The sequence below is a fragment of the Cibotium barometz genome, chromosome 30 (genome assembly GCF_041138505.1).
Source record: "Cibotium barometz isolate CiBa-2024 chromosome 30, ASM4113850v1, whole genome shotgun sequence".
Lineage (NCBI taxonomy): Eukaryota > Viridiplantae > Streptophyta > Polypodiopsida > Cyatheales > Cibotiaceae > Cibotium > Cibotium barometz.
In genome coordinates, this window is record NC_141075.1 from 48,317,933 (window position 1) to 48,606,290 (window position 288,358).

General features: G+C 41.9%; 2 protein-coding genes across 5 annotated transcripts; one reads left to right on the forward strand and one right to left on the reverse strand.

The window, feature by feature from the left end:
- Nucleotides 1-9,707: 9,707 nt before the first annotated feature.
- On the reverse strand, nucleotides 9,708-12,580 carry LOC147621575 (glutamyl-tRNA reductase 2-like). Its single transcript, XM_086824362.1, has 3 exons — nucleotides 12,142-12,580; nucleotides 11,544-11,785; nucleotides 9,708-11,080 (listed from the first exon to the last, which is right to left on the reverse strand). The coding sequence occupies exons 1-3, from the start codon at nucleotides 12,407-12,409 to the stop codon at nucleotides 9,950-9,952; spliced, it is 1,641 nt and encodes a 546-aa protein (XP_086680488.1). The 5' UTR covers nucleotides 12,410-12,580; the 3' UTR covers nucleotides 9,708-9,949.
- Nucleotides 12,581-78,124: 65,544 nt separating this feature from the next.
- Nucleotides 78,125-203,975, forward strand: LOC147621576 (putative histone-arginine methyltransferase CARM1). Of its 4 annotated transcripts, none has more exons than XM_086824366.1 (16): nucleotides 78,125-78,347; nucleotides 78,452-78,716; nucleotides 106,242-106,310; nucleotides 121,559-121,649; nucleotides 123,259-123,408; nucleotides 123,566-123,669; nucleotides 132,027-132,125; nucleotides 132,235-132,304; nucleotides 132,702-132,798; nucleotides 159,675-159,729; nucleotides 197,019-197,102; nucleotides 197,268-197,345; nucleotides 197,510-197,613; nucleotides 202,115-202,287; nucleotides 202,386-202,531; nucleotides 203,446-203,975. In XM_086824366.1, the coding sequence occupies exons 1-16, from the start codon at nucleotides 78,235-78,237 to the stop codon at nucleotides 203,647-203,649; spliced, it is 1,902 nt and encodes a 633-aa protein (XP_086680492.1). In that variant the 5' UTR covers nucleotides 78,125-78,234; the 3' UTR covers nucleotides 203,650-203,975. The 4 variants fall into 4 exon arrangements, with proteins under 4 accessions (XP_086680492.1, XP_086680493.1, XP_086680494.1 ...); XM_086824367.1 differs by lacking the exon at nucleotides 203,446-203,975 and adding an exon at nucleotides 202,802-203,000; XM_086824368.1 differs by lacking the exon at nucleotides 203,446-203,975 and adding an exon at nucleotides 202,812-202,978.
- The last annotated feature ends 84,383 nt before the right edge of the window (nucleotides 203,976-288,358 follow it).

Consider the following 288,358-nt stretch of genomic DNA (forward strand, 5'->3'; position numbering starts at 1 on the left):
GTCCACTGACAAATCCATACTGATACATTCCCACTTCATTTGTGGGGATGCAGTTTTCCTGGCATCTTGACTCTCTCTTCCTTGAGTCTCTGACACATTAAGCATTGCCGCACATGATCAAGTACATCCTTTTTGAGTCCTGGCCAGAAGAAGCTTTTCTTCACAGACATATAGGTTTTTATAAACCTTGGATGTCCAGCTATCAGGCTATCATGGGTTTCTGTCAGAATCCTTCCCTTTGTTCCCTCATCATTGGGAATTCATAGCCGATTATTATAATACATACACTCAAGAACTCCACTCATTTCTTGAGGAGTCTTGCTTTCCTGCATCAAAAGGGTAGCAATAGGGGGGCAAAGAATTTGTCCTGCATGATTTTCTCCCTTGCTTCAGTGATCTCAATGGATTTGACACCAATGTAATTGCAAGCAAGGAGGCTTTTCTACTGAGCGCATCTGCTACCACATTTTCTTTCCCTAGCCGATACTTGATTTCAAAACCGAATTCCTGTAGGGTCTACATCCATCTCCTTTGACGCATGTTGAGATCCCTTTGGGTGAAGATCCACTTTAGACTTTGCTGATCTGTTCATCAAGGTGAACCTCTGTCCCAAAAGATAATGTCTCCACAACTTTAGAGCATAAACTACTGAGAGTAACTCCAAGTCATGGATGACATTATTTCTCTCATGTGTTCTGAGCTTTCTAGATTCATAGGCCACTGCATAAACTTCCTGCATAAGAGCACCGCCTAAGGCGAAACCACTGGCATCAGTAAAATCTGGAAATTTAAGGACAGGGTTGGTTACTAAGGTTGTATTCAGCTTATCAAAGGCACTTTGACACATAGCAGTCCACTGAAATAGGGTGCTCTAGAAATTTAAGGACAGGGTTGGTTACTAAGGCTGTATTCAGCTTATCAAAGGCACTTTGACACATAGCAGTCCACTGAAATAGGGTACTCTTTTGAGAAGGTTAGTTAAAGGGGATACTTATCTGAACATGTTTGGGTATAAAGGTTCTATACCATCCGGTTAATCCTAGGAATCCTCTGACTTCCTTTACCGTCTTGGGTTTCGGCCAATCTACGACTGCTTGGATCTTTGCGGGGTCAGGAGAAATCCCATCTTTAGACACTATGAATCCCAAGTATTCCACCTGGTCAATAGAGAAAGAACACTTGCTCTTTTTTACAAAGAATTGGTGTTTCCTTAGGATTTCTAGGACCTTGCGCACGTGATCTTCATGATCTGTAGCATTCTTTGAGTATACCAAGATGTCATCAAAGAAGACGAACAAAATCATCCAAGTATTCTTAGAGAATATCCTGCATAAGACGATTAAACGTCACCACCAAGGCATTAGTCAATCCAAACGGCATGACTGTGAACTCATAATGCCCATAGCGAGTATTGAATGCTGTCTTCGGGATGTCATGTTCCTTGATTTTGATCTGGTAGTGCCCGGATTTGAGATCTCTCGTCGTGAACATTTGGGTTGTTCCACTTAACCGATCCAAAAGTTCATCAATCCTAGGGATAGGATACTTATTCTTAATTGTTAAATTGATTCAATCCTTTGTAGTTAATACAGAGCCTTATGAAAGAGAACGGGCGCGCCCCAAGGTGAAACACTGGGTCTGATGAATCCCTGCTCTAACAATTGTCTTAAGTTCTATGGCTTCAGGGACTAGCATTTTGTATGCACACTGGGCTACTAGCTTGTTGAGATATCGAGCTCATCTCTAGTGAGGCGGTGGACACTGATGACCCGCTTGGGGAATAGGCCCCACACTTACACCACTGGCATGGTTGGTGAGATCATGGTGGGTGATCTGCGGCCAGTGGGATGATTGGCTGTGTGACAGCCATTCTAGAGACTGGCATAGTTATAGCGCCAGCTCATTTAGTTGGGTTCACACGAGAATATGAAATGGTAGAATTTTCTCTCACAGAGTATTTACTTATTCATTTACCAATATTCATGGGATTTAAACATAGGATTAAAGAGAACTCTTATTTTGATATAAAAATTCTGTATGCATCTATTTATGCATAAAATCCAACTTCTGTGAAAATAACACTTTTATATAAAAGAAAATCCTTTTATGCATCTATTTATGTAAAAAAATCAATTTTGATGAAAGTAATACTTTTATAATAAAAAAATTCTTTTATGCATCATTTTATGCATAAAAATCAATATTGATGAAAGTAACACTTTTATTTAAAAAAAATTCATTTATGCATTATTTTATGCATAAAAATCAATATTGGTGAAAGTAACACTTTTATAATAAAAAAATCTTTTATGCACATTTTATACATAAAAATCAAAGTAACACTTTTATAATTAAAAAAATTCTTTTATGCATCATTTTATGCATAAAAATCAATATTGGTGAAAGTAACACTTTTATAATAAAAAATTTCTTTTATGCATCATTTTATGCATAAAAATCAATATTGATGAAAGTAACACTTTTATAATAAAAAAATAATTTCCAATATGAATCTTTCTATGCATAGAATTTAAATCTAATGAAAATCACTCTTTTATAATAATAAAAAAATAACCAATATGCATCTTTCTATGCATAGAATTTAAATTTAATGAAGATCACTCTTTTATAATAAAAAAATAACCAATATGCATCTTTCTATGCATAGAATTTAAATCTAATGAAAATCACTCTTTAAAAAAAAACCAATATGCATCTTTCTATGCATAGAATTTAAATCTAATGAAAATCACTCTTTTATAATAAAAAAAAAACCAATATGCATCTTTCTATGCATAGAATTTAAATCTAATGAAAATCACTCTTTTATAATAAAAAAATAACCAATATGCATCTTTCTATGCATAGAATTCAAATCTAACGAAAATCACTCTTTTATAATAAAAAAATAACCAATATGCATCTTTCTATGCATAGAATTTAAATCTAATGAAAATCACTCTTTCATAATAAAAAAATAACCAATATGCATCTTTTTATGATGCATAGAATTTAAATTTTAATGGAAATAACACTTTTATAATAAAAATATTTCTACTATGCATTTTTCTATGCCTAAAATGAAAATAACACTTTTAGAATACACAAATGGTGGGGATTACTCTTTTTGAATAAAAAAAAGATAAAATTTATTTCACAAAATTTAAGAAAATTTTGCCATAACCTCCTTTGTATGGCTGACCATGTGAAATGGAAAATGGAAAATGGCCACAAGTGAAATGGTAAATGGGCAATGGCCACAAGTGAGATGAAAAATGAGAAATGGGATGTAGGACAATGTGAATGATGGAGGTACACAATCCGAGACCCAAAAAAAAACTCTGCCCTATGCCACCACATGGGAAAACAAGGATTAGAAGCACATGCACCCTTCCAACCAAATAAAGAAGAATTGACTCCAATTGATCTATTCAGGGATGAAAGGTGGGAGAGCATGGTGAGAATGGTTGAATAGGAGACTGAGTCACTCATTGAATCCTCCCCATCGGATTCCCGTGATCGGAGAGAACTTAATATGTTGTACGGAAGCAAAACGATGTCATTGTCTTATTACAATGATAAGTTAGAAGTAAATGAAATTGAAAGTGTCCATGCAATTGAGACACAAATGTCAACACAATTAATGGGAAGGGGTAATAAACAACTGATAGTGTATTTGTACACATTTAGTGTTTTGGACCAAGGAAATGACTTTCAAAGTCTTCATCAACCTATTGACGAATAAATGTACACCTGAAGGTTCTCTAGGAGAATATGAACTGAACCTCAGGTTAAAGATCAAATGAATGAATCTAGAAGTGAATGGGAATCATTCACTTAAACATCTATGCTATCTCTTAAGGATCTAATCAACATTTGGCTAGATCTAATCAACATTTGGCAGTGATTAGCCTCAACACTACTCACAATATTGTTTCAGAAAGAATTTGGGCATCCTTATGCCAACCCATGCTCACTCCTAGGAAAATGAATCTGCTAGATGTTGAAGGCCAAGACCTCAAAGTCTGGGGTTATTTCTCACACACAATTCTAACTAAGGATGATAACATTAAATGTGAATTTCAAGTTATCCCTGAGAGTAGCTATAAGCGGCTATCATGGGTGGTTATTGATCAACATAGCAAACCATGTTCTTGGAAACCCGTGAAACATCCTTCACATTACTCTTATGACCAGAGGAAACCTTGCCTGAAAGCGAGAATATTAAGTTTGAATACATCTTGCCAAAGCCAAAACAGTTGAAATCTACACAACTTGAAGCTTTAGAACCTAAGACTCTAGAACTTGAACCATTCCAATGGATTCTTAGAATAGAAATTGGTTGGGCATCAAACACATCCAATCTCATGACATATGAGCTATGGTGTTGTATAAGCAAGCCAAGCTTGGAGGCTCATGAATGGATTCCATGGATTGACACTCAAGGCATGCCATGTCTATGATCTTTTTAATGTACAATTTATGTGGAGTCTAATCCCTTGAAATGTTAGATTTGTGTGTTAGACTATGTGCTGGAAGCAAATTTTATCCTAGGAAGGGATCGGGCTACCTTGGTGCAAGCTATACCAAACTTCATCAGCTGAACGTGTGCCATGAAGATTTCCAAAAAAGAATTGGTGGTGCCATTCTGCAACAAGGATGAAATAACACTCAATGGTCTTTATAACCTTGTCCAAAAGCAATGATTAATCTCTACATTAGGAGCCACTCCTGCTTGAAGACCCACCCTCTTCATTGAAGATCCTTTGTGATGGACTCCCTAAATCAACCATATCCCCGAAGAAGAAACCAACCCCAAACCTACATATTTAGAGCCCTCAAATTACAAATCTCCATGAAGGTGACCATTCCATTTTACCAAGGCTTGGAGTAAGGGCCACATCTTTTGAAGGATTAGTTACCCACGATACAATCATTATGTCTCATGAACCTCTTCTACAAGTGTCACCAAGGCAGCATCAAGATCTTCACCCATAAAACCTCGTCTATAACAACTACTCCTAGAAACAAATCCCAATCAATGGTGGTGCAATGGTCAAACCCATGCCTAACAAAGAACCCAAGTTTGAAAATTCTACTACAAGAAAAAATCCTCGATTGACATCACTAACAAAAGAAAAGACGCACACCAAGGGATCCTCATCTCATCCAATAGCCCCTTTATTGCTACCTCCACAGCCCTTGACCATAACAACCAGGGTTATGATTGCCACCAGTGACAAAGAAAAAGCTATCATCGTGACCTCATCAACGACAACCCCTCTTGCCAAAGTCCTAGAATCTATAATAGCAAATGAGGGTGCATCCACAATTGGATCTGGTAAAATTTAAGACATAACCTCTATCTTGGCAACCCCTCCTTTATTGAAGACCCTAGCCTCGTCATCACACTACTGCCACAACCCATAACTAAAGCCTCACCAACTCATATCAAAACAGGTTCAAAAGCTTCGGTTCCAACAAGGAAAGCTCGTTCTCCGTTGCCACAAAGAAGACCGGACTTTGCTTATCAATGCTCCTCTGGACCTCTACCTCTCTTCTTCTATTGTTAACAGGCATAGAATAACCCCAATAAATATTGGGGCATGTGATTGCCAAAACAAAAAGCAAAAAAAAAAAAGAGAAAAAAGGGAGAGCGAGAGAAATTACACGCAACGGTCCTCACCCCAACTAGGATCCCATGTGCTATTAACATTTTCATTTACTAACAAACTTCTTCATCTCTCTGGAGGATCAAAGACATGCAACATTTACTTATCAACAACCATACATCTACCCCTCGACAATGTCTTCAATCCGATCATGATTGAGGACACGATCAACATGAGGAAGGGGGAGGGATGTTAATCCATTTTATGGTCAACAAGGTTCTAATTCTATGCCAAAGCATGAGTAATCTACATCAAATGTCAAGGATGGACACACCAAACTCATGTACAAACAAGTCGTGAAGCAATGGTGTCCAAATCTTAAACTTGGGTGGGCACACATAAAGGTCAATGGAAATTAATGGCATTTTCTGCTCTAAGAGCGTGTGGTAGTGCGAGTAAGGGTGTGCTCCCTAGCATTATAATGTATCAATTTATTATCATATGAAATAATGTACAAGTAATAGGCAAAATAGAAGTTTTGGGCGCCTTCCCTAACCACAGTTTAAGTGTGTGTAAACACTTATGGTCATGTATATAAGGCAATTTCTCTCATAATACTTATGGTCATGTATAAGTGTTTACACACACTTACAGTTTAAGTGTGTGTAAACACTTATGGTCATGTATATGGTCATGTATATAAGGCAATTTCTCTCATAATACAAGTACACTCTCCTATTATACAATTGAGCTTTCTGTCTTGCTAAACAAAATCTTCTCTCTAACGCATGCTAGTTAGTGTGTGTAAGTGATTTGAGGTGAGAGGAGAGAGTAGTGCCCGTAGTGCAACATGACAATGTGACAATGCTCACAAGAGAAGGTGAATGGTAAGCTACCCATGGCGGTGTTAAGCTTGAAGACCTCAAGGGTTACGAGCTCGGTCATCGAAAAGATCCCCTACACATTGAGGTGAGTAGAGGTGAGGGGTTCCCGGCAACAGCGCCAAAAATGTTAAGGCTTGGAGACCTCAAGTGTTATGAGTTTGGCCAACGAAAAGATCCCCACGACACATTGAGATGAGTGGTTCCCTGATAATGGCGCCAAAAATATTAAGGTTAAGAGATAGCTTCAAGAGAGCCACTCACCTCTACTCACCTTAATGTATCATGGAGATCTTTTCGTAGCTCGTAACCCTTAGGTCTCCAAGCTCAATACCTCCATGGGTAGTTTACTATTCACCCTCTCCTGCAAGGTCAAAAGAAAAAGGAGAGACAAAAAGGGAGGTTCTTTAACTAAAGAAGTTCCACAATGGGTCACACTGTTGTGTTGCACTATGGGCACTCCTTCCTCCTCTTACCTCAAACCACTCACGTACAGCCACTAGCATGCATTAGAGAGAAGATTAGAGAGAGGTTTAGCAAGAGGGAAAGCTCAATTGCACAATAGGAGAGTGTACTTTCATTATGAGAGAAATTACCTTATATACATAGCCATAAGAATCACACACACTTAAATTGTGGCCACGCAGGCATCCAAAGCTTTTATTTGGCTTATTTCTTCTACATTGCTTCATTTCATAATACATTGATGCATTACAACACTATGGAGTACATCCTTGCTCACTATCACATGCTCTTGGAGGGAAAAATGCCATTACGGACCTTTATGGGTGCCCATCCAAGTTTGAGATTTGGACACCATTGCTTCATGGCTTGTTTGTACATGAGTTTGGTGTGTTCATCCTTGATATTTGATGTAGATTACCTATGCTTTGGCATACAATTGTGTGTGGCAACCTTGTTAACCATAAAATAGATTAGCAGCATATCTTTAAACCAATGTTTCCGTATATCCTATTTTTTTCATATCTTTAAACCACTCTCCATGACTGGTCATGTGGTTGGAAGCACCTAAATCAATATACCATACATCTCTAGGGTTCCTTTCATAGAATTAAGTTACATCACAAAAAGCTGCTTACTTCTATCTTCAGCTTGCTTGCTTGAAAATGCATAGTTCCCTTGCTCCAGCTTCCCACTTTTGATATCATTCTGTTTTTTAAGGCACTTCTTTGCTATATGACTTGGTTTGCCGTAATAATAGCACTCCATGCTATTTCCACTCCGGTTTCCTTATCCTCCACCTCAGCCTCTCTGGCTCCCCCTTCCTCTAGAGTGGCCTCTTTCTCTTGTTTGTATATTAGATATCTATTGCTACTGCCCATGATTTATGTTTCCAAAACAGCCTGCATCTCGACCTCTAGATGATGATCTGCTCTAACTATGCATGTGTCCGTGTAGAAGGCCTGCTCCCATATATTTCCATAAGATGATTTACTCTCGAAGTTCATCTCCTTAGTGATAAGAAGGGCTATAAGATTCTCGAAGTTTGGAAAGTTCTTCCGAGTTTGAATAGATATCCAAAAGTAGTCATACTCTTTGCCAATCTCATTTAATGTGACCAACACTAAGTCATTGTAAGATCTTCAATGGAGCCGAGGGCATCTGCAAGCCCTTTCATTTTCAATGAGTAATTATTGATACCCCTCTTATTCCTATGTACATTATATAGCTCGTGCTTTAATTACATCTTTTGCCTTGGTACTTGTGCTATACAACGTAACAAGGTATCCCATACATCCATAAGTGTCTTTGCAACCTGTATATGACTAAATGAGTTGATGCTATAACTATATTATAACTCTAACGAACCAAAGTGACTACCACACAACCTATATACCACTGACATCATATCATCTTTTATCTCACCAACCATGCTAGTGGTGTTAAGTGTAAAGCTGTCATCCTAGCGTGTTATCCAAATCCCATACTAACTTAGCTCGATATCTCAGAACCTCTCTATGCCGAGTCTCTCCTTGAAGTCGGTCAAGTAGTTAAGCACTCTTGCGCAACGGTGCTAGATTTTTGTTGGCTTGGTCAATATGGATGCACAAATGGCTTTCTTGGGAGTCGCAATCGATCACAACGTGGACTGCTCCATATAAAGAACATGGCCCGTATGCAATGATGACACTTCGAATTTCCAATGTTTTCTTAGTCTGTATATGACAACATTTGATGGTCTATCTATAAGGCAATATATTTGATAGTATCCTTTCCTCTCCAAAATTTATACAGCTATCATTTGATGGTCTATAATTCGCACAAGCTCAGTTACAATCGAATGGATCAAAAAAATGTAGCCCTCGTAGTTGTTTTCTGTTAATAGATTGATTGATCGTGTTGATATTATTTGATGACCTTTGGATGGAAACAAATCTTTTAGGCAATGTTTTGCTGAGTTATGAAATTCTGTAAACCTCTAATGCATCAAGTATATGGAACAAATTTTAAAAATGTTGGGACAAAATAAGGGCTCTTTTTTTTAAAAACAGTGATGACATCTACAAAAGGGGGTGACATCCTCGGGTTGATATAGATGAAGAGTTACTGCATATGAAAACTTGTATAAGATCAAAACAGATACAACTTATACTGTTAAATAGCACTACTATCCTTGGCCTCTGTGGCTATCTACAAGAGCGGCATGCATCGGTCGTCTTCGTGTTTTTCATCTTTCAATTGAGATGTCTTTGAGGAATGCTCTCAATGCAAAGTTGGGACCATGGTGTAGAAACCCTTTCTGGCCTAGGTAGGAGTTACTGAACGTACCTATTGGGATGTTCTCCTTCAAGGCCTTGCAAATCAGCACTTGCACTCTCATTACATAATATGCCCAAGGATCAGTACTTGCACACTCATTATATAATTTGCCTAGTTTGTCACAAGAAGAAATCCTAGCCTCTCAACTTGAAAACTGGAGAACTAACGAAAAACTATTGTCACCATAAAATCTGTAGGAGTAGTTTTTTAAAGAAGCCTCCTAGCTCTAGGTAGGCACATTATGGTAAATAATTCACTTCTATGGCTTGCCATGGGTAGGCCTCGGTCTAACTTCTAGTCCTTAAGTCAAGAAGTGAAGAAAAGCATATGTCTATTGTCCTTTCCCAGCAACTAGGAAGGTGAAGCAAGGTATTCAAGCATGTCCTCTCATACAATTGTACAGCCATTTGAGGTTTCACCTGATCAATGACACTGCAGCAGAATTCTAGCTCCATTCAGAATCATTTTAAAGTGATTTGTATGTTACAACCCCAATAAAATATGACACCCTTTGAGCCACTTCTAAATGTGCTCCTGAATAAGGCTGTACCTTATTTGAGAAGTAGGGCTGAAAGACAGGGAGATGGATGTACCATCTTTAAAAAATGTAACCTGTAGACACTTGGAAAAAGAGCATTCTCCAATGAGAATTCATCATGCACACTTGATGAAAATTTATTGTTGTATTTGTTCACCCTTGGCATGAAATTGCTGCTCCAAGGAAGAGACATCTATCTTCAGGTTGAACATCCGTTCCAAGGCTTGCATGTTCTCCAAGGTTTCATTCACCGTTCTACTGTCAGTTCCATCGCATCGCAAATGTGTCATGGGCCCATGTAAAAGCTTGTTTACAATACCCCGGCTCAAATCCTCCACAAGCTTCTTGTTCTTCTTTGACAAATCATCCCCCATCTTGCCAAGGCACTTCTCAAGCTCACCCATCCGGACATTCTCGGCATAAGCTCGCAGCTTCTTGATGGTTGGAACAGTCTCAAGTGAGTCTCTCCATGCTTCGAAGCTTCTCAACTCTTCTTCAATAATAACTTGGGCTTCCATAGCCTTCCTTCGCCTCTCCTCCTTATTTGCAGCCACCACCTCTTTCAAATCATCCACATTGTACACACGAGCAGTGGAAACCTCCCCAACACAAGTAGAGACATTCCTAGGGACAGAAATGTCAACGAAGTGCCTTACTCCACCCACACCCCTTCCTGCAGGAGGGAGATTCTCCACAGTTTCCTTGTAGAACAAAGGGAGCTCTGATGCTGTGCTTGTAAAGATGACATCTGCTTCTCCAGCACATCTGACCATTTCATTTAAAGACTGATAAACCAGTTCTGCCTCAGGAAATTCAGCCTGCAGGTCAATCACCCGCTGCTCGGTCCTATTGACGACCGTCATTTTCTTGCAGCCCTTAGAGAGTAAATGCTTGACCAGCAATTTTGACATCTTTCCAGCTCCAATAATGAGCACTCGAACCTCAGAGAAGCTCGACTCCTTCAGCTTCATGACTGCTAGTTCTACAGCTGCAGAGCTGACGGACACAGCACCTGCTGCGATACTTGTTTCGCTGCGAACACGCTTTCCTGCAGTGATAGCCTGTTTCATAAGACCAGTAAGGTTCCTTCCAAAACCAACTGCTGTCTGGCCAACCTTGTACACCTGCTTCACTTGCGCAAGGATCTGCCCCTCCCCCAGGACCAAAGAATCTAAGCCAGACGCAACTCTGAATAGATGCTGGGTTGCATCTTGGTCACGCAATATGAAGAGATGCTCGCGAAGATCTCCAATGGGAATCCCACTTGTCTGCAGTTTCACATAGATATGTTACTTGTAGTCTCATGGTAATTCACAAGCTTCACAAAAAGAAAGTAAATTAACTTCAAGAGAGGCCACTCCTGCACTTCAAACCAGCTCCACATGCATATGTTACAGCAAACACGATTACTCTTCATTATGTATTGTATAAACATGCACGATGTGGCCTATGTGCCAAGACATCCAACATCATGCCCACATGTAGGCCATATTCTTTGCAATGCATGATGTGGACTGTCTGCTACAACATCCCTACTCACATCCATTTATTTGTGTAAACCATTGATTTAATGTAATTGTGTGTTACAACAACCCTACTCAAGCCAACATCTTATTTGTTGTCAAGCTCGTTTCAATCTGCCGCCTGTGGTGTTTTGCATGCTGCAGAACAGTTTGCTAAATAAGAAATTCCAAAGACCCTTTACTGCAATCAGAAAAAAGAAAGACACACCTTTGTCATCCATTCAGTAACCTCTCTCACGCCCCGATGCCAAGACAGGGCAACTACATAAATTTCCATGCGATTGCAAGTACTAAGTACTCCAGCTTCTTCAATGTGAGGCAATTCACATAATTCAGCAATGGCACGGGGCCACTCTGCCTCAGGAATGGCCAGTTTCTCCCGCATTTCCACAGGGGCATTATGGACACTCAGCCCCAAGACAAGGATGCTACTTCTCTCCTTTGTGTACCCTGCATTGAAGAAAGGGTAAAACATGAAAAGCAGGCAACAACAGGCTGCAAAGTTGAAGATGAGCAGGCATCACAGAAGAGGTTGTTAAGGTCAAACAAGCATTCAGACAGAAATATACTGTTCGAGTAACCAGGCATCTCAGAGCAGCACAGCTAGGATTACCCAGGCATCGCTGCGGGTTAAAAGGATACCACAGAGCTTAGGACAAGGCGGGCTTTCTAGAACCGTGAAAAGATGGTTAACAACCGATCACAGAGCTGCACTTAGGGTTAAACAGGACCACAGAACCACTTGGGAAGCACATAGCTGCCTTCGTAACGCGGAGAATTAGCATTAGGGTTTCAAAATGCCTTACTGCTTGCTGCTGCATTCTTCAGCTGCTCAAGGGCGACAACACTGGCGAGCTTTCCTTTCTGACTGGCGGGCATTTCCGGGCTCGCCGCTCTGACGGTAAGGCGATCCAAGCAGGGCCTGTAGTTGAAGGGCAAGGACATGCCGGCATTCATCAAGAAGCTTCCCGAGGTCTTGAAGAGAGGGCTGCTACGGAAACCCAGCTTGAAGTCTTCCACAAACAGGCCATCGCTGGCCGACGAGAGAAGAGGAGACGCCCGCACAGAAGGCATGGCCCCAAAACGAAGGCGGAATTGGGTCTGTTTTCTAGACTACCTCAATATGGCGACAATCTGCAGCAGAGATCGCGACGGGGGCGCACAAATTCTGCATCAATGTTGGGCAGAACCGCGAGACAACGGAAACCCTAACGAGGTCCCTCGCAGAGAGAGAAGAGGAGGGAGAATGTGATGGTATCTACAGGTTTTTGATGCGCAGGATGAGAGGGGAGACCGTGTCGCGGACAGTTGTACACGTGGCAGATGTTAATCTGTCCAGCGTGTCCTTCAATGGGAGCGATTGGCTAGGGCTGCACGCTCTATCCAACCTGCGGCACACCCTATCACACCCACCCAAGAGAAATGTCAAATAGGCACCAATTATGGCCATTTCACGGGACATAAGTTTTCTCAAAAAAAAATTGGGCTATGCTTTATTAATTAGTTGAAGTTGGAGAAAAAACTTTTTTTGGCTATGCTTTATTAATTAGTTAAAGTTGGAGATTTTTTTTATTTTTTATTTTTTTGGCTATGTTTAAGTTGGAGACAGTACATGTTTTCATACTATTTCTTTTTATTTCCCATGGTCAGTCTTTTCTGCTTTGGTCTTGGGCTGCTTTGTTTGGAGTCTTGGGCTGCTGTTCCGCTTTGTTTGTAGTCTTGGGCTGCTGCTCCCATTCAATGGTTGCGTGCTCTCCGTTTGTCCTTCGTGTTGCATTCTATCGACGTTAATACCTCTCTGTCTCTCCTCGCGCCATCCATAGCAGACTCCTCTCGCGCCTCTGCCCCTGGAGGAGACCCTGGCTCTCCTGTTACACCATAATAGCAGAGTGCCGTCCTGTTGCTGCTGTAGTGGCTCGCTTTGTCGATCTCTCTCTCTCTCTCTCTCACTCTCACATGTAGAGTTTTTTTTTTCTCATCCTTCTGACGAGGCTGTAGGCTCTCTTTCTCGCGCGTGTCAGTTGATAGAAGAGACCTCTGTCTCTCGTGCGAATAGCAGGTGGTAGTGAACCCTGTGCTTGGTAGCGACACCACAACCTCGCCTTGCTAAACCATGTCACCACAATCTCAATAGGTAGTGGCCAGGATCCAACGGAAAAAAGAAAGCACATGATCCAACGGGCAATAGCCAGGATGCAACAGGAAAAAGCTTCTGCTCAAGCAAGCACATGATCCAACGGGCAATAGCCAGGATGTCACGGGAAAAAGCTTCGGCTCGAGCAATCTCATGTGCAATTGCAGAACTTATGTTCCAGCAACTGCGCTCAACGTTCTCAGCGTTCACACATGCCATCTTAACCCTCCCTCCATCCGACGCTTTTCTGGGGGAATCTGCAGTCAGCCGGCGGAACGCCTGTTAGGCCAGCATGAATACATTCGGAATCATGTGCACCTTATGTATTTATCACGTATGTTTGTCTCTTTTCACACCATATGTGATACACAGATGTCCGTTCACGCATTTTAATTTTGTGCACTCTGGGCACACAGCAAAAACACACACACACAACACACAGATGCATGCCTCCCACATAGATGTATGTGTATCTGTGCACATATTCTTTCAAGGTCGCAAGACCTTTATATCAAAAGCATGGACAAATATATTTTCAATTTTTAGAGTATTGTTAGTATTTTAGAAAGCTACTTTATGGTCCCTACAGTTATGAACTTGGGCTCTCTAGAGAATCTGTATTTGAACTCCAATCTAAAAAGGTGTTTATGCAAACATATCCATTACCATGTTGAGTAACAAAAGAGTAGTACCTTCTTGTGCCGTGCATGCTTCAAATGTACAAACCCATGGCAGGATGATTGTCAGGAGTATGTGCCTCTTTCTTAAGAGGACGGGCCACAAGGTACAATATCTTTTACTAAGAGGACTTTTCCTTAGGGGGGGCTAATTGAGGAAATTAAGCTCATAGCTCCTAAAGAGGATGTCTCATTGTCGTTGCATATCCAACCAATGAAACATCCAAATATTACTTCCACGCTTGTAACAACTTAGAATATCCTCTTGAACAATATTGGCCACCTAAACTGATGTTAGTAATGCAAAGAGGGAAAAGCTTATCCCTATAGTGTGGGATGATAAGTCGACATTCACACTTCTAAAATGATACAAGGAGGTATGGTCTCATATTAAGAAGGGAAATTTATGGGCCAAGGACTAGAAGAAACTCTCAGATGCACTCAACAAGGACACTGATGGTACTTACAACCCATATCAGACTAGGAATAGACACTTTGAAGAAATGATACAAGAAAGAAAGAACAAAGCAGAAGGAGCAACACCAACTTCTTGGCAATTCTATGCAATTTGTGATGCATCGTAGAGTAGTACTAAAAAATGCACTAGATTGAATGGGGCTATTGATAGTGAAGTACTACCAAATGATGGATTGTGAGCAACACCAACTGAACTACCAGATGAAGATGAGGAAGATCCACAGCTAGAGGCAAGCAATACAAATGACTTGGAAGGGGTCAAAGAAAAGAAGGCAAAGGTATCAAAGAAGTCTACCTTGGCCAATCTTGCTCACATGATGAGCAAGGGGTTGCGAGGGATGTGTGAGACTCTCCTCGAGATTGAAGAGAAGTGTAACGTGTCATTGTGACAATTGGAGGAGAACATATATGTATTAGAGGAATGACTCGTGCGGATTAGGGACGAAGAGGAAACCAAACAATGAAGAATTTATCTTGTTACTCAACTTGAAATAGAAAAGCTTTTGAGCAAGCCTACAGAATAGTGAGTATTTGATCCTCAATGATTTCTCACTCATAATAGCATCCTTGCTTTAGAAATTTCACAAATTATATGTGACGTTGTGTAGACTGATTGGATGTTCCCCACAAGTAACAAGAGGCCTGATACAGGTATACAACTCTTCCTTTCTTATTCATAGATCCAGTTGTCTCTTTGTTTGGCCTATGTTCATATTGGATTCTAGTATGCTTGATAGTATCTCTATGTATCGATGCTCATCTCCTTTGCCTCATTTGCATAAGTTTATGTCATTGAGTAGGTGCATGCTTGTTATTAGTTGCCTTGCAATGTTTTCCATAATCATAGTGTACTTAAAGAGGTTGGAGGTATAGGCCGAAGGGGGAGGTTTCCATGACAAGTGACCTTCTGGCAAGCCAACCACTCCAAAATTTAGCCAGAGGCACGATTCGAGAATTAGAACAAGTTCTTCTATGTATATAGAATGTCCTAAGAGTCCTTTCATATTTTGTGTGTTTTGATAAAGTTTCATTGGCCTTGCTCTAATAATGAGCAGATAGTTCGAAACCCCATATCAAGCGAGCTTGCTTTAGCAACATTGTGGAGATTAGCACGTGGACTCGATTCCGAATCAAATTCTTCCATGTATACTCCTCGCCCTTTTTTTATGCAGGTAAAAATTTATTCGTTTTACTTAGGGTTGCAAGTATAATGCATGCGTGTCATGCTTCTTCCACGTGTGCATGCTCGTTGTGCTCCTGCTCACAAGCATGATGAAGGTTAGTTAGAGGAGGCATTGAAACCTTGCTTGTCTCTAAGGGAGCAATGTGAAATGTGAATTTTGGATTGTTTGGTGTGGGTGAGCTAACAGTTCGTAAGTATATGGGTATGACTGTGTTTATCTTGTGTACACATGCTACGTTCAAGAGACATGGTATTAGTGTACCACATAGTGAGACCATCTAGAACATATCATATGTCAGGACCTTTAAGACACATGGAAAAGAAATTCTAATTCTCAAGCACAAAAATTAGAACATGACATAGACTTGTACAGAAGTATAAACCTTAATAAACAAAATTAATAAACCTGAGAGCTTAGAGAATAAGTAAGAGATCGCCATCGACACAGGATTAGGTTGAATCTCCCCTAATGAGTGTGACCCTTATACCACTCACCCATAGTGGTTAAAAAGATAACTACAAAATTAAAGCACAAGTGCTTTTGAGTTTTTAATCTTAAAAGCTCTACAAAAATAGAGCAAGTTACAAATATAAAGTCTTGGGTTTACCAAAAGTATAAAATATTAATTGGCATGTAAAAAGGTTTGAGGCCTTAGCCTTACAAAAATATTAATGCCAAAATATGAAACCATAACAAGTGTTCACATGTCTTCCAAAATATCTCATAGTGGTCCAACACATGTTCCACCCGTGATTTTCTACCAGTCAATCATCACCTATATCCAAAATAATATTAGTCAGTGGACAAAGCTCATACACATTAATCCTGATTATACCATACCAATGCACACAACTAATTAAACACATTAATCTTGCTAGATGATATAAATAAAAGGCACATCCAAAATAAAATATCTTGAAATAAAATAATGGACGTCCCCATAGAGATTATGACTAACATTTCCTCTTGCTTCTGTCAGGACACCTTCATGACACTTAGAGAAGAAATTCTAATTCTCAAGCACAAAAATTAGAGCATAACATAGACTTACACAAATTAAGAGCATAATTTTAATAAATACAATTAAATAAAACAAAAGAGCTAGAGAATAATGGACGTCCCTATAGAGATTATGACTAACATTCTCTCTTGCTCCTGTCAGGACTTTCATGACACTTAGAAAATAAATTCTAATTCTCAAGAACAAAAATTAGAGCATAACATAGACTTACACAAATTAAGAGCATAATCTTAATAAGTAAAATTAAATAAAACAAAAGAGCTAGAGAATAAGAAAGAGATAATTGTCGACACAAGATTGGGTTGGATCTCCCTTGGATGAGTATGGTCCTTGCACAACTCACCTATATTTATATATATTAGAAAGCTTGCTTTGTAAAAAGATAACTCCAAAAATAAAGTAAAAGTGCTACTCTACAAAAATATAGCAAGCTACAAATATAAAGTCTATATAAAGGTTTGAGGCCTCAGCCTTACAAAAATATTAATGCCAAAATATAAAACCATAATAGGTGTTCACATGTCTTCAAAATATCTCATTAGTGGTCCAACACATGTTCCACTTGTGAGATTAACATATAATCTATCACTCAATCATCGCCTACATCTAAAATAATATTAGTGGTCCAACACATGTTCCACTTGCGAGATTAACATGTTCCACTTGCGAGATTAACATATAATCTATCACTCAATCATCGCCTACATCTAAAATAATATTAGTCAGTGCTAAATAAAAGGTGCATCCAAAATAAAATATCCCAAAATAAAATAATGGGCTCCCCCATGAGGTTATGATATATCAAAGTTCGAAGCATTGATATCTTTACTAACATGTGTGGTACTCTAGATAGTTCTCACATCAAGTGTAAACAGAAGCCACCAAAAAGGTATTTCCCTACCTAGTATATGTGCACACATGGATTCCCTAGTATTATTCTACAAGGTATTGTGGACTATAGGAAGATATTCTAGAGTATCATATACAATGCTCCTGGGGAGATGTATGACTTCGAACTCAACACACTTTAAAGAGTGTAAGCTGTTTAAATGTTTAAAGAGGCACTTGATGTCCCTACTTTACAATTACATGGGGAATCCATACAACCATATATTACAGTAGATTTTGCATATAAGCCCACTACTTTCTTGGTCAAACCTTATAAGTGTAGATTCTACATATAAGCCCACTACTTTCTTAGTCATGTGTGACTTTGAACTCGACACACTTTAAAGAATGTAGGTTGTATAAATGTTTAAAGAGAAGAGGCACTAATTGATGTCCCTACTTTACAATTACATGGAGAATCCATACAACCGCATATTGTGGTAGATTCTACATATAAGCCCACTACTTTCTTGGTCCAAACCTTATAGGTCAATGGGTCGAGAACACTTGGCGAGAAAAAATAATCTTTGATATACATTTGTCAAAGCATAGAGTTCAGGTAGAGAATGCTTTTAGGATTCTAAAAAAATGTTGGCATATTTTAAGGGACTTAAATATAGCCATATCTTTTGCACCGAAAGCAGTTGAGCTACATTTTGTGTATTGCATAATTTTGTGCAAATGTATGGCAAAGCTGAACCATAGGATCAGCAAGATCCTCATGCAAATGGGAGAGATGGTGGAAGGGCGTCAATGAATCATAGGCATGAGGATGCAAGCCACCTATTTCACAACTTTCGTTTGAGAACTCAATGTCCAAAATGTGGAGAGTCTCGTTACTGAAGTGATTTGAGTTGAAATGCAAGCAATAGTGGGCTATGGTGGATCAAATGCAAGGATCAACATGATTAGAAGGTGATTAGAAGATGATTAAAATGAGATTAGTGTACTATTAATCTAATAGCTTAATGTATGCATGGATACTCAAAAACCAACAATTTCTCGTTAGGCCAATGCCTCAATTTATAGGTTTTACATCCACAAGATGCCAAGCATCTAATCCCACTGATTTCTCCTTGATTTGTGCCACCTCCCCTACATCTGGGGGCACCTTTTCCTAAAATCTGTCCACACCCCTATACTCACTCATGCTACCCTTGATTCTCTCATCAGTAGATTCCTCTCACCTTTTCACTGCTACCCACTTAATTACAGACTCCCTTTTATAGTCTCTTGCTAAGGGCTTGTTCCTGCACACACCCATTCACTTGCATATTTCAACACCTCCCCTCAAGTGAATAACCCTAGCACACCTGGACCCTATACCAAGTTTCCCTCTTACTTGGTAGCCCGCCGTCCAGTGCCTCAAGTCCCTAACTCATAGTCCTTGACACTCTCTCTCTATGTGTTCAAGGCTACTACAAGTGCCCGTGACCTTGACTAAAGTGCTCACACATACATCTACCACATGGCCTACATCATCAGTGGCTCAGAGGTGGTTTTACTTTGTTGGGGCAGGTTACATTGGGTTGTGGGGTTTCTCTCTCTTTCTCTCTCAAAAAAGATGTTCTGACTCCTCTACCTTAGGAGTCTCCATGAAGTTTGCCGATGTCGATCCTTCATCATTTGGTTTGCTCCTATAGCTGTCTCTAGCCATATGTCCTGGCTTCCCACTGTTGTGGCAAGTGAAGGTCCTTCCTCCTCCCCTGCCTCTTCCTCGTGCAAGGCCTCGTTGGGTGTAGAATGCTTTCTCCTCTCCAGTTGTTGGGTCCAATCCTTTCTTCTCTTTGACTTTGTTCTCTTGCTCTAGTAGAGCTCCTTCTATCTCATGCAGCTTCAAATCTGGTACATTCTTTAAGGTTGCCACAATGTTCTCATACTCTCCGTTGTCCACACTCTTCAGAAGCACTGCTAATGCCTCATCATCTTGATGATCCTTTGGAGCAGCTTCTTCTTGATGAGGTGGCTCATCTTGTTCTTTGTTCTTGATATAGCTTTGAAGAGCTTGTCGATGGCTCCTCTCCTTTGCTTCTTCTCCTCTTTGTTTGATGAAGTTCTCAAATGGGTTCATGGTAAAGTGTGCTTGTATCATGTGCACAAGCATGATCAATATTTCCATGATAAACATGAAGGCTATTGAGAGCCCAAATCCATTGTTTCCAAGATGGAACTTGAAGGCCAATGGTTGCCTCAATGACCATGATGCATGAAGTACATTTTCATCAATAAAGAGTGCCATGAGAGATGTGAGAGGTCTTACTGATTGCATGAAAGCAATGGCAGTGTCTAGCTCACTTGCAGGATCCTTGAGCTTTGTGGTGTTGTCGTTCCATGTAGGAGCCTCCGGACTTGAGATCTACAGACTTGGCAGCCTGTGTGCGATTGCCCTTAGGTGTGCATGCACCACCATTGTTTGTTTTTCTTTGGCTCATGTGGCTGCTCTCTTTGCCAAATTCTCTTTGTAGATGGTAGCCCAGTTGATCTTTTCTCTTGCTTCTACTGCTTTGAGCAACCTATAGTTTTTATTTGACATGTCCTCCAACTTTCCCATGAACATCACATTCTGTAAGAAGAAGACAAACTATTCTCACCGGGTCTCATTGGCCATGTCCTTTACCTGGTGCATGTTGCTTGTTTTTTGGGATCTCTTCCTCCACCCTGGGCTTCATGTTTGTGTCCAATGCCCCGTCCCCCATCGGCAACCCTAGTGCGTGGTGCATTGCAAGCTCTAAGATCTTTATGGGCTCCTTCCCCTCCACATGCATAGTATTTGTTTCAAGAAATTGATTAATCAGCTTGCCCCCATCCTCGGGGTCCTGCAGGTCCTCCCACTGGAGATCTAGAATCTTTTCAAAGCCACACCTCCTCACCCACTCCTGGTGTTCCTTCTTCTTCATGTCAGGGACCATCATCGGGATGATGTAGAGGATTATCTCTAGCCTTAGAGTCTTGCTAAACTTTGGCATGGCTGTGTCTTCTGAGAGAGTGTTGTGAATTGGTGAGAAAACTATGAGTAAGAAGTTGGGTTGAGAGTGTACACGCTTTGGCTCCTTGTGCTCTTTTTTGCGATGCTTTTTCCTCTTTCCTTCCTTTCTTGGGACATTGTCATTTTTGGCTTCCCACTTTTCAATGTGATTTGACCCTTGATTTGTATCATCCTCGCCGTCTTGGCATAAAGGCATTAAACTTTGCTCTGCCTCCCCGTCTTACCATTGCATGTGGAGTTTTAATGATGTTGTGATAGTTGTTTTCCATGCAGTTATTACTTATGCCCACATTGTGGCCATTTGTATTATTACCGTGGATATGGCTGGCGTACACTTGGTTGCTTGCTTCTTTTTGCTGACTTGGCCTTGTTTGGTTTTGTGGGATTGTGATCTTTTGTGGACTGGCCACCTTTGCGGAATTCCTCAGATGCTTTATTGCTTCTTGGATTTTCCGCGTCAATCTCCGCCAATGAGATCATGCCATAGCAGATGCTTTGAATCGGCTTCTTGTCCTTCGCTTATTCTTCTTCTGGTATGACTACCACCGGTTGGCCCATGTATTTTCTCACCTTGAAGCCATTCATTGTTTTGGGAAAAGGTATGCCATCCAAGCTTTCTAATGTAAAGGCATTTTGACTGACCAGGTTTTTCACATGAATGGCCCTTTCCACCGGATCTTGAATTTTCCAGGGTGCGATCCCAACTTGGAGTTGTAGACCAATACTAGGTCTCCTTGCTTGAAAATTTTATGCTTGAGATGCTTGTCAATCCAGGCTTTCCTTCTTTGCTGCACTATCTCCGCCTATAGAGAGATGAGTTGTCTTTCTTCCTCTAAAGCTAGGAGCTCCTGTATTCTGTGCTCTCGGGATTTCTCCATTAGTAGCTTCTCTTGGATGGCCACTCTTAGACGACTGGTGGGCACCACAAATTCCATTGGCATTACTGCCTCCAGCCCATAAACTAGTTTGAATGGTGTTTGCCCTGTTGAGACTTTGTAAGATATGCGGAATGCCCATAGGCCAGTGTCTAGCTTCTGGTCCCAATCATTTTTGTTGGCATTTATGATCTTCTTTAGAATTTTGGTCAGAACCTTGTTGGTAGATTCTGCCTAGCCATTGCATTGTGGGTAATAGGTTGAGGACTTCTTGTGATTGATAAGGTACCTTTCCACCATCAACCCTTTCATTACCTTGTTTATGAAATGTGTGCCCTGGTCACTGACTATTTCCACTGGCAATCCATGCCTAGCAATAATATCCTTAAAGAGGAACTTCACCACCTCTTATGTAGAATTTCTCTTCATAGCTTTAGCTTCCGGCCATTCGGTGAAATAATTAGTTTCCACCATGATGTATTCACACCTACTACCTTTCGTGGGTGGCTTGATCAGTCCAATAAAATCCAATCCCCACTTCATGAATGGAAACAATGACAGTATGGGCAAGACTGCATGAATGGAAACAACGACAGTATGGGCAAGATGGGTAATCTATGAGAATCACCAGGTTGACCCATCCGCTGACAGACATCACATTGCTTCGCTTCGTTGTTGGCATCCCTCATGACCGTTGGCCACCATAGGTCTGCTTGCAAAAAACTTTGGGCTGTGATTTCTCTGCCCATGTGTCCTCTGGTAATGCCACAGTGTGCTTCCCTTAGTACCGCTTTGCTGTTCATGGTCTGGGACACACCTTCATAGGATCTGGTCTATGCCGCTCTTTTGTAGAGTTGCCCAACAATCATTGTGAAGCTTTTGCTCCTTAAGGCATTCTTTTTCTTTCTATCTCAGTAGTGTAACCTTATGGGAATGTTCCATTCTCTCGAAACTACATCATATCATAATACCAATTCTTTCTCGACTATGCAACTGCTATTGTGAATAGGTTGGTATCTGGGAGTTGGTCATCCACTCCATCTAGGCAGGTTCTCCGGTATCCATTCTAGACAGAAAATCTGCACTGCATTCTCTTTTCTGGGCATGTGTTAGATGGTGAACTCAAACTCTTGCACTAGAAGCATCCACCTTGCCATCTTCCCCACTAGAAATGCTTTGTTCACCAGATAAATGAGGGCTTAATGGTCTACGTGGAAAACAAGTTTCGAGATGTAACCCCACAAGTGAGAATGGAGGAGTCTTTGACGGGCCTGCAGAGGTCAAGGAAGTAGACTTGGTTGAACCAGGAGAAGATCCTAAGCGTGTCTGCATAGCCAAGGACTTAAGGTCGAGGAGGCTAAACTTATAACTCTCCTCAAGGAGTATAGGGACTGCTTTGCGTGGACTTATCATGACATGAAGGCACTACACTTGCTAGTGTTATACAGCACACCATCCCAATGGTACCAAATATTAGACCAATCTAGTGATGACCCTATCCAATGAATCCTAAATATACCAAAATTTTGAAGGAAGAAATTGACAAACTTATTGAATGCGGATTTATTTATGAGATCAAACACTCACAGAGTGGGTTTCACCTATTGTGGTTGTGCCTAAGAAAAATGGAAAACGTGTGTGGATCTCAAGAAGGTGAATGGTGCCACCCGTGCAGGGATCTCACTATCCCTTGCCTTATTCTAAACATGTGCAGGCTATAATCAGATTTCCATTGCACCTGAGAACTAAGCTAAAACAACATTTATTATAGAAGGTGGGGTGTATGCTTATCGTGTTATGCCCAATTTGTCTAACTAATGCACCAGTCACATTCAAAATATTGATGAACACTACCTTTAAGGACTTCTTAATAAGAGAGTTTGTCAAAGCTTTCTTAGATGACTTATGCATGCATTCATCTTGGAAAGAACATCTAGCATGCTTAAGAAAGATCTTTGAAAGGTGTAAGCTTTATCGTATATCATTGAACCCTTTCAAATGTCAAATTTGGGTCAAGCATAGAGTGATATTGGAACATATAGTGCCCAAAAATGGTATTTCTATAGATGAGGGGAAAATCAAAGTCATTTTCAACCTACCATCACCCAAGGGAGTTCAAAGATTTATGGGTCATGTTAGCTACTATCAATGGTTCATATTATTATAGGTTGAGATAGTTAGACCTTTGTACAACCTTCTCATTATATTGGAGTGGACAGAAGAATCCTAAGAAGCCTATGACACATTGAAGCAAGCTTTGGCTAGCACTCCCATACTACGACTGCCAAACTAGGATGTTATCTTCCATGTGCATATTAATGCTTCTAACTTTGTAATTGGATGCGTCCTAGCCCAACCAGGTGATTTTAAATTAGACTACCCTATTAGTTTTGTAAGCCATCAGTTGAATGAGGTTGAAACTAATTATACCACCGCATAGCGTGAGGGTTTAGAAATGGTATATGCTATTAAGAACTACCTTCTTGCTAATAAATTTATTTTTTATTTTGATCAAGCCCTCTTGTACCTTGTTAACATAACATGCTCCACAGGGAGAATCACAAGGTGGTTATTAATTCTTCTCAAATTTGATTTCAATGTAGTTATGAGACCTGGCAAGAAACATGTCATGGTGGATCATCTATCATGTGTACCTAATGGTGAAGCACCAATCGGAGTTGATGACGAGTTACCAGATGCTACATTATTCAAGGTTGAGGCTATTCTAGCGTGGAGCGAGAAAATTGTTAACTTTTTAGCTAATGGTTTTCCAAAAGGAAAGGAACTGAGGAAAGATTTAGCAAGAAGTAAATCGTTAACTATTTAGTTAATGGTTTTCCATAAGGAAAGGAACCGAGAAAAGTTTTAGCAAGAAGTAGTGTCACGGTTCCCTTTTGTACTTCTTGAAGAAATAATTAAAAAACTCATAAAATATATCAAAAATTAAAACAAAGACTTGAATTAAATTGAAATCAAATAACATAACATAACATTAGGAAAGGAAAATAAAATCACCATCAAGACAAGATTGGGTGCAATCTTCCCCCCATGTCGTGTAGCTCCACTTCCACGACACACGTATTTAGAGAATTTTATTCATAAAAATAGCCCAAGGAGCTAAGAATAGATGAGCGTACAAATTGGGCTTGTTTGTTCCACTTTTGGGGTATTGCTTTACATATTTTTAACCATATCAAATCCCTAAGGTTTGTACACATAAAAACCTTTGCCCAAATATAATTGCTAATGGGCCTTGTTACATAAAATAACTTTGTGCACATTTGCACATATATTAATCTTGTGCTCACTTGCACATTCCATTAAGCTGAATCCTGCACAAATTAAATTAAACATATTTTTATATGATTATTAATTCATAAAAAATATGATAAAATATATACCTGTAAACAGTCCTCCCGTTTGAGGAAGCAACTGTCCTCAGTTGTGTAAGAAAAATGCCGAGAGAACAAGATTGTTTATGTCATAACCTGCAAGGTAATTTCAAAGGTCCGAACATGGCTCAGAGGCACAAAGGCATGGCTTAGAGGTTCTTATGGACATGGAATACCAATCAAGAAAACTCGTGTGACACCAAAATTGGTGATCGTCACACTGATAAAAAATAATATGCACAAAAATTTAATACATGATTCACAAAATAAAAATGATCATCATCTTCACACCACCTCTCAATCCACCATCCATATACGACACCTCAATCGGTACCCTCATATAGTGCGACACCTCAATCGGTACCCTCGCACTTCTCGTTGTTATATTGAGACGCTATCCACGTTAGTTAAATAATTAATTGAACACATCAATTAATCCCAACATCGTCTTGAGATATAGACAACCCATAAATAATCAAATAACAGTCACACACATGTTTGCTAGGCGTAAGTACCCCGGGAATCACCCCTCCATACGAACCAGCTGAAACAAACAATGGAGGCCCAAAAGCATACCATATACGGGGGTGTCCCTGATATACAATTGCATAAATGCATGAGAGGATAGATTCATGATTGGTGTGGAAGACTAGATCTACACATAATGCATATGCAATGAACCAATCAAATGAATGTATGTAAGATGAGTCTAAGTGTCCCATACCACATAGGTGCGTTGTACATACACACATAGGACGGTAAAAAGATAGAAGACATAAATGTGTATGGAGTAAGTGTTAGATATCCGTAACGCCGCTACGGGCGTTACCACAAGAGGGGACGGCCTCTGGCTCACCACCCAACCATAGAGGAAGAATGAGGATTGCCCCTCATCCCCCAGGTCCATCCGGTCTGCCGTCGGTCACAGGCATTATAGCCTACGTGACATTACCCCCCCTTAAGAAGAGTTTTCGTCCTCGAAAACAAACTGGGGAAACCTTTTGGAAATTGCACTACGGCGTTCCCAGGTTGCCACCTCCTCATCCCTATCTATCCATTTAACAAGTACCTCCTGGTACACTTTATGTCGGGTTTGTCTGTCACGATACTGTAGAATCTTTTCAGGTTCATGTGGTATCTTTGGTGGCTCTATCAAGTCCACCAAAATATCTGGAGAAACTGCGTTCTCTAACCCGTGAACTGATTTCTTCAGTTTACTGACATGGAAGACAGGATGGACTTGAGAACTCTCCAGTTATATGCTACGTCCCCAATCTTCTTAAGGATTTTAAAAGGACCACAATATCTCGGAGAAAGTTTATCACACTTTCCCGTTTTCATGGTTTCTGACTGCGCAGGAACCTTGAGGAATACAAAGTCACCTTCTGCAAAGGTCACTTTTCTACGTCCTTTATCCGCATAAGTTTTAGCGCGATCCTGAGCGCTACGAATGCTCTCACGTGCGGCTCTGAGCATATCATTCATATCTTCAAGGAAATCCTTGACAGATTGAATCTTCTCCTTTTCTAGGCCTACAGCCATCGGAGATCTCGGCTGGAATCCATACATTAACATGAATGGTGTAAATCCAGTCGCTGAGTGTTTGGAGATGTTATAGGCAAACTCCAATAAGGGCAAGTACTCTTCCCAATTAGATTGCTTCTTACTAACATAAGAACGCAACATATCCTCTAGAATTTGGTTAACTCTTTCAGTTTGACCATCAGACTCCGGATGATCTGCCGTACTCATACTCAGAGTAGTATCCAACTTTTTGAAGACTTCCCTCCAAAAATGACTGTTGAACTTTCTATCTCTATCCGACACTATATCTGCGGGCAGGCCATATAGCTTGTAGAGATGTTCAATAAAGAGTTTTGCCAACTCTGGCGTTTTTACAGTTTTCTTCGTGGCAATAAACTTTGCCATTTTAGTTAACCTGTCCACTACCACCCACACCGAGTCATTCCCTCGACTCGTCTTGGGTAAACCAGTAATGAAATCCATGGAAATGCTTTCCCATTTCCCTTGAGGAATCTCCAGCGGATGGAGTAGTCCTCCAACCTTAAGACGTTCATGTTTATTGACCTGGCACTTATTGCATTTCAGCACATAAGTCTGGACGTCCTTAAACAAACTAGGCCAATAAAACTGTCTTTTTACTAGTGCATAGGTCTTCTGAATCCCAGGATGACCCGCACTTGGACTATCATGACTTTCTTTTTACTAGTACATAGGTCTTCTGAATCCCAGGATGACCCGCACTTGGACTATCATGACTTTCTTTAAGAATTTGGGCCCGAAAGTCCCCAATAGTTGGTACACATACTCTACCCTTGTAAAGTAAGTACCCGTCGTCAATGGAGTAATTAGCATATTTCTCCCCCCGACGAAGTTTATCACTCCCCTTTGAAGCCGTGGCAGTCAAAGGTGATGAAGGGCCTACGTCAGAGCTCTCCGGCTCCAAACTATACCCAGAAGACACGGCTGGTCTCTCCGGACTAACTCTCGCTTCCCTTCTTGTTGCACCTTCGGCCAATCTCTCCGGACTAGCAATACGTGCCAACAAGGGAGGTGGTCGCGTCTGTGAAGAAGTGCGTACGCGTACAACGCGCCGCCAGACCTCTGTAAAAGATGGATCATGCTCACATAAACCACGTAGTGACTCCAAGAAATCATTCTTGAAGACTGTGAAACTAAGTTCATTAATCTGTGGCATGCGACTAAGTGCATCTGCCACCACGTTATACTTACCTTTCTGGTAACGTATCTGAAGGTCAAACTCCTGTAGAATCTCCGCCCACCGAGCTTTTCTACCCTTCAGTTCATTTTGACTTGAAAGCCATTTCAGACTTTCATGGTCCGTCCGGACCTCAAAAGTAGCACCATATAAATAGTGTCTCCACTTTTTCAGTGCATGAACTATTGCTAGTAACTCTCGCTCATAAGCCAAGTAGTTACGCTGCGCACGATCTAACTTTTTACTCTCAAATGCAATTCGGCGTTCCCTTTGCATAAGTACGGCCCCAATGGCCTCATTACTAGCGTCTGTTTCCAAAACAAACGGCTCATTTGGATCGACAATAGTCAAAACAAGTGCAGCTGCTACGGTCACCTTGAGCTTATCAAAGCTTTTCTGTTGGGCGTCCCCCCAACTAATGTTTTTAGTTTTTGACCGTAACTGGTCAGTCAACGGGACTGCGATCTTCGCGTAGTCCTTCACATACTGTCGGTAGAACCCCGACATGCCAAGAAAAATCTGCAGTTCCTCGAGATTCTTTGGCGCTGGCCATTTAAGAATAGCCTCTACTTTTTCTGGCTCCATCCGCGTACCATCGGCAGATATAATATGGCCAAGGTAGTGAATTTCTGTTTCAAAAAATTCACATTTGCTCTTCTTTGCAAATAGTTTGTGCTCTCGCAACAACTCGAACACTAGACGCAAATGCTCTATGTATTCTTTCTGTGTCTTACTGTACACAAGAATATCATCTAGGAAAACTACTACGAATTTTCCCAGATATGGACGTAAAATGCTGTCCATCAGTGTCATAAACGTCGCTGGAGCATTGGTTAACCCAAATGGCATAACCAAAAACTCAAAATACCCGAAACGGGTCCTAAATGCTGTCTTCGCAACATCTTCTGCTTTTATTCTAACCTGATGATACCCAGATCTCAGGTCTATTTTTGTAAAGTATCTCGATCCATAGAGTTGATCAAACAACTCATCCATGCGTGGCATTGGATACTTGTTCTTAATCGTTATCTGATTAAGAGCCCTATAGTCTATGCACATCTGCATAGATCCGTCTTTCTTCTTTAACAGAAGAATAGGCGATGCCACGGACTTGAACTAGGACGAATGAAGCCTTTGTTCAAATATTCCGTTAATTGTTTTTCCACTTCCTGTGCCTCGGAGTGGCTTAATCTATAAGCAGGTTTGCTTATAGGTTTTGATCCTGGCATAACTTCGATGCCATGGTCTACTTCTCTAGATGGTGGTAAACCATCTGGTAGATCATCAGGAAAAACATCCTGAAATTTCTCTAATAAATTCATTAAAGTATCTACGTACTTTTTCTTTAATGTCTCATTCACCTTGGATTTTTTCTTGTTTGAATCACATGCATGCCAAACAGGGTTTTCAAACAGTGGGTCTCGTCCAAGGTTATTTTGTTTTCCTTGTTTTTCTACGCAAACATCATTTATCGTTTCATCTACGGAAACAGAATTCAAAAGAGGGTAACAAGCATATACCTCTGCTATCTGGTCTCTGCGGACCGCTATACACAGCTCCATGGAGGAAATAAGTGGTGTGGCAGGGACAGTATGGTCGCCCTGCAGGGTAATGACTCTTACCTCCGTGCTCAAAACATAGCGTATTATGTAAGTAATTCCGAGCTAGACTAGGGCCCAAGCCATACAGCCACTCCCTGCCTAGATATACGTCTGCTCTGGCTAAGTGCATGACTTGAAAGTCAAGCGGAGCCTCATAGTCCTGCATAGATAATGGGACCCCCAATACTACGGTATTCCATACCGTTTTGTCATATCCGTTGGCTAGGCCAACAGTATATTCATGATCACTCCGGGTCTCAGTCAACCCCAACTTCTTGACTAACGAGTAGTTCAAGAAGTTGTGGCTAGCTCCATCATCAATAAAAACTATGACTCTACGGCCACCTATGGTGCCATACATGCGCACCATGTCATGCGGACCTACAGTAGGCTGCCACATTGCTGGTGTTACTGAACAAGCGTGATGCTCATCACAATGACACACTGTCACCTCTCTGAACTCTGCGGAACTGAGAGGGAGTCTCTGCACTGTATGCAACTGCCTAGAAGATTTACCATCTTTTTTGGGCTCGTTGCCACTCGTGCTGGCTTTAGGTTTTGGACACTCGGCCTTCGTGTGCCCTACTTCATTGCAATTAAAGCAGTGATTTTCCTTTCGCGCTTTAATATATTGCTCTTTCTTTTGGATTTCGGTGTCTCTTTTCTTCCTGGATGGTCGCGGTTTTTTAGACCAATGACCACCCTGTCCTTCCTGGTCCATCCTATCCCCTTGTTTATCACTGCGGAATCCTTTTCTTTTGAGGCCTGACCTCCTCTTTTCACTACCCTCGGCCCTGCTCGAACCACCACGCGCACTACGGCGCTTGATGTCATCAAATATCTGTGCATACTTAATTGCCTCTGCTAAGTCTTTAGGCTGTAAGGGCTCTACGTACTCAAGGTAATCATCTTTGAGGCCTCTCTTAAAGCCTCGCAATGTCTGGAATGCATCGATTCCCTTTAACTTGAGTACTGTCTCCCTATAGTCTAAGATGTATTGAGTTAGGGATTTGTTCTCCATCGAGCACTTGTCCCATAACTCCCAGCTTCTCTCTGCCTCATTAACAGGCAAAAATTCTTTTCGAAACATCGTTTCAAACTCCGTCCAAGTGGCAGGACGAGTTGTCAAACTCATCCACCACTTGTACGCTTTGCCGGTTAATGAGAGGCTAGCCTCTACGGGTTGTATACGGCTAGGCTGATGTCGCAGCGCGTGCAAATCTGACCACTTCGCTAGAAACATATTGACCGAGTCCTTGTTTCTCTCCTTTTCCTCGCTACCAAAACTAGGCGGCTTTAAGTCTTTTAATAACGACGAAGCTGTCGCTACGGACGGCCCCGCAGGTGCATCGGCCTGTACTCCTGCAACCACTGGCGAGGCTACGCTTACCCGTGCCGCAGGAGCTCGGCTACCTCGAGGAGTCGGAGTACTAGCCGAGGCAGCTGTCAGTGCATCTAACCGCGTGGAGATGCTCTGTAGCATCGTGACTAAATCAGCCTGGACTTTACCCATATTGTTCAATTTGGCATTAAGATATTTAAACAGTCCACTAGAGAGCTCCGTCTCTGTCAGGACATCAACAGGGTCCAATAGGTCATAGTCGTCGTCGTCATAATCCAAGAGGTCCTCCTTGGTCCCCTCGGCGACGTCGGTGTTCATGTCTTCTGGCTCGTCGACCAGAAAGGGGTCATCTGCCAATGCGACCGCTGCGGGCTCGCTGGGTCCTAAGGAGGGGTCAATAGACGAGGAGGGCGCTGGCGGATCACGCGTGATCGACAAGCGCACTCCGGACCGAACAACGGTCGGGCGTGTACGGCCTGACAATTCGGTCGGGGTCAAACCCGCGACCGAGGACAAGAGACCGAAAAAACCTAGAGAAGTAGAAGGCGATGGGGACACACTACGCCTAGCAGACATCTTTAATTCTTGCAAAAAATAATGCGAGAACTCGAAAATTACAAAAAAAAACGCTAATAAAATGAGCAGTGGTGGAGAGAGAATAGTCACCCCCCTTTACGGTCGCCTGTCGATTTGTGTTGTGCTGCGAGCCTTCAGACAGCGCCGTTTCTTCGGGATGCTCCGATCCGAGAGAAAAAAAAATTGCCTGCGTTTTGCTTGTTGTGTGTGACGGGGAGAGAGAGAGAGAGAGAGAGAGAGAGAGAGAGAGAGAGAGAGAGAGAGAGAGAGAGAGAGAGAGAGAGAGAGAGAGAGAGAGAGAGAGAGAGTTCTTCCCTTCAAAAATGGCTTGGCCGCCTCCCTCCACACACTCCATTGTGGAGATAAGGGTGAGAAGATGAATGGTTGAAAACCATCGAGTGGGCTCCGGTCCCCCGGTCACGCGCGGACTCTGACGACCCCATCGAACCACACTCTGATACCAGTGTTAGATATCCGTAACGCCACTACGGGCGTTACCACAAGAGGGGACGGCCTCTGGCTCACCACCCAGCCATAGAGGAAGAATGAGGATTGCCCCTCAGTGTTAGATATCCGTAACGCCGCTACGGGCGTTACCACAAGAGGGGACGGCCTCTGGCTCACCACCCAGCCATAGAGGAAGAATGAGGATTGCCCCTCATCCCCCAGGCTATATAGTATGTGGCCTGCCGTCCACACTAGCCTTGCCGCCCATGACTCCGCATGGGCGTCCTCTCCCACTGAACCCCGGACATGGCCATCCGGTCTGCCGCCGTCGGTCACAGGCATTACAGCCTACGTGACAGTAAGTATATGAAACCAATCTGATGTCTCATACCACCATATTAATTCCATACATCACTTCCTTCATAATAGAAGTTTGAGGCAGAGTGGTCAGTTCCCTCTGAAACTTAAATTCTGACACAAATTTTCTCTATCTAGAAATTTTATTTAAGTTATTGAACTTGAACTAATCTTAATGTTGAATCTAAGGTTTATTAATTAGGTTCATATGAAAAAGTCTTGTAAATAAAAGTGAGTATATATATAAATACATACCTCCATCATTGGTGTCATAGAAATAATCTATCGTCAAAAATAATATTAACACTCGAAATAGATGTAAATCGTTATTACTTCTATGAATAGGGTATACATAAAGTTATTACTCAGAATCTTATGAGAAACTTGTCATCATAAAAATAAAAGTTAAATTAGTTATGGATATAAGGATAAGAAGATACTAACCTTGAGTTAGAAAAGTTGTTTGAGGGGATGGGAGATTATAAATAAAAAATTGATAAATTTGATAAAACATGAATAACTAGTAATGATTCTAACTTCCTTGATTAAGTGAACAAGTCTGGATGATGAAAGATTAATTTACTTTTGAAGTTGAAATAATAAAATTTAGCAATTATAAGGTTGTGTTAAGTGTAAGAGAGTCATACCTTTTATATATTTGATTGCAATGATACTCTACATTAAGAAAAATGAGAAACAATGCGAGTGGATTTGAAATATAATTATTCTTCCAAACATAACTAGAGTTATTTTTAATTATGACTTTATAAGAAATAGAACTTAGAGTAGTACCAATTTGAAATATAATTATTCTTCCAAACATAACTAGAGTTATTTTTAATTATGACTTTATAAGAAATAGAACTTAGAGTAGTACCAATTGAAATTCTATGCATAATTATTTAAGCATGATCATTATTGTAAGAATAGGGATGAGAAACTTACTTGGAAGGTGTTTGAGACACTGTATGAAAGATAAAACTTACATAAAAATATTGAAAAATTTATTTACTAAGCTATGAAGGATAGCAACTTACTTGCAAGTGTCGAACAGCTTTGCTACAAAATACATCATTAAAAAGATCACAAACATTGCAATTATATATGATGTTTCAATTATGGAAAATAGAGGAACTTACTTGGTAGTGCTGGAATCATCCTGAAAAAGAAATATTATTGCTCATGCTATATGGTACCAAACAATTTAAAAGTAGTTCCAAGATTAATATATATTGAATTAATTATTATCAATTTTAAGTACATAATGTAATTAACGAATGGGTTGGATACGTACTCATATAAATCATAGTCTGCTCCCCCCATGCTTCATCTATGGGCGCCCATCGCATGAAAAAGCTTTAATCAAAGCATTTTTTGTACAAAGATAAAAGAAAAGCTTTAATCAAAGCTTTATTACAAAGCTTAATTTTAAAGCTTTTTTAACCTAAAGCTCCTTTAAAAAAATCAAGATTTTCTTAGGGCTAACTTTTGCCGACGGCCAACCTATATGGTATATTAAATTTTTTTTAATAAATATACGACACACAGAAAAATTCAGCGAAATCCACCAGCGCACAGTGCGGATTTGAAGAGAGAGGGAGTTTAAAAAAAAAAAACTCAATTTCAGTCTGCGTTGCCCGCAGTCCGTGAAGGAGAAAGGGTGGAAAGAAATATATATATATATATATATATAATTTCTAGCTTACCCACAAGCATTTGGTAAAGAGATTTGCGCCCAGCGCTGAATTGAGGAGGAGAAAAATAAAATCCCAAAAGTAATTTTGAAAAACAAATCCTCTGAACAATTCTCATCTGTCCATGATGGATTTCATGTAGTTGCAATAGTTTAATAATCTAGCTATGGCTCTCCATGCTCCTTTCCTTGGTGATTCAATCAGTACAGACGGGTTATGAAACAAATTAGTGAAATACAGGTGATTTTGTGGTTTTGCAAACCCACTAATGGTTTTCCACCTTGGTTTACCCTTTGGGCAATAGATTGATGGGGATTGGTTATCTAATGGTTAAAATCAAGCCTTCTTTCAACCATAGAGAAACATAAATCCATAAACGTGTTTTGCTTCAAATTAAATTAAAAATTTACCAAAATCACATGTTCCTTTGTCTCTTTCACCTCTTTGTCTCCACAAGTCTTTAGAAGATTAAATTAAACCAAAGCTCTGATACCACTGTCACACGGGTCCCTTTTGTACTTCTTGAAGAAATAATTAATGGGTTCCTAAAGACTCTCCACAAGTTCTCAATTGCTAACCCACTATCAGGAGGCCCCATTGCAACAAAACTCAATCCAAACCACATGTTACCTCTCGATGGACCTGGATTGTTTGTATTGGCACTATCAAGGGGGGCAACTAAGTATTTCTCCTTTTTCTAAACCCACTTACGCTATTTTTATGCACCACTAGGGAAGTGATGTGCTGTGGAGCCACCTTTGTGGACCCATTCTACCTATAGTTTTATCCCCTTGCACCATGTCTTAGCTGGTGAGCGTCGCATGCTATCTATAGCATCCTACTTATACTAGCATTGTAGAACTTATTTTAGGCGCTATGGGACATGACTCTTGCAGTCCATGGTAGTAGAGATACCATAATGACATGATGACATGAGTGTCCTTTACCCAGTGGAAGGACCTTGTCGAGTAAGAAATACACAGGAAGAGCTTGTAGAGAGGGCAGGAGGGCAAGAGCTTACGCACTTAGACCATCATTCTATGAAAAAATGTTACTGACTCCTTGTCCCTTCTGGAGCATGGTGGATCATTTTCTAGACAGCTTAGCTAGTTGTAGCTACTTAGCTCACTTGCTTATAGTACCCATGCCATACCACAACGAGGATGCACTCAGCCCATTCCCTCGTACACCAACGGAGGCATATATATTAGAATCAAACCATGAGGATGATGAGCTTAGTGACACTGAGTTTGACCTAGCATATGAGTTATGGCTATCTGATGATGACATGTTATGCTAATTTTTGAAGATCCATTTTTAAAGGTTCATTGGAAGCACAATGGACGTTCTCAAAATTACAAGAACAATTTTGCAAGATCGACTTCCCAACCATATAACAAACCAGGTGTATTCTAAACCATCCTCAACTAATGCTATTGTTTTAAATTTTAATCTTTTTTGTAATTCTCCATTTAATGTTTGTTTGAGTGCTTGCTGGCATCATTCTGTGAGACTGGTCTTATCGCTTTTTTGTAATTCTCCATTTAATGTTTGTTTGAGTGCTTGCTGGCATCATTCTGTGAGACTGGTCTTATCGCTTTTTTAGTTATTACTTGGATAACCATTCAGGATTTGGTCCTAGTTCAATCCTTTCTGAGATCAACTTTAAAGTATGCTAAAAAAGAGAGTATGCCAAGTATTCCACCTTCCTTAGTGTGCCCTCTTTTGTTACAATAAAGCCTTCTAGGTGAATTGTGAAAGTGAAAGTAGTTTAAGGAAAAAATAAAAAACAAAAAACAAACCCAAAAAATAAAGATTAAAAAAGAAAAAATAAGAAAAAGAAATGCCCAAGAAGACAACCATTGTCATATGCAATCTAGGTAGGACTTTTGGCTTTTAGTGATAGAGCCTTGGGACCGTAGCCTTGATCTCTATGGGAGGGGAACTTATGCTAAGAACCTACCAATAAAGGGATTTTTCGATAATAAAAAAACATCGATATAGAGATACTTTGTAACGCCTCCGCTACGGCTGCGTCTTCCTCAAGCCGCCATAGCCTAGGCGTGGAGAAGAAGAGAGGGTGGAAGTCGGTTCACCTCCCAACCATATAATGACGAGTTAGGGTTTCTCGTTGGGTTTTATACGAAAACCCTGGCCTGTGTCCACACCTCCTAGCCCGGTCGCCCATCTTACTTAAGAGCCGTGCTAACTTAGATGTGTACACACATCGACCAAACCCTAACGCCCATTAACCCCTGAACCCCGCTAGCACTAATAATACTCTCGAGACTCCGAAAGCTATTAACTTATGCTAGGGTTCGACTTCCGTAGGACCATAGTCCTGACATTACTCCCCCCTTCGAAAAAAGTTTTCGTCCTCGAAAACAAAAGTGGGGAAACATTTCCTCATCACACTAATGTTTTCCCAAGTGGAGCCTTCCTCTGGACGGTCCTTCCACTTGATAAGAGCTTGTTTCCGAACTTGGTGGGTGGCGAGTACGTAACATGTGGTAATCCAATACTCTTTCTCGTTCATGAGGCAGTATTGGGGGTTCCACATATTCTACCAAGAAAGAATCATCCATCGGCCTTTCATGACCCATAAGGCGTTTCCTCAAACGGCTTACGTGAAAGATGGGATGAACCTTGGAATGTGTTGGTAACTCAAGTTTATAGGCTACTGGGCCCACCTTCTTGAGTATCTTAAACGGTCCACAAAATCGAGGCGATAATTTTGGTACGGGACCCGTTTTTAAACTGGTGGAGTTTTCTGGTACCTTCAGAAACACCCAATGACCTTCTTGAAAGTGAAGTGGCCTACGTTTCTGGTCCGCAAACTTCTTGTAACGATCTTGCGCTTGACGACCATTTAATCGTGCAAGGCGCAACATATCCATATGGTCTTGGATAAAATCCTTAACCTGACTGATTTTCTCATTCGCCAGTCCCATCGACACTGGTGAACGTGGCTGAAAACCATACATCAACATGAAAGGGCTAAAGCCTGTCGAGACATGCTTTGCACTATTGTAAGCAAACTCAAGAATAGGCAAATAAGACTCCCAATCTGATTGTTTTTTGCTGACATATGCCCTAAGCATATCTTCCAGCACTTGATTAACCCGTTCAGTCTGACCATCTGTCTGCGGATGATCAGCTGTACTAAGGTTCAACATAGTACCCAGCTTACTGAATACTGCTCGCCAAAAATGGCTGTTAAACTTGCGATCGCGATCACTGACAATATTGGACGGTAAGCCATAAAGTCGGTAAAAATTCTCCACGAAAAGGCGTCCCAATTCTGGAGTTGTAACTGTTTTCTTAGTAGGCACAAACCTACAAAGCTTGGTTAATCGATCCACAATTACCCAAATGGCATCATGTCCACGATTCGTTGTGGGCAAGTCCGTTATAAAATCCATAGAGATACTTTCCCACTTTCCGTCGGGAATCTCTAATGGATGCAGTAACCCGCCAGCTTTAAGACGTTCTGCTTTGTTCACTTGACACTTCTGACACTGCAGAACATAGTCAGTAACATCCTTGTGAAGTCCAGGCCAATAGAAATGCTTTCTTACGAGAGCATACATTTTGCGAATGCCCGCATGACCTGCACTTGGACTATCATGACACTCAAAAAGAATTTGGCACCTAGTGTCTAAGTCCAATGGAACACAAACTCTCCCCTTGTGGAGTAAGTATCCATCATCGATGGAAAAGTTTTTCCATCGCTGTAGTTCATCTTGTGATAAAGAAGAACCATGTGTGGAAGAACTGGGAACACTACCGTGTGAGTGAGAGGGACCCCTCATTTGAACATGATTCCACACCTTTGAGTATGTTGAATCCTGCTTGCATTTGCCTCGTAAAGATTCTAACAATTCGCTTTTCAACTCTGTGAATAACAGCGAATTAATCTCTGGTATACGACTCAAAGCATCAGCTACAATATTGTAACGTCCTTTGCAATAGCGTAGCTTGCAATCATACTCCTGAAGGATCTCAGCCCATCTGGCCTTTCGACCCTGCAAATCTGTTTGGTTCATAAACCACTTTATGCTTTCGTGATCAAAAACAATCTCGAATTGCGCACCATATAAGTAATGTAGCCATTTTCGTAAGGCATATATGATGGCAAAGAGCTCACGCTACTGGCATCCATTTCAATCACAAATGGTTTTTGAGGATCCACAATTGCCAAGATGGGAGCCGTAGCCAAAGCAACTTTAAGCTTATCAAAGCTACGTTGTTGCTCCTCACGCTATTGAAAGGTAATTGCCGCACCTTTCAATTGATCAGTCATGGGAGCGGCAATCTTTGCATAACCGTTCACATATTTGCGATAAAATCCTGCCATTCCCAAGAAGATTTGGAGTTCTTCCTTACTTCGAGGTGTTGGCCATCGCATAATAGCATCAACCTTACTAGCATCCATAGCAATTCCGTCTGCAGAAATTACATGACCTAGGTATTGTATGCTATCCTTGAGAAATTCGCACTTACTTTCTTTCGCGTAAAGTGCATTCTCGCGTAGTAACTAAAAAACTTTTCGTAAGTGTTCCAAATGCTCTTCTAAAGTCGAACTATAGACCAAAATGTCATCAAGAAAGACAATAACAAATTTGCCTAAGTACGGCCTTAGTATGCTATCCATAAGTGTCATAAACGTTGCCGGGGCATTAGTAAGTCCAAACGGCATAACCAAAAACTCATAGTGTCCAAAGCGAGTCCGGAACGCAGTCTTGGTTATATCATCAGCGTTAATACGCACTTGATGATATCCTGAACGTAAATCAATTTTAGAAAAATACTTCACACCTTTGAGTTAATCAAACAACTCATCTATCTTAGGTAGCGGGTATTTGTTCTTAATGGTTACCGCATTCAAGGAGCGATAATCCACACACATGCGCATGGATCCATCCTTTTTTTTCACCAAAAGAATGGGCGATGCCCATGGTGAAGCACTATGGCGAATGAAGCCCTTACTAAGGTAGTCAGCAAGCTGACGTTCCACCTCAGCTGCTTCAGTCGCACTAAGCCTGTACGACGGCTTACTAATTGGTTTGGTGCCCGAAACGACATCAATGCGATGAGGCAAAGCTCGTTCGGGTGGCAAACCCTCTGGTAAATCATTAGGAAAAATATCTTTAAATTCTTGTAACAGTTGTTGCAAAGACAAAGCATTAACTGGTTGCTTAAGATTATTTAAAGAGATTTTAGAAGAAGGTAAAGAGAAAGAAGGCAGCGCTGAGGAAGATTCATTTGAAGAAGAAACATCATGCACATCAAACACACTAGTTTGCGACACACAATAACAAAAATAGACTTCTTCTATTTGATTACTATGCTCCAAAAAAGAGAGTTCGCGGCATTACATATGAGTGGTATTGGGGGTACATCACGTTCCCCAATAAGTAAAACATGCTTACCATTGCCCTCAAACGTAAACGTATTATGTTCATAACTCCTTTTGAGTGATGACCCTAACCCATACAACCACTCCCATCCTAAGATGACATCCGTACAAGACATATTCATCACTTGGAAGTCAAGAACCATAGTGTGTTCTTGCACAAACACAGGCACTTGCCGTACTAGAGTATCCCACACATCGTGATCATCCCCCTGAATGGTGGACACCACATAACGATGAGAACTCTTTGTCTCCGGCAACTTTAATTTCTTAACTAATGCATAGTTCAAGAAATTGTGCGTGGCACCATCATCAATGAGAATACGTACTCGATGACCATAAATGGAGCCATGCATACGGACCAAATCGTGTGGTCCAACTGTCTCTTGCCACATAGATGCAGTGAGATTACACTCATGCAACTCGGCAGTGTGCGAAACCTCTACCGCAGAATACTTAGGATCAGCATCCAAGGGAAGCGTTTGCACCATGTGTACAGCCTTCTCCTTGCCCTTATCCTTATTCTTGTGAGGCAACTGTGGACAATTTTTCTTCTCATGATCACTACCTAAGCAATGATAACATAGTTTCTCCTTCTTGGCCCGTTCATAGTCTTGTGGAGACAATGGACCACTTGACCCTTTAGACTTCTTTGTGTTTTCAATAGAATTGCTGGCAAGTTTACGCTTATTAGCATTAAATTGCGAGCCATTGAATTTGGCCGGTCTATCCATGCCCTTCTTATCCATGGTGTCATCAAAGATAAGGGCACTTTGGATAGCCGCTTCCAAAGTTTTAGGATACTGGGTTTTAACCTTTGCCTGATATTCTTTATCAAGGCCTCTAACAAACCCACGAACCTTTTGAAAGTCGTCCAAACCGTCTAGCTTGAGAATGACTTCACGGTATTTGGACACATACTGATTAAGTGTAAGACCTTCCATCTTGCACTTGTCCCAGGCTGTCCAACTCCGATCTTTCTCGTTTTGCGGTAAGAACTCCTTTTTAAAAGCTGCCTCAAACTCCTCCCAAGTCTTAGGGTGAGTTTCAATAGGTAGACTCATCCACCACTTGTAGGCTTTACCTTCAAGTGTGAGACTCGTCTCAGTGGCCATAACAGCAACGGGAGTGCGGCGTAAGCGATGCAAGTTCGTCCACTTGTGTAAAAATGTATGGACCGCATCCTTGTTATTACGATCGCGCTCCTCTCCCTTAAACACAGGCGGCTTCACGTTTTTCAACATAGCCCCTTCCTGCGTTGCAGAGGGTGCAATAGATTCTACTGTAGGATTTGGAACAAGAGGAGGCATAACTATCGGAATAGGCCCTCCACTTGCCGCCGATCCACTTGCAAAACGTGCCATAAATTCAGTAAAAAGCGTGCTCATGTTTGTGAGATTGGTATTGACATTTGTTATAGTGCGCTCAAGTGCAACTACCCTTGAAGTGAGACGCCCAAACTCTAACGTGTCTACCAAACCATAATCATCTAGTGGACTCGCACCCCCTTCGGCATCGGTCATGTTGGCATCCTGATCAGGCGCAACGGCCTGTCGCGAATCACCCACACCACCACCCAAAGGGTGTGCCTCACTAACATCATGCATATCATTCTCAAAATCGAAGTGAACATGAGACGGTTCCGCTGAGGCCATGGTATGCACGTGCTTACAAATAGAGAACGGATTACCTTAAAAAGCGAACTCCAATTGAAGCGTCGTAGAAGAATTCCTCTTGCATGCACGAAAATCGAGAAGAAATCACCACTCGAGTCATCAATCAACACATGCATGCAAAAAAGTGTGTTGCATGTAGCATGTCGTTGAAGATCCGTCCACCAAAAACTTCCAAACTTGGAGCTTGAGGTGGTGGGTTCAAAACCCCACTCCTTGGATGGTGAAGCCTCCCCCTTGTGCCACTCAAGTAAGGGAGAATTCTCGCGCGCTCGCCAACGGCGCGCCAACGATCGCTCACCGATCGCCTTCTAGGACTGTCGGACTGCCTTGGTAGCCGCCTTAGGCGTCCGCTGTGGTGGCCGCACGGACGACGGGTAGGTGACGGTGGCGCTCGCTGTGGGCTATTCACGCAGGTGCAGATGCCTGTGGTGGCCGTACGTACGGACGTGCAGATCACCTTACGGGCGGCGGCTGCACTCGTTTCTTTTACTGCAGCGTCGAGCTCTTTCTCGTGCAGGTCACGCCTGTCGCCGCTGGCTTTGATACCAGTGTAACGCCTCCGCTACGGCTGCGTCTTCCTCAAGCCACCATAGCCTAGGCGTGGAGAAGAAGAGAGGGTGGAAGTCGGTTCACCTCCCAACTATATAATGACGAGTTAGGGTTTCTCGTTGGGTTTTATACGAAAACCCTGGCCTGTGTCCACACCTCCTAGCCCGGCCCATCTTACTTAAGAGCCGTGCTAACTTAGATGTGTACACACATCGACCAAACCCTAACGCCCATTAACCCCTGAACCCCGCTAGCACTAATAATACTCTCGAGACTCCGAAAGCTATTAACTTATGCTAAGGTTCGTTCCGTAGGACCATAGTCCTGACATACTTAGTGGTTCTTAGATACTCTTGTATGAGGTCTCTGGGCCATTACTTGGGTCTCTGTAGGGTGGTGCCTTACTTTTACATTTTTATCTTCTTACTAAATTTAAAAAATATATATATAATAATTCAAAAGAAAAGACTTATAATAATCACTTAGTAGTTTCACTTATAAGGCTTGATAATAGGTAGAGATGGTTTCACCAAAGTGATAGTGTGTGTAGAGACTAGGGTCATAACCCAAGGCATGCTCTTTGCTCCATCTTAGTTTAGATTGAATTTGGACAAACCTTAATATTACCCTTGTCTAACAAGAAAAATTTGACCAATCACATAATACACTGCTTGCTTAGGTGTTTGCATTATGCTTAAATTTTAATTATTTTCCACAGGAACTCCTTGCTAGATATACCATGTTGCCTTGTAGACCTTACATGACCTCTGACATTTCTAACACGACAACATGCATCCAGCATACAACCTCGATGCATCTTCATCAACATATTTCAAGGATGGAATCTGCATCAAGAAGGGGGGTACGTTAATCCTTGTCGAAGACCTCTATAGCTTTGATGTCGGCCACCGTATTATTTTCACTTCTTCTACCACAAGTGTTAAAATGGCTGAAATTTATTGAAAAACCATGTATTGTATATTTTATGTGTGTGCTCACCATTTTTCTATTAAAGGCTCACCACGAGATCCAAGGTTGAGAGTGCTAGATTTAGAATAGGTGTTTACGCTAGCTAGAGTGGCCAAATGAATCCGAGGACCAAACTTTTACCTTTGACTGCCCAAGAGTGTGAACCCTAGAGGTCACCTACAAAACCTAAAATGTAACTCTCACCACTCATTATTTTATGCTAATTCAATTGAGTGCTCTTCTTCTCTATCTACTATCTTATGCTATTGCTTGCTTGCTTAGATATTTGAGCTCTTAATATTGCTTGCTTGCTTGCCTGTGAGAGAGTGAGTGTGAGAGATTAAGCTATGAGGAGGGTCAAGCTTCCTTTGGAGTGTGACGGTGGTGGCTGTGGTGGCAGAGTGGAGCTTTTGGGTATAGCTGCGTAGCAACATCATCTCCTATGAGAATCCCAAGAAACAAGGTTTCACAAGGTGAGTGATACACCCCGACTGTGCATTTGTGTACTAGGCCATAGTAATTTGGTTTCTTGGTTGAGCTGTTGTACTTTTGAGTGTGGTTGGGTAAAGCCCCACGACATTAGTTTGTCCCTACATTCTTTCTATAGCACTAGGGCTTCCCATAAGTGGCATGGTGCTAAGGAAATACCAGTAGTAAACTAAGCATCCCCAAGTTTTACTAGATTGCTTCTCAATCTCTTAAAACAAAGGATGTAAATGTTATTACCTACAATACCAACTATCGTTGCCACGACCTCTAATAAGAATCCATGGGGGATTTTTTTGGTGAGCATTTTCTAGCAAGCGCTTTTTGGGAATTGGGTGAGCGGATTCCAAAAATATACGCTCCCCTTTCCATCAAGAGAGTGAGGGGCAAAGAGAGTTGGAGAGAGTTTCATGACATAATTATTTGAGAGGGAGAGTGCGATAGAAAGCCAGAGGGAGTGAAAATAGAAAAACATGACATTATCACATCCTCTACATCAAGGTTATTGCTTCAAAGTGAAAACAAAACCAAGTTCATTCACATATAACTTCCAAATACAGAAATGTGAAAACTATCATCTTTACTACTATGGGCCTCGCTTGTCCTCCGGGGTGAAGGCACAAAGTAAGAGAATGGTGTTCATACCCTTCTGCACTTCCTCTAGCAAGACACGCTCAGACGATTCATCTCAATAAAACCAAAGGGCTCACCATATTGTAATTAAGCCCATCACTTTGGCCTTCACTTGAGAAATGGCATCATCATTACCAGGAAGTGGAAAGGATGTGAGAATTTTCCATGCTTGTACACCATCTATGGTCTTTTGGTTGATCTCCACATTAGTGGCCTCCCTCTAGATACGCTCAACAACAACTTCAATGCTAATATTTGATGAGGCCATCACAAACAATGCGAAGGAGGGTTTAGGTTGGTGTACTCTACTAACAAGGCTTGGTGGCAATGGTGATTAACAAAGTGCTTTGGAGCTTACCTCTATATTTATAGCAGCGGGAGAGGTGTTCTCTACTTTTGCAACAAACAAAATAAAAAACAATTTTTATCTTTTTCAATGTCAATAATAAATGTATCTTTCCTCAAATTTTTACACCACAATAATGAAGGCATCTTTTGTACCTTTTTGGGAAAGAGCAAGTATGTATTGGAGCACGTTCACCCTCTCTCTTCTCTCTCTAGCTCTCCGTTTCCCTCTCATTTCTCTAGGCTTTCAAACCGATGAATGCTCGTAACGTGAATACCATTCATCCATACATGACCATGGTGTACAATACTAGACCTACTTGAAAATGCACAACTCATAGCAACAGGGGGCAAAGGGAGGAAGGGAGGGGGGAAGAAAGATATTGCACAATCGAATCCTCTACAATGAGGATGCTTCCATAGAGGTTACATAGGTCCCAAAATACTATAGGTCAATTGATAATCCATGCATTCAATTGTCTAAATTAGGGTAGGTTCTCCTACAAGAAAAGGCATTGTAAAGCTCAAGGTCCGATAGGATAGGTTGGTGGATGAACATATTCTCGTATGGCTTAAGCCTAGCACATGCAAATAAATGAAGTACAAGTGCTTGCATGCAAGATACGGCTTCTTCTTGGATTCTCTATTTGCAAAATTTAGACACGTACAACACGGTTCTTCTTTCACATGCACATCATATTTTCCCACGTGTGCATCATCCTCGTGAAATTTGATGTTGAAAACCTCATACTTGTGCTCTAGCCTTTGCAATTCTTCTACCACCGTAGCTTTCAATTTCAAAGCAACCTTTAATTTCTTTTTTCACTTCTTCTGATAATCGACGTGCGGTACTTGACTCTTATGCCATTTTGCATGCCTGAGCCACCAACCTCTATGTTAATAGTGAACTAGCAATTCTTTGGAAGTTGCAGTTGTAAATAACCTTGAAACCCCATCGCTACTCGGTGGGGTGGGCATAACACCTTCTGCATTTTGGGTGAGGCATAGTTAGGATTCTCACTTCTTGGGACTAGGGATCCTTCCATTGACTCAAAATCAGACGAAGTATCATTGGCCCCTACTGTAGGTCCTTGTAAAATGCTAAAGTGGGTTTTGATCGAAGGTCCGGAGCCTAGTGAAGGCTAGTGTGCACCTAGCTTGATAGATGCACTATCGTCTAAATAGGCCTCTAATACACATCTAGACCATAAGTGCATGTGAATTAAGACTGATCATGGGTGAAGAAATAGAATTGCCAATATATATATATTGGGTGTTAGAGAAACTTGTCCAAAGTGGGTTTCACATAGTTCTAAACACTTTGTGAAGGGTTATATATGTATTTTTTTCGGGTTGACCAGAGGGTTTCCTATAGTTGTAGGTTTGGAAAATTATAAAATTTTTAGGTTTTGTATTGTATAATAAGCAAACTTGTGCATGCAAATTTTTTTTGGCTCGCAAACCTTATCTTTTGCTTTTTACTTTTTACTTTTATTTTTTAAAATTTTTACTTTTTTAAACTTTTCACTTTTGCAATTTACGATTTTTGATGTGTGATTTGTGGTTTATGGTTTTTGATTTCACCACAACTACCCGAAAAGGGGTGGTCAAGGTTTTGGGAGTTTTCCAAGATTCCCTTTTTGACTTGGGACCTAAAGCCTGCATGCATTAAATGTGGCCAGCTAAAAGACTTACAACTTGTGGCCCAAATTACAGGTGGATTAAGTTAGATTAATTTGTATAATTTGCATAATTTGCACTAATGGAAAAATGTAGAAAACTTGCAAACACATAAATTAATATGGTTTGCTAATCCTACCCCAAATCATTGTTTCTGAGCCAAATGCTACACTGATCAAATAACCAATCTATAGGCTCTCTAGGTTTGAGAGAGGGAGGTTTCCAAGCAAGTCTAAGAACTCATGGAGATGGGGTTTATACCAAGTCAATCCCCTTTTGCCTTTCCCATGTTATTGGTAAAGAACTCATGGAGATGGGGTTTATATAACCAAATGTTTATATAACCAAGTCAATCCCCTTTTGCCTTTCCCATGTTATTGGTAAAGAACTCATGGAGATGGGGTTTATATAACCAAGTCAATCCCCTTTTTGCCTTTCCCATGTTTATTGGTAAAGAACTCATGGAGATGGGGTTTATATAACCAAGTCAATCTCCTTTTGCCTTTCCCATGTTATTGGTAAAGAGAAGAAGGATGGCACATATAGAATGTGCATTGATTATAAAGATCTTAACAAGAACCGCTATCCCATACCTAGAAGTGATGATCTACTTGATGAGCTCAAGGAAGCTAAGTTCTCCAAGATATATCTCAAATCCAGGTATCACCAAATAAGAATGAGGCAAGGAGATGAGCTCAAGACCAAAAGAGAGCTATTTCATTTCATGGTTATGCCATTTGGATAGTCACAAATGCCCTCGCCACATTCTAAGCACTCATGATTAAGGTGCTTCAGCCCTTCCTTTACAAATGGATATTGGTATTTCTCATCTATAGTAAGAGTAAGAAAGAGCATTTATTGCATGTAAGGCAAGTATTGGATCCCTTGAGGAAGCATAAGTTGTATGCCAAAGAGAGTAAATGCTCTTTCATGGAGGAGGAAGTGGAGTATTTGGGGCACATTATGAGTCATGAAGACATCAAGGTGGATCGAAAGAAGGTGCAATGTGTCAAGGAGTGGCCTACTCCAACCAGCACTACTCAATTAAGGGGATTCTTGGGACTTTCTTCCTTTTATAAAAGGTTTATTGAGCACTATGCGTCTATTGCCTCTCCACTCACATTAGCTCAAGAAAGAGGCCTTCTTTTGGGATGCAATAGCAAAGAAGAGCTTCCAACAAGAACTTAAGGAAATCCTCACTTTAGACCCTATCTTGGTATGCCTTGATTTTTCCTTACCTTTTACCACATAAGGATGGATGTATGTGGTAGTGGCTTTGGGGCTATTTTGTACCAAGAGTATGGCGTGATTACATATGAGAGTAGGAAGCTCACTAACAAAGAAACATTTTTGCATGTGTATGAGAAAAAGATGTTGGTGGCCATCATACATGCAATTAAGAAGTGGCATTACTACATCTATGGGAGTCATTTCAAGGTGAGAAGTGATCATAGTGTACTCAAGTACTTTATGTCTCAACTTAATCTTTCACCCAAAATACAATCATCATTTCATCTACAAAGGCTAAATACAAGGCTTTAAACACCTCATCCTGTGAGGCTCTCTGGCTGGAAAGATGCTTGCATAGGAACTCAGTCTTTATGGAGTTGATAGTCCTACTCCTATTCTTTGTGATAACATATCAGCTAAAGCCTTAGCCAAGAATCCAATCATGCATCAAAGGACCAAGCATGTTGAAGTTAGAGAACATTTCATCAAGGAGAAAATTCACTCAGGTGACATATTGTTGCAACATTGCAATACCAAAGAGAATGCTATAGACATCTTCACTAAAGCCCTTGGCAAAGAGTTATTTTTAAGCATATATCAGGCCTTGGCATGATGGAGCTTACCTTAAGGGAAGGTGTTTGAAGAATAAGAGAAGGCTCAATAGTCTTCCACATAATAACATGTTTTGTAGATTTTTGAATTTTTTATTTTGTAGGTCTAAGTCAGCTATTTGAATCAACTAACTGAATCAACTATCTGAGTTATGCTGGAGTTAGCTTCCAACCTTGCGGAGTTTGCCAGGGTCAATTTTTTGAATCAACTGACTGAATCAGCTGATTGAATCAACTATTTGAGTTAGCTAACTGAATCAGTTTGAAGTCAGCTATCTAGCTAAGGTTCAGAGATGTTGATTTTGAGAGAAGGTGTTAGAAAATATAAGATTCACATCATCTAAGATTTGCAAAATCTTGGAAATGTACCACGTAGTTGGTAAACATGTTGGTAAAATAATTATGGGTTGTCGTCCTCTCAAGAGCTAATTCTACATTAGGTGACCTAATCACTATGACTCAATTACGATATTCTAATCACACCAAACTGATTACATAGGTGGAGATGAAGTATGATACGAGGTACTCATCTTGGATCACTATACAAGTCAATTTTGTATGCAGTTGGCTGTCAGTATAGTGAACTTAAGCATTTTTAGTAAGCAGAAGTCCACTACTGAATGCAACCTTAGCTGGACACTCACATCATTGTCCTGATTCTCATACGTGAGCTGATTGAGCTCCTTAGTACTAGGATTAGGGTTTTGGGGATTAGCCCATCCATTGATTAGAGTCATATTTCTCATTATTGTATCTTATTTAATTCAGTAACAAACACAGTGTGCTATGATTGAGTTTTGAACTTGTTCATTTAGCTATTTGATTGCTATTGGTTGTGTCACATTTCCTCTCTACATGACCTTTACTAGGCCAGACTTGAGCTATGCTATTCGACTTGTGAGTCAGTTTATGCTATCCCTTAGGAAGACACACTTAGATGTGGCTAGATGGATTCTCAGGTACATAAAGTCCATAACTGATTATTCATGTTTCTATGAGGCTGGTATAGAGATACAACTACATGGGTACACAGATGTTGAATGGGCTGGTAGTGTCGTAGACAAAAAGTCTACCATTGGCTTTATGTTTTTGTTTGGGAGTATTGCTGTGAGTTAGAGTAGCAAGAAACAACCAACATTTGCTTTGTCGAGCACAAAGGCAGAGTACAAGGGTGGTGTGGGAGCTCGTGAGGCTTCTTAGTTTCAAAAGCTACTTGGTGATATGGGTGAGCCCATGGATAGGGTAGTTGTCATTTATTGTGACAACATGAGTAGTATACAATTGGCTAGTAACCCGTTATACCATGTTAGAATGAAGCACATTGAGGTGTATTATCACTTTGTGAGGGAGAAGGTTCTATATAGCAGGTGATGTAGATATGCTATATATCAGCATATAGCATCAAGTGGTTGACATATTCATGAAGGTGTTGGACACAGAGAAGCTCCACAGGATTAGGAGCTTACTTAGAGGACAATGTGTGGAGCTGAGCTCGAGGAGGAGTGTTGATGTAAGATTTCTCCTCAGCCTGAATAATGAATAGGCTCTACTTCAATCCCCTGTAATCATTCCCTATTTCTAAATACAAGAAAATATTATTTTTCCTTGTTTTTGCCTAGAGAGAGATGAAAAATTCTACAGAGTGGTAATTCAATATTGAGATATTTTTGGATAAACAAATTATCCTAATATAAAAAATATGTTTCCTTGAAATAGAAAACCAAAATAAATTTTCCAAGGTACATTAGGAATCAATTAAAAATGATTTAAAAGACCTTAGCCTAAGGGTCAAGATTTTTTGAAATTTTTGGATTATGGTCCAATTAAGGTTTCTATGGGCCAATAAGATTAATCCAAGTGTTGGGATGAGATAAATCCAATGAATAAAAGAAAATACCCAAAAATTAGTAAATACCCACATAAGATGAAGAGTTGACTGAGTACAAGGTTTATTAGTTAAAAACTATGAGATATTACTAAAAATTTGAAATATTTTGGTGTAATGATACATTTTTGACACCTTGGTAAGGAGAGGGGGAGACTTCAAGGAGGCGCCTATTTCACACATGTGAATGAGTTTTAAATTCAAAAATATTAAGATATTTTTATCTCTCCTCTCTCCTGAATCAAACTAGATCAAAATGGGAGCTAAACTGGTCTAAATCTTGTCCAAATTCAGCCAAACTGAAGCCAAAAAATTCTAGAACTTAGTTGGACTCAGTTAGTGGCCTCCCTCACCTATAAATAGACCCTCATTCTTTTGTATTCTCATCTGTGAAAACTAGACCATGCCAGTATTACATTAGAATAAGCATATTTTCTATTATCCCCTAAAAATCCTGTACAATTTGGAGAGATTGGAGCTTCTCTCTCTCTTCAACCTTCCTTGGAGCTTTCCTCTCAACATACTAACCAATTGATTGGTTGGGGGCTTCTTCTAAGAATAGAGAAGCAAGCAAAACAAGAGGTAAGATGTGACTTTATGGTTTTTTCTCTAATATTCTCATGTTTTCACTTCTCAACCCCTCTCAAGCTTGAGAAGTTTCAAATGAATGGTTTTTCAATGCAAATTAGACTTTCTAAAGAATTTTAATGAATAATCACAAAAATTTTATATTTATGCTTAATTAGGATGTTTTTTAAAGTATATCTCTCTCCCCCCCCAAAGAATGGTCATTCCTATGACCAATTCTCTATTCAAATGATGCTTCTCATGGAGCAATTCTTAATTCTAAAATCAAACTCTATGCTAGTTAAGCTAGAGGTTAAAGAAATGGCTTTTTAATGCTTTTATGTTACATAAATTATGATAATCTTATGATTTAGATCCATAAATTAGATTTAGATCTATCGATAGTTAATCTATCATAATTGTATTACTAAATTTTATTCTTTTTAAAATTATTAAAAATTATCAGTAATAGCAGCAGCGGAGCTATGGCAAAATTTTTGGAAGTTAATACATAAATCATTTTTATGCATAATGTGAAAAGAGGACTTCTTACCATATTCTAGGATTAGTTGTCCTATGCTAAAAGAATAATTCTCCTCATATCCATGAAAATTTTATTTTTAATATTTATGCATAAATAGTTAATTAGAGAAAAAGAAGAATTTTTAGTAATTTCATTTTTATGATAAAAGAGAAATTCCCATGATAATGGAGATTCATGTATTTCAATGGAGAAAGAGAAAAATAGGTATATTAAAATAATGAATATTTTTATTTAAAATTAAAGAGAAATTTTAGTTAAATTTATTTTTATGTATGAATAAATTTAAATGATGAAAGAGAAATTCCCTTCATATTTGGAATTCAATCATTTAAATGGATAAAGTGGAATTCTTGTCATATTTAAATTAATGGATATTTTTATTTAAATTTTTAAGAGAAATTTTAGTTAAAATTATTTTATGCATGAATAAATTTAAATGATGAAAGAGGAATTTCCATCATATTTGGAATTCAATCATTTAAATGGAAAAAGAGAAATTCTTGATATATTTAGAATATTAAATATTTTTATTTAATTTAAAGAGACATTTTAGATAAATTTATTTAATAATAAAAGAGAAATTTCCATGACATTTGGATTGCACTCATTAAATGAGAAAAAGAGGAATTTTAAGCTTATTTTAAAAAATAGATAATTGTATTTAATTAAAAGAAGAATTTTTATGATATTTAAGTAGAGAAAAATTTGAATTAATTTTTAATGACAAAAGAGGAATTTTCACCATAATTCCACCTAGGGAATTAAGGCTGAGAAATTAAATGGTAGAAAGAATATCTTTAGATATTTTATGTGGTTAAATCACTAAATTGGTATTTACCCAAAAATAGATGTTTATCTGAAAAAAATCCTTGTTAGAGCTAAACCGAATGATTAGACTACAAGAGGGACAGACAGTAAACCTACTTGTCCATCTCTCGATCTAAATCAAGCAAAAACTTCGTGACCAATTCGAGTTCCTAAATACAAAGAATAGACTACCGTTGAACTAAACTAGTTTTCATTTGATCGAAATCACCAAGAATCTAGTTGGACAATCACAGTCAAATGATGGGTAGATTACGCTGATGAGAGATCAAGGATTCTCATTATGAAATTGGGAATTACGAAAAAAGGGGTTTATTGGAATCAATCTCAAACTGGAAATTTTACTTGCATAGAACCTCTATTTTTTATTTAAAGGACTGTTTTATGCGCCAGAATGCTCGAGGAAGCATTTGACATGTGTTTTACTAAGAGGAGGTTCGTGTTGCAATAGCTGGCGGGGAGTCGTTGAGGGACGTCGCTCGCGGCAAAGCCTGCCGAGGTCTTGACCAGCCTCGGTACAGTTAAAATGGTGCGCTTCTGGTAGGATGGCCGAGGGCCGATGAAGCGGTCCCTGAGTGAAGTGCTAGGACACCTAAGTAGGATCCTAGAGGGTTCTGACCAGGTGATGCATGGGCTCGCAGTTGCTAGGACACCCATGCATGCATCGAGGAAGATTTGGATGGACTAAGAAGAATGACTTTTGTGAATCAAATTTTGATATTGGATCTCGTTGGTTGGCCAGTTGGTCTTCAGCAAAGAGCCCAGAGGACACATTTTGTAATACAATGGACTCAAAATTTTGGACGATGATGATCAGTAATATTATGATTTTCATTGAAGGATTGTTTTAAAGACATACAAATCTGTTATAAATGGCAATTTCATATCGGGTGTGTACGTGGTATTTCGGAGGAATCGCCGGGCTAGTCTCTTGTCCGGACATCCGCGGGCAAGGCCCCGAGTGTGGATCCCCACCCCGCGCGAGAGGCTGACACTACTTCTGCCCTGCCAGCGCCCTCGGAGGGGGCAAGGGTCTCACAGTTGGTATCAAAGCTTTATTGAAAGCTAATAAGGACAAATGAATTCTTATCAAAAATTGATAATAAAAACTCAGAAAGAACTTTTACATATTGTATTTTCATTCTATAAGCTTCATTAACGAAGAATTTTAATCAAAAAATTTGATTTTATGGATGGAAGTTCCACACTTATCTGGTGTTCGCAACCTCACCTAGTCTCACAAGACATGACTACGTTCGCCTTCGAGCATCTCATCTCTTCTGCTACAACTCAAACGAGCCAAGCCAGACTCGCATACCATTTCGAGGATCTATATTTCCCTGACCCTGCAGAGAGACGGCAGCACAAGTGGTTTGTAGGACAGTATGTCCACGCCTCTTGCACCAACGTGCGATGCTGAGGCAGAATCTCTCATTAACCAAATGATTCTGATGAGGTTGAAAGTGATATATGGCGTTATTTTATATCACTTAAGGCCTCGAATTTTCAGACTTTCCTGCCAAATCTACAGACTCCTTAGTCGCTTTATTCCTAAAGAGAAGATAGTAGCTCCTTTGGCAGTAAGGGAACATTTGTATATTAGGGCATGTCTATAGCCCAGTACCGTCGTCTTATGCATCTCCCGAGGAGATTTTGACTTCTGGAGCCGAGCTGCTCTATGTACATATTGCAACCTTTCTATAAATAAAGAAATGTTTTGTGGAAAAATTCCCTGTTGTATAAGTGATTGTTTATCGAGACGAATTGATGAAGTAAAATCTGTTATCGGACATATGTCATAGATCTCCAATAAGATCATTTATCTTGTTTAAGAAATTATTTTTCGAACCTCTTAAGTCTTAGGATGTCGTGGACGATATCAAAATAAAAATTTAATAATATATCATTTTTGGCAAAATCATGAGGTGAGGAAACCGTGGCCGTCAGCCACCACAGACCCTCTCTCTGATGAAGAAGAGCTTGACCCCGACGTTCACAAGGCTCTTCACAGAACTCAACTAGGACCCTTCAAAGGAGAAGGGAAGAACCTGGGTGAGGCTATGGAGAAATGGGTGGAAGCTATGGAAGAGTATTTTGATGTCACAGGCTACAATGAGCGGAGCGAAATGGCTCTTGCCAGGCTGAAAATTGTGGAAACAGCCAGGGTGGCATGGAGGAACCATTGTGACACCAACCATTTGGACATGAATACCCAGTCCTAGAACAATCTTAAAACCTATTTGAGGAAGAGATTTTGTCCCCCCGAGTTCTTAGAAACCAAAATGAATGAATTTTTAGAGCTAAACCAGGGAAGCAAAACCATCGAAGAATATCACCAAGCATTCGCTCTTCTCCTCAAGTATTCACCACCTCTAGACGAAGAGCAACTCATGGCCAGGTTCATTCGGGGAATGAACGAACCCTTAGACACACTAGTCAAGAATGCCAATGTTAACCTATGGCGGACATTGAGACATCGTCATGTAATTAATTTAAGTATTCTGAGTCATGGGCCGGGCTTGTCGACAGCACCACATGTAAAGGATAAAGGGATTGGGTGATCGCCGATGAGAGGCGCACCTTAAATGTCATCAGGATAAGGGTTAGGATCGGCCGGCCATGTATGGGTGCCCATGTGTGAACGGTTAGGTCACCTATAAGAGTCAAATGTAACCCTAAAACCTCTCATTCTCAATGTGTTGAATACAAGGAGTGCTCTTGCCTTATCTTTTCCATCCCCTTCTCCTACGTGCGTGAGAGAGGGAGAGAGAGAGAGAGAGAGAGAGAGAGATAGCGATGAGCACTGCGTGGCGGCATGGCGGCGGTGGCTCCTTCTTCACTGTGGCACGAGAATCCTTCACGACGACGGTCTGAGCGGTGAGTGACACACCTTTGCTCCCTGTTTGAGCTTGCTAGTTTCTGGTTGTGTGCTTGCAGCCATTCGTGGCTCGCATATGATGCCCGGCTCCCCAGCTCCGACACGTGCAGCAAAAGCGTACATTTTTGGTGCCGCTACCAGGGATATGCCCTGCACCAAGCCAGAACACATTATAGTTCAGGAGCGAAAATCAAAAGAGATTTTTTTTTTAAAGGCTACAAAAAATGGCAATGCAAGTCTATTATGTGCTTTAATGTTGGCCTGTCGCCCTATTGGCACTTGGTAGGCGAGGAGCATTCTACTCCAGACCGATGCCCTGGGTTGGTAGGGGGTAGCCTTGCCTAAGGTGAACTAATAGATTCCTGGAGAATGCCTTGTGTTAAACATGGCACCGGGATCGATAGTTTTGCCTTAGGGAGGTCGCCATTGTGTGTAAAAATTATCATGTGCATAAAGAAATAAAGGCAAAAGGCTCCTATAACTATGATGTTTCTTGTGCCCTAGGCTCTTGGGATTAGCTTGTTCTTAGAGTAGACACATTGTGGTTATCTGTTTATTTATTAAGCTTGGTAATTTTCCTTAACTTAGGCCATTTATAGACCTTGATTAACCTTTGACACCTTGCTAACTCTTGAATTACTTATTTATTAAGCTTGGTAATTTTCCTTAACTTAGGCCATTTATAGACCTTGATTAACCTTTGACACCTTGCTAACTCTTGAATTACTCTCAATAATTTTAAACTCCTGTTAATTTACTACGCTAGCTCATTCATGTGACCCCTTAAACTAAGTTCTCATGGCAACATCCATTGTGGTCTAACATGCTTGATTTTATTACACTCTATATCTTTTGAATTCCAGCATACTTTCACTCTACTTCCCTGTTTTGGAGATGGTCTACCACAACAAACCCTATCAAGCTTACCATACCATAGCTTCTGAGGACGAAATCTACATCAGGAGAGAGAGATAGCGATCGAGCACTGCATGGCGGCACGGCGACGACGAGGCGGTAGAGCGCGGTGGCGGCTCCTTCACTGTGGCGCAAGAATCCTTCACGACGGCGGTCTGAGTGGTGAGTGACACACCTTTGCTCCCTGTTTGAGCTTGCTAGTTTCTAGTTGTGTGCTTGCAGCCATTCGTGGCTCGCATACGGTGCCCGGCAAGTCCCCAGCTCTGACACGTGCGGCAAAAGCGCACAGCCAAGCTAGTGTCTATGGCAGAAGCCTGTCAGAATGGCAAAGGACTTCGCCAAAGCCTAAGTCCTGCCAAAGCCAGCTCCCTCATCCTTCAAGAGATTCCAGACACCGGGAAGTTCTTCTAACCTTCCGCCTCTAAAGAGACATCAAGGTCCCAACCAAAATCTGGAGACGCGAAGCTTCAGGAATGAAGGAAGACCTTTCCCTCGAAGTACTTTCTCAAGAACTCTGGCTCTCTCAAGAATGCAAAGGGAAGAGCTTCGAAGTGAGAACAGGTACTTCAGATGTCAGGGGTTTGGGCATCAGCTCAAGGATTGCCCATCTCCTTCTGTGGGCCAAGGAAGCCATGGACCCAGAATTCAGAGACAGACTCCTTCGTATCAGTCCAATCAGGGTTCCCCGCGCCAAAATTAGGGTAACCCCAGAAGAGTGCAAGCTCAGCCTCCTGCAGCCTCCATGTAAAGATGTCTCCAAACTCCCTCCCAGAATTGGGGTAAACAAAGAGAGAGAGTTCCACCTGATACTGCAGCAGCTAGAGCTGTCACTATAGCTGATGAAGTGGACAAAGAAAAAGGATAGATCTATGCAGCAATAGAGCATCAGGGGAACAACCATCAATTTTCAGTCCTCCAGACTCCAGTAGAGTACCAAGGTAAGCAATTCAAGATTTTGATTGATTCAAGCAGCACTCATTGTTTTATTTCCCCAGGATGTTTACGTAGATTAGTCCTAAATCGAAAATTAGGAAAACCTATGCAAGTGGAATTGGCCAATGGAAAGATTCTTTTCACACACTTTGAGACAGACCTTATTCAGTTTAGCCTAGATGGGAACGTAACAGAGTGCCAGTTCAGAGTCCTACCCTTGGGAGTCTATGATGGAATCCTTGTAATAATGGATTGGCTCCGTAAGAATCAAGCTGATATTCATTGTCACAAAGGAACCATCTCTTTCCTTGACCTTCACAAGAATGAAGTTCAAAGAACTGGAATTTTCGGATCCCAAGTGCTACAATTAGTCAAGGCTTCTAAATTATTAAAAGGGCTCAGAAAGAGGCAAGCTGTTTATGTCGTTAAGATTAATCCAGTAGACATAAAATGCAAGGCTAAAGAACTAGAGTGGTTAAGTGAGTATGCAGATGTGTTTCCTGAAGAGCTAACTGAGATGCCTCCGTCTCGCAAAGTAGATCATGAGATCGAGTTAACCCTCGTCGGAGCTCAGCCAGTGGCCCAGCGTGCATACAAAATGTTAGTCCCTAAAGCCATAGAACTTGAGCAGTTAAGACAACTGTTAGAGCAGGGATTCGTCAAACCCAGTGTCTCACCTTGGGGTGCACCCGTTCTCTTTCAAAAGAAGAAAGATGGAACGTTAAGACTCTCTGTATTGACTACAGAGGACTGAATCAATTAACAATTAAAAATAAGTATCCTATTCCTAAGATTGATGAACTTCTGGATCGGTTAAGTGGGACCCAAATGTTCACAAAGATAGATCTCAAATCCGGGTACTACTAGATCAGAATCAAGGAGCAGGACATTCCAAAGACAACATTCAATACTGGCTATGGGCATTATGAGTTCACAGTCATGCTGTTTAGATTGACTAATGCCTCAGCAACGTCTTATGCCGGATATTCATAGAGAATACTTGGATGATTTTGTTCTTGTCTTCTTTGATGATATCTTGGTATACTGAAAGAATGCTGCAGATCATGAAGATCATGTGCGCAAGGTCCTAGAAATCCTAAGGAAACACCAACTCTTTGCAAAAGAACAGCAAGTGTTCTTTATCTGTTGACCAAGTGGAATACTTGGGATTCATAGTATCAAAGGATGGGATTTCTCCTGACATGGCAAAGATCCAACCAGTCATAGAATGGCCAGAACCCAAGACAGTAAAGGAAGTCAGAGGATTCCTAGGATTAACCGGATGGTATAGGATCTTTATACCCAGGTATGCTCAAATAGCATCCCTTTTAACTAACCTTCTCAAGAAGAGTATCCTTTTTCAGTGGACTGCAATGTGTCAGAGTGCCTTTGACAAGCTGAAGACAGCCTTAGTAACCAACCCTGTCCTTAAGTTGCCAGATTTTACCAAACCCTTTGAGGTAGTTACTGATGCCAGTGGGTTTGCCTTAGGTGGTGCTCTTATGCAGGAAGGTCATGCAGTAGCCTATGAATCCAGAAAACTCCGAACACATGAGAGAAGTTATGCCATCCATGACTTCAGTTACTCTCAGTAGTTTATGCTCTGAGATTGTGGAGACATTATCTTTTGGGACAGAGGTTCACCTTGTGACAGATCATAAAAGTCTGAAGTGGATCTTCACCCAAAGGGATCTCAACATGCGTCAAAGGAGATGGATGTAGACCCTGCAGGAATTCGATTTTGAAATTTAGTATCGATCGGGGAAAGAAAATGTGGTGGCAGATGCGCTCAACAGAAAAGCCTCTTTGCTTGCAATCACAGTGGTGTCAAATCCATTGATTCATGAAGCAAAGGAGAAAATCATGCAAGACAAATTCTTTGCCCATATTGCTACCCTTCTTAAATCATAAGTTTATCGTAATTTTATTAGCATATAAGCATTAAAAAGTCATTTCTTTAACCTCTAGCTTAACTAGCATAGAGTTTGATTTTTGAATTGAGAATTTATCAATGAGAAGCATCAATTGAATAGAGGATTGGTCATAGGAATGACCATTCTTTTAGGGAGAGAGAGATATATATAAAAGCATCCTAAATTAAGCATAAAGATAAACTTTTTGTGATTAATCATTAGAATTCTTTAGAAAGCTTCATTTGCATTGAAAAAACAATCCATTTGAAACTTCTCAAGCTTGAGAGGGGTTGAGAAGTGAAAACATTGAGAATTTTAGAGAAAAACCATGAAATTATATCTTACCTCTTGTTTTTACTTGCTTCTCTATCTTAGAAGAAGCCCCCAACCAATCAATTGGTTAATGTGTTGAGAGGAAAGCTCCAAGGATGGTTGAAGAGAGAGAGAGAGAGAGAGAGAGAGAGAGAGAGAGAGAGAGAGAGAGAAGCTCCAATCTCTCCAAAATGTAGAGAATTTTTAAAGGATAATCAAAAATATGCTTATTTTAATGTAATACTGGCATGGTCTAGTTCACATATGAGAATACAAAAGAATGAGGGTCTATTCATAGGTGAGGGAGGCCACTAACTAAGTCCAACTAAGTTCTAGAATTTTCCAGGTTCAGTTTGCTGAATTTGGGCAAGATTTGGACCAGTTTAGCTCCCATTTTGATCCAGTTTTATCCAGAAGAGAGGAGAGATAAAAATATCTTAGTATTTTTGAATTAAAAACTCATCCACATGTGTGAAATAGGCGCCTACCTCAAAGTCTCCCCCCTCCTTACCAAGGTGTCAAAAATGTATCATTATTCCAAAATGTCTCATTTTTTTAGTAATATCTCATAGTTTTTAACTAATAAACCTTGTACTCAGTCAACTCTTCATCTTATGTGAGCATTTACTCATTTTTGGGTATTTTCTTTTATTCATTGGATTTATCTCATCCCAACACTTGGATTAATCTTATTGGCCCATAGGAACCTTAATTGGACTATAATCCAAAAATTTCTAAAAATCTTAACTCTTAAGCTAAGGTCTTTTAAATCATTTTTAATTGATTCCTAATGCACCTTGGAGAATTTATTTTGAATTTTTGTTTTGATATTTGTAGAATTTTTATATCCAAAAAGATCTCAATATTGAATTATCTCTCTCTAAAAATTTTTCTCTCTAGATAAAAACAAGAAAAAATAATATTTTCTTGTATTCAAAAATAGGGAATGATTACAGGGGATTGAAGTAAAGCTTATTCATTATTCAGGCTGAGGAGGAATCTTACAAAAGTCCTCTGGGCGGGCTATCTAAGATGGCTATTAGTTGTGGGTTTGAGTTTAACGAAGCATCTACAATTGCGGAGTAATTGTTTGAAAGATAGTCCTCGAGTATATAGAACTCCTCCCCCTTATGATTATGATTAGAGGTTGCCTCCAGAGGGACATACAACTCTCGGGACCCAATATTTACTATTGCTTTGCAATCCATACAATGAGTGGGGAGCTATTTATTCTTGTAAGAACTTTGGACTCATGATGAGAGGAGAACTCTTCCATAGCTGAAACATAGATTTTTCTTAGAAGATAGGAATGTGATTGTACAACTCATTGTAAAGAGGAACAAAAAAGTACACAAGAACAAGAAAGAATAACACAACTGGTACCAAGTACACACGCAATGATTAACACCATTCATTTCCCTTAAATAAGTGGCCCATTTTCAATTTGACCATTTTAAGTAATTATTATTTTTGAAAAAAAAATATTAATTTCAAAAAGTATTAATTAAAAAAAGTACTCTATGATATATATATATATTTATTTATATTTATTTATATATTTGAAAATTAACATCCCTTCATTCTCTCTCTCTCTCTCTCTCTCTCTCTCTCTCTCTCTCCTCCGTCTTCTCTCTCCCTCTCCCTCCCTCCTCTCTCTTAAAGGATCAAGAAGTCTCAAGACATAATTCCTTGCTCATAAATGACTCATTCTTATTTGATAAATGCTATAGATCTGCCATCTTCCTAAATAATAATATGCATAAAATGACATCAAGTTAGAGCTTAGTAGATGTGCCAATGGAAACTCATAGATATCTTCCTTATCTAGAGAAACACAAGAAAATAAAGATGAAATGCCAAAAAGAGGCATGATGAGATGAAATGCCGTAAGAGGCATGATGGGTAAGAATGCCATAAAGAAAATAAAGATGGAATACCAAGAACATCTATGATGGTAGAGGAGCTAATTGCTTCACTCCTTTACATCAATGACAAGTGAATTGTGAATGGGATGCACAAGCATAATTCTATCACGCGTGAATCATCATTGGTATTTCTAGCCTCACTAATGCATCCACTAATAAGTGTGGCACCTTCTAAGAAGGACAAGCAACAAATGTAGATTCTAAATGTATCCAATATTACCACCCTCATCGATAGCACTGTATAAGATGGTGGGAACATCTCTCTCTCTCTCTCTCTCTCCACTGTCTACATGGACATTGCCTTACATGTGGCAGCTGCCATGTGCACGGGCATGCCTACGTGGACAATGATTTCCATAGTGGCATGCCACGTGTAATGCTCGAGCTCGGGCATTACACGTGGCAATGCCGGGTGGCATGTGCATACCACGCACGCGACGTGACCTATCATTGTCCAATGGCTTTTTAAGGATGTTAGACAATGATAGGAGGGCTCACAACAGCCCTCCCCCCTCAACACGCCCCCCCTCCAAAGAGCTCTCGCCCTCACGCACCCACGTCCCCCATTTCCAAAAGAACACTTGCCTTCATATGCCTCACCATCAACACGCCCTCTTCTTTCTCAAGGCCTCTACTTCAATGCAGTCATGCGGCATCTTTCAACGTAAAATGCCTCCCCGAACGCGAGGACTGCAATCGAAGGGCTTCACTAGAAATCTAGATGAGATCCCAGTATCGCAAGAAGTCAGCATGTGACAAGTAGCCACATCAAGAAAGGTAACCAACACCACTCAATTGCAGTTGGCTTTGCGGGCTGCTTCTTCAATGCCCGCCAACAATCATGTTGCTAGCAGTAGTGCCACGATTGCGATGAAGAATAGTCCATAAAGGAGAGTTTCAGCCAAGTGGTTAATTGACACATCTCCCCGAATTGGGTGGAGGACCACTTGGTTGATAATCATAACTGCCTTCTAAGAGTACCACTTTGTCGCCTCCTTGCAAACCCGACAATTTGTACAAATGAGGATTCCATTGAGGGGTTAATTAAAAGCATGGAAGAGAGCACATACCAGTTGTTGACAATGGCGACGTTCATTGTCTCTAAGGGATTCCCTGGCCAAGAGCCCTTTCCACTCGACCGCGAGAGTGCAGTCGGTCATGACCTATCGTTGTTAGAAGAGTTTGACAAGATACTAGAGCAAACGGAAGGATGGCAACACATGGTTGGGAAGATGTTTGTTGTGTAAGATGGCAACCATCAACTAAAAGCATGGTAAGAATGGCAAATACCAATCGAGTTGAAAGAGAGAAGGTTCCCAAGGGGTGATATATCATCAATAGGATGAAACATTCAAGCAACATTGAGGAGAGCTTGGATATAATTTGACCAGACTAAATGCATAGTAGACTAGGTAATAATGGCATGTCATGTGTATGATCCAAGGTAACACATCCAAATATGATATTTTGCAACTAACTAGCACTTAGTCGATGGTTTTTGCATTAATGCAGATGTTTCTATGGTAACTTGTATGAGCTCCTCGCTATGGTAACTTGTACGAGGGCACTGAGAAGCACATCTTGAGTGAACAGGTAGTCGAGAAATAAGCATTTTTATGTGCATGTCTCTTGGGGCGTGGGGGGGCTTTATGAGTACATTAACCCATTTTTTTTCACACACACACCCATGAAATGTATCCTCCCCCCATCCCCTTGTGATGTCTCCCTCGGCCATTGGTACGTAAAGAGAGTTGAACCCAATACCTCCTTCTTGAGAGTCCTCAGCACTCTAATCACTATGCCATGTGACAAGGGACACACACGTACATGCACATATGCACGTGCGTATGTTGAAAGATCCCTGTCCCCTCAACGCAACGAAATTCTGGGGTGCTAGCAACGGAAGTAGAACTTCTTGTACGGGCCAGGGTCCCTCACTCGGTGCCTCGCCCACGTATATCCAGACAAGAGACTAATCCCTCGGTTTTTCCAAAATCACGGAAAGCACGGGCGATTCCTCTAGGATATTTTTACTCTAACGTAGTCAAGAGCCTTAACTAACTGAACTAATCTGACCAAACCCGTAAATCCCATAGTCGGATCAAGGAAAAGACTTGCACTTGGATCATAGAGACCAACGCTTTTTTCCTCATTGAGAGGCACAGCCGTTGATTCTTTTCCATAGAACAATTTTTATCCGGGATTTACTCATCTATCGTACCATAACAGAATTAGGTCTCATTTTTGGGATCCATCAGTCCAGCCTAGTCCCGTGGGTTAGCCAACCGCCCAACCACTATAGTGATAGGATCCATTTAAGAATTTGGTTAGGTTTTGTCCCGAGTACCACCGAAAATAGTTCCCAGGCCCCCTAGCCGGATATTCATGCAAACTTAAAACTAGTCACACCACTTACACACCCAATATGAAATTACCTTTTTCACAGATTCAGCTATCTTTAAAATAATCTTTTAATAAAACTATAGTATCACTGATCATGATCCTCCAAAGTATCCAATTGAATCCTAATTTCCAATTTTTCCTTCATGGGTGTACCTATGGCATCATTGGCAACCAGAACACTCACCACCTGTCCACTCACAGGGGCCTTTTCGATAGTTCCTAGCTCATAGTACCCAGCAATATATTCACTTATAAAAATCAAAATGGAATATCCGTTGAAGATCAGCAAGATCAACCAACAGATCCATATAAAAAGCCATAGACTCATCCGTTAAGGACCAGCAAGGTCAATCAACCAGATCCATGCCCGAATTTAGAAAACAACTCTTACTCCTTGATCCAAATATCTTCCCCGACGCACGTGTGGGTATCTTCGGCGACCCAGAGGCCGAGCACCGTATGGTCAGCACCCTCTAGGATCCTTCACAGATCACCTAGTGCTTCACTCATAGGTCACTTCCTTGCTCCCTCATCCACCGTACCGGAAGCTCGCCATTTAAATTGAACCGAGGCTGGTCAAGACCTCGGCCGACCTTGCTACGCGAGACGTCCTCCATTGACTCTCCGTCAGCTATTGCAACTTTATCAATTAGGTCTCCACGACCTCATTCATAAGACGATCAAAATGCTTCCCCAACATTCTTGACATAAAACAGTCATTTAAAAACAGGTAATAAATACAGTTTCTATAATGAACTCTCGTCTTTCCACATTGTTCCACATCAATCCACATTATTTAATCCACATCCATTTCATATGTATTCCCATTCTCATCCAATCACATCATTTTCATCTCATCACATCTTTCCTCATTTATCCTCATCAGATCTCATCACATCTTTCCTCATTTATCCTCATCAGATCTCATCCACTCGCATCTACCCATATCCATATCTCATCACGTCACATTCATTTACATCTCATCCATTCACATCTCATCCATTCACATCTCATCTCATTCATTCACATCTATCTTGATTCACATCCCAATTCACATGACATCACATTCACTCACATCTATCCCGTTTCACATCACATCCCATATCATTCATTCACATCCCGATTCACATGACATCACATTCACTCACATCTATCCATTTCACATCACATCACCTCCATCCATCACATCACATTCATTCATATCTATCACATTCACATCCATTCTTTCACATACACATCCACATCACATTCACATCACATCTATCCATTTCACATTCACATGACATCACATTCACTCACATCTATCCATTTCACATCACATCACCTCCATCCATCACATCACATTCATTCATATCTATCACATTCACATCCATTCTTTCACATACACATCCATATTCATTCTTTCACATACACATCCATATCCATTCTTTCATATACATCCGCATCCATTCTTTCACATACATATCCACATCCATTCTTCACATATACATTCACATCCATTCTTCACATACACATTCACATCCATTCTTCATATACACATTCACATCCATTCTCATCACATACATATCCACATCCATTCTTTTCATACACATTCACATCTATTTTTATCACATACACATCCGCATCCATTCTTCATATACACATTCACATCCATTTTCATCACATATCATCCATTCACATCCCATATCATTCATTTACATCCCGATTCACATGACATCACATCTCATCCATTCATTCACATCTATCTGATTCACATCTATTCACCTCACATCTCATCACATCTATTCACCTCACATCCCATCCATCCATTTATTCACATCACATCTCATCACATCCATTCATTCACATCTCATCACATCCATTCATTCACATCTATCTAATTCACATCACATCTCATCACATCTATTCACCTCACATCTATTCACATCACATCACATCCCATCCATCCATCCATTCACATCTATCTGATTCACATCATATCTCATCACATCTATTCACTGAGGGACCGCTTCGTCGGTCCTCGCCCATCGTATCGGAAGCGCACCATTTTTCAACCATACCGAGGCTGGTCAATAACTAGGCAGGCCTTGCCACGTGAGCTGTCCTTTGAATACTCCCTGCTAGCTGATTCCAACCGAACTTCCCTTAGAAAAACATATACCAAATGCTCCCTCCAGCATTCTGGCGTAAGGCAGTCCTTTAAGAAAATAGGGTTTCTATGCAAGTTTTCAGTTTGATTTTCTTTTGAATACAAGGAGTATTTCTTGAATCAGTATCCCCAAAACTTCTTGATCGAAATTCTGAATTTCATACCAGAATTCCTCGAATTCTATAACCTTGATCCACAGATCAATTCGAAGGGTCTCAAACTTAGTTTCAGATTTGGCACGTTTTTTAGTGTATTTTTCTAAACTGGTCACACCTTCTTTCCTCGAAACTGACGAAAGAGTTTTTGGTCTTAGTCATAGTCTGATTCAAGGTTTGAGTTGGATAAGATTTTTCCTGAACTATCTTTCTCGAAAAGGTTTGATAATTCAGTTACAATTTTACTGAATTTCTTTCTTTGAATATTCACTTATTTGATTTCTAAATTAGTTATACGAATTTCAATGAGGAGTAAATTAATCATTTATCTTAATATTTCGATCTCGATAGATTTCCTGAATTTTCTTTTTACAATCCGTGTGAATATAAAATAATAGAAATTTCTCTCTTAGAGTATTTAATTATTCATTTATGAAATACTCATAGAATTTAAACATAGAATTTAAGAGAATCCTAATTTTGATAATAAATTTCTTTATGCATCTATTTATGCATAAAAATCAACTTTAATGGGAATAACGCTTTTTTAAAAAAAGTCCTTTTATGCATAAAATCAGATTTAATAGAAATAACACTTTTAAAATAAAAAGAATTTCTTTATGCATCTATTTATGCATAAAAATCAACTTTAATAAGAATAACACTTTTGTAATAAAAAAATTCCATTATGCATCTTTCTATGCGTAGAAATCAAATTTAATAAGAATAACATTTTAATAATTAAAAAAATTCCTTTATGCATCTTTCTATGCATAAAAATCAAATTTAATAAGAATAACACTTTTGTAATTAAAAAAAAATTCCATTATGCATCTTTCCATGCATAGAAATCAAATTTAATAAGAATAACACTTTTGTAATAAAAAAATTTCCTTTATGCATCTTTCTATGCATAGAAATCAAATTTAATAAGAATAACACTTTTGTAATAAAAAATTTCATTATGCATCTTTCTATGCATAGAAATCAAATTTAATAAGAATAACACTTTTGTAATAAAAAATTCTATTATGCATTTTTCTATGCATAAAAATCAATTTCAATAAGAATAACACTTTTGTAATTAAAAAAATCAATTATGCATCTTTCTATGCATAGAAATCAAATTTAATAAGAATAACACTTTTGTAATAAAAAAATCCATTGTGCATCTTTCTATGCATAGAAATCAAATTTAATAAGAATAACACTTTTGTAATAAAAAATTCCATTGTGCATCTTTCTATGCATAGAAAACAAATTTAATAAGAATAACACTTTTATAATAAAAAATTCCATTATGCATCTTTCTATGCATAGAAATCAAATTTAATAATTAATATCAGTGATATCCATGCATATTCATAGGTGAATATGTACATGGAGTAATTAGAATATTTCTTTTAGATGCAAAAATGGTGGGAATTACTCTTTTGGAATAACATAAAAATAAACTTTCTTTTTCACAAAGTTCTAGAAAATTTTGCCATAACCTCCTTTGTATGGCTGACCATTTCTCATTTTTATCTTTCTTTATTTAACGTAATTAACCCAATTTAGAATTATAGAACTCTAATCTACACAATTTTCTAAATTCAAGAGAGTAAACAATAAGAAGAGTTTAATTAATCACTTAGTTAATCTTTCTAGCATTAAGAAGAGTTGGAATGTAAAGAAGAGAAGGGGGTGGCTTTTTCATCAAAGGCATAGCATTTGAATTGAATTGAATCATTTGCAAAACATAAAAATCAAGAAAACCATAGAATTTTCATTAAAATTCATAAACAAAGTAAGAAAATTAGTTTACATGGAGCTTGTAAGCTCTCCTTTGGCTTGAGGGATTTATTTTAAGAATTTGGTTAGGTTTTGTCCCGGGTACCAGGGAAAAGAGTTCCCAGGCCCCCTAGCCGAATATTCATGCAAACTTAAAACTAGTCACACCACCAATATGAAATTGCCTTTTTCACAGATTCAGCTGTCTTTAAAACAATCTTTTAATGAAACTATAGTATCACTGATCATGATCCTCCAAAATATCCGGTTGAATCCTAATTTCTAATTTTTCCTTCATCGGTGTACCTATGGCATCATTAGCAACCAGAACACTCATCACCTGTTCACTCAGGGGCCTTTTCAATAGTTCCTAGCTCATAGTACCTGGTAATATATTCACTTATAAAAATCAAAATTGAATCTCCGTTAAAGATCAGCAAGATCAACCAACAGATCCATATAAAAGAGCCATGGACTCATCCATTGAGGACCAGCAAGGTCAATCAACCAGATCCATGCCCGAATTTAGAAAACAACTCTTACTTCTTGATCCAAATATATTTCTCGATGCACGTGTGGGTATCTTCGGCGACCCAGAGCCCGAGCATCGTATGGTCAGCACCCTCTATGATCCTTTGCAAGTCACCTAGCGCTTCAATCATAGGCCGCTTCCTTGGTCCCTCATCCACCGTATCGGAAGCTCACCATTTAAATCGAATCGAGGGTGGTCAAGACCTCGGCCGACCTTGCTACGCGAAATGTCATCCATTTACTCTCTGTCAGCTGGCTGCTACAACTTTATTAATTAGGTCTCCACGACCTCATTCACAAGACAGTCAAAATGCTTCCCCAGCATTCTTGACATAAAACAATAATTTAAAAACAGGTCATAAATACAGTTTCTATAACAAACTCTCGTCTTTCCACATTGTTCCACATTAATCCACATTATTTAATCCACATCGATTTCATATGTATTCCCATTCTCATCCAATCACATCATTTTTATCTCATCACATCACATCATTTTCATCTCATCACATCTTTCCTCATTTACCCTCATCAGATCTCATCCACTCACATCTACCCATATCCATATCTCATCGCATCACATTCATTCACATCACATCTCATTCATTCACATCTATCCCGATTCACATCCCAATTCACATGACATCACATTCACTCACATCTATCCCGTTTCACATCACATCACATCACATTCATTCACATCCCATATCATTCATTCATATCTCGATTCACATAACATCACATTCACTCACATCTATCCATTTCACATCACATCACCTCCATCCATCACATCACATTCATTCATATCCAACACATTCACTCACATTTATCCATTTCACTCACATCTATCCATTTCACATCACATCACCTCCATCCATCACATCATATTCATTCATATCCATCACATCCACATCCATTCTTTCACATACATCCACATCCATTCTTTCACATACACATCCATATCCATTCTTTCACATACATCCGCATCCATTCTTTCACGTACATATCTACATCCATTCTTCACATACACATTCACATCCATTCTTCATATACACATTCACATCCATTCTCATCACATACACATCCACATCCATTCTTCACATACACATTCACATCCATTTTCATCACATACACATCTGCATCCATTCTTCACATACACATTCACATCCATTTTCATCACATATCATCCATTCACATCCCATATCATTCATTTACATCTCGATTCACATGACATGACATCTATCTGATTCACATCTATTCACCTCACATCTCATCACATCTATTCACTTCACATCCCATCCATCTCATCACATCACATCCCATCCATCCATTCATTCATTCACATCTATCTAATTCACATCACATCTCATCACATCTATTCACCTCACATCTCATCACATCTATTCACGTCACATCTCATCACATCACATCTCATCCATCCATTCATGCACATCTATCTGATTCACATCACATCTCATCACATCTATTCACTGAGGGACCGCTTCGTTGGTCTTTGCCCATCATACCGGAATCGTATCATTTTTCAACCATACCGAGGCTGGTCAAGAACTGGGCAGGCCTTGCCGCGTGAGCTGTCCTTTGAACACTCTCTGCCAGGCTGATTGCAACCGAACTTCCCTTAGAAAAACATATACCAAATGCTCCCTCCAGCATTCTGGCGTAAGACAGTCCTTTAAGAAAACAGGGTTTCTATGCAAGTTTTCAGTTTGATTTTCTTTTGAATACAAGGAGTATTTCTTGAATCAGAATCCCCAAAACTTCTTGATCGGGAATTCTGAATTTCATACCAGAATTCCTCGAGTTCTATAACCTTGATCCACATATCAATTCGAAGGGTCTCAAACTTAGTTTTAGATTTGGCAGGCTTTTGAGTGTATTTTTCTAAACCGGTCACACCTTCTTTCCTCGAAACTGACGAAAGAGTTTGGTCTTGGTCATAGTCTGATTCAAGGTTCGAGTCGGATAAGATTTTTTCTGAACTATCTTTCTCGAAAAGGTTTGATAATTCAATTACTATTTTACTGAATTTCTTTCTTTGAATATTCACTTAAGTGATTTCTAAATTAGTTACGAATTCCAATGAGGAATAAATTAATCATTTATCTGAATATTTTGATCTCGAAAAATTTTCTGAATTTTCTTTTTACAATCCGTGTGAATATAAAACGATAGAAATTTCTCTCTTAGAGTATTCAATTATTCATTTATCAAATACTCATAGAATTTAAGCATAGAATTTAAGAGAATTCTAATTTTGATATAAAAATTCTTTATGCATCTATTTATGCATAAAAATCAACTTTTATGGGAATAACGCTTAAAAAAAATCCTTTTATGCATCTATTTATGCATAAAATCAAATTTAATTGAAATAACACTTTTAAAATAAAAAAATTTCTTTATGCATAAAAATCAACTTTAATAAGAATAACACTTTTGTAATAAAAAAATTTCATTATGCATAGAAATCAAATTTAATAAGAATAACACTTTTATAATTAAAAAATTTCCTTTATGCATCTTGCAATGCATAGAAATCAATTTTAATAAGAATAACACTTTTGTAATAAAAAAATTCCATTATGCATCTTTCTATGCATAGAAATCAAATTTAATAAGAATAACACTTTTGTAATAAGAAAAAAATCCATTATGCATCTTTCTATGCATAGAAATCAAATTTAATAAGAATAACACTTTTGTAATTAAAAAAATCCATTGTGCATCTTTCTATGCATAGAAATCAAATTTAATAAGAATAACACTTTTGTAATAGAAAAAAATCCATTGTGCATCTTTCTATACATAGAAATCAAATTTAATAAGAATAACACTTTTGTAATTTAAAAAATCCATTGTGCATCTTTCTATGCATAGAAATCAAATTTAACAAGAATAACACTTTTGTAATTAAAAAAAATCCATTGTGCATCTTTCTATGCATAGAAATCAAATTTAATAAGAATAACACTTTTGTAATTAAAAAAAATCCATTGTGCATCTTTATATGCACAGAAATCAAATTTAATAAGAATAACACTTTTGTAATAAAAAAATCCATTATGCATCTTTCTATGCATAGAAATCAAATTTAATAATTAATATCAGTGATATCCATGCATATTCATAGGTGAATATGTACATGGAATAATTAGAATATTTCTTTTAGATGCAAAAATGGTGGGAATTACTCTTTTGGAATAACATAAAAATAAACTTTCTTTTTCACAAAATTCTGGAAAATTTTACCACCATAACCTCCTTTGTATGGCTAACCATTTCTCATTTTTATCTTTCTTTATTTAACGTAATTAACCCAATTTAGAATTATAGAACTCTAATCTACACAATTTTCTAAATTTAAGAGAGTAAACAATAAGAAGAGTTTAATTAATCACTTAGTTAATCTTTCTAGAATTAAGAAGGGTTGGAATGTAAAGAAGAGAAGGGGGTGGCCTTTTCATCAAAGGCATAGCATTTGAATTTAATTGAATCATTTGCAAAACATAAAAATCAAGAAAACCATATATTTTTCATTAAAATTCGTCAACAAAGTAAGAAAATTAGCTTACATGGAGCTTGTAAGCTCTCCTTTGGCTTGATGGATTGAGGGTTCTACTATTGTTTGAAGCAATAGTGGCCACCAATTCACTTTGGAGAGGATTAGGCCAAAAACAATTGAATTATTAAAAAATTCAATGTAGATGGCTCAGGACAGGAGTAGAGTAACAGTGCATAAACACTATTAAGCTTTTACAAAGGGGGAGGCTTCTATTTATAGGAAAAAGTGAGCCTCTAACCAAGCAAACTGATTCTAGAATTTTCCAGATCAGTTTGGTCAATTTTTGACCATTTTTGGGTCAGTTCAGCTTACTTTTTGGATCTAGTTTTGAAACAGGATAGAGGAGAGATGAAAATGTCTCATTTTATTGATTAAAAATTGGGGGTAATGATGAGAAAAAGGCGCCTACTTCATGAGGGGAGATCCCCACACTGAGGTGTCAAAATTCAGTTTTTTAATTCTTTTCTTTGGACCTTAGTCCACTCTTCATCTTATGTGAGCATTTACTCATTTTTGGGGGGTTTTTCTTTTATTCTTCAATTTATCTTCTCCCTACACTTGGATTGATCCTATTGGTCCATAGGAGTCTTAATTGGACCATAATCTTAAAATTTCTGAAAATCTGGACCCTTAGGCTAAGGTCCTTTATACCTATTTTCAATTAATGTCCAATTGCACATTGAACATTGGAAAGTTATTTTTGAATTTCTGTTTCAGGGGAAACCATTTAGACACTAGGAGGATTTTTATATCCAAAAATATCTCAATTTTGAATTACCTCCCTCTAGACATTTTCTCTTCTAGGCCAAAATAGGGTAAAACACGATCTTTCTTTTATTTCAGAGAGGGAAATAATTATAAGATCAGAAGGGAAGGTTCTTACACCTGTACACCTCAAAAGTTGGAGGGAGGAATCTTACATATGCACACACACACAGAGTTCAAGTTAAAAGCTTACCTAGCCTTGCCAAAACATGTGTCGTCAAGACATTTGCCTTATAGCCACAAAAATTAACTTCTTGGTTATGGGTGGTGCCGGTTGTAGTGTGTTAGCCTATCATCCAAATCCTTACTTTGTTATCACACTAGAGAGCTTCGTAATCATGGGTGTGGATGAAGAGCTTGAATCACCTTGATGGTGGTGAAGAGGTGAGAAAGAAGGTTCATACACAGTATGGATCTCACTCACATGAGAGGTGGATAGAGGAGATGAAGCTCATGTAAGGGAGAAACATCTATTTTGCAAGTGGAATGATCATGTGTTGCTTAATGTCAAATTTACCTTATATTATAGTGTGCTAGCTTATCATCCAAATCCTTACTTTGTTATCACACTACTAGAGAGAGCTTCATAATCATGGTTATGGCGGAAGAGCTTGAATCACCTTGATTTGGCGAAGAGGTGAGAAAGAAGTTTCATACACACTATGGATCTCACTCACACAAGGCGGATGTAGGAGGATAAGCTCATCTAAGAGAGAAGCATCTATTGCAAGTGGAATGATCATGTATTGCGTAATGTCAAAGTTACCTTATATTACAAATGGCTAGTTTTCACACTTAGCTTGCCATAACTTATAGTCCATGGACACTATGTCTAGCCTTAAGCAAGTATATACACAAAGTCATAAACTTTCCCTATTTGGCAAACGAGTAGGGCTGCTTCATATATTCCAGCACTATTCGATATACAAAAGTAAGATAGTGAAGCGCAACAGTAGATAGGCGAGCAAAACCATATTGGCCGGAGTGGTTAACTCTCTCTCTCTCTCTCTCTCTCTCTCTCTCTCTCCGGAAAATTACATATATGTGGCATGCTTCTCCTTTCAATGTGGTTTGCGTGAAGATAATGCCAAAAAGATTATCTTCAATTACTAATTGCATTATTTCATCTAACCTTAGACTATTCCATTATGTGAGATCTTCTTCTAAAAGTAATTGCAAGATCTAACCTTATATCTATTCCATCATGCGAGATCTTTTTCTAAAAGTAATTGCATTATTGCATCTAATCTTAGACTATTCCATCATGTAAGTTGATTATCCTTCATGTGTATTCACATGATTACTAGATTACATAAGGAATTATGTTCCTTTTCAAGAATGAAAATATTCCTTGCATACTTTGAATCTATCCACATTTATGCATGTATATATGTGCTCTCTCTCTCTCTCTCTCTCTCTCCCATGTGGGTAGTTTTTAGCTAATGCTACATGGTGCATGGATGGAGATTAGGAGGGGTATTTAGGTATGTGTATATGTGCTCTCTTGTCATAATGTGAAACACCAACTAATAGGTCTATTTATGTGAACCTAGAAAGTGTTATGCGTTGTGGTAGTAGCCTAACCACTACACAAACCCAAACTAGTAGATAAAATATCTATGCGTATAAAGTTCTTTAACCTAGGAATGTTTACTTCTTTAGAAGTACTTGAGTACAAAAAGGAAAACTCTTTAACAAAGTTAGTGCAACACATATCACGAGTACTACATGTGAACGACTTTCTAGATTCTGTTAATGATGGGAATATAATATTTGAGTTTCCTTCCCTAATGGTTTTTTACTTAGGAATGGATGGGATGGATCGTAAATTTGATGCTTGCATGTGACCAAGATAGCTACACTAAATGATAACTTTCTTGTCGTGTATATGATTAATTATTGTACGGCCAAATTCAAGGTATATAGTTAGCATACCCTTGGTATGTGAGAACTATGGCTCCCATAATGAAGCATGAAGAAGACTTGTTGGTTCCCTAGCCCTGAAGGATGGAAAGGTCATTTGTCACTATTGCCAAAAAAATGGTTGCAAGGCAACTTATGGATGTTATGTGTATTATGTTATGCCTATAACAAGATGCATACACACTTAAAGATACATGTTGAAAGTCTTTCACATGTTTTCCACACTCGAACACCAAAAAAATACTCAACAAGATTAGAGCAATGGTGGAAAAGAGTGATAAAGTTGACACAAGTGTTGGTCTAAGGAAGGTGTAGATGTGTAAAACCAAACCAAAGAGTTTGTGCTGACATCATTAGTGCATGAAGGAGATATTATAGATACAAGCTTGGATTAAAGAATTCACTAATTTAATAGAATAACTTGCTCCTCCCACTAAGAATAAGTGATGAGTGTGTTTGTGTAATTATGTGTTGAACCCATAAGATTTTTAGGTGAGGTTATTGAAATTAAACATTGTTTTTTTAAAAGATGTCTACTAAAGGGCCAACCTTAGGTATTGATCTCATCAATAGGATGAGACGTTCAAGCAACAATGAGGAGAGCTTGGATATAATTTGACCACACTAGATGCATAGTAGACTAGGTAACAATGACATGTCATGTGTATGATCCAAGGTAACACATCCAAATATGATATTTTGCAACTATTTACAAAACTATCTAGCATTTAGTCGATGGTTTTTGCATTGATGTAAATGTTTCTATGGTAGCTTGTATGAGCTCCATGCTATTACAACTTGCAAAATAAAGGAAGTATTTCCTAGCAATTATTTTGGGAATGCCTAAATAATGTGATGGTATCACATGGAATGCCTTTAGAGAAGTATATAATGAAGGGTGTGAGATGAACAGATGTGAACACTTCTGGTATTCCCCTGGGTATAAAGCCAGAACGTACACACCATAAAGTAAGTTATAAAGGCTTACTAGTGAATACACAAGACCATGTGTGAGAAATGTATGGAATGAGTTTAGAGAAGTATATAATTAAGGGTATGAGATGAACAAATATGAACACTTATGCGTATTCCCCTAGGCACAAATCTTAAATGTACACACCACAAAGTAGGTTGCTTCCCAATGAATACACAAGACCATGTGTGAGAAGCGCATTGATTGAATCAACAAAAAAGGTTGCTTATCTAATAAGGAGAGCTTATCTAATAATGGTGAAAAAGTGGAAATGTTAGAGATTCAGCCTCCATGGACCTTTGGATGAGTTAGTGTGTATTACCCATAGGGGTAACACACAATGGTTTTGGTAATGTTTGTCGGCATGGTCTCCAATTGACTCTTTAGAAATTTTACTAATGATTCTTATACTATTTCATAGGTGGAAAAGAGAAGTGATCAAGCTTGCATGCCTTACATTAACTTATAAGAGTCCAAGCATGGAAGCTAGTTGACTGGGGAGGGTTTCAAGATGCAAGATGAAATTTTAAAAAATATTCTTACATTCTAGGCACACATTGGAGCAAGAAATTATTGAAAAGCTAATTGGAAGGGTAAATATGCATACCCCTAATGGGACAATGTCAAACTTTATTATGGGCATCAAAGTACTAACATTACAGTTTCTTAGAGTTGAATGTGCCATTCTAAACCAATTTAGAGTAAGCCTATATGCTGTTAAGACATTCAACACTGTCTCTTTTGAACAAAACTGGATTATGAATAAACATATTTTGATTTTTGCTCAAGCCAATGACCCTTGTGTACATAAAGTACAAGTGCTTGCATGTTGAGCAAGGCTTTCTCTTTTCAATCCTACCTAAGAAATCTACACAAGAGCATAGTATATGGCTTCTGTGTACATCATAACTTCCCACATGTGATGCTTCTCCAAACATCTCAATGTTGAAAGCCTCGTGTTTCATAAATTCTATCACCATTTCTTATGTAACCCTTGCATTCACTTCTACCACTCTTCTAATCCTTTTTTGCTTCTTTTGAAATGTTAGTGTACCTTTCATAATAGTCATCTTGTGACATGACCTTTCTTGATGTAGTTGATGCCTCTCTTCACACATCATGCTTACTTGTAGCCATTGGAGTCTGTACATTCGTTCCACTAATCATATAGTAGGTACATTGCATGGGGGATGGTCAATGTTCTTATCAAAATCCCACATATGTATGACATCATTACAAAACCGTATCATTTGACTAGTCTTTAAAGCAACTTGAGACCTCGTTGAGAAAATGGAAGGTGTGGGTACTCCTTTTACACATCTAATAATCATGCGACCACACTCATTGTTACTCTTAGTGGTTGGCACATTATCTTGTTGTTCTTTGAAGTTCTTTGAATAGCTCATAATGTCTTGTGTATGGACACGCCCATTAATATATTCTCCTTGGGTTCAACTCTTGCACTCGCATCTTTATCTAAGAAACGGAGTTTCCTTGGCCACCTAATAGATTCAATATCTTTCACATGCACATTGTAACCGAACATATGAGTGGCATCATTATCTAATCAACATTAGTTCTCTCTTTTATCTTTGAGACTTCTGATCATTTGTCAAAGGAGTATATGCGTGTACTTGCAAAAGTTCCTTACAATTTGTATGATTTATAACATGTCAATGCCACTAATGTAAACATCAAATACATGATTATAAAAGATTATTATGTATATATGTATGCCTTTAGAATTGTAAAGGTATCTTGAAAAATAACATGGAGAGAGAGAGAGAGAGAGAGAGAGAGAGAGAGAGAGAGAGAGAGAGAGAGAGAGAGAGAGAGATTAAAGTCTAACAGTCTACAAAAGACCACAATAACCTAGAGAGAACATAAGGGTCTAAGATAGTTTGGTAATTCATAACAATAAACCAAACTAAAGAAAAAATTAATAAAAATCCTAGAGATCATTGTCTATTACACTATTAAGAGATGGGGTAGTTAGAGTGGATAGCATGTGTAATCCATAACAATAAACCAAACTAAAGAAAAATAAAATAAAATAACATGGAGAGAGAGAGAGAGAGAGAGAGAGAGAGAGAGAGAGAGAGAGAGAGAGAGAGAGAGATTAAAGTCTAACACTCTAGAGAGAACATAAGGGTCTAAGATAGTTTGGTAATTCATAACAATAAACCAAACTAAAGAAAAAATCAATAAAAATCCTAGAGATCATTGTCTATTACACTATTAAGAGATGGGGTAGTTAGAGTGGATAGCATGTGTAATCCATAACAATAAACCAAACTAAAGAAAAATAAAATAAAATCCTACAGATCATTGTCTATTACACTTTTAGGAGATGGGGTGGTTAGAGTGGATGGCATGTGTGCTATTGGTGTGGTTTAGTCATCTCATGTTATTACACTATTAGGAGATGGGGTGGTTAGAGTGGATGGCTGGTGTGGTTTAACTAGATCGTGTTATTACACTCGTAGGAGACGGGGTGGCTAGAGTGGATGGCGTGTATGCTACTAGTGTGGTTTAGTTAGGCCATGTTATGGGTTGAGATGCAATTGATTTTGATGAGAGCTTTTTCATCGTGAAAACTGACCCATTTACCTTCCTCGTATGCCACTTGAATTTTTGTGAGTTTGATGCCTTTTTACTTTAGTTGTGGTGGGGTGAGCTTGTCTGCAATCCACAATTTGGTTCCCTTCAAATTCTTCTCGAATTCTTTGAGTGCTTAAGAAAGCATGTTCAATTTGTTAGATCTTGTATCATAGGTGATGATTGCATGATTACCAATTGTTTCAAGTTTTGTAACCAATCCATCCCTCATGTTAAGCCTATGTTACTTCCATCCTTTTGGTAACTATCGCACTTGGATCTTGAGGGCTGATGACCCCCTCCATTTGTTTTCTTTGATCTTGACTATGATCATCACCGCCTTGTTGCTAATAGTCTCTTGTAGTCCTTCCTCCACCTCTTCTTTCATATCTTCCTTTACCTTAGTGATAACCTCCTCTGTATGATTCAATGTGTTTGTGAAGGGGTGAAGAGAGGAAGGACTGCAAGAGTATTGACCACAATCACAGAAACAAGATAAATGTTGGAGAATTTTTTCTCCTTAACAAGGGTTCATATGGGAAAGTAAAAGATGCCAAAGAAGAAACTCACATTTATAGCAAGTGCCCTAAGAATGTCAAGGAAATCTCCATCCACTCGATCCAATGAGTGGACAAATTATCTCATGGAACAGATTACAATGTTGAAGGGGCAAGTCCGCACACTTGAAGACTACAAATCAAGGCTTTAGAGGACAAGTGAATGATGTTTATGAATAAAAGAACAAGTGAATGGACTAAGATATGAGTGAGTTATGGGCCAAGGATATATGTGAAGTTCCCTTAACTTATCGTATCATTTTGCGTGAGTGTCAACTTCTTCACATTCTAGTGGACTTGTGCATACTTAAGCTTTCTCTCTCTTACTCTCTTGTTGTTGATTCTTGTGGACCAAGGTATGAGTGAGTGATGGGCTAAGGACATTTATGAAGTGTCGTTAACTTATCGTATCATTTGTGTAAGTGTTAACTTCTTCACATTGTAGTGGGCTTTCACTTAAGCTATCTCTCTCTTACTCCCTTGTTGTTGATTCTTGCTACTCTTTATGGTGGTGTGCAATTGTTGTTTTTGTCCATGATGCTTGGGAGTTCTCTGGCTCTCATTTGAGCTCTTGCTTATGTGATTTGTGACTTTATTTTGGGATTGCGCCATAAGTGCATATTTTTCAAGTTTGTTCCTAAGCTAATAGGAAAGCAATTAGATTATCTTTCGGACGGGACATTTGATCTTCTGGGAGAGCACCTTGTGAATGAATGCAAGCTATTAAAAGTGTTAGAAGATACTAATTCTGGAAGCCCTATACACTTGAGCACAATGAACCATGCAAAAGGGGCCTCTCTTTGTCCATGAAAGCATATGTAGCTTTCAAAAGCACTGTGAACTCGACACTGAGAGTTTGCGTTGAGTCTACGAGCTCGCTTGCGCTCGCCTCAAAAGCTTGCTGCATACACCAAAGCAGGTAACTTTTACACATGCTCGTAGTTTCAACAGATCTTGCTGTGTTCTCTGTGCTTTTCTTTTCATCACTAGAGCTTGCCTTGCCTTACCTGTATGTGTGTGCAGGAGAAACATGGCCGTTGCCTCCTTCCGGCAGCCCAAGCTGTTTTCAGACATGTGGCTTTCTCTCATGTCCGACTCTGTCCGGCCCGGGGACGACGTCCACCAGACTGTCCCTTTCACATGGGGTCCTTCCGTTCCTGCCATAGCCATGCTCACTTCCGACCAGTGTGGTAAAATCGTGGATTTCCAGCACACTCCTGTTGACTCTAAGGCCGCCCACGACACGGATGGAACCTTGAAATTTCGATGCTATCTGCAGCATACTCAGGTAAATGCTAATTAACCATTGTTTCAAATGTGTGAAGCATTGTGATATAGTTCAAGTTTTAGCAGGTATAGATGTAATGCTTAGTAAGCATTTTCTGTTCTTCAAGGCCTAGAACAGTTAGTAAACACATGTTGAAGCAGCTATGTTAAAATGCTTCCTCCTGAGGTTTGTCCAGGTGCTACTGTGCCAAGTCTAAACTTTCACTCTGTTAGATTTTAGAAAGACCATGACGGGTCCAATCTTTGAATGTCCATTGGACAAATGCCTGCAAATTCCAGTAGTGGAAGATACTGGCTGATATCTGCTCTGTCATACAAGGTTTCAGCAAATCCAGTATAGCTGAATTGGCATCCTCTCTCTGCCTGTTTGGCTGAAAGATAACATTCAAAATTTTATGCACATAGTATTACTCCCACAGGAAGTCTTTCATGAAAATCGATGATAAAGTCCATAACATTACTTTCCCATGGCTGTGAGGATATGGTTAGGAGCTGAAGGCAGCGTGGTGCCTTCATGTAATGCTTGACCTTTTGGCAGATCAAACACTCTTCTTTGCATCTTTGCACAAAAATTGCGAGATGAAATCTCTCTCTGCGGTGTTGTACATAGGAAGGAGGAGCATGACTCTCATCCATTACTTTCTTTCACTCTTCTTTACATCTTTGCACAAAAATTGCGAGATGAAATCTCTCTCTCTAGCATTGTACATAGGAAGGAGGAGTGTGACTCTCATCCATTACTTTCTTTCAAAAGGTGGCTACTACATGTAGCAGGTTCCTCATCATGATATTGCCATCTTCGAGAGAGATGATATGATGGGTATACTATCCCTTGCTGTATGGTAGTTGTATCAAAAAATTGCTAAATAAGAATTGTGGCTTTTTGGAAAATGCACGAGCCAGGGTATGTTAATAGCCAAGGTTATAAAGTATGTGAAAGTGAAACATGGGACAAGAAATTTGTCCTTCTTAGTGTTATTGTAACCTTAGTACCTACACCAACTAAGAGTAGTACACATTAAAATAATAATAAAATAAAGATTTGGTCTTACACTTATCCCTTGTAAACGGAAACGGATAAAGCCAATTAGTGAGTGCAAAGACTGAAATTAGGTCAATTTGATGGCACATGTCATGTCTTTGGGATTTTTGGTGTCCTCGAAACCCGTGGACATTCATATGCACGAATTCAGGCAATGTCTTTGGGATTTTTTGGGTGTGCTTGAATCTTGCGGACATTCGTATGTTAGCAGTCATCTCCTGTTTGTATAATATACACTAGGGCCTCTGGTGTGGGTGTGCCCGCCCATTTTAGGTGTTCCCCCATTTTTTCTCACTTTCCTTAGTATTTTTCCATTTTTGCTAGCTGTGGGAGGGCTGTCGGCTTTGTCTATTGTTGGTTGACTGGACTGGTGCTACCCGACTTCTTCCTCAGTGCTGGCCGACTGCCTTTCTCCTCGACTGACTTGTTTGCTGGTTGTGAGCATCTCTGGTTGTTGTCGGTTGTTTTTGGGCTGGCCGACCAGCGACTTGGGGCCATATATATTGGCCTTGCCTCCCACTCTTCTCTTGTATCATTCAGAGATTTTCTAGTGTATATAGTAGAGTTTATAAAGCGTCTCTCTCTCTCTCTCTCTCTTTCTCTCTCTTTTCTGTGTTTTTTTTGCTTTCTATAGCAGTTGTCTTCATTTCCGCTGGGCATTCTGACATAGTATCAAAGCCCCAGATGGCTTGAAGCTTGGAGACAGTGGGACCTTGAGGGTTTGCTGATTGGCGATTGCTTGGACTGTTTGGGAGTTGAAGATCGGGTAGAAGGTGGCCATCATTGTTGGACAACCACCTTGCATACTATTTGCAGCCTATTCTTCATTTTTTTTCCACCCACCCTCCCTTCACAAGACCTTATGAACCCTTGAGATAGCAGACGTGCTTGAGATGGTTGAGAAGCACGTGAAGATTCCTACTCTCCCCACATTCCCGGTGGATCGACAGTTGGACGGGAACAACTACAGCATATGGAAGGTAATGATGGAGTCTGTCTTGGAGTCTTATTACTTGGCTGATTTCATTGTGGTTGGTGTTCTATAGCCGGAGTTGGAGGACGGGGAGCTTTTACTCTCTACTCGGAAGAAAGAACAGGAGGCTCAAGCACATTTGTGGGATCGTGTCAATGCCCGTGTGCGTTCTTTCATCTTCCTTAATTGCACACCACAGGTGATTAATCGTATAAAACACATGACGTTGGCCAGAGGGATTTGGTAGCATTTGGCTTCTTTGTATAACAAGGTATCACCCATGAAGTGGATCTCCTTGGAAGTGCAGATACGGGTACTGAATCCTGCAAAGTCTTCGACGATGCGAGAGCACATCAACAAGTTGCAGGCTCTTTAGCAGGAGGTTCTTTAGGCTGGGAAGGAGATATCTTCAGAGGACATGGCCATCACTTTGTTGTCTCATTTGCCCTCTTAATACTCAGCATTTTACTCCTCTTTGATCACTAGTGGCATCACACGGGAGGAGCTTGTGCCTATGGTCTTGGACCAAGAAGAGCGTTTTACGAACCCTCCATAAGGCGGAGGTTTTGAGGCCTTGACTCGCCAGCGGTCGAAAGGCCATAACAACAACAACAATAAGGGCAAAGGGAAGTCTCCATCGGAGAGGTCTTCTGAGAAGAAGTTCGACACAGACCGTGATAAATTGAAGGCCGAGTGGACCTGGAACGATTGTGGCGAGAAAGGCCACTATTGGAGAAAGTGTCTGAAGCGGAGTATCGCAAAGAGTGCTGATTCTTCAGCTTTAGTTGCAAGGACTCTGCCTTTGTGCACTTGGAGATTTTGGACATAGATGCTTCATCTTCTTGGAGCGAGGAGGCAATTGGTTTCACCGTCAGGGATACTCGGGAGTGGATTCTCGATAGTTGTGGTTCTAGGCACATGACTCCTTCCCGAGAGTTATTACAGGATCTTAAACGGCAGTCAGGTTGCATTATCATTGGCGACAATTCCACTATACTGATTCACAGTGAGGGCAGGATGGGGATCATTCCCGATGGCAAAGGGGGGAAGCATTTCTCTCGTGTTCTTTACGTCCCTGCACTTGGTTTTCATCTATTGTCAGTGCATGAGGTTTTGAAGATGTCATGTGCACACACATGTACATGCGAATTTGTAAGCGCCCTGTACAACGTGGTATGCTTAACAATTAATATTCCCGTTTATTTTCGATGGTTATTCCACACTTGAAATAGATAAATAACAGAACTAACTCCAAATAACTCAATGCTGAAATTAAATACAACACATGTGCATAAGATAGCAATACATATTGGAAGTAAAGTTTAGACATATGATGGAGCCAGATTGAGGGTTGAAGATGGGCCCCCTCCCCTCCCCCTCCCCCCCCCCCCCCTCCCAAAGATGAGAATTTATTTCTACTCAATCCAAGTACTTTAGGATTGAGTTCAGTTACAATCAACTTGAGAGTGAAGAAGTAATCTTTACTCTCACAGACCATGCAAAAGTCTATGCTAATGAACACACAAAAACAAGCAAGTATGCAAATGCGTTTTCTTACAATACATAGATAGTGAGAAGCCCGAATGGGAGAGAGAGTAATCAGCCTTCTTGTTGATGTAGAGCTATAGAATGGTTGCAATTTTGTACTTGATCCAAAGATGAAGGGAAAAGAGACTTTATAAAGCTGAAATTGGAGTAACAAGGGAGCTGAAACCTCATTTATAGACTTGTTGCAATAATGGACAGCATGGGAAAAGGTGGAAGATGGGGTAGTTACATCATGTGGAAGCGTTGATGGAGAGGTAGGAGTCGTACCCAAGTGGTGTGGGCTGCTTTAGGGTGAGTAGGGACTAATTTACAGCAAGGGAGTTGTGTGTAGAATGAGAGGAAAAGGATTGTATTTATAGGGAAAGAGAGCTTCAAGGCTTAAGAGGGAAAAGTAAGGCTAAAAAAGACAAGTGTCTAGCCACATGTTAGAAGGTGGGACAAGTGGAGGGACGCTTGGAAACTCTAGTTACAAGTGTTGGGGACACTTGTCCATTCTTCTAGAACACTGCCAAGATATGCCAATGCAGGGCCTCATAAATGGCCAATACAAGCATGAAAAAGATGATGTAGACCCTTTGGAGATGATATAATCCAACAAGGATACAAAGAATTCTTTCTTTTTTTTTTGTGTTGAGTCGTGACAGCCCTCTGGCTTTCATTCAGCTGAGGACAGCTTTTCAGCTGTCCTCAGCTGAAAAGCTTCTTCGTATGGTTGAAGAATCCTTGGCATTGGAAGGTCCATAAGGCCTCATCTTCTTTTGAGTTGGTAGCTACCTTTGTTGCTGTTTTTTCCCTTCTTTAGTGGTTGAATTATCTTCCTTGTCAAAGGACCTCTTCTTTTCATTCTTTTGAAGCACCTTGTTGTTGCCATGCTCCATTTCCCATGTCTCTGCATTGGCCCATTTATAAGGCCTTGCATTGCATATTTTTTTCTCCTATTTTTGCACCATTTTTGGGAGCCTTTTTAGCATTTTATAGACTTTTGTCCTGGTCGGCCTCCTGGTCTATGAGTTCTCTCAAATTGGAGCAGCGATAATGATTGAGAGCAGTACGAAGTCTGAAGTGTAGGCCACCTTGGAACTTTCTAATCTTTTCGGAGTTGTTGATTTTCTTGAAGTGTTGAACCTTCAAGAGTAGCTCCCAAAATCTCTTCGTATAATCATCAAGAGACTCAATCTTTCTTTGCCAAAACCGATCCCACTCCATCTTCACATCTCTTTTGAAATGAACGGGAAGAAATTGGGCCTTCAGCATTCGAATAAAAGACCTCCAAGATTTTGGGGTAGCATGGTCGCATTCCAACCCCGTCCACCAAGTGTGAGCTAAGTCGGTCAAATGAAGAGCTGCAAACTTGATCTTTTCTTTTTCTTTATAGTTATCACGACCATATAAAATTTGAAATTGACGAATAAACTTAAGAAGAAGATCGGTGTTACGAGAACCATCATACGTATTGAATTTGATCTTCTTTTCAAGCTGGGATAAGGATTTGGTCTTCTTTGCTTGTCTTCTTCTATGCCTAGAACTTGATGTTGAAGAAGTCGAAGAGGAAGATGGTGATCGACGATGTTTGCGAGAATGTTGATGAGATTGCCTTTGATAGCTTCGCCCACGAGAATGGTGTGAACTCCCATTTGATGAAGAAGAGGAAGAAGAAGAAGAAAGCGTTCTTGATGAAGAAGAACTTTGACGACGCCTCTTTGATTGTTTTGAGACTAATTGGCCTCTTTCCTTCTTCACACTATTCTTCTTAGTAGCCTCCATATTTAAGAGTTGCTGATGAATCAATTGATTTTCCTCCTGAAGGCTTTCTATTGCTTTCAAAAGAGTGCTCTGCTCTCCCACATGGTTTTCGTGGGTAGCTTGAGTCTCCATGTGGATGAGTATGATTATGAAAACAAGCAAATGCAAAGAGTAAAGTCACACTACATATGTAACTAAAGAAAATACTAATTGCAAGCGCTACCAGTGTAGGGAGTATAGGATCAAGCTAAAGCTCTAATACCATTGTAAGCGCCCCGTACAACGTGGTATGCTTAATAGTTAATATTCCCGTTTATTTTCGATGGTTATTCCACACTTAAAATAGATAAATAACAAAACTAACTTCAAATAACTCAATGCTGAAATTAAATACAACACGTGCATAAGATAGCAATACATATTGGAAGTAAAGTTGAGAGACATATGATAGAGCCAGATTGAGGGTTGAAGATGGGCACCCCCCCCAGATGGGAATTTATTTCTACTCAATCCAAGTACTTTAGGATTGAGTTCAGTTACAATCAACCTGAGAGTGAAGAAGAAGTAATCTTCACTCTCACAGACCATGCAAAAGTCTATGCTAATGAATATACAAAAACAAGCAAGTATGCAAATGCATTTTCTTACAATACATAGATAGTGAGAAGCCCGAATGGGAGAGAGAGTAATCAGTCTTCTTGTTGATGTAGAGCTGAACAATGGCTGCAACTTTGTACTTGATCCAAAGATGATGGGAAAAGAGACTTTATAAAGCTGAAATTGGAGTAAGAAGAGAGCTGAAACCTCATTTACAGACTTGCTGCAATAATGGACAGCATGGGAAAAGGTGGAAGATGGAGTAGTTACATCATGTGGAAGCATTGATGGAGAGGTAGGAGTCGTACCCAAGTGGTGTGGGCTGCTTTAGGGTGAGTAGGGACTGATAATGAAAGCTCTTTCCATCCACATTCACAAAAGAGTAATGGTTTTTCAATCTGATGCATCTAACTCATGTAAAATGAAAATCAAGCAATCACTCTAACATAGACTTTAATTGGTCATGCCATCTTATCGATTGTAACTGTTTGTTCTGGTGGATCTAGCCCACACTCCCAGGCATCAATCCTTTTTGTGTGCGAGCTTTACCCTGGTATGCTTGAGTTCTGGCCATAGGCACCCAATCAGGTTATATAGGTGGAAGTGTGCACTATCCATGTTCTAGCCCATTGCGTGGACCCACCATGACCTTGGCCACTCACCAGTAGCCACCTCCTATGCACGAATCTATCCAAATGAATGGATTTTCTTGCTTATCTAAATTCAAAGGAAAACATGAAAAACATAGAAGAAAGTATAATTATTACAAAGGATACAAAGAATTCTTTCTTTCATTTTGCATTGAGTCATGACATAATCTCAGGACTAATGCTGGAGGCAACATGATAAAGACTCACTAGAACCACAGATTTGGAGCATTGTTTACTGTTTTGGCAAGGAGAGTTGACCAATGGAGAACACGGGTGATGTCGGCCAGTACACAGAAGAGGAGCGACCAGTCGGCTGCAGCATATATATTATTTATGTCCAGGAGCTGGCCGACCAGCAGTCGGCAAGTTCACATGGTCACCACAAGGCCTATAAATAGGCATAGCTGGTCATCGTTTCATTCATTCAGCCCCTTGTTGTGGCTGGGTCATAGAATTAGGGTTTGTTTAGGTGATTTACCTTTTCATGGAAGGCAGCCTGTGGCTGCAAGATGTACCATATGAAATACTGAATTTCCAACTCTCTCTCTCTCTCTCTCTACTCTCCCTTCTATTTGCGTTTTTGCATCAGCATGTTCTAGATGGTGTTTAGGGTTGAAAGAAGCACCCTAGAGCTTCCGCATATAACATTGGTATCAGAGCATCAGGCTTAGCAAGGCTAAACACTGATTCAGTCCCATGTGAAGGTGTACGGGTCCAAGGTACATGAAAGTGCACAGGTAAGAGGCCCAAGGCAAGGAACACAAGACCGGGAAGAACTCCCAAGAGGTTGGTTGGTGGTGGTCTACAAAGTCCAAAGGGGATGGCAGTCCTGTGAGCCAGGAAAGGCTTTCAGGCAACGGTTCCAAGGGAGGATGATCCTCTGAGGGGTGGAGTGAGAGTGCTAGACCCATTTCTCAGGAATGAAGACCAAGACAGTGTTCAGAGACAGGGCAGGAATGGAATGGTGACTGAATGGAACAGATGCATAGATCTTCTTCAGAGTTAGAGTGGATTTGGAGATCGGGTCAGGTATTCAGTGAAAGGGTTGCCAGAGTAGGAAGGATGACAGAGGGACTTCAAGAATGGAATGATGTCCTCCAAGAAGTAGATTGGAATCCCGTCATCAAGTTTAGCAGAGGGGGATGTCATGTACACACACATGTACATGCTAATCTCAGGACTAATCCTAGAGGCAACATGATAAAGACTCACTAGAACCATAGATTTGGAGCATTGTTTGTTGTTTTGGCAAGGAGAGTTGACCAGTGGAGGACATGGGACCGCTGAGAAGAGGCAAGGGCAAGAACGTTCCGAATCGTGGTCATCCTCGTTGTCGGTGCAAAGGTATCCTCATGATCGATGCCAGGCCGTTGAGCATAACCTTTAGCCACAAGTGTGGCTTTGTGCTTGTCCACCGACCCGTCAGACATATACTTGGTCTTAAAGACCCATTTGACACCAATGACTGATCATTTTGACAGCCTCGGAACCAACTCCCAAGTTTTATTTTTCTCTATGGCATCCAGTTCCACTTATATGGCTTTCCTCCAAGTATCCTGAGAAAGTGCTTCCTTCACAGAAGTGGGTTCTTTGTACTGCACGATACGAGACATCAAAGCATAATTTACCTGTAAGAGCTCAGCTCAATGGCTTTTGTCACGAACTCTGTGTGATCTTCGAGGAGGGAAGCTCCGTAACACCGGACTCCCAAAGGGTGTCTAACAACCACCTTGGTACTCGAACAGAACACGGAGCCTCCTACTGCTGGGGCTCACCTCCAACCTCCAGCCTCCGGCTCAACCTCTACAACTGACTGAGACTGTCTAGCTGAAACAAGAGACTGGGAAATCATCCTCAAACTCATCTGGGTCTCCAAGAAGTGGTGGCTTATCCACAATGGAAGTTGGAACATGCTCATCAAAGACAACATCTCTACTAACAACAACCTCATTCCGCGTCGGGTCATACAACCTGTATCCTTTGGAAAGAGAGTTATATCCCACAAATACAAGCTTCTGGGACTTCAAGTCGAGCTTCCCCCTCTGCTTCTTTGGAATGTAAACATAGGCATCACTCCCAAACACACGGAAATGGGAGACATCTAGTTTCCCGCCAAAATAAGCCTCAAATGGAGTCATCTTTGGTACTAAAGTCGTCGGAGATTGGTTGAGGATATCTCCCCAAAGTGGACGAGGAAGATCACGATGCTCCAACTCATCCTCGCCATCTCCACCACAGTCTGGTTCTTTCGCTCAACCACTCCATTCTCTGAAGGCGAACCTGTATTGGCCAGCTCCCGCTTGATGCCATTCCGCACAAACCCATTAGAAGAGAACTCTTCTCCTTTGTCAGCACAAACCCATTAGAAGAGAACAACTCTTCGCGCCCGAAGAGTCTTTATTTGCAATCCAGACTCCTTTTCCACCATGACATGCCACTCCTTAAACCAAGCAAAAGCTTGGTCCTTCTCGAAAAGGAAATAAACCCATGTAAATCTGCTACAATCATCAACAAGCAGCATAAAGTACAAAGAACCTCCCAAGGATGGGGTTTGCATAGATCCACACAAGTCAATGTGTACCAACTCCAAAGGTTTTGAAGCCCGCCTAGTAGCCTACTTCAGAAAAGATTCAATGTGCTGCTTACCACGGATGCAAGAACTACGTCATCCCTGCCTGCTGCCAACATCTGGCAAGCCATCCACCAACTGGTCCCAGAAAGCCCGCCGTAGCGCATCCACATTCAAGGGGCAAAACGGAAGTGCCACAAGTCACCGATCTGAGTGCCTGTCTCAGAGAGGAGAGTGCTAAGAGTTTGTAGTAAAGTTGTTTCTCGTATCGGTACGAGCAGGTTCGTACGGTACGAGTCGTACCATACGGTATCGTACGGTGCGATATAGCCGTTGCGCTGCCGCCTGCGCTGTTTTAAGGGCCTTTTGCTGGCCGTTTTTGGCTTGCTTTGTGGCCCATGTGACATGTGACATCAACATGTCACATGTGTTTAGGCCTTTGGCATTTGCTTGGCCCATTGCCATGGGCCATTGAACATGTTACATTCTCATAAAATGCCCACCCCCTAAGCTTCTCTCAAGGCTCTCATTACTCAAGTGACCATCAACTCCCCCCCTCTCTTGAGTCTTGCTCAAGTGACCATCAAGCCCCCCCCCCCCCCCCCCCCCCCTCTCTCTCTCTCTCTCTCTCTCTCTCTCTCAACTCTCAACTTTCAAGCCACTCTCTCCCCCATAGGCCATCTCTCAAGCCTCTCTCTCTCTCAAGCCTTTAGGCTCTCTCTCTCTCAATGAAGACACTAATTAAGGAGAACAAGAAGACATCCGATTCCAACCTCAATGAGGTGGAGAACAAACTACACCTGCACATCATGGCTCTCGAAGCACGGGTCACGAACCTCGAACAAGAGAACACGGCACTCAAGGAGGAGGTGAGTGCATTGAAAGTGGAAATGGTAGCCATCAAGAATACTGAGAAGGAAGAAGAGGAGATCAATGACAACACTCTCGCGGCCATCAAAGAAGAGATCTCCAAGGAGATCACAAAGGACATGGAGGGAAAACTCGAAGCCAAGCAGTCAGGATGGGTTGAGGTGGTGAAGAAGAACATCCGTAAAGAAGTGAGGGAGGAGACTCAAAGGGAAGAACACCAAATCATTCACACCACCATTGAGGAGGAGAAGATGAGGCATGCCCGCTGCCTCAACATTCGAGTCACAGGTATAGCCGAGACACCCGACTCCACTCCCGAGAAAGATGGACAGCTTCTATGCATGAAGCTCGGCTACAGGGAAGAGCACCCTCTCCCCTTCACGAAAGCATGGAGAGCCGGGAAAGACTCAACACGCAAGCGAGCCCTCATCCTACAGTTTGTAGGAGAGACGGAGAGGGTCACCTTCATGAGGAAGAGGGTCATACTACGAGGTTTAGAGGAAGCTCCTATTTTCTTGAATTATGATCTCACGAGGATGCAGCTTGAGCATAGGAGAGCTTGCATGCCACGAGTCTTACACGCGAGGAGAGAAGGCAAGAAGGCCTTCTATCGAGATGGTCGGGTCATCATTGATGGCCGGCCCATGGATTAGCGGTTTGGGGCCTATGGGACACAGACCAGGCCACTGACAGAGATACACATGGCAGTATGGAACTGTAATGGTTCACTATGGGTGCAGCCTGGACGACTGGAGCATGTTATGGTGGGGAGAGACATCATACTTCTGACAGAGACACATCAAAGCCCAAAGAGAGGGCTACCTCGAGTAGAGGGATTCCAGTGGGAGTCAGCATACAGGAGGACCACACGCCAGGGTACCTCGAGAGGGTCGGGGGGAGTAGCAGTTCTATTCAAACAGGAGCTACAGGGGAGACTGAGAGTGGTAGCACAGGATCCAGAGGCCAGATACATGTCGATCAGCTTACAGCTCTCACAGGACTGTTATATACATAGCCCTATGTTACTTTCCTCCATTAGGATCCTCCTATGTCATTACAGAGGACATGCCACAAGAGGAGGCGACAGGAGCCTCGCCATACACTTGTCTGTCAGAGGAGATTATGCATTATTCTACACTAGGGGAAGTATTTCTTACGGCAGACTTCAATGCCCACACAAAGCAAACAGTGTGAGGTGTACGACTATGATGACATGGAGATCCTCCACACTGTGGATCCAGAGGAGATAGGGGCTAGTCGGGCATCAGAGGACACTGGACCAGACAGAGGACATTATCGAGACCACTTACTAGAGTTGGGAGCTAGGCATCATTTCGTTATTTATAACGGGATGCTACAGTGGCCGGGATCAAGAGGGCTGACATGCTTCCCACATGGGGGTCATACACGGACCGGAGGCACGGTGGTAGACTACGTTATGGGGTCTTTGGAGGCATCACAGCTTGTCACTCATTCTCCATTCCACCTCGTCCTATTGGGGCAGATCATACATACTTGGCATTTTCACTAGCCGGATCACCAGTATCACCAGCCCCCCACATACCGACGCCACACACTACCATCTACTTCACACATGACATGGCAGACATATACATTGGCAGAGTAGAGGATGGGCTCCTACTCATGGATCCCCTGGCACCTATGGATACCATTACAGCCCAGCTGGCATCACTCCTACACACGGCTGCATTACAGAGCTTCCCACATCGTGTCCACTCAGGAGATCTTGCGAGATCTGGGACTATCCCCTAGAACAGATGGTATGATGACGAGTGCATAGCCCTATACTCACGGCTCCGCATACAAAGAGCCTTGGGAGCCATCACAAAGCAGGAGTCGAGGAGAGAGATGAGGAGACTTACTCGCCGCAAAAGGCGGGCCTTCGCAGAGATACAGGAGCTAGAGATCCTTCATTTCTTCATGAGTAGAGATAGCCCTGTCTCATGGCGGCACTTCAGAGAGCCCCGGACACCGACACCTATTGCAGACCCACAGACATGGCACACATATGCAGAGGGCCTATACCACACCCCACAGCAACCACCTATACCTCAGCCACAGGAGCCTCGACCTACCACAGCTAGCTTCTTTACCCACTCGATGGTACATGAAGCTATCCGCCGCCTATAGCATGGACGGGCCGCCGACCATATGGGCCTGCAAGGTGAGCATCTCATATATGCAGTAGATTCTTTGGCTCCTTTTCTTGCACACCTGTTTAACAGGGCACTAGCAGAGGGTTTGCCTGCGGAGTGGACGATGCACACCGTTGTGCCGATTCACAAACAGGGGATATGCTCGATCCGAGCAACTACAGGACGGTTATGGTTGGCCACGTGCTGGCCAAACTCTATGGTGCAGTGTTGGAGCAAGAGCTTAGCTTATATGCTAAGCGAGCAGGTTTACGCTCATCAGGGCAGGCAGGCTTCAGGAGAGCTTTCTCTACCACTGACCATGTATTCACTTTGAGATGTATGATTGATCAGGCCAGAGTGAGGAAGATAAAGCTCTATTGCTGCTTTGTGGATTTCCGCAAGGCATTTGACACAGTACCACAAGAGAGGCTCTTACAGCGCCTGCAGTCTCTTGGCATACCAGCAGATATGACATGGGGCATCTATGCATTATATGAGCAGGTTTTTGGGCGAGTCAGATGTCCAGGAGGTATGTCTGAGACGATTGCTAGCACCATTGGTGTGAAGCAAGGATGCCCACTTTCCCCCACGCTATTTGGGTTATACATTGATGAGGTGGCTGACTTCATTACACGGGGAGGTGGAGATGGAGTTGATTTAGCAGGTACCTCAGTACATATTATGCTTTATGCTGATGATATTGTATTAGTGTTTGAGTCTCCAGGTGGTCTACAACAGCCATCTACATGCACTCCATGATTTCTGCACACAGAGGGGTCTTACTGTGAACCCTGGGAAAACCAAGGTTATGGTCTTTCATACATCGAGACAGGGCAAGAGTCAACGGACATTCACTCTCGCAGGACGCCAGGTGGAGGTGGTGACATCATACGTGTACCTAGGGGTTACCTTCTCTGCAGCAGCCACACGCTTCACCATGGGTTCAGCAGCCAGAGCTAGATTGACACGGGGATATGCAGCATCTATGCTAGACAGACAGTGCCACCAGGCGCATTTTCAGGAGCCCCGGACGAAGGGGTGGCTATTTGACACATTAGTCACACCGGCATTGATGTACGGAGCAACGATATGGGCGCCAGGCCTTGCTAACCATTGGTGGACACAGATAGAGAGACCACAGGCCCTCATGATGGCACGCATGATACGCAGCAAACCGTCAGTACCTCATGACATTATCCAAGCAGAGTTTGTTGCGCCTCCTATGATGGTAGAGGCCATATTTCAGACTATATGCCTGCTAGACAGATGCAGAGAGATGCCACAGGACAGATTGTCATACAGAGCTTTTGAGGCATCTAGGCAGCTGGCTGAGGGAGGAGACAGAGGATCATGGTATGCACAGGTCACACATTGGTTCTCACAGCATGGCCTAGACATGGATCATCTACCACCATTCCAGTATGACAGGGATGCACCACATATCTGTCTCTCTCATAGTGAGAGGAACAGAGTATTGAGACAAGACCTATGGCAGCTCTATACACGAGAGACATGGATATCGCCTACACAGCCTCTTCCACCGAAGATGCTATACTACAGAGATCACTTCATGAGTATCACTGATGATGGATTTATAGAGAGGCCTAAATACATGGAGAGCTTTTTACCACACGGCTCCCGAGTGGCTATTGGTCAGCTTAGAGTTTCATCACACCGATTGGAGATTGAGACTAGCAGAGCAGCACGGATCCCCCGAGAGGAGAGGGTATGCAGATTGTGTAGAGAGGAGGTGGAGAATGAGGAGCATTATGTATGCAGATGCAGGGTGTATACAGCCATCAGAGAGAGCAGGCATGTTCTTCAGGGAGCTGTGGACACCCCCTTCATTGATGTATACCATTTTATACCCCTAGTATGGTACAGGATGGAGCTAGCTAGGTTGCATATCATGATTGTATACTCCATGCATATAGCTTTGCATTCTCCTAGTAGTAGAGCTCCATCCCCTCCCCCCACTCATTGTACTTATTGCACACCCAGATTCAGCTTTTTAGTTCAGTACTTTTTCATTTTGTTGGGATGACAGAGGATATCCCATACAGGTACACCGATTTGTCTCATAGGCCGAGTTCGGTCTTATGGAAGACGTTAATAAAATCTTTCTTTCTTTCTTTCTTTCTGTCTCTCTCTCTCTCTCAAGCCTATCCATCTCTTGAATCTTCTAGCTTCTCTCTCTCTATTACAATGACAAGGGAGAAGAATGAAGCCTTCAATGTGCATGCTATCCATGTAGAGAAAGCCGATTGTAAGTCCAAGTCATATAGGTGGACTTGTAAGTATTGTGGCAAACAATACACAAGTGGAGTTACTAGGCTTCTCCAACATCTTGGAAAGGTGGGGGGGCAAGTTGCGCCATGCAAGGAAGTCCCCCTTGCTATATCCGATGAGATCTTCAACAAGATCAAGGGTGGATTGGGTGCTCACCGTGATAGTGGTAGAAGCTCAAGGGCGGATGATGAGGTCATTTCCCCGCCTTGTGATACATCCTCCCCCACCGCGTCCATCCATGCCACCTCCATTGGTGCCGCCTCCGCTGGTGCTGCCTCCGCCTCCTCAAAGAAACAAAGGCTTGAGTCTCCCATGAGGCAAGCCACTCTAGCCCAAGCCACCGGGGGGTTCTCTTCTTCTCTATCACATCTCCGAGAACGGCAACGGCTAGCGGATATAGAGATTGCACGCACCATTATTGAGTGCAATCTCTCATTCCATGTGCTCAAGGTAGATCAATGGAAGTCAATGGTGAAAGCCATTGCAAATGTGGGCCCATGTGAAGGATGGACCGGCGTCTCCTATCATGACATGCGCACGAAGAGGCTTGTGGATGAGAGGGAGAGAATCGATAGATCTCTGAATCCGGTGCGGGCGGCATGGTCCAAGTATGGGTGTAGCATCCTCTCCGACGGATGGAGTGACCGGAAGAAGAGAGGGCATCGTCAATGTACTTGTCTCTTGCCCTCTTGGCACATACTTTGTGCGGGGCATGGATTCCGGAAAGGCGGGGAGGAAAACATCGGGTGCATTCATATATCGCCATATCAAGCAAGCCATCATGGAGGTAAGTTTCAACTTTCAAATTGCACTCAAGTTTTTAAAGTTTCGGCTTTAGTATATGTGATATGATCATATGTGGCTATATCATGACTCAAGTCTCATACCGCATACGCTCATTGCATCCATTCATGTGCATTGTGACATGTAGGTCGGATCAGAGAACGTGGTGCAAGTCATCACCGACAATGCTTCAAATTGCTGTCGGATGGGAAAGTTGCTGGAGGAGGACTATCCCTCCATAGTATGGACACCTTGTGCCTCCCATTGCATTGACTTGCTCATGGAGGCTATGGGCAAGTTAGTGTGGATGAAGGAAGTAATGACCGAAGCTATCTCTATTGTCACCTTCTTCACCACAAAGGTGAAGGTGCTTGCCATGTTCCGCGAACATAGCAAGTTGGAATTGAAGAAGCCTTCATCTACACGCTTCGCCTACATGTGGCTCCTCTTGGAGCGCCTCCACGATGTGAAATCCTCCCTTCGCCAAACAATGGTCTCCACAATGTGGAATGAGTGGGATGAGCGAGAATCGGCGGAGGCCAAAGCCATGCAACGGCTTTGCCTAAAGGAGGAGTTTTGGCAATCGGTCCGCACTATTGTCATTGCGGTCACGCCCTTCTATAGGGTATTGCGGATGACCGACATGGAGGGAGCCAACATGGGTCTTCTTGTTCACTTCATGAGAGAGGCCATAGCAGAGTTGCGCGCTTCTCCTTCCATCGACGAGGAGAAGCGCGATGGTATGTTGGCCATTGTGGAGAAGAGATGGAAGTGGATGCGAAGACCTATCCATGGTCTTGCCGCTTTATTGCATCCGGCTTACAAATCACCCGCCCTCTTCACCAACGTGGAGCTACTTGAAGCCTGAGATGCTTACTTGCCCAAAGCATTGCCGGAGGATCGCCATGGGAAGTTCCTTGCGGAGCTCATAAGCTACATATGACCAAAGGGGAGGAGCTGCGTTTGCATCTACTACCTATTGGAAGAGGGAATCCCTTGTGAAGCCCCTCTTTTGGTGGGAGACATTTGGGTATGCGCTCCAAGCCTCCAAAAGGTGGCTTTGAGAATCCTAGCTCTCAGGATTGCTCTTCGGGTGCATGTGAGAGGAATTGGAGTTCCTACTCATACAACCTGGCCTTTTTCTCTGTCCCGTAGAGCAACAGAATGCTCCTCAAACTCCACCCGGATGCCAATCTTATGTTACATGAGGAAGCTCTGGGATGCTTCTTTCAGCCCTAAACACCATCTAGAACATGCTGATGCAAAAACGCAAATAGAAGGGAGAGTAGAGAGAGAGAGAGAGATAGCTGGAAATTCAGTATTTCATATGGTACAAAAAGGTACATCTATCTTGCAGCCTATGGCTGCCTTCCATGAAAAGGTAAATCACCTAAACAAACCCTAATTCTATGACCCAGCCAACAAGGGGCTGAATGAATGAAACGATGAGCAGCTATGCCTATTTATAGGCCTTGTGGTGACCATGTGAACTGGCCGACTGCTGGTTGACCAGCTCTTGGACATAAATAACATATATGCTGTAGCCGACTGGTCCCTCCTCTTCTGTGTACTGGCCGACAACAGGCCCATATATCAGATGGATGTAAAATCCGCGTTCCTTAATGGGACTTGTAGGAGGAGGTGTATGTTGAGAAGCCTCCAGGCTTTGAGGTTCCAGGGGGTACAGGTTGCGGACGGCCTTGTATGGTCTTAAGCATGCTCCTAGGGCTTGGAATTAGAATATTGATTCCTTCTTTCTACGGATTGGATTTTAGAGATCAGTTGTAGATCCTAACTTGTATCTCTTTCGGGAACACGGTTTGGTCACGTTGATTATCCTTTATGTGGATGATCTCATTCTCACTGGCGGTCATGTGGAGCACATAGCAGTGACGAAGGCTGCCTGTTGGTGTTGGACTCACACACTCACACACACAAACCTGCACATTAGGGTTAGGTGCAGGATAGAGAAGCTCACACACAGAAATGAGAGAGAGAGAGAGAGAGAGAGAGAGAGAGAGAGAGAGAGAGAGAGAGAGATTTTATTAACGTCTTCCAAAAGATTGAACTCGGCCTATGAGACAAATCGGTGTACTTGTATGGGGTATCCTCTGTCATCCCAACAAAATGAAAAAGTACTGAACTAAAAAGCTGAATCTGGGTGTGCAATAAGTACAATGAGTGGGGGGAGGGGATGGAGCTCTACTACTAGGAGAATGCAAAGCTATATGCATGGAGTATACAATCATGATATGCAACCTAGCTAGCTCCATCCTGTACCATACTGGGGGTATAAAATGGTATACATCAATGAAGGGGGTGTCCACAGCTCCCTGAAGAACATGCCTGGTGTGCTTTGAAGCGAGCCAGTCGCTCCGCACCCTCTCTGTGAAACTGAGCTCTGATCTCTGTCATCTCTCTCTGGTATAGGCGTGGTGTCTGAAAGCCAGGTGTCCTCTGTCTCCTGCGGGCTCTGAGTGTCTCTGCTCTCTGGAGAGTAATTCCCTGCCGTGTACGGGCTGGGAGTGGGATGGATCTCTAAAAAAATGTACTAATCTGTGTCTGTTGTCCCCCCTCTCGAGCTGTCTGAGCCTGTAATGATGTCTCTCTGTGGCGCTGCATGTCTAGAATGAATCTCCCCAGTATGCGCTGGTCTGCTGCCTCAAAGATTTGGCGTAGGGAATGTGGCTCTCTGAATAAAATGGGATCTCTCTCTCTGATGGCTGTATACGCTCTGCATCTGCATACATAATGCTCCTCATTCTCCACCTCCTCTGTGCACAATCTACATACCCTCTCCTCTCGGGGGATCCGTGCTGCTCTGCCAGTCTCAATCTCCAATCGGTGTGATGAAACTCTAAGCTGACCAATAGCCACTCAGGAGCCGTGTGGTAAAAAGCTCTCCATGTATCTAGGCCTCTCTATAAATCCATCATCAGTGATACTCATGAAGTGATCTCTGTAGTATAGCATCTTCGGTGGAAGAGGCTGTGTAGGCGATATCCATGTCTCTCGTGTATAGAGCTGCCATAGGTCCTGTCTCAATACTCTGTTCCTCTCACTATGAGAGAGACGGATATGTGGTGCATCCCTGTCATACTGGAATGGTGGTAGATGATCCATGTCTAGGCCATGCTGTGAGAACCAATGTGTGACCTGTGCATACCATGATTCTGTCTCCTCCCTCAGCCAGCTGCCTAGATGCCTCAAAAGCTCTGTATGACAATCTGTCCTGTGGCATCTCTCTGAATCTGTCTAGCAGGCATATAGTTTGAAATATGGCCTCTACCATCATAGGAGGCGCAACAAACTCTGCTCGGATAATGTCATGAGGTACTGACGGTTTGCTGCGTATCATGCGTGCCATCATGAGGGCCTGTGGTCTCTCTATCTGTGTCCACCAATGGGTAGCAAGGCCTGGCGCCCATACCGCTGCTCCATACATCAATGCCGGTGTGACTAATGTGTCAAATAGCCACCCCTTCGTCCGGGGCTCCTGAAAATGCGCCTGGTGGCACTGTCTGTCTAGCATAGCCAATGCTGCATATCCCCGTGTCAATCTAGCTCTGGCTGCTGAACCCATGGTGAAGCGTGTGGCTGCTGCAGAGAAGGTAACCCCTAGGTACACGTATGATGTCACTACCTCCACCTGGCGTCCTGCGAGAGTGAATGTCAGTTGACTCCTGCCCTGTCTCAATGTATGAAAGACCATAACCTTGGTTTTCCCAAGGTTCACAGTAAGACTCCTCTGTGTGCAAAAATCATCGAGTGCATGTAGACGCTGCCATAGACCATATGGAGACTCAGACACTAATACAATATCATCAGCATAGAGCATAATATGTATTGAGGTACCTGCTAAATCAACTCTATCTCCGTCTCCCCGTGTAATGAAGTCAGCCACCTCATCAATGTATAACCCAAATAGCGTGGGGGAAAGTGGGCATCCTTGCTTCACACCAATGGTGCTAGCAATAGTCTCGGACATACCTCCTGGACATCTGACTTGCCCAAAAACCTGCTCATATAATGCATAGATGCCCCATGTCATATCTGTTGGTATGCCAAGAGACTGCAGGCGCTGAAAGAGCCTCTCTCGTGGTACTGTGTCAAATGCCTTGCGGAAATCCACAAAGCAGCAATAGAGCGTTCTCTTCCTCACTCTGGCCTGATCAATCATACATCTCAAAGTGAATACATGGTCAGTGGTAGAGAAAGCTCTCCTGAAGCCTGTCTCCCCTGATGAGCGTAAACCTGCTCGCTCAGCATATAAGCTAAGCTCTTGCTCCAGCACTGCACCATAGAGTTTGGCCAGCACGTGGCCAACCATAACCGTCCTGTAGTTGCTCGTGGTATCCACAAGATTCAAGTCAACTCTTGCATGTGTGCCACATCCATATAATATAGAAGTACAAAATATTACAGGTAGAGTGTCCTTTCACACTTGATATCCAAGGGGAAAAACCAGATGGGAAAAAGTGCCCTTGGTTAAGCCTTGTTCACACATAGCACTACCATAAGCGAGCATATGTCCTTTCACACTTGATATCCAAGGGAAAAACCACATGGGAAATAGTGCCCTTGGTTATGCCCTGTTCACACATAGCACTACCATAAGTGAGCATATGCCTACATCCCCCCTGTAGTGGAAGTGTGAACCTGTACAAGGTAGCAGATCACTCTTTGTATGAGAGTAAGCCCAAAGCTTTGCGGAAAGCTTCAAACTTTTCTCGAGGTAAAGCCTTTGTGAATAGATCTGCAACATTATCCTGTTTAGGGCAGTAAGATAAACTGATCTCCCCTGCATGTAGCCTCTCTCTGACACAGTGATAATGAATCTCAATGTGCTTGGTACGTGCATGAAATACTGGATTTCATGCCATAACCATAGCACTCTGGCTATCAGTGAGAATGGTAGTGGGTGTCTGCTGACACTCACAAAGATCAGCCAATAGTCTCCTCAACCATACACAATCTACTGTAGCTGTGAAGACTGCCCTGTACTCAGCCTCACAAGTAGATGTGGCAACAGTGGGTTGCTTTTTACTCAACCAAGATATGCATGAACTGCCAAGAAAAAAACAATTCCCATTGGTGGATTGCCTGGTATCATAATCACCAGCCCAATCTGAATCACTGTATGCATAAAGCTGCAAGCTGCCCCCCCTGGGAAAGAACAAACCAAGATCCAAGGTACCCTTAAGATAATGAAAAATGCGTTTGACTGCTTGCCAATGCTTTGTGCCTGGGCTGTGCATGAATTTGCTCAACAAAGACACCCCAAAAGATATGTCTGGCCTCGTGTTACACAAGTAAATGAGACATCCCACTGCTTGGCTGTAAATGCCGGCCTCAAAAGGCTCTCCAATATCATGCATAGTAAGCCATACACCTGGTTTTACGGGAGTAGAAATGGGCTTACATTCATCCATGTGAAACCTTTTTAGCAAACTTTTTATGTACTTAGTTTGCTGCATAACAATGCCATCATCTATATGCATAAATTGTATGCCGAGATAGTAGTGTAAAGGCCCCAAATCTGACATATCAAATTCAGCTTTCAAATCAGCTTTGAAATCTGAAATTTGTGCTTTGCTTTTGGCTGTGTCTAGCTCTTCCCTGACAAGATCTTCCACTTCTTCCATAGAAGGGGGCTGAATGGCTGGCTGTTCCACATGTTCTACATGATGATTTTCTTGTGTAGGGGCTGGCTGATCTGAATCCCCCCTAATTGCAATGGGTAAAATTCCATCAAACATGTCCTGTATGCCTATATCATTACTTTTATACAAGCTGTACATGGGCTGTTCTGAATTTTCAGCAAATACCACATCTCTACTGACAAAAATCCTTCGTGTAGTTGGATTATAAAGACGGTATCCTTTGCTCTCATTGCTGTAGCCCACAAAAATGCATTTTATTGCTTTGTCATCTAGCTTTGTTCGGAGTTGTTCTGGCACATGTGCGCCAAACACCCAAATGTACGCATATAATCCACTGTTGGCTTTCGGCTATACCAAGCCTCAAATGGTGTTATGGTTTTCAAAGCTTTTGTTGGACACCTGTTCAACACATGAGTTGCACACATTATAGCTTTCATCCAAAATTTGTGAGGCAACATTTGTGCTTTCACCATGCATCTTGCCATCTCCATGAGAGATCTATTTTTCCTTTCAGCTACACCATTTTGCTGCGGTGTATAAGGCACAATACATTGATGTTTGATGCCCTTTTGAAGCATGTAATCCTTGAATGCATTTGACATGTATTCTCCACCTCTATCTGAGCGGAGTGTTTGGACTTTACATCCACACATATTTTTAGCCATTGCTACAAAGTGTCGAAAGCATGTAAACACATCTGCTTTCGCTTTCAAGGGGTAAGCCCAAACAAACCTGGAGTAGACATCAATGAATGTGACGAAGTAAAGATGCCCCCCTATGGATGGTGTCCGCATTGGACCACATACATCACTATGTATGAGCTGTAATTTACTTTCAGCTCTAACAGCTCCATCTTTGGGGAATGGTTTATGTTGCATCTTTCCCAAAATACACCCCTCACATACATGTCTTGTTGGAGACTCAAGAGGCGGCATATTATCAACCATATGATGCTTCTGCATAAGCATCAAACTCCAAAAATTTACATGCCCAAAACGAGCATGCCATAGCTCTGCATCATGCATAGCAGGAGTGTGGGCAGCCACTGTATTTGCATCATAAGTACGCTTGTCATAGCTGTCCAGCTTGTACAAGCCTTTGTATCGTGTTCGAGAAGTGACTATTTCATAACCCTATGATGGGTCTTTTACCAAACACTTCCCATCTTCAAATTCAACCTTTAAACCTTGGTCGTTGATGGCCGAGACGGAGAGCAGATTTTTCTTTATCCCTGGAACATACAATACATTTTTCATACAAATATTGGCACCATTGACTGCAATAAGTATGACATTGCCAATTCCCTTTACTGGATATGTGGTATGATCTGCACATGATACAGTGCGGCCATTTGAAGCATAAACCAAGTGTTGAAATACATCTTTGCATGAAGTGATGTGGCTCGAAGCTTCAAGCACCACTATCAAAATACCATGATGCATTCTGTCTGTCAGATGCAATGCAAGACATATCATTGTCTGAAGCACTTGGTGTGCCACTAGTGCATGTGATCAAAAAAGTGTACTCTTCCTGGATTACATTAGCTGATTGCTGTGCTTTGTCATCAGAAGAGTCTGCTACTGCATTGCTTGCTTCTTTCCTTTTCTCTTTTGCAATCCGCTTCCTACATTCACTGATGTAGTGTCCAGGCTTATGGCAGTAGTGACATTTGCCCTTCTTTTTGGGCTTGTTTGCATCCCCTTTGTCAGACTTTTCACTAGCCTTGCTAGACTGTTGTCCCCCATGCTTAAAGCTCTTTCCTTTACCCTTATCCTTGGCTGTAAATGCCTTGTCTCCACCCCAGTTGCTCGATAAGTTTGCTCTTGTTTGCTCTTCTTGCAAGAGTAAACCCACTAGCTCTTCAAAAGTGACGGGATCACCACCTCCTCTCATTGAGAGGTTGAGAGAGGTGTGAAAGCCCAAGTAGGAAGGTGGTAAAGAATGAAGAGTGTTGGTGACCATCTGTCTGTCTGGGATAACCTCATCAATGTTGAGCAATTGTTCCTGCAAATCTTTCACTTTGGTGAGATGATCTGCCATGGAGTCACCCTCATTCATAGAAAGAAGATCCAAATGCCTCTTCAAGTAGGCAACTCTTGCCTCGTTGCGTACGTGATACATTGCTTCCAATGTGTCCTATGCAAGCTTCGATGTCTTGCAAGAACGAATGTGCGGAATAATAGTCCTTTTCATTGAAAGAGCTATCAATGACATGGCCTGTGCATCTCTAGAGTCCCATCTCTTCTGCTCTTGTGTGGGAGCAGGTTCTACATTAGGAGCTCTTTGAGCACCTCCCCTTTGAGGCGTGGCTGGCTGTATGGTAAGTGGGCGTGTGTCATCACCACACACGATGCCCCAAAGCCCTTTGGCTACCAGCAAATTATGGATCATGAAACTCCAAAGGGAGTAGTTAGATCCATCCAACTTGTCCTCCTGGGTGAGCACACCAAATACATCTGTAGCATTTTGTGCCATGTCAACAAAATATAACTGCAAGCAAACCAAACACCAATGTGCACTGCCAGGCAACCAAATGTCCTGTGCAAATGTATGCCTGCAAACCGAAGCAAGTGTAAACCTGCACCAAATTGTCCAATTACACAAAATGTGTATACATACGCGACAAATCACAGCTGTAATGCCCAAATACATGCTCCAATCTGAAAATCCCCAATTTTTATGCACTCCAATCGCTTCAATGTGCATTTAATTGGCCAATTTTCACAAAAGCCCCAAATTTTTGCAACTGGAAGAGGCTCAATTTGCTGATTTTGACCTCAATTTGGAAAACCCCCAAATTGCAAGCAAAGCAACATGTCCAATTTTTCAATTTGGCCTCAAATTGAGAAATCCCCCAAATTGCCTGAACCCTTTACCACATGCAACCTTTCTTTGAATCTGACCTGCATTGTAGTGTTTGCAAAATTTGCATATTTTTATGTGAACAGAATTATGTCAAAAGAGTACCTGTAGTACAGATGGCACAAACGTGTAAAGCAGGTGTCAGTGGGGGAGCACACAGTAGCGATGAAGAGTGGTGTAGACGTACAGGTCGACGTGCACTGCCAGAGTCGACGGGCGTGGAGGCGGCGACGCACAGAGCCGACGGGGGCAGGCGGAGATGGTGCAAGCGGGCGTAGCTGCGCCGAGGACCCGGCGGTGGTGGAGGGCTGCCTACTATCGCAGCTGGCCGGGCTGGGCGGTGGCGGCTCCCGACGCAGTAAGAGCGCCGGCGGGGCTGGGCGGTGGCGGCTCCCTGCGCAGTAAGAGCGCCGGCGAGGCGGAGGTGGAGAGCTGAGCACTGTGGAAGCCGGCGGGGCGGAGCGGCGGCGGCGGGCGGAGCGGCGAAAACCAGGAAACGGCCGGAATGTCAGTTCTCGATGGAATTTCGCTGGCTGTACTCCATAGTGAGCTGTAGGCCTTGGACAGAAGCTCTGATACCAATTGTTGGTGTTGGACTCACACACTCACACACACAAACCTGCACATTAGGGTTAGGTGCAGGATAGATAGATAGATAGATAGATAGATAGATAGATAGATAGAGAGCCAAAAGTGTGGTATCCACAAAATGCAAGTCAACTCTTGCTTCATCCCATAGCTTTTTTCTCCATAGCTGAACTATTAGGGTTTCTGTGTGGGCTGGTCACCCTGTCTACGAGTGGTATCTGTAGATTCGAGGTTGATCTAGAGTTGCTGTGAACAGCCTTGCTGGTCGCCATGATACAGGAGGAAAGAGAGGTGTGAAGAGATGAGCATGCGTGGAGGTTTTGACGGTTGTTACATCCTTTGCAAATTCCTGAGAATAAATGGCAAAGTATCTCAGTGGATTTTGTAGTTGGATTACCCCTTACTAATAGGGGCCATGACTCAATCTGGGTGGTTGTAGACCGATTGACAAAGATGGCAAGATTTATCCCTACCAAGTCGACGGTGAAGAGTCATGAGTTGGCTCAGCTCTTTGTGGAGTAGTTGTACAAGCTTTATGGACCGCCTGAGGAGATTGTCAGTGACAGGGATCCCAAATTCATTGCACAATTCTGGCAATCCGTATTTTCCAAATTGGAAACACGCTTGAGAATGTCATCTTCGGATCATCTTGAGTCAGATGGTCAGACAGAGAGGACTAACCAGACTATGGAGGATATGTTGAGGGCGTATGTCTCCAAGAGATAGTCTGAGTGGGAACGGTACCTCCCATTGGGTTTGCTTATAATAGCAAGAAGCATACGGCTACTGGTTATAGCCCATTCATGCTTATGTATGGTTATCAACCAAAGTCACCTATAGCCGTTGGGTTAAGGGGAGTGAGTCAAATGACAATCAGCAGTGGACTTCTTGCAAGATATGCAAGACATGCTGAAAATTGCTAGGGAAAGCGTAGAGAGTGCTCAAGATCGCGCTCAGTTTTATGCCGACCAACGACGAACCCCTAGAGCCTTACAAGAAGGCACGTGGGTGTATCTTAAAGTCCCTTCGATGAGAACTGGTAAGGTTTACCAGCTGTCTTCTCGATGTTGTGGTCCTTACCAGATCACAAAGAAGATTAGTGAGGTAGCCTATCAGTTAGCACTTCCTTCTGAAATCAAGATTCACCCTGTTTTTCACATCTGTCATTTAAAGGAACGTCTGGGTAAAGGTGATGAGATTGTCCCAGTGGAGGAGATCCCTAACCTTGAGGACATGACTAGGTATATTCCCCTAGAGCCCTAGTTGGTTCTAGATCAACGTACTAAATGGGCTCGGTATACCGTTTATTCAGAGTACCTAATCAAGTGGAAGGGACGGTTTGAGGTCGAGGCTACGTGGGAGTCATTGCGTAGTTTGAAGAGTCGATTCCCCAAATTCATTGTTGAGGACATCAATGGTTCTTAAGGGGGGAAGAATGTTACGTCCCAGGGCTAACCAAGGTTAAGACCCTCGGGTTGGGTTAACCATAGCTTGGGTTAGGCATCTTAAGTGGGGGGATTAGTAGCTTTTATGAGATATGTGCTATATTTGGCTCTTGGTTTATAGGAGGCCTATATAAGTCACTTTATGGGTCAGTTTTGAGAGAGAGCTCCTTATACTTGGACTCGAGGCCTTGAGACTACTGTGTGCTTACATCCGATGGGTGTTTATTGGTGGTATGGGACACTAGGGACTTTGCACGTGGAGCCATGTCTTGGATGCTACTGTCCCCCTTGCTCAGGGGTGAGCCTGAATGGCTCTATGGTTGGGCGGTGAGCTTGATGCTATGTCCTTTAGTTTCCATGTTTATGCTTAATCGCAGGGTTTATCTGGTTGGGGCTTTATAGCTGGAGGGACTCAGATTGGGGAGGCAGACACGAGGAGATCTACATCAGGCTATGGTTTTATCCTCGGCTCAGGAGATATATCATGAAGCAGCAAGAGGCCGGTAACTATTGCCTTGTCGTATACAGAGGCAGAGTACCGGGTTGCTTGTGGTGCTGCTTGCGAGGTTGTGTGGCTGCGGAGGTTGCTTGGCGAGATTGGCTTTCCACAGAAGGAGCCCACGGTCTTCCATGGCGATAACCAAAGCTGTATCACTGTTGCTCGGAACCAGGTCTTCCATGCCCGGACCAAACACATAGAGATACAATATCACTTTGTTCGTGAGAAGATTTTGGCTGGTGACATCGTGCTTGTTTATTGTTTGATGGAGGACAATGCGGTAGACCTCTTCACGAAGTCTCTACCTCAGGCTATGCTCTGGCAGCACTCCAGCTCATTGGGGTTGGTTCCACATCCAGGATCTGAGAGGGGGTGTTAGCAGTCATTTCTTGTCTATATAGTATATGCCAGGGTCTCTGTTGTGGGTGTGCCCACCCATTTTAGGTGTTCCCCCATTTTTCCTCACTTTCCATAGTATTTTCCCATTTTTGCTAGCTGTGGGAGGGCTGTCGGCTGTGTCTACTGCTGGCCGACTGGACTGGTGCTATTGGACTTCTCCCTCAGTGCTGGCCGACTGCCTTTCTCCTGGGCGACTGACTTGTTTGCTGGTCGTGAGCATCTCTGGCTGCTGTCGGCTGTTTTTGGGCTTGCCGACCAGCAGCCTGGGGCCATATATATTGGCCCTGCCCCCCACACTTCTCTTGTATCATTCCGGGATTTTCTAGTGTATATAGCGGAGTTTATACAGATTCTCTCTCTCTCTCTCTCTCTCTCTCTCTCTCTCTCTCTTTTCTGCGTTTTTGCTTTCTACAGCAGTTGTCTTCATTTCCGCTGTGCATTCTGACATCATATGCACGAATTCAGGCAATGTCCATGCTCAAAAACAATTCACGCTTACAAGTTAATGTCCCAAACACGATACAAATCATACCAAACAATTTTATCAATCAAAATCCCCATATTTTAGAGCTTTGTATAATATTTCCAAGCAGGAACTCCAATCTCAATCTGGCTGCACACAGAAAAACCTTCCGAGAATAGAATCCTCCCCGAAGTGGCAATTAATGGTGTTATTCTCTTAGTCTGAGGTTTTTAAGCTTGATCAGATTTTCTGCCACATTTTTAACTAGGTTGGTTAAGATCATTCATGAAAAGCACAAGCTGAATTTCAGCTATCAAGGTTTGGTTAACTAAAGCATTTCTTCACGTTTGAAGTGTTGACTTTTTTTTTCTTCCTTCTTAATTTCAGGTATTTAAGATGGGCCCAACCTTTCAGATGTGGATGGTGGACGATAGTTCTTCTACCCTTATTTCCAAGGTGATGAATATGTGGAGACATAATTTTTTCCATCTGTTGGGTGGCTTACAAACTCCTAAAATTTTCAATTTAAGAGCCAAGCGTGCAGCCTGGAGAGATGAATTGTATGGGTGTGATTTTGTTTAGTGTAGTGTTAATGTATAGGTTATTCGCCATGCTAACTCTTTCTTGTTTTGAGAGATGGCAGTACCATCAATTGTTTGAGACTGCAAAAAAGAAATCAGTGTTTTATCTTAGGGTCGTGTATGTTGTATCGATGAAGACCCGTTTACTTCTTATAGACAAAAGCTGCCTGTGGCTCACCAATGACCATAGTGGTGCTAGCTGAAGCGAAGAAATCAATGGTTTAGTATGTAATGGCGCAAGTGGTGTGATGTCATTGGATATTGTAGGGTAAATGATGACTATTTTTGTGGTCAATCTTGTGCATGGATCTTGCACATGATATTGGGTCTAATCATTGCATCTTAGAAGGAAATTTCGACCATTGTAGCATTCCATGTTCTCTCTTCCTGTATTTATGCAAGATAGTGCTATCTTTTATACACACTTCTTCTTTGAGATAGAAAGAAAGAAAGAAAGAAAGAAAGATTTTATTAACGTCTTCCAAAAGACCGAACTCGGCCTATGAGACAAATCGGAGTACCTGTATGGGGTATCCTCTGTCATCCCAACAAAATGAAAAAGTACTGAACAAAAAAAAGCTGAATCTGGGTGTGTAGGGGATGGAGCTCTACTACTAGGAGAATGCAAAGCTATATGCATGGAGTATACAATCATGATATGCAACCTAGCTAGCTCCATCCTGTACCATACTAGGGGTATAAAATGGTATACATCAGTGAAGGGGGTGTCCACAGCTCTCTGAAGAACATGCCTGGGTGTGCTCTGAAGCGAGCCAGTCGCTCCGCACCCTCTCTGTGAAACTGAGCTCTGATCTCTGTCATCTCTCTCTGGTATAGGCGTGGTGTCCGAAAGCCAGATGTCCTCTGTCTCCTGCGGGCTTTAAGTGTCTCTGCTCTCTGGAGAGTAATTCCCTGCCATGTAGGGGCTGGGAGGGGGATGGATCTCTGAAAAAATGTAGTAATCTGTGTCTGTCGCCCCCCCTCTGGAGCTGTCTGAGCCTGTAATAATGTCTCTCTGTGGCACTGTATGTCTAGAATGTATCTCCCCAGTATGCGCTGGTCTGCTGCCTCAAGGATCTGGCGTAGGGAATGCGGCTCTCTGAATAAAATGGGATATCTCTCTCTCATGGCTGTATATGCTCTGCATCTGCATACATAATGCTCCTCACTCTCCACCTCCTCTCTGCACAATCTGCATACTCTCTCCTCTCGGGGGATCCGTTGTCGTGACGTGGGCGGTATAGCCGGGAAAGTACGAAACTTTTAGCTGTGAGAGTGAATGTCAAATCCCACAAGGTATTTCACGTACAAGATTCCCCAAGGAGTATTGAACATCATTATTTCCATTGATAAATACATGTGTCCTCTTCCCTCAATACATCCTTGAATTCATTTAGCTGAATGCACAGATTTGCATGAAATCCTTTGAACCATTTTCATGTGGGCATAATAAAGCTTTCTAATTTTTCCAGTATACATGTGTTACATCCAGTGCCCTTAAAACCATTATTTCGAGATATCCTTTATCACCTGAAAACCTGCCTTAATATCCTAACATCTCACAAGCAAAATTTTGCATTTGGCATAGCTTTGACATACTCATAATTTTCAAATCCATATGAGAAGAAAGTAAGGCAAATTTCCCTCAGCTTCAATGCATTTTTCACCAATCACCGAGCTTCAAATTCTTTAGCCTTTTCCCCATGGTCTCACTATTTATTTCCATTTTCTTTTTGATGTTTCAAACATTCGATTTTCTCCATTCACATAGAGCAAGTTTAAGAGAATAAATAACAAAAGAAAACTCCACTTACGATTTGCACACGTGGATCTTCTAATTTGTTTTTCCAAACATATATAGCTCGCCGATTATGCGAGGGAAAATCAAGTGGAGAAGCATCGCTGCAGACGGGTTTGAAAATAATTTTCCCAATAATTACATCATTGAGTAGCTCTAGAATTACTCTCTAATTCTAGCACCTACAAAGCATAAACAGATATTATATTCAAAGAGTTATATTCTCTGGTTGATTCGACGCTGAACTTCAACGCTGCATATATTTTTTTCCTCCTCTCTGCCATCGACGTTTCTTTCCGGTCCCTTTCTCCCTTTTCCCGCGGCGATCTCGGTAGCCCCCCCACCACATTCTGCCAGCTGTGCATGCCATAAGGAAAGGCTGCGCATTTTCGTTTCCACGCTTTCTAGAAAATTCACCAAAAGCTTTGTTAACCTTAGCACTAAGGTTACAAAGCATAACCTTAGCATTAAGGTTAAAGCCTTCAATGCACCTATTATTTTCCCTTTTTCCCATTGTTATGGAGTGTTGACCATATATATATATATATATATAATCAAACTCCTTTTTACCTTTACACCATAACCTTTCTAAAGGTTTTTCTCATGCCTTAGTACCATTTAGCATCCTTATTGTGCATATAATTTTGCCATTTTAAGCATACGATCAAGATCCCGACCAATGCACCATTAAGTTCTCTGTCTCAGTGCTAATGTCACAGGCAAAATCCAGTCCTATCAAGGCACAAGATATCTGCTGGCTCCAAAATTCTCCATAAGCATAAAAAAAAATCCTCCACAATTCACACCACACTGTCAAAGGCTTCAAAACCTGGCTCAGCCTCAGCTCATCTTATTGAACCTTATCTACAATATGAACATATATACTCAGGCATCATATAATGATTCGTCATGGCACATAACCTCATGCATCTGGATGTGTATTTGACAGCCTCACATGCACGGTTTCACATCATAGACGTGCCATGGCACGACATCCACCCCCTCTAAACCTGCACATCCTCTGGTATGTGCCAAATCATCATCAAGATCTACATATAGCTGGATGTCGTCTTCATCTTCTGCAGTTCCAGGAAGATCATCCTCTTCCTCTTCAACCATATCCATACTTCCACTGTCAAGCTTCTCATCCTGAATCTCTTGTGAATCAAAAGGATCACCATCATGCCTTCTTTTAAATATCTTGATTCTTTTGCCAGCCACAAGATTCTTTACTTCTGTTCCATCAAGCTCACACAGAGTATATGTGGCATTTCCATGCACATGCCTGACAATGTAAGGGCCAAACCATCTTTTTGCAAATTTTCTTTGAACAGTGAATTGGTTGTCAAGGCTACTATCATACATTAGAACCCAATCACCTTCTTCAATAGGTTTTGGCCGGAGTCTGTGTCTACTATCAAATCTTTCTTTATTTTTCAACCTTGCATCTTTCAGGCGAGCTTTAGCAAGCTCTACATCTTCAGGCCTCCTCTCCAACTGTCTTATTCGCAATGCAAGGAGGTCATCTCTGCTCAATCCTTCCATCCAGGGCAATACATTCCAAGTTAGAATTACTTCTTCAACTGGCATCACTGGCTTCTGACCATACATTAATTCAGCAGGCATGTATCCTGTCACTGAGCTATGAGTTGTACGGTCAGCCCACAAGGCATATGGTAGCAGCTTTGGCCACACTCTCATCCTTTCTCTGCATGCCTTAGCCAAAGCTTTAATGATTGGAGGATGTCCTCGCTCACTTTTCCCATTGCCCTCAGGATTGTAAGCACATGTTAGAGACAGTTTGATACCAATTCTAGAGAAGAATTCCCTTGCTTCTTCAACATCTAGCTCTCCCCTATCAGCTGTTATTTTCCCAACACAACCATATCGGCAGATCACATCTTCCAAGAGAAATTTGCATACTGTTTCCGTACTCTTTGTTCTAAGGGCACGCCCTTCTACCTGATTTGTCAAATCTTCTCTTGCAAGTGCTATATACCGCATCTGCCAAATTCCCAAAGGCATTGTAACTAGATCCACTACCCACTTGTAGTGCATGGCAGGTGGGTAGGTTGGTTGCAAGCCATCACGATGCCTCACATTTGAGTACATTTGGCATACTATGCATGTTTCCACATATTGGGAAATATCCTTGTACATTCCTCTCCACCAATATTTTTCCTTTATTTTGGTAAAAGTGGCCCACACACTTCTATGCCCAGCCCAGAGACTCTCATGGAATTCTTTCACAAGCTTCCCTTGAGTCTCTTTATCACATATGACTCTCTGTGGCATAGCATTCCTCTGTTTAGGATGTTTCCAGAGATACCCATCCTTTAGAAAGTAACCATATGCTTTTCTGCGGATCCTCTTAAATTCTGAGTCAGACCAATTTTCTTGCCTTGTTAGAGTGCTCAAATATTGACCAATGAGCAACCAATCTCCTTCATATATTTCCTCAATAAAAGACTCAAGTGCATTTGATAAGCAAGTATGATCCCCCTTTGCATATGCTGTAGTATAGAACTTTGTACCCACATCATCAATGTCACTAAACATCTCTTCCTCTTCTTCATACCTGGCTCTTGATAGCATATCTGCAACTGGATTATCTTTTCCCGCAATATGCTCAAACTCAGGATTTAGTGACTTGATATAAGCAATCCACCTAAGCATAGCAATATCTGGAGTGGTACAACTTGCTATCATCCCAAGAAGTGGCAAGCAATCAGTCTCCACAAGTACAGATGCCCCAATAAGATATTCTTTTTCACATTTTAGAGCAGTGACTATCCCCCATAATTCTCTCTTGATCTGTGGATACTTTCGCTGTCGAAAGCTTAATACCTTTGCTCCAAATCTAATTACATACCTATGATCATCCTCATCATCTTGCCCTACTGCCCATCCAATCCCAGTAGGACTAGTATCAACTGTAACAATCACAGGCCTGCCACACTCATAATCTGCCTTTCTCAAAATGGGTGATGATTGGAGCAAATATTTCAGCTTCCGCATAGCTTTAATATGTACTGCACTCCACAAAAATTTTTGATTTTTCCTCAAAAGCTGATAAAGAGGATCTGCTACATGTGCATAATGTGGGATCCAAATAACATAAAAGACGCATGCTCCAAGAAATCTCCTCAGCTCTGTAACATTAATGCATATTTCCTTCATTCTTTGTATTGCATCTATCTTGGCTGGACAAGGACGGCGTCCACTAGTACTACAAAGATGTCCCACTATTAGTACTTCACCAACCCCAAACACTGATTTCTGCCCAGATAAAGTAAGATTCACTTCTTCAAGCCTGGATAGAATCATGTCACAATCCTTTATATGATCTGCCACAAACTTGCGGCACCCTTTTGAATCCAAATTCCCATCTTTGTCTCTCTCCTCACAGCCCTTTATTGGCACATCATCCAAAAATGGCATAGTTTTTTGTGGTATGAAGTCCCGTAAGACTTTATTCATTCCATTCATCATATGTGCCACTGAGTTAGTGGCTCCCTGTGGTAAGGTACACATCCTTACTAATCCCAAAGGAGTTCTCATTGTGGTCAAGTCCCTGCTTTGCATATCCAGCTGGAACTGATCATATCCCGAATACAGATCACCCATAGAGTATATAGCTTTCCCTGCAAATGCTTCTGCAAACTCATCCACAATTGGACCTGCTCCCACATTCCTGATTGTGACTTTGTTTACAGGTTGCATGTCTTGAATAAAGCGCAATGTCCCATTTTTCTTTGGTACAGTAAACCATCTGTTGGAATATGGGGCACATGAAGGCGCCAAAATTCCCATCTTGATCTTTTCCTTTAGTAATTCCATCAACTTTGGCAAGAGAGCCTTTGGTACTGGAATTGGCCGCAGATTCCAAGGCACATGTGGAACAGTAAAGATCACCATTGGTGCTGTTACACTTGGATCAACGCAGCCTATCTCATGCGGCTGAAAGGCAAAAGCTTTCCCATGTTTTACAAGCATCTCCTCAAAGCATTCCCTTTCAACCGGCAACAGAAAATCCCTCTCACCAATCTTCAACTCTTTCAGAGTTTCTTGAGTAAATTTATGCCCAATTTTCTTCGGATCTCTAAGATTTGGCTGCATAGAAGCTTCATCTATCTTCTCCTTGCTTCCTGGTGGCAAGGGCAAGGCAACTGGCTTCACCTTTTTTGCAACCGTTTTGTACTTTGTATCAACATGAGCATCCATCTCACAATTCATGTTTTTACATTCCACCCCCTCAAATTCCTGGATTATATCATACATCTCCACAGATGACACCTTTATCATTTCATTTCCACCCTGTAAGCATGCTCTTCTCATATCAAAAAGTACATCCATAGTATCTATAAATGACACCTCATCAAGCACCCCTGAAATAAACTCATTCTTCTCCAAAAGACCACACTGCTCAAAACTTTTTTGTTCATTTTGTATATGTTTTTGCATGCCACGCTTTAAATCCTTGCTTTTTACAAAAACCAGTGACCCATAGCTGGAGAATCCCTGAAAATTTGCTGAAAAACTATTTACATTGATTGAGTCCTGCGAGAACTCATTTCCCCTTGTACCATTGGAATCCCGCTTTACAATGGCACCTGGCCAAAATCCCTCATCTCCCTGTAATTCATAAACTCTCTGTTTATCTTTGGGAGTGACTGTGCCCTAAGAAATTCACGATTCCTTTCATGATTAATGCAAACTGTCAAAAACTGAACAGCCTTTTTGCCATCTTTACTCCTTATTCTTGCATAAGCTGAACCATCATCCAAAACCTTTGTTTCCATCCTTACAGCTGTAATGTAGGGTTGCCCAAGAATGAGGGGATACGATGACATCTCCTGAACAAAGAAATTCTGATCATCCTTCACATCCCCTATAGTTACCCTTACATTTGGACATGCTGCATAAAGCTCTCCAGATGAATTATTAGCTGCTTTAATCATCCACCCATGATCCACATCCATTGGCCACTTACATTTGTTGTAGAGATTTTTAGCCATAAGATTTATTTCAGACCCATGATCAATTAGAGCGACATATGGCTCTTCCAAATCACCTATCTTGACAAGGGTTTCAGTGGTGGCTCTTGCCCAATGGCTCCTGGAGTAATGACTCTTTGTAAGAACTTCTTTTTCATCATCCTCTTCCACAAAACGCACTTGTCGTGCCCCATCAGCAGAGTGATTACATTCCACCACATTTTCTCTCTCTTCCTTTTTCTGTACCTGTACACCATGAGTCTTAGAAGTGCTTGCTTCCCCTTGTGATGGAATAGATTCAATTATGGACTGCCTTTTTCTTCGTATAATATCAATTATCTCATCATGAAATTCTTTCTTTGCAATCCCCAAGACTTCCCCTAGTGTGAATTCCACCCTGCTGTTTAGAATTCTCTCTTCAAGCACCTTTTTGAGATCTGTTGCAACTTCAATATCAGATTGAAGCTTGTAGAGTGGACTTTTCCCTTTACCCTTCTCCTTCATTTTAACTGGCACTTCTTCCATTGAAACATCATGTGGAGGTCTGCTTTGCTGTGGAGGCGTATGTGATGGCCCAGGATCCTTCTTTTCACTTCCACGTGTAACTCTTTTTGATGGCCCTCCTTCCTCATTTTCCCTTTTACGTTTCTCCTCTACCTGTGCCTCATTATTTTGGCATTTGGCAATATAGGCATGAATGGATAAAGAATCCACAGGCTCCTCCCAGCCAGTCTCAAGGCGTATACAATCACCTGCCTCATGCAAAGCTTGCTTTGACACTTTCCTTGATGCAATTAATTCCATTGTTGACGGCCAAAAATTCTCATTCTCATAATCCTCATCATTCTCAAATCCCTGCTTTTGTTGACCAACCTTTAATCCATAGGTTGCTGCCTCGACCATAGAAATGGCATGACTAGCAACCATATCCTCTACCAGCTTTTTCATCCCTCCTTTCCCAAAGTTTGTACTCAGCGGAAGACCAGTCTCTGTAAGATGGATTTTCCCATCTTTGAAGAACACAAGTTGATTTTTAAGAGCTTCTTTATAGCTGGTACAATCCTTCTTTGCATGCTCTGGGTCATCACACCATATGCATCTATATGTAAACCCTTCTTTAATTTGAGGCCTTTGCATAGAAGCCTGCCCCAATGGTAGACCTTTTTCTTCGATCCTGGACATCTTTAATTTTAAATCACGCATACCCTTGATAAGCTCATCCATCGGCCCATCTATCTTAGGAATTGTGGCAGCTGGCTTGGATAAACTCTCAGGGGTAACAGCAGCTATGGGAGTTGCAGATCCCATCACCATTTTATCCCTCCTCCGCTGCCGCTTTGCTAACATAGTGACTGCATCCTCAACATCATTCCAATCACTCTTTAATCCTTGCTCTGTATTTTTATCCTCAAGGAGGATTTCCAATGTCTCCTGGAGATCTTTCCCAGCTGCCTGCAAGAAGAGCTCTGTCTTTTCTCTGTCCAAAGTTGCACGCTCTATTCTTGACAACTGGGCATAACGCTTCTCAAACTCCCTTAGCAATTCTGTGGCAGAAATTCCCATTTTAGGTTTTGTGACCCATTCCAAAAAAGTTCGTTTGGTTACTCGCTCAGAATCCTCCATGAAGTATTCATCTTTTAAGGCAAGCTTGAATTCTTCCCAATTTCTGCCACCCTGTGCTGTCTGCAATCCTTTTATGCGCTCTCTTATTTCAGGAACGCATACCAACTCGAAACTTCGAACCATATCCTCCTCGGTCACCCTATTTAGCTCCATCTCCTTTATATAATTGCGCAGATACTTTGTAATGTCCTTCCCATCAAATTGATCTACCTTTTTCACAATTGATTGTAAGGCTTTGGTCATGGAAATCTGTCCCTTCTCAGCAGCTTGTTGCTGTTGCATGTACATGGAAAACATTTGGAACATCTGCATAACTCCGGGGTCAAAATGAACCCCCTGGCCCTCAGAATTCTCAGCCATAGCTTCGCTGTATGTTTCACCACACTCTCACCCCAGCAGTTTCACGTCGGGTTCACCAAAGCTGTCGTGACGTGGGCGGTATAGCCGGGAAAGTACGAAACTTTTAGCTGTGAGAGTGAATGTCAAATCCCACAAGGTATTTCACGTACAAGATTCCCCAAGGAGTATTGAACATCATTATTTCCATTGATAAATACATGTGTCCTCTTCCCTCAATACATCCTTGAATTCATTTAGCTGAATGCACAGATTTGCATGAAATCCTTTGAACCATTTTCATGTGGGCATAATAAAGCTTTCTAATTTTTCCAGTATACATGTGTTACATCCAGTGCCCTTAAAACCATTATTTCGAGATATCCTTTATCACCTGAAAACCTGCCTTAATATCCTAACATCTCACAAGCAAAATTTTGCATTTGGCATAGCTTTGACATACTCATAATTTTCAAATCCATATGAGAAGAAAGTAAGGCAAATTTCCCTCAGCTTCAATGCATTTTTCACCAATCACCGAGCTTCAAATTCTTTAGCCTTTTCCCCATGGTCTCACTATTTATTTCCATTTTCTTTTTGATGTTTCAAACATTCGATTTTCTCCATTCACATAGAGCAAGTTTAAGAGAATAAATAACAAAAGAAAACTCCACTTACGATTTGCACACGTGGATCTTCTAATTTGTTTTTCCAAACATATATAGCTCGCCGATTATGCGAGGGAAAATCAAGTGGAGAAGCATCGCTGCAGACGGGTTTGAAAATAATTTTCCCAATAATTACATCATTGAGTAGCTCTAGAATTACTCTCTAATTCTAGCACCTACAAAGCATAAACAGATATTATATTCAAAGAGTTATATTCTCTGGTTGATTCGACGCTGAACTTCAACGCTGCATATATTTTTTTCCTCCTCTCTGCCATCGACGTTTCTTTCCGGTCCCTTTCTCCCTTTTCCCGCGGCGATCTCGGTAGCCCCCCCACCACATTCTGCCAGCTGTGCATGCCATAAGGAAAGGCTGCGCATTTTCGTTTCCACGCTTTCTAGAAAATTCACCAAAAGCTTTGTTAACCTTAGCACTAAGGTTACAAAGCATAACCTTAGCATTAAGGTTAAAGCCTTCAATGCACCTATTATTTTCCCTTTTTCCCATTGTTATGGAGTGTTGACCATATATATATATATATATATAATCAAACTCCTTTTTACCTTTACACCATAACCTTTCTAAAGGTTTTTCTCATGCCTTAGTACCATTTAGCATCCTTATTGTGCATATAATTTTGCCATTTTAAGCATACGATCAAGATCCCGACCAATGCACCATTAAGTTCTCTGTCTCAGTGCTAATGTCACAGGCAAAATCCAGTCCTATCAAGGCACAAGATATCTGCTGGCTCCAAAATTCTCCATAAGCATAAAAAAAAATCCTCCACAATTCACACCACACTGTCAAAGGCTTCAAAACCTGGCTCAGCCTCAGCTCATCTTATTGAACCTTATCTACAATATGAACATATATACTCAGGCATCATATAATGATTCGTCATGGCACATAACCTCATGCATCTGGATGTGTATTTGACAGCCTCACATGCACGGTTTCACATCATAGACGTGCCATGGCACGACACCGTGCTGCTCTGCCAGTCTCAATCTCCAATCGGTGTGATGAAACTCTGAGCTGACCAATAGCGACTCGGGAGCCGTGTGGTAGAGAGTGAGCGGAGAGCATCGGTGTGTTTGGAGGAGAACTAGAGTTGTGATGGGTCAACTCTTGCTTTTTCCTTGGAAGAGAATGCCTTAGCTACTATTGTTGATTGGAGCTACGTTGACATCTGTCTACTGTGTTGAGGATTCCTTGAGTTTGTGATCAGCTCATTAAGGATGGATAAACTTCTGTACTGCAGTTCTTTGGAACCTTACTGGTCCTCCTTCCTAGTTCTCTAGCAGTGTGAGACAATGGTTTTTGCTTTGCTCTTTTTTTCTGAAAATATCTTCTTTGACACAGTTGTGGAGCTTTGTTAAAAGTCTTAGGGGTCAAACCCATTGAATGAAACAATGGATTGTATTCTATGGACTACGACAAATTTCTGTCATGAATTTCTCAAGATTTTCACGTGTTGTGTTGTGTTGAAGGAGATTGGCACAATGCACAATCACCACTTCTTTCGCTAACACATGATGTGGCACCTTTAGGGGACATTTTTGAGGAAGAAAACCTTGTTGCGTCAATCCTTGTTTTACGATTTAAGGACAATGGCACTAGCTTGCCATTGTGCGGTTTATATATACATACATACATGTGTACATACACATGAATGTTTGCATACATGTATATAGGTATGCATAATATATACATATACATACATTATGCATAATTGTTGGTCATGACCACTCCCAGCTAGTTCAGGTGTGAACACAGGTTACTCACGGGCACTTTTTCCCTGTGACTGGACACAGGTTTTTTCCCGTGTGAACACACTTATGTGTGTTGGGCACTTTGTCCTAGGCCACTTTATGTACTCACATTGTACTTTCATTTTTTAATTATTGAGTATATCTTTTTCAGCACTCTTGAGCTTCACTCGTTTTCTCTCTCTTGTAGCTTTGTGTGTGTGTGTGTTTGTGTGCAGGTTCTTCCCCCATACCGAACATGGGTATCAGAGCATTAGGGTTAGGGTTTCTCTGTGCATCCTGCATCAAGGTTTCCGAGCATTAGGGTTAGGGTTTCCCCTACTGCCCTCTGCATCTGCCCTTAGAGCAGCCGCCCTACCGCCGCCCTCAGATCTGTTCCCACAGGCCTCACAGGTCTATATGAATGAACTCCAGAATATGAGAAGCTCGATGAGAAGCCTTGTGAGGAAAGGCATCTCGGTGTTATTTGCCATGAAGACAAGCCACTCAAGTGGAGTGGGATGGTTTGAGTGGTAGAAATTCCTCGACCATCTGTTGAGAAGACAACAGCCACAAATAAGTATAATTCAGATGCTTGTAGCGAGCATGCCACAAATCTGTATCCACATGAGCTACCAAGGCATGATAGCTGTGAAGAAGTTGCAGCAGATGAGATTGGGACTCAATCAAAGAGCCTCCAAAGTCCTTCAATCGATAAAGACCACCTTCTTGGATACTTGTGGCAACAATCTGCAAGGTGCCGGTGTCGATGATCTTGAGGACAGAGTTGTCGAAGTAGACACCATATCCTTTTTCCGCAGTCTGAAAAATTGAGAGAAGATTGTTGGAAAGCTTGGGAACATGAAGCACATCCCGAATGGTAGAAGACTGGCCCGTGGAAGAGTTAAGTTGCACATTACCAATCGAAGAGGCTTCCAAGTTGGAAGCATCACCAATGGACACCGTCGAAGAGCTGGGATGAATGTCATGAAGAATGGTCTTGTCAGGAGTCATTTGAGTAGTACATCCAAGATCAACCACCCAATCCATAAGACGCGAGGTGGAAGGAACAGTAGAGTTAGAGGGAAGCTCCGCAATACCGATGAAGACAGTCTTCTTGGTGGAAGAGGATTTTTGAGTTTGGATGGTGGATGAGGATTTTTGAGTTTGGATGGTGGATGAGGAGGTTTGTTGATTGGGAGGTTTCTTAGGAGAACCACGTTCTCTCTTCTTCTTGCGACAATCAGGTTGAATGTGACCTTTGAGACCACATTAATGACAAGGAAGCTCTTTATGAGAGGGATTGTTGGCAGATTTGTGGTAACCTTTGTTGCTGGTGGAAACCTTGGACTGCCATTTTCTTTTGCCCTTTGCTTGAAGAAGGGTAGATGCTTCTAGTGACTCATCTAGGGCTCCCATGGCACTTCCGGCCTGGGAGGACTAGAATGGCGTTCTTCTCTAGTTATGCAAATAGTTTCTCCCCATTTGCTTCCAGCCAGAGGGTGGGAGACGGGGCTATCAAGAGCTCTTGTTTTTTGGTGCATGAGACACATGTATTGGAGTTCAAGCATAATAATCTGGCAGGTAAAGGTCAATTTTGATAGCTATGGATCGGTTGTGTTGCAGATTCATTGCTCGGTGTAGCAGAAGCTATGGATTGGATGTGTTCCAAGTTCATTGTTCGAGGTTCTGGGACGTGATGTGCTCATTGTCCACTGTTGGGGTGAATGGAGTTCCTTGCAGGCTGGTGTGGGGATTCGGAGCCAAGCAGATTTCTTTGCTGTTCAGGGTGACATTGTGTCTTAAGAGACAGGTTGGCAGGTGCATCTTCCGCGGTGTATTCAGTATCCAGCCGGTACTTGGGTGTCCATGGTCGCGTCTTCTTTATGAGTTTTCTTCTTCCGACGTTTGCACACTATGAGATGTAGAGGGGGTGTTAGAATTTTATGTACATCTCATGTGTGGGAACATGCGCTTATATTGAGGCATGGATATTTTCTTGTGGTCGTGGCCGATTTATGAGCCAGTTGGCCAGGTCCATGGAGTTAGTTGGCCAACTCTCCCTTGCCTATATAAAGGCCTACTTCCCCTTGTTGTAATCATCCATTCCCAGTGCATTTGTACTGACTCCCATTTACTGGTTGCTTCAACCCCATAGGACTTGATCAGTGCCTACCTCTCTCTCTCTCTCTCTCCCTTCTTTGGCTATTGGGATCACTTTCAAGTTTCATGTGTGCATTTGTTTAGACGTCCATTTGTTGGCTGCTTCAACCCCTTGTAATCTCTTTGCTATGATAATTGAACTTGATCAATGCCAGATCATGGAGTCCGCAGACCAGCGCAGATTTGGCCAGTTCTTGTTAGAGAGCGCCACAAAGAGAGACTGATACGGACTCATACCACAGGGAGAGGTGGGTGACAGCGCCAGCTCACTGATTTCTTCCAGAGATCTATCCCAAATTCCAATGCCTACCCTGACATAGGAGGGGGTTACACTTCAGCGCACTGCGGACCTCCGAGCCAGACGGAGACGGAGACTGAGAGCACCAGGCTACCAGACTCCTAGACTACTTCAGAGGGAGATCACAGAGATACGGGATGATGTACCTCATGGATATGATGTAACCTTTTGGTCTCATAGGTCATTTTGGCCTTTTGAAGACGTTAATACAAATTTCTTTCTTTCTTTCTCTCTTTGACTCTCTCTTCTGTGTCTATTGTGATCACTTTCACTTGTGCACACTTTCACAAGTTGACACATGTATATACCTAGATGAGTCCAGGAACATGCCTAAATTCACCTTTTAGGAACGTGCTATACCTAGATGAGTCCAGGAACATGCCTAAATTCACCTTTTAGGAACGTGCATGTTATATACTCATGGTAGTCAACCCACAAGACTATATAACTATCAACTCCATCATGCATAGTATGAACTAGATACTACGACATCCCCACTAACGTCATCAGTGCCCAATAGTGGGTGTAGAACTGTGCATCAAGATATGCTCTCACACACACACTCCACACACACACATAAGAGCATATATTCACACAAAGCCCTTCGTACTGAGTTTCTGTCAAACCTCCGAAGATGTAGGGTAGACTCAGCCATAATGAAGCCTAGCACTAATGGAAGTAGCAAATAGAAAGAATTAGTACAGCAAATAAGTAGTTGATAGGGCAAATGCACCGCTAAAGATAGAAAGAATAAGCACAATATCAACTGCTGCAACTCGGACGAAAACTTCACAATGTGAAATTTGCATGTTCGCTAATACAGCTGAATTATATACCGAGATGAATCCAGGAACATGCCCAAATTCTCCTTTTAGGAACGTAAGTTGCATGCAACGGAAGCGGCAATAGAAATGGATGATGTCTCTGCAACAGAATACGGCTTGAAACTAGGAAACGGCATGCATTTGACATTATATAGTAGATGTAAATAGAAATAATGGAAAAAGTTTAGAGAAATAGAGGAGAAACTTGGGATAGATCATAATCTAACAGAGATAACAAGAAAAATTGTGGAAAATCAAAACTTACTAGGGGAAAATTCTCAGGTGAGATTAGGAAATGGGGAAACGGAGTTACAAAATTTCGTAACTTTGGGCTAGGAAACGGAAGTTTCCTATTACTGAGACTTGACGTCTTCACTGCAAGGTAGGCATGGACTGGGCTCCCATGGATCAAGATCCAAATGATTCTTAGCTATTAGAGGAGAGGAAAAATTTACATATAACACTCTAGACTCAAACTTGTGTATGTGTGTGTGTGTGTGTGTGCGTATTGATCTACCTGGTGATCTCCTGAAACTCACATTTATTTTTCTGGTGGTGTTGAATGACTGTGTTTTGCTGCTGTGCTGTTACAAGGATGCAGACTTTTTTATCTATCTTTTCCATGCGTATCTGATCTTGTTGAGACATACATAATTTGATGCAGGCACCCTTCTCAAGGGCCTTTGCAGTCTGTTTTAAATCAGAAGAAGCAAGCAACTGTTTATTCACGGCCGTTCATGAATGGAAGTCAGCAGGTACTCTCTGACAGCATAGATCTTTGGAAGCTTGCATCTTCTGTTTGTAAGGTAGGGATTATGGGTAACTCTTATCTTGAAAGCTAAGTCAAAGTTTAGTGATTTGTATACTAACATAGCTTTTCCTTGCTAGCAAGCATTGGGTTTGTCTGCAAAAGTTTGAACTTTTTAAGAACCTTGTGAGGATCTGGGTATTGACAAGAAGCTATGTATTGCTTTGCTTATTAAGAGGCAGATAGAAAGAAAGATTTTTTTTAACGTCTATGAAAGACCCAAACGATCGGAAACTTAAAAGTGAGTATGTATGATCCATGAATAACTGGATGTTAGAAACATGAAAAAAGAAACATCTACCAAAGGAAGAAAAACGGGCATGTACCCCTGTATACAATGAAGAAAGCCAAAGCTCATCACATGTCATCCTCCTCTTGAGTGGTGTACAATGCAGCAATGTCCACCTCCTATGGCGGTAAATCTCTATGGTGTCTTGAGGATGTCATGAATTTTGTAGTTGGCGGGTCTAGATCTCTGTGGATGGGAACGTTTTGCTCTCTGGAGAGACTGCACCCTCTCTCTGGTGGCTTTTGAGGTGCTTGGTGCCAAAAGGGTTGCGGGATCTGCTGTGACGTCTGCGCCCTCTCTGGTCCAGGCGAGTCTGGGTGGTGATCACCATGGTCATCTGGTGGAGGCCAAAAAAGTCTGTAATGGAGGTCTGAGAGGTGTCCTGCTGATCCTGCTTCCTTGAGTCCCGTCCCATCAGAAACTCCCAATGACGGCGAAACGCAATCAAGTACAAGTTCAAACACCTCTGATCTCTATATTATGTCACCCATGAGAAAGGGCCAAAACTATCTTGGAAGGGGCAACAAAATCTCCTGTGTATCTCATGGAGATGTTAAAGACACATGGAAGTCCAAACTCCACAAAGAGGGGTCCCTATAGTCCATTATTATGGAATGAGAATATGGAGGGAGAGGTGGGAGGGGGGGTCCATGGATGCTGCATTGCAGCCATGACACACACATTTTGTTCATATTTCTAGAACATTGTCATGTGAGAGGAGCAATCATTCGATTGATTGAATTGGAAGAGTTTCATTAGAGATATCTACACACACAAGGACACACCAGTTTTTGCTTTACTGGATGGCAATGACAGCAAACTAATTGAAATTAGAGATATTTACGCACACAAGGACACCACTGACCTCCTTATTGCAGAGACTGAATGATAGTAAAAGGTACAAGGGTAGATGTGGGTTGATGATAAGAAATTCTCACTATGTTCTTAGAGAGGGGGGCACTGAGTTCTCCTTTGTTATGATGGGGGAAAATGAAGTCAAGGAGGGATGGAGTGGGTGAATGTTGAAGAACACGGGAAATATGGGTGTTAAACAGGTCAATAGGATCCCTACATTACTGTTGGGACTAGCTCATGACCAGCTTCTACGCATTTTTATGCAGGCACTAGGCACACCGCTGTAATGCTGCCTTGTTATGGATTTGGTGTTTTTTGAATGTACTTGGCAGTTACATTCCCTGAACTTGTGTGTGTTTTAGTCAATAAACTGCCTTGCATGTGCTCTTTCCTTAAACACTTCTCATGGCAGGAAACAATCTGGCTAATGGTTCAACTGATAATTCGAAAAATGCAAGTAAGTTCGATAAGAAGATCGAGTCATCTTCTGCCAAATTATATTTCCATTATTATGGGCAGCTGCTGCATCAGCAAAACATGCTTCAAGATTATATGAGAACAGGTATGCTGCTGGAGCCTACATTGTTTTTTCTCTTTTTTGATATAAGCTTTGTCATTACACACACCTTTTTCTGTTGTTTTGAATACATAATAGGTAGCTATACTGCTAATCATCTGTTCAAGGAAGGTTTTATTCACTGTATTTTTCATGTTTACAGGTACTTATTATACAGCTGTTCTAGAAAACAACCTTGATTTTCAAGGACGGGTTGTTGTCGATGTGGGAGCTGGCAGTGGGATATTGTCACTCTTTGCTGCTCAGGCAATGCTCCTTGATCTTGGCTTTTTGACAGTTATCTGGGCTTTCTAAGAGCACATACAAATTCATACACAATACAAGTGCGTAACTAAGTACATGGATGGCTGTGTATATGGAGTCTAGACTGTTCAAGGACTATGACGACGGATCAATTGTGTATAAGTTATGGTGGATATTTTGAGAGGATAGTGTTGCATGCGTGGAAGCCTTGCTGTACTTGATCCAGCTCTTAGCCTACTGATTAGGAACACTGATGCAAACACAATGAATAGCCAGTAGAGAGGAGAGAGAGATGAACTAGAGGACTGAATTCTACCTTCATGGACTGACTGACTAGGACCTACCCCAGGTGGGGAACAGATGCTCTATGAATGATGATGGCCTAGCCATGCCCAACAACCTGGATGACTGCTGTTGGCCAGCTCCATGTGGTCCATGACTCAGATAAAAAGCTAAAGGCTCTGAATACTCCTGTTGACCAGCCTTTATGGTACCCATACCAGAGCACCTGCTGTCGGCCAGCTTTGTGAAACCTGATATTGGTGGACTTGCTGCTTCTTCCATGCTTGAGCCTGCTAGTGCCCTAAGTTGGTATTTCAATCAGGAATTAGATCTGAGATTAGCCATATCCATGGCTATGCACGTGACATTAACCTGTGTAATGAAGTCAGCCACCTCATCAATGTATAACCCAAATAGCGTGGGGGAAAGTGGGCATCCTTGCTTCACACCAATGGTGCTAGCAATAGTCTCGGACATACCTCCTGGGCATCTGACTCGCCCAAAACCCTGCTCATATAATGCATAGATGCCCCATGTCATATCTGCTGGTATGCCAAGAGACTACAGGCGCTGAAAGAGCCTCTCTCGTGGTACTGTGTCAAATGCCTTGCGGAAATCCACAAAGCAGCAATAGAGCTTTCTCTTCCTCACTGTGGCATGATCAATCATACATCTCAAAGTGAATACATGGTCAGTGGTAGAGAAAGCTCTCCAGAAGCCTGCCTGCCCTGATGAGCGTAAACCTGCTCGCTCAGCATATAAGCTAAGCTCTTGCTCCAACACTGCACCATAGAGTTTGGCCAACACGTGGCCAACCGTAACCGTCCTGTAGTTGCTCAGATCGAGCATATCCCCTATTTTGTGGATCGGCACAATGCTGTGTATCGTCCACTCCGTAGACAAACCCTCTACTAGCGCCTTGTTAAACAGGTGTTCAAGAAAAGGAGCCAAAGAATCTACTGCATTTATGAGATGCTCACCCTGTAGGCCCATATGGTTAGCGGCCCGTCCATGCTGCAGGCGGCGGATAGCGTCCTTTACCATATAGAGTGGGTAAAGAAGCTAGTTGTGGTAGGTCGAGGCTCTTGTGGTTGAGGTATAGGTGGCTGTTGTGGGGCGTGGTATAGGCCCTCTGCATATGTGTGCCATGTCTGTGGGTCTGCAATGGGTGTCGGTGTCCAGGGCTCTCTGAAGTGCCGCCATGAGATAGGGCTATCTCTACTCATGAAGAAATGGAAGATCTCTAGCTCCTGTATTTCTGCGAAGGCCCGCCTTTTGCGGCGAGTAAGTCTCCTCATCTCTCTCCTCGACTCCTGCTCCGTGATGGCTCCCAAGGCTCTCTGTATGCAGAGCCCGTGAGTATAGGGCTCTGCACTCGTCATCATACCATCTGTTTTGGGGCATAGTCCCAGATCTCGCTGGGAAGCTCTGTAATGCAGCCGTGTGTAGGAGTGATGCCAGCTGGGCTGTAATGGTATCCATAGGTGCCAGGGGATCCATGAGTAGGAGCCCATCCTCTACTCTGCAAGTGTATATGTCTCCCATGTCATATGTGAAGTAGATGGTAGTGTGTGGCGTCGGTATGTGGGGGGTTGGTGATATTGGTGATCTGGCTAGTGAAAATGCCAAGTATGTATGATCTGCCCCAATAGGACGAGGTGGGATGAAGAATGAGGTGACAAGCTGTGATGCCTCCAAAGACCCCATAATGTAGTCTACCACCGTGCCTCCGGTCTGTGTATGACCCCCATGTGGGAAGCATGTCAGCCCTCTTGATCCCAACCACTGTAGCATCTCATTATAAATAACGAGACGATGCCTGGCTCCCAACACTAGTAAGTGGTCCCCATAATGTCCTATGTCTGGTCCAGTGTCCTCTAATGCCCGACTAGCCCCTATCTCCTCTGGATCCACAGGGTGGAGGATCTCCATGTCATCATAGTCATACACCTCACACTGTCTGCTCTGTGTGTGGGCATTGAAGTCACCCGTAAGAAATACTTCCCCTAGTGTAGAATAATGCATAATCTGCTCTGACAGACAAGTGTATGGCGAGGCTCCTGTCTCCTCTTGTGGCATGTCCTGTGTAATGACATAGGAGGATCTTGATGGAGAAAAGTAACATAGAGCTATGTATATAACCCTGTTCTGTGAGAGTTGTAAGCTGATCCACATGTATCTGGCCTCTGGATCCTGTGCTACCACTCTCAGTCTCCCCTGTAGCTCCCGTCTGAATAGAACTGCCACTCCCCCCAACCCTCTCGAGGTACCCTGGCGTGTGGTCCTCATGTATGCTGACTCCCACTGGAATCTCTCTACTCGAGGTAGCCCTCTCTCTTGTCTCTGTTAGAAGTATAATGTCTCTCCTCACCATAACATGCTCCAGTCGTCCAGGCTGCAGCCATAGTGAACCATTACAGTTCCATACTGCCATGTGTATCTCTGTCAGTGGCCTGGTCTGTGTCCCATAGGCCCCAAACCGCTAATCCATGGGCCGGCCATCAATGATGACCCGACCATCTCGATAGAAGGCCTTCTTGCCTTCTCTCCTCGCGTGTAAGACTCATGGCATGCAAGCTCTCCTATGCTCTAGCTGCATCCTTGTGAGATCATCATCCAAGAAAATAGCAGCTCCCTCTAAGCCTCGTAGTATGACCCTCTTCCTCATGAAGGTGACCCTCTCCGTCTCTCCTGCAAACTGTACGATGAGGGCTTGCTTGCGTGTTGACTCTTTCCCGTCTCTCCATGCTTTGGTGAAGGGGAGAGGGTCCTCTTCCCTGTAGCCTAGCTTCAGGCATAGAAGCTGTCCATCTTCTCGGGAGTGGAGTTGGGTGTCTCGGCTATACCTGTGACTTGAATGTTGAGGCGGCGGTCATGCCTCATCTTCTCCTCCTCAATGGTGGTGTGAATGATTTGATGTTCTTCCCTTTGAGTCTCCTCCCTCACTTCTTTACGGATGTTCTTTTTAACCACCTCAACCCATCCTGACTGCTTGGCTTCGAGTTTTCCCTCCATGTCCATTTTGATCTCCTTGGAGATCTCTTCTTTGATGGCCGTGAGAGTGTTGTCATTGATCTCCCCTTCCTCCTCCTCGGTGTTCTTGACGGCTACCAGTTCCACTTTCAATGCACTCACCTCCTCCTTGAGTGCTGTGTTCTCTTGTTTAAGGTACGTGACCCGTGCTTCGAGGGCCATGATGTGCCGGTGTAGTTTGTTCTCCACCTCATTGAGGTTGAAATCGGATGTCTTCTTGTTCTCCTTGATTAGCGCCTTCATTGCCATCTCGAGGGCCTCGAGTTTCTCTTGGAGACTCGGGGCCATTCCTCGAGATTACTCTACAGCCCTTCCCACAGGCAGGGAGGAGAGAAAGAAAGAAAGAAAGTAGGGTAGGCATTGGGATAGATCTCTGGAAGAAATCAGTGAGCTGGAGCTGTCGCCCACCTCTCCCTGTGGTATGAGTCCGTAGCAGTGTCTCTTTGTGGCGCTGTGTCTCTAGCAAGAACTGGCCAAATCTGCGCTGGTCTGCGGACTCCATGATCTGGCGGAGTGAGGGATGTCCACTGAAGATGGTGGTGTATCTCTCTCTAATGACACTATATGCTTTGCATCTGCATACATAATGTTCCTCACTCTCAACCTCCTCCTGGCATAGTCTGCATATCCTCTCTGCTCTGGGGATCCGTGCTGCCCTACCTGCCTCAATCTCAAATTGGTGTGATGACACTCTGAGCTAGGCAATCACCACTCGGGCATTGTGAGGCATGTACACATCCATGTATCTAGGTCTTTGTATGAATCCATCCGCTGAGATACGCATAAACTGATCTCTGTAGTATAGCATCTTCGGCGGTAGAGGCTGACTGGGTGTAATCCAAGTCTCTTGAGTGTATCGCTGCCATAAATCTTGTCGAAGGACTCTGTTCCTCTCACTGTGAGAGAGCTGGATGTGTGGTGCATGTATATCATATTGGAAAGGTGGCAGGTGATCTATGTCAAGACCATGCTGAGTGAGCCACTGTAGCATTTGTGAATACCATGATCTCCTATCTCCTATCTCCACTCTCTGCGAGCTGCCGGGACGCCTCAAAAGCTCTATGTGAGAATCGATCTGATGGCATATCTCTGATCCTCTGTATGAAGCAGATCGTCTGGAAGAGGGCCTCTACTAGCATAGGAGGTGCAGCAAACTCCGTCCGGACAATGTCATGTGGGACGGAGGGTTTGCTGCGGATCATCCGTGAGAGCATGAGAATCTGATTCCTCTCTATCTAAGACCATTTGGAGGTGGTGAGCCCAGGTGCCCATACTGCTGCAGCATACATCAAAGCAGGGGTGACTAGTGTGTCAAACAAACACCCCTTTGTGCGGGGCTCCTGGAAGTGTGCCTGGTGACACTGTCTCTCTAGCATGGCCAGAGCTGCATACCCTCGTGTGAGTCTATCCCTGGCTGCCTATGCCATAGTAAATCTTCCTGGTGGAGTCGTAAATGTAATCCCTAGGTACACATATGAGTCTACCACCTCTACCTGTCCTCTTGCTAGTGTGAATATGGCTTGTCGTCGAACCGGCCCTAAGGTGTGGAAAATCATGACCTTGGTTTTCCCAAGGTTCACTGTAAGCCCCCTCTGTGTGCAGAAGTCATGGAGTGCATGGAGATGGTGCTGTAGTCCCATCCGCTACTCAGAGACGAGAATAATATCATCTGCATATAGCATAATGTGGGCTGTGGTACCTGAGATGTCTACCCCGTCCCCACCACTTGACCAATGAAGTCAGCCACCTCATCGATGTATAGCCCAAATAGTGTAGGAGAGAGTGGGCATCCTTGCTTCACACCTATGGTGCTAGCAATAACATCAGATAGCCCCCCAGGGCATCGTATGCGCCCGAAGACGTGCTCATATAAAGCATAGATGCCCCAAACCATCTTTGATGGGATCCCCAATGACTGTAGGCGTTGGAAGAGTCTCTCTCGTGGCACCGTGTCAAATGCTTTGCAGAAATCCACAAAGCAGCAGTATAATCTCTTCTTTTGCGCCCTAGCTTGGTTAATCAGACATCTCTGAGTGAATATATGGTCAATAGTGGAGAAAGCTCGTCGGAATCCAGCCTACCCTGGTGCGCGCAGTCCCTCCTTCTCTGCATATGAGCTCAACTCTGCCTCGAGCACTGCGCCATAAAGTTTGGCCAATGTATGACCAATCATGATAGTCTTGTAGTTGCTGGGGTCTAGCATGTCTCCCGCTTTGTGGAGAGGCACGATGGTGTGCATAGTCCACTCAGCTGGTAGGCCCTCCACTAGTGCCCTATTAAAGAGGTGAGCAACAAAGGGTCCCAATGTGTCAGCTGCAGAAATAAGATGCTCACTCTGTATACCTACGTGGTCAGCCGATCCCCATGCTGTAACTGGCGGATAGCTCTCTCTACCATCGAGGCGGTAAAGAAAGTAGAGGTGGTAGGGTGGGATTCTTGTGGCTGTGGTATGAGGGATATGGTAAGAGGCTCTTTGCATATGTGTGCCATGTGTGTGGATCCTCAATCGGGGTACGAGGGCGAGGCTCTCTCATCCTGCGCCATACAGTGATTGCATCTCTGCTCATGAGTCGGTGGTATATATCCCAGTACTAGTACTGTGCCTCCTCATATGCACGCCTCTTACGGCGTGTGAGGATCCTCATCTGTCGGCTCGCCTGTCTCTGTGTAATGGCAGTGCTTTCTGGGCACGGAGGTGCTCTGGACTCATCATCATACCACCGATTCTGGGGCATGCTCCCAGATCTATCGGTGTGTGCAATGTGTGTATGATGGGGGAAGCTGCGGGTGGCGGCCGTATGTAGTAGAGATGACAGCTGGGTGGTGAGTGTGTCTAGAGGTGACAGGGGATCCATCTGGAATAGCCCGTCATATACATGATGCTCATATATGTCTGCCGAGTCATGGGTGCAGTAGAAAGTTGTATGCGATGCCTGTGTGGGCTGTGTGGGTGCTGGTGTAGAGCTCGCCAGTGACAGTAAGAGGTACGTGTGATCCGCACCAATAGGATAGGGGGGGGGATGGTGAAAGATGTCACTGCCTGTGGTGTCTCCATGGACCCCATGATGTAGTCCACTGTGCTGCCCCCCCCCCCCCCCCCCCCCCCCCCCGCGATCGTGGAAAGCATGTCAGTGCTCCTGAATCTTGCCACTGTCTCATCCCGTTATAAATAATGAGATGGTGTCGCGCTCCCAGCTCAAGTAAGTGATGACCATATCTGGTGTTATCCGGCCCCATGTCCTAACACCCTGCAAGCTCCCGTGTCCTCCACCTCTAGTGTGTGCATCACCTCGGGGTGCTTGAAATCATAAATGTCGCACTGTCGGCTCCGTGTCCGTGCATTGAAGTCCCCCATAAGGAGGACTTCCCCCAGGTTGGAGTAGTGTATGATCTCATCTGAAAGGGCTGCATATGGTGACTCTCCCAATGGCCCTGTGTCCTCCTCCTCGCCTCTACTCTTATCCTCTGCTGTCATGGCATATCTCGATCCTCTAGGAGAGAAGTAGCATAGAGCAATGTATAACACCCTGTTTGCTGAGAGCTGCAGTCTAATCCACATGTATCTAGCCTCCTGGTCACGTGCTACCACCTGTAGGCGCTCCTGTAGCTCTCGCTTGAAGAGTACCGCTATACCTCCAGATCCTCTCGATGTGCTCTGCTGTGTGGTCCCCCTGTATGTAAACTCCCACTGATAGCCCTCTACTTTGGGTAGCCCCCTCTCTGGGCTCTGGTGCGTCTCTGTAAGTAGTATGATGTCCCGTCCCTCCATGACGACCTCCATCCTCCCAGGATGTGTCCAAAGTGCTCCATTGCAGTTCCAAACTGCTATGTGTATCTGTGAATCTGGATCCTCCATAACCGATGTCCCATAGGCCGCCTAGCGCTAATCGGTGGCCTTGCCATCGATATGACACGGCCATCGCGATAGAATGCTCTCTTGCCCTCTTTCCGGGCCTGTAGGACTCTCGGCATGCATGTTTTCCTGTGTTCTATTTGCATCCTTGTAAGGTCGTCATCCAAATAGAGAAACATATATTGATGTTTGCAAAAGACCGCAAGGGTCTATTAAACCAAAATGGTAGTACAATGTATCCATAATGAATCTGACCATGATGAATCTGAAAGAGAAAGAGAGATTGTATTATCCGTCTACAAATGACCTGAAGGGTCTATAAGATTTAAAAATGAGTACATACGAGACCTTAAATGAGTACACATAATTCATGAATAACTAGATGTAAAAAACGAGGAAAAAAATAAAAATGCGCCAAACAAAATAGGCCCGCGTACTATGTGAGCCTCCTTGTGATCATCTTAATGTTATACTTTGTATTCATTTCTAGCCCGTGGGCATTTTTTTTGTGTGTGTATTCTTGGTCAAGCACACTTTGTGTGGTATGGATGCTTGATCAAGAGAGAGTGTTGAGAAATATGGGTGAGGGAGAAACAATGCTGGATTACATTGCTTGAACCAAGTATCTCCATATGAGATGCAACCAAGTATTTCCATATGATTTATCGCTCATTGATTGATCAATGATCGGTCTTAAGTGAGGCAATAGAGCTCGTGAATACAAAAAGGAGGGGTCAAAACTCTCTTCCTCCTGAATGGTGTATAGTGCAACAATGTCCCCACGTCTTGTAACGGTACATCTCTATGCATCTGAGGATGTCTTCGACCTGTAGCTGGTGGGTCTAGGTCTCTTGGGGCAGGGGACATTGGGCCCTTTTGAGAGATTGTGCCTTCCTTGGCGGTGACTCCTTGTGTGTGTTGCCAAAGAGTCGTGGGCTCGGTTGCGATATCTATACATGCACATCATGGACTTGATTATTTCTGACTTCTAATTTGTTGTGTTGTTAGACAATTATGAACAAAACTTGTGCCGTCAACACAGAAATCTTTTATAACTTGTTTGATCTTACCTTGATTATATTCATCCTGTCAAAAACGAGTATGGTTTTGTGTGAGCCCTTGTTTTATGTCTTTATATACTCATGTATTGGCATCTTTCATCTTTCTGTATTTTGATGTTCCAAATGAGCAGGCTGGTGCCAAACATGTTTATGCAGTGGAAGCATCAGGAATGGCAGAACATGCTCGCAAACTGATTGCAGGAAATCCTGCTTGGAGCTCTGTCATAACTGTGAGTTTTCTTTAGCTTTGAGGATTTCTTCTGTTCACAAACAAGTGCTTTGCCCAACGATCCTTGGCAGGCTGCAGCTATTGACTGCAGGTTGTGGTTACTGATTTAGGTAATTCATGGAAAGGTTGAAGAGGTTGAGCTTCCTGAGAAAGCGGATATCTTGATTTCAGAGCCCATGGGTGAGCACCATATCATTGTTGCTTTTGAACCTGTGTTTGTGGCATATTGGGGGGACTTGCAGAGAGCCTTACAGATCTTTCGTTTAGAATTGTAACTTGGATAAAGCATTCTGAACTAGCTACCTTCTCGACAAGGATGTGATTTGCTCTAGCTGAGGTGGTATGCTGTGGTTATCGAGAAAAAGATTCCTTTGTTTTGATCAATCAAGAATCCTTTAAGTTTTGAATTTTGGATACTGAAGTGAGTGGATATTTATATGTTCTTGGGTGTTCTGATCAGAATTTGCTACTGTGTAGGAGATTGTTGTAAATGTGTGTCATAATGGGGATAAATTTGTGTTTTTGTGTGGCTGATCATTTAAGTTAATATTTTAGTTGCTTGGTCATGTTGCAACAGGAACCTTACTTGTGAATGAACGCATGCTGGAGTCTTACATTATTTCAAGGGACCGTTTCCTTAATCCAAATGGAAAAATGTTTCCATCTCTTGGAAGGTCTATCTGATACTCTTCACCAGGATTTGTTTGTGTACAGTTGCTTCTTGGCTCCTGTAACCTGTTTATCCTGTTTATGTGCTGTCAAGTGACAAATAAAGGCTATACAAACAGACAATTATTTGACTTGATTCTTATGGGTTATCTTATTGCTATTCTCATCTTCATTAGCCATTAAACCAGTGGCGAATAAGGAGGCACATTTTGCATGCCCCTCTTGGATCTACCCCTACTACACCCCCCCCACCCCTTACCCCCCCCCCCCCCCCCCCCCCCCCCACACACACACACACACGCAAAAAAAAAAGAAAAAAAAAGGAAAAAAAAAACACACACTCACACACACACCCAGCCACCCAAAAAAGGGAGAATCCTTTACGCAATTGATTGACAGCTTGCACAAGAAATTAGAAGAACTAAACTTTATTACTGTAACTACCACAACAGATGGTGGCCCAAAGAGACGCCATGATTCCCAGAGAATATTACAAGCTGCACCCCTCAAATTGTGAACATGTCCCGGATGTGAGCCAGACCTTCACAAAGCTGTTACATCCATCTTGGTACCGTCTGCTTTTGAAACCAGGATGCAGGGCATCCAACTTCTCAAACATGACTGCTCCTGATAAAGAGTCTTACAAACAAGAGACACACTTTTTTTTTGGGTAAAAAAATATGTTCTATTGCTTCACTAAACAAAGAAAGAAGTCCTCAAAAATGAGGCAAACTTCTTGAAGAACAGCCACACAAGTTAAAAACACTGAAAAAACAAAGCCAACTGGCCATCATTCATTTGATCCAGATGGATGCTGTCAAACAAAGACTGATGCAAGGATTGATGAAAGTAGTGATAGCGTGCAATCCTTGGGGATGGAAAATCAACTTGTTTCTTGCATGCCATATTATCCACAAAGCCCAATATCTAGTCTAGATTAGAAAGGGTTGTGCATGATCGCCACCTGCCAAACAACCAAAAAAATCTAGAGAAGGAATACCCCGGGAATCTGAGTTTAAGAGAATGTGAAATTTGCCAATGTAATTTTTGGTTTGCAGAAAAGACCAAAGAAGATGCATCATTGTTTTCTTTATTCAACGACAAGAGGGGCATTTCGGAGCAACTATGTGCCTTTTTTCAAGAAATTCTTTAACTGGGAGCACTCCCAACAAGCATTGCCATAAAAACAATCTAGATTTGGGTGGCAATTTACTATGCTAGATTTTCTTTAGGTTTTGTTTCCACCAACGGGCTGTCTTAGTAAGGAGCCAAATCTTACTATGACAAACCAAGGTGTAGGAATAATCAACCTATAGATCAAAGCAGTTGAGACATGAGAGAAAGAGAAACTAGGATAAGGTCCAGGATCTTCCCTATGGAAAATCCAATCCTGTGTTCTTTTACCATCCGAAACAACCGTAAGAGGAGTAAAAGGCTACAATTGTTCGTGTAACATGCACCATAAAGACCTGTAGTGCATACCCAACTGCCAACGGCTTTGTGCTCGAGGAAAGGACATAACATTTTCTTCATCATCAACATCTTGGCAAACCCGAATGCCTTTTGTAGAAAGAAATTAAGCTGAATGGAGAGCCAAGGAGCAAGGAAAAAACGGCTCCAAAAAACCCTTTCTTGTCTCAAAGTTTTGCCAGGCTCATGAGGTCTACCTGACCACTGAATATATTGCAAAACAAGGTTCCAGTCTGCAAGAAGATGAGAGACGTAAGGGCATCCGGAAATCTTACCCTCCACACAGCCAAATACAAATTCCCAGTGAGTTAGCTGCCATTTGCCAAATGCATATGTGTTCACATTAAAGCAAAGAATTGCAATCATAAGCGTGCAGAGTTGTTGCACGAGAAAAGTTGGAAGCAGAGTTGCTTTGCGTGCCAGAACATGATAATGGATATTCAAAATGTTAAGCCCTCCACGCATTTTTGGTGAGCATATGAACTCATACTTAAGGAGACGCAAGGCCTTCTTATAATGATAATTTTGCCAATAGATTTCAATGCTTTTTGTCATAAAACAAGAGATTTGGTTTTTAGACCATGCCAAAAGAGGGAGAAAAAACTGAACGTAAGCCATCAAAGTCGGTTGAACTAATCTCAATCTGACATGAAGTGGCGAAGTAGAAAGTGTCCAATATTCCAATTTAATCGTAAGTTTTGGCAGCACCCAATCTGTAGCATCACGAAGTGAAAGATTCCATCCCACAATATATCTCATGTAATCTGTCAACCTCAGTGAGCTTATCCATATATGTCAGGAAGGGATGAGTAGCATCTCATGTAATCTGTGAACCTTAGTGAGCTTTTCCATATATGTCAGGAAGGGATGAGTAGCAATAGCATATAGCAAGGCACTGAGAGGGGGACCTTGTCGAGCATATCTACTCAAAACCCATTGAGAGAATAAGCCCTTTTCCAAAATGCAGTTGGTAGTGCTATCTCGATACAACCAATAAATTATGTTTTGCATTTTTGAATTGAAGCTCAACTTCGCCATGACTTTTGCAATGTAAACCCATCGGACTATATCAAGAGCCTTAGCAATGTCAGACATGTAATAAGATCACATCCTTCTTGGTATATTTTGCATACTCTTATGTCAATATAGACATTAGCAATGCTATATGTTATTTGTCTACGAGGCACAAAACCATATTGCGTTGGATGGATACCCCTATTCAAGATCTTTTTGAGGCGATTAGTGATCAATTTATAAATCATTGGCATCAAGGTAATAGGATGCCAATTAGAAAGTTTTGACACAAATCCTTTTTTTAGCACCAGTCTTATCAGTCCCTCCTGCCAAATAGAAGGCATGACACCCGAATTCCAAGTCTCATTGATCACAAGCAAAAGTGACTCTTCAAGTATAGGCTTGTAAGTCACATAAATGATTAAAATCCCATGATACTCATAATTTGTGACCATCTTTCAGGCCTATCCATGCCAGTGAATACTTCAGCTTAACCCCTTATTCTGTGGAAAAATCCCCGTTCTCACCTTGGTTCTATTCTGTGTGTGTGGGCTTCCCACAAAACACTGATCAAAGTTGGTGAAGGAACCAAATGGTGACACCCGGCCTGGAAAAAAGAGAATCATAGCTAGTTCAGAGAACTTCTTTACTTGGGAAGAATTACATTCTTTGGGATAGTGCACTTTAGTGTGGGGTTGGGCTTCTCGCACTTTGCACCCCAGAAATCCTAATGTAGCACGTCATAAAGAAATTGCGCAACAGGATCCTCATGCCTTTGCTTCTTGCGATCAGTGCCATCAACAAGTTTTTCATGTCTTCTTTCGTAGTGGATTACTTGTTCCTGTGGTCTCATGGTGTCAAGAAAAAAACCAAGCGCATCCGTAGCTGCAGAATTGAGAAGTGGTGCTTGCTAACTAATCTTGGAAGCGAAATTCTAGAAGATAGAGAAAGTATAGAAAAGAGCGAGCGAAAGGAAAGGGATGGCTAGAGAAAGTAGCGCTTGCAGAACGTTGCCTGCACCAGAAAAAGCCGACTAAACCGATTGGAATACACGCACGCACGCACGCGCGCGCGCACGCACACGCACAGAGTTGCACACAATTTCACAAACATATACATTGAAGTCTTGAAGCTGAGAAGAAGCAAAGGCGGCTGTGAACAAGTAAAGGTGACCGGTAGGCGGAAAGGGATTAGCTGCAGAAGAACATCCAACAAAAGCCAAAAGGGGCTTCTTCCCACTGGAGGAAGTGGTGATAGCAGTTAGCAAGAAGAACCGACAGGAAACATGGCTTACACGGAAAGGTCATGTCCCCACCTCTCGCCAGACACAGACAAGCACTAGGGTCAGGGTTTGAAAGGGGAAACGAGAACACAGAGCAATTGGCTGTTCTAGTCCATACACTCCATATAGTATACACACCATACCTCACACACACCCTCTCTCTCTCTCTCTCTCTCTCTCTCTCTCTCTCTCTCAGACATTGTATTAGATCCACCAATTGTTGTAACCTTTTTGGTCTCATAGGTCATTTTGGCCTTCTGAAGACGTTAATATATCATTTCATTTCTCTCTCTCTCTCACACACACACACACACTTTTTTTTTTTTTTTTTGTAAAGCTTCATGTCATTAATTACAGGTGGGAAACCTCAAAACGAGGAAAACCCACCAAAAAGACCATATACAAGGGAAACTACTAGAGTGTTCACTATGTTCAGTGTGAACATAGTTAAACATCTAAAAACAATCTGTAAAAAGAGGATACAGAGATGAGTCTATCTCATGAAGAGAGAGACAGTCATATAAAGATTGCTGAAGAGAGGAACGGAAGAATGAGTAAGCATCCAAATGAGGCCCAGCAAAAACTATCCTGTTGCGAGACTCCCACGTAGTCCATAAAGCCCAATAGCGAACCCAATCAAAGAAGACTTTATAGGATCTAAGGGGTGAAGGGAGAAGGCCGAAGATCCAAAAGTATTTCCCAAAGGGTGCCTGTCGGAAGCGGGCTCTCAAACGTGTAGCAATCCGATCCAATAAAGTCCTGGTGAGAGGACAACTCCATAAAAGATGAAAGACTGTCTCTTGAGAAGCACCACAACTATGACAAGTTGAAGGTGCCAAAAGTCGCCTAGCCAAGAAAAGGCCGACTGGCAAGACTCCAATCAAGCATCTCCATAAAAACAGTTTACTTTTCAAAGGTAGACTGCATTTCCAAAGAGAATGAAGCCGCTGTTTCCACCAAGCCTGACTTTTATGAAGATGCCAAATCTGATTTGCATGTTCTTGAACCCAAGAAAAAATGAACCGAAAGTTTAGCAATTGATAAAGGGCCTCGTGCAGGTTGTTCTCTTTTAAGGCTCCAATCAACCAAACGATCAGAACGATCCAAATCTGCAATTGGTTCAAAAGGAGCAAGAAGCTCTCGAATAAGCTGCCAGATTGATCTATAATGCATCCCCAGACCAAATTTCGTGGCGGCAACCACAAAAGAAAGCACATGGCCAGCAGCATCCAAAACATCATCAATAAGATAAACTCCTTTCTTTGAAAGGAAATATGCCTTCCTAGGCTCACGTAGAGCCAGGGGTACATCAAAAACCTTCGACCAATGAATACTCTCAAGGTGAAGCGAAGAAGATTGCGCATTAAACCTCGGATTCCAAAAAAGATATTGCGTAATCTGTTTCCAGGCAAAAATTAACTTAGATGAAAGAGGGCAGCCGACAATCTTTCCATTGAAATGGCTGAAAATTGCATCCCAATACGTAACAGTCCACTTTCCAAAAGCAGGTGAAGACATAGACATACACATATGACCCAACATAATAGCCCATGGCTGGCGTTGTTGTACAAATTCCAACAGCAAAGTGGATTTACGAGCAAGCACATGAAAATGAATATTCAATATGTTCAAGCCACCATGTATCTTTGGAGAACACATCTTTGGCATTGACAAAAGATGAAGACCCTTTTTACGATGTTGAGTTTTCCACACAATTGCCATTGCCAGAGACATAAACCGATCTATATCAGCTTTCCTCCACATAATCAATGGAAGAAAGAACTGTATGTAAGCCATCACAATAGCCTGCACTATCCTGAGACGTACATGAAGAGGCCAAGTGGAAAGCTGCCAATAATCAATTTTGCGATTCAATTTTAGCATAACCCATTGAATCATTTGTGAAGATGACAGCTGCCAACCCAAAGGGTAACCCAAATGACGAACGATATGTCCAGCAGGAGGTATTCCACCGGGCCACAATACATGATGCCATTGCTGTACACTAAGTGCAAGCAAGGTAGACTTACGGAAGTTTACTTTCAAACCAGCAGCCAGACCAAAAAGTTCCAAAGCCTTCATTAATCTCTGAAGATCTTGTTGCGTATTCTTGGGCATAAAAAAAGAATCATTAGCATAAGCCTGAGCCAGGAAAGTATGCCCAGCAGGAAGCTGTAAGCCATGCACTTCATCAGTGGCTTGCAAAAAATCCAAATAGCAAAGAAAAGGATGTGTAGCAATAGCAAACAACAAGGAAGTAAGCAGACAACCCTGGCGAACTGAACGTCCCAATTTCCAAGAATCTGATAGAGAAGAGCTCAAAATCAAAGAAGCATCACTATCATTATAGAGCCAATACACAATATTTTGCCACTTTGCACCGAAACCAAGAGAACTCATAGTCATAGCTATATAGTCCCAATGCACAGAATCAAAAGCTTTCTCAATATCAACCTGCAAAATGAGTACATCCTGCTTAGTGTATTTGGCATATTCAATGGCAATATAAGCATTGGCTAAATTGTCATTGATTTGCCTCCGAGGCACAAAACCATATTGCGCAGGATGCAAACCATCATGTAAAAATCCTTTAATACGATTTGCCAACATCTTAGTCAGAAGCTTATAGATGACAGGCATAAGAGTAATGGGCCTCCAATCAGAGAAAACTTCACAAAGATCCCGTTTAGGGAAAAGCTTAACCAATCCTTCTTTCCAAGAAGATGGTAGTACATCATTTGCCCAGGCTTCATTAATCATATACAGCAATGATTGTTCCAACTGAGGCCAAAAAGCATGGAAAAATTCCACTGTCAATCCATCCCATCCGGGAGATTTCCATCGACCCATTGAACGTAAAGCATCTTTAAGTTCAATATCAGTGAACGCAGATTCTAATTCCAATGCATCCTGTGGAGAAATAATGGGCTGAACATGATGCAATAAAGCATAACGAGCATCAAGTATGTCAGACGAAGTAGTTGGCGGTTTAGCAAAAAGGGCTGCAAAATGCTGACTAGCAATATATGAGAGCTCCGATAAAGAATGAGTCCATTGACCATCAGATTTTTTCACCCTTCTGATGCATTCCTTTTGTCTTGAAGCATGTAGATTTTTGAAAAAATCTTTGGAAGAGCAACCCTTATCTATGATAGCTCGATGTCGCGAACGTGTCAACCATTTTTGCAATTTTCTCTGATCATTTAGCATGAGGAAATGCTTAGCCTGCATTAAAGAATCTTGTTCATTAGTATTTAAAATCCTATACTGAGCAAGATCAGCCATGGATTGACATGTTTCTTTAGCCTGCAAGATCTGATCCCGCAAGTCGGCCATGTAATAACGACCATAATCACAGATCACAGCCTGCATGCGTTGAACAAATTGAAGCCAAGCAATGTCAATGTCCTCATGCATTTGAAGGGGCAAGGGCTCAATGGCTTGCAAAACCATTTCCTTGAAATCAGCATGCACAAGATAACTGTTGTTTTAAAGCAACAGCCTATGTTTCTGAAGAATAGAGAGATCTTGTGGCATGTCGAAATAAAGGCCTAACCATAAAGGAGAATGATCAGAGAGTAACATGGAACGATCAATCCATAGTTTGCAAACAAAATCATCATATTGGTCAGCATGTAACAAGTACCAGCGATCCAGACGTGTCCAGATATGTGGAAAAGCATTGTGGTTAAAAGTAAACCCTTGCAGATGAGGGAATACATGTTGCCATAGGTCCAAAATATTGCAAGAAGAGAGCAAATCATTCCATGTTCTGCGTTTTGCTCCAAGCATACGAGTTCTTCCAGTGGAGTTAAATTCAGGAGATGGAGCATTATTAAAATCTCCACAAAGGAATGCATTATGGAGCCAGGGATAAGCCAACATTTGTGACCATATATTTGCCCTGTCAGCTGAGCTTTGTGGTGCATAAACTGCTGCAAATTCATAAATTTGTCCATACAATAAACATTGAATGACCATCCATCTGCCAGCAGAATCATTGTAGGCCAACATTGGTTGTAGATCATGCTTAACAAGCATAAAAACTCCCGAGTAATGCTGAGTGCCCGCATAAAATATATCATAACCTGCAAAGTGACCTCATTGACCCACTAAGGTATGCTGATTGTGTTCTTGCACACACACCAGATGAGGCTGCATTTTATGTACATAGTGCCAAAACAACCTAAATTTACTTGGATCACAAAGTCCTCTAATATTGTACGAAAGACATTTTATTGGAGCATCAAACATCAAATCTGTACAAAGGTATATACAGTGAACAGCCAGCAAAATCAATGCTGCATAACAACAACTGAATCAGGGAGAGAGCCCTCGCCCTGAATCAAGAGAGACTCATGCATATTCGTATCAACACACATATCCAAAGCATTTACATCGGCATCCATACTCGAGGAAGCACCTCGAACTACATCTGACCATATTCTAGAAAGCATAGTCGATGAGGTGGAAGACTGTGTAATAGTGGCAGATGGAGTCCAATTACGTGAAGGAACGGGAGCACGACGAACCATAGAAGCTTTTTTCGGAGTTTTCCATTCAGCCGAAGATATTTTATCTTTTCCTTTATCCTTGGGTTGATTAAGCACTGCCAAAGAAGAAACAGCTTGTGGAAAAACTTTAGCTTTTCCTTTCTCTTTCTCCTTTTGAGTATTTCGAGTGGCTTGATTTGTTGGTATCTCCTTAATTTGAGTTGGCTGCTCATTCGCTGAGATGGGAGGTACAGCAGATAACGGTGGAGGATGCAGCAGAGAAGGACATTCAGAAGCCATATGCCCAAACTTATGACAAGTGAAACAAGCACCTGCAAAGACTCCCCAATTTAATTTGAAGTAACGTGCACCCATGCCACGCACATTTTCTACTTCAACAGCAATTGCTGGTGGTTGCTCATGGTCCGTATCCCACAAGATGCAAAATCTGTTTTTGTTTCCTGTAGGACGAGGTGCACAAACCACTTTGCCCAGAGTGGCTGCTATACCTGGCAAATGTTCCCTCAAATATTCTGGAAAATCCACGACCTCGACCCAAACAGGACAACGATGCCTAATCAAGGACTGATAGTCCTTGGTCGGGGACCAAGGTAACACATGTACCAACTGTACACCAAACATAAGGGGAGAAGATTCAAGCATCTGCTGCTTATATTGACCATCAGACAGTAATACATCATAAAAACCCCTTGCTGCAAAGTGAACTCCATCTACAAAGGGTTCACCTAGAATGGACTGAATCCATTGAGCTACTTCTTGCGCAGAAGGCATTTTACCTGGAAAGAAGAGAATAATCCCTTTCTCTGAGTATCTACGCAGAGGAGACACAATCGTCGGCAATTTAATCTTATAACTGAAAGAAGGAGGCGGGTCCTTCCATTTGACACGACTGTCTACAAAGTCCTCACATAAAGCCTCATATACAAACTGTGCATCCGACGAATCTTGCTTGATCATGGTGACAGATTCAATTGCAGCATGCTGCCTCTTGTTACTGTCTGCAGCATTATCCCGGCGAGCATAGGTCACAACAGTCTCAGACATAATTGCAAGAGTAAAGTCTGTACAACACTGCTAAACAACTCTTTTTTTTTTTTTTGAAAAGCTGTATGCTGTATACAGGAGGCTTTGAAATTTAGGCGAGTAGACTTGCAGCTTCGAAGCAAAAGGAGTCGCAGGCGAAGAGGCGAACAAGGTCGCAAGCAATAGGTGAGTTGGGTTGCAGGCGATAGGCGAACTACGGGCAGTCGAACAGGCGACCTGGGTCGCAGGTGAGTAGAGTCGCAGCTTCGATGGCAAAGGGAGTCGCAGGCGATAGGTGAACTGAATCACAGGCGATGAGCGAGCTGGGTCGCAGGCAATAGGTGAACTGAATCGCAGGCGAGCAGTCAAAGAGAGAAACTGGGTCTCAGGCGAGCAGGCCTCTCTCTCATACACGTGCGCGCACACACACACACACACGCACACACACACACGAGCGCACAGAGAAGAAAAGCGAGCTAAACAGCAGGTCGTGAACCCTAGAACGCAGCGAACGCTCCTCCACACACACACCGCGTGCACGAGTCTTCCACACACACACACACACATGCACGCATGCACACACACACACACACACACACACACACACACACCATAGTTAATATGAACTTAAACACTTTTTTTATACTCTATATTACTAGTGGGAAACCTCCAAGTGGAGGAGAAAACCCACAATCAAAATACAGAAAACATGTGGTAAGTTACAAGCCCAACTGGCCAACTCTGGGATAGCTAACATTCAAAAGCAATCAAAGAACACTTGTAGCTGGTGCAAGGGAAGCACTCCAAGGTAAAAAGAATCCCGAATAGAAAAGAAGGGATCTCTTGAAGAAAGCAAAAACAAGGAATATCTTCAGTGGCAAAGATGAGCTGATTCTTTGCATGATGAATGGACCATAGGGCGCAAAATCTAGTCTATGCAATGAAAGCATCAAATTCTGGGAAAATGCTAGCAAATAGCCAAAAAAATTTGCCAAAAGATTTTCCCACAAATCTCACATGAAGGTGTGTTGACAATGTGTCTAGAAGAGAATAGGAATAGGAGCAAGACCATAGAAGATGACAGATTGTCTCACGTGGATGTGAACACCTTCTACGAGATGCAGGAGCAATACGTCTTTCGGCCAGAAAACTGCCAATTGGTAAAGCACCAACGAGGCATCTCCAGAAGAAGATTTTTTGTTTGAGGGGCAATTTATTCTTTCAGATCTTCGAGATAGACACCTTCCACTGGCTAGAATGCTTGTTAATGTGCCATAGTGAATTTCCATGAGTGTGTATCCAAGGTGGAGGTAGAAGCAATTTGTATGCACTGGGTGCATTTAGATTTTGAAAGGGCACCGCACAACAACTTGCATTTTGATCCACCAATATTCAATCTTTCAGGCTATGACTCAATTCTAGAGGAGGTATAGGCTGAAAATGATGCAAAGCTATGTTTCGCCATATCGGTCTGTGATGTTGACCTAGATTGTAAAGTGTCATAGCTTGTCGAAAAGAAAGTACATAGCCCCTATCATTCACCACATCCTCAACATATCTGACTTCTTTGGTAAAGCCTTTCTCGGTTGTAAAAGAGCAAGAGGCTGCTGAAACGCATGACTCCAGTGAATGTTGTCTCTGCAAAAAGAGTTGCCTTGATCAGGTGGTCGACCAGACCATTTCATTTGAGCCATGAGAGTCTGCTAGTCTTGAATCAAGAAAACAAGCATCTAGGAATGCTTCCCTCTAAGCATCCAAATATAACCTTAGCATGAGTAATCATCCAGTGCCCAAAGGTTCGAGTTTTAATTGCTGCAACAAGTCTTGATAACATTAAAGTCGAGGGCTGTTTTTTCTCCAAGAAACTTAAAAGAAGAGAAGCTTTCCTGGCAATAACATGAAAGTGTAAATTTAGTATATAGAGACCATACATTCTTGCAGTACAGTCCAAATGTTTTTTTAGTAGCTTGATTGGTTTTTTGTCCACCTTAGTACGCCACAAACATGCTAGTGTGGGAGACATGATGAAACTATCCAAATTTGCCGAAGACCAGGGAACAAGAGGCAAGTGAAACTGAATGTAAGCCATTAAAATGGATTGTCGGTACAGGAAGCATTAAATTACCTGCAGAGGTCCATGAGAGATGGCCTCAAGGAAATGACCAAACTACAAACAATCATTAGGGAGAAGGATGTGGCTGAATGGGAGAGATTTAGGGTTTATTCATGTGGGAGACATACACAGAGAAACAAGGGAGAGAGAGAGAGAGAGTTGTGGGGATAAGTCAACTCATGGGAATGAGAGTGTGACTCCCCTATCACACATGTATATTGCACTAGTACACATAGTGCACTTAGTACATTAAAAGTACTAAGTGTACTATGTACTATAACTTATGGGCTTGTACACACTATAAGGGTGGGCATAGTGCCTTTACCCCAACAACCTCCCACTTAAAGGCAGTGTGCCCTTAAGTAAAGGAAAAGAAAAAATCAGCATGTACATGATAATATACAAGGCCATATCAAGGCTGAAACTGGCCTCATCCAATGCCCATCAAGTGTCTGCAATGAGCAAACTGCTCCGGAGGCAAACTCTTTGTCAACAGATCAGCTGGGTTGTCATCCGTATGAATCTTAACAAGCTGAATTTGCTTGTTCTCTATCACCTCTCTGATGAAGTGATACTTCACATCCACATGCTTCGTCTTTGCATGAAAGACAGGGTTCTTTGCCAACTGGATGGCACTCTGACTGTCACAATGCAACAATGGAATATCCCCTGTATAACCCAAATCAACCACTAACCGAGATAGCCATAATGCCTCCTTGCAAGCCTCTGTGGCTGCAATATACTCGGCCTCTGTAGTAGATAAGGCAGTGCACTTCTGCATCCTGGATATCCATGACACAGCACCTCCTGTGAATGTAAACACATAACCGGTAGTAGACTTCCGGTTATCTGGATGACTGGCATAATCCGAATCCGTGTAACCATGCACTAATGCATCCTGTTTGCCAAAACAAATGCACATATCTTGTGTGTCCTTAAGGTATCTCATGACACCTTTCACTGCTTCCCAATGCTTCTTGCCAGGGTTGGCCATGTATCTAGAAACTACTCCCACTGCAAATGCAATGTCCGGCCTAGTAGCAACCATGGCATACATGAGACTGCCACAAGCTGAAGCATATGGAATCTTGGCCATATCAGCCCTGCCACTATCTGACTGTGGGCTGTCCATAGCACTGAGTTTCACATATGGAGGCAAAGGAGTACTAGTCTTCTTCCCCCCGTCCATATTGAACCTCTGCAGAACTTTGCCAATGTATTCCTTCTGAGACAAATACAACACATGCTGATTTCTGTCCCGAAGTATCCGCATACCCAAGATGTGATTTGCATCACCCAAATCCTTCATATCAAAGGTTTGATGCAGCCTTTGCTTCAAGGTATCCATCTCTTTACGAGATTTCCCGGCAATCAACATATCATCAACATACAAGATGAGGATCAATATACTGCCATCCAAAGCTTTCTTGGTGTACAAGCAGTGATCTATGTCACTTCTCCTGAATTTCTGGGATTTCATGAATGTATCAAATTTATGATACCATTCTCTTGGTGCCTGTTTGAGCCCATAAAGACTCTTTTTCAGCTTGCATACAAGCTTCTCCTTTCCACTCACTGCATAACCCTCTGGCTGTTGCATATATATCTCCTCATGGAGATCGCCGTGAAGAAAAGCAGTCTTCACATCCATCTGAATTAAGTCCAGATCATCATGCACAACCAAAGCTAACACAGCTCTAAGTGTGGTCATTTTGACCACTGGAGAGAAGATCTCCTCAAAGTCCACACCATACTCCTGCTTGAAGCCCTTAGCCACCACTAACCTGGCTTTGTATCTTGGCTTTGCATCACGTGCAACTTTGAGCCTGTAAACCCACTTGCATGGCAAAACTTTCTTGCCTGTAGGCAAATGCACCAACTTCCATGTTCCATTTTTGTGCAGAGAATCCATCTCTGACTTCATGGCACGCTCCCAAAGAGCCTTGTCTGCCCTCTGTAAAGCCTCCTTGTAACATGAGGGCTCCCCACAGTCAGTAAGCATCAAGTAGTCAACCCCTGGAACAAACCTGTCAGGGGCTCTGGAGGGTCTTGTGGACCTCCGTACCCAATGACCATCATTTGCAGGTTGCTGTCCAGCCTGCATATCACCTATTGGTGGCTCCTGTTCCATGCCATAGGGCTGAAAAATCATGCCCGGTATCTGCTCTAACTGTGGTATATCCATAGGGATATCTTCTGCCATCTCTGGCTGTCCATTTGGACCATTTTCAGCACCATTTAAGGGCTGGTTTTCTTGCTGTAATGGCTGATTTACAGCCCTTGGTTGTTGTCCATGATGTCCATCATCATCAAAGATGACTCTGCCAGGCTCCTGTTGCCTTGCAGGCTCCTTATACATGCATGTTTCATCAAAAATGACATCATTGCTGCGTATAATCTTTCTATTCACGGGATCCCAAAGTCTATACCCCATTTCACCTCTGTCACCATATCCTAGGAATATGCATTTGTGAGACTTAGGATCAAGTTTGGTGCGCATTTCCCTGCGTATGTGCACGTACGCAACGCAACCAAACACTCTCAAGTGCTTGTATGACGGAGGCTTCCCTGTCCATACTTCCTCTGGCACTTTCCCACCAAGCCTCGTGTTAGGTGACCTGTTTATAAGGTGAACGACTGTCATAACAGCTTCAGCCCAAAAACCATGAGGTAATGCAGCATGTGACAACATAGAACGGACCTTCTCCTGAATGGTCCTATTCATCCTCTCTGCTGTCCCATTTTGTGGAGGATCATAAGGAGTAGAGAGCTCCCTCTTGATGCCTTTAGCATCACAAAAGTCCTGAAAGGCTGAAACTGTTTGGACATATACTCTCCACCATTGTCGGAACGCAAAGCCTTCAGTGTTTTGCCTGTTTGGTTCTCAACAAGAGCAACAAACTTCTCAAACACTGAGAATGTATCACTCTTCAAGCGAAGAGGATAAACCCACACCTTGCGTGTGGCATCATCTATAAAAGACGCAAAATATTTTGCCCCTCCCAAAGAAAGCTAAGGCATCTCACATACATCTGTATGCACAAGCTCTAACTGAGCATCTTTCTTTCTAAGAGCTTTCTTGTGGGGGCACTGCAGTTGCCTGCCATATATACAATGCTCACAAAACTGAAAACTTGAAAACTTTAGAGAAGGCAAGTAACCCAAACGAGACAATTGCTCCATTCCTTTGACACTCATGTGTCCCAACCGGCTATGCCACATAGAGATTTCCGGCAGCTCAGTTGCATTTACATTAGCATGGTGACAAACACCTGCATGCATGAAGTAAAGAGTGTCCACCTTAGAGCCTCTGGCAACAACCAGTGAGCCCTTACAAATCTTCCACTTTCCACGACCAAATGTGGTAACATAATCAGCATCATCAAGCTGTCCAGTAGAAAGCAGATTCTTCTTGATCTCAGGCACATGCCTGACATCATGGAGCATAAGCTGTGAGCCATCTGAAAACACAAGCCTCACATCACCTCTGCCAAGAATCTTGCATGCATGGTTATCACCCAAATAAACTACTCCTTCATTGCCAGCAGTATACCTGACAAACAAGTCTCTGCAACCTGTGACATGAAAGGAGGCACCTGAATCAATGATCCATGAGTGCATACCATGACCACCTGTAAGAAGTGAATGGGCATCAAGTGAAGACGTAAACAGGACCTCATCCTCACTGTCACCTGCATGTGACACATTGATTTCTTCAATCTTGACTCCACTTTTGCTCTTTGGCTTTACATCTTTGGCTACATCTTTGGCTTCATCTTTGTCTTTGTCTTTGCCTTTTCCCTTTTCCTTTTGATCATTTTTCCATTTGTAGCATTGCTTTTTGATGTGTCCCTTCTTGCCACAATAATGGCATTCCAAGTCCTTTTTGGAGCGAGACTTGCTCCTTCCCCGTTCTTGGCTTTTACCCCTTTGCTGGGATCTCCCACGTGCATTCATTGCATTGGACTTTCCAACAGAGTTGTTTTTCCTGTTCATCTCTTCTTGAAGAAGAGCACCCTCAACATCTGCATATGATAGCATAGCATTCGAATTGCTAGTGGCTGTCTTGAATGTGTCCCAACTCTCTGGCAAAGTGCATAACAGAAAAGTGGCTTTGAACTCATCGTCCATTGCCAACTTTTGATTAATGACCTGGCTGACAATACCATTAAACTCATTTAGATCGGCTGTCTCATAGACGCCCCTTCCTTCATCTGAAGACCTATGAGTTTCTTCAACCAATACACTTTGCTTGAGGCACTTTGTTGGGCATATAAGTCCTGCAATCTCTGCCACATTCCCCAAGCTGTCTTCTCTTCACGAATGCTGAAAAGTAAAGTGTCTGACACAGACAACATGATGGTGGATCTTGCCAGCTCATCCATATCTTCCCACTCTTCAGCAGTAAGAGAAGCGGGCTTTACACCCCTTTCTTTGATAGGCTTGTGCTGCTTCTTCTGGAGCAACACATTATAGCACTGGGTTTGCCAAATATCATAGTTATGTGAGCCTTCAAGCTTCTTGATGTGAAGCAATGAAGAGCTCTCACCTGTGGTTGCCATAGCAAAATGCAACCTGTCAATGCCTGACTCCCTGCAAAATGTGCAAACACTGCACCAAAAGCACACAAAGTGCTCACAGTTGTTCTCCCAAGCTTTATATCCCACTGCGGAAGCACAAATGCAACTCTACTCCCACTGTATGTGATGAAATCAGCAAAATCTGGTTGCTGCAGATTTAGGACAGCACCTTAAATGTGCTCTGTTGCCCTTCCAAAGTACTGTACAGCAGTACTAAGTGCTCACCAATGATGTACCAAACCTGTACCGGCAAGTACAGCAGCTGAAATTGAACCTTTTCCTCACTCAAATCAGTGTACAGCCATGCCAAAACTTGCACAAAGCTGTGCCAAATCTGTACCAGTAGGTACAGTAGCAATAAATGCTCTCCTAGCTGTCCAAATGAGTGAAAATCAGACTTTTACAGTCCTGAATACTGCATACAACAGTTCCGAACAGAAATTGGGCAAAAGCCCCTTGACTGCAAGCTGATTTCTGAGGATTCAAGGCATAAATGTCTTGCCTGCTGCTTTGCCGAGCTCAACAAGCATAAAATCTTGAAAAGCCCCTTGATTTAAGATCAATTGCTGATCATACATGGTACATTGACGCACATGAAGGCATCCAAAGTCTTCACGGTGCTTCCCCGTGGCCACATATACATCCAATACATGAAAGCCCCTTGATTTACAGGCACATTGAGTGCTTGTAAGGCATCAACACATTATCCATAGCATCAAATGCGATTGCCTGCATGCAAATCAACCAAATCGGCACAAAAGCCACTACAATTTGCTGCAATTTTGCCCAAATGTGCGATTTCTCACATCATACAGCATGTATGACTGCTTAATTGCACAATTACATCAAAAGCCCCAAATTTCGACATCCAATTTCCTGCAAATTGATCCTGATTGTGACCAATGTCACCCAATTTCGCTCAAAATTTTAGCAATTTGGCACCTGTACCTGCTCAATTGATGATTGTACCTGCTCAATTGCAAATCCCAAAAAAAATCGAGGCAAATACCTTGTAATTTCTGATTTTTCTTTTTGTTGCAGGAAAAGGGGTTGATGATTTTTGCTGCTGTTGTGCAGGTGGGCAATTGAAGGAGCTGATGCTGCTTTAGTCAAAGTTGAAGCCAAAGGTAGTGAGGAGAGCTTTGTTGCAGATGCAAATAGCGACGGATGAAATCACAGAGAGGCTGAGGGCTCCGACTGATCCAAGCTGTCGACTGCCAGTTGGTGAGGCGAGTTGCAATGGAGCGCAGCACCAAAAGCGCCGACCCGACTCATCTTCGCGCTACGGGTATGCACGTAGGCGTGTTCGCTTGTTGAATGCCGCCTCCGATCGGTAGCCAGCGCTACACGAGCTTGCGTGTCTTATGCCTTGTGGCCAGGCGCCTCGCTTAGTAGCGTTACAGGTACTCGCTCACGCCCGCTTGCTGCCTTCGCCGTCTCCGCCTAGCAGCGCTACACGATTAGCGCTGCTGTTGACGCCCGTTTGCCTTGGCTGCTGCGACTGTTTCCACACCTTGACTTGGGTGATGGGGCAGCGCTATCTGGCTGGGGCTGGCTGGGCTGCCTACGCCCAGCTGCTGGGCAGCAGTTGAGCAGCCCACGCCTGTTGGCTGGGCAGAGAAAGGCAACCAAATCAGGGTACGACCAGCACCTTCAGAATTCAGCACGACGGTACGACTGTTCCACTGCTGAGTTAGGCTTAAGGCTCTGATACCAGTTGAATGGGAGAGATTTAGGGTTTATTCATGTGGGAGACATACACAAAGAAACAAGGGAGAGAGAGAGAGAGAGTTGTGGGGATAAGTCAACTCATGGGAATGAGTGTGTGACTCCCCTATCACACATGTATGTTGCACTAGTACACATAGTGCACTTAGTACATTAAAAGTACTAAGTGTACTATGTACTATAACTTATGGGCTTGTACACACTATAAGGGTGGGCATAGTGCCTTTACCCCAACAGTGGCATGTGCTCAGAGCACAAAGGCATTGCAAGAATTGAGGAGCCAACAAGAGCCACTGCAGGAAGAACTGCGCAAGAGGAGAGCAGAAGCCAAGAGGCCAACAAAGATAGCTAACAGAGTTCCAAGAGGCCAACAAAGGGCTAGGGCAAGAGGTGGAAGAATTAAAAAGAAATATGGCCAGAGAGGACCACGAAGCCCAGTGTATGCAGGAGGAGCTGAACAGGGCCATAGAGTGATGAATGATAACTGAAGCACAGGTCATGCAGATGAGGGAGGAGCACATGAGGATAATAACAGATGTCGAAAACAGGGCAGACAAGGACAAAGTAGACCTGCTGAAGGTTTGAAGCGTTGGATTTTCACATACAGAAGGATCCCCTTGATGAGCTGGGCGTTTGGAGATATTATTTGCTCTTTTGTGATATGCAATGGGTTCTAGAGAAGAAACTTCAAAATACAATGGTTTGGAGGCAATCTCAAACAGAAGACTGAAGCAGTACCCCCACACACATGCGCGCACGTGCACGCGCACAATACCAAAGGACGAGTTGTCGAAGACTTCTGGCAGATAAAGAGCAAAGGAGACGTCAAGCAAGGCACATGGCCACCTGACAAGTTGCACTGCACTTCTGCATAGGTGTTACTGCAAGCGGCTTCCCGATCAGGGCTTTGCAATTGAGATCCAGAAATCCCTGCTGTGCGGCCTGCTGATGGCGACTGTCTGCTAACAGTGACAACTGAAGATACACACACCCGTCCCTGCTGAGGACGAGCGACAAGCAGAGAAAGCAGAGAGGACGAGCGATGAGTAGAGCAACGAGTGACGAGCCACACACACACACACACACACACACACACAATCTCACTCACTCCTCTTTCTCCCCTTTTTAAATGCCTTCTCTCCCTTTCTTCCTTTTGCTGAGTCATAAACTGCCCAAAACAGCCAATGAGTTGATAACTCAAGTGGGAAAGGTGCTTGTCTAGGACCACGAGGTCCTGGGTTCAAAACCCCACAAGGTGCTTCCTAGTTGGAATGAAAAGAAAGAACTGCCCAAACACCAGTTTTTTGGGAAGGAGGGGAGAGGGGTTCTGCTTGTCTCCTGGCTTTCATCTCTCTCATCTCTGATCTTTTCTACTCTTTTCCTTCCCAGTTGCATTCTCATTCCTCTCCATTCCTTTCCTTTATCTTCCCCATGCCTGCATTGTCTTTGCTGATGTGGTGATTCTCGGTTTCAGCCCCTGTTAGAGATTTCTTCTCCATTTTCTGGTTACCCATGAATTTGTGCGGAGTAGTTGCTAATTCATAGTTACCTCCCTGTGTTCTAAACCAGGCAGGGAACAGAGGAAAGACTGCACTCTGCTCCTCCAAGATGCAAGTATGGCTGCAAGATGAAAGCCTTGAAAAAAGCTGCAAGATGAAAGATGTGGTGATTATCGGTTTCAGCCCCTGGTAGAGGTTTCTTCACCATTTTCTGGCTACCCATGAATTTGTGCTGAGTGCTTGTTAATTCATAGTTACCTCCCTGTGTTCTAAACCAGGCAGGGAACAGAGCAAACAAAGACTGCACTCTAGTCCTCCAAGATGCAAGTATGGCTGCAAGATCAAAGCCTTGAAAGCTGCTGAATGTTTACTGATTTTGGTTCCTGACTGCTGAAGTCTGCTTAGAGGGAGCTTCTGGGCGCTTTGGCATGGTGTAGGACCAGAAAAATGGGGAAGATCCCACATGTGCCACTTCTTTTACCCAGCCTTTTTATGTGGCTGTTTTTGGTGCTCCGTGGGTGGCTGAAACGTGCCCAAAATGGCTGTCCTGATGTTCTCGCTGTCCAAACCTTGGTCCTTTGGTTAACAATGTGAATAGTCAAAGGCCAGTGCCAAGGACTTTGAAAACCATCATGGTTGTAGATGTAACTTCCGGAAAAGGGGGGGGGGTGGGGGGGTGGCAGGGGGCAGGGGTTAACACTTGACCATTAATGCAATTAAACATTGAAATTGGCCACAACCTTTAACATATGCCACTTAATCCACAGAATTGTAAAAGAGAGATGCACATAGCTGACACCGCATAGAGGGCGGAATAGTTGACGTGCCCTCCCCCCCCCCAACCCCCTTTGGAGTATTTGATTACCCAGGGAGAAATATAACATGTACATGCTTTACTCTCCCCATGGGAGATGGCGGATTATCATATAAAAATGCCATAAAACAACGCAACACGAGGCAACCATAAAATTGAGCCGGTACATAGGCTGTAGAAATGCGGAGCCAACAATATAATCCGTATACCTCCGTCTGATTCTTCTCCAAAAACCACTAGTCTTCATGCAATAGAGCTGGTACAACGGGTTCAGCTCTCCATTCAGTCGGTACAGTAAGTACAATGGTTGGTATGAGTACAGTGGCTGGTGCAACAAGTACAAGGGTTGGTACAACAATTACAATGGCTGGAAATCATATTAAAATGATTAAATATCCTCGCCTTCAATATTTCTTCGCGATGGAAGCCTCCAAAATGGTCCCCAACAGTTGATATACTTTATGGGTAGCCTTCAAGAGAGAGAGAAAGAGAGTAGCCATCATTAGGGCAACCTCTAACGGTGATAGAGGCTAGTGTGTAGCAAGAGAGCCTCTCTTAATGAAGAGAGAGGGCTCCTATTTATAGATTTGGGGCTTCCATGAGTGAAAGTGGAAAAAGAAGGCTATGATGACAAGTGGAGAGCCACACGATAGCTGAAGTGACAAGTGTGAGGCCACTTCTCAGACTTTGGTCCCTTTTCTTGCCACATGAGATGGGTCCTTATATAAACTGTATCTCTAAAAATATCCCAACTGGTATCCCATTTGTCGTAGGTACTTTGGCAACTCTTCGTATTTGCTCAATTCTAGATGTAATGACGCGTTCATAATTTCCATCGGAGTCGGGCCAAAAATAGCAACTCTCCTAAAATTTAGGAGTGCGATCCTTTGTATTCCAGGAGAATCTCCCATTCTTAAAGCTTGTACTATCCAAATATTTAGACGTCATGGAGTCCACGAGACCCCTTTACGGGGCAATATCGAGGTTGGTGACATCCACTCAACTTCTTAAAATTTGTCCACAACTTTAAGCTTCAAGCCATATATCGAAGATATAATCATGTCCCAAAATAAATGGGCAAGGATTATGTGCAACCAGTTTCTAAGACACTCAAAGAAGTGCCATGGACAAGAAACTAGTGCCTCACATAGAAACATGTGCTATGCACACAAACTCGTGCCATTCCAGAGCACAAACCATGGTGACATAAAAGCTGGTTCTCCATAGTTCTGGCAATCCTTTCTCCCAATCCCAATGGTCCCCATGTTCTTCCACACAATTCCAACTCTGATCTCAACGAGCCTGGTGTGGAAACAATGAAGCACTCACTCCACAATCCGAATACGAATCCACGTGTATGGTGGAGTGTTCATTGAATTGCCCTCTCACAATTCCAACATGAATCCACATGTATGGTGAGATGAACAATGAACCTCTTGGTCTCCGTATGGAGAGAGAGTGATTCCAATATGGTTGAAAGAATCCATGTTCCAAATAAATGGGCGAGACCAAATAAGTCTCCATAATACCAATATCAAAATTCTATTCCAAATAAATGGGTGAGACAAAACAGTCCCATAAGTCTAGATATCATAGTCATGCCCTAAGTAAATGGGCGAGACAAATCAATCCCGTAAGTCAGATTTCATAATCATGTCCCAAGTAAATGGGCGAGACAAATCAATCCCATAAGTCTTGATTTCATTATCACGTCCCAAGTAAATGGGCGAGACAAAACAACTCCATAAGTCCAAATATCATAATCATGTCTCTCTTTGTCAAATCCATCTCCAAGGAGGAGTTACTCGTTTCCCAATTCCCAGTCGCATGCTGGCTTCCATGCTTACATATGCAAACACTAGGCGGACAAAAAAGAAGACCGATTGACCGTGCACGTGGATGTAGAACGTCCATTGGATCTGAGTGTAGACATCAAATCCCTAGCATACCAGACTCTAGTCTATTGACACTTGGTGTAGACATAGTCCCCTGCCAAGAAGGTGTCAGTCCACATGACCCTTGGCGTAGATGCCGTCGAGGCGTCGTGTCCGCTCTACCACTTACACTGCGCGGTCGTATTCTTAACCACACACCTTGGAGGAGAGGTGGGCTCAAGTGTAACATAAAATAAGAATCACTCACAGGCAGATATCCTGGTGCTCTATAAACATTTCTGCTACACATTTTTATAGGATTTCGGCCACCAATAGTTTTATAGGCATTTTGGCCCCGTTGATAGAAATCCTCGATCCAAGAGATAACCATGTGTTTCATAAGTCCAATACATCCCAAATAAAGGGAGCCAAAAGCATAATCTCTCCCAATGAAGGGAGCCATAAACAATGTTTCCTTGAAACCATCTCAAGGCAAACAACAACACATTATTCTTGTTGTACAATCATACAAGGACTAGTGAACATCAAAAGCACTTCATAGTAGATAGCAAAAACACCTCATAGTAGATAGCAAAAGCACCAACTTTGCAAACTCAAAAGTATACTTAGCTTTTCTTTGCCAGGTTGGTAAGCCAAAAGAAATATCTCCTCACCATATCCTTAAGATATCCCGAGATATATCTCCATATCGGTTGCCTTTGAGCCTGATGTATGAATGTTTGCATAAGTGGATAGGACGGGTGTATTTAACTACACTAATAGCCAGTGTTTATACCCCAACAGGATTGTATTCACACAAGAGTGTGAAAGAGCCAACGCTCGGATACCAATGTAACTTCGTGAGGGAGCGGCCCGGGGGTTTCATAAAAGTTTAAAACACTTGACCAGTAGTGGGGATGTCGTAGTATCTAGTCCATACTATGCATAATGGAGTTGATAGTTATATAGTCTTGTGGGTTGACTACCATGAGTGTATAACATGCACGTTCCTAAAAGGTGAATTTGGGCATGTTCCTGGATTCATCTAGGTATATAATTCAGCTGTATTAGCGGACATGCAAATTTGACATTGTGAAGTTTTCGTCCGAGTTAGGGCCAGTTGATATTGTGCTTATTCTTTCTATCTTTAGCGGTGCATTTGCCCTATCAACTACTTATTTGTTGTACTAATTCTTTCTATTTACTACTTCCCTTAGTGCTAGGCTTCATTATGGCTGAGTTTGCCCTCTGCATCTTCGGAGGTTTGACAGAAACTCAGTACGAAGGGCTTTGTGTGAATATATACTCTTATGTGTGTGTGTGTGGAGTGCGTGTGTGAGAGCATATCTTGATACAGAGTTCTACACCCACCATTGGGCACTGATGACGTTAGTGGGGATGTCGTAGTATCTAGTCCATACTATGCGTGATGGAGTTGATATTATATAGTCTTGTGGGTTGACTACCATGAGTGTATAACATGCACATTCCTAAGAGGTGAATTTGGGCATGTTCTTGGATTCATCTAGGTATATAATTCAGCTGTATTAGCGGACATGCAAATTTCACATTGTGAAGTTTTCGTCCTAGTTGCAGCCAGTTGATATTGTGCTTATTCTTTCTACCTTTAGCGGTGCATTTTCCCTATCAACTATTTATTTGCTGTATTAATTCTTTCTATTTACTACTTCCCTTAGTGCTAGGCTTCATTATGGCTGAGTCTGCCCTGCATCTTTGGAGGTTTGACAGAAACTCAGTACGAAGGGCTTTGTGTGAATATATGCTCTTGTGTGTGTGTGTGTGTGTGTGTGGAGTGCGTGTGTGAGAGCATATCTTGATACAGTGTTCTACACCCACTATTGGGCACTGATGACGTTAGTGGGGATGTCGTAGTATCTAGTCCATACTATGCATAATGGAGTTAATAGTTATATAGTCTTGTGGGTTGACTACCATGAGTGTATAACGTGCACGTTCCTAAAAGGTGAATTTGGGCATGTTTCTGGATTCATCTAGGTATATATATTAATGCAATTAAACATTGAAATTGGCCAACTCCTTAAACATATGCCACTTAATCCACAGAACTGTAAAAGAGAGATGCGCATAGCTGACATCGCATAGAGGCCGGAATGGGCCTTGGAGTATTTGATTACCCAAGGAGAAATATAACATGTACAAGCTTTGAGCTCTCCCCACGGGAGATTATCCATATACAAATGTAATAAGATAGCCCAACACGATGCAACCATAAAATTCAGCCGGTACATAGGCTATAGAAAAGCCTAGCCAACAATATAATCCATATACCTTCGTGTGTGTACGGATTCTTCCCCAAAAACCACGTGTCTTCATGCAATAGAGCTGGTACAATAGGTTCAGCTCTCCATTCAGCCAATATAGCAAGTACAATGGTTGATACAGTAGGTACAAGTACAGTGGTTGGTACAACAAGTACAAAGGGTTGGTACAGCAAGTACAATGGTTGGTACAACAAATACAAGGGTTGGTACAGCAAGTACAGTGGTTGGAAATCATAATAAAATGATTTAATACTCTTGCCCTCAGTATTTCTTCACAATGGAAGTCTCCAAAACCGTCCCCAACAGCCGGTATACTTCATGGGTAGCCTTCAAGAGAGAGAAAGAGAGTACCCATCATTAGGGCAACTTGTAACGGTGGTATCCTAGTGTGCAGCAAGAGAGCCTCTCTTAATGAAGAGAGAGGGCTCCAATTTATAGATTTGGGGCTCCCATGAGTGGAAATGGAAAGAGAAGGCTATAATGACAAGTGCAGAGCCACACAATAGCTGAAGTGACAAGTGTGAGGCCACTTGTCTCACTTTGATCCTTTTTCTGACAAATGTGAGGCCACTTGTCTCACTTTGGTCCACTTTCTTGTCACATGTCCCAATATAAGAGATGGGCCTTTCCATAAACTTTATCTCTAAAAATATCCCAGTTGGTAGTCCATTTGTCATAGGTACTTTGGTAACTCTTGGTATTTGCTTAATTCGAGATGTAATGACGTGAACAGAATTTCCATCAGATTCGGGCCAAAAATCGCAACTCTCCTAAATTTTAGGAGTGCGATTCTTTGTATTCCAGGATAGTTCCCCATTCCGAAAGCTTGTACTTTCCAAATATTTAGACCTCCTGGAGTCCACTAGACCCCTTTCATACCTTGAAATGTCCAAGTTGGTGACAATAGACAAAAGCAAAGCTTCAGAAAGCTTTTCTTTCAAATAGTGTTCTAGATGGTAGGTTTGGAGAGCTTGTTCTACAAAGGCCATATAGGACAAGCACTACCATTTATTTGGTTAGAAACCATGAATACCTGTGCATGGCCTAAGTTAGTCCACTAGTCTACACGTTCCTCCCTCTCTTTGATGTCACGAGGAACATCATGTTGTTTACTTTTTTGTATAGATGTGAGACCTCCATGCATATTGGGATGTGGAACCAACAAATTCTGCCATAAGTAATTTAATTCTTTGGTTGTCTTTCTTTAATGAAAGAACCTAGGGTCTATGCTTTTCTTAAAGCTTTGTTGAAGTTTCCTTTATATGTTAAAAAAAAAACACGTGTGTGAGCTGTATCACAAGCTTCCAATTTGCCAAGCTACATAGAGGCGCACTACTTCTACCTAATTTTTAATTGCTTTGGGCCTTTGTCCCTTCATACAATAGGGCCAACATTTTCCCTAATGTTTCCCAATAGTTTGACACCTGCATCCTAGTATGGGGATGGTTTTGAAAGAGGCTCATTACTTACCTGCCTGCTCCCATTTTTTGTTATTGTCTTGTGTGCATGATCTATATTGCATTGTAACCATTTGATGCTAAAAGAAAGTTTCGACTGTTTTCGAGAGGGGAAAGACATCATACGTAATTTTTTTGGCCCTTGCTTGAACAATGAGAGCAATGCTTGAGTCTCACATACTGAGGGGATGAGCACTCAGAATCCTAGTTACAGCAATCAAAAAGTGAACATTAATCTTTTGTATTTAAAATTGCCATTTCATTGGAGAAAAGCCCGGATTTGGATAGCCATTAGCTCTACTACAATTATGTAGTCACGGTTATGAACATTTTTTTCACGCAACAAAGTCGTCAAGGTTAGGGTGCCAATTGAGAAAAGGCCCAGATTTGGAGGGCGGATGGTAAGTCATCGTAACTGTATTAGACAGTTCCAAGACTCAAATGAACAGAGGCATCAAATAATCATACCTTCCTCAGGCAAGACATTGGAGGTCACATCCACAATATATGTCTACAAAAATGATTTTGACTCTTGTTATTTGCTGACAACAAAACAACCAAAACTATTTGTTTATAAGTGGCCCTGGAAGGGCTTCTCAGTACTAGACTGTTTCAAATACTCGTCATCCTTTTCAAGGACCAGGTTTGCCACGGAATTATCAAGGAATGTGTAAATAAAGTATTATTCTTTACTTGACTTCCAGGGGTGTGAAGACAGTTTAAGGGGTGTGAACTGTAGAAGAGGGTGATTGATACCCTCTATATCTTGCTCTATTATTTAGAGCACAAAGTAAAGGATTATGGACCTGTCATAATTATCAACTTTGGAGCCATGCTGTGTTGCAATTATATCGATAGGGTCTGTGATTGACTACTGGTATGAACACTTAAATGCCTTGTCATTTGTCATCTGAATCATTCACCTTGATAAAAGGTATAATGCTTACAGGATTATATATGCTAGGTATGTATACTATTCTTAGGTTTTGATTGTTTGAAATATATAGAGTGGTTTTTGTTCAAGTATCTGTTTTCGTGGCCATTGGGAGGTAGCACTTATTTATAAAGCAAAATTCTGTTTTTGGAAGGGCTAGTTTTATGATATGTGGTAGCATGTGTAGATTTGCTTTTTTTTTTTTTTTGGGGTGTAATAGCAAATCGCAGAAAAACTTTATCTTGTTCTAAAATATTATGGGGTGGTAATCATCAGGATTCACATGGCACCCTTTAGCGATGAGTATCTGCATGTTGAAATTGCTAGTAAGGTATGTATTTTACTTCAACTGCTTGCTTTCTTTAACATTTTATTTTTTATTACTATGGCCAGCGAACGGAGGGGAGGTGGGGGGCTTAAGTCTGGCTTTGTTTTATGGGACAATTGAAATGTAATTTTCCACCGATTAGAATCTGGAATCTTTGTTTACGAATCTCCTTTCCTTGTGAACTCTTCAATCTACGTGTAATTGTTCCATGTTTCATGTAGTGGCACTCATGTGAAAGGTTTTCATTTTGCAACTTTGCTGGTGCAATTTCTTGTGGGAGGCGGTCTAAGTCCTACCTTGAACATCAGAATGATAAATTGTTAACATGATTCATGACTTTGAAAGAGCTCCTGTGTTCGATCTTTAACCAGTTTGGTTTACCTGACCCATAGCGCATAGTTGTGCATGACATTGTTTAGATTCTCGTAACTTTTTAGCAGAAAAGGAGTTGGACCCTTTAATTTGTTGGAATCATGCTTCAGTGGTTGTGCTGTCTGTACTAGGCTATTATGGTCTTGGACCAAGATAATGTGTAACCTATCTAGGGTTATAGTAGGGAGGATTGCATCATGCATCATTGAGTCTTGCTACACTCTCTCTTGTTCATCCCACATAGTGACATATTGTATTCATAGTTGAGGAAAACTGGGACACGGAAAAGGACGGCTGAGGGAGGGGAGGGGCTGGAAGTTAATGGTTGTTTGTACACATGTGATCACATCATGATATGAATTTTAAATGTTTATGAGAACAAAATGGGTATCAATTGATGTCATGGGCATTTTCTTACAACATTCATGTTGATTTGGGTGGAAAAGGTAAGGAGAATGTGGTAGCCGATGCATTGAGTTGAAGGCCACATGTGGTGCGTAATGTAGAAATTTCCCATAGTGACTATTTCATGCTGATCAAGACACCGTGGCAAGCGCTCGACATTGGAAAAGTTATCTCGTCTTTTTATTTGGCCTTGCTTGAAGCAGGATGTGCTTCAATATGTATGGTTCTACCAAGTCTTTCAGAAGTCAAAGCCAGACATGAGGAAATCTGTCGCTAAGCTTCTCCCATTTGCGAGTTTCAGAGTTGCTATGGGAGAACATTTCAATGGACTTTGTGGTTGGATTGCCGAAGAGCGGGAGGTTCCAATTGATTTTATTCTTACAATTATTGATCAGTAGAGTAAGCATACCCACCTTATTCCTTGAGATGTGGATGCTTCGGAGGTGCCCAGGCTTTCATCTGTGAGGTGTTCCGCTTACATGCACTTCCGAAGAGGATCATCTCAAACAAGGATCTAAAATTCACTGGAGGTTTTTGTAGGGCCTTGTCCTATGGTTTGTGGACGTAGTTACAATTTAGTACCGGTAGCCTTTCATCCCTAGGCAGACGACCAACGTGAAAGCATGAAGAAGACTACGATCATGATGCTGTAGTGTTATTGTCAGGAGCATTGGACTCTTTGGGAGGAGGAGTTCTTGCCATTGGTGGAGCATGCCATCAATGAAGCACTGTAGGCGTCAACTAAGAAGACTTCCTTTGAGGCATTCTATGGTCGTCTAGTTATTAACCCGATGACCCAAGCTTTGGAAACTCCACAGGGAACTATGGTGCAGATCAAGTGGTTCAGGATTTGGATGAGATGTTGTGACATGTCTAGGAAGAAAAGCAGAAGGCACATACAAAGCAAGTCCGAGAGGCTGACAAGCATCATCGGGATTGTCTTTTCAAAGAAGGAAATTGGGTTATTTGAAGATCATGAAGCAGAGGCTCAAACAGTTCGAGGAAGTTTCTTCCAAACAAAAAGGTCCATTTGAGATTATCAAGAAGCTCAGTGATGTCTTCAAACTGGAGTTACCAAAGCCATTGGAAGATGCATTCGATATTTCATTCAAGCAACCTTGTGGAGTATCATTGGCCAGAGTTGGGCGCTTGAGCAGGATTACAAGAGGTTTTGTATTTGAGGAGGCCGTTTTGCACAAGTACTAGTGAGGTTCCTTTCAGAAGCAACTACAATATCTCCTCAAGCTCAAGGGCTATCCGATCTAGCAAGCAGTTTGGTTTGATGAGGATCGTTTTACGGATAAGTCTTGCCCGTGCTTGAGAACTTATCAAGAGACCATGCATCTGAGGAGAACTGTGATGCAAGTAGGGGAGAATGTGACACACCTACGAGTATTCAGGGGACATCACTTCCAAAGCCGGGCATTGAGGAATAGTGTCGAGTAGGTATGTCTCCAGCAAGAGGAGCAATCTGATGAGTACAACATTTGGCGGGCAAGTTCTTGGCAAGTGCAAGTGCCATGTGGCAATTGGACAGTTGTCTTGGTCGTGGACAATCCTCTCAGTTGTCGACCAACATTAATGTGCTTAAATATACGTGTCCAAGGGATTCATAAAATTTATCTCTATTTCTTAGCACTAGTCTTTCAACAGAGTGTTTCTTTTATAGCGTTTGCTGTGATTTGACATCTTCATTTCTCAGTCAACTTTTGTACAACTTTGAGTTGTAACACTTCTTTCTTGTACATAATATAGATCAATAGTTTAGGACTCTTGTGTATACTGTATGCACTTGATTTAGTTGAAAAAGCATTTGCTCAATGGTCCACCTTGTGTTGCTACTGGCTACTCTATTTTGTAAGGCTCCCTATATAGTGCTCTATTTTGTAATACTACTCATATAGGGTGACGAATGTGCTCTATTTTGTAAGGCTCCCTATATGTGAAGTAGCTGTTGTGGTGAGCACCCGGGCACTCGACAATTCCTAGTGTAGACCTTGGATGGTGGCCAAATGTGGCTGGATGCTTAGGAGATGGCTTATGTGGACTTGGCACCCTACCAAGTAGGATGCAAAAAATAAAGGGGGGGGGGGGGGGGGTGCATTATTAAACCAGGGGGTTTAATTAAACAAAAAGAGGGGGGCGGGGACTTTTTAATTTTTTGAAAAGAGGGAAGAGGGGAGGGGGGTTTGAGAAAAATGGAGGGGGGGGGGTGGAGAGGGGTGTGTGCATGCATAAGTGGGTGTGCATGCATGTGGGGACAAGGGGGTGGTGTATGTGTGTGCATGTGCGTGGGGGGTACGCTGTGCAAGTAAGTGCATGTGCGTGGTGTGCATGATGTACAACTGTGTGCAAGTGCGTGTGGTGCATGATGTGCAAGTGCGTGTGGTACAAGTTCGTGGAGTGCACGCTACGCAAGTGAGTCTGCATGCGTGTTTTTAGTTGTTTTTTGAGGTTTCGAGTTTGTTTTTGGGTTTTTGTGTTTTTAATCATTTCTTGGTAAAGGTAACTGTACACTGGAGTGGGGGGTGTTACGTTACATGTATACAACAAGGGTTTAGGGCTTGTGGCACGCATGCACACTCACTGGACGAGGGCAGAGAATCACTTGCCCATCGACGATGAAAGCTTGGACACCAGTGGATCTTTTTCTTGAGGCTTGGCAAGCTCTTTGAGTGTGCTTTCCTCTATGCCTCAGCCTTGACTTTATTGAGCTTGCATCTGGTGGCGTGGTAGAGCTTGGCGTGCGCGGAGCTAGTGGGCTTCTTGTCACTTTTATAGACCAATGTCTTGGTTTGAATGGTAGCTTGTTTATGTTGGCTTCCTACTGTCAGATGTTGGTCTTCATGTGAATCTACGGCCTAGCAAAGCTAGTGAAGGTCCGTCTCCATGAGGAGAAGATACTTCTTAGGTTGTCTATGTGGTTTTCTCCTTCTTGGCTGGGTGACTGTGGGCAATGCAGAAGTTGATCCTTTTGCGGAAGAGTCCTTGCTAGATGAATTACTAGCTACTCGTGGTTCGAAGTCGCTCTTAACTCCCAAAAGGGATGCTGCACGAAGCATGAACAGGGAGGTGATTTCCACCCCATCCATTTGTGCAAACCTTATTCGAAGCTTTTGTGGAAGAGTGTCCATGGTTGCCAAGACATGGACCTAATCCTTAGAGTCGTTAGGCTCTGGGAGAGGCTTGTAGTCTTGGTTCTCATCTTCACTATTCAATAGCTTGTTGCAACATTTACATATGTTGACCGAATTGGTTTGGACAGTTGTGTGAGACTCATTGGCAAGAATGCTTGGACCCATGGGATGAGTCTTTTGTGTCTTCATTTTTATCTTCAAGAACTGGTTGCCTTTGCGTATATGAATGTGATTTGTTTTCCAATCAGTCCTTCCGTCTGTGCCATGCTGGCTCAGTCTGCACTGCATGTGACCCTCTGCCTCTCTTTCGGCACCCACCCTCGCTTAGGCCCCCAAGGCAGCAACATAATCTTGTCTTGCGTCCCTTTCCCACCCTGCTTCAGGTCTAGCTTGCCCCCAAGGTAGCAGGGTAGCCCCTATTGACCCCAAGGGGATTCTCTTCGAGCTGCAGAATGTGAAAGGCCTCTGCCTCTTGACCTTGTGCATCGCGCAGGCGAAGGATAGACAGGATCATGACTTCATCCAACAAATGGGAGAAATTACAGGGAGATTTCAAGAAAGTGATGGACAAGCTGGGGACTTGAGGAGGACAAGCATCACAAGCACAAGGCCCTGCCCTCAATGTGAGTATCACAAGGCTGAAGGTAGAAGGCTCAATGATGGAGGATGGTGAAGCCTTATGCAAAAAAATAGGAATACTAGCCGCTGCGCACTCCCCCCCCCCCTCCCCCCCAAACATGGAAGCGTGGCACATGGGGAAGGACCCTACAAAGGAGATTCCTGTCTTCCTAAAATTTAAAGATGGAGAAACACGCATAGCCTTCTTGCAAAAAAGGGCCACACTCAAAGGAACCAAGATATACCTACTAGGAGATGACCTCACACCCATGCAGGTGCTCACAAATAGAGTTTTAGGAGCCGAGGACGAAGCTGTGGCTGTTTTGACACATTAGTGACACTTGCATTATTGTATGGAGCTCCCATTTGGGGTTTTAGTTTATACCATAGGAGAAGAGTGAGAAGGGAGTCAGTTGTGACAGATACATGAGAGGTATATGATGGGTGGAAACAGATGGAGAGGCCACTAGTGATGATGATCTCGTACACAATCAGGAGTAAGCCTTCAATGCCACATGAGATTGTGAAAGCAGACGTGGGAATTGCCCCTATCATGACAGACTCTTTTCCAGATAGTGACATACTTGCACAGACTATGGCCAGATAGATACCCCCGGCTTGCCCTAGAGTCCTCGAGACAACTGGCACTTAAGGGAGACACGCAGTGTTGGTATGCACAGGTGAGCACTTGCTTTGGTATGCATGGCATGTAGATGGGGGTACTCCCACCATTTCAATACAGCGTAGAGGCCCAACCGCACAGAACTGAACAGGGTTGTTAGGAAGGACATTGTGAGATTGGATACTCAAGAGGACCTGACATCCACCCCTATGGCTCTCTACAAAGACCATCTTCTTCACATGACGGAGGACAGCTTTACCCTACGCCAGCACTACATGGATACACATCTCTCTCTCATTCGGGGTGTGGTGTGCGATTGGACAGATCTGCACCTCATCCCACCAGTTGAGAGTGGAGATAGCCAGAGATGGGCCTAGAGCAGCCGGACCAAGGGACATGACATGCCAGCTTTGTTATATATGCATATGCCCAATATACCATGAGATCACGGGGAGGTTCCACCGTCTCTTCCGAGAGGGATTTGGACCACTCTCTAGGATCATGGATTTTCCACACCAGAGATGTGTGGGGCTCTTTCTTCTCAAGCTTCGTAGACACAGGGAATGCCTACTGCGGTCCAGATAAGTTGCACCTGCCTGACGACGAGCACAGAGAGCTCTCACTAGCTTCTTCCAGACTAGATACCGAGAGCACATCCACCCATTCCCCCCAACCTCCAGGCTGATGAAGGAGCCCGACCGAGAGGAGTGACATTAGGCAGAGCCACCGAGCCATGCAGACCCCGACGTCCCCGACACACGTCACCTCAAGCCATCATTTCCCACCACCGCAGGAGTTTCTCCTGCTCAGTCACCCTCGTCACATTGGGCATGTTGTAGTGCTCTGTGCGAGATATTCTTGGTTGATGCGAGAGCTTGAGGCTCTTTGTTTTTTTCTAACGTATGTTTTTTAAAAGTTCTACTTTCAGTATCATGATGATGGATTCCATGGACATGATGTAACATTTCGGTCTCATAGGTCATTTTGGCCTTTTGAAGATGGTAATATAGGAGGAGCTACTCTACCCTTGACCACATCTTCACCCTCCGTGTCATCATCGAGGAGGGTAGAGCACAACATCAGAGGATTTACTGCTGCTTTGTGGATTTCCGCAAAGCTTTTGATACTGTAACCCCAGCTCACCTCCTACACCGTCTACAGGAGATTGGAGTCCCATCTGACATGGTTTGGAGCATCATCACCCTCTATGAGTCCATCATCGGACGAGTGAGAGCCCTAGGAAGTACATGAGAGGAGATTTCTAGCACTACTAGGGTGAAATAGGGCTGCCCTCTATCACCCACTCTTTTTGGCCTCTACATTGATGAGATCTTGAGCTCCATTGATGGAATAGGCGGGGCTGGTCCCACATTGGCCCCATACTACTTTATGTAGATGACATCGTCCTCCTCTCAGATTCAGCTGAGGGGATTCAGAGACAGTTGGATGCCTTACAGGACTTCTGCACTCAGCGGCACCTCTTTGTTAACCTTAGTAAAACCAAGGTAATGGTCTTCAATACTTCTCGCCCCTTCACATCCAGATTGAGCTTCACATATAGAGGGGATCCTGTGGAGATTGTCTCATCCTATTGTCTTAGTGGCCCCCCGCTTCACCATGCTTTCTGTAGCACATGCCATAGTGACACGGGGATGTGCAGCCTTGTGGAGAAGCCTTCTAGGGACTAGATTTATCTGATGAGGATTGGCAATGAGTTGAGAGGCCCAGGTCATGATGTTCTCCCGTATGATCTGCAGCAAATCATCAGTCCTCCCACATCAGATTATCTAGGCAAACTTTGCTGCAGCCTCGATGGCAGTGGACGCACTCTTCGAGACAGTCATCCATCTCCATCGCATTAGTCATACCCAAGGCTTGCCGTGGAGTCCGCGATATAGCTAGCACTTGAGGGCCACTCTGGAGTGTGGTACATAGTAACATAAAAACCCGTTTTGCCCTCTTGAAACGGCACGAAATGTTTCTGGCATGAAACATTTCGAAACAAAACGAAACCTGCCCATGGAAACGGTGTTTTGCCCAAATGTCAAGTGAGGTCAAAAGAAAGGGCAGAAGGCTTTTTTTTGCTAATGCGATTTTTGCCATCGCTTCCGTCCTTGTTTGCTGCCCATTTGCCACTTCACGCATCCGATGCTTCTTCTCGGCCGCAACCCGTTGCTTTGCCACTTCTCCTCGTCCACTCCTCCTTTTCGGTCCTTCACTTCTTCTCCTCCACGCCTCCCCTTCTTCTTCCCTTTTCCTCTTTCTCTCTTCTCCTCCACCGTCCACCCCTCCTCTTTCCTCCTTCTCTTTCTCTCCTTTTCTTGTCTTCCAAGTTTCTCTCCTTTTCTTCTCACCTCCTTCCCTTTTCTTCTCACCTCCCTCTTCCCTTCCAACTTGTTTCTTTCCTCCTCTCTTCCTCTCCTTTTCTTGCCCAAATTTTGAAAATACCAAAAAACCCACTCCCAAAATCATGAATTTCATACCCACTAGTCCTAAAAAATGTATCTTCATCTTTCTATTGGCATTTCAAAACCTTTGCGTTTCGTGCAAAACAGACGAAACGAAACCTTAGAAACAACCAAAAGACGAAACGGATGAAACGTTTCATGTAACTATGGTGTGGTATGCATTAGTTTCCACTTGGTTGGCTCCGCATGGACCGCCTACCACCCCTTCAATAGAGTTTGGACTCCCCTTTTCTCCGGCTCTCTCATGAGGATACCAACCGGGCTATCCGGTTAGATCTTCTCAACCTCTACACCCATTGCACATGGATCACACCTCCGGAGCTCCCAACGAGGATGCCCTTCTACAGAGACCACTTCCACACGGTCACAGAGGATGGAATCATCTAGCAGCCGGGCTACCCGAGTGTTCATGTCCCATGCCATGCGGATTGCGATTGGCCAGATACGGGTTTCATCCCACTGCCTCAAAGTGCAGACAGCTAGAGCTTAGTGCGTCTTCAAAGCCGGGAAGCTTATATGGAGACTCAGAGAGGAGAGGATCTTTTGATTATGCCACACTGAGGTTGAGACGGAGTGCATTACATATGCCGCTGCCAAGTATACTATGAGATCCGCGGGGGGTTTCATTGTTTATTTCGTGAGGGATTTGGTCCACTCTCAAGGATCATTGACTTCTCGGACGAGCGTTGCCTAGGCCTCTTCGTGCTTTAGCTCCGTAGACGTAGAGACAGTTTCTTGAAAGAGCTTCAGCCACCTCGGCCCTTCTCTCACCTGCCAACCATCACCAGTTTCTTCCGGAGCGAGGAGGTTGACGACACCGATAGAGTGGATCTTGTGGACCCACCTTGAGTTTCTCCGGACCCACCTCACCGGAGAGGAGCTACCTTAGACCGGGCCTTTGCACTCCAGTGTGCCCGTCACCCTTGGCCCCTGTCCCCGCCCCCCCTCCCCTGCGGGGCCGTCGGCAATGATCTCCTCATTGGTTGGGGGTAGTGGTCTTGTTTTTGTTTGTCTATGGTTGTTTGAGCTTCCTCTGTACCATGATGCTTCCTTCCTTTCTACAATACTCCATATCTCGAAATTGGAAATACTAAGTTTATAAGTATTTTTTAAAAACACCATATTTTATCGTATGATAAGAAAAAAAAATTATATCATACCATATTTTCTTGTACGGTATCGTATCGTATCGTACCTGACAACTTTGGTTCTTAGTATATAGGCTTCACATGGATCGATCGATCGATCGAAGAGAAAGAAAGAAAGAAAGAAAGAAAGATATATTAACGTCTGCAAAAGGCCAAAATTGGCCTATGAGACAAACAAGTAGTACAATGATGTTCCTCCAGTCATCAAGAGGAAAATGTGGAGTGAGAATAAAATGTACAAGTATGACAACACGACCATAGGGGACTCAATGGTGGTGTACAAACGAGAGGGTGTGGATGGAGTACTAGGGCTACTAATGCATCTCTATATGCTAAAGGGGTGATACAAGTATGATATGTTATCTACTCCTAACTCCATCCAGTCCCATAGTCTGGGTACAATATGTCATACATCCGATCTGAGGATGCCGTAAATGTCTGGAACATGCGTCTTGGATCAAAGCGAAAATGTGCGAGTTGCTCCTCGACCTCCTGCTGGTGTTGAGACCTGGTGTTGAGACCGGATGGCCGCGATCTCTCTCTGGTGTAGCCGTGGTGTCTGGTAGCCAGCTAGTCTGGGTCGTCGCCTAGCTCGAATCTCCTCCGCTCGCTCTGAGATGTCACTCCCAATGTATGTGGCTTGGCTACTGGTGCCAATCTCTGGAAGAAGTCAGTCAACTGGGACTATCTTCCTCCGCTATGATGTGCGGGTGTCTGAAGTAAGATCTTCCTGTGTCTCTGTAGTGCTAGTAGTAGTTTGCTTAGCTGTCTCTAGTCCGATCTCTCCCAGATCTGTCTAAGTGATGTGGTCCCTCTAAAAGCCTCAGGATAGCATGCCCTGATCTGCTGCAAAGCACCACACTGGCAAACAAAATGCTCCTCTGTCTCTACCCCCGTCTGGCATAATCTGCAAATGCGCTCTGCTGGAGGTATGTGTGCTGCTCTCCCAGTCTCGATCTCTAGTTGGTGTGATGAGACCCTTAGTCGCCCAATGGCTACTCTGGCTCCATGTGATAAGTGGACCTCCAAGAATCGTGGTCGTTGGATGAAGCCGTCTGTGGAGGTGCTCAAGAAGTGGTCTCTGTAGTAGAGCATCTTCGTCGGGAGTGGCTGACTGGGAGATAGCCAAGTCTCCTGTATGTGGCCCTGCCAAATGTCATGTCTCATGACTCTGTTCCTCTTTGTCTGAGAGAGGCGTCTGTGTGGTGCAGCTAGGTCATACTGTAAGGGTGGTAATCTATCAATATCAATCCTGTGTGATGATATCCACTGTACCACCTGGGAGTACCATGACCAGGTATGTCCCTCCTCAGCAAGCTGTCTGGATGCCTCAAAAGCAGCCCAAGATACCCGATTTAGTGAGAGCTCTTGTGTATAAAAGATATAGTTTGGAACATGGCCTCTACTAACATAGGTGGTACAGCAAACTCCGCTCGAAGGATATCATGTGGTACTGAAGGTTTGCTGTGGATCATCCGTGAGAGCATCAAAATCTGAGGGCGCTCTATGTGTGTCCATGAGGATGTAGCCCAACCTGGTGCCCATACTGTTGCTGCATACATCAATGCTGGAGTAAGTAGTGTATCAAATAGCCACCCCTTAGTACGGGGCTCCTGGAAGTGTGCCTAGTGGCCTTCCAAAATTGCTAGTGGTGCGTACCCTCGTGTCACTCTGTCTCTGGGTGCCTGTGCCATAGAGAATCTCCCTGATGAGCTGGTAAATGTGACCCCAAGGTATACATATGAGCCCACCACCTCTACCTATCCCCGGGCTAGTGTAAGGATAGTCTGGCATCTGACTGCTGCCGATGTATGAAAGACCTAACTTGTCCAAACACTTGCTCATATAATCTGTAAATCCCCCACATCATGTCGGGGGGTATGCCCAGTGTCTGTAAGCGGTGAAAGAGGCGCTCTCTTGGGACTGTGTCGAAGGCTTTGCGGAAGTCCACAAAACAACAATAGAGTCTCTGTCTCCGAGCCCGAGTTTGGTCAATGAAGCATCTCAGGGTGAAAATGTGATCAATAGTAGAGAAGGCTCGCCGAAAACCTGCCTGACCAGGGGCACGAAGCCCCTCCCTCTCAGCGCGTGTGCTCAATTCTGCCTCCAAGATAGCCCCATAGAGTTTGGCCAAGGTATGACCAATCATGATAGTCCTGTAATTACCGGGGTCCAACATGTCCCCAGCTTTGTGGATCGGTACAATAGTGTGCATCGTCCACTCAGCCGGGAAACCTTCTACCAGAGCCCTGTTAAAGAGGTAAGCAATAAAAGAAGAGAGTGTGTCAGTGGCATAAATGAAATGCTCACCCTGTAAGCCGGTGTGATCCTCAGCTCTCCCATGTTGGAATCTATGTATAGCTCGAGATACCATATCGGTAGTAAAAAAACCGATGAGGTCGGTGGAGTCTCGGTGGGGCGAGGGATGAGTGGCTGGTGCGGAACATCATAAAGCCCTTCTACATAACCCTGCCAGCGTTGAGGATCAGTAATCGTGGTGGGGGGACGTGGCTCTCTGAGTCGTCGCCAAGCAATGGCTGCATCTTTGCTCATGAGCATGTGGTAGATGTCCCAGTATTGAGCCTCCTCATATGTGCGTTGCTTATGGCGTGTAAGAGACCGCATCTGTCTACTGGCCTGCTGCTGTGTTATTTCCCCTTTCGCTATTTGGGCTCCGAGATGTCGATGAAGCTCTCTGCACTCATTATCATACCATCTGTTTTGGGGCATGTCCCCGGATCTAGGTGGCTTCCCTGTCTGGAGATGGTGTGGAAAGCTGTGGCTAGCTGTTGTGTGCAGTATGTGTGAAAGCTGGGCCGTCAGTACATTGATGGGTGCTGTAGGGTCCATACCAAAGAGGCCATCATGTACTTTTGAATCATAAACGTCTGCAAGCTCCTGGGTAAAGTGGAAGATGGTACGAGATGCCTGAGTGGTCGGGGGTGGCAGATCAAGAGAGCTCCTAAGAGAAAAAGCCAAATAAGTATGGTCCGCACCAATGGGGCATGTAGGGATAGTGAAAGAGTCTATTAGGTCTGTGCTCTCCCACGAGCCCAATATGTAATCCACAGTGCTGCTGCCTCCTGATGATGGGAAACATGTGAGTCTTCCCGATTCTGGCCATTGTGACATCCCGTTATAAATAACGAGATGGTGTCTAGCTCCCAGGTCCAAAAGGTGTTGCCCATAACCTGTACTGTCTGTCCCACTGTCCTCTGACATCCTCGTGGTCCCTGCATCTACATTTTCTAGTGCCTATAGGATGAGGGGATCTGTGAAGTCGAAATGATTCACACTGTTGATTCTGTGTGCGTGCATTGAAGTCCCCCATCAGGAGAACCTCCCCCATGGTCGAATAGTGTAGGATATCTGCGGATAGAGTGGCGTATGGAGACTCACTAGGAAGGGCCCCTCTCCCCTCTCCTCCTCCAATCTGGTCCTCCATGTGACCTGTGTTGAATCTCGACCCCTTCGGTGGGAAGTAGCATATTGCCAAGGAAACTGTTCTCACCTCTGAGAGCTGTAGGCTAATCCACATGTAGCGTGCCTCTGGGTCTCTCGACACCACCCTGATACACTGGTGTAGTGCTCGTCTGAATAGTATAGCGATCCCATCTGAGCCTCTGGAAGTGCCCTGTCGCATCCCTTGTCTATACACTGATTCCCACTGGGTTCCTGCTACCCGTGGTAAGCCTCTCTTTGGGCTTTCATGTGTCTCTGTTAGAAACATGATGTCCCGGTTCTCCATAACCTCCTCTAGTCTATCTGGATGTGTCCATAGAGCCCCATTGCAATTCCAAACTGCTGCAATTATCTCCTTGTGCTTCTTGATAGTTTCCTGTGTCCCGTAGGCCATATGGCGCTATGCCACCATCTTGCCCTCTATGTATACATGGCCGTCTCTGTAATGTGCCTTTTTCCCTTCAGCACGTGCTGCTTTAATTTGTGGCATGCATGATTTCCTATGTTGTCTTTGCATCCAAGTTAGGTCATCATCAAAGTAGATGGGGTCCCCTGGTACGTTTCTCAGAATAACTCTCTGTCTCATGAAGGTTTGCCTGCTCACTTCGTCTGCGAACTGTAGCACTAGGGCTTTACTTTGGGTGGGGTCCTTGGGTGGGGCTGTCCTCCATATCTTGGTGAATGGAAGTGGTGCATCCTCCTTATGGCCTAATTTTATGCATAAGTTTCAGCCATCCGCCTCAGGGGTGCACCCCTCTGTCTCTGGAATACCTGTCACGCGTATGTTCAGGCGACGGATTCTCATCTTCTCTTCATCTAGTGTGGATTGGACCATGTGCGTGTCCTCTTGTACTTCTTTCTTAATGTTTTTTTTGACCACTTCCACCCATCCTTCTCTTACTGCTTCCATCTTGCCCTCCAGGGTTTTGGTAATCGTCTGGGTGAGCTCCTCCTTCATGGCTTCTTTGTCTGCCTCGAGGATTTCCCCTTCTTCTGGGCTTCACGTAGTGAAGCTACTTCGCCTTTAAGCTGGGCAATCTCCTCTTGCATTGTTTCCTTTACTTTCTTCCATGTTTCTGCCTCGGTCTCCAGCTTAGCAATGCGATCGAGGAGGCTCTTCTGGACAGTGTGAGGTTGCTGTCCGTGTTTTCTTCAAATCCTTCAGTATCTTTTCGAGCTTTTCTATATGTGCCTCCATGACGTTTCTTCTGTCGTTAATCCTTGTGGGCTGTGACTGTTACTTCAGCAGACTAGGGTTGGTCTCAACATGGTGCTGCCCTTCAGGAGAGAGAGAGAGATGGAGGGGACAAAGGGCGGGGTGCAGGTGGGCAAGAGGGCGCACAGGTGGGAGGGAGGGGAGGGAGAGATGCACAGGAGAGAGAGACAGGGGGAGGGCCGAGAGAGAGTGAAGGGTAGGCAACGTGGGGAGGGGGGGGGGGGGGGGGGCGCAAGTAGGCAGCAGGAGGGGGGGGCAAAGGGCAGGTAGCGCGAGAGAGCGCAGGCGAGGCAGGAATGCTTGGCGGGTCGGTGGGTGGGTGGGTGGGTGGGAGGGGAGGGGCGGAGAGTAGGCAAGGGCGAGGGAGGGGCTAGGCGAGAGTGGAGGGTAGGCGAAGGGGAGGGCGAGGAGGGTGAGAGGGGAGTGCGAGGAGGGTAGGCGAAGGGGAGGGCGAGGGTGAGGGGGGTGGGGGAGGGCGAATAGCGGAAGGGTGGGTGAGGGGGGGGGCGAGGGCGAAGGGGTGGGCGAGAAACAAGCAACAGCATGAATAGCGAACCAGCGAACAGTGAACCAGCGAACCAGCCTGTGAACCAGCCTGCGAGAGAGAGAGAGAACCAACGAACAGCGAATAGCGAACCAGCGAAGAGCAGTCCAGCCTGCGAACCAGCCTGCGATTGAGAGAGAGAGAGAGAGAGAGAGAGAGAGAGAGAGAGAGAGAGAGAGAGAAAGATTTTATTAACGTCTTCCAAAAGACCGAACTCGGCCTATGAGACAAATGGGAGTACCTGTATGGGGTATCCTCTGTCATCCCAACAAAATGAAAAAGTACTGAATAAAAAAGGGCTGAATCTGGGTGTGCAGGGGATGGAGCTCTATTACTAGGAGAATGCAAAGCTATATGCATGGAGTATACAATCATGATATGCAACCTAGCTAGCTCCATCCTGTACCATACTGGGGGTATAAAATGGTATACATCAGTGAAGGGGGTGTCCACAGCTCCCTGAAGAACATGCCTGGGTGTGCTCTGAAGCGAGCCAGTCGCTCCGCACCCTCTCTGTGAAACTGAGCTCTGATCTCTGTCATCTCTCTCTGGTATAGGCGTGGTGTCCGAAAGCCAGGTGTCCTCTGTCTCCTGCGGGCTCTAAGTGTCTCTGCTCTCTGGAGAGTAATTCCCTGCCGTGTAGGGGCTGGGAGGGGTATGGATCTCTGAAAAAATGTAGTAATCTGTGTCTGTCGCCCCCCCTCTGGAGCTGTCTGAGCCTGTAATAATGTCTCTCTGTGGCGCTGTATGTCTAGAATGTATCTCCCCAGTATGCGCTGGTCTGCTGTCTCAAAGATCTGGCATAGGGAATGTGGCTCTCTGAATAAAATGGGATATCTCTCTCTGATGGCTGTATATGCTCTGCATCTGCATACATAATGCTCCTCACTCTCCACCTCCTCTCTGCACAATCTGCATACCCTCTCCTCTCGGGGGATCCGTGTTGCTCTGCCAGTCTCAATCTCCAATCGGTGTGATGAAACTCTGAGCTGACCAATAGCCACTCGGGAGCCGTGTGGTAAAAAGCCCTCCATGTATCTAGGCCTCTCTATAAATCCATCATCAGTGATACTCATGAAGTGATCTCTGTAGTATAGCATCTTCGGTGGAAGAGGCTGTGTAGGCGATATCCATGTCTCTCGTGTATAGAGCTGCCATAGATCCTGTCTCAATACTCTGTTCCTCTCACTATGAGAGAGACGGATATGTGGTGCATCCCTGTCATACTGGAATGGTGGTAGATGATCCATGTCTAGGCCATGCTGTGAGAACCAATGTGTGACCTGTGCATACCATGATCCTCTGTCTCCTGCCTCAGCCAACTGTCTAGATGCCTGAAAAGCTCTGTATGATAATCTGTCCTGTGGCATCTCTCTGAATCTGTCTAGCAGGCATATAGTCTGAAATATGGCCTCTACCATCATAGGAGGCGCAGCAAACTCTGCTCGGATAATGTCATGAGGTACTGACGGTTTGCTGCGTATCATGCGTGCCATCATGAGGGCCTGTGGTCTCTCTATCTGTGTCCACCAATGAGTAGCAAGGCCTGGCGCCCATACTGCTGCTCCATACATCAATGCCGGTGTGACTAATGTGTCAAATAGCCACCCCTTCGTCCGGGGCTCCTGAAAATGCGCCTGGTGGCACTGTCTCTCTAGCATAGCCAATGCTGCATATCCCCGTGTCAATCTAGCTCTGGCTGCTGAACCCATGGTAAAGCGTGTGGCTGCTGCAGAGAAGGTAACCCCTAGGTACACGTATGATGTCACCACCTCCACCTGGCATCCTGCGAGAGTGAATGTCAGCTGACTCCTGCCCTGTCTCGATGTATGAAAGACCATAACCTTGGTTTTCCCAAGGTTCACAGTAAGACCCCTCTGTGTGCAGAAATCATGGAGTGCATGTAGATGCTGCTGTAGACCACCTGGGGACTCAGACACCAATACAATATCATCAGCATAGAGCATAATATGTACTGAGGTACCTGCTAAATCAACTCCATCTCCGCCTCCCCGTGTAATGAAGTCAGCCACCTCATCAATGTATAACCCAAATAGCGTGGGGGAAAGTGGGCATCCTTGCTTCACACCAATGGTGCTAGCAATAGTCTCGGACATACCTCCTGGACATCTGACTCGCCCAAAAACCTGCTCATATAATGCATAGATGCCCCATGTCATATCTGCTGGTATGCCAAGAGACTGCAGGCGCTGAAAGAGCCTCTCTCGTGGTACTGTGTCAAATGCCTTGCGGAAATCCACAAAGCAGCAATAGAGCTTTCTCTTCCTCACTCTGGCCTGATCAATCATACATCTCAAAGTGAATACATGGTCAGTGGTAGAGAAAGCTCTCCTGAAGCCTGCCTGCCCTGATGAGCGTAAAACTGCTTGCTCAGCATATAAGCTAAGCTCCTGCTCCAGCACTGCACCATAGAGTTTGGCCAGCACGTGGCCAACCATAACCGTCCTGTAGTTGCTCGGATCGAGCATATCCCCTGTTTTGTGAATCGGCACAATGGTGTGCATCGTCCACTACGCAGGCAAACCCTCTGCTAGTGCCCTGTTAAACAGGTGTGCAAGAAAAGGAGCTAAAGAATCTACTGCATATATGAGATGCTCACCCTGCAGGCCCATATGGTCGGCGGCCCGTCCATGCTGTAGGCGGCGGATAGCTTCCTGTACCATCGAGTGGGTAAAGAAGCTAGCTGTGGTAGGTCGAGGCTCCTGTGGCTGAGGTATAGGTGGCTGCTGTGGGGCATGGTATAGACCCTCTGCATATGTGTGCCATGTCTGTGGGTCTGCAATAGGTGTCGGGGTCCGGGGCTCTCTGAAGTGCCGCCATGAGACAGGGCTATCTCTACTCATGAAGAAATGAAAGATCTCTAGCTCCTGTATCTCTGCAAAGGCCCGCCTTTTGCGGCGAGTAAGTCTCCTCATCTCTCTCCTCGACTCCTGCTCTGTGATGGCTCCCAAGGCTCTCTGTATGCGGAGTCGTGAGTATAGGGCTCTGCACTCGTCATCATACCATCTGTTCTGGGGCATAGTCCCAGGTCTCGCAGGCTCTCCTGAGTGTACACGATGTGGGAAGCTCTGTAATGCAGCCGTGTGTAGGAGTGATGCGAGCTGGGCTGTAATGGTATCCATAGATGCCAGGGGATCCATGAGTAGGAGCCCATCCTCTACTCTGCCAGTGTATATGTCTGCCATGTCATGTGTGAAGTAGATGGTAGTGTGTGGCGTCGGTATATGGGGGGCTGGTGATACTGGTGATCCGGCTAGTGAAAATGCCAAGTATGTATGATCTGCCCCAATAGGACGAGGTGGAATGGAGAATGAGGTGACAAGCTGTGATGCCTCCAAAGACCCCATAATGTAGTCTACCACCGTGCCTCCGGTCCGTGTATGACCCCCATGTCTTCGAAAAGACCGAACTTAGCCTATGAGACAAATCAGTGTACCTGTGTGGGGTATCCTGTGTCATCCCAACAAAATGAAAAAGTAATGAACTAAAAAGCTGAATTTGGGTGTGCAATAAGTACAATGAGTGGGGGGAGCCCTACTACTAGGAGAATGCAAAGCTATATGCATGGAGTATACAGTCATGATATGCAACCTAGTTAGCTCCATCCTGTACCATACTCGGGGTATAAAATGGTATACATCAATGAAGGGGGTGTCCACAGCTCCCTGAAGAACATGCCTAGGTGTGCTCTGAAGCGAGCCAGTCGCTCCGCACGCTCTCTGTGAAACTGAGCGCTCTGATCTCTGTTATCTCTCTTAAGTATAGGCGTGGTGTCCGAAAGCCAGGTGTCCTCTGTCTCCTGCGGGCTCTGAGTGTCTACTCTCTGGAGAGTAATTCCCTGCTGTGTAGGGGCTGGGAGTCGGGTGGATCTCTGAAAAAATGTAGTAATCTGTGTCTGTCGTCCCCCCTCTGGAGCTGTCTGAGCGTGTAATGATGTCTCTTTGTGACGCTGTATGTCTAGAATGAATCTCCCCAGTATGTGCTCGTCTGCTACCTCAAAGAGCTGGCGTAGGGAATGTGGCTCTCTGAATAAAATGGGATCTCTCTCTTATGGCTGTATATGCTCTGCATGTGCATACATAATGCTCCTCACTCTCCACCTCCTCTCTGCACAATCTGCATACCCTCTCCTCTCGGGGGATCCGTGCTGCTCTGCCAGTCTTGATCTCCAATCGATGTGATGAGACTCTAAGTTGATCAATAGCTACTCGGGAGCCGTGTGGTAAAAAGCCCTCCATGTATCTAGGCCTCTCTATAAATCCATCATCAGTGATACTCATGAAGTGCTCTCTGTGGTACAGCATCTTCGGTGGAGGAGGTTGTGTAGGCGATATCCATGTCTCTAGTGTATAGAGCTGCCATTGGTCCTGTCTCAATACTCTGTTCCTCTCACTATGAGAGACGGATTGGTGCATCCCTGTCATAGTGGAATGGTGGTAGATGATCCATGTATAGGCAATGCTGTGAGAACCGATGTGTGACCTGTGCATACTACGATCCTTTGTCTCCTCCCTCAGCCAGTTGTCTAGATCCCTCAAAAGCTCTGTATGACAATCTGTCCTGTGGCATCTCTCTGAATCTGTCTAGCAGGCATATAATCTGGAATATGGCCTCTACCATCATAGGAGGCGCAGCAAACTCTACTCGGATAATGTCATGAGGTACTGACGGTTTGCTGCGTATCATGAGGGCCTTTGGTCTCTCTATCTGTGTCCACCAATGGGTAGCAAGGCCTGGCGCCCATACCGTTGCTCCATATATCAGTGCCGGTGTGACTAATGTGTCAAATAGCCACCCCTTCGTCCGGGCCTCTTGAAAATGCGCCTGGTGGCACTGTCTCTCTAGCATAGCCAATGCTGCATATCCCCGTGTCAATCTAGCTCTGGCTGCTGAACCCATGGTGAAGCGCGTGGCTGTTGTAGAGAAGGTAATCTCTAGGTACACGTATGATGTCACCACCTCCACCTGGCGTCCTGCGAGAGTGAATGTCAGCTGACTCCTGCCCTGTCTCGATGTATGACAGACCATAACCTTGGTTTTCCCAAGGTTCACAGTAAGACCCCTCTGTGTGCAGAACTCATCGAGTGCATGTAGATGCTGTTGTAGACCTCCTGGAGACTCAGACACTAATACAATATCATCAGCATAAAGCGTAATATGTAATGAGGTACTTGCTAGATCAACTCCATCTCCGCCTTCCCGTGTAATGAAGTCAGCCACCTCATCAATGTATAACCCAAATAGCGTGGGGGAAAGTGGGCATCCTTGCTTCACACGAATGGTGCTAGCATAAGTCTCGGACATACCTCCTGGGCATCTGGGATCCATGAGTAGGAGCCCATCCTCTACTCTGCCAGTGTATATGTCTCCCATGTCATGTGTGAAGTAGATGGTAGTGTGTGGCGTCGGTATGTGGGGGGCTGGTGATACTGATGATCCGGCTAGTGAAAATGCCAAGTATGTATGATCTGCCCCAATAGGACGAGGTGGGATGGAGAATGAGGTGACAAGCTGTGATGCCTCCAAAGACCCCATAATGTAGTCTACCACCGTGCCTCCGGTCCGCATATGACCCCCATGTGGGAAGCATGTCAGCCTTTTGATTGCGGCCACTGTAGCATCCCGTTATAAATAACGAGACGATGCCCGGCTCTCAACTGTAGTAAGTGGTCCCCATAATGTCCTCTGTCTGGTCGAGTGTCCTTTGATGCCCGACTAGCCCCTATCTCCTTTGGATCCACAGGGTGGAGGATCTCCATGTCATCATAGTCATACACCTCACACTGTCTGCTCTGTATGTGGGCATTGAAGTCACCCGTAAGAAATACCTCCCCTAGTGTAGAATAATGCATAATCTCCTCTGACAGACAAGTGTATGGCGAGGCTCCTGTCTCCTCCTCTTGTGGCATGTCCTCTGTAATGACATAGGAGGATCCTGATGGAGAGAGAGAGAAATGAAATGTTATATTAGAGAGAGAGAGAGAGAGAGAGAGAGAGAGAGAGAGAGAGAGAGCGTGTACTAAAGACCCAATGGGCCTATGAGACCAAAGTGATACAATAATGTCCATGGCATATCTCATCATGGAATGGAAAATAAAACAGAAAGAAAACATAAACGCTTGGTATCCTCGCTAGAGAGTCGGAGAAAAGGGGAGTCCAAACTGTACTGAAGGGGGGGTAGGCGGTTCACGCGGAGCCCATATACTGAGAACCAAGTGGAAACTAGTGCATACCATACTCCAGAGTGGCCCTTAAGTGCTAGCTGTCTGGAGGATTCCACGGCAATCCTCGGGTACCTATGGGGATCCATTTGACTGATACGAAGGAGGTATGTGACTGTTTGGAGGAAGAGTGGATCCACCACCATCGGGGCTGCAACAAGCTCTGCCTGGATATATTGGTGTGGGACTGATGGCTTGCTGTGGATCATACGGGAGAACATCATGACCTGGGGCCTCTCAACTCGGTGCCAATCCTTATCGCATAAATCTGGCCCCCAGAAGGCTGTTGCATACAAGCTCAAGGCTACATATCCCTGCGTCACTCTGGCATGTGCTGCGGGAACCATGGTAAAGCGTGGGCCACTTGAAGTGACACCAAGGTAAACATAAGATCTAACGCGACGAGGTGGATCGTGACGTTGTGCAACAGTGTCGCTGTGCAGAAGCGCCGCGGCGTTGCTACTCCCTAAGCGGCTTCTATTCACCGTGGCTACTTCCTAAGCGGCTTCTGTTCACCGTGGCCCAACCCCAAGCGGCTTCTGTTCACCATGGCTACTCCCTAAGGGCCTTCTGGATTTCGGGTTTGGGTTTGGGTTTTTTTGGGATCCAGAGACGTCGTGAAGTGGCCCTAAGCAGCTTCTGGTGTTGGTTCTGGCTCACTAAACAGCAATTTTGCGCTTACGAAAAACACATCCTCCCATCATTTTTTGGCGATTCTGACGTGACGAGGTGCATCATGACGCTGCGCAGCAGCGTCGCGACGTTGCTACTCCCTTACCGGCTTCTGTTCACCGTGGCCCAACCCTGAGCGGCTTCTGTTCACCGTGGCTACTCCCTAAGCGGCTTCTGGATTTTGGGTTTCGGGTTTGGGTTTTTTTGGGATCCAGAGACGCCGTGGAGTGGCCCTAAGCAGCTTCTGGTGTTGGTCTGGCTCACTAAACAGCAATTCTGCGCGCGCGAAAAACACATCCTCCCATCATTTTTTGGCGATTCTGACGCGACGGTGAACAGAAGCCGCGGCGTTGCTACTCCCCAAGCGGCTTCTGTTCACCATGGCTACTCCCTAAGCGGCTTCTGTTTACCGTGGCCCAACCCTAAGCGGCTTCTGTTCACCATGGCCCAACCCTAAGCGGCTTCTGTTCACCGTGGCTACTCCCTAAGCGGCTTCTGTTCACCGTGGCCCAACCCTAAGCGGCTTCTGTTCACCGTGGCTACTCCCTAAGCGGCTTCTGGATTTTCGGTTCGGGTTTAGGGTTTAGGGTATAGGGTTTAGGGTAACAACTACGATTGCTATCCCTTCGGGGACGTTCCTCCGAGCCATCAACAATGTCCCATAAGCCTTTTCTGCTAAACCACAGCCTCATGATCAAATTCCAATGCGCATAGTTGTCGCCATTCAGTTTGTCGTCCTTGCTTGAACACGGGAGACCCATCTCATGAACTCCGTCCAAGATCTTCTCAGTCGATCCAAACCTCCTCTCCGTAGCCGACGCACTTCTCGTTCCTCCTCTTGTAACAGTCAACACAGTTGAAATCTCGTCCCGAGTCCTCGAGCACTTTGACCTGCAAGTCTTGGCCGCGTCCTGGATTCCACTCCCGAGGCTCCACCCTTGCGTCACCGGTGCCCTCCTGGCCTGCAAACGCAGCAAAGAAACCGTCTGTTGTCCACACTTTACCTGGCCCACAAAACGCAGCAAAAAAAGACTACTCTGTTGATCGCCTACTGCACTACAGAGGCAGGTCTTCACACGTGCATGGGCAGCCAGGAAATGCCGCCTGGAAACACAAAACGCAGGGCTGAAATGCTACTGAGATTCACTGAACACTAACGCCGCCAGCCAAAAAAAAAACGCAGGGAAAGGGAGAGTAGCGCTGGAGGAGAGATGCGCACTTCAAAGCTCTGATACCATGTCAGAATCGTGCATGCGGAAGCTTGAATACACGCAGAGAGAGAGAGAGAAGTTGACGCAGAGAGAGAGAGAGGTTTGCGAACAACGCTTGAACTTGATTAGCAATGAATAGATGATTATTACAATGGTGGGCACGGGTATTTATACCCTCATGCTGTGAATGGCCGACTCATGTAGCATAATAACTTATGCCCTTTGTAACGACTCGTTTCCACATGAGATACTACATTTTAACACGTGTGCCCCGACATTCGTCATCATACCAACAGTTATGGGGCATGGAACCGCAAGGTGGCTTGGCGGTAGACCGCCGCGTTGAGATGAAAGAAGCGGTGGCGGATGTGTGGAGTATGGTGGTGAGCTGTGATGTGAGGGTGGATAGGGGGATAGGAGGTTCCACATCCTGGAGTTGGCGGCAAATGTGGTTGGAGTAAACAAGGTCAAGCTTGTGATAAAAAAGGACCTGAGTGTTATGTGAGGTGGGGGTGGAGGGACGGGTGGTGTGCAGGTAGGAGTGAAAAAGAGGTAGGCATGGTCAGCTTCAAAATGCGGTGGCGGGATGGAGAAGTTGGGGAGAAGGTGTGCCAAAGCCAGAGATCCCATAAGGTAGTCCACGGTGCTAGTACTGCTGAGTGAGGGCCCCGGAGGAGGGCCATCGGGACATCCCGTTATAGATAACGAGACCATGTGCAGCTCCCAGCTCTAAGAAATATCTCCCATACACTGTGACCTCTGCCATGTCCTATGATGATTGCTGCAGCTTTGTGTCAGTGATGTCCAGTTCCTGTAGTCTGATAGGGTTGTCTATATCGAGTAGTGGGACCTGCTGACTTCCCGTCCTAGTGTTGAAATCCCCAAGCAAGAGGACGTCCGCCAGTTGTGAGAACTCCATGATATCCCCATATAATGGTAAGTATGTTGATTGGCCATGCTGTGCGGCGTAAGGGGAGTGGCGTGGTGCAAAATAACACACAGCAATGTGGATGACTTTGTCACTGCTAAGCTGTAGCCGCACCCAAAGATACCATGCATCCTTGTCCTTCCGGACGATGCTGAGAATCTGTCGGAGTTGGGAGCTAAAAAGGACAGCTACCCCTCCAGAGCCACGTACTCCTCCTGATACGCAGGTCTCGCCTCGGAAAGTTGACTCCCACTCATACCCGGCTATGTGTGGTAAGCACCTCTCAGGGCTTTGATGAGTCTCTGTATAAAAAATGACATCCCTGCCTGTGAGAATCTCACTTAATCCTCCTGGATTCGACCACAGCATGCCATTGCAGTTCCATACTGCCAACCTCAGGTGTTTGGTCTCATAGACCCCACGTCCCTATTTGGGACGGCGCTCAGTGATAATCACCCTACCATCTCTGTAGATAGCCCACTTGCTTGCTCTGCGGGCCTCATGAACTGTCACCATCGCCTCACGCCGGTGTGCCACCTGTGCTGGAGTGAGATGATCTCCCTTGTACACCTGCGTGCTCTTGAGGGCAGCCCGCCTGTCTGCTGGTGGCATCAGGGAATCTAATGATGAGGGGCTGCTCTCGTGTCATATGCTTGCCTGCCCTACATTTATCTGCAAAGGGAGGGGCGATCCTGTCCACTCCTAGCATCTCGCAAAGCGTCATGGCATCCTCCTTGGGGGAAGCGCCCGCCTGTAGCCCCCGCACTCGCACATGGAGGGCCCTATCCTTCCTGCGTTTCTCCTCCTCGAGAGTCTCATGTTTGATGCTTTGTGGGGGTTTGTGCTTGTTCACCACCTCCACCCAATCTTTCTTACTGGTCTGCAGTTCTTCCCGCAGCTTATCACTCGCAGATTTCAACTGCTCCAAGTCAGTCCTTAAGACCCTCCTGAATATTCAGTTGCCCTTCCTCTACTGTATGGTCCTTGACCATAGCCTTTAGGGCTTCCATTTCTGCCCGGAGTTATCCTATCATTGGGGCAGCCTCTGGCATTCTTGTTTGTTGCAGCTGGGTCTCTTTCAACGTCTGAATCACCTCTTCCTGGTGGTTCACCTGGGCTGACAATTCTTCAATCTTGTTGTTCTTTCCCTGTATCTCCTTGCCGAGGCCTTCCAACTGTTTTTCATGTTGGTTCAAAACCCTGTCCAGCACCTTCTTTAGTTCGCCCAATAACTTCTTGGTGTTGTCCTCCACTTTCTTGGTTCAGAACCCTGTCCAGGGCCACCAGCGCGCAGCGCGAACAGAGGGGGGGGCACGAGGGTACTCACGCCATTGTGAGAGAGAGAGAGAGAAAGACTGTAGAAATGAAATGTTATATTAACGTCTTCAAAAGGCCAAAGTGACCTATGAGACCAAAGTTACAACCATGTGACATCTGATACACTGTCTGGAAAAGAAAAGAAAAAACTGAAGGTAAGTATCTAGCCCTACAATACATCAGTAGGGAGCATCCAAAAGCAGCAACTAGGGAGAGTGGAAAGCTAATGCTACTAGTCAAAATGGGGCACATGAGTACATGGATACATGAATACATGAATATGGGGGAGTACAAAAGTGACAGTGAGTACAACAGTATATGGCTGGAGTGGTTATCATCCTAGGAGCTCTAGCATGGGTCTCTGCCGGATGGCCTGGATATCTGCCATAGTGAGATGCCTGGTCAGACGAGCCTGATGCCTTGCAATGATGCCGTGAATCCTCCGGTGTAGGCACCGTCTCCGATGTGAGGATCCGCGAACCCTCGGGTGTTTGGATCTGCCCAACTGGATAGCTCTCTCAACTAGAGTCCCACGGGGTGCCTGTTGCTGGCTGTGTGTCCTCCCGGGTAGTCCCTCTAAAGAAGTCATTTGCTCCTGATCATGGACTCTCTGAGCCTGCGGATCTCCAGGAGATAAAAACCCAAGCATCTCTGATCACAATAGTCCATGACTCTAGCCAGTGGTCCAAATCCCTCTCTGAAAAGGCAATGGTAGGGCCCTCGAATCTCATAATATGCTGTGCAGCGACAAATGTAGTGCTCCTTCGTCTCTGGCTCTATCCAACAAATCTGACAAATCCTGTCCCGTGGAGGTATGCCTCTAAATCAGCTTGTCTCTATCTCTAACTGCAACGAAGCATTGAGACTGGATGTGGGGGCCTCTGAGGGCAGCTTCAGAGATGGGGACATCATCTTTTACTCGCAGACACATCAGGCTCGAGGCAGCACATTACCGAGAGTAGCGGGATACAGATGGGAGACGACTTGTAGACAGGAGGCCCGTTCGAAGCATGGTGGTCGCCGATCTGGAGGAGTTGCAGTTCTTTTTAGACAGGAGTTTCAACCACTCATCCATGTTATGCGTTGTGATGAGAGCGTGAGGTACATGTGGGTCAGGTGAGGGCAGATGAGGGTAGACCCCTATACATTGCTATATGTTACTTTCCACCCAGCACATCTCATTATGCAGCGCCCAAGGGGCAATCTCCATATATGATTCTAGATGAGGACATATGGGAGTTCTCCAGGGAGGGAGATGTTATCATACTTGGGGACTTTAATGTTGGAACGGCTCAGTACCAGACCTCCTTCTGACACTTCGGAGGAGATGTTGAGAGAGATAGATGTAGAGGAGATGTGTTTGACCCGGAGATCACAGGATGAGGTGGAGTGTACTGAGTATGGAAGATACCTCTTGGAGATGGGGATTGCACATGGGCTGGCCATTTTAAATGGCCTAAAGAGGTATCCGCTTGCCAGTGGCTTTACTTGCTTTCCACACAGACATGGGGCCAGCACAGTGGATTATGTTTTAGCCTCGCTAGCCTTCATCCCGAGTATCCAGGATTTTGCGATTGGCCGTAGACCCATCGGAGTTACGGTGGATCATGCACTTCTCTCCTTTACGGTGGATTTTCACTGCAGTACCCGCCAGGTTGGGCAGTCCTCCTATGACCCGAGATATACCTTCTGTAGAGAGACTGATGGAGTATACACTGCAGAGATCTACAGCTTGTTGAGTGCAAAGGATCCACAGAGGCCATTAGCAGAGCTCACACAGATCCTGATATAGTCTTTACAAACTGCTGTAGCGACGGCCTTCCCACTCGCGCAGCCCATAGTACGACCACGTCATGGGAGCATGCCCCAGAATAGTTGGTATGATGATGACTGTAGGGAGCTCAGAGCCCGGCTACAGAGAGAGGTGGCCACCACAGGTGTTACTACATATAGACAGTCACGCATCATCTTCCGATGCCTCATTCGGCAGAAGAAGAGAGCATTCTTAGCTCGGCTGGAGAGAGACACGTATCAGCTGTTTTTGAGTCAGGATTCTGGGGAGGCCTGGAGATTGCTTAGAGAGCACCCCCCGCCTCCGGCCATTACCTCTCCAGATACATGGGGCGAGTATGTAGCCTCCCTCTACACAGTACCAGAGCAACGATCACTATCGAACCCTCCCGACCCTGTCCACCCACTTCTCCATTCTTGACAGCAGAGATGGTGAGGAGGGCCATCAGCAAATTGCATACAGGGAGGGCACATGATCATGAGGGCATTGTAGCTGAGCATTAGCTATATGCCTCTATTCTTGAGCAGGAGTTGAGCAGATGGGCAGAGAGACAAGGGGTTCGAGCTCAGGGACAGGCTGGTTTCTGGAGTAGATTCTCTACTTTGCATCATATCTTTACCCTCAGGGGTATCATTGAGGAGTGCAGAGCACATGGGAGGAGGATTTACTGTGGCTTTGTGGATTTCCTCAAGGCCTTTGACACAGTGCCCATAGCTAGACTGATGCGTAGGTTGCAAGACTTGGGGGTTCCATGTGAGCTCATTGGGGTATTATGGCACTTTACGAGACAATAGTTGGGCAGGTGCGGACTTCAAAGGGTCTCTCCTAGGCAGTACACTCCACTATACGGGTGAAACAAGGTTGCCTGCTCTCTCCGACTCTATTTGGACTCTACATTGATGAGATCTCTGATTATATTGGGACACGAGGGGACAAAGGAGCCCAGTTGGCTGGCACTTGGATACCGCTGCTCTTATATGCTGATGATATTGTGCTTATAGTAGACTCACCAGAGGGTATGCAGAGGCACTTGGATACTTTACATGCTTATGCACAAGAAATTGGGCTCTGAGTTAACCTTGGTAAGACCAAGGTTATGGTGTTTAATACTACAGCTCAGTGGGTCTGGAGATCAGCCCCTATTTTCACATATGGGCAGGAGACAGTGGAGTATGTTGACTCATACACATATCTTGGAGTGGTGTGCACTGGGCCCACATTTTCCATGAGGGGGACAGCAGAGGCCAGACTGACTAGAGGATATGCAACACTAGGAGGTGTAGAGAGGATGTGCTCACAGGTATAGTTTCAGGAGCCACGCACTAGTGACTAAGCTGTGGCTTTTTGACACGTTGGTCACATCGGCGATGCCATATGGAGTACAGATCTGGGGGCCTAGCCTAGATCGTGACAGTAGATCACGACGCACATACGATGGATGGAGATTGATGGAGAGACCACTTGTGTCCATGATCTCTAGGATGATTCGAACTAAGGCCTCGGTACCCCATGAGATTATCAGAGCCGAGATGGGAGCACCACCGATCGTAGTCGGGGCTCTTGCTAGATCAGTGTCCTTCATTCATAGCACCTGGGAGCTTCCCCGACACTGGTATGCACGACTTGCTTTAGAGTCCTCTCATCAGCTAGCCATGGAGGGAGACACTTGATGTTGGTATGCGCAGATAGCATCCTAGTTTTAGCTCCATGGGTTCAGTTTAGACAGACTTCCACCCTTCCAGTACTCTCTGGAGGCACCCTCTCTCACCTTGACACATTCTGAGATTAGTAGAGTCATCAGACAGGACTCATTCAGTTGGACACTAGGAGGACATGGCTAGAGCCCGCACAGGAGTTGGGGACGAAGATGGCTTTCTATAGAGACCATCTTCTCTGCACCACTAAGGATGGCTTTATACTTAGACCGAGCTTCATGGATACCCATCTGTCTCATGGATTGAGGTGCGCCATTGGGCAGATCCGCACCTCTTCACATCAGTAAGAGATAGAGACAGGCTGATTTAGAGGCATACCTCCAAGGGACAGGATTTGTCAGATTTGTTGGACAGTTCCAGAGACGGAGGAGCACTACATCTATCGCTCCACAGCATATTACGAGATTCGAGGGCGCTACCATTGCCTTTTCAGAGAGGGATTTTGACCACTGGCTAGAGTCATGGACTATTGTGAATAGAGATTCTTGGGTTTCTATCTCCTAGAGATTTGCAGGCTCAGTTGTAACTTTGGTCTCATAGGTCACTTTGGCCTTTTGAAGACGTTAATATAACATTTCATTTCTATAGTCTCTCTCTCTCTCTCTCTCTCTCTCTCTCACAATGGCGTGAGTACCCTCGTGCCCTCCTCCGTCGTGCTGTGCGCTGGTGGCCCTGGATGTGGCACGCTGCTGTTGCTACTGCTGTGCGCACCCGCTGCCACGTGTTGTGCGCATCTGCTGCTGCTGCAACGTGCACCCGCTGCCGCGTTGTGACTGTGCACCTGCCTCTGCAGCGCTGCTGTGTCCGCCTCCCTTTTCCCACCCGCCCTTGCTCATGCTGTGTCGGCGGCAACTAGGGGGAAATAGCCACAATGAATCTACAGGAGGTGGAGGCATACATCAAGAAAGTGGAGGTACATGTGGGTCACGTGAGGGCAGATGAGGGTAGACCCCTATACATTGCTATATGTTACTTTCCACCCAACATATCTCATTATGCAGCGCCCAAGGGGCAATCTCCATATATGATTCTAGATGAGGACATATGGGAGTTCTCCAGGGAGGGAGATGTTATCATACCTGGGGACTTTAATGCTGGAACAGCTCAGTACCAGAGCTCCTTCTATGACACTTCGGAGGAGATGTTGAGAGAGAGAGATGTGGAGGAGATGTGTTTGACCCGGAGATCACACGATGAGGTAGAGTGTACTGAGTATGGGAGATACCTCTTGGAGATGGGGACTGCACATGGGCTGGCCATTTTAAATGGCCTAGAGAGGTATCCACTTGCCTGTGGCTTTACTTGCTTTCCACACAGACATGGGGCCAGCACAATGGATTATGTTTTAGCCTCGCGAGCCTTCATCCCGAGTATCCAGGATGTTGGGCCCCTCGGAGTTACGGTGGATGATGCACTTCTCTCCTTTACGGTGGATTTCCACTACAGTACCCGCCAGGTTGGGCAGTCCTCCTTATCCGAGATATACCTTCTGTAGAGAGACTGATGGAGTATACACTGCAGAGATGTACAGCTTGTTGAGTGCAAAGTTTCCACAGAGGCCATTAGCAGAGCTCACACAGATCCTGACAGAGGCTTTACATACAGCTGCAGCGACGGCGTTCCCACACACGCAGCCCGCAGTATGACTACGTCTTGGGAGCATGTCCCAGAATAGTTGGTATGATGATGACTGTAGGGAGCTCAGAGCCGGCGGGCTACAGAGAGAGGTGGCCACAGGTGTTACTACATGTAGACAGTCACGCATCATCTTCCATTGCCTCATTCGGCGGAAGAAGAGAGCATTCTTAGCTCGGCTGGAGAGAGACATGTATCAGTTGTTTTTGAGTCAGGATTCTGGGGAGGCCTGGAGATTGCTTAGAGAGCACCCCCCGCCTCCGGCCATTACCTCTCCAGATGCATGGGGCGAGTATGCAGCCTCCCTATACATAGTACTAGGGCATCCACCACTGCCGAACCCTCCAGAGCCCTGTCCACCCACTTCTACCTTCTTCACAGCAGAGATGGTGAGGAGGGCCATCAGCAGATTGCATACAGGGAGGGCACATGATCATAAGGGCATTGTAGCTGAGCATTTCATACATGCTAGAGATATGATTGCAGACTTGCTAGCTTTAGTGTTTAATAGAGCCATGTGTGAGGGGTTTCCTGGGACTTGGAGTACTTCCACAATTGTGCCAGTACTCAAGTCTGGAGATCTCAGCATGCCGACTAACTATGACACCATTATGATTGGTCACTCGCTGGCCAAGTGGGTCTGGAGATCAGCGCCTATTTTCACATATGGGCAGGAGACAGTGGAGTATGTTGACTCATACACATATCTTGGAGTGGTGTTCACTGGGCCCACATTTTCCATGAGGGGGGCAGCAGAGGCCAGACCGACTAGAGGATATGCAGCACTAGGAGGTATAGAGAGGATGTGCTCACAGGTACAGTTTCAGGAGCCACGCACTAAGTTGTGGCTTTTCGACACGTTGGTCACATCGGCGATGCTATATGGAATACAGATCTGGGGGCCTAGCCTATATTGCCACAGTCGATCACGACGCACATACGATGGATAGAGATTGATGGAGAGACCACTTGTGTCCATGATCTCCAGGATGATTCGAACTAAGGCCTCGGTACCCCATGAGATTATCAGAGCCGAGATGGGAGCACCACCGATCGTAGTCGAGGCTCTTGCTAGATCAGTGTCATTCATAGCACCTGGGAGCTTCCCGACACTGGTATGCACGACTTGCTCTAGAGTCCTCTCATCAGCTAGCCATGGAGGGAGACACTTGATGTTGTTATGCGCAGATAGCATCCTGGTTTGAGCTCCATGGGTTCAGTTTAGACAGACTTCCACCCTTCCAGTACTCTCTATCTGGAGGCACCCCCCTCACCTTGACACATTCTGAGATTAGTAGAGTCATCAGATAGGACCTCATTCAGTTGGACACTAGGAGGACATGGCTAGAGCCCGCACAGGAGTTGGGGACGAAGATGGCTTTCTATAGAGACCATCTTCTCCGCACCACTGAGGATGGCTTTATACTTAGACGGAGCTTCATGGATACCCATCTGTCTCATGGATTGAGGTGCGCCATTGGGCAGATCCGCACCTCTTCACATCAGTTAGAGATAGAGACAGGCTGATTTAGAGGCATACCTCCAAGGGACAGAATTTGTAAGATTTGTTGGATAGAGCCAGAGACGGAGGAGCAGCACATTTGTCGCTGCACAGCATATTACGAGATTTGAGGGCCCTACCATTGCCTTTTTAGAGAGATTTGTTTCACTGGCTAGAGTCATGGACTATTGTGATCAGAGATGCTTGGGTTTTTATCTCCTGGAGATTTGCAGGCTCAGAGAGTCTATGATCAGGAGCAGATGACTTCTTTAGAGGGACTACCCGGGAGGACAGAGCCGACAACCCAGCAACAGGAACCCTGTGGGACTCTAGTTGATAGAGCTATCCAGTTGGGCAGATCCAGATGCGAGAGGGTTCGTGGATCCTCACATCGGAGACGGTGCCTACACCGGAGGATTCTGAGCATCATTGCGAGGCATCGGCCTCGTCCGACCAGGCATCTCACTATGGCAGATATCCAGGCCATCCGGCAGAGACCCATGCTAGAGCTCGTAGGATGATTACCACTTCAGCCATATACTGTTGTACTCACTGCCACTCTTGTACTCCCCCATATTCATGTATGCATGTATCCGTGTACTCATGTACCCCATTTTGACTGACATACTTCCCTTCCTCTAAGAGCTCACTCGTGAGCTCAGTAAAAACTCAGGGTAATTCCTTTGAAGGGTAGTCAATGTCTCCGAGGTAGCGTCCTCCTCAACACGTCCCTTCCACTTGATCTTGTATTTCGTGACTACCCCAAGCCTCGAAGCTAGTCTTGTGTGCATGCTGCACACGGTAGATACACTCTGTGCACATGTCATACTCCCCTTCCTCTAAGAGCTCACTCTTGAGCTCAGTAAAAACTCAGGGTAATTCCTCTGAAGGGTAGTCAATGTCTCCCATGTAGCGTCCTCCTCAACACGATCCTTCCACTTGATCTTGTATTCCGTGAGTAGTGTATGCCGCAATCGTCGTTCAAAAAATCCAAGGATATTCTGGTTTGTGTGGTACACATGGCATATCCTTGTTATCTATGATTTCTTGAGGAGTAACTAGCTGATCTGCTCCACCCAGGACTTCCTTAAGTCTGCTGACATGAAATACGGGATGAACTTTCACATTAGAAGGCAAGTCCAATTCATATGGAACTGAACCAATCCGGCGTGTAACCCGAAATGGTCCGCGGTATCTAGGGGACAATTTCAGAGATCGGCCTGTCCGTAAAGTCTCGAAATCTTTCGGAACTCGCAAATACACCATCGTTCCTGTAGAGAACTCCCTCGGTGAACGATGTCTATTAGAATAAAATCTCTCTGTCTTGAGCGCTTTAATAGATTTCTTCGCAACTTGTAACATTTCTTGCATGTCTTGCAAAAAAGTACGCGTTGCATCATGGTGGAGTCGTGAAAATCCCACGATAACAGGTGATCTAGGTTGAAATCCGTACATAAGCATTAAAGGACTAAAACTTGTACTCATATGCGTAGTACTGTTATATGCAAATTCTAACATAGGAAGGTAATCCTCCCATGAACCTTGTCTTTTGGAGACATATGCACGAAGCATGTCCTCCAAAGTCTGATTCACCCTTTCAGTCTGGCCATCAGATTAAGGATGATCTGAGGAGCTTAGATTCAAAGTTGTTTTCAACTTCTAAAAAACAAGCCTCCAAAAGTCACTTGTAAACTTAGAGTCGCTATCACCGACTATGTCCTACGGTAAACCGTACAGTCTAAACAATTGCTCGATAAATTGCCTTGCTAATTGTGTAGTCGTAACAGTCTTCTACGGAGGTAAAAATCTAGCCATCTTTGTCAAGCGGTCCACCACAACCCAAATAGAATCATGGCCTTGACGTGTTCTTGGCAATCCGGTAGTAAAATCTATGAAAATACCTTCCACTTATTACCTGGGATTTGCAAAGGATTGAACATCCCAGCCTGTCTGAAGTGTTCAGCTTTATTTGCTCGACAAATCTGACACTTGAGGACATAATCTTCTACATACCCTTTCATCTTTGGCCAATAGAAAGTGTGTTTCATTAAAACTAATGTCCTGTGTACCCCGGGGTGTCCAGTAGAACGGGCGTTGTGACACTCCTTAAGAATCTTGGACCTAATGGTGGGACCAGTGGTACACAAATTTTGTCATTACGGAACAGTAAACCATTCCGAATCATCCATTGGCCTCCCACAGCCAGGCTGCTTACTCACTGAGTCTTGGTCAATCAATGAGCTCCCGTCCTGGATCCTCTGTCAATATGGACCAAAATAACTATCAGTCCTGCAAAGCCCTGTCAATGACTGAAATAAGTCGGTGGAAGTCAGTGGAAATCTCGGTGAACGACAAAGTATTCACGTCTCTTATTTGACTAAGCGCATCTGCTAAACTATTCATGGACCCCTTTTGATAGTGTATTTCAAAATCAAAATCTTGCATTAACTCTGTCCATCTAGCTTTTGTCCTCTCAAATCATCCGCATCACACACATACTTGATTGACTGATGATTAGTCGATACCACAAACCCAGAGCCGTATAAATAATGCCTCCACACCTTGAGAGCATAAATGACAGCATAAAGCTCCTTCTCAAGGACTGGCCTAATCGTCGTCCAGCTTTCGACTCTCAAAAGCAACATGTCTACCATCTTGGAATAGAGCAGTCCCGATCGCATAGTCACTCGCATTAGTCTCAAGAACATAAGGCCCACTAGGATCGGACAGTGCTAAGTAGGGGCTTTCTTGACTTTATCTTTCAAAAGTCAAGAACATAAGGCCGACCAGGATCGGACAGTGCTAAGGTAGGGGCTTTCTTGACTTTATCTTTCAAAAGTCTGAAGGACATATCCAAATCGTTATTCCAAGGGATAGGTTGATTCGACTTACATCTACGACCTTTCAACAAGTCGGTCATCGTGAGCTGAGAGTACTCCCGCACAGATTTCCGAAGAAAAACAACAAAACTGAGAAAAGAACGAAGTTGTCTCACCGTTTGCGGTATCGGCCAAGCCAAAACCTTTTGGACTCAATCATAGTCAATGCTCAACCCGTCTCGTGTGATCTTGTGTCCCAAGTGAATGATTTTTGTCATAAAAAGCTCACATTTAGTAAACTTACATATGATCGATTCTGTCTTAAAATAGTCAAGACAATCGTGAGGTGTATAACAAGATCCTCAAGAGTACGACTGTAGTCTAAAATATCGTCCAAGAAGACAACCACGAACTTTCCCAAATGTTCACGAAAAAGATCGTTCATCATTTGCTGAAAAGTGGCTGGAGCATTGGTCAACCCAAAAGGTAATATGAGAAACTTGTAATGGCCATACCTAGTGTGAAAGGCGGTTCTTTCGACGTGCCTTTTATGAATACGTATTTGGTGGTAGCTAGTACATAAATCGATCTTTGTGAAATACTTCGCTTCCACTAAATGGTCAATCAAGTCATTTGATCCAGGGAGAGGATAACAATTCTTGACTGTCACTTTGTTCAGTCTCTTGTAATCTACACACATTCGTCAGGTGTTGTCTTTCTTTCTCCTAAGTAACAGAGACGCATCCCAAGGTGATTTACTTGGACGGATCTGACCCATCCTCAAATAATTTGTGAGTTGTTTAGCCAACTCATCTTCTCAGCCTGGCTCATCCTGTACAGTGACTAGAACAATACGATGATCTACTGCCCTTTTGGGTGGTAAGCCGGATGGCAACTCCTTAGGAAATACATCTTGAAACGAGTCAAGTAACTTCTTTAATTCTTTGCTTTCAAACACACTTAATTCATTGACATCCATAGTATGTATGAGAAATGAAGAAAGTGGAATCAAGACACAGTAGAAAAAGTAATATACAAAGAAGAATCCATTATATTTCCAAAATCAACTGTATTTACAAGAGGTCCCTGAGATGGATGTATACAATCACCTAGGATACAATATTGAGTGTTCCTATGTGTAAAAGAAAAAGAATGACTAGAATAATCTATCTGGACCTTAGGGTCTTAAACCACTCAATCCCTAATAGCAAGTCTACATGCTCTAGATGCATAACATAGCACTCCAGAATATCTTTGTAGTCCTGAATCCGGATCGGTAGCTTCTCCACCTTTCGATCCCACATTGCCGACCCGCAGGTAAGCGTACCTCGTAGGTATGATCGCTAGGTGTTGTGTCCAGACCCAATTGTTGCACAAGTTTGTAATTAACAAAGTTGTGTGAGCTTCAAGGGTCCAGAAGAATGTGGATTCCATGGCCATTCACTTCTCCATAAACTCGGAGAAGTTCGTGCAAGCTAAAAACCTTAGAGTTGAACAAACAATTAGAACATGAACTAGGGCAAGAAAGTACAGTGACTGAAGTATCTGTCAAAGACAACTAGTTGGCTGGCTTCGTCCTTGGTCCTGCGTTGGCCTTAGCACCCTGCTTCTTCGGGCACTCGTTACGCATGTGTCCTTTTTCTTTGTAGATGAAGCAACGTCCCTCCTCCTTGAGCTGGAGACAGTTTTTTTTTCACTGAAGTAGAATTCTTCGGAGGTTTTTCCGAAGACTCTCCTTTTTTCGTGCTAGTCATCGGCGCGGAGAACTTCCTTTTGTGCTTGTTCCCTTGCTCGGTAACGGGCTTGGTTTTGGAGGAGACCATCGTATCATCATAAATATGCACAAAATGAATGGCCTCATCCAAAGTTTTGCACTTGTTATTCTCGACCTGTAAACGGTACGAGTCGGGAAATCCTTTTACGAAGAAACCCAAAAGAGTAGTAGAATCCATATTCGTAGCTTTCATCTACAAGTCTCTAAATTTTTGAAGGTATACCTCATAAGTGAGGTTCTGCGAGGTCATGGTCAAACTAGCAAACTGAGCAACTATGTCATAGTCATTCTCTTTCTTGAGGAACTTTTTCTTGAAGACTTCTTCAAACTGTGCCCAGGTTGTTGGTTTAGGTTTAAGTTCTTTCTACCAGAGCAAAGCCTTGCCCGAGAGGAAACCTGCTGCCAATTGAATCTTTTTGTCATTTCCAAGCTACCCCAAGCCTCGAAGCTAGTCTTGTGTGTGTGCTGCACACGGTAGATACACTCTGTGCACATGGCAATATTATAAACTTATATATAAATTTTGGGGCCTGAACCCCCCCGTGCCGTATGTAACGTTTTTGAAGCGTCTAGGATTTGAAAGAAACATTTATGAAACGTGTTTCAAAAACCCCTTGGCAGCTATGCTCTTAGAGCTGAAAGTATGTGTGTGTGTGTGTGTGTGTGTGAATAGGGGCTTATAGCCACTAGAGTGTTTGTGTGTAAGCAGTGATGTTATTAATTTAGCCAAGTATCACTACCCCATGAGTAGAGTGTTGAGGCATTTGGCCTATAAAAGCATTTTACCTAGTGAACTCTAAACATATCAATACAAGCATTACATTCTACTGTGCTATCATCTGCTTTCAGTTTGTTACATCTCACACTCCCTCTCTTTTCTGCACATACACCATGGAGGTCCATGATCCATAGCTGTTTGTCTGCTAACCCTAAGCCCAACAAATGCATGACAGAGTAGGTGGAGATAGAGGAGCACTAGTTGTGTAGATGCTCTCCCTATTATGAGTGTATTTTCTGAGATGGATTTGGCCATCTTATGGGATAAGGGTTATAGGGATTAGATATGGGTATGTACCTACTAAAGCGCATTGGGATGCCATGCTCAAAGTGTGCCTGGCGAGTCAGAGCTAGAGAGATGCCTCTCAGATCTCCATCACATACTTCTCTAGATTGCCTTAGTCCGCGACAAAGGCGGCCACTCAAGCTCCTCACGTGCCACCTGCCAGTTGCAGGTCCAGGACCACAAGAGGTGAACTTTATCACAGCTTTGCTTTGATTATGGAGGACGATGGCACTATCAGTGCATGACAGTTGAGAATGCTCAGTGCTGGAATTGTAGCTTGTCTATAAGGCAAACTGCATTTGGTAACACATGGAGTCCCATGTTTTTTTTTTTCTATCAAGCCTTACAGCATAGAGCAGCAATACTATACCGAGGATTGCCAAAGTTGATGAGCGACTCATGAGAAGAAGTGCAATTAAACCTTTTCGTATTTGTGTTATTTACACTTTGCGTACCTCCCAAAAAAATATAATTCACTTCTTTTGTTGGTTTCATGAGTTCTCTCTAAGTCTCAATAAAGCATAAAAGTGATTGAGGATATCTCAAATAACTGCCTTAACACTTCAACCAAACACACATTCTCTCTTTTGAGGTTGGTGGATCTGATCTGGTAGAGGTGCTCTTTTGGCAGGCGTTATTCTGGCAACAACCAAACTATTATGGAGTGGACCTGACTGCATTATACGACACAGCTTTTCAAGGCTATTTCTCTCAGGTATTTTATTTATTTGTTGAAGAATCAAGGAAATAGCACGTGTTTGCCTGAAATGGATTAGTGATGAAAAATTGTAAGAAGCTATCTTTTAGAATATACACAGTGACTGTGTGGTGATCCAAACTAATTTGGGTTACTTTTGACCTTTTTACTGTTTGATTGCAGCCTGTAGTAGATGCTTTTGACCCCAGATTGCTCGTGGCTCCTTCCATTTCTCATACCATAGATTTTACAAGAATAAAGGTAACATCTCTAAGTCTTGTCCGAAATTAGTGGATACAATGCATGAAGAGGAGATTGTGATCAATGGCCCAATTTTCCTTAGCTGGGTCATTTCAGTGAGCATCCCCAATTTTGTCATCCTTGTGATAGAAATAGTACATCTGATGACATCTTGCTGTTTTCAGGAAGAGGAGTTTTATGAAATAAACATCCCTTTGAATTTCACTGCGAGTATGGCTACTCGTATTCATGGTCTTGCCTGCTGGTTTGATGTCCTCTTCAATGGAAGGTTTGTGAATTTGATCTGTTCAATGGAAAAGTGCCAGTGTAAACAATGTTTGGGTGGGGGTAAGAACTTTATGGGGTCTGTTTGCGGCAATTGAAATAAAATTGTGCACTACTTCACAACCTTGATGGAGTGTATGCTTTGGAAGGTAAAACCTCAAACTGTAAACCAGTACAGAAAATTGAAAGAACTTCAACATGGAATCTCTGGAGGCAGGAAAAAGTTACTATGTGTAGAAGATGAGCTCTTGCCCAAGGATCATAAGGCTAGGGGCTCTTACTATTACAAACTATATGTGATAATTTGATTTAAGCTCCATTGGCTCCCATTTTTGAAGTGACAAGCGATTCACATTGAAGGAATGCTGAATTTAAGAACGTTGAGCTGCATCACTTCAAACTAGTTGTTCTTGAGTTATGAAGCAGCCTCACAGGTCCAGACTCCTCAACATAGTAATAAGAAATCCTGTTTCTAGTTCTACAAACCTTTGAAACATTTCTAGATAGAAGCGATTCTAAAACACTCAAAAATCTCTGACAGGGAATCTGCCCAATTTCGAGGTTGAAAATTTTTTATGCTGGGCCTGTTTGCATGCACCACTTAACATATTTTCTCCTGGTTTTGTTATGCCTATGCCTCTCGATTGTGGCTGCAACCTTCTACTCTGATTCAGCCCCTGTGCAGCCGGCTTCTCGCTCCTTCTTCATTCTCCATCTTCTCCCTTGTCTTTCTTTTTTTCCTCCTTCATCTTCTCCCTTCTCCATGTCCTCTTGCATCTCCTCCTCCATCTTCTGAGTTCTCCGTTCCTTTCTCTCTTTTTTTTTTTTTGGTTCCCTCTTTTGAAAAACATCATGTATTTTAATCTTTTTCACAACCTTGTAGTTTTTTTGCCTGGGAATGAACCTTTTCTAGACGAAATCATAAAAACCTCGAAATGGCGGGAAAAAATATAGTGATTTTTGTGACTATGCTTCTCAGTCAAACGATACATCCACTCATACAAAGGCCAGAAGTAGTTATTTTTAGGACTGTCTTCACAATTTTAGAATGTTGACAAGATTTGTAAAGCAAAACAAAGTGGTGGTGTTAGATCCCTGTTTGATGCAGGTTAGAGAGCTTTAGTCAATTAGTTAAGGTGTGGAATCAAAAGAATCGATTATGTGATCAAGTCTTTAACAAGATAGATGATGATTAAGGGTTGAAGGGGTGCTCATTTAATTAGCTGGAATGTTCCTAATAAGCAGTTATTGGTATCATTAACTTTATTAGGATCATAGAAAAAATTGGCTGACTGGGCCTATATATAAGGCACCTGGCTCTCTTAGTCTGGACATAATTAGCTTATGTGAGGGAAGCCCTTCCCCGTGTGGTGGTATGGGGCACATGGGGTCAATTCTCTCACAGGTTGATGGTAGGCGATTTAGGGACCAATCCTACTTGTTCCACCTTTGGGTTCTTGTGCTACTCAGTTTTGCTAGAATTGGAAGCCCTAGCAGTGCTTGCTTTTGAGTAGATCTCGGGTTCGTTCCCCATTCTTGCAATTCCCCAGCATCATAGACTAGCCCTAGTAGTAGGAGACAAATTTGAGCAAAGCAGGACGTGTCAGACATGGATTGCAGTGGTTGTGGAGCAAGTGTGAAATGTGTGCATATGCATCTCCCTGTACTCTGAAGAAAACATGATGATTTGGAAAGAGAAGAAAAATTGGCAATAATTAAAGAAAATATGGAAAGTCCTGATTTGCCCATCCTACACCGACTTTTTCTCACTAGCAGGGTTACCCAGGAGATAGTCAGTGAGCAATTAACAACTACTGATTGGCGGAAATGAAAATTCATAATTCATTTTCAATGTTGCTATGTGGCTGGTCCTTCCCTCCCAATATTGTTCCTGAGAATCCATGGGCAGCATCCCTGACAGAGGCTGCCTAATCATGCCCTTGGCTCTGTGGATCCTGATCGTACTCTGCAGGTGCATCACACTCCCCCCCCCCCCCCCCCCCCCCTCCCCCCCACCACTAAAGTGCATCTGTGTTCAGCTATATAAAGGGTACTGCACAAAAGAACTAACAAACGAGAACTGACACTCTGAGAACTCGATTAGGAAGTAGCTCCCCGGATGTTCTGACCTGCACACCTGACCCCTCTCGACGTGTGCACCTCTCTACCTGCCTGCTATTATCCCCTCCTGCCTGCCACTCTTCCCCTTCTCCTTCTATCTGCGACTCCCCCTCTATTGTGCACATTTCCCTCCTGCCCACCATTTACACCTTCACTTGCATCTCCTTCTGTTACGTCCCAAGGCTAATAAGGGTTAAGACCTTCAAGTTAGGTTAACCATAACCTAGGGGTTTGGCATCTTAAGTGGGGGTTAGTAGCTTTTATGAGACGTGCTATATTTTGCTCCTGGTTCATAGGAGGCCTATATAAATGGCATTATGAGTTAGTTTGAGCGAGAGCTCCTACTTCGTGCTTACATCTCATGGGTGTGTACTGGTGGTATGGGACTCTAGGGAATTTGCATGTGAAGCCATGTCTCTGAACCTACTATCCCCTTGTGCTCAGGAGTGAGCCTGAATGGCTCTATGGTTGGGCAGTGACCTAGATGCCCAAGTCTGTGTGTTTTCCTTTGTGTTTATACTTAATCGCAGGGTCTGCTAGTCTAGGGGATTGACATTGGTATTAAAGACAGACCTGTTGGAATTAAGTGGGGAAACACTCCGGAAGGAGAGGAGAAAATCCATGGAGTGTATCTTCTAGGTTCTAATCTGTGGGCTGCTTTTAGTCTTCAAAGGCCCGGTGGTATGGGGGACACTTAGGGTGGAGGATGGAGCAGAGTCGGAGGTGAATGGGGAAGAGGCCATGGTTAGATGTATGTAGACGGTTTTTGAAATCGTTGCATATCTATGGAAAAATCAGCGCTGACCTAAGACACATGGGTGTGGCGACTTGAGAGACACATGGGTGTATAATACAGGCCCACACGTGTGAGTTTACGGGCGGACTGCAGGCATGGGCGCATGGTTTCTGTACAGGGGAACACAGTTTTTATATAAAAAAAGCAAGTGCATGGAGTATTTTGGACAACTTTGGCCGTCAGTGGTCCCCTTTATGCTAAAATAGGGAAGAGGAAAGCTAAAAAGCTGGAAATCTGTTATTTTGGGGCTACACTTGCTCTTTTGCGTGTTTGCTTGCTTTTTTGGGGGGTACAAGCTCATAAAAGCCTACATGCTTGAAGCGTGGGCTGAAAGACGACCTCTATGAGTTGTATCTACTCTAAAGCTGAAGCTACAATACTCTACCCATTCAAGGTGGCCATCTTAAGCTTTCTACTCTCTTTGATTCTGCACAGTTGTTGAGATCTCTTCATCTTCTTCTCCATTGCGGAACAACAAACATCTTCGGGGGTGCAAATTGTATAAGCTCTATGGATTGCCCGAGGAGATCCCAAAATCACTGCACAATTCTGGCAAGATAGTGTTTTCCAAATTGGAAACATACTTGAGCATGTCATCTTCGGATCATCAAGAGTCGGATGGTCAGACGCGAACCAGACAATGGGGGATATGCTGAGGGCGTATTTCTCCAGAGGACAATCCAAGTGGGAAAGGCATCTTCCACATATTGAGTTTGCTTATAATAGTAGTAAGCATGCGGCCACTAGTTTTAGCCCATTTATGCTTATGTAGGGTTATCAGCCATTGCCATAGGACTACAGGGGTCAAGTTGCAATCATCAGCGGATATCTTGCAAGATACGTAGGATATGGTGAAATTCGCATGGGAAAGCACTACCTCCTGGAATCAAGATTCACCGTGTGTTTCACATGAGTCAGTTGAAAGAACGTCTAGGTGAAGGTGATGAGATTGTCCCCCCCCCCCCCGGGCTTTGCGCGGGCCCTTGAGGAGAACAATCCTTTTCTTTGAAGACAAGCAATGATGACGTTAGTGGGGATGTCATAGTATCTAGTCCATACTATGCATGATGGAGTTGATCTTGTGGATGACTACCATGAGCTTATAGATTGCATTTTCTTATAAGGTGAATTTGGGCATGTTCCTGGATTCATCTTGGTATATATTACGACCTTACATGCAGATTGTGATAAAGAAGTCATGACCACTCATTGGAAAGATTTTCAGGTCTCATCCTTTCTGGTCTCAGAATAGGGATTGGATCTTGGAAGCACTCCCTCCACAGAGCTTGTTTACACACTGTACTGATGCCCGCTTGCTTGGACTCTTGAGAGCAGCGCGTTTCCTCTTGACCCGAGAAAACTGTTATTTGGATACCGCTGGAACTTCGACCCAGTGCTAGAGGACAGCAACTCTTGTTCGATTTTCCTCAGGTTCCCTCGGCTTCTGCAGGTCTATTGGAAGTTTTTGGCTTCCATAGGGTCAGCCTAGATTAGAAAATGCTGCAAAGACTAGTTTTGTACAAACAAAATACTTACAGTGATGACATTTTATGTGATAATGACATGATGAAGTGTTATATTCTTGCAGTTCTGTGCAGAGATGGTTAACCACTGCACCAGGAGCACCGACTACACACTGGTATCAATTGCGGTGTGTCTTGTCTCAGCCATTATATGTTATGGCAGGGCAAGTGATCACAGGGCACTTGAACATGGTTGCTCATGGTGCCCAGAGCTACACATTGAACCTCACCATGTCTGGTAAGTGGACATTGCAGCAAATGTACATGCATTATTATGTGTTTGTAGATTATGATATGTCGAACTGCTTTCAAGAGTAACATTCTTTATATATGCAGTCAAGATGTGGGGTGGTTCTGGCCGAGCTGTTGTGCAGACATCCTCAGGCAAGCTGGATTTAAAGGAGCCATATTATAGGATGTCACAGCCACAAGCGTACGCATGGACTCATGATCAGATGCAACAGATGCAACTGCAGCAACAGGTCACACTGCCAACCTTGTAGCTTACTATGATATACCTCTCTTCTTTAGGAGTAATGAAGTGGTCTTGGTTGTGCTCACTAATAATATGCACACAAATTTGGTAGCTGTAATAGAGAGGTGTGTATGTTGTAACTAAAATGATCTTGTGCATTGCTTCCAAAGGACTAGTACTGTCATACCTTAACATGTTTTGTGCGGAGTCTGGAGTTATGGAGCTGTCTGCTTGGTACTTAATCAGTAGACATAGACACTCAAAGCTGTCTTCACAGGCAACTTCAGGTCGACTGCCATTGATGCACCTACTAACTTGCACTTAGCCATGCCAACTGCCTTCGATATCTTCTTCACATATCTTTGCTCAAAGATGAAGATGCTATCTTGCTTCTGTGAAAGACAAAATGCTGGAGTCCAAACTTTGTAACCACTTCGGTCTCGAGCAGCTCTTGAATGTGTCTTGTGGTGATCTTTTGTGATGTGATTTCTTCCACATGTATAACAATGACAAAGGCATGCCATTAATAGAGGGAGGTCACATGTGAAAGCCCAAAATAAACGAAATATCTGCTAATTTGCTCTTCCCATGCTTGGAGGGGAATGTTCCAACCCAGATGTACTTTGCTGTATCCATCTATTTTAAAAGCCTTCACTGTATTGTTTATTTATTATGAACCAATGGACCGGAGCTAGTGGGAGGATCTTTTGTTGTGTGGGCAGCCGGCCTACTTATTGCATCGATTTTAGAGTGACCTCAAACTTATTGGGACTTCGATGTCATGGCTAGGCATCTTGAAGCACATTCAGTAGAACTTGAAAGCTTTGTATTTTGTGAATACGGCAGTCTGAGCCAGACAAATCCTGTGTGTATGGGAAGGTAAACTATTTGAATTGTATTGTGTAACTTGTGGTTTTGCAGGCTACTCAACCTTCCCAGCAAGTGCAAGCTCAGTCGTCTCAAATCCAGGGTGAGTCAATTGCAACCATACAACAACCATCACCTTCAGCAGTTTGGGCTGGGCAGAGGCAGCAGCAAATGCAACCTCAGCAACCAGCACCCGTTTCTCCTTCACAACATCCTTCCCAACAGATTTATCAACAGAATTTTTGGGCGGGTTCGTAGTAGGTGTCCTCCCCAACAGATCTGTCAACAGAATTTCAGAATACTTCTTCTTAGCACTGGGTAAGCTGAATCTCAGGGTTGAAACACGTGAACCCATTTTCAGGGTTATTGTCTGTATTCATTGAAGAGCAAGTGAGGTAGGGGGGCCAGTAAAGTTCCCTTGAAACTTCTCTCATGGACATATGTGGCTTAGATGTAATGATTGTTGTGCATTGATGGCAATCATAGGATTGGATTACAGAGATGCCAATCTTGTAAAATAGTGAACTCATCAAGCAAAACTACGATTTTGTTCAGGCTTCATTGATTTCAGGCCTTTCTATTGGTATACCAGCCTCGTAATTTTTAAGTTGCCTACTGTGTGGGGGGGTTCGTTTTGTGATACTTAGCACCATCGGGACCCTAATCAAGTAAAGGAGGCATTTTTCATCCTTGATCAGTTCTCCCCTTTGCATGGATCACATGCCACATGTTTGTTGACCTCACATTAAAGGTGATGCGTGCGAACTCGTACGCGTCTGCACTGAACTCTTGGTCTTCACACCTAAAGAGTGGGGGTGTGAAACCAAATAATGGATGCGTGGTGGAAATATTTGATGGAGGGGTAGAGTGCCTTGTCTAACCCTCAACCTCCTCCTCGGTTGTTAAGACTCCTGATAAAAATGTTATGGGCAGGTGTAATTTAGATTCTATATTTGGAATGCTTGAGTTGTTTTGAAAGTACCTCCCTCAAATTATGAATTTACAGTATAGGACTCCATTGCAACGCTCAAAGTCATGATTAAAGCTACTGTTTCCATTCTGAGTAAGGCTACTGCTTAACACAACTAGAGCACTGCATCATGCTTTTAATGCAGACAACATAGTGCAAGCTTCGATTCTTTGCGCACACTGGCAATGTCTGAGCTGTTGGATTGACATTGATTCCTACTTCGGTATTAGTGCTTTCACATAAGCACACTAAGCAATGATCAACGGTAATGATCCAATCAAAGGGTTGTACATATACACCTCCCCTACATCAATGGGACATGCCTAGGATTAAGGGGATTCCACCTCGAGTTTCACTGATCCTACTTTAGTAAATCAAGTCTGTAATAACCTTAGACATGCAACCTTCACTAAGGCTTATAGTAAGGATAAATACAAAGAACAAAGTGCCCTAGCTAGATATAATTGCAAAGCATAACATTAAAGTGATTACAAGGAATCTCAAAAGTTGGCCTTGGTTCTTTGTCTTCATTTTTGTTATTGTTGTCCTCGTCCTTCTTGAATCAATTTTTGATTTCATCCCTTCTTTTTGCAGTATTAATAACTCTTATTGCTCTTCTTTTCCTTGCCACAAATGCTTGCTCTTCTAGGTGGAGTATAGCAGCTTGTGAAGCCCTTGATGATCAAGATGGCATTACATTGTGGCTGTGCTAAGTTTCACAAGATTGTAATACACATGGTTTAAAAGGTTAGAAGAATATTATTTTTTCAAGGAGTGAAAGGGAAAGTTCCCTTGGAATCAACACCAAAAAGGGATGGACTCTCCTCCTCTAGAATTGCATTGTATGGGAGGAAAATGTCACCTTCGAGCTGGGAACAAAACTGTTTGGTTGTTGCCTTTTTGTTGCAAGTTTGCATAGAGAATGTCGCCTCTTTGTGTGGCTATTTGTGTCGCAAAGATGAGCCATCTTCTAAGCTAAATAAAAGAGCTCAGTGTTGTGCTCTCTATTGAGGGCTTCAGCTCAGCTCAGTGTTGTTCCTAGCTCCATAGGAGGCTACCACATGTTGCACATATAGGTTGTGTAGAAGCATGCTACTTGAGCTGGTCGATTTGAGTTGGGTATTGGGCTGTGTATAGAGTTCACTCTAAGCTCTTTGTTGCTGCTCCAAACATTCTGAAGAGAGCTCCACACCAAGCTAAAGAGCTAGTTCTTTATGACATCAATAGAAGCCTTCGTTTGCGGAACACAATGCATCGGAGAATCAACATTTCAAGGCTTTAACAAGCTCAAGATTGAGTTGAATTTTTTATAATTGAGTGGTTCACTATAGATTTGATGATCTCTCTCTCTCTCTCTCTCTCTCTCTCTCTCTCTCTCTCTCTCACTCAAGATTGGTCTCCATCTCTCTCATAATGAAGGCTCTCATATTTCTTGTTGACAAATGCTTCCCTACTCTCTCCTTGCTTGCCACTAGCAAAAGAGAAGATTATGAGAAACTCACTCTCGCAAAGACCAAACAACAGAAATGTTCTCTATCTCATTTGTGTCACTCACTTGAAGGAAGAAGAATACTCAACACAAGGCTAATGATTAATGCACTCGCAATAGGATTTTGCAATTTATTTGACACTCTTTACACACTCGATGTTTGGCACCAATTGAAGTAAATGTAAAGAAGAGTGTAAACACCATAATGGACTCACTAAGCAAGCAAACTCTCAAAATACCCACATACACAAAGATTCTCCCATGCAACTAATAAGCAAGAGGCTCTTCCTTGGAAGAGACCTCTGATGCCATAGTAAAAATTAAGTTCACTAAGCAATGATTAATGGTAATGATCCAATCAAAGGGGATTCATGGACCACTACACGCACAGATCCTAGCAAGCAAAGCACAATTGGATTAGATTAATAGTGAAGCATAATCACATTAGAATGCTTAAACAAGATCTTCAACTCAAGAGCTTAGGTTAGCCTTGATAGAGCATGTCATTAGGTCTTGCCTTAGAGCCGCAATCTATAACTTCCTTATGTGGGTGCACTAGGCTCGTCTGCCTTGTGCTCACTTTGCTACACCAGAATGCTCCTTTGCCAAAGGGGTGAATGGAGAGCTCTTTATTCCTAGATGGAGGTAGCAAGAGATGATCCTTCATGATGGTTCTCTGTCACCAAAGGTGGGGAAAGAAAAAGCCAATGAAAGGAAAAGCTACAGTCAAATCTCTTTAAAGCGTTATGCATGGATCGAAGGCTAGTAGCGTGCAGACGTCGGAATTGTGATGCATGGATGGAACGAGAAAGAACAAGACTCTATGAAGAAGACAAGATAAGACAAGTGGATTGAAGGGAAGCATGTGAAATGTTCGCATGGTTTATGGATGCTGTGTGCAAGAAAGGGACTAAGTGTTGGAGTGTTGTGATAAGGTGTGGTTGAGACCACTGGGTACGATCATCGAAAGGCATGGGTGCCGCCACCACAGGAGGATCCGGGCCATTATATCCCATCATCGTAGGACCTTCTTGCGCCAGCTCAGTTTTACCACCTTGAGCACCATCTTTCTTTATTATTATTTTGTACCCAAGATGATGTACCTCAGGGATATGATGTAACCTTTTGGTCTCATAGCCATTTTGGCATTTTGAATACGTTACTACAACTTTCTTTCTTTCTTTGTTCTTTCTTTCTCTCGTTTCAGTATAACCTGGATTCCCCGTACCTTGATCTGTCATGACATGAGATCAACCGGATCATCCAGTTAGATCTACTGAGGTTACACATACACCATACATGGGTGTCTCCCTCAGAGATTGGTAAGAAGTGTGAGTTCTATAGAGATCACTTCTTGAGACTCTCCGAGGATGGATTCTTGGAGATTCCGGATACATATGGATACACATGTCACATGCTGTGCGTATCACGATTGGCCAGCTCAGGGTATTCTCCCATCGACTTAGAGGAGTAGAGACTGGCAGAGTTGAGAATATCCCACATGAGGAGAGGACATGCACAGTGTGCATCACAGGATCAGTAGAGGATGAGGCCCATTATATGTTCAGTTGGCTAGGTTACTTTGAGATACGGGGGAGATTCCACTATCTCTTCCAAGCGAGATTCAGACCACTCACACGGGTGATACAGTTTGAGGATTAAAGGTGCTTGGGAAGGTACTTGATAGGGATGTAGTATTGAGGTAGCATGTTGAGAGACAGCACCGGATTTGACAGGATACCTCTTACAGAGAGCCATTACAAATTTCTTTGTGGTACACACATCCACATCAGAATCCACTACTCACAAGAGTTCCTCTACTACGACATCAAATCCCACCACCCGTACCCACGCTCCAGTCCCACACCCCATAGGAGTTCTTAGTGAGAGCTTGATCCATTCGGCAAGCGAGACGTCCCCCCTGACCCAAAGCATTAGGACCCTCCACCACATAGAGACAGATTTGTGAGGTTCTCTGTCGACATGACACGCTCCGGTCTCACAGAGGCCTGGCATTCACTCCACCATCAGATCAGTTCTGGCCGAGGCGGGTATCGTCATTAGCTGATCACAACATATCTCACTCTACACAGGATCATATGTCGATCACATGTACTGTCACATGTTTTCATTTTACTTTTTCTTTTAGTTTTCCATGGCTTATCCATGGTACCATTGTATTGCTTTTGGTCTCATAGGCCCGGCGGATCTCTCTCTCTCTCTCTCTCTCTCTCTCTCTCTCTCTCTCTCTCTCTCTCTCTCTCTCTCTTCACCTGGCGGATTTGTAGAGTCTTCTAGAGGCTCACCCCATGTTCGATATGCTTTTGGTCTCATAGGCCCGGCGGATCTCTCTCTCTCTCTCTCTCTCTCTCTCTCTTCACCTGGCGGATTTGTAGAGTCTTCTAGAGGCTCACCCCATGTTCGATATGCTTGACGGCCCTCTCCCCCTACCAAGGGGTTAGATCCATAGGTTGTACGAAGGTAATGGTGTGTAACACCTCTCAGTAGTGGGCCAACCGGTTGCCTAAGTTCACCTATGGTGGGGAGATAGTAGACAGAGTTAGGAGATATGTCTACCTAGGGTTCACTTTTGCTGGACTGTGCTTTACCATGAGGAGGGTGGCGGAGGACAGATTGACTAGAGGATACGCTGCACTTGGAGCCCTGGAGAGTCAGTGTGCACACATCCAGTTTCATGAGCCTCGGACGAAGCTCTAGTTATTTGACACATTGGTTACACCAGCGCTTTGTACAATGCTCCCACCTGGGGGCCAAGTCTCTATCACAGGCAGAGGAGTGGATCTACAGCAGAGCAGCCAGCCTCGAGTGGAGGGGAGTTTTATGATGGGTGGGAGCTGATGGAGAGACCACTAGTGATGATGATCTCCTGCATGATCCTGAGTAAATCATTAGTACTACATGAGATAGTCTGGGCAGAGATGGGAGCCCCATTGAGCGTAGCCGAGGCCCTCTTCGAGAGACGGTCACTTTCATACATAGGCTATGGAGCCTCTCCAGGCACAGATACTCTAGACTTGCACTAGAGTGGTCTAGACAGCTCGCATCACAGGGCGACATGGAGTGCTGGTATGCCTAGACTAGCACATGGTATGCATATGGACCGCCTTCCACCTTTATAGTACAACCTGGACTCCCCCTTGAGCCAGAGTGAGCTCAAAAGATCATTAGGATGGATATCATTTAGCTACACATAGCAAGCACATGGATCACACTGGCTACGCCCCTAGGGATGAAGATGGCTTTCTACACAGAGAATCTTCTCCACTTATCCCCTGATGGTTTTGTTGTCCGTCGCCCGAGGTACATGGACATTCACCTCTCTCATGGAGTCAGATGTGCTACTTGCCAGACCCGCACGTCTTCACATCAGATGAGAATAGAGACTGGTCGATATGGAGCCGTCTCCCTTCCCCCTGAGGATCGGCTTTGCTAGCTCTGTCAGCTGGAGCCAGAGACTGAGGGGCACTACAGATGTCGCTTGCCGAGCATACTACGAGATCCAAGAGCACTTTCATTGCCTCTTTCGAGATGGATTTAGACCATTGTCTAGGAGAGTAATGGACTACTTAGACTAGTGTTGCCTTTAGATTTTTCTCCTCGAGCTGCATAGACACCGAGACCACATCCTACGCTCCAGACAAGGGGGACATGTCCGAGACACAAGCCACCGCACCCTTACCGACTTCTTCAGAGCAGCCAGTGACCGCGGGCGCAGCGTTGACCACAAGTCAACTGGGCCCACACAGCCACGTTGAGGAGTGACTTTGGACAGAGTTGGAGAGCTATGTAGAGCACGGCGTCCATGACCCGCTGGGCTGCGGCCCGAGTCGAGACATTTTCAGAGGATACAAGCGATATTAGCACGACGTCGAATTGCACGACCTTGGCGCTTCAGCTTGTCTATGCTGGATCAACCTATGTGAGACATTATGGGATGAGTCTATCTCAGCTGCTTTGCATAGCCCACCATTTTTCCAATTCCACACTTTTGTCAGATATGTCTTTTTCTTGCAGTTGTATCAGGCCACTAGTTCCTCTTTGGCCACATGTTATAGCTAGTTGTTTTTCAGTTTATGCTTTTCATTTTCTACTCAGGACATTTAGTTTCCTTGAGTTTTGTATGTATTGGTACTTTAGTCTCATAGGCCACTTTGGCCTCTTCTAGATGTTAATATATCTTTCTTTCTCTCTCTCTTAAGCACACACACACACACACAAACAATGTACATACCTCCAAATGCACGCACACTCTCTCCCCACACATACTCTCTCTCTCTCTCTCTCTCTCTCACACACACACACACACACACTTCCTCTCTCGTCACATACGCTCTCGACATATATAATTATATACATGTATATATATGTGTGTATTTATAAATATAAATAAATTTGTATATACAAACACATAAATATATAATTTTAATTAATTAAATTTGAATGGGTGGGGATGCGTGGTGAGGTGTGCTCGCTCTTAAATAAATACATCTTACATGTAATGTCTTTTGTCTTTTCTTTACAATGAGTGAGAAAGAGAGAGAGACCTACATGTGGAAGTTTTTATCATGAAGCACACCTTTTAAGAGGGAGAGGCCCGTATTGCTTCTCTCAAGGAAATCATTACGTAAAAAGGGCTCTCCTTTCAAAAATTTAGATTGAGATAAGATGATAAAATTCAAAATTGAGATAGGGGTAGCATGAATTGGTCCCCTTTCTTCCTTGGCTCTCTTCCTCCTATCCTATAGCCACGTGGAAGGGGCAAAACTTGTGTTTAATAAGAGTTATATTGTTTCTATCAAAGGAGGCTCCCAAGGGGATATTGGAAGTTTTTTGCTCGAAAGCCTCCTTACCCCCTCCCCCTTCTCTTTGAGTGTGACGGACTTTTGGTGGGTGAGATTCATGGCTAGTCCCATAGTACATGGACCCCTACCCGGGGTATTTTGTCGCTATCACACCTAAACTAGGTCTCTCGGGGTAACTACCTTAGGAGAATGGAATAAGCAAAATGGTCCAAACAATGAGAGAGCAAATCTTGTAACATGGATCTTTTTGAATCCTCTTCCACTAAATCTTTCAAGATCAAGTTTCCCAAATATAATATTAAGGGGTCTATTCTAAAAATTAGAGACATGTTAGTTTCACCTTGTAATCTTATCACAATAAACTATTCACATCAGAAAAAAGGTGAAAGGTGAGGAAACCACTTTGAAACTTGAACTTCTTTCTCTTCTTAATTTTCCATGCTATGATTTCTCCCCCCTTTCCTCACTTATGAGATTCAATCTTGTCATATCTCTTGCTAGGCTTCATATTTTCCATGCTATGATTTCTCCCCCCTTTTCTCACCTGTGAGATTCAATCTCATCATATCTCTTCTTGTGCATCATATATTTTTGTTAAAATTTATAGTTAGGTTCCTCTCTACCATGTCTCTATTTTGGCAAAATTTTGTTTGGTTTGGATAATTACTCGATGAGATATAACTTATTTTTCATGCCACCTTTGTAGTTCCCTTTCTCCTCTTCTTCTTTTCTACATAGATATTCCATATTAATTTTCTATTGCATCGAGGTACTCTCGTATAGATCTAAGAAGTTTGACAACACTATTTGTAGAAGATTTAACTTCTTCAAGTTAAAAATATGTTTTTGTTATTATGAGTGTTTTTTTGCATTATCATCATGGAAAAATAAGCTCTAACATTATTTGTTCTATTTGTGTTTAATTTTGGCTAAGGTTTCAAAGAGAAATCAACTAAGGGGTTTCCCTTTTTGCTGCTACATGTTTTGATTATTTTACAGTTTTGATCAATATTTTTTATATTGAGTCCTTTGATGTTTAGTGGATTATTGTGTTTCATGTGTGAAAAGTTTGGTAGCACTATTTTTGAAAGGTGAGTTGATTTAGCTTAATCAATTTAAGAATATGACTATTTAAGATTTCATTATTAAAACTTTCTTGTATTAAGAAGCTTGGTTGTTTTCTATGATAGAAAACAAGCTCTTGTATTATTTTATTTTTTCTTTTGAAGTTTGATAAAGATTTCAAAGAGCAAAAATGTTTGATAAAGATTTCAAGGCGCACACAAATGTTATTGCTTAAAGTCTATGCATAGTCTTATACATATGAGTCTATGTATTGAGCCTCATGCTTACAGCATAAGACTCTATATAAAGATTTCAAGGAGCATACAAAAGTTATTGCATAAAGTCTATGCATAGTCTTATACATATGAGTCTATGTAAAGAGTCGTATATGCTTAGCTGTGTTGTTCATCTCCTTCCTTCCGTTCTCTTCCCCAACAAGCATATTGGTGCTCTCTTATTAGATAGATGGGTAGATAACAAAAATGTGCCAAGATGTTCTTCTCTCTCCACATGGACCTTATGTTTATGCACGGGATGTAGATGGCAAACAATTGACAGAGCGAGATGTTACACACAACGAAGGAATAGATATCCTTGCAGTATTTGTAAGCATATTACCTCAAATCGTATTTCTATATTTTAAGAAAAAAAAATATCTTATAACAACTTAAAATTAACTTTCATTTGAATATATGCATGTAGCTTGAAGCAATAGATTGGTCACCTATTTAATAGGAGTTTTCATTATAGCAAGGTTAGGAAGGTCCCTTGAAAAGATGCATGAAGAAGGATGGACTAATATTTATGGAGGCCAAGCATGGCACGTAAGTCCTAAACCTATAACCTCTTTGTTTTTCTAAACGTGTTTCACTTGTGCTAGTTTTTTTTTGGTGTTTTAGGATCATGTTACTACAAACTGTGGCCATATGGAACCAAGAAAAGTAATGGAAATGTCTAAGCTTAAAACAATAAAAATCTAAGGATTGAAAATGTAGCTGCAAGAGGAGGCAACAACAAACAAAATGTGTGAGAGGAGATAAAATTAGAAGATAGTGATTAGTAGTGTCACATAGGATATGCTTTAATGTATGCTTCATGTAGAAGACTTCCATTAGGAAATTTTTGAGCTCATTTTGGGGCCCTGTAAGGAAGTTTGACCGGAATATTCCCTCCAAAAAGGGGCACTGGATAAAATTTTTGCAAACGAACTCCAAATTTGTCGGACCTCACATATTTAGATTCTACTCTTCAAAAGCTATCCATTGATATATAACACGATAGGGTTCAGAGAAGGGACAAGATAGATACCTAGAAGATTCCTTTTTGCCTAGGAATCTTCTACGTTACGTAGAAGATTCCTAGGCAAAAAGGAATCTTCTAGGTATCTATCTTGTCCCTTCTCTGAACCCTATCGTGTTATATATCAATGGATACCTTTTGAAGAGTAGAATCTAAATATGTGAGGTCCGACAAATTTGGAGTTCGTTTGCAAAAATTTTATCCAGTGCCCCTTTTTGGAGGGAATATTCCGGTCAAACTTCCTTACAGGGCCCCAAAATGAGCTCAAAAATTTCCTAATGAAAGATAAGTGCAGGTTGGTTGCAAAAGGCAATAGAGTGGGCAAAATGTTTACATTGAATGTGAATGGGCTTATATGTAGATGCTATTGGCAACTTACATACAAACCCAACTTTGTATATGTTATTTGCAAGGTGATCAACATAATGAGCCATTTGCTATGATGGATTAATTAAAGAAGTTTTATCTTTTTCAAACTACGCATATGTTCATAATTTAGTTGGAAAAGAATAAACTTATGGTAATATGAATAGAAGCATAAAGTATAAGTATAAAGCATTACTAATGAGCCTTTCTAGTCATTAATTAGGAGGTCAAGGTCTTACCAACCTTAGGCTTAAAAGGTATGACATGGGACAAAAGAGAAAGCTCTTGGACCTACAATCTCTCAAGAGAACGGCACACATAGATGTTTGTTATATTAGGAGATAGAGATACACAAAGAGAGAGAGAGAGAGAGAGAGAGAGAGAGAGAGAGAGAGAGAGAGAGAGAGTGGCATACCTCCTTGTGTAGGATGTCCTGAAGGTAAGAGGAGCTCTATTGCATGATCCCATGAGATACAAGTGATTTGTTCATGGACTTTGACATGCAAGGAGCTCCACCTCTGGTGGACAATTGATGGCAATAACATGTATGATATATTGACAATCATTAAAGTCTAGAAGTCTATCACAAATTTTGCATCTGAGTATGAGATTTTGAATGCTGAGTTTGAGAGGTGGCAAGAGGAGCTCTTTGGATCTTGAACACAGTGCAAAACATCAATCAAGGAGTGAACTAGTAGCAATCCCATCACTAGAGCATAACCTCAAGGTACATGTCATGAAAGAGCTCAACCATGCAAACAAGGTTCATTATAATTAATCCTTTTTTTATGCTTTTGAAATTTAATATATGGGCTGTAGAGTCTCATACTTGAAAGGCTTCCCCATGTGATGCCTCTAGGGCCTGTAAAGGCATATCCTTGAAAGGAATCCCCATCTAGAGCCCCTATCCTTAAAAGGCATCCCCTAATGCCTGTAGTAGACACCCTAGCCAAAAACAGAGCCCCCCAAGTGAACCTTTTTGCTGGGGAATCTACAGGCATCAAATGGGGATTCCTTTCAAGGATGGACCTCTATAGGTCCTACAGGCTCCACATATCAAATTTTATTGGATTTTGATTTTGTTTTGAGATAGTTGAGAATTGCACCCTCTTATTATGTATGTAAAAGTACTTACATGTGCATATATATGATATTTTTCTTTTCGAGATATGTATATGAATGAATTTGCATCAACGTAGGCTAGTAGATTTGGAAGAGTTTAGGCCCTAAAGGAGTACATTGGTAAAACGTACAATGACATCATCTCCCATAGCCCACATGTGGAAGGTTTTCAACAGCTTTTTGAAGTTAAAAGCACTTACAAAGGATGATACCTTCAAGAGTATTCTGACCACATTGAGCTTGGAGAAGGTCATTCTTGTGCAAAGATCCAAGTTACTTTATCTCTTCTCATCACATCACGGAGTGGGGGGGAGAGCTTTGCATGCTTTAGTGGCCCTTGGCCATGTTGTGGTATAGATGTTTCCCATGTAATCTATCTTAAACTTTAGGGGAATTCTATTTTGATTCTAGCTAACATCAAAGTTGTTGAGGAGTTTAATGGGCTAAGTAGAAATAGGCCTAAGATATAACCATAGCTCTTTTACAAGAGGTGCAGCACATACCATCTTCATTGTATATCTTTTCATTCTTATGTAACTTTGTATGCTATGAAAGTCTTTTACAATACCCAAATGTTTTTGCTTTGCCTTGCTTGAAGTAACTAAATGTATTCGTGCATACTCCAATGTGTTTTACTTGTCCACTTACGATAGTGAAATTAAGTTTAACACAATTTATAAAGACAAATTAAATCAGACTCCAAGTATGCAAATTGACCGCAAGATATTGGAAAAATAACTTTGTATTCATCAGTATATACACAAAAGATTACATAGCTGTCAAGATTTACATAGATGAGTTCAATTATAGACTAAAATAGATGTACAAATAAACTAATTTCTATCATCAAGAGGATCTCTCCACCTCTGTGTGCAACAAAACAATTGCATGTCTTTCTTGGTTATGGTTACCCTCTTTGCATGGATAACCGCTATAGTACTATGTTGCTATCTCCTATAGCTTCTTCATTGCCTCCTATACCCCTAAGTAACCTATTGAGTATTCATTTCCTGCATTGATGATGATGTATGTAAGGAGTGTTCGCACTATAAGCTCAAAATCTCATATTTCCCCTATGATGATGCATTTACACATGATGCAATGATGCATGGTGATATGGCCGGATGATAATCTCATTCAGATTCTTGATGATCCCAAGGAGCTAGCATTAATGTAGATATGATGCATTTACACATGATGCAATGATGCATGGTGATATGGCCGGATGATAATCTCATCCAGATTCTTGATGATCCCAAGGAGCTAGCTTTGGCTAGCATTAATGTAGATATGATGAGTCTCTTTGACTCTATTTATGGTGCTCCAGTTCTTTATGTGGGTGTGGAGGCTCATATTGAGTCCACTACACGATGTTTGTGATCCATATTTGGAGGTTGAGCCTATTATGCATGATGGCGATGAACACATTGATGTGGTATCATTTGATATTTCCTTAGTATGTGATATGCTAGGATCTCTACATGGCATTGGTGGCTTTCCATATTCACCAAGGACATATTCCTCTTCATTGATAGCCATGTTTACCTCTACATTATCTTTCCCATGTGCCCATTTGGATATACATTGATAATCATGGTGATGATACTTATATAGATGGATTTTCATTGGTTCTAAGTGCAAATTTATGCTCACATTCATGTGACGGATGATGTTTATGTGGATTATAGTCATGGTGGTCATTATGGTTATTCCATTGATGATGAGCATAGTCATCCACTATGTACTTCATTTGATGATATGATTTTAGTTCTTGGTGATCATGTGCATGATGTACATGAGGAGGATGTCCTAGTTATGGTGGTTCCTCGTATATGAAAGTTTTCCTATGCTTTGTCATGTGTAGGGTGTTCATGCATGTGTGGGACGTTCATGTATGTGCTTATGGGTTATATATCAATGGTAGGAGATCATGTATTCTCCTATGCTATTGTGGTTGGAGAGCATGGATTCTCCTATACTATTGGCATGGGGATATTATACATTTATGGTTCTCTGTGTTTATATGCTTTGATGCTGATATTGGCATGGATTCTCCTATACTATTGGCATGGGGATATTATACATTTATGGTTCTATGTGTTTATATTCTTTGATGCTGATATGGGGGATATATTTCTTGAAGGCCCTCCTTGTGCTTGGTAGTGTATAGGGAAAAGGAGAAAATTTATTTTATCACCTTGATTGGTGACACACATGTTCTTGATGATGGTGATATCTTTTATGACACTGTGTCTAAGCTAGAGTATAATGGTACTCTAGATGATGTTCTAGTGAAGGAGCATACTCTTGCTCTTGTACCTATGGTGGCTCATTTTGATATGATGGTGTTATCTTTGGAGACCATCCATGCTTGCTTGATGTAGCTAGTTGAGATCCTATTTGGCATGGTTTCATGTGGTGATGGTCTTTCACCATATGCCTCATTTGCACATTTTTGTGGTGTTGTGCCATCTTGGGCACATGTTCTAGTTTGCTGGAGATTCTTCACCAGCATATCTTTTTGGTGATAGGCTATTTTTAACCTATGATGTAAATGCTAGTGCTTCATGTAGTTTGTGGTGTTGTGCCATCTTGGGCACATGTTCTAGTTTGTTGGAGATTCTTCACTAGCATATCTTTTTGGTGATAGGCTATTTTTAACCTATGATGTAAATGCTAGTGCTTCATGTAGTTTTTTATGCGGAAGTTTGACATGGATCACTCCATGTGCTTGGGGTGGAGATTTCATTCTTGATGCATGGTTCTAAATTTTCATATTGTATGATATAGCATGGTATCACATGTACATATTGTGTGAATAACCTTGGCATTGCCTTATCATGTTTTGGAAAGGGGAGTGTGTGGGTTCAAGTCATTAAATTTAAAATCTAATCCACCGGGTGTGCCATGTGCTGGCCATTTGCATGAAGTCTTAAAGGGTTTCCATGTGAATGCACTCTTAGAACCTTAGGCTTTATGACCTTTCATATACGTATGGCCCTTTATATCCTATTACACGCAGGGATTTATAACCACCATTCTCTTGTATTCGACAACAATAAGCAATTCAATGAAGGAGAAGCAAGTTTCAATGGCAATATCTCTCTATCTTTTGTTCTTTACGTGTACGAGTGTTTTTGCAACGTGCTTCACATGTTGAGAGTAACTGCCTTTAACATCTACATGTCATTCATGATATCTTACACAAGACGGGAGAAGAATGCACTTGAATGATTAAAAGTGCACCATATTTTGATATTGTTTGATTTGTTGTAGTGTTATAGTGCCTAGCTTCCATTTATTCTTGTGTGAACCACTCCATAGGTTAACATGGTTCACCCGTCTGACCAAAGGTACTTTGCCATCTTACCCTCTCGAACATGAACATATATGAGTTATAAGATGACACTAGAACTTATAAAGTAGTCTTATCTTGAGTTTTAGGGAAAGTCTAAGGACTTTGTGTACATACTTACTTAAGACTAGTAATAGATGCTATACCATTTTTAAGTTTAGCCAACCTAGTGAGAAAACTAGCCTATATATAAGTCATTTTTGACACTAAACAATACACAAGCATTTCCTTGTAAAAGAATACTTCTGAGTTCCCATCTTGCTTAGATGCATGCTATTGAATACTACATGCTTGATATAAGCTTGTTAGATAGGTTTATTTGTAGGTTTCCCTTTGCATGGCTTCTTTTTCTTCTCTCGCCTTTTTTGTGAGAGAGAAATATTGCAAAGACAAATCTCTATTTACCTCCATCGAGGCAAAGAGAGATCTTTCTTCATATTCTAGCATGATGAGAGAGTGTTAATGTGATGGATGATCTCACCCTCACTTTTTGTGAGAGAGAACCACCGTAAAGAAAAATCTATGTTTACCTCCATCTGGGCAAAGACAACTCTTCCTTCACCCCATTGGACAAAGGAGTATTTCAATGTGAGGGAGTGATGATGCAATGGATCAGCCAACATATACACATCCGGAAGTTGTAATTGTGACTCTAAAACAAGGCCCAATGACACATGATTTGGTAAGGCTAAGGTAAGCTCTTGAACATATTTATCATTCTATGTTAACCACTTTATAGGCTAACATGGTTTCACCCACCGTGCACTTTACCATCTTACCTACTCAAACAGGCACTTATCTTTTGTAAGACGATGATGTAATATATAGATTTCCAGATTCTTTTTTGGTAAGGTTCTCCTCCCATTCATCCCCGTGATCTGAACTATACTGATTGGCATCGTCATAAGATTTTTATCAGCTAGCTCGATGAGGTGAAAACGCTCCTATTGAGCAGTGTAGAACGGCTCACCGTCAGTCATGCAGTCCATTGCTTTCAGGAATCATACCCTTGCTCATTCCAGAGAGTTTCCAGATCATCCAATTCCTGCTTGGTATCCAAATCAAAGGATACATGCATGCCACACTCAGTAATGGAAAATATGGACGAAAATAGTCAAACCACATGGAACGGGGAATTCTCTATAAGTAATAAAAGTATGCCGATTGGCAGATAATAATGAACAAGGATAAAGTATAACTATTTAGCAGATAACTAAAGGATGACAATATGGAAGAAGACCATCAATCTGGACACTCTAGAAGAAGACTAGTAGTGGAACTTAAAGATGGAAGTGAGAGAGGCACTTCTCAAGAAAAGAAAATGCAAGTGGAAAAGGGAGAGACAAGAAAGCCCTCCTAAGAGTAAGAGATCAGGTCTCAAAAAGAAGAGGGAAAGGTAGAAGGATATGATCTTTGGGAAGATCTCAATAAAATGAATTTCAATTTCAATTTGGAGAAAAAGTCTCACAAAGAAGAGGAAAATGTAGAAGGATATAAGCTAGGGGAAGACCTTAGTAAAATGAATATCAATATCAATTTGGATCAATTCTATATTAATGCCAAATTATAAGTAAAAATTACCAAATTAAAGGTTAAAAAGAGCTCCAAAAATTGGTACCCAAAGAGAAGCTGGAGGAGATGCCTAGAATGGACCATTATGCTAGACACTCTGGAAGAAGACCATTAGTATGGACAATTTGGAAGAAGAAAAATATTGGAACCTTAAAGACGAAAGTGAGAGAGGTAGTTTTCAAGAAAAGAAAAAACTAGTGGAAAGGGAGAGACAAGAAAGTCCTCCCAAGAATAGAACATGTCTCACAAAGAAAAGGGAAAAGTAGAAGGATATGACCTTTGGGAAGAGCTCAATGTCACTTTGGATTAATTCCTATCTTTAGTGTCAAATTACAGGCAAAAAATGTTGAGATATCGAGCTCATCTAGTGAGGCGGTGGACACTGATGACCCGCCTGGGGGATAGGCCCCACACTTACACCACTGGATGATAGGCTGTGTGACAGCCATTCTAGAGACTGGCATAGTTATAGCGCCAGCTCATTTAGTTGGCTTTACACTATAGAGAACCCTAGTATGTATTTGGTTGAGTACCTTTCATATTGTGAGTACTCTTATCTTTGTATATGGTGTGTTGAGTGTTGTGTGAAGAAGAAGAAGATTTTCAGTCTCTCACCTTGTGTGTTCTCTTTTAGGGTTTTGTGAGTGTGTGTGCTTGCAAGAGCTCAAGCTCTCTTCTTCCCTGCATCTTTTCATGGTATCAGAGCCTGGTTTATACTAAGGGCTGAGCTGTAAGCAAGAGAAGCACAGGAAGCGATACGAGGGTAAGAGCTTCATCTACTCTTCCCTATTTGTGTTGGCGACTATACCCTTGTCGGGAGCTCTATGGGAGGCACCGGCAAATGATCTTTGATTGAGGAGCTTTCTTTGTGGTAGTAAAGCTATAGGGCAACTATATCATCCTATCGGACAACATTTTTCGAGCCAAAAACGCGTTTTGGGTGCATTAGGACCTCCGTTTTTTAGAAAGCAGGCGATTTCGAGCACTACGGGTAAGTAATCGATTCTCTGCAGAACTCTGTTTTAAGAACTACAGGAAGACAGATTGGTTGTGCAGACATTGTGTGTGCTAAAAGGAGGTCAACAATTGCCATTGGGTGTATGTATGCACATTGAGGTCACTGGTTGTGACATGTGAGTGTAGTATAATACCATTGTAGAAAATACAGCAGTTTGTGCAGGACAAACCAGAGTGCTGTTTCTGGTAAATTTGTGTGTCTGGCAAGATATCAAATGATGGCATAAACCAGATTGTTGTTGAGAAGCTTGATAAGAACAACTTCCATGCTTGGAGGTTCAGATTAACAAATTTCCTGATGGGAAAGGGTTACTGGGACTATATAGAAGGTGAGCATAAAGAGGCATCGGAGATACCAGAGATCAATCCGACTGCTGCTGCAGATGTGAAAGAGTTCAAGGATTGGAACCAAGGAGCCATAAAAGTTATGTATTGGCTCTCTATCAGTATACAGGACACCATGATTGGGCACATACAGGATGCCAAGTCCCCCAAGGAGGCGTGGGACACCTTGGTAAAACTCTATGAAACGAATACCAAGGCACGAAAGATACAGTTGAAGAATGAACTTCATACTGTGGAGAAAAAGCGTATGTCTGTGAATGACTATGCATTGAAGATCAAGGGTATTGTGGAATCCCTTGCATCTATTGGCATTTCAGTAGATGATGATGATAAGTTGGAAGTCTGTCTACGTGGTCTCGGGCTACAATACAAGGTGTTCAAGACATCTATTCAGACTCGAGAAAACATTTCTAATTTCACAGATTTGGTGTCTGTTGATTATAGAAGAGAAGAGCTTGGGTGAAGACCAACAGCCTTCACAAAACAAAAACAGTTCAGAGCAATATGCCTTCTACACAAGTTCAGGAAGAGGACGAGGTAGAGGAGGCCGTGGACGCAGCCAAGGAGGTATCCGAATAGATAATCAAAATTATGGCTAGCAGCAGCAGCAACACTCCCAGAATTCCCAACAATCCATCACTTGTTGCTAATATAAACAAGTGTCTATTCTTTCATCTTCTCTAGCTATTGCAACTTGTAATAAAGATAATGTGATCAAGACGCTCCTCTAACACATCCACTGATACCTTTTGTGTTTTGTAGTTTTATGTCTTTTGGAGATAACATCACACCATATTACGGCCATCCCTATGAATCAATAGCTAGAAAATTGCTAAGATGGTTATGCTCTTATCAACTTTCATAATTGTAATTACCTCATTTTAATGTAGCATATCATTGCATGTATGTTTTATTGTCATATTGCCACTTTCATTAATGTTTTCTATTCTAACTCCTAGTACATTTAGTGATGCTTTATGCTTTATGCTTTATGCTCTCTCTCTCTCTCTCTCTCTCTCTCTCTCTCTCTCTCTCCAACCAACATCTTTTATTAGTAGTACATATTGGGTACCAATTTAAGTTTTTATCTCTCAGAAAAGATTCAAAAAATGGTCTTTGGTTTCCATGTTATTTTTTAATTAGATTGTACATTTATTAGTAGTGTTTGTATTTTTTAAAAAGAGGTAAACATTGCATGGGTATCCACAATAATTTTTGGCTAGATTGCATCTTAATATATTAAGTTCTCATTCTTGAGTAAGGAGACAAGAAATGCAATGCTATTAAACATATGCAATGATATTGGTTCTTTTACACTTCTCGATAAAAGGCCTTCCTTTGTTGGCTAGAGGGAGAGAAATGACGAAGAAGAAGACAAAGGGGGAGGGGAGAGAGAGAAGTTTTTGAATGCAAAAGATTTTATCAAAATTTTGATTTCATGTTTTTGATTGATATAAACTGATGAAGGGTTGGAAAAGAGGAAACAAGAAAGAGGGTGAACCGTGAGAAAAGAACAAGCAAGATAAGGAGATAGTAAATAGAATGTAAAAAATAAAGGGATGGCTACTACTAAAAATTTGTCAGCAAGTTGTTAAAAGCAGTCCCTCGGAAAAAGAATTAGAAACTATCAATCCTTCACAATGGTAGGATGACAAAAAGTAGTCCTCCCTAGGAAAAAGAATAAGAACTAAGAACTCCCAATTCTTTGAGTTTAGGTCATGAGATAGTGGAAGATGAGTGTGTGCCTCGTATCATCAAAATGAGATAGTGGAAGATTTGTGTGTGTGCCTTGTATCATCAAAATGAGATAGTGGAAGATGTGTGTGTGCCTCGCATCATCAAAATGAAATATAAGTGCTTGGCATTGAGATAGCCTCAGATCATCAAAATAAGTTGTAGGTGCTTAGGTTTGAATGCAGAATAGAGGAGGAGGAAAAGGGAGCTGTAATTTGAAAAGAAAAAGGGTGTGCAATTTCTTGGATCATGAGATAGTGGAAGATGAGTGTGTGCCTCGTATCATCAAAATGAGATAGTGGAAGATTTGTGTGTGTGCCTTGTATCATCAAAATGAGATAGTGGAAGATGTGTGTGTGCCTCGCATCATCAAAATGAAATATAAGTGCTTGGCATTGAGATAGCCTCAGATCATCAAAATAAGTTGTAGGTGCTTAGGTTTGAATGCAGAATAGAGGAGGAGGAAAAGGGAGCTGTAATTTGAAAAGAAAAAGGGTGTGCAATTTCTTGGATTGGATTCTCTCCCTCTCCCGAGTGGAGTTGGTTCCCTCTATAGTGGAGTTAGTTTGTGTGTGCCAAGGGATTTTCTTTTCACATGTGGGCTAGCCCACCACCACCACCACCACCACTTTTTCTTTCACACATCCTTTTCAACATTGTAAGCGTTGAGAAGTGTGAGGCTACCCTAGAAGAGGAGGACCATTCTAGTTTAAACGTGGGCATCAAAGAGCAAATCAGCACCGGCAAAAAAGGAAAACATGGCAAAGGCCCCCCCGTTGTTCTCAGTTGGTATCAGACGTACGTGTGGGGTTGGACAGCTGGATTAGTGGAGGGTGGGGATGATGATGATGATGTTGATGATGATGAGAGCACGTGGGAAGCCCAGGTTGCGCGAGCCACGAGAGGTACTAGGAAACTAGGCACCACGCAACAACCACCACATCCTGCCTGCCTGCCTGCCTGCCTGCAGCCACCCCCACCCCCACCCCCACCACCACCACCACCACCACTTAAGTCATCCCCTTCATAGGAGAGGCCCGTTCATCGATAAAGTTAAGCCACACAAAGATCATAATCTTTGTGTGATAGAGAGAGTGATCAGCCCATTCATCGATAAAGTTAAAAGATCATATCTTGTGCTCATATATATCTATCTACATATACATATACATATACATATATATATATATATATATATATATATATATATATAGAGAGAGAGAGAGAGAGAGAGAGAGAGAGAGAGATCCATCCACACACTTTGCATCTGTTCCTCTCAGTACAAGGTGACTAAACAGAACCTAAGTACAAGGGGATAGAGATAACCTAAGTACAAAGGGGAGAGTGAGAGGGCACAAGTTTTTCAATTGGCCCTCCACTTCCCCCCTTTTTATTTCTCCACTATCTAGTGGAAGTGGAGCCCCTCTAGTCTTTGTGTGTCTCCTCTTATTTTTCTCTAAATAGGAGGCAACCTACTAATGCCTATCATGTCCATCACTCGAGAATTTTTTCGTGCTCTAGAAGATGCATTGCCACATTTATTGAGGGTCCAATACAAACCATGCTTCATTTAAGATAATTCACACTTTGTGAGAATGTGAATACCTTAATATATTTTAATGAATGATTGGGGGAACATGGGCATAAAGGACTATTGTCTAGTCTTTTCATTCTTATTAAAAGAACATGTAATCAATTACTTTTGTATGACCCCTTTTTTAAAAGTTGTTGGTTGTACTCAAACACATGCCACTCAATAAGTAACTTTTGTATCCCTCTTTTTTGAAAGTTATTGGTTGTACTCAAGCACATGTCGCTTAAAGTCCTTATAACAAGTGTGTGATGCTAATGTGCCAACTACTCTATTTCATTAATCAAGAACCGTTACAAAATTTCATATATGCACACATTAGTCAAAGACATTTAAGTCATTTCAAATCTAGGTTAGAATTTCCATGGATTATATAAGCGGTTGGCCTCTTTTTTCTTAACAATGCTACATACTCCAAATACTCATGAACCTTTCCACTTATGCTATGATTCATTAATTATAATCTAGATTTCAATCAATCTTTTAAAGATTATGAGCTATTTAACTTGAGTTTTGTAAAAATTTAATTAATAAAGGTAATTCACTCTATCTTACAACCACATGCCTACTTTAATGTTATTTATACTCTATCTTACAACCACATGCCTACTTTAATGTTATTTATACACTATCTTACAGCTAAATGCCTACTTTAATGTTATTTATACTCTATCTTACAACCACATTCCTACTTTAATGTTATTTATCCTCATTCTTATGACCCATTCCTTTATCTATTAATTAACTAACTTTTAAAATAAAATAAAAACATTCTTATGACCCATTCCTTTATCTATTCATTAACGAGCTTTAAAAAAAAATCATTTTTTGTGATGGTAGATTTATGCATTTTTACTTCCCCACTAAAGCCTTTTGTGCTTTATTCAAGTCAATAGTAGATGCATATCATTTTCTCTTTGTTAAGAAATGATTAAACTCTCTCTTTTGGTCTCATTTTGCATAAAAGCTAATGTCTCTTATATGGGATATAGTTTATAACTTTCGTAAGACATTGAATATGCATATTCACTGCTAAATGATATGTAAGATAGTTTTGAACAAAGGAAGAAAAGGTATACTAAGTAGACCAAGAAGGGGTGAGGGGGGGGGGGGGTAGTTTTAGCAAAGGGGAAGAAAGCATAATAAGTGGCCTAAATTCACTACAGCATGCAAGATAGTTTTAAGTAAAAGGGGAAAAGGCATACTAAGCATTCCCGAAAATGGACTCCTTGACCTGTTTTTCGCATTGATAGCCATCATGAATATCAATGAGAGAACCATGCTTCACGTAGAAGTACTCTAGGCATATACTTTTCATTTTCAATTGATTCTAAAGATGTTGATCAATCCATTATCATCATGTTTTCAACCTAATTTCTCTTGTCTTGTATTTGTGATAGTCCATAATGTAGAGTTAATATGGAGTTTTGGAATTAATGTTTTCTCTCACGCATGGGAAAATTGATGCAAAAATTTTACATTTTCTTCAAGATGAGTAGCTATGGGTCTAAGTTCAAAGTAGTGGAATTACATTCCATGTACCTATAACCTTTCAAAGCACCTAAGATTTTGTCTACAATGGCACCAATCTTTAATTTATCAAGGAGTAATTCAAATTATTAATCTTATTTACTATTTTTTTAAAGGATGCTTATGAGGGGTTCATGCCTTATAAATGGAAGCTTTATAACATGATATGACATGCATACATTGCCAATCTTAAAGGTATCTTGTGTGAGCCCACGTAAAATTGGCATGTAAGATCCCTCTTACCAGCAAAAAATTAAATTGATTGTGTAAAATAATATAAGTGTGTAAATTATTTTTAAAAATCTCATAAATAAATTAGAAAAAATATTTTTTAATTAAATTAACTAGGTTTATATGCTTAAAATAGTGTGAGAATAACCCATGCACATGGTAAAATTAATTAGAAAAGAAAATCAAGATTAAATTGGTTAATGCTAATATTTAATTAAAAATATTGAGGCTAAAAAATTGTGAGGTTCGCATGTAAAAAATTAAATCAGTTAGGTTCATTGTGTGTGGGTGCACATTAATTTAATTTATAAGCTAAAGGGTTAAATTTTCTAAGGCTCAAAAAACCATGGTTTACCTTAGACTAGGTGGATTTTGGTGCATGCATGAAATTCAAAAGTGGACTTTAGCTCCAAAAATCTATGCTTTGCATGAAATGCATGAAAGGTATGGCTTGACAGCTCTTGATGTAGACCAAGCACATGTAGCGGCTCTTAATCATCCTTTTCTTGTATAAATACTTCCCCTCCCCTTTTAGTCTTGAGAGTCGTGTATAAGGTAAAGATTTAGATAAATTTTTAGGAGTGTTAGTTTTTAAAAAATTATCTTATCTCTTGTACGTAAGGAGAGAGGGAGAGCTATCTTATATATATTTTTAAAAATTCTTGTAAAAGGAGAGAGACCCCTCACTATAGTAGAGAGAGAGAGAGAGAGAGAGAGAGAGAGAGAGAGAGAGAGGAAAATTTTCCCTTCCTTAAAAGTTTGGGGAAGGAGGGGCCTACATTGTGCCCAAGGGGCCTACGAGAGGAGAGGACAAGCATCAAGCCCAAGGTGAAATCGAAGGCCAAGGCCAACCAAGGCTTTGAAAAGCAAGGGCCTAACCAAGGTGAAACTAGGATAGCCAAGGTCAACCAAGGCTAAGAAAGGAGCCAAGCAAGGCAAAACTAGCGACCGAGGCCAAGTAAGGCAAAACTAGCGACCAAGATCAACTAAGGCTATGCAAGGGTCCAACCAAGGCACAAAGGACCAAACCAGACCACTGCCATGGCCTACTGGCCCCACCAACATGCAAGGCCTAGCCAAGCAAACTAGCCCCATAACAACTGACAAAAATAGAGAGCTAAGGATGCACATAATGGTGCAGAGAAGTGAGGGGAGAAATGAGTGAGGTAGCGAGCCACCGAAGAAGCATAATAACAACCAGTCCACCAAATGCATGATAGAGTGTTATGTCTCATTCACAACCTCTCCATAACTTTGCCATTCAAGCAAAAGTGGAATAAACAATAACCATTATAGGAGACTTCTGTTGAGATATCAAGCTCATCTCGTGAGGTGATGGACACCGATGACCCGCCTGGGGGATAGGTCCCACACTTACACCACTGGCATGGTTGGTGAGATCATGGGTGATATGTGGCCAGTCTCTAGAATGGCTATGTGACAGCCATTCTAGAGACTGGCATAGTTATAGTGCTAGCTCATTTAGTTGGGTTCACACTATAGAGAACCCTAGTATGTATTTGGTTGAGTACCTTTTTGTATTGTGTATACTCTTATCTTTGTATATGGTGTGTTGAGTGTTGTGTGAAGAAGAAGAATATTTTCAGCCTCTCACCTGTGTGTTCTCTTTTAGGGTTTTGTGAGTGTGTGTGTGCTTGCAAGAGCTCAAGCTCTCTTCTCCCTTGCATCTTTTCATGGTATCAAAGCCTGGTTCATGCTAAGGACTGAGCTGCAAGCAAGAGAAGCACATGAAGTGGTAGGAGGGTAAGAGCTTCATCTACTCTTCTCTATTTGTATTGGTGACTATACCCTTGTCGGGAGCTCTACGGGAGGCACCCGCAAATGATCTCTGATTGAGGAGCTTTCTTCGCGGGAGTAAAGCTATAGGGAAACTATACTATCCTCTATCGGACTACATTTTTCGGGCCGAAAACGCGTTTCGGGCGCGTTAGGACCTCTGTTTTTCAAAAAGCAGGCGATTTCGAGCACTGCTTGTTGCGGGTAAGTCATCGATTCTGTGCAGAACTCTGTTTTAAGAACTGCAGGAAGACAGATTGGTTGTGCAGACATTGTGTGTGCTGCAAGGAGGTCAACAGTTGCCATTGGGTGTGCAGACATTGTGTGTGCTGCAAGGAGGTCAACAGTTGCCATTGGGTGTATGTATGCACATTGAGGTCACTGGTTGTGACATTTGAGTGTAGTACAGTACCGCTGTAGAAAATACAGCAGTTTGTGCAAGACAAACCAGAGTGCTGTTTCTAGTAAATTTGTTTATCTGGCAAGATGTCAAATGATGACATAAACCAGATTGTTGCTAGGAAAGTTGATAAGAACAACTTCCATGCTTGGAGGTTCAGGTTGACAAATTTCCTAATGGAAAAGGGTTACTGGGACTACATAGAAGGTGAGCATGAAGAAGCACCGGAGATACCGGAGATCAATCCGATTGCTACAGATGTGAAAGACTTCAAGGATTGAAACCAAGGAGCCAGAAAAGTTATGTATTGGCTCTCTACTATCAGTATACAACAGGACACCATGATTGGGCACATACAGGATGCCAAGTCCCCCAAGGAGGCATGGGACACCTTGGTAAAACTCTATGAAACAAATACCAAGGCACGAAAGATACAGTTGAAGAATGAACTTCATACTGTGGAGAAATAGAGTATGTCTGTGAATGACTATGCATTGAAGATCAAGGGTATTGTGGAATCCCTTGCATCTATTGGCGTTTCAGTAGATGATGATGATAAGGTGGAAGTCTGTCTACATGGTCTCGGACCACAATACAAGGCGTTCAAGACGTCTATTCAGACTCGGAAAAACATTTCCAATTTCACAGATTTGGTGTCTATGTTGATTATATAAGAGAAGAGCTTAGGTGAAGACCAACAGTCTTCACAAAACAAAAACAGTTCAGAACAACAGGCCTTCTACACAAGTTCAGAAAGAGGACGAGGTAGAGGAGGCCGTGGACGCAGCCAAGGAGGTGGCCGAACAGGTAATCAGAATTATGGCCAGCAGCAGCAACAACAACAGTCCTAGAATTCACAACAACAACAACACGCAGGTGGAAGAGGCCAATTCAGAGGTAGGGGGAGTCAAAGAGGTCGTGGAAATTGGAAAAGGCAGTATAATGATACATGTGGATGCTTTTATTATGGTAAGCCTAGACATGTGCAGGCAGATTGTGTTTATAAGAAGCAGGCTGACATGCAAAATAGAAAATTACAGCAAAACAACTATGAATCCTCAAGCAAAAACAATGAGGATAATGAAAGGTTGTTTGTTATGCAGCATGTTGTTAATGCCATGTCTGAAAATGTTGAAGCAGCACATAAAGATGATGTATGGTACATTGATTCAGGTGCTTCGAACCACTTGACAAGTCATGGGGAGTGGTTCAAGGAGATGAAAAACCTTGAAAGACCAGGTTTTGTGGAAACAGGGGATGACACTACTCATCCAATTTCCCATGTTGGAGATGTGCCATTGTCTATGCAGGATGGCAAAGTGAAGTACCTTGCAGATGTACTTCATGTTCCGAACATAACAAAGAATCTGGTTTCAGTTGGCCAGATGATTGAGCAAGGTTTGCAGGTTCGGTTTAACCCTGATGGTTGTTATGCTGAAGACTTTAAAGACAAGTTGCAAAAGGCAACAGAGTGGGCAGAATGTTTACATTGAATGTAAACATGAATGTAAACATGCTTGAAGTGAGTGCTGCGATGTTTGCAAAATGGTTCAGGAATTGTTGCAGACACAGACATTTGGCATAAAAGAATTGGACATGTGAATGTGCAGAGAATGAAGTCTATGTAGACTAAAGGAATTGGACATGTGAATGTGCAGAGAATGAAGTCTCTATAAACTAAAGGAATTGTGATAGGGGTGCCAAAGTTTAAAGTTGAAGGTATGCAGAAAATATGTGAAGCATCCCAATTTGGAAAGCAAACAAAGCATATATTTTCACGTGACAGAAATGTGAGCAGAAATGCACTAGATGTTGTGCATTCAGATGTATGGGGTCCTACGAAGACCATGTCTATGGGAGGCTGCAGGTATTATGTGACATTTACTGATGACCACACAAGGAAAGTGTGGGTATACTTCATGAAGGAGAAGGGTGAGGTGTTCACTCATTTTCAGAATTTCAGAGTTATGGTTGAAAAGAAAACGGGGAAATATGTAAAGTGCCTAAGGTCAGACGGAGGGGGAGAGTACTTCTCCAATGAGTCCTTTGAATTTTTGAAGAAGAATGGTATTCGGAGACAGCTTACATGCAGATACACTCCGTAGCAAAATGGAGTTGCTGAGCGGAAAAACAAGCACATTGTCGAGATTGCGCGAGCATTGATGGGAGAGAAGAATATGCCGCATAGCTATTGGGTTGAGGTTGTTTCTACAGCAGTTTACATCATGAACAGGACTCCAACTGTAGCCATACATGATGTAACTCCAGAGGGGAGAGGTTTAATGGCAGAAAACCTGATTTGTCTCATCTGAAAGTCTTTGGATGCATTGCATATGTGCATGTGCCAGATGAGCTGAGAACTAAGCTGGATCCAAAAGCTGAAAAATGTGTGTTTATTGGATATTTCCTTGAGCAAAAGGGATACAAGTGTTATAACCTTGCTACACGTGAGTTGAGGGTAAGTAGGGATGTTGTTTTTGATGAGATGAGCAGCTGGTATGCTGCTGAAAAAGAAGCTGTTGGGGCTAATGTGAGAGGAAGTGTGGTTGCACAAAATGCAAGTCAGCAATCATAGTCTTTGAGTGGACCAGGAGAGTCCTCATCTGGTGGTTTAGTTGATAGACCATGGAGTGGCAGGCTGCGTCATAATACCAGTCCTGCAAATGTGATTAGTACATCACATAAAGGCAAAGAGAAAGTGATTGAGTCCCTTAGTATGCCTGACATTTTTGTAGGGCATTCTCATGTTGATGGAGAGTCTAGTGGCTCTCAGAGATGAGCCTTGATGAGGATCTTGGGATACCAGCTATGAGAACAACTGGTGTAAAGAAGGCTATGGAAGCCATGAATGCAAAGGTGCGAAGATCTGGGAGAGTGAAGAATCTTGTGCTTGTAGAGGTTTACTTCTATGATGGTTATGTGGCACATCACTATGCATACATGGCAAAACTTGTACAGGTTGTAGAGCCCACATGCATTGATGAGGCTATTGGAAATGTGTGTTGGGAGAAAGCTATGGATGAGGAGATGGATGCACTATATGGAAATGAGACTTGGGATTTAGTGCAATTGCATGAAGGGAAGAAAGCCATTGGGATGCAAGTGGGTGTCAAAGTAAAACATAACAGTGATGGAAGCATTAGCAGGTACAAGGCTAGATTGGTAGCTAAAGGATAGGCGTAGACATATGGCATTGATTATGAGGAAACTTTTAGCCCAGTTGCCAAGATGGCAACAGTGAGAGTTGTGATAGCAGTGGCTGCGTCAAAGCAATGGTCTTTACATCATCAAATGGATGTAAAGAATGCATTCTTGCATGGGGATTTGCAAGAAGAGGTGTATATGTTGCAGCCACCTGGTTATGAGGATGTGAGTCACTCTGAGCATGTTTGCAGGTTGAAGAAAGCCTTGTATGGCTTAAAATAAGCACCAAGAGCATGGTATGACAAGATTTCTGAATATCTTATCACTATTGGCTTTCATGTAGCAAATGCAGATTTCTCCCTGTATGTGAGACAAAGTGATAGAGGGATTGTGCTTGTTGTCATCTATGTAGATGACCTAATCATTACGGGGGACCATGATGCAGAGATCTTTGATGTAAAGATCTTGCTTAGATAGAAGTTTGAGATGAAGGATCTGGGGGAGCTCAGATATTTCTTGGGCATTAAGGTGATTATTGCAGAGATAGTATGGCTTGGACATGTTGTCCAAGTATGGTATGACAGGCTGTAAGCCTATCTCAATGCCATTGGATCAGAATGGCAAGCTGAGTGCAGATTCAGGAGAGATTTTGGAGGATCCTACTCTGTATAGGCGTATAGTAGGAAGCTTGATCTACATGACGATCTCCAGGCCAGATTTGAGCTATGCTGTTGGGTTGGTGAGTCAATTTATGTAGGTTCCTCGGAAGCCACATTTGGATGCATTGAGATGCATACTGAGGTATGTGAGGTCTACTTTGCATTGTGGACTATTTTATGAAACTGGGACAGAGATATGTGTACTTGGGTACACAGATACTGATTGGGCTGGTAGTAACTCAGATAGAAGATCTACTAGCGGCTTCATGTTTTCTTTGGGAAGTGCTGCTGTGACTTGGAGTAGCACAAGAAGCAGCCTACGGTTGCTCTATCCAATACACAGAGGCCAAGTACAAAGGTACTGCTATGGCAACATGTGAGATAGCTTGGTTGAGAAAGCTACTTGTAGATTTGGGTCTATCAGTGGATAGACAAGTTGTCATTTTCTATGACAACATTAGCAGTATATAGTTGGCCAGGAACCTAGTTTTTCATGCTTGCATGAAGCATATAGAGGTCCACTACCATTTTGTCAGAGAGAAGATTTTGGCAGGAGACGTTAACCTTGTTTATGTCAGCACACAGGATCAAGTCGCTGACATCTTCACCAAAGCATTGGGGTACAGAGAAGCTCCGCAGATTCAGGGCTTCGCTTGGTGTACATGAGATGGAGTTGAGCTCGAGGGGGAGTGTTGAGATATCGAGCTCATCTAGTGAGGCGGTGTGGACACTAATGACCCGCCTGGGGGATAGGCCCCACACTTACACCACTGGCATGGTTGGTGAGATCATGGGTGATATGCAGCCAGTGGGATGACAGGCTGTGTGACAGCCATTCTAGAGACTGGCATAGTTTTAGTGCCAGCTCATTTAGTTGGGTTCACACTATAGAGAACCCTGGTATGTATTTGGTTGAGTACCTTTTTGTATTGTGTGTACTCTTATCTTTGTATATGGTGTGTTGAGTGTTGTGTGAAGAAGAAGACTTCTCCCCTGCATCTTTTCAACTTCTACTCGAGATTCATCACACCTCCAAGCTCTATCAGTGGTTGCTAGCTCCAAGTTCATGCGCTTTCCTCCTTTTTTGTCACCACCAAGAAGATATGCCACCTCACTCTCAGAAATGAGCAAGAGGTACATGTACCAATAATTACACACTCTACTCTCAAATCTCTCACTCTCTCTCAAGAGGATAAGAGTAGGTAGACATGCACAACTCAATTGGCACAAAGGGAAATTGTGTTTTTTCATCATCACATGAAAAATTCATTTATATACAACTAGCCCTTATTCACACTTGGGAAACTAAACTTAAGCTTAATCTACTAAGTTTGGTCATTTTCCAACCTTTCTTATATTGATATATATGACTTTTGAGTGTCGTTTACATAAAACTTACTTGGCTACTCCCATGTGTAGTAGGTAGAACCTTTATCCCAAAATAGGGTTAACATCCCCCCTACCTAATGTTTATTATGTCCTTAAAACATTCAAGGCCTAAAAGCCCTATCTCCTAGCATAAATTTGTAATGATTTCTCCTTGATTGTTGTAGCTTGTGGATATCCTTCTAAAATATGGCAGTGGTGTCCTAGAAAGATGTATCTATACTTATTACTGAGTATCCTAATGAAGATGTTATGGTGCAGCTACCGAATATAGATCATGAAGACTTGATCAAACTTGGAAACCCAATGCTCAAGCCAAAGCTATTTTTCAAGGTGCTCATGCAAGTGACTCTATTCAACCCAATCACAAGGATTTTTCTTGAGGCCTATAATATCACTCTCGCCTACCCTATCCAATCAAAGCACCCATGCTAAAATGGGAAGAATTAATGCCAATGGCAAGGGAGGCACTCTATGGGAAAATGTGGTAGTATCCACCCACCAAGCTAGCTAACTCATAATTGCAAGATTTTCTCGAATTATGTCTCATCACCTACATGATAGCATACAACAGGTGGAAGAAAGAGCACCTAGTAGAGACACATGGTGGATACGCAAAGATAGATACAAATGGTGCCAAAGATAGAAGATTTTGGTATTCAACCATAACGGAGAAAGTAATTCCTTACCTTTCATGAGTACGAAAGCATCTACATATGGTTGATCTTGACATAGTGGTGATGGCGCGGGTGGATCCCCTATACATGCCAATCAAAAGGTGGCTCATCCCAGCTGCCTTTGCAGAATAGAGATTCTCATGTGTGTTATAACTTCTCACTTTTTGAGCCTACCACAAAAAACAGAGAAAGGGCTATTGTTATTGATAAGAGCATGGAGGCGGATCCCAAATCCCTAACCATAGTCACCATGCCTCATATTAGTCTTGTTAGACCAAAAGGCGATTCACTCTAGTTGCCTTTGTAAAGAATAGAGATTCTTTTGTGTGTTATAACTTCTCACTTTTTGAGCCTACCACTTTTGACAGCATAAAAATCTACAGAAAAAGGCTATTATTATGGATCAAAGCATGGAGGTGGATCCCAGACCCAACCATAGTCTCACCACTTGCCATTTCTTAAAGCTCATATTGGTCTTGTTAGACCAATAGCATGAGGCAAATAGAGAATTTTAACAAAGGGTATAATTTTTTTGATATAAATAGGGGACTTGAAGAGCAAGGCATTCTCTATTACTATCATCATCTCTATTGTCTGTTGGGATACAAGCATGTCACCTTTGAGGATGTAACTATATAGATTGGGAATTTACCTCCATGTACCTGTCAGCTTTGAGGCCGGTGGGTCCTCGAGGGCTAGTGTGTTAGTGAGAAAGTCATGTTTCAAAGATGAAGTTTCTATGTTTGTTTATCCCTCAATGTTAGTAGTAGGCTCAGGAGCTTGCCTATGATAAGGGAGGAGTTTAGAAAATAGAGGTCTATGTAGTGGATATCTATATGGATACACACCTTCTCCTTCTTTTCCATCATTGGGGTTTGGGCATGGAGGGACTTTATGGGTATTTAAAATGTATTAACTTCTTATTGTTCCTCTTGAGAGACAATAGTAGGATATTCAATATGTTCCAAGGAAAAGTCTTATACCATGGATGTCAAAATTTGTTCTAGATAGATGTTTATAGATATTTTGATAAAGTTTTAAGATATGTAAGGGTGGTATAAAGTAATTTCATAAAGACTTAGGTACATATATGTATCTTAGGCCTCTACCCCACCCTTGGGTCTAGAACCATGCAAAAGAGTTAGAGAAAGAGGGTTTAAAAATTAGTAAGGAAAAAGGTAAAGGTTTAAGGAGGGGCCCAAGGAACCACCGACGGTGGGCAGCAAAGCCAATTGCGAGGTGCACTCCACGAGATTCTTCATTTGTAGATTAGGCACTATTGGCTGTGGTTGAAGTTGTTGGCTTAATTGTTATTCTACATGAGCTATCCTTTGATCCTTTTCTTTTAGGAGCATTGTGATGGCTTCTTCTCTCGTGGCCCATACTTTTACAAAAGCTTCTAATACTTGGCTATAACTTCTTGAGTAGTTTGTACATGTGCTTTCAATCATATAAATTCTTGGGCAAGTGCTCGGGGGGTTCACCTAAAAATATGTAAGTATAGCACGTGAGTTCAAAATGAAGGGTTTTTTAATTCAAAATTTAAAGGTAAATTTACATAAATACATTTACAGGAGGGGTTTTTTAATCGATTTTGAAAAAAACTTGTAAGCCCATAAAGAAAAAGGGGTCATTTTATTAATCTAAATTTCACAGGTAAGGGGTTTTTAAAATACCACTTGAATATATGTGATACATAGGGTTTCTTAATAGTGCACCCCTGAAAGGCAAGTGCCTCCTCCTTGGATTATAATTCTACCTTTGAGTCTTAGAGAGAGGGGTTAGGTGTTACATGTTACCTATTTAACTCCTCCCACTCTTTCTTAAAATATTCAATCCATTTCCTAGTTTCTATAACTTGTCTCTTGAAATTCCTAGGCCTTGCTTATTACCTCCTATTGTATTTTTTGTTTACATTCAAATTTATCACTTTGCCAATCCTTGCAACCTTTTAGTATCAAGAAAAATTTTGACTAAAAAAGGGCCCTCTAATAGGAAATGCCATGTTAGATTTTTTCTAAAAAAAAACAAGCTAATGGTTAATGTTTTTCAAATCAAATCAAAATTTGTCAGAGATAATAGATTAGGAATCTACTCTTTGAGATCTTTCTAATGATATATAGCCTTTTTGAGTCCAAATTTTTCCTAATGTCGAGGATAAGGATATAACTGGTCACACCATGTGGCAATCTGACACAAGCTTTTCACTTTCTTCATCCTCCTACGTGAGACAGACGTTTGTAAGAACTTCCATCTGTGTACCTATCACCTAAATAATGTCTAAGTGCTGACATATCCCAAGGAAACTTGGTTCTTTCTCACCAAGAGATACTAATTGTATGGTATTGAAGCTTTTTAGGGCATGTATCTGAAGGGTAATGTCCTTAAATTGGAACTTTTTTGCACTTTTCTCGGCCTTTGGTCCTCTTCATATGTAGTCATCTTGTAAATTTGGTTAAATCTCACAAAGAAGATATTAATTGTATGGTATTGAAGATTTTTGGGGTAGGTATCTATAGGGTAATGTCCTTCAATTAGAACTCCTTTGCACTTTTCTTGCCCAGTCCTCTCTCATGCTTTCTAGATGGCTTAGTGCATGTACCTCCACAAATCAATCTTGGGGTGGGGCAATACATGCTCTTCTTGTTGTTGTTGTTTCGGATCTGGCAACTTTCTTGTATTTCTATGGGAGTTTCTTGACAGAAGTTGCTAGAAATGGTTCTTGTTGTTGTATACTTTGTGAAAGTCCAATACATAATGTGATTGTGGCTCAGTGAAAGAGGCAAACTCTATTTTTGTTATAAACTCTAGTCCAAGAACCATGATTGGAGGTGGATGCCTGCTTATCGATTCTTACCTGTATCCTTGTGGGCTAGACCTAGTTTCTTTTAGGCTTTTCTTAAGAGGGGTATTTTTCATCTTGGCCCCCTTCTTCTTTTTGCATCTATATCTGCCAAAACTTCTTTTTTGCATCTATATCTACCAAAACTTCTTGTGGTACTAGCAATGAGTAAGTTTTCCTCTAGATTTTCTAGGAGATCCTCTTGAGTGGTTTTCAAGGGCAGTGGGTAGCCTGGGAGCATAGCTTTCGCCAACTATCTCTGTAAATAAAGCATAATGAAATACAAAGAATCCATAAAAGGAGATGCGGGAGGTTGAGGAGTGGGTCATGGGTATCCATATGTTATAGGAGGTTGCACATAGCCCATATATTGGTGATATGGCTAGGTCATATCTATCCAGTTGGTAAAGGAGGATACACATAGCCCATATATTGGTGATATCGGAGTGAGTATTGAGAAAAAGAAGAGTAAAGTTTAGGATCAATACCAAAACTTTCCATCAAAGCTGGTTGTCCCAAATATTGAGATGGTACCTAAGACATGGAATTCATGTGTACTAACATAGATGGTTTAGTGAGAAGGTATAAGGTGAGATTGGTTGCCAAGGGCTATGCACATACCTATGTCATTGACTATGAGGAGACATTCAGTTCGGTTGCGAGGATGGTAATCGTGAGAGCTTTCATTACTATGGCTGTAGTAGCAAAGGGTTGGTCTTTACATTAGATGGATGTAAAGAATGCCTTCTTGCATGGTGATTTGCAACAAGAAGAAGTATACATGATGATGTAGCCAATAGGTTATGAGAGTGATACACACCTAGATTTTGTGTGCAGGTTATGTAAATCCCTGTATGGTTTGAAGTAGACACCTAGAGCATGGTCAAATAAGATTGGGGAGTACCTTATTACCATTAGATTTTAGTTATCCAATGTAGATTTTTCACTTTATGTGAAAAAGATAGATAGAGGAATCATGGTATTAGTCATTTATGTGGATGACTTGATTATCACTGGTAATAGTGATGCTAACAAACATGATATCAGGAGGCTTTTGAAGAAGAATTCTAAGATGAAGGATTTGGGTGAGCTACAATATTTCTTAGGCATAGAGGTGGTGAGATTACCTCATGGCATTTTGTTATTACAGAGACAGTATGGCTTGGACATATTGTCCAAGTATGGTATGACAAGCTGTAAATCTATTTTAGTCCATTAGAGCATAACACAAAGCTTTCCACATATACATGGGACCCCACTATGTACAGGTGCATAGTGGGTAGCTTGATCTACATGACCATTACTAGGCCAGACTTGAGCTATGCTATTGGACTTGTGAGTCGGTTTATGTAGGCCCCTAGGAAGCCACACTTGGATGTATCTAGATGGATTCTTAGTAGGTACATATAAAATCAATAGTTGATTATGGACTTTTCTATAAGGTTGCTATAGAGATACAGCTACATGGGTTCACAGATGTTGATTGGGCTAGTAGTATCACAGACAGGAGGTCTACCAGTGGCTTTAGGTTTTCGTTTGGGAGTGTTATTATGAGCTGGAGTAGTAAGAAATAGCAAAGAGTTGCTTTGTTGAGTACATAGGTAGAGTACAAGGATGCTACTATGTTAGCTTGGTTTCAAATGCTACTTAGTGATATAGGTGAGCCTATGGATAGGGCAGTTCAACTAGAGTAGCATCAACAACCCAATATACCATGCTAGAATGAAGCAAATTGAGGTGCATTATCACTTTGTGAGAGAGAAGGTTCTAATAGAGGTGATATAGATATAGTATATATTAGCACAGAGGATCAGGTGGTTGACATCTTCACAAAGGTATTAGGCATAGAGAATCTCCACATGTTTAGGAGCTTACATAGAGTGCAGTGTGTGGAGTTGAGATCAAGGAGGAGTGTTGAGATCAAGGAGGAGTGTTGAGATATCAAACTCAACTAGTGCTGTGGACATTTATGACCCACTTGTTGGTGATAGCTTCCACAGTTATGCCACTAGCATGGTTGGTGAGATTATGGTTGATATACTGCCAGTGGATGACAGGCTATGTGACAGCCACGTTGGAGTACTAGAGTTATGGCATAGCTATAGTGCCATCTCATATAGTCGAGTTCACACTATGGACCAAACATTGTATGTTATTATAGGAGAGTACATTCCCTTATAGTATGTGCTCTTATCTTTTTAGTTATATGGTTGTAGAGAGGAGAAGAAGATAGAATAAAATTTAGCCATCCATCTCTCTCTTATGCCTTTCTCTCTCTTGTGTGTGTGCTTACTTGAGAGAGACTTAAGATCTCTCTCTCTCCCCTACATTCTCTTTAATTGTGAGAATCCAAACCACTGTACATTACAAAGGACTACTATAAAAAGAAAAATAATATCAAAAGTGGAAATTTGAAGCAAGGCAAGTATGCATCATCAAGTAAGTAGGGTGATGCCAGAAGTGAGTAGTTGTTTATGATGAAGCATATGCTCAGTTCCATGAGATAAGAGATGTGTTTGGAACAAAATATATTTGTTATGTGGATTCTTACACCTTTAACCACATGATAAGTCATTGGTGAGTTTTGACAGTATGCATAAAGTATGTGAAGCATGCTAGCTTGGTAAGCAGGCCAACTATGCTTTTCTACATGAAAATCACATAAGTGAAAGGTCATGGGATGTTATACATTCTGATGTATGGGGATGGACCAAGATTGTAACAATTGTTGCAAGTTCTTATTATGCAATCAGAGATGTTATCTTTGATGAGATGAGTAGCTGATATGTACTGGTGAAGAAAACTAAAGATGTATATATAAGAAGTAATGACATTGTCCCACATGTAGATCAACAGAGTCAAAGGTCCTTAGTAGACTTGGAGAGTTCTCTATTGGCATTAGACCTCTAGTAGTGGATCTAGTGAAGGGTTGGTATTTACATCAAATGGATGTAAAGAATGTGTTCTTACATGGTGATTTACAAGAATAAGTTTACATGATACAGAGTGATGCACATCTAGATTTTCTATGCAAGTTATACAATGCCTTGCAAGCAATCACCCAAAGCATGGTCAAAACAAGACCAGGGATTGGATTTCATATATACAATGAAGATTTTCCACTTTATGTGAAAAAGATAAAGGGATCATCTTGTTAGTCACTTGTGTGGATGACTTGATTATTACTAGAGTGATAGTGATGTTGACATACATGGTGTTAGGATGCTTTTGAAGCAAAAGTTTGAGATGAAAGATTTGGGAGAGATGTGGTATTTTCTTGATAGAGAGGTGGTGAGATCACCTGATAGCATTCTTATTTATAGAGGCAGTATGGTGTCCAAAAGTATGGTATGAAAGGATGTAAGCCTATCATACTATGAGCCTATTACGAGAAGGGCACTAAGCGTCCCACAAATACAGGTAAGGTTTTGGAGCCTCCCACTATGTATAGGCACATAGTGGGTAGTAGCTTGATTTGCATGACCATTACTAGGCCACATTTGAGCTATGATGTTTGACTTGTGAGCTAATTTATGTGCAAATCCCCAAGAAGCCACACTTGGATGTGACTAGATGGATTCTCAAATATATAAAGTATCACTAATAATTATGGACTTTTCTACGAGGTTGGTAGAGAGATATAGCTACATGGGTATTGGGCTGATAGTGTCTCAGATAGGAGATCTACCGATGGCTTTATGTTTTCTTTTAGGAGTGCTTCTCCTGATTTGGAGAAATAAAGAAACAATTAGTGATTGCCTTGTTGAGTATAGAGACAAAGTATAGGGGTGTTGTTATAGCAGCTTGTGAGGTAACTTGGTTTCAAAAACTACTAGTAGGTAATATGGCTAAGCCCATACTCAGTTTTCTTCTAGTCACATTATGTAGTTTCTACTTTAGCTGCATCTTTGAGCTTGGATGTTTATGTTATACATCTTCACCAAGGTGTTCCAAGCCTCCTTAGGCGCTTGTGCATCTTGTATATGCATAATCATAGAATCTATCACACTGTGACAGATAACCAATATAGCACCTTTTTGGTTATCTGCCACACTGTGACAGATAACCAATATAGCACCTTTTTGGTGCTTTCATACCATGCTTTACATGCCTACACTTGCTAAGGGGGTGGCATTTTCTTCACCAATCTCTGGTTTTTTCTGTGTGAAACTCCCAATATTCTTTTCAATAAGTAAATTGGTCATCTAGAACTTCCATTCTTGGAAGTTATTCTTATCCATAGCTTCTCTCATAATCTGGGATAGACTATTACTTGCAACAATGTACTAAACAATGTTTGTAAAAAACTTATGTACTTATAGCAAACCTGCAATCTCTAACACTACGATACTATAAACTTGTTATATAGCAACTATATGTGAAACGGTCACATAAACATACATACACCAATACCTGTAACACTTAGATTCTTTGCACAGGCTATCTTGCAACCAAATTTCTACTCCAACTTTGCACCAAACTAGAAATTGGGCATATACAATCAAAATCAACACTTTCACAGAGTGCCTGTAGAAATCATATAGAGCCAAAATGGAACCCAAAATGAACCATTGAAACATGCAAAAAACGTAGTTAACAAAGTTAACTACACACAATATGGTCTTCTTCACTACACACAATATGGTCTTCTTCCTTCACTCATAAGAATGCCTTAATGTGAGATAATGACTTCTCTCTCTGCCTGTAGCTCTGAGAGCTACCAAAGTTGTTACTCCAAAATCAGAGGGAAAGAGATGGAAATACCCTTATGCATGTATTGCTTCCTTCCTTGCCTTATTCTTGCTTCTTTCTTGCCTCCTTAGCTCTCATAGAAAGGGAGCTCTAATATCATGAAGAGAATGGAGGGGAGAGAGAGAGCTTTATTAAGATGTCAACATGATCTGACACTCGTGATGTGCCTGGTGACCATTCCACCTTTACATCATTGGCACGTTTGGTAGCTGACATGATGGATCTTTACCAGTGATTCTACATTTGGACTACACCTACCTAGTTCAACCAAGTTATGACATATTTATCTTGCCAGCTCACCTAATTATAGCATGTTTACATTATGGACCGCTTGTACATAGTACTCTAGTACACTTATATTGGTTTTTCACTCATCTTTTGTAGATCTCTTTTGAACCCCTTGTACATTCTACTCTAGTAATTATGAGAGCAACAAGGAGAAGAAGATTTTAGCCTTCCATCTTGCTGTGTGTTGTATCTATTGCTGTGTGAGTGTATGTGTGTGTGTGTGTCCTTGTTGCAAGAGCTCAAGATCTCTCCTTCCCCAATCTTTTCATGGTATCAAAGCCTAGTTTAGGCTAAGGAGCTGAGTGAAAAGTAAAGGAAGCAAAAAAGGCAAAGGAAGTGGTACATGGGTAAGAGCATCATTATCTCTTCCCCTTTTTGTTTTGGTATGGCACCATCTAGGTAGCTCTCGGAGCTACACATCTCCGATTGAGAAGTTGTCTTCGCAGGTGTGAAAGTTCTTGTATAGTACAAAGTATTTAATAGTAAAATTTTGTGGCTAGATTTGTGTTTTGAGCACGTTTAGGCCTCCATTCAGCCACCTACAAGGTGTTTTTGGGCACTTTTGGGAAGTTCACGTTTGGAACTATCTTCATTTAAACTCTAGTTATTACAGTGCAATAGTGCATTGTGGGTGTCTATACAGTGATTGCACACGTATTCTTGATTGTGGGTGTATGTACATGTACTCTGATCACGTGTTGTAAAATATAGATTGTGGAGAAGTACCGATAGGAGTTATAATAGATACTACTATATTACATTGTGGGTGTCTATACAGTGATTACAATAGTGCATTGTGGGTGTCTATACAGTGATTGCACACGTATTCTTGATTGTGGGTGTATGTACATGTACTCTGATCACGTGTTGTAAAATATAGATTGTGGAGAAGTACCGATAGGAGTTATAATAGATACTACTATGTTGCAGGTTATATACATAAATTGTTTGTTAATAGATTTCTAATTGTGTAAGAAAAGATGTCGAACAACATAACCCAAGTTGTTAGTGAGAATCTTGCTAAGAAAAACTTCCATGTGTGGAAGTTTAGAATGACTAATTTCTTGATGGAAAAAGGATATTGGGACTATGTTGAAGGAGACAATGAGAAGCCTTTGGAATTACCCAGAATTACCTGAATAGAATTCTACTCTAGCATATAAAAGCATTTAAAGACTGAAACTAGGGTGCAAGGAAAGTCATATATTTGCTTTTAGTTCAGTGTGATAGACACTATGATAGGGCATATACAAGATTACAATACTCCAGTAGTTTCATGGTAAAATTTGGTGAAGATGTTTTAGATAAACATAAAGGAAAGAAAGCTGCAGCTAAAATAAGAGCTGCACATAGTATGAGGCACACACTATGCTACGTGAGGTCCATAGTGGATTATGGCCTCTTCTTTGAGGCTAGTATACAATTGCAAGACTGAAACTAGGGTGCAAGGAAAGTCATATATTTGCTTTTAGTTCAGTGTGATAGACACTATGATAGGGCATATACAAGATTCCAATACTCTAGTAGTTTCATGGTAAAATTTGGTGAAGATGTTTTAGATAAACATAAAGGAAAGAAAGTTGCAGCTAAAATAAGAGCTGCACATAGTATGAGGCACACACTATGCTACGTGAGGTCCATAGTGGATTATGGCCTCTTTTTTGAGGCTAGTATACAATTGCAAGTGTATACACTGATGCAAATTGGGTTGGTAGTATCTTGGATAGAAGAGCTACTAGTGTGTTTATGTTTTCCTTTGGGAGTGATGCTATTACATGGAGCAGTAGTCTGACAATTTCCTTGTCGAATATTGAGGCAGAGTACAGGGATGTGTTGTGAAAGTGGTAGCATGTGAGGCATCTTGGGTGGTTAGGTGAGCTACTTGAGGAGGCTTGGGATTGCATGTGAACACGTAGGTTGTCATCTATTGTTGTGGCAACCTTAGTAGCATATAGTTGGCCAGGAACCTGTTATTTCATGTGCAGAACAAACACATAGATGTCCATTATCACTTCATCAGAGAGAAGATCTTGGTAAGAGATATTGGTCTCATGTACGTCAACATAGAGGAGAAAATAGTTGACATTTTCACCAAGGCCTTGCGAGAAGAGAAGCTTCACAAATTTTGCACGATGCTTAGAGTCTTTAGAGGAGATGGAGTTGATCTTGAGGGAGAGTATTGAGATGTCAAGCTCAACATGAGTGACACTCATGACGTGCCTCTACCTTTACACCATTGTTGTGTTGGTAGCTAACATGACAGATCTTTGCTAGTGATTCTATAGCCAGAATACACCTACCTACTTCGATTGAGTTATGGCATAATTATCTTGCTAGCTCACCTACTTAGCATGTTCACATTATATAGTACCACTTAGTACTTACGTTCGTTTTCACTTAACTTTTGTAGACCTCTTTGCAACAACAAGGAAAAGAAGATTGCAGCTTTCCATCTTGGTGTGTATCTTATCCATTATTATGTGACTATGTGTGTACTTGCAAGAGCTCTCTCTCCTCCCCCAATCTTTTCAAGCTTGAGTTCCTTAAGTAAACACACACAAGAGAGAGAGCAAGATACAAGATAGAGATGTATGGATGAATTTTCAAGCTTGAGTTCCTTAAGTAAACACACACAAGAGAGAGAGCAAGATACAAGATAGAGATGTATGGATGAATTTTCTCCTATCTTCTTCTCTTATCTACAACCATCAATATAAAGAGATAAGAGTACATACTATAAGGGAAATTACTCTCCTATTATAACATATAATGGTTGGTCCATAGTGTGAACTCAACTATATGAGCTGGTGCTATAATTGTGCCATACCCTAGTAATCCAAATATGGTTATCACCAATCTCGTGTGGCCACATATCAACCACAAAATCTCACCAACCATGCTAGTGACATAAGTGCAGAAGCTATCACCCAGGTAGGTCACATTAATGTCTGTAGCACTAGTTGAGCTTGATATCTCAACACTAGGGGCTTGCATAAAACTGACTCACAAGTCCAACAACATAGCTTAAGTCTGACCTAGTAATGGGTCATGTAGATCAACATACACACTATGTGCCTGTACATAGTGGGGTTCTCTAAAAGCTCACATGTATATTTATGAAAAGCATTGTGTTCTCCTTTAATGACATTGAAATAGTCTTACAATGTGCTATACCATACTTGGATAACATGTCTAAGCCATACTGCCCTCAGAAACAACAAAATGCCATGAGGTGATCTCACTACCTCTGTACCTAAGGAATACTGTAGCTTAATACTAGCTTACCTAGATCCTTCATCTCAAAATTATGCTTCAAAAGTATTTGACATCATGTATGTCAGTATCACTATCACTAGTGGATAATTAAGTCATCCACATACACGACTAATAATATTTGACATCATGTATGTTAGTATCACTATCACTAGTGATAATTAAGTCATCCACATACACGACTAATAGCATGATCCCTCTATCTGTCTTTTTCATGTAAAGTAAAAAATTTGGATTAGATATGTGAAATCCAATGGTAATAAGATACTCCTTGATCTTGTTTGATCCCTCTCATAACGTAGTGGATGTATCATGTATAGTTCTTCTTATAAATCACCATGCAAGAAATCATTCTTTACATTCTCTCATCAAAGATAACATCCGTGCTTACTTGCATCATCTCACGAGTAGTAGGGTTATAACATCTATAAACTTTTTACTCCAAATTATAACCAATGAAGATGCATTTCTCTGCCTTTGTATTCAAATTTGTTCTCATTTTATCAGGAACATGTAGATATGCAATATGCCCAAATACTTTCAAGTGAGACACATCTGGTTTTATGCCTATAAACTTTTGTTTAAGCATCATACCATGAGTAGCTGTAGAGGGAGTTCTCTTTTGATAATCTAAACAACATCTTTTTGCTGTTGCTTCAGCCCAAAAATAATCTGGCATATTCTTCTCAGACATCAAGCATGGGTCATTTCTACAATGTGCTTATTTTTCTTTTCTACAACACCATTCTATTGCAAAGTGTAACTACATGAAACTGTCTCTTGATTTCATGCTTTCTCAAGAAATCGCTGAACTCATTGGAAAACTACTCTTCTCTACCATTTGATCTCAGGTATTATATTTGCACACCTTTTTTCCTTCTCGACCACCAAGGCTTTAAATCTTTGAAAGTGAGCAAACATCTCACTTTCTCCTTCATGAAATAAATCCACATTTTCTCTTTCTCGGCCACCAAGGCTTTAAATCTTTGAAAGTGAAAAAATACCTCACTTTTCTCCTTCATGAAATAAAACCACACTTTCCTAGTGTGATTATTCATAAATGTAAATAATGCATGCAACCCGTGCAATTGTTTACAATATTGGTTGATCCCTATATATCCAAATGTATAACATCCAATGGTCTTACACTGATGTTATTTTCATATGAGAAAGCATATTTGGTTTACTTATTACCAAGCTGGCATGCTTCACAAAATATACTATCAATCTTAAACTTTGGCAAACCTATAATAATATTTTAGGCTTTTATAGAATTCAGCTTCTATATAGTCGCATGACCAATACGCTTGTGTCATATGTCAATATCTACAAATAATGACACATGTCCCAATTCACATCCATAGCTTCCCCCCTTCACCGTAGGTATATTAATATCCAAAGTAAACATCCTGACATTTTTGTTACTCTTTGCCTTCAAGCGACACTATTTTTTGAATTCTTCCATAAAACACCCTTAAGGATCGAACTTCATTTACAGAGATAAACCATCTATTTTAATAGAAACAAGGTTCTCTATAATATTTGAAACATGAAGTACATCTTTTAAAAGTACTTCATTTTGCCATCCTACATAGACAATGGGACTTTACCAACATGTGCAATGGGATGTGTAGTATCATTACTTGTTTCTACATATTAACCTGGTTTTTTCATTTTTGCATATTTTTAAACCACTCACCCATGATTGGTCATGTGGTTAGAGACCCTAGAATCTACATATCAAATATCTCTCAATCTTGACATATCTCTTGTTCATGGAAGTGAGCATGTGTGATGGCTGCTTACTTCTATCATCAGTCTATTTACTTATGATGCATAGTTGCCTTATTGTTGCAACTTTCCACTCTGCATTTTATAGTAGTCCTTTACCATGTGCCCTAGTTTGCTATAGTAAACGCACTCTATGCTATTTGCATTATTTTGATTTCATCCACCAACACCTGACACACTTAGTATCTTTGCATAGAGACTGTCCTGCAACCAAATTTCTATTGTAACTTTACATTGAATCAAAACTTGAGCGTACACAATCAAAGTTAACACTTTACAAAGTGTCACGAAAAACTTGTAGTGCTAAAATGGGGCTCAAAACACACCTGAATCATGATGAAACATGTAAAAACTCAATTAAATGCACCTAATATAGTCTTCTTCCTTTACCCATGATGTAAAAACTCAATTAAATGCACCTAATATAGTCTTCTTCCTTTACCCATGAGGGTACCTCAATTTGAGATAATGACTTCCCTATCTACCTGTAGCTCTCATAGCTACCAAAGGTGTTGCTCCAAAATCAAAGAGGGAAAGAGATGGAAATATCCTTACCTATGTATATTTCTTCCTTGCTTGACTCTTATTGCTTACTAAAAAGACTATGAACTCAACATTGACTAGCACAAGACTAACCAACTGGAGTGCACTTACCTTTCACGTGTCATTTTTGGGAACTTGGATACTTACCCATAGCCTTGGAGAAGAGATAACTGCATAGAAGCAAGCTAGCACTTAAGAAGATCCCTCCTTGTGTCACCCAAGGAGCTCCCTTATTAAGCTTGGGACTCTCATGTCTTGAAGAGCTCCAAGATAGCTTCAGTACAATGGCCCTCTCCACACACACACTCTCACTAGCAACAATGGCAAGATATATAGGAGAGAAGAAGCATAACACTCGTGCCCAACCGTCCCTAGACTGAGGGCTCACAATGGGGTCACAGTGTACAATAAATATACCTAAAAAGGGTGCTACTTCTATACAAGAACTGCTGCACTGATGATCATGCTAGCAAGAGGCAAGATAATATAAAGTTAGAGAGGCAAGAGCTTCATTATCAGTCTAACCCAAGAGAATTTTCCTTTCTCATTAGACAAGTTCACTCATATATACAAGTCACTTATTAGTTTTGAGCATTTAGACTTCACTGACTTTCGAGTGCCCAAGTAGACCTTAGTATCAGTTCAACCCAAGGGAATTTTCCTTTCTCATTAGATAAGTTCACTCATATATACAAGTCACTTATTAGTTTTGAGCATCTAGACTTCACTGACTTTTGGGTGCCCAAGTAAACCTTAGTCTAATTTTAGTCTGATATAGACACAAGAGTGTGGGTGTATGGGATTCACATAAAACCTAGCCATACCTCGGGTTACAACTTGAGTGTAATTTATGCAATATTACAATGAAATAAAGTTAATCTTATCTTGCTTAGGCAAGCATGTACACTTGGGATATGCCGCCTTGAGTTCATAGCTACTTCGTAGCCTACATGACCTTGATTGCTTAGGTTTTTTCAGCTTCCGTTATTTTTTATTGCTTGATGATGGCTTCTTTTGCTTTATTCACTTAGTTTTGATGTGGAATACAAGTGTGGAAGTGATTTTGAGCACCTAGTAGTTGACCTTATTGATAAACATGGGTACTAGGCATGCATCTATGGAATATTGCAAACACAAACTCTAATCTAGGTGATTGGCATGTCCTAATCCTATGGTGGGTGAAACCTAATTACTGATGAAAATTGGAAGAGAGGAGAGAAGGATATTAAAGCATAATTAACATGAGCTTAAGGAGGTTCAAAGGTTAAGTACTTCATAATGGAATTAAGCATAATCAATGCAATTAACACAAGATTAAGAGAGCTTAATCAAGACACAAGAGATAATGATAATCACACACACACAATGTGCTTTGCATAGATGTGCCAATTTATAGCAAAGAGATACAAGCTATCCTACATCAACGAATGATATCATCTGATTCCATATTCTCTTCCACAATTCTCTCCTTGATTCTCTCCCTAGAATCTCTCCATGATTATAGCCTCCACATGCCCAAGATTCTAGCTCCATGATTCTCTTCTTGAGTGATTTTAGGAGATGCCAAGCCCGCTTGCATTTTGTGCAAACTCTTAGTAATATCCTGGCTTTTACATTTGACCTTTGACCTTTGACCTTTGATCAACTAGGATGAATTGGCCCATTAACACCTAAGGCTCTAGGCATTAATATTTGTTTGTTTATTCCAACACCCCCCTCAAACAAATATTCATGGGTAATTCTCTTGTTATGATGGCAAGGTTGGTCCTATTAGGGATTCCTACTTATGCTTATGATTTTGGTGCTCTTTTGGTCTTACCCAGTTTTACAGTGGCAATAATGGTACACCCAGTTACTTTTATGATGCTAGTTATAATGACCTCTTGGGTTTACAATGCTAGTTGTAATGATCATGCTAGTTCCCATGTAGGTATCTAGTTATGCTTACAATGCAGTAGTTATGCTTAGAATACTAGGGTGGCCAATGGGTAGGATCATGCCCTTATTGATTTAGTAGGTCAAAAGTTTAAAAATCTTGGCCTTGGATGAGGCCATCTTCATCTTCTTTGTCTTGGAGAGCTAGAGCTGGTATCAATGGAGATTGTCTTGATATAGAGATTGTTGACAATGTGAACAAAAATATCCAATGGAATACATTTCACCTTCATCTTCTTTGTTCTTGGCATGCTAGCATGGCTTTTACTTTATAAAAAATCTTGGTGAAAATTCTTTGCCAATGGAAGCTCCTTTCAATGACACATGCATGCTATAGAAATTTCAAATTGAATGGAATGCATGCTAGTGATTCCCATGGTGTTGAGATAAATGAAAAACCCACGATTCTATTCTCCTCCATGTGAACAACCGTTTATGCAAAACCTTAGTGATTTTTAAACCTTGTCAACAAATAAATGGCTGTGGCCCGTGTGCAAGGTGGAAGTGCCCCAATCTTGTGAGAGGCTAGATCTTATGGATGAACTTCTCGAGAGGCTATTTGCCATGTGGTCTGCTTTGAATCTGTAGTAGTCTTCTTCTTTGTGACCAATCTTCTTATAGTTGTTGCACTTTGGCTTGTCCTTCAATTTGCATTCACTTGAAGTGTCCTTTCCTCCCATAGTGGTCACCTCATAGTTCTTTTATTGAAGAATGCTTGCTCGATGGTTGTGCTTCCTTGCTTCATCTCCTTCTCCTTTTCAAGTAGGGAAGAGATGCACTCTTCAAAGGTTCGATTTGGTAAAATTTTCAAAGTGATCACAAGTGCGTTATATTCCTTAGGCCCTCCTTTTTAGGAGTATATCTAATTCATCTTTTTCTCCTATTTTAGCATTTATACCATCAAGGTGGGTCGTGATGCTTTTCATTTTACTTATGAATTGTGCTAGCGACTCACTAAAATTCATTTGTAAATTGTAGCCCATAGAACTCAATTTTAAGATGGATTTCTTAGTTCTTTTCTTTGGCTGTAAATACTAGATTCAATGCATCCCATGCATCCTTGGTGTGATCTTTGTAGTCAATGTGGTGGATAAGATTAGTGCCCAAGTGTAGCCCAATAAGTGAATGTTCTTGTTCGTCCTTTTCTATCCATTCATCATTTGGTGCAACGAGCACATTATCCTTAACTATCTTCCATAGCTTCTTGTGCATGAGGAGGTACTTCATTTAGGTGGCCCATGTATGGAACCCTTTCCCTGTGAACTTCTCGACACATAAGTAATGCTAGATGATGTCATGATGAGAGGGTTGTTTGGGCTTCAACGGTAGTGTCTAATCTCTTACAAATGACACTAATTTTTTTTTGAGACAAAATGCAAATGATGATTGCAAATAAATGATTAAAATGCAAGACACAACCCAATTACAAAGTTCATAACTCCAATTTTTGTTTGAATATCTAATTAGTTGTTAATGACATTGATTAGTTGTTAATGACATTGATTAGTCTTAATCATGATGATTAAGAGGTCAAGAGAGTGGAGGCTCCAACTAAGCTCACCATTGTAGCAAATAAAGGGTAAAATTACTTGGGGTGATTGTTCTTGATGTGGATGGAAGCTCCTAAGTGGAAAATGTAGCCTTTCTCCAAAAAATGGCACAACAACCTAAAGAATCGTGACTGGTTTTTCTAAATAGCTCAACCACTAGACCAAATAGCATGAAATTTCAAATGTGACCTGCTTAAGGCATGGGCTAAGATCTCCCAACAGATCTTGGCCCAATTTGATGTATAGAGGGCGAATGGTGTGAAAATGTAATCAACAGGGCGTTAGAAAATTTGGGCTATAGTCAGCAACATTGGTCGGTTCCTCAGAGGTAGATGCTTAACTTGAGGTGGTAGAGATGTGGCTTGAAGGATTTGCAAAATGGTGGAGAGGATAAGCAATGCCAAGCCTTTCAATTTTGGGCCACAAAGGGGTTTGGATGGATAAGCTTGGGATTAGTAACCTAAATATAATTATTAGTGCTAATGATGGTTAGTGAGTTGAGAGAAATATCATGGAGAGGCTCATGAGGAGAGGGGTGGCTTTGATACCATGTTGATAAACATGGGTACTAGGCATGCAACTATGGAACCTTGCAAACACAAACCCTAATCTAGGTGACTAGCATGTCCTAATCCTATGGGGGTGAAACCTAATTACACACATAATAATTACGCTAATCTAACTATAAGATTGACTTAAGCTCAATTAAGTTACAATATTAAGACTTTTACTCATAGAGAAGCTTAAGAGAAGCTTGTTCCTATTAGTTGAAAATAACCCCTTTTATATGAGGGAGGTACAATTTGCATATGTGCTCATGTGGGATAATGCCCAAGTGTGATGTGGCTAAATGCTCCTAATCATGGTCCTCTACTCATGCCTTACCCTAACTTTGTGCTCATGGCACCATATTTCTCAACAACCCTTACATTAACATTCCCTAGAGGCAATGGAGGTATCGATGTGGTTAGGTGAAGAAATCTTGGAGGGATTATTGTTGGAGGTTCACGAGGTTACAAATATGTTGGCGTAAATGCATGTGCATGGGTGGATACACATAAAGGTGTATGTGCTTTAATGGTGCAAGCACTTAACTACTTATATGGTTTTCAAAAGAAAAAGTAGTACGCAGTGCAAATAAAGAGTATTTACAAGGGAGGGCATTTGTTGGTGGCGAGGTTCTTACCCTAGTGCACATAGTGTGTCAGTGTTAGTGTATTGTGCATGAGTGATGTAGAACCATGTGAGAGGTTTTGCAATCAATCCCTCCACCATATAAGTATTAGTTAACATTTTATGCTTTTCCATTTGACATAAGCAACTTGACTTAGACTCTTATGCATGTGTCTCAGCACATGCAACTTAGACTCTTATGCATGTGTCTCATCATATGCGACTTGGATAATAAAGAAAACCATTACACATAAAATGTTACGAAGGACTAAGCAAGACTATCATCGTCTTTTGGGCTTGAGCAAACTAAATTATTTGGAGGTGCATAGTAAATAATTTTTGATCCCTTTCAAAGTAGATTTATCAATGATTGAGGATAGATGTGTGCTGATGGGTGGTAAGCGACTGTGTGTGTTTTTCAGAAGTGAGTTTGGATCATATCTTCAAAGGCTATATGGTAGTTCCTAGATACTATAATTAGTAGTAGTAGAAAGCTATGTGATCTGGATTCGGGCTTTCATTGAGATCAAAGATAAAGTGTGATGTAATGTGATCCAGATTTGGGCCTTCATTGAGATCAAAGATAAAGTGTGATGTACCCCATGATGTTGGTCATCTACGATTGATCAAAATGAAAATGAGGTTGAGAAAGCACAACAGCACAAATTGAGGTCCAGGGTATCTTTCCATTTCCGGGAGGAATGAAAGTATGTAGGCTCTGAAGTCCAAGAAGAAAAATTAAAGTGCCAGTTTGGAACCTTAAAAAAATGTATTCCAAGCCTGACCACCCTTCTTTCATATGGCATGTATGTAGGCTCGATTCTATAGGAGAGTGATGATTGAGCATATGGCATGTATGTAGGCCATGTATGTAGGCTTGATTCTATAGGAGAGTGATGATTAAGCATATGGCATGTATGTAGGCTCGATTCTATAGGAGAGTGATGATTGAGCATATGGCATGTATGTAGGCTTGATTCTATAGGAGAGTGATGATTGAGCATAGATATCTGAATAATATTTCCTTTTTAAAACCACTTGATTCTCCATTGTAGTTGGACACCATACTGTCCTTCTATGCAATAATCATGTCTTCTTCCATGATTCTAAAACTACTCCCTACTTGGAATGATGTTCTATTCTCCATCTTTTAAAGAACATGTGAATTACGAAGGTTGCCAATCTGACGTCTAGTAGATCTATAAGCTGAGGAATTGAGAGATTGGAATCCCTATTCACTATATCCCATAGTGCTTTTGCACTTACGTGGTAAGAACCTATCTTGTAACTCGTACTGCATAAGGCATGAGGATCCTTTTGAAGTCATCTTTGGGAAAAGTTGGTTTTCCTAAAGGATCATATGGGATTACTTGCCTTACATCTTTATATAAAAGATCTAGCCTTTGATGGAACTTGCCTTGTGTGATGAATTTATATTCCCAAGCTTCTAGACTATAAAAAATATCATCTATCACTGCTTTGCATCTGTGACATACTCTTTCTTTGTGTCTTGAGTGACTAGGTTGCTCTAGATCTATAAGTGGTATTTCTTGTGTAATAAGAGGGGCTGAAGGTTCTTTTGGTTACCCTCTGACATATTATCTAATCAATCATTTACATTAATGTAATCTGCATCCTCTAACAGCAACAAAGCAACTACCTTTGAAGTTCCTCAACATTGTTAATTGACTGCCCTGTGAAACACTAAGTGAAAACTTTGTGGTGGGAAAGTTAGTGTGGTAAACACAAGTTGTGCCTCTCTCATATCCCATTCTCTAGGCCACACATGTGGTATCTAATAAGATAGGTCATCTAGTGAGTTTCCTCTTCCACTCTTATTTGTGGGTAGTTGACCATGTTCCTCTATGAAGTGATCATTAGAACTAGGATTTTGAGCTAGATGAAGTAGGAAACCAGTGATAATGGAGTGAATCTTTAGGATTCCCAATGACATGTACATCTATGGATGAGATGAATCTAGATGGTTATGTATTGATTGGGCTTCCTATAGGCATGAGGTCATCATCCATGCAACACTGTGTTTCAACATTTGTTGAGAGCACTTCACTTTATTCTTTAGTCCATTAGGAACACTAAGCTCAAGGAGTTCTTCACATCTTCTTTAAAGATATTTGATTTTTTTAGAACTAGTTTCCATGCTCTAAAGTTGAGAGAACAATAGGATGAAGTGCCATATAGGCGATTAAGTCCCTAGGATTTGCTAAGTGTATGTCATCATGCAACACTGCCACCATGACTAGCATGGATCGTGCATACCACAAGTAAGAACACTTGTCAATTTCTCAAAGTGATGTGATGTGACTATGTTATTGATATCCATTTATTTTTGGATGCGTGATAACTTGAAAGCTAATACCATTAACGACAAGGTTGTAGATAGTGTCCTAGAGAAGCAATATATTCTAGAAATGGTGTTGCATTAACCCTGATCACCCAAACTGTTGTCTATCTAAGATCTCTCTATTGTTGCTCTACCTTGTCTTCAACATGTTCTTGACTTCTATCCTTGGTTTGGTCTTTTTCCTCTTCTACCTTTGCCAATCTTTCCATAAGACTTGACACCTCCACATTCGAGGTTGACTTTTCTATGTACTGAGTGTGTCTAGTGCGTCCTGCATATTGTTAATCCTTGTTGCACTTCATCCTCCTTGACTTGATGTAGCTGTAACCTAAACATTCATGAGTGTTAACCTTATTTTTTTGTTTGTTTATTTTCTTGTAGTCTCCAGTGCTTGCTCAATCAAACAGATTCTTCCCTAGACTTTACTAGCTCCTATGCTTGTTATTCCATTTTCTTGTTGTTATTCCCTAGACTTTACTCGATCCTCTATGTGCATTTTTTCTACTTGTTTGATTTGATCTTCTAGGTTGTCACATTTCTTTTCTAGTTCTTCCCCTTTATCTACTTGAGTTATCCACACTACCCTTTCTACCTTCATTGCTTCTAATTCCTGCTATAGCTAAGATTTTTGGTGCATGATTCTATCATATTGTATTTTCATGAGCTCTAGGTTACCCTGAGCTAGCCATATTCTTGTGGAGCTTGAATAGGCTATGACCCATTAAACTATAGCTAATATGTAGTAGTAGTGATAGGTGGAGTGGTGGTAAATGAGATAGGGGTGGATAAGGGTGATGTAGAGATGGGAGGTGTGGAAACTAGGGGAATGGTGCATGAAGAGTTTGTGGATAAGGGTGATGTAGAGATGGGAGATAGGGGTGGATAAGGGTGATGTAGAGATGGGAGGTGTGGAAACTAGGGGAATGGTGCATGAAGAGTTTGTGGTGATAGGTAATGGAATAGAGGATGTGGCATGGGTAGATGAGGATAGTGGTGCAGAAAGATATAATAATAGAAACGAAATGGGAATGATTGCTAGTGATGTGTGGTTGGGGGTGCTCTAGTCTACTGAAGAGGTTATAGGCATGGATGGTACTAAAAATGGGGAGATAATGCATGGGTAGATGAGGATAGTGGTGCAGAAAGATATAGCAATAGAGATGAAATGGGAATGATTGCTAGTGATGTGTGGTTGGGGGTGCTCTAGTCTGCTGAAGAGGTTATGGGCATGGATGGTACTAAAAATGGGGAGATCAATGTTAAACATGGACTGTTGATGAGAACTACATGGATTACCATTAAGCAATTTGTATAAGATGTAGTGGTGTAGATGGTATGCTTATGATTCTTGGAGTAAATCTCTAGCTCCTTGTCTAGCATACTACTCCAATCATCCTGTTGGCCTTGGTGAACTATCCATATAAGCTTTTTTAGGAATGTTACTATACCTACTTGTTACTCACACCTAGGCTTTGTAGCACACTCTAAAGTCCTTAGGACTTGCACCATAGAAATAGTGCATGAACAAACCAATGTCATGGGGCTTTGATCAACCACACTTGGGATCATAAAATAGCTCAACCAAGAAGCCAATATGCCATGACCAATTACATGGGCAAGGTGTGTCACTCAGCTTGTGAATACTTGTGCTCAGATTCTTGTAGGAGGTGATGTTGCCATGCAACCCCACCCCACCCACTGTTGTACTTAAGCTTGACCCTCCTCTCACTCAATCTCTCTCACACACATACACAATGAGTATATACTAGCTCTCACACATACACCATGAGCATATAATAGCTCTAATTGAATTAGACAAGCAAGACACAAGAGAGTAGAAAAGAAGAGCACTCTATTAGTATCATAATAAGAGAATGAGTCATGAGAGTTACATTTTAGGTTTATAGGTGACCTCTAGGGTTCACACTCTTGGACATCCAAAGTTAAAAGTCTGGTCCTCGAGCTCATTTGGCTACTCTAGCTAGTGTAAACACCTATTCTAAAGATAACACTCTCAACCTAGGATCCCGTGGTGTGCCTTTAATAGACAAGTGGTGAGCACATACATAAAATATACAATACATGGTTTTCCTATTAATTCTGGCCATTCTGACGTGCTTGTGACCCAAAAGAAGTGAAAATAATATAGTGGTCGGTGTCGACTCCGTAGAGGTTTGTTGGGGTTCATCAACACAAACACAAATACAACAAGCAGACACAATTTCTCCACAAGAAACATGTTGATTAGGCAAAAACAGACGTTCAGACACACCAAAAATTGCATATGCAGACAGAAATTCGACAGAGCAAGGTCACAAGAGATATAAACATCCTGAAATCTGCTTCATTCTCCCTTCTCCATTACATTAATTCCCTCTCTTTTTTGTCCTACTCCAAAACGTTACTCCTTCCCCCAAAACGTTACTCTTGAATAATCGTTACATATCTTAACTTCCAAGATCGCAAGAAATTCATCATACCTTCCTACCACCTTATAAATCTTCCGACTCCGACTTACTAAATATCCGACTTACTACATATCCGACTTAGCAACATTCAACCTCAGAGAACTATGCCTTAAACACATGGCACGTCCCAGTGGTAGATTTCAAAGAGATCTGACTCGGATCCACATATCCCTTGATCAGCTCAAAATGTCAGACAAAAGTAAAATCATGCTGCTACATCAAACAGCTGTAGCAACATCAAAAGTCTGGTCCACCTCCTTCATAACATCAGGTTCAACAACCTAAACATCCTTGTCTATTGCTGCTACATCCATACTTTGTAATGAAACTGGTTCCTTGAACTGCTCCAGCAACCTGTATCTGCTCTACACCATGCATCTCTACATCAGGCACTTGGTTTGCAACTATCTCAACTGATTCTGTCAGCTTAGGAGACATCTTCTCAGTTGTGATTCTAAGACTTGGCACCACAAACTCCATAGGCACCACAGCTTCTAATCCATACACCAATCTAAATGGTGTCATCCCTGTTGTTACCTTAAAGGCTGTTCTAAAAGACCATAATGCTGAGTCCAATTTGTCATCCCAATCCTTATGATTGTCTGCCACTATCTTCTTCAAAATTCCACCTATGTTTTGTTAGTACTTTCAGCTTGTATATTAGCCCGAGGATGGTAAGCTGTAGACATTTTGTGCATAATCATATGGGTTTTAGTCAATTCATCTATCACCTTTTTTTAGAAATGAGATCCCCTATCACTCACAAGCTCCATAGGACACCCAAACCTGGTCATTATGTTGTGATACAAGAGCCGCAACACTTGAAGCTTTATTATCCTTCAAAGCTACAGCTTTTACCCATTTACAATAGTCTGTTGCAACCAAAATATACTTGCATCCTTTCCTTGTTGTAGGCTTAACAGGTCCCACAAAATCCATCCCCCACTTAGTGACAGAATAGGATGATCTAACATTCTATCCTATTATCTGGCTGACCAGTCTTTTCACATATGACACACCTCTTAGCATACTCATGTGCATCCTTCAAAATTGTGGGCCACCACAATCCAACCTGGAGAATTTTCTTTCCTGTTATATCTCCTGAGAAATTTCCACCTGCTGCACCAGAATGTGCTTCTTGAATAACAGCATTCTATTCAAAATCTGGAACACACCTTCTGATGACTTGATCAATGCCCTTCCTATATAATGCCCCTGCAATTACCAAAAAACTCTTCAAAGCAAACTTCCTCCTCTGATTTGCAGTAAACTCACCTAGAATAATGCCTTCAGTCAGAAATGTCAATAATTGGTCATACCAAGAATCCAACATAGCAGCCTCTTTGAATGAGATTTGCACCTGCTTGTTGCTGTAAAAATTCTTTTGAATGCTAAAACATGGATTAGAGAGTGTGGAAAATTGGTTTTGATCCACCTCAACTATCAGAGAATCCCCATTTTGATCCATGGGATCACTTTCAAAGTCATTTTCAGCCATGAGAGTTGGAATAGAATGTTGTAAAGAATCAACATCAAACATGTTAGCTTTGTTTTTATTTGTTTTGCATGAAATTAGAAAATTTTGGCATTCAAGGTGACTACCCTGATCTGAATTTTGCTGATTTTTAGCCCCAACTTGCTGAGATTGAGTATGGCTCATCATTTTCTCATCACCTTGCATCATTAGGTCAAGGAAACTTACAAAAAGGATGAGTTTTGCAACATTAGAGGGCTCTCCAATATCAAAGAGATCATCACATTCCTCATCAATTGAAAGTAAAAACTTCTCAATGTCATCATGCTCATCACAATCATGCATTTGATGCATATGATTATCATCATGAACAAGATACACACTTTTGGCATCAACATCATCACAAAAATGAAGAAAACTATGTATGACATCATCTTCATCATGAACATCAACCTCAACATCAAAAACAACATCAAACACTTCATCAACATGCACATCCACCTTGTCATGATCTGCTGATTTGCATAAAATTTGAATTCTGGGACATTCAGAGTTACTTCTCTGATTTGAAATTTGATGCATTTCAGCCCCATCTTCATGATCTTGGGCATCATTTGAGACCTGCACCTTGCAGCATTAGGTGAAGGAAACTTGCAAAAAACATGGAATTCTCAAATTCAAAGTACTCTCTTTGAGAGCTTTGAACTGAAATCTGATTTGATTCCATTTTTAAAAATTTAGAGTTGGAGTTTTGTGATGCAAAAACATTGCTCATGCACATGATTTCATCATCATCTTGGTTGTTGGGATGCGTGTGGTGAAGAATTTTCCCATTTTGTTGAATGCCTGATGTTGGCTTGGGGGTATCTATGGGTTCTTGGTGGCATCTTTGGCTCACTCCCACTTGTACTCCCTTTCCCTCAATCATCAACACTCCCATTTGGTAATAGATGTGGTACAGATATGTAATTGTCCAGAAAAGCGCATCAATAACAATGAGTAAATGCTCCATAAACTACAAGAATGATAGGATGAGGTAGTGATGGCTTACTTTGGTTGTCTGCAAAGCATCTCTGGAAGCCAAGGGAAAGAAAGAATGCATCGATCTTATCATACCATGCCTTGGGCGCTTGTTTCAAACCATAAAGGCCTTTGTGCAATTTGTACACCTTACCCTTGTGTCTAGGAACCTAAAAACTTGGAGGCTATTCAACATAGACCTCCTCATGCAAGTCACCATTAAGGAAGGTAGACTTAACATCCATTTGATAAACCGGCCACAGTGAGGATGAGCAAAGGGAGCAAGAATTGCCCGGATAGTGGTGTATTTGGTTGTAGGGGCAAAAAGTTTCATCATGGTCAATACCCTCAATTTGAGAATACATTATTTTTCAATCAGAATCCAAATCAACTCATCAGTTCTCAACCAGAATTTAAAAATCATATCAATCACATTCGAATTCATCAACTGGATAGCATTAATGCTTATAATTTCAAGTCTTAGATTTACTCGTAACCCCCAGCCTTGGAGCACTTGATTCACTCTCAAACTCATCTTCATAACTCTCATGCAATGCTTCACATGCTTTTTTTGCAATCTAGCTACCCGCTTAAGGCTTGAACAAGTTCTCTTCTTCCTACCCTCATGCTTTTAACAATATACATATGCATCATCAAGAACCTCTTCAAAGGCTTCTAGCTTCTCTCTAGCTCTCTCCATCTTCTCACAAGATCCATTTTTGGATGCATATTTGAACTTTGAAATGATTTTGTGAAGTTTGGCGCTCAAACCAACCATGCAAAATTTCATGCATTGATCTCCTGAACATGGCTCACACATGTATGAGCATTCATTTGTGGCACGGTTATGCCTCATGCAAATCAAACACTTCTTTTTCTTCTTTTTACTCATATTTGAAGTTAGAAATTAGATAGCTATATGAGCTCTCATATTCAATGCACCACACCAAATAGAGCCCATATGTATGCTTGGAATGGAGAGCTGCAGTGCTATACCGAGATCCACCCCTCATGACAAATAGGTGCTCAAACATTGCTAAAAATCAAAATTTTAGGTGTTTATTATGCAAAATCTGAATGATGGCTTACTTGGAACACGCCAACCTCCAATGTGAAGTAGCACTTTGAATGAGGAATTTCACCATCCCATCCAAGGATATGCAGATTCTGATTCTGCTGCACCTACAGATTCTGATTCTGCACTTGCAAATTTTGATTTTGCTCCACCTGCAGGTTTTGATTCTGCTGCACCTACAGATTCTGATTCTGCTGCACTTGCAAATTCTGATTTTGCTCCACCTGCAGGTTCTGATTCTGGCTACACTTGAATATTTTGATTCTGCTCCACTTTGCAGGTTCTGTGAGTAGTATGCTGCAAGATCAAAGCAGTTTGCAATAGGTTCAAAGCAGTCTGCAGAGCAGCAGGTTCAGAGCAGTCTGCAGAGCAGCAGGTTCAGAGCAGTCTGTAGTAGGTTCAGAGTTAGAACTCTGATTTCTGGAATGGCATAAATTGCACCATCGTTGGGCCTGCTCCAAGCGACCATGTAGATCGCAGCTTAACAAGGTTGAAAACGCAGCAGGAATCGCCAATTGTGTTGGGGTTCATCAACACAAACACAAATACAACAAGTAGACACAATTTCTCCACAAGAAACATGTTGATTAGGCGAAAATAGACATTCAAACACAACAGAAACTGAATATGCAGACAGAAATTTGATAGAGCAAGGTCACACAAGAGATATAAACATCCTGAAATCTGCTTCATTCTCCCTTCTCTATTACATTACTTCCCTCTCTTTTTTATCCTGCTCCAAAATGTTACTCCTTCCCCCAAAACGTTACTCTTAAATAACCGTTACATATCTTAACTTCCAAGATCCCAAGAAATTCATCATACCTTCCTACCACCTTATAATTCTGACTTAGCACATATCCGACTTACTACATATCCGACTTAGCAACATTCAACCTCAGAGAACTATGCCTTCAACTCCGGCAAGGGTTAACATATCCCCTTCCTGATGTAGATTCTGGCCTCAAAATATGTAATGAAGATTTGTGGAGGTTGTATGTTGGATGCATGTTAGCATTGGAAATGTTAGAGGACTTAGAAGATCAGCAAGGCAACATGGTAAAAACGAGTAAGGTGCTCTTGTGGAAAATATTCAAATTCAAGCATAATGCAAATACCTAATCATGGAGTGAGAAGAAATATTTTTGCAGCTGGTCAAATTTTTCTAGTTAAGACAAGGGTAATATTAAGGTTGGTCCAAATTCTATCTAAACTAAGATGGAGCAAAAAGCATGCCTTGGTTATGACCTTAGTATCTACACACTATCACTTTGGTGAAACCATCTCTAACTATTATCTAGCCTCATAAATGAAACTACTATGTGATTATTACATGCATTTGGTTTGATTCTTTTAATTTTTAATTTTTATTTAATAATTAGAGCTCAAGAAGAGAAAAATATAAAAGTAGGGTGCCACCCTACATAGACCCAAGCAATGGCCTCGAGACCTCATACAAGAGTATCTAAGAACCGCTAAGTACCGCTACAATGATGTTTTTTTTTGAAGTCCTTTATTGATAGGTTTTCAGCCACAAGGTCCCATCCCATCGATATCAAGGCTATGGTCCCAAGGTTCCATTACTAAGAGCCAAAAGTCCTACCCCTAGATTGCACATGGCGATGGGTATCTTCTTGTTGGGTGTTTTTTTTTTGTTTAAACTAGTTTCACTTTTACAATTCACGTGTAGAAGGCTATATTCTAATTAAAGAGGGCACACTAAGGAAGGTGGCGTACTTAGGATACTCCTTTGGCATACTTTAAGGTCAATCTTGGAAAGGATTGAACTAGGAGCAAATCCTAAATGGTTATCCAAGTTATAACTAGAAAAGCGGTAGACCAGTCACATACTAATGCAAGCAAGCAGTTAAACAAACACTAAATGGAGAATCATAAAAAAGATTGAAATTGAAAACAATAGCAATTTTAGGATGGGTGTAGAATACACCTAGGAAAGTGGGAAATTTTGGTCCATATCAAGGTTGCGTGTCCCCATTGTAAGTTATAAATCTAAATCTGGTCTGCACGACTGCACCTCAATAACCTATAATTCAAGCTCATCTAGAAAGCTCATCATTAAATAACCATAGTGCATAAGCATGCTCCAATTCAACATCACTAGGTTGATTTTTCCCTTCAATTGGGTTTTCTTCTAATATACATGTCTCCTCTAGTGCAGGGGGTTGGGCTTGGATAGACAACAATGATTTTGTAACCTTTAGTGTTGTAGAAGCTTCACCATCAATCACCATGTCTCGTATGAGGGGGTTTCTCTTTGAGATCCAAACTTATTTGGGCATTGGTGGTTGGTGAAGGTTCTTTTACAATAGCTTTCCCTTTGTTGATGGCATTTGAGCTATTAAAGCTTTTATCCATCACTGAGGAGACTTGTAAATTTGTAAGCAGCAGCAGTGAGACTAGTGATATACATTTATGTTTTGGTATCCAAATACAATGGTTACCCTCGTGTAGCCTTAAGCTTTCAATAACCATTTGGGGATTCATTTTGGGGTAACTTGTAACTTGGACTTTCTACATTGATTCTTGTGTTGAGGTCCTCTTTTCTTGGTTAGTTGAGGTGGTAGAGATGGAGAAATCTTGGGAACCCATTTTAAGGTGGATTTGGTTGCCACTTTATAGCTTGTCGTATTTGCTTATTTTTTGATATGCAGGTGTTTGTTGTGTGGAGGTAAAAGAATCGAGAGTTTTTTGAATAGTGGATGCTGAAGTGGAAGGGGTTTCCATATATTTTGTGGATGTTGAAGCTTCCTCCTCATTGTTTGTGACCCTCGATAATAGTGAGAGGTAGCAAGGGTTTATGAGTAGATTGTCCTTGATTTCCTTATCTTTGAGATTATTATCAAACCACTTTTTTTGTCAATCCTTTTATGTTAACATCTTCTACATAGTAAGTTGTCTTTCTTCCTCAAGTCGTTTAAGAATGAACAATCAATCGGCCAACATGTTAACCTTTAGTCTCTCAGTCTCACTGCCACCCTTAAGCTAGGTATAATGCATTCCCAGGGCATTACTGCCTCAATCCCATATACCATCTTAAATGGTGTTCAATTAAATACAACTTTGTAAGAGGTTCTGTAAGCCCATAAAGCTTCTATGAGTTGGAATTCCTAATCATTGCATCAAGCTTCAATAGTTTTTGTTAATATGGAAATGAGGACTATGTTGGTGCTCTCAGCTTGACCATTTTCTTTGCGGGTAGTAAGATGTGGACTTACGGTGTGAGATCATGAACGTTGTGGTGAGCTACTGGATAACATCATCTATAAAATGTTTCCCTTGGTCACTCACCAGCTCAAAAGGATAACCAAAGTGGGTAATGATGTTCTCATAGAGAAACTTAGCAGTCGCCACATGGCATCCACTTTTCGTGAAGCTCTTGCTTTAGCCCATTTGGTTATATAATCCATGGGGAAATAATGATGAAGTATGCTTATGTGCCATATGCAGCAGGACTAATAGGGCCAATGAAATCTAAGCCCCATTTTTCAAAAGGTTGGTTGAATCTGACAAGATGTAGTGGCATCATGTCCCCTTTTATGGCTTTGCACAACCGTTGCACCATAGAAAGAGTGTAGGAACAAACCAATGTCATGTGACTTTGCCTAACCACACTTAGGAGTATAAAACAGCTCAATTGAGAAGCTAATATGCCATGAACTAGCTCACAATTGCATGGGCAAGGTGTGTCACTCACACCTCATGAATACTTGTTCTCGGATTCTTATAGGAGACGATGTTGCCACGTAGCCACACTCCAAAGCTCCACTCCATCATCGCTCTACTGTTGCACTTCAAAGGAAGCTTAACCCTCCTCTCACTCAATCTCTCTCTCTCACATACACTGACACATACATAATGAGCATATAATAGCTCTAATTGAATTAGGCAAGCAAGACACAAGAGCGCAAGAGAGTAGAGAAGAAGAGCACTTTATTAGTTGATAAGAGAATGAGTCGTTGAGAGTTACATTTTATGTTTTGTAGGTGACCTCCTCTAGGGTTCACACTCTTGGGCGGCCAAAGTTAAAATTTTGATCCTCAGGCTCATTTGGCCACTCTAACTAGCGTAAACACCTATTCTAAAGCTAGCATTCTCAACCTAGGATCCCATGGTGCACCTTTAATAGACAAGCAAGAGCACACATGTAAAATGGACAATACATGGTTTTCCTGTGAATTCTGGCCATTTCGACACTTGTGGCCCAAAAGAAATGAAAATAATATGGTGGCCCAACGTCGACACCATAGAGATCTTTGGAAAGGGTTACAATCCTCATCTTTAATGGCACCAAAAAATTCACCATTATTGTTGACCATGTTGTTGCATCATGTGTGGACTTCAAGGTGAGCTTCTTGATATGGAAGATTCTTGGGGGTATGACTAGATCTATTAAGGGTAGAGAAAAGGTGAATTACTGCTTTGTGAGGTGAATGGTATAGGAGTTATCGCCCCACTAAAGTGTAAGATTCCTCCCCAGCCTCTCACGATGTCCGGTATCTTTCCTTATAGTCAAATCCCTCTTCAGAAATATAAAAGATCTTGTTTCTACCTGTTTTGGCCTAGAGAGAGAAAATATTCTAGAGAGAGATTATTCAGATTTTGGATATTTTTGGATGGAAAAATATCTCTTCATATTTAAATAAGTTTCCCCGAAACAGAAGTTCAAAAAGATTTTCAGAAGGTGCATTCGAAATAAATTATAATTTGTTCAAGAGGCCTTATCCTAGGGGTCAAGATTTTTTTGAAATTTTAAATTAAGGTTTCTATGGACCAATAAGATTCATCCAAATGTAGGGAGGAGATAAATGGAAGAATAAAAGGAAAATCTCCCAAAAATGAGTAAATACTCACATAAGATGAAGAGTTGACTAAGGACAAGGTTAATAGTTAAAAAAGAGAGATATTTAGAATAAATGATGCATTTTTGACACCTCAGTATGGGAGAATTCCCCTCATGAAGGAGGTTCCTATTTCACATGTGTGGAAAATTTAAACTCCCAAATAATGAGATATTTTTATCTCTCCTCTCTCCTGTTTCAACTAGATCCAAAAAGTGGACTAAACTGACCCAAAAATGGTCAAAAATTGACCAAACTGATCTGAAAAATTCTAGAATCAGTTTGCTTGGTTAGAGGCTCACTTTTTCCTATACATAGAAGCCTCCCCCTTTGTTGAAGCGTAATAGTGTTTTTTGCACTGTTACCCTGCTTCTCCCAAGAGCCAAAAACTATGAATTTACTCATAATTCATTAGTTTTTGACCTTCCCTCTTCTAAAGATTGGTGGCCACTCTTGTTTCAAACAAGAGTAGATCCCTCAAACCATCAAGCCAAAGGAAAGCTCTCAAATTCTCCTTGTAAGCTGGAGATTCTTCTCTCTTCTATTTCATTTTATGGGTTTTTATGATTTTTATCTTCTCTAATATGAATATGATGTTATGCCTCATTGAAAAAAGGCATTCCCCTCTCTTCTTTAGTAAATCCAACCATTCTTTATCCTAGATGAATGATTAATGGATAAAATCAAGTTTTTCATAATGTTTCTCTTAAATAAGTAGAAAATGTTTACATTAGAATGATTTAAATACTCTTGGTGAAATCTTAATTAATTTTAGAGAGTTAAAAATTAAAAAATGGTCAGCCATACAAAGGAGGCTATGGCAAAATTTTCTAAAAATTGTGTAAAATAAGTTTTACTTTTTTTTATTCAAAAAGAATAATTCCCATCGTATATGTATTCTTAAAGTGTTATTTTTCATCCTAGGTATAAAAAAATACATACTAAAAATATTTTATTAAAAAAATTATTACTTTCTTAGAATTAAATTCTAGGCATAGAAGGAAGCATATTGAAACTATTATTTTGATTATAAAAGTGTTATTTTCATCATAAATGATTTTTATGCATAAAAGAAATTATTTTATATTAAAAGAGTGATTTTCATCATAAATGATTTGTATGCATAAACATATGTATAAAAGATTTTTCTTTTATATTAAAAGTGTGATTTTTATCATAAATGATTTTTATGCATAAATGGATGCATAAAAGAAATTCTTTTATATTAAAAGAGTGATTTTCATCATAAATGATTTGTATGCATAAACATATGCATAAAAGATTTTTTTATATATTAAAAGTGTGATTTTCATCATAAATAATTTTTATGCATAAATGGATGCATAAAAGAAATTCTTTTATATTAAAAGAGTGATTTTCATCATAAATGATTTGTATACATACACATATGCATAAAAGATTTTTTATATATATTAAAAGTGTGATTTTCATCATAAATGATTTTTATGCATAAATGGATGCATAAAAGAAATTCTTTTATATTAAAAGAGTGATTTTCATCATAAATGATTTGTATTCATAAAAGATTTTTTATATATATTAAAAGTGTGATTTTTATCATAAATAATTTTTATGCATAAATGGATGCATAAAAGAAATTCTTTTATATTAAAAGAGTGATTTTCATCATAAATGATTTGTATGCATAAACATATACACAAAAGATTTTTTTTATATATTAAAAGTGTGATTTTCATCATAAATGATTTTTTTGAAAAATGGATGCATAAAAGAAATTCTTTTATATTAAAAGAGTGATTTTCATCATAAATGATTTGTATGCATAAACATATGCATAAAAGATTTTTTATATATATTAAAAGTGTGATTTTCATCATAAATGATTTTTATGCATAAATGGATGCATAAAAGAAATTCTTTTATATTAAAAGAGGGATTTTTATCATAAATGATTTGTATGCATAAACATATGCATAAAAGATTTTTTTATATATTAAAAGTGTGATTTTCATCATGAATGATTTTTATGCATAAATGGATGCATAAAAGAAATTCTTTTATATTAAAAGAGTGATTTTCATCATAAAATGATTTGTATGCATAAAAGATTTTTTATATATTAAAAGTGTGATTTTTATCATAAATGATTTTTATGCATAAAAGAAATTCTTTTATATTAAAAGAATGATTTTCATCATAAATGATTTGTATGCATAAACATTTGCATAATTTTTATATATATATTAAAAGTGTGATTTTCATCATAAATGATTTTTATGCATAAATGGATGCATAAAGAAATTCTTTTATATTAAAAGAGTGATTTTCATCATAAATGATTTGTATACATAAAAGATTTTTTATATATATTAAAAGTGTGATTTTCATCATAAATGATTTTTATGCATAAATGGATGCATAAAAGAAATTCTTTCATATTAAAAGAGTGATTTTCATCATAAACGATTTGTATACATAAACATATGCATAAAAGATTTTTTATATATATTAAAAGTGTGATTTTTATCATAAATGATTTTTATGCATAAATGGATGCATAAAAGAAATTCTTTTATATTAAAAGAGTGATTTTCATCATAAATGATTTGTATGCATAAAAGATTTTTTATATATATTAAAAGTGTGATTTTCATCATAAATGATTTTTATGCATAAATGAATGCATAAAAGAAATTCTTTTATATTAAAAGAGTGATTTTTATCATAAATAATTTGTATGCATAAAAGATTTATATATATATATTAAAAGTGTGATTTTCATCATGAATGATTTTTATGCATAAATAGATGCATAAAAGAAATTCTTTTATATTAAAAGAGTGATTTTCATCATAAATGATTTGTATGCATAAACATATGCATAAAAGATTTTTTATATATTAAAAGTGTGATTTTCATCATAATTGATTTTTATGCATAAATGGATGCATAAAAGAAATTCTTTTATATTAAAAGAGTGATTTTCATCATAAATGATTTGTATGCATAAACATATGCATAAAAGATTTTTTTTAATTAAAAGTGTGGTTTTCATCATAAATGATTTTTATGCATAAATGGATGCATAAAAGAAATTCTTTTATATTAAAAGAGTGATTTTCATCTTAAATGATTTGTATGCATATAAGATTTTTTATATATATTAAAAGTGTTATTTTCATCATAAATAATTTTTATGCATAAATGGATGCATAAAAGAAATTCTTTTATATTAAAAGAGTGATTTTCATCATAAATGATTTGTATGCATAAAAGATTTTTTATATATATTAAAAGTGTGATTTTCATCATAAATGGATGCATAAAAGAAATTATTTTATATTAAAAGAGTGATTTTCATCATAAATGATTTGTATGCATAAACATATGCATAAAAGATTTTATATATATATTAAAAGTGTGATTTTTATCATAAATGATTTTTATGCATAAATGGATGCATAAAAGAAATTCTTTTATATTGAAAGAGTGATTTTCATCATAAATGATTTGTATGCATAAACATATGCATAAAAGATTTTTTATATATATTAAAAGTGTGATTTTTATCATAAATGATTTTTATGCATAAAATAAATTCTTTTATATTAAAAGAGTGATTTTTTCATAAATGATTTGTATGCATAAACATATGCATAAAAGATTTTTTTATATTAAAAGTGTGATTTTCATCTCATGAATGATTTTTATGCATAAATGGATGCATGAGGCATAAAGAAATCTATTTTTAGTTCAAAAGAGGTATTTTTATCAATTTTGATTTTATGCATAGGAAGATGCATAAAAGATTGATTTTTATTTCGAAAGTGTTATTCTCCTTAAAATGGAATTTATGCATAAATAGATGCGTAAAGAAATCTTATATCAAAAATAAGAATTCTCTTGCATTCTATAAATAGATATGATGATGTGAAATGAATCAAATAGATGAAAATGAACGAAGAATGGATGTAGATATATGTATGTGAAAGAATGGATGTAGATGTATGCATGTGAAGAATGGATGTGGATGCATGTGAAGAATGGATGTAGATGTATGCATGTGAAGAATGGATGTGGATGCATGTGAAGAATGGATGTAGATGTATGTGAAAGGAAAGATGTGTATGTGAAGGATGTATGTGAAGAATGGATGTGGATGTATATGAAAGGAATGATGTATGTGTATGTGATAAGTATGGATGTGGAAGAATATATGTGGATGTGAATGTGATGGATACGAACGAGAATAGAGGCGATGAGATGTGATGTAAATTGGATAGATATGAATGATATAAGATGTGAATGAATATGATAACACATGAATCGGGATGTGATGGATATGAACGAGAATAGAGGCGATGAGATGTGATGTAAATTGGATAGATATGAATGATAAGGGATGTGAATGAATGATATAAGATGTGAATGAATATGATAACACATGAATCGGGATGTGAATGAATGATAAGGGATGTGATGTGATGTGATGTGATGTGAATGAACAATAAGGAACATGAATGAATGTGTTAGCATGTGAATCGAGATGTGAATGAATGAAATGTGATGTGAAGTGGATGTGATAAGATGCAATGTAAACTTAATATATGTTAATGTATGAGAAGTGATGAGATGTATGGGTAGATGAAAGTGGATGAGATCTGATGAGGATAAATAAAGAAATAAGTGATGAGATAGAAAAAGATGTGATTAGATAAAAATGGAGAATGCTTATGAAATGAATGTGGATGATGTAGATGAATGTATGGATGATGTGGATTGATGTGAATGAATGTATGGATGATGTGGATTGATGTGGATGATGTGGACTGATGTGTGGATGATGTGGATTGACGTGTGGATGATGTGATTGGATGTGAATTGATGTGGGAATGATGTGATGTGATAGGGATCGATGAAGTAAAATTATGGTAAGATGAGAAAAGATGGGGACTAATATGTAAGGATGTGGAGTGATTGAGAAAAGATGGAAATACTGTTGGGACTATAATTATATGTGAAATCTGTTTTTAAATGACTGTTTTATATCAAGAATGCTGGGGTAGCATTTTGACTATCTTGTGAATGAGGTCGTGGAGATCTATCTGTTAAAGTTGCAACTGCTGACGGAGAGTCAATGGAGGACGTCTCGCGTAGCAAGGTCGGCCGAGGTCTTGACCAGCCTCGGTTTGATTAAAATGGTGAGCTTCCGGTACAGTGGATGAGGGACCAAGGAAGCGGCCTATGAGTGAAGCGCTAGGTGACCTGCGAAGGATCCTAGAGGGTGCTGACCATACGGTGCTCGGGCTCTAGGTTGCCGAAGATACCCACAAGTACGTTGGGGAAAATATTGGAACAAGGAGTAAGAGTTGTTTTCTGAATTCGGGTGTGGATCTGGTTGATTGACCTTGCTGGTCCTCAACGGATGAGTCCATGACTCTTTTATATGGATCTGTTGGTTGATCTTGGTGATCTTCCACGGAGATTCTATTTTGTTATGTGAATATATTTCCGGTTACTACTATGAGCTAGGAAGAAAAGGCCCCTGAGTGAACAGGTGGTGAGTGTTCTGGTTGCCAATGATGCCATAAGTACACCGATGAAGGAATGATTGGAAATAAGGATTCAACCAGAGATTTTGAGGATTGCGATTCTATTTTGTTATGTGAATATATTGCCGGTTACTACTATGAGCTAGGAAGAAAAGACCCCTGAGTGAACAGGTGGTGAGTGTTCTGGTTGCCAATGATGCCATAAGTACACCGATGAAGGAATGATTAGAAATAAGGATTCAACCAGAGATTTTGAAGATTGCGATCAGTGACACAATGGTTTCATTAAAGGATTGTTTTAAAGATAGCTGATGCTGAGAAAAAAAGGCAATTTCATATTGGGTGTGTAAGTGGTGTGACTAGTTTTATGTTTGCATGAACATCCGGCTAGGGGACCTGGGAACTCTTTTCCCTGGTACCCGAGACAGAACCTAACCAAATTCCTAATTGGATCCCATCACTACAGTGGTTGGGTGGTTGGCTAACCCATGGGAGTGGATGGGGTTAGGTTGGACTGATGGATCCGTAAATCGAGACTCAATTTTTGTTTAGTTCGATAGATGAAGTAAATTCCAGACAAAAATTGTTCTATGGAAAAGAATCAACGGCTGTGCCTCTCAATGAGGAAAAAAGTGTTGGTCTCTATGATCCAAGTACAGTCTTTTTCCTTGATCTGACTATGGGACTTACAGGTTCGGTCAGATGAGCTCAGTTAGTTAAGACTTTTGACTACATTAGGGAAAAGTTATCCTGGTGGAATCGCCCGTGCTTTCCGGGGGCAAAGGAAGTTTTTTCGGGTTCGGTTTTGGAAAAACCGATGGATTAGTCTCTTGTCCGGATATCCATGGGCGAGGCCCCGAGTGTGGGACCCTGCCCTATGCAAGAAGTGCTACTTCCGCTGCTAGCACCCCTGAATTTGTTGCGCGGTGGGGACATGGATCTTACATAAAGTGTAGAGAGTCTAATCAATTGGGAGACACCATGAAGATATCATAATATGATTTCATCATTAGAGTCCTCCACCCTTCTTTGATGCCATTGAACATAGTCCTAGTTCTTCTACGCTTTGCTTCTTTGACCAACGGGTTGAAAGACCATAAAGTATTTCAAGGATCTATAATTAAAAGAGTTAGTGATGTTGTCCAATTAAAAGAGTTAGTGATGTTGTCCAAGGTCGCATATCATTGATGTTTTGACATCCTTCAGGTTCCTCATCTAAAACAATCATCAAGAGTTTTAACATATGTTTTTACATATTTGTTTTATTTTTTAGGGAGGTAAATGCATGGAAAGAAGTAACTTGATCACATTCAATGCAATTTTTAACTTGTGAGTGCTTGTTTTTAGTAGGGAATCCTTACGAGGTTTGGCATTACTTGGCTTTGTAATCCGAAGTGATTTTGAGATATTCTTGCCCACCACTGGACTTGATGGGGTCAATTCAAATTTGAGATGGGCTTAGGGGTAGTGACTTGGCTTGTTTACTAGGCCTTTTCTTGGGGATCCATAAGGATGTCATATGCACATAAAATCCTTGACCCTTAAGAAGGCACTTAGGGATCCATACTTACTGTGTGCAAGTTTTTCTTGGAGTCCTTTTCCTCAACGAGGCCACTTCCTATTGGCTTTGAATTTCCTTCTTCTTTGGGAGATGTCCCACAAGGGAATTGTTCCCAAGGTTTGGTGACTTTGGGTACCCAAATTAAGTTATTGGAGGGGAGACACTTCTGATCTTTGAGAAGTTGTTTAGGTAGACAACATTGTGATTGTTGGTGGGCCCAGGGTTGCTTCTGAATTGGCTATTTGTGTTGGCGTCTGTAAGATGTTTTGTTGATGTAAGGCATAGCTTGAATATATCTAAGAAAGTCAATAAAATCTTTGGGAGAAGTTTGGAAATGGGTTAGAGAGGTGAAAGTTTCTCCATCCTCTAAGGGTGTAGGCAATATGTTCCATGACACAAATAAAAGAGTTTCTTTGTTGGGACGAATCATGTAGGCCTAACTTCCGTTTCCTCCTCTTCCTCAATTCCCACAAGTTTAGCCATATTTGAGTGCAACATTTAGCATCTTTGGTTGGGTTTATCTCATAAAGGAGAAAAGTGAGGTGTCTCACTTTTAGAGATTTAAAACCTTGGTTTTGAAGGAAAAATATATGAAGATCAAATGCCTAAGATCGGATGGTGGGGAGAATATTTCTCTAATGAGTTCATTGATTTCTTATGTTGGCGGGCTAGTCAACCCATCTGGCTACTGCCCAAGTTCCTTCCCTTTTTGTAAAAAACTTATTATGGGCTAAGACTTCTTTCTTTGTAACAACCTTTTACAGCTTCTTGCAAATGAGTAGTACCCTGCTGGATGTAAGGAGCGAAGGGGAATTTCCAGTAGTTGATGAGTGGATTAGATCATGAGTTGAGGAGTACACTAGTTCATGAGATGCTAGAGAATGTATGTTGTAGAATCTAAGCTAATATTCAAGAATGTCTTGTGGGTCGGTCTCTATCTTGTCTCTATTCTGTACTACATAGCTCTATCTACTCCATGTCAATTGCATGCTTTTTTGTGTATTAACTCCTATCAAGAATCACGAGAAGGATTTAGGAACTAACCTACGCATAGTCATGATTAACTCCCCTAAGCTTAGGCAGACCAGTAGCTCAACGCTCGGTGTTGGCTTGTCACATTAGGCACAACTGAGTTAGTCATTACTCTTCAAGAGCCGACTAGGTGGTCCCAAACCATGCAAGTGCCGGGTCTTGATCGGCAGACAACATCGACACTTTTGGTGATCCTACTGGGGAATGGTATGCCAGGAAGGGAATTAGGAATTTTTACATAGGAATCTTGAATTGGGTTGTGCATGACATGCATGTTCTCCTAGAACACTCCTAACATAGATGAGCTAGTTGAGGAAGTAGGAAGGTAGAGGTTAGTTTTGCATAGGAATCTTGAATTGGGTTGTGCATGACATGCATGTTCTCCTAGAACACTCCTGACATAGAGGAGCTAGTCGAGGTAGATCACAAGAGGGAGTGTGCATGTCATTGTAATGGGTATGTTCAATGAGGGATTCATAGTAGTACAATGGACAGTGCATGGAAAATGAGGGGAGCAATGCGGTACTGCCACAGGCTATCAAAGGCTTGAAGAAAAGAAGTGCAAATACATCATGTAGAAAGATTTTTGGAAGGCTCCATGCGCCAGCAGCAAGAACAAGAGAGATAGAATCAAGAATCTCTAGGCGATCAAGAGTGAGAGGAAGAGCATCTAGAGCATCTAGAGCTTCGAGATAGGAGGGAGGGAGATTAAGAAGGAGAAGAACAAGTAGCTTTGGGAAGAATGTCTCTCAAATACCCAAAGTTCAAGGGCAAAAGTGAGGAGGATTCAAATGCTCACATCTTTGCCTTGCAGACCACCTTCTTGGCCACCCGAGCCCCATTGCCACAAAAGATAGAGTACTTTACGACAACTCTAGGTGGAAAGACCACCAACTAGTATGCTCAATATGGTCTGGAGAACTTCCAAACCTTTGAAGAACTAATGAAAACTTTCTTGAAAAGATTCAAGAGAGACAAAACCACTATGGAGGTACTAGAAAAGCTGCAAAGACTGACTCAAAAGAAGAGCCCAATAGAAGATTATGCGGTAGAGTTCAAAGCATTGCTAACGTGTCTTGACCAGCCAAACAAACCTCCTGTAGCATCCACACTGAGTCAGTGGTTTGTGAGAGGATTGGAGGAGAAGCTCCTGATGGCAGTGGCCTCTTATTATTTTTGGAGACCCTCACATTTGAACAAGTGTTAGTAGGAGCAACTAAAGACAAATGGATCTTGAAGCAAATGGATCTTGTGAGAGGATTAGAGGAGAATCTCTTGATGGCAGTGGCCTCTTATTATTTTTGGAGACCCTCACATTTGGGTTGAAGCAACTAAAGCCAAATGGATCTTGAAGCAAAGACCCTAAGAAGAAAAATAAAGGAACTGATAAAAGGAAAAAGAAGGAAGAAGAAACTTTTGGGTTGGATTTTAGTGAGGAAGACACCTTAGAATTAGATTCCAGTCAAGATTTGGATGCCGAAGAGCGAAAGCCCCGAAAGAAGAAAGGCAGGAAATAGGCATGCAATGCTCAAGAACAACTGAAGGCCACCCTAGCCAAGCTTGCCGCCTGAAGGACATGCAGAATCCAACTGAGACTGAACGTCTGGTGCACAAAGTGTAATAACCAGGGTCATGCAAAGGAAGAATGCCAGATAAAAATAACACAAAAACCACATGCTATTTGCAGTACGAGCAACCATACCATGGATACATGCTTTTTTAACACTCGTAGAACAAGAATCCAAGAGTGGTAGGAAGACAACAATGTCAGTCGTAGGTTCTAGTTGTCAATTAAGTCACCACCAGGCCTCAAAACAACAAACCTTATGGGAGAGGAGGTGGAAGATTTGGACAAAGAGGAACTAGGTTAATATGCTACTACTGTAGTGCCCCAAGGCATAGGCAAAATGGCTATCCCATACTACAACACCATCAGCAGAACTGCACAAGAGGCAAGGCTGCAAACAAAGAGAGGAAAACCCAGTAGGAGCTGATGTAGGAGTGAACATGGTGAAAGTGGATCAATGGGCAGAAAAACAACAAGAAAATACACCATTAGTGAACATGGTTAAAGTGGATCAATGGGTAGAAAACAATAATAAAAGACACCAGTAGTGATGGTTATGACAAGGTCGCAAACAAGGACCTATCAAGATAGTGTGAGACAGAAAAGAATGCTGATCTAGAACAAAAGCTGAAGCCAGAACAGTGGGGGTAGGGCAGCAAAGGGTCCTAGAGAAAATCACCAAGCTTGTGCAAAGTGCACAAGGCATGGTGCACACAATGCAAGAAAGCCCGCTCCTAAATGAGTATGCTGACACGAATCTGGACTGGACAATCTTGGTTAGAAAGAGGGAAGACATTGCAATAGGCAAGAAACCCCTAGGGGATGTTAAGATGACTAAAGAAGGGATGTAGAAGTGCAAAACAACTAGAGTCCATTACAGCTCCAGAGCAGTAAAAACATCTTGCAGAAGGAACTGGAAAGGAATTCAGAGCAAGTATCGATAGAAAAATTGACAAGGGAAGATCATGAAAAAGAAAGAGAAGAAAATGGGTAAGAAGGAAAAGTGAACAGAGGCCAAAGTATGCCCAGTCACAAAGTGAGGAGCAGCAACCTCAAGGAGGAATATGACCTATGGGAGGATCTTAGCAAAATGAAGATGAACATAACATTGGATCAAATGCTGAATCTGGTGCCCAACTACAGGTAGAAATTGCTCCAGGCAATAGTGTGGCATGAAAAACTAGTGCAAGTGCCGGCTCAACCGGCAGAGTAGAATGTAGAAATGTGGAAACAGTTCAGGACTGTGACACATCCATTCAAGAAGTGACCATAAAAATAAGAGGACAGATGGTGTCATAGGTCATCTTGGATGGAGGATCTGGAGATAATATCATATCAGGCAGTCTGGCAAAGAAGCTAGGAATTACAAACATGCAACCGGCTCTGTTCCATATCCAGATGGCAAACCAAAGAATGGTTTAGTCTGTTGGAATCGTTAGGGGGAGAGAAAATTGAAGTGGTAGGATGGCATGGTGGCCAGATGAGCTAACTAGCCACGCCAACACGTGGTGATCACAGTGGATGATGCATCAAAGCAGAGCAGTGAAGCCCACTTTTCCCTACTACTAGTACATTGGAAAATTTTTTGGATTTGCACGGTGTTTTTGACTTTGGACCATGCTATCCAAACTCTTTATGGCTGGTTCCATCCTCCTTTCTCTGGTTCGGGTTGAGTAGTGGTGCCCCATGAAACAAACTAAATTATTCTTTCTTGGCTATACGTGGGCTCATATGCTCTTTTTTGGTGGCTGCTTTACTAAGGCATGGCCTAGCCCCATTCTCTCGTCAGCTCTTCTAAATTGCACATGGATGGGCCATGCATTCCAATACTTGGCTTTGGCTCTCGTCATTGCAGCCACCGCCATGTCGGCTATGAAGACATGAGGTTCTATTTGTTTTGGACAGATGGCATCATCTTTGAAAATTGTCTGCTTCGATTCTCTTGAGACTCTTCTACTATCCCAGCTCCACTTTTACCCGTGGTATTCTAGACTGCTCCAGCCTTGACACCCCCTTTGATGTGTCTGCAAGTTTACTCCATTGGTTAGGGGAACTAATAGTGTCACTCTGCTACCTCCTCACCCAGATCCATGAGTCATAACTTTAAATTGCTTCCCCACACAATTCTGGATCCAGCCTTGCATTCTACTGCTAGGGAAGGGCTGGTGTCTTTGCGGCCTTGTCCTACCACTTCCAACTTATTCATGAATTTGGCTATGTCTTCCCAGTCAGAAAGCCTCATGGAACCTACTTGTTGTGTAGAGTGCACCAGCTGCTACATACATTTCAAGGTTGTCTCTTTCTAGGTGCTTAGGCTTTTTTAGCCAACTCTTCCTACATCTTGAGTTGCAAATCCTCCTTAGCCTTCTTCTCCCTTTTGGCCCAGCCTTGGAATTCCTAAACCATTTTGTCTTTGGCTTGTAGTTCCTCGATGTGGGCTTTCCTCAACATAGCATCCATCTGTTGTGTTCTTTTCTTGAATCAACATTTATCAATGCCACATTCAGCTCATTGACACTCATTTTTCCTCCTTTGGCCCTTGTCACCCTTGTGGGTGTGGCTGCTTCTACTTCTTTTATCAATGATTTGATGGTCTTTCCATCTTGCTTTTGCTATTCCTTGTATTCTTTGATGAGCGCTTCTAGTTCCTCCACTTGGACGCGTAGCGCTGGTTTATCGGTTGCTTTTTCTTCAAACTTCTTTGTGGCCACCCATGCATGTTCCTTTAGTTCATTTTTTGGCATATGGTCCAATGCAGAGCCATTCCACATGCATGTTCCTTTAGTTCCTTTAGTTCATTTTTTGGCATATGGTCCAATGCAGAGCCATTCCACAGCACTGTTTCTTTTCCTTTTCCATCTGTTTCAGTTGTTGGCTTCTTTCCTTCTCCTTTCAGGATAGCAAATTTTTTCTTCCATGTTTCCACCTCCTGTTGCAACTCCTCATTCTCTTTTCACAACTCTTCCATTTTGCTAGCTCCACCTCTATTGTTGCTTGATTCTTTTAATCCTATTGGCTTGACCTCTACTATTGGCTCCACTTCTAATGCTTCCTGCTTCTTTTTCAACTCCACTCAAGGCTGGTGCGTTGAGCGCCTTTGCTGATTCTGGGCCTGAGTCTGGAGCCGGATCTAGATATCCTGAGTCTCCGTCCTGGATTCCTGTCTCCTGACTGATGTGAGAGGAGTTATTTGTTTACAAGAAGGTGTGGGTGCTGCCATCACTGATTTTAGCTTTTCCAAGTAAGCCCCCCACACCTCCTTGAGGTCTTCTATATTGCTTGATTTTCCCATTGTTTCATTTTCTCTACCTCTAGCTTATACACTTCTAGATACTCCTCGGCATCCAATACTACTAGGCGTTCCTCTACCTTCACCAATTTCACTTTACCTTTGTCCACCTTGTTGCAGACATCCATTATGATCCTCAAATGCTCCTCCTGGATCAGGGCGACCTATGCTTCCATGCTTGCTTGCCTTATTATGGCCTTGTTCAGATCATCCTACAAGACTTCTTGTTCCCTTATGGCCATGTTTCTCTTCATCTCTTACACCTCCTGCTTCAACCCTTTGTTGGCCTATTTGGAGCTCCTTAAGCTGCCTTCATAAGTCATCTACCTGGCTAGCTTCCTCTCTCCTTTTGTGTAGCTCTTCTTGCAATGGCTCTTGTTGGCTTTTTAGGTCATGAGTGCTTTTGTGCTCTGAGAACATGTGGCATCCTTTTCCTTGATGATGGATTGCAGCTTAGTCATCTCCTTGATCCCATCATTCATGCATCTTTGCAACAAGCAGTTCAAGGATCCATGCACCCAGTCCATCTCTATTGTTTTTGAAAAACTGGACTAGCTTCGCGCCATCATGGCCGATATGGGCACTGAGAATTTTGCCTGTGTAGGTTGCAATTCTAAGTGTAGTGTTGTAGTGGAGGTTTCCTCCTACTCTGCTGCTCTAGCTTCTAGGATAGCAACACGGATATTTCTAGTGCAACCATATCCTCTTTCATTTGATGGCCACTTGGGACCTCTGCTCCTCCCCCTGGAACCCTCCTTGGAGATTATTCCTTTCTTGGTGCTGACTTTCTTCTCCCTAAATTCAAACACCCTCTTCTTGCCTTGTCCTGAGGTGACCGGTTCTTGAGTCCTTTTAGAGGGCTTTAAGCCTTCAGATTTTCTTGGGGTATTTTCCTTTGAACCCTCCTCCTTTTTCGTGTTTTCTCCTGGTGGTTGAACCTTTCGTCGAGGTACGGCCCGATTTTTATCTTTGTGTTGGGCCTAGTGAGCTTCCCAATCTGCTCCTTAAGATTGTTAGAGCACTTCTACCCATGCAACCCTTGTGCCTGCTTCTGTAGCCTTCACCATGCCAAATGCCTTTCTAGACATGCATTAATGTTTGTGGGTGAGGTTTATCATCTCCACCACAAACCTCATTTATTTCTTCATGTCCTCATCAGTAGTTCCAATTCTTGTATTCTTTGGGTTTTCCTTACAATGGGCCAAATTCTTCCTTAAGGTCATCATCTTTTGCTGGTTTGATTTCAACTTTGCCTTTTGCTACTAGTAGCAAGTGGAACACCTCTGCCACATATAAGGGGCTAAACTTCCTCTTCTCTCCTAAGGGTAGTGTGATGATGTTGGAACATTGGAGATGTTCAAACTGTTCTTTTGCCTTGAAATTATGTCAAAGCTCCTCCCAAGGGAGCTTTGGGAACTCCTTCAAGCCCATCTTCTCCAGCCACTCTGTATGTTTGTCTACTTCCTTGTATAGAGTGGATGATAGGTATTCGAACTCCACCATCCTATTAGGCAATAGATAGCTAGGGTACAATGAGAGAAGGCAAGGATCATTAGAAAAGCTTAGCAAGGACAGGGCGGGTAGCATAGTGAAGCAGAGAGCGGGGAATATAGCTTTTGCACAATAAAAACATGCAAACCATGCGTTCAAGTGAGAAAGTGTAGTGACTCCCAACCGTTATAGTGCTGGTTCACCGGTTACTTTTTCTTCAAACTACTTTGTGGCCGCCCATGCATGTTCCTTTAGTTCATTTTTTGGGATATGGTTCAATGCAGAGCTTCTTTTCCTTTTCCATTGTTTTCAGCTGCTGCTCTGCTGGCTTCTTTCCTTCTCCTTTTAGGTTAGTGAATTTTTTTCTTTCATGTTTCGAACTCCTATTGCAACTCGTCATTCTCTTTTTGCAGCTCTTCAATCATGCTGGATCCACCTCTACTGGTGCCTTCTTCTTCAATCCTACAAGCTCCACCTCTATTGTTGCCTTCTTCTTTTTCAACTCCACAGGCTAGTGTGTCAAGCGACTTTACTGATTTTGGGCATGAATCTGGAGCCCGGATCCAGATATCCTGAGCCTCTGTCCTCAGATTCCTATCTCCAACTGATGATTGAGTAGTTATTTGTTTAGAAGGTGTGGGTGCTTCCATCGTTGATTTTAGCCCCCCACACCTCCTTGAGGTCTTCTATACTACATGATTTTCCCTCTATTCCATTTTCTCTGCCTCCAACTCATACACTTCTGGATACTTCTTGGCATCCAGTACTGCTAGGTGTTCCTCTACCTTCACAAATTTCACTTTACCTTTGTCCACCTTGCTATGTACATCCGTTATGATCCTCAAATGCTCCTCCCGAGATCACGGTGACCTATGATTCCGTGCTTTCTTTCCTTGCTATGGCCTTGTTCAAATCATCCTGCATCCTATGTTCCCTTCTAGCCATGTTTCTCTTCACCTCTTCCACCTCTTGCTTCAACCCTTTGTTGGCTTGTTTGGAGAACCTTAAGCTGCTTTCATAAGTCATCTACCTGGCTAGCTTCCTCTCTCATTTTGTGCATCTTTGTCTGCAAACAATGGCTCTTGTTGGCTTTTTAGGTCATGAGTGCTTTTGTGCTCTAAGAACATGCGGCATCCTTTTCCTTGTTGATGGATTGCAGCTTAGTCATCTCCTTGAGCCTGTCATTCATGCATCTTAACAAGTAGTTTAAGGATCCCCACACCTAGTCCATCTCTATTGTTCTGGAAAACTAAACTGGCTTGGCACCATTGGTGCCGATATGGGCACCGAGAATTCTGGCTGTGGAGGTTGCACTTCTAAGTGTAGTGTTGTAGTAATAATGATGAAAGTAACACTTTTATAATAAAAATATTCTTTTATGCATACTTTTATGCATAAAAATCAATAATGATGAAAGTAACACTTTTATAATAAAAAATATCTTTTATGCATTATTTTATGCATAAAAATCAATAATGATGAAAGTAACACTTTTATAATAAAAAAATTTCTTTTAAGCATTATTTTATGCATAAAAATCAATAATGATGAAAGTCACACTTTTATAATTAAAAAATATTCTTTCATGCATACAAATCATTTTGATGAAAGTAACACTTTCATAATAATAAAAAATTATTCTTTTATGCATAAAAATCCATTTTGATGAAAGTAACACTTTCATAATAAAAAAATTTATTCTTTTATGCATTAAAAAAATAATCAATATGCATCTTCTATGTATGAAAATGACACTTTTAGAATATAGAAACAATAGGGATTACTCTTTTAGAATAATAAAAGATAATACTTATTTTTAATTTTTTGAAAAAATTCGCCATAACCTCCTTTGTATGGCTGACCATTTTTCAATTTTTCCTACTTATCTTTACTTAACAATTAACCTCAATTGGTTTTAAGCATTCTAAACTAAATAATTTTTACTTTTAAATGAGAAATAATATAAAAAATTAATTCCAACTATTAGTTCCCTTAACTAGGATAAAGAAGGGCTGATTTTAAGAATGAGAGAAGGGGAAAGCCTTTCCACAAGGCATAGCATCCATTTATCACTTCAAACAACATAAAAATTAGAAAGCATAAAAAGAATAAAGAAAAATATAAGATTTCTAACTTACATAAATTCTTGGGAGCTTTCCTTTGGCTTGATGGTTTGAGGGTTCTACTCTTGTTTGTAACAAGAGTGGCCACCAATCTTTAGAAGAGGAAAAGGTCAAAAACTAGTGAATTATTAAGAAATTCACAGTTCTTGGCTCTTGGGAGGAGTAGAGTAACAGTGCATAAACACTATTATTTTTCAACAAAGGGGGAGGCTTCTATTTGTAGGAAAAAGTGAGCTCCTAACCAAGTAAACTGATTCTAGAATTTTCCAATTCAGGTTGGTCAATTTTTGACCATTTTTAGGTCAGTTTAGCTTACTTTTTGGAACTAGACTTGAATTAGGAGAGAGGAGAGATGAAATATCTCAATTTTTGAAGATTTAAAACTCCATTACACATGTGAAGTAGGCGCCTCGTTCATGAGGGGGGAATCCCCATTGTGAGGTGTCAAAAATCCATTTTTTAAGCTTTTCCTTTGGTCCTTAGTCCACTCTTCATCTTATGTGAGTATTTACTCATTTTTGGGGGGATTTTCTTTATTTCTTATATTTATCTTCTTCATACATTTGGATGAATTTGATTGGCCCTTCAAAACCTTAATTTGAAATTTTTCAAAAATCTGGACCCCTAGGATAAGGCCTCTTGAAACAAATTATACTTGATTTCTAATGCACCTTCTGAAAATCTTTTTGAACTTCTGTTTCGGGGGAACTTATTTTAATAAGAAGAGATATTTTTTCATCCAAAAATATTCAAAATCTGAATATTCTCTCTCTAGAATATTTTCTCTCTCTAGGTCAAAATAGGTAGAAACAAGATATTTTATATTTCTGAAGAGGGATTTGATTACAGGGGGGAAGATGTTGGACATCTTGAGAGGCTGGGGAGGAATCTTACATTCTCTCCCACTTGAAAAACACGAGATGTCCTCATCTTGCAAACTGGGATAAACTCGCAACAACAGTTCGGCTTCCTTCTCCTCCCAGGTGGCATCTTCAAAAGGATAGAACTTCCATTTAACCAATAATTCTCTCAGAATTCTATTCCTGAGAAACTTTTCACGAACATCAAGGATTTGTTCAGGTTGGAGTTTCATTTGCCCTTGGGTTGAAGAAGTTAAGATTTCATCAAGCACATGATTCGGGCTTGGTATATACTTTTTAAGAAGGCTGCATGAAATACATTATGTACTTTAAGATGAGGAGGCAGAAGAAGCTCGTAGGCTGTCACCTACTTTCTTTGTAAATCAGATATGGCCCACAATATCTGGGGGATAACTTCTTGTACTTCCCAAGAGATAGAGAACTTCTTTTGGGGCGTACTCGAATGAAGACCATATCTGCTTCTTTGAATTCTTTGTCTGTCCTCTTCTTATCTGCATACTACTTCTGTCTATCCTGGGCAGCTTTTATATCTTTACAAATTGCCTGCATCTACTGCTCCATGTCATCAAGCATCTGTCTGGACATCTCGACCCTAATCAATGGGTCGGACCAAGTTAATGGAGTTAAGCAATCTTGTCCATACAAAGCTTTGAAAGGGCTCATCCCAATACTTCTGTGTTGATAAGAAGCATTGTAGGCGAACTCGACTAAGTGCAGATAGCTTAGCCACTTCTTGGGTTCCCTGCCACCATAGCATGACCGAAGTATATCTTCGATTACTTGGTTTACCCTTTCTGTTTGACCATCGGTCTCAGGGTGGTAGGCTGTGTTGAGATCCAAGAAAGTTCCTACTGCTTCAAAAAATGCAGTCCAGAATCTTGACGTGAATTTAGGGTCTCGATCACTTACTATTCTTCTGGGTAGGCCGTGCAATCTGAAGATTTCCTTGAGAAACACTCTGGCCACATCCACTGCAGTGTAGGTTTCTTTTACTAGAATTAGATGGGCAACTTTGGTTAATCTATCAACTACCATGAAGATGGAATTGTAACCTGATTGCACTGAGGGTAATCCAGTAATAAAATCCATACTGATACATTCCCACTTCATCTGGGGGATGTCTAAAGGATGTAACTTCCCAGGCATTTTTACTCTCTCGGCCTTGACTTTTTGACAGGTCAGACATTGACGTACATGATTAAGCACATCCTTTTTTAGACCAGGCCAAATGAAGCTTTTCTTCACAGACATGTAGGTTTTGATGAAACCTGGATATCCTGCAAATAAGGCTGTCATCATGGGCTTCATTCAGAATTTGTCTCTTGGTTCCCTCATCATTGGGGATGCATAGCCTTCGATTATAATACATAATTCCATCATCTAGGCTGTACCCTTGAACTCAGTTCTTGAACTCGGTTCAACTCCTGTGGAGTTTTGCTTTCCTGCATAAGTAGGGTAGCAATAGGGCCAAAGAATCTATCCTGCATAATCTTCTCTCTTGCTTCAATAATCAAGGGATTTGACACTACAGTAATTGCAAGCAAGGAGGCTTTTCTGCTGAGGGCATCTACTACCACATTTTCGTTGCCTAGGTGGTACTTGATTTCAAAATCAAATTCCTACAGGGTCTGCATCCACCTTCTTTGGCGCATGTTGAGATCCTTCTGAGTGAAGATCCACTTTAAGCTCTGATGATCTGTCAAATCAAAGTGAATCTTTGACCCAATAGTAGGTAATGTCTCCACAACTTCAAGGCATATACTACTGAAAGTAGTTCCAAGTCGTGGACAGCATAATTCCTCTCATGCGTTCTGAGTTTTCGGTATTCATAGGCCACTGCATGACCTTCCTGCATGAGTGCACCTCCCAGGGCAAAACCACTTGCATTAGTTACTACCTCAAAGCGTAGAGAGAAATCTGGCAACTTCAAGACGGGATTGGTTACCAAGGCGGTCTTCAGCTTATCAAAAGCACTCTGGCACCTGGCAGACCATTGAAACGGGATATTATTCTTGAGAAGATTAGTCAGGGGGGAAGCTATGAGAGCATACTTTGGTATAAAAATTCTATACCAACCAGTCAATCCCAAGAATCCTCTGACCTCTTTCACTGTCTTTGGTTCAAGCCAATCTATGACTGCTTGGACTTTTGCGGAATCTGGAGAAATTCCATCTTTTGATACCAGAAAGCCCAAGTATTCAACATGGTTGGCAGAGAAAGTGCATTTGCCTTTTTTGGCAAAGAGTTGGTGCTTCCTTAGAATCTCAAGAACTTTTCTGACATGAGTTTCGTGGTCAGCTACATTCTTTGAGTAAATCAGAATATCATCAAAGAAAACAAGAACAAAATCATCCAAGTATTCTCTGAGAATGTCCTACATTAAGAGATTGAATGTAGCTGGGGCATTTGTCAATCCAAACAGCATGACAGTGAATTCATAATGCCCATACCGAGTATTGATGGATGTCTTCGGGATATCTTGCTCATTAATCCTGATCTGATAATCCTGATCTGATAATACCCTAATTTGAGATCTATCTTTGTGAAGATCTGGGCTCCACTTAGCATGTCCAGAAGCTCATCAATTCTGGGGATAGGATACTTATTCTTAACTGTCAGCTGATTTAGACCTCTGTAGTCCACACAGAGTCTTAGCGTTCCATCTTTCTTTTTCTGAAAGAGAACTGGCGCACCCCAAGGTGAGACACTGGGTCTTATAAACCCTTGTTCCAACAGCTGTCTAAGCTGTTCCTTGAGTTCAATGGCTTCAAGAACTGGCATTTTGTACAAGCGCAGGGCTACTGCCTGAGCTCCTAGTGTCAATTCTATCACATGATCTACTTCCCGAATTGGAGGCATCTCTGTTAGCTCTGGTGGGAATAAATCATCATAATCACTTAACCATTCAGGTGATTTAGCTTTTAACTTTTAGTCTAACGGATTCATTTTGTCCTTTTAGTAACTTAGAAGCCTTTACTAAATGCAGACTTGGGGATCCTGAAATTTCGGTTCCTTGAACTTTGTTTCCGTGAAGGTCACGGAAGGAAATGGTTCCATTATGACAGTGAATATCAGCTTGATTTTTGTGGAGCCACTCCATTCCAAGGATCCCATCAAAAACTCCCAAAGGTATAACTCTGAGCTGACAGTCAGTTAAATTCCCATCTAGATTGAACTGAATACAATCTGTTTCAAGGTAAGTGAAAAGAATCTTCCCACTTGCCAATTCAACTTGCATAGGTTTTCCTGATTTCTAATCTAAGACTAGCTTACGCAAGCATCCAAGGGAAATGAAAGAATGAGTACTGCCTGAATCAATCAAAATCTTAAAAGGCTTACTTACCCTGATACTCAGCTGGAGTATTGATGACGGAGAATTGACGACTTGGCCCTTGGTATTCAATTGCAGCATAAATCTATCCTCTTTCTTCTTCCACTACTTCTGTAATTGTGACTGCTCTGGCTGCTGTAGTCTGAAGTAGAACTCTTTCTCTTTGGTTGCCCCAGTTCTAGGAAGGAGTTTTGAGGCTACTCTGGACAGAGGCACACGAGTTCTCCTGGGATTTCCCTGATTCTAGCGCGGGGGACCCTGATTGGACTGAAAAGAAGGAGTCTATCGTCTCGAAACTTTGGGACCCTGGCTTCCTTGGCCCACAGAAGGAGAGGGGCAATCCTTGAGCTGGTGCCCAAGTCCTTGACATCCGAAGCATCTATTCTCGCTTTGAAGGTCTTCCCTTTGCATTCTGGAGAGAGCCGGAGTTCCAGAGAATGTACTTCGGGGGAAAGGTCTTCCTTCATTTCTAAAGCTTCTCGTCTCCACATTCTGGTTAGGACCTTGGTGTCTCTTTGGAGGCAGAAAGTTGGAAGAACTTCCCGGTGTCTGAAATCCCTTTCTCTTGCCCGGGGCAGGGTTTCTCACTCGAGGCCTCACCCTCGAATGTCCGGGCAGCACGAGACTAAGCTGGTGGTCCTTCCAAAAACCAAAACCGGGAAAATCTTCCATGCACGAAAAGCGGGGACGATTCCACCATTTTTTATTTTCTTAACGGATTTTTCTAACGAGGTCAAGATACTGAACTAAACATCATCTGAATAAACCAGATAGAAGGGAAACTATTACAAACTTAACTTGAAGGAATCAATGCTTTTTTCCTGATTGAATCAGGCACAGCCGTTGATTTATTCTTTAGAGAAATCTTCAGGATTCTAATTAACTACTCGGGTTCTAAGCGTATTCCTATTATTCAATTTTATTGTTTTAAAACTCTACTAATTCCAGCCTAACCCCATCCGGCCCATGGGTTAGCCACCGCCCAACCACTGGAATAGTAGAACCAGACAAGTATTCACCCACCCATAATTGAATGCCTTTCTTAACTTTTGCTTTAGAATACAGGTACGCACACACTCCTCTTTAAACTTTAATTTATAAAACAATCCATTGACAAACAATTACTGGTTACACATGTCATAACTCAAAATTTCCATTGACAAACAATTACTGGTTACACATGTCATAACTCAAAATTTCCATTGAGTCTTTGTTTCTCACAAAACAGGATCACTCTGGACTCTCCGTTGAAACCAACGGGTCAACAATGAGATCCAGTAATAGATTACAATAAACATTGGTCTATCATACAATATCTTCCTCGACATACGCATGGGTGTCCTTGACACCACGAGCCCATGCATCGCTTGGTCAGAACCCTCCAGGATCCTCCTTAGGTGTCCTGGCACTTCACTCAAGGACTGCTTCGTTGGCCCTCATCCATCGTACCGGAAGCGCACCATTTTAACCATACCGAGGCTGGTCAAGCTTTGCCACGTGAGCTGTCCTTTGAACACTCCCCAGCTGTTGCAAGAAAACACATATACCAAATGCTCCCTCCTGCATTCTGGCGTAAGATAGTCTTTTAAGAAAACAGGGTTTCTATGCAAGTTTTCAGTTTTGATTTTCTTTTGAATACAATGAGTATATCTTAACTCCATATCCCAAGACTTCTAGATCATAATCTCGATTCCCAAGCAAGCTTTCTCGAATTCTGAATTCTTAATCCTCAGATCAAAATCAAAGGTCTCAACTTAGTTTCAGATTCGGTGGGTGGGTGATTTTGAGTGTAGATTATGGAACTGGTCACATCGTCATTCTTGAAACTAATGAAGGAGTTATGTCTTAGTTATAGTCTAATTCAGGTTTTGAGTCTGGAAAGGTTCTTCTTGAACTATCTTTATCAAAGGAAAATATTTCAATTACTACTTTACTGAATTTAAAACTAATCACGAATTCCTATGAGGAATCATTTATCTAAAATTTTGATTTTGATAGCTTCACTGAATTTTCTCATTGTCATCTTAGAGAATATGAAACGGTAGGATTTTCTTTCACAGAATATTTACTTAATCATTTACCAATATTCAAGGGAATTAGACATAGGATTAAAGAGAACTGTTATTTTGATATAAAAATAAAATTCTTTTATGCATAAAAATCCATAATGATGAAAGTAAC

Bases quoted from the DNA above. Each gene is read 5' to 3' on its own strand.
- LOC147621575 (XM_086824362.1), bottom strand. From the start codon at position 12,409: ATGCCTTCTGTGCGGGCGTCTCCTCTTCTCTCGTCGGCCAGCGATGGC. The intron at 11,786-12,141 runs GTAAGGCATTTT...TCTTCAATGCAG, and splicing joins GAAGAATGCAGCAGCAAGCA to GGTACACAAAGGAGAGAAGT. The intron at 11,081-11,543 runs GTGTGTCTTTCT...GTGAAACTGCAG, and splicing joins TTACTGAATGGATGACAAAG to ACAAGTGGGATTCCCATTGG.
- LOC147621576 (XM_086824366.1), top strand. From the start codon at position 78,235: ATGAAAGCATATGTAGCTTTCAAAAGCACTGTGAACTCGACACTGAGA. The intron at 121,650-123,258 runs GTACTCTCTGAC...TTCTCATGGCAG, and splicing joins TCATGAATGGAAGTCAGCAG to GAAACAATCTGGCTAATGGT. The intron at 197,346-197,509 runs GTAACATCTCTA...TGCTGTTTTCAG, and splicing joins TAGATTTTACAAGAATAAAG to GAAGAGGAGTTTTATGAAAT.